The following is a 238,950-nucleotide window of genomic DNA, read 5'->3' as shown; positions in this document are numbered from 1 at the left end:
TGCTAAGTAGCTGAGGCCAGCTTTGATACTGCCTCAGCCTCCCAGGTCACTGATTACAAATGTGTACTTCCCCACCAGGCAAGTAGCAAAGATAAAACTTCCCTGTAGGGACAATTTCAGATAGGGTCCTATAGAATTTCCACAGCAGGAAAAGATACTCAGGTACACATCATCTACTGGAGGAAGAGTGAGGAGATGCAAATAGAATAATTTGAAAGACCATAAAATGATTAGAGAAACATTACAAAAGATTGGTAGATTTGAAAAGGAACCAGTATATAAGAAATAAGTATGTAAATTAACACAGAGAAGGAGAGTTTGTGAACTGGAATACTGATTTTAAAAAGTTACCTACAGTGTGATACAGTGATGAACTGGTAGAAAATATGGAAGAGCAGGCAGGCAGAAATCATGGAAGATAGAAAAAGAAAATCCAATACACAATAATCCATTAATGGGAAATGCAGAAGGAAATGAAGATATGGAAGAGGATCTCATTAAGTTTGAGGCTGACCTTGAACTTGTGATCCTCCTACCTCAGCCTCCCTATTTCCCAGAAGGGTATGTGCCTTTGTGTTCAGCAAGCTCAAGTTTTAACCTGATGACACTAACACCTGGTGAAGCTGCAGGGTATTCCAAACATTGCTGTTTGGAATACAGAACAGTGTGTCCATCAGCTGACAAATGTTCAAACAGAACACGGAATGACCATAGAAAGGAATGAAGGATAAAAAAGAACTGAAGTACTGACATGCTGTAATGTGGATGAATCTTAAAAACGTTTTGCTAAGTGAGAGAAGTCATAGAAGATAACAAATACTATATTATTTCATTCATAAAAAAATGTTCACAATAAAACGGGGTTCAGGGACCCACACCTATAATTCCAATGAGTTGGGAGACCAAGGCAGGAGGCCCCTATCTTAGCTTTTTTGCTGCTGTGACTAAAGGATTTGTCTAGAACAACTGTAGAAGAGGTAAAGTTTATTCGAGGGCTCACATTTTTAGAGGTCTTAGTCCATAGAAGGCCAGCTCCATTCCTTGGGGCTCAAGGTGAAGGCAGAACATCATGGCAGGAGAGGGTGGCAGAGTATGGTGATAAGGAAGTGGAGAGGGACTCCACTCTCCAGATACAAATATATACACCAAAGCCACACCCCAATTCCCACCTCCTCCAGCCACACCCACCACTTTAGTTAATCCCATCCAAAATTAACTCACTGATTAGGCTAAGGCTATAACCCAATCGTTTCTCCTCCAAACTTTGCATTGTCTCACATATGAACTTTGTGAGGGTCACCACATCTAAACTATAACAGATCCCAAGTTCAAGGGCCAGCCTCAGCAACATAGGAAGACCCCCAGGATATTACTTGGTGGCAGAGCACCCCTGGGTTCAATCCCTAGTACTGCAAAAAAGAATATTAACAATTCTATGCCCAGAAATTTAATAACTTAGATGAAACAGATCAGATCCTTGAAAGGCATCACCATACATTGAAACACAAGAAGAAATAGATCCTCTGAATAGGTGCATGTCTACTTGAAGAAACCATCGAAAATAACTCCAAACAGAAAGCACCAGACCCAGACGGTTTCACTGATGAATTCCACCAAGTGTGTGTGTGTGTGTGTGTGTGTGTGTGTGTGTGTGTGTGTGTGTTTTACAAGAGATCGAACCACGGGTACCCTACAAGAAAGGAAAACTACAGACAAAATTTATAGCTAATGTAGGTACAAAAAGTCCTCAATAGCAAATTAAATTCAAAAATGTATAACAAGTATTATACACCATGATCAGGTATGCAAGCCTGATTTAAATTAGAAAATTAATAAATATAGTAGTGTACACCTATAATCCCAACAGAGGATCACAAGTTCAAGGTCAGCCTGAGCAACTTAGTGAGACTGTCTCAAAATAAAAAATAAAAGACTAGGGATGTGGCTCACATGTTGAGTGTTCCTGGAGCAAAGGCAATTCAGTACAGAAAAGACAGTCTTTTCAACAAATGGTGCAGAGCTAGACATCTGCATGCAAAAAAATGAAAAAAAAAATAAATCTAGTCACATACCTTGTACTTTTCACAAAACCTAACTCAAAATTGGTCACATGGGGCCAGGGATGTGGCTCAGCAGTAGAGCACTCGCCTAGCATGTTCGAGATCCTGGGTTCAATCCTCAGCACAACATAAAAATAAATAAAGGTATTGTGTCCAGATACAACTAAAAAAATATATATTAAAAAAAATTTATCATATGGGGCTGGGGATGTGGCTCAAGTGGTAGTGCGCTGGCCTGGCATGCACAAGGCACTGGGTTCAATCCTCAGCACCACATAAAAATAAATAAAGATACTGTGTCCACCTAAAACAAAAAAATAAATATTAAAAAAAAATTGGTCATAGACCTAAGTGTAAAACACAAACTGTAACACTTCCAGAAAATAAACTAGAAGAAAATATAGATGACCTAGAGTTTAGTAAAGGCTTTTTAGATAAAACACCAAAGGCATCATCTTCAAGAAACTTGACAATAGGTGGGGCGCACCTGTACTCCCAGCTACGTAGGAGACTGAGGCATGAAGAGTACAAATGGAAGGACAGCCTCAGCAATTTAGTGAGACCCTGTCTCAAAATAAAAAGGGCTAGGGATGTAGATGAGTGGTAGAGCACTCTTGGGTTCAATCCCCAGAACTCCTCCCTCAAATTTAACAATAAGAAAACTAAACCTGATGTTAAAATGGGCAAAAGATTTGAACAGACATCTCATCAAAGAAGATACACAGATGGCAAATAAGCATATGAAATGATGTCCTACATCATATATTAAAAGAATTGCAAGTTGAAACAAGAAGATAACCACTAAATACCTCTTGAAATGGTGAAAATCCAAAACACTGACAATCCCAAATGCTGAAAAGGATATAGAGCAAGAGGAACTCATTGCCATTAGGAATGAAATTATAATATGCAGCCACTTTGGAAGAGAGTTGGGCAGTTTCTTACAAAGCTGGGCTGGGGATGTGGCTCAGTGAAAGTCCTGGGTTCCGTGCCCAGCACATATATAAGTAATATATAATTCTACTGCACAATTCAACAGTCGTGCTCATAGATCTCATCCAAATGAAAACAATTTCCACACAGAAACCTGCACATGTATATTTACAGCAGCTTTATTCATGAATGCTCAAAACAGGAAGCAACCAGGATATACTTCAGACAAATTGAAAAAAAAATACATACCAATAATGGAATATTATTCAGTGATAAAAAGAGATGGGCTATGAAGCAAGGAAAAGACATGAGAACCCCTAAATGCAGATTGCTGGGTAAAAGGCCGAAAAACCTACCTACTATCTGATTCCAAATAGATGACATTTGGGAAAACAGGACTACAGACAGTAAAGAATCAGTGGTTGCCAGTGGTTCAGGGAACAGGGAAGGAATCACAAGCTGAAGCACATGCAGTTTTTAGGGCAGTTAAATTTGTCTGATACTAAAATGGTGGTTACCCAACATCATGTATTTGTCAAAACATAAAAAGGAGCCACACACTGTGGTGCACATGTTTATAATCCCAGCGACTCAGGAGGCTGAGGCTGAGGCTGGAGAATCACAAGTTTGAAGTCAGCACAGCCACTTAGTGTAACCCTGTCTCAAAATAAAAGTGGCTGGGGTTGTAGCTTGATGGTAAAGCACCCCTAGTTTGATCCCCAGTACCACATATACACACATAAACCATGGGCTTTAGAATGGGTCAATGACGGAATTGCTCAATTAACAACAAATGTAAGGGAAAGTGAGGGAGGGGTGTTGATAGGCTATATGGGAACTCTACTATCTGATCAACTCTGTACTGAGTAATTTGAAATTGCTCTATAAAGTGGTTTAAAAATAGCCATGTTAAAAAGTCCAATTAGAAAAAAAAAAGATATTTCACTGAAGAGGATATACAAATGGCAAATGTGCACATGAAGAAAGGTTCAACATTAGCCATTAGGGAGATCAAATTATAAGCACAACAGGACAATACTGGCTAAAATGAAAAGTAGTGGCAATACTAAAGGCTCAAGAAGATTTTGAGAAGTTGGATCACTCATTCATTTTGGTGGATATGTAAGTGGTACACCTGCTCTATAAAAGTGGTTTGTAGTTTAAAAACAAAACATGAAGGCTGGGGATGTAGCTCAGAGGTAGAACATTTGCCTAGCATTCATGAGACCCTGGGTTCAATCCTCAGTACCCAAAATAACAACAAAACTAAACAAGAATTCACCATATGACCCTTCAGTTGCATTTATGGGCATTTATCCCACAAAAAATGAAGACAACCTGTACATGAATTATTTACAGTAGCTTCATTTGTTAAAGCACAAAACTAGAAACTCCAAATATATAACTTTCAAGTTAAGTAGACTGGTGTGTCCAGACCATAGACTATTACTTGGTAATTAAAATGGAATGAACTATTGATAAAACAGCCCAGATGAATCTGCAGAGACTGAAGGAGCAGTCCCCAGAAGTTAAATAATTTATACATTCCCATTTATATAATATTCTTGAAATAATGTTATAGAAGTGGAGAACAAATTAGTGGATGCCAGGGGCTGAGGGTGGCAGGAGCAGAGGGAAGTGGGTGTGACTATAACCAGGCAACATGAGTGATTTTCCTGGAGATGGAAATATTCTGGGCCTTGAGTGTATCAATGTTAGCATTTTAGTTGTGATACTATTATACAGTTTTGCAAGATTCTAGGAGGAAACTGTGTAAAGAATATGTGGGATCTAAATTCTGATAATATGTGGGATCTATAAATTCTGAATTTATAGTTATTCCAGAATTAAAACAAATAGTTTAATGTAAAAAAAAAAAACAGACTATATTGTGAATGCGAGGCCAGTAGGTGTTAGATGTTAAACAAAACTTGTCAGGCAAATCAACACAGGCTCTCCTTCTGTGAGTGATGGGCTACCTGTGCTTGGGGATCCTGGCTCTGCAATCAACTTCAGAGATTAATGGATGGATTTGTTTTTGTACTTCATTCCTTCCCCCCAAAATGACTATATTTTTCCCCAAAAACTCCTCCTGAATGTGTAGGCTTAAGGAAGGGTAAAAGGGAGATGGAATGAGGGGAAGATGAGGAGCAGGAATGTTGAGGTTTGGCTGTTGGGAAGTCCACCAGTTTGGATGGGTAACTGGTAGCAATGACAGCCAGAAAGGAACTTTGGTTACTTATGAGTGTGAAAAGTGAATTTGACAGAGACTGCCTGGGGAAAAAATTCCAGTTAACCCAAGTACCAGCTCCTGCTCTTTGTTTTGAAAACTCTATTGAAACTTACAGAAAATTAGATCAGTGTGCATCAATATATTTTCCCCAAATAAACACAACAGTATATCCAAAACCCAAATCAAGAGTCAGCAGTATCAGCCACCTTGTGTTTACATCCTTATCCATTTGTATACATGGCATCATATGAACTCTCTTGTGGCTCTTGGTGGGTGCAGGGCTGGGGATCAACCAAGGGCCTCACCTATGCTAAGCACATGCTGTGCTCCTGAGCTACATCCCAGCCCTCTCTGGCTTGTTTTGATCAACATTAATTTGTGAGGTCTTTCTGTAATGTTGCATATACTCATTGATCTTCATTCTTGCTGTTTATAGTATTCCGTTTACAGATATAATTTATCCACTCTAATATTGCAGGGCATTTGGATAGCTTCCAGTTTGAGGCTATTTGAAAGGTAGTTCTGTGATTATTCTTGAATATGTCTCTTGAACATATTTTGTATTTCTGTAGGTCATATACCTATAAAACAAGCTGGATCTCAGTATGTACACATGGCCAACTTTTGTAGAAATTTTCCAAAATGGCTGTGCATTTTACATTCTTATGGGTACTTATCTAGATCTTCCCTTACACATGATATTTTTAGTCTTTAAAGTTTTTGTCATTATATAGTGGATGTGTGTTGGAATTGTGGTTTGGTTTTAATGATGGGTAACAAAAGTGAGAGGGTCCTGTCTTTTGGAAAGAGAACAGGCACATAAGACAGCTCCTTGCTCCTCCTAGGGACTGAGACTTGCCAAAGGACTTTTTATTCCATTTACAGAAAGGCATTTGATTTAGGTATGTAATGAAGGTGACAAGTCAAAATGTTCCCTTAAACAGTTTAACCCAAGCCACTCTAACCAAAGGTTTGACCAGTAAAACAGCAAAAAGGAACATGACTTGGACTGTCCAGACAGTGCCCAAATTCATAGTTGCCTTCCCCTGATACCACTGTGTAACTGGAGAGAATAAGGACAGCTTTCAGTTATCCATTCCATGAACAGGGATACTCCAGCCAGTTATCTGTGAGTATCCACTCAGACCCCCAGACTTGATAGGATTGTTTTAGACTTCGAAGACGTTTGAAATTCTACAGATGCAAAAAGCAGCTTTTTCAGAGTTTTGTTTCTTCAGAGGCAAAAACTTCCAGGAGTGAGCCTGCCACACACGTCCCCTCTCTGGGGAGTTTTACTGGCCAGAAAAGAAAATGGAGATCTCAGTCACCTGACTACACAAAATTACAAACTTTGCTGCCTCCTGTTTATCCTCCTAAGAACCATTTTTTCCTGAAGAAACTTTTGTTTGTTTATGGTACCAGGGCTTGAACTCAGGGACACTCAGCCACTGAGCCACATCCCCAGCCCCTGATCTTTTTTTTTTTTTTATTTTTTAATTTTTTTAGAGACAATATTTTACTTAGCACCTTGATTTTTTTGCTGAGGCTGGTTTTGAATTCATGATTCTCCTGCCTCAGCCTCTGGAGCCACTGGGATTACAGGTGTGAGCCACCTCCCCAGCCTTCTCCCTCTCTTCCTGATTTGGTTATAGATACATAAACCCCTATCTCTAATTATCAAGAAATCCACTTTTTTGCATAATTCTGTAGTCATAATGGAAAAGTTAACATCATATCTTCTATTAATCTTTTAGTTAATTCACAAACCTCCAAACACATAACCTTAGTTGGTGGAGGAAAAGATTGTTCCCCCCAGCAATTGTTTGAACTTCAATAGGACACATCAATTTGAGCCATTACTCCATCAATAACCTGTTTAGTTGAATTGTGTTAGTTAAGACACGGAGTGTTTATGTTAATATTATTTCACTGGAAAGCTATCTAAATACAGACAGTGCCCAAATTCAGAATTGGGCACTAAGTCCCCGTTTTAAAGCTGAGTCAGTTCATGGGTGTTTACTGGTGATTCCTTTTCGTGAAGCAGGTGCCTCAGACACAACCTCCAGTCTTCACAACAGTCAGGCCTGTGCTACGCATCTCCACTCCGTTACGGGGTGTTTAGCATTTAGCAAGGAATGATTCAAACCTCACACACAAGGAACATGAAGACTATACAGACTAATTTTCACCCCTAGAAATAAGCTGCCCTTCCCAAAGTCACCTTCAGTGACCCACTCTTCCCGCCAAGAATGGGTCCTTCAGACCCACTCTGAAAATGGGATTCCATTTGTAGCTTTGGTGTATTTTTTTAAAAAAAATCAGACTCAACAGGGGATGGAACATAACATGTCACTCCCTTTTGCGGGGAGGATGGGCAGAAGGGATACAGAATTACAGTGGCTGTCAGAACCCTGGGTTCCCCCATGAACCCTCGGGGCGCTGCTCTCTGCAGGTGGAAGCCTGTGCTGAATTAAGCAACCTCCGAAGAGGCGCGGAGGAGCGAGTCTAGCAGGCGTGGGGTCTCCAAGTTGACCTTCAGGCCAGGTGACCCAGAGGGGTGAGCTTACCTGCAGGGCTGCGGCGAGGAGCCAGCGGCCGCCACCACACGCCCGGGCCGCCTGGGAGGTGGGGAGGGAGCAGAGCTTGGGGCGCGCACTGGGTACCCGCTGCAGAAAGGGGTGCAGTGCGGAGGATTGGGCCGGGGAGGGGTGAGAAGGAGCCCGAGACCCACCCGGGCCACCCCGCGCTGACTCCCCCTCCGGCTGTTAACCCGGCGGCGGGGCACTGGGCGGGGCGTCCGCGGCGCGGCAGGTGCTCGGCTCCGTGCACGGCCCGCAGAGGCCCGCGGGCCAGGGAGGGTGCGGGGCGAGCCCAGGCGCCCACGGAGCGGTTGTCAGTGTCTGGGAATTTACAAATACCTGTGCCCAGACCCCTTCCTAACCCAACCGTGGGATGGGACTTGGCAGCAACTGGTTCAGAAGGGATTCGTTTCCGCAGCCACCTGTTATCCATTTTCTTAAAGGTTCAGTACCTAGGAGAGAGCGCCCCAGCACGTTCGAAAGCCAGCAGGGATTTTTTTAAAAGATTAATTTTCTGGAAATAAATAAAAATCGGAGAGCCTGGTGTAATTGCAAAAAAAAAAGTGTCAATATTTACCTTTTCATTAAAATTTCTGATTGTAATTTCAAAAATTGATTTCATGTGGCAAAGTGCTGGAAATTTAAAATCGGGATAGGACTGTAGCTCACGGGTAGTTGCGAATTTAACAAGGCGGCCGTGGGTTCAATCCCCAGCTCGAGAGAGGAGAAAGAAAGGGAGAGAAACAAAAACCCCAACTTCACCTCTAAAAACCTGGAATACATGTTCACAAGAGTCTGTTTCAAATATAATTGTGTATTTTTATAAATGAGTGCTATTTGCATAACATTCGCTGTACTGAATGTGCTGTAAAGGGATGTTTTTTTAAAAAGGCTAATCAAGAGAATTGGAATGTTCCCAGATACAAAACAAATACAACAATCTTATTCCTTCGCAAAGGATGACAAGTATCAGTACTTCATACAACTAGATTTAATAAGTTGTTATTACAGAAAAAAAAGAAGTCCAAACTACAAAGTTTAAGCAGTTGTAAGCAATAGCTGCATTGAGCTCCATGTTTAGTCACAGTACTGTAGTTCCATACAAGCAATATTAGTCCAAGCCCCAAAGGCAGAAGCTGAGTAAGGGTTACTAGCAAAAAACAATCTAAGAGAACAGGTAATAAAAGATACAATACATTTAAAATTAGTTAGTTGAAAAACAAATACAGAGATCTTAGCTGTGAACACTCTAAAAGTTATGTCCATTATTTTGACAGCAAAAATACAAATACCTAATACTTTATACCCCAACAGAACTATATCCAGGAAAGAAAAAGAGAAGTTATCCTGTTTTTAGCACCCAAGTTTTCTACTTGTTGCAATTAACTTCATCATACAAATTTAAACATCCCTGAATCACAGATCCATTCTTGACCCATTTTGGGGTATAGAGTAAAGTCAACAGCATTAATTATAAAATACTCTGTGGTAAGATGGAACACTATTGCAGCTGAGATAGAGAAGTTTGGTTATAATAAAAGAAAAAAGAAAAAAAGAAATATTAGCTGTCATACCATACAAATTAGTGAAAAAGCAACAATCCATACAAATACTCCAGTTGTAACAAAAGATACTTTTTTCACTAATCTGTGACTAATCTTTCATTCAAACCTTGCAAGTAGAGATGTCACAATACTCAAATATTTAGGTAGGAGCTTTACCCAGTTAAATACCATTTTGTTGCTAATATAATAGATAAAATGAAAACTAGCAGATATTTGCTAATTGCATAAATGCAGTACATTCTGCATTAGCCCATGCCTCACTAACAAGCTATAAAACACAAGATATAGGCAGAAATCTAAGCATAATCTTTATACCACTAAACAAGAAGTTTTCCAATTTCTTTTCTTCTGTTCCTAATCATTTATTTGTAGTTAATGTAAAATTCCAACCAGTAGTACCCAATTTGAGTTAAAATTTTACATCACAACTTGATCTAATCTATATATTATTTACAAAACTGAATACACAGAGCGTACCCAAGAGCCGACTCTGGACACACGTTTCTCCGAGTTATTGATTAACCTCTGCTCCGTAGGCACGGAGCTGGAAGAGGCTACCAACGACTAGTAGAAACACACCATCCATCTAGAGCAAGTCATTGGATGTTCCGTTTACGCAACACCAGTTTTGCAGTTATATTTTTTTGTTTTGCTTTTAGTTTTGCTTTAACTTTAGGTGCCATTGCAACGACGTGCTGTCTTAACAGCACAGCTTCCCGGTGAGGTGGGTGTTGGAAAAGCAGCAGCAGGAGGGCAGACAGATCATGCATGGGGTGACCCGGTGTGTGGCCGCAATAAAGGGCAAAGGGGCACCATAACAGGAGCAGGCAGGGGTGTGAAGGAAGATGCGGACTGACACGCACAACGTCCACGTACAGTGGTGACGACTGAGTGTGCTTCCAGCCACCCTGTGTGGAGGGAAGAGACAGCACGGGCCAGGCCTGTGCTACACAGAAGGTGGCATTCCCTTAACAACCCCCACTGACTCATAGACGTCACCACTGTAGATGTATGTAAAGGATTCCGGACAGAAAGGAACCATCTCATACACGGACAGCAACTGGTGGCAGAATCTCTCTCTCACACACACACACATATACACACACTCAGGACACAGTGAAGAGTTAGAGGGAGAAAGCAATGAAACATTCTGTTGACCTAGCTAGGTTTTACACCCAGTGGGATTTCAGTAAGGGGTGACTTCATTTCAGGGCCACAGATTTGGCTGCACCTGGTGTTGTATAAATCCACTGTGACATCCCTAGAGACCTGTACTGTGACATCCCTAGTCTTACACTAAATCACTTTAATAAAGGAAAAGGCTTGTCAAAATTTCACATGTTCTGCTCATTCTGTCATTTTATTACCCAATTATCCATTACATTTTTTCCAATCACTTTACATAACCAACCATTTTCATCGTTGTCACACTATTGTAAACCACATCAGCAAGTTAATACATAAAGCTTTGCATTTCAAAAAACTAGACACTTTAGTAACAATATTACAAAGGTTTTAGCTTCAAAAATAACTGAAAATGAAAAAAATAAACTTTTAAAGAATTAGCATCATAAAATTAATTTATTCCAAGTAAAAATACAAAATAATATTATGACATTGACCAGATATGAAAGTCCCTCCCAGAAACAACTCTATTAATGATTGAGAAAGCACTCCTTAAAGAAAATACGAAATAAAATGAAAAATATGTAAATATGTTTAATTTTTTTCTTAGCAAAAAATCTTTCTAAAAATAACAATGAAAATTTGTCTCAGTACAAAGGCTACATTACTATTGAAAAAATACCAGCATGAAGAAAAGGTACATATTTGACAGTAGAAAAATGATTTCAGTGAATCACAATGTCTAAAGTTTGCAATGAAAATAAATCTGCAATAAAGATTTATGCCTTTTTTCTTTTCTTTTTTTTTCTATTTTTTATACAAACAGTACAAACAGTATTGCACATAACAACAAATAGTCGAGGTTAGGTTATAGCCTTCAAAAAATCGACTAGTTCAAGTGTCACATCAAGGAAAGGCCACAACAGGACCTGTGTTACCCAGGGGCTTCCCAGTCAAGTTGCAGGTCAGAACACCTCTGTGTTTTAAAAAATAATTTTTTTGAAGGACCCTCTCTTTTAATATAACATTAAGAACTTGGGGGCACATTTATTTACAAAACAAAAGGGAACATGTTATAATTTAATAAACTAAAAAAGTTCTCTTTAAAAAAATACAAACAGAAGAACTCTTTCACAATCCTGGTCAGTCGTGCACAATCAACGCTTGATTATAAATATACAAATTAAGGGAAAGTAGTTTCCACCATCTATTCACAACTTTCAGCACCAAATGGAGTTTATTTTTGTAACCTAGTCTTTATAACAACGTGTTTTTTTCCTTCACTTTAGCTTTATGCTGTACAATCCTCCAGCTTTGTGTTTTTTTAATCTCAGTGTTATTTTAGTACATGAAAGAGGGGTGCTTCTTCAAAAAGTTTTGCTTCTTTCACATAATTAGGTAGATTTCTGTAGGTTAGATATGATCTTTAATATTATAGTTATAAAGCTCTAACTTCTTCATTTTCAAAAAACACAAATAAGCATGAAAAAAATAAAGTTACCCATCTGTTAAATCATTTTCTTGCAGAATTAAATTAATATATATTTTTCTGAATAAACTTACTTAGAAAATATCATTTTCTTTCCTATATTTCAAAATTGAGGTATTGCAAAAGATCATGTCAGTCAGAAAGCATGCCTTTTTCCTTAAAAACAAACAAACAAAAAAATCTTCAGCCAACTTTTGAAAACTGTCTAGAATACAAAAAGTAGTAGTGCATAACAAAATTTCTTATACAGATGAAAAACCAAACCAAACCACAAACATAGAAAAAAACAAACGAACAAACAAACCCACACCTGGGCTGGAAAAAAGCAATTATTACCAAAAAGCCCAGAGGTCACCTCAATTGGGGAGGATTCTAATAAGCATTTTTAATCCAGTAAAAAACTATTTTGTTTTTCCTTTTTGAAAACAAACTATAGCTTGAGAGCCAGTAATTGCAACTAAACACTGGAGAAAAAAAAAAAAAAAAACAAGCAATACTAATTCAAGACAATACAAGGACATCACAGCACATAAAACAGCGACTTAAGTCTATTCTGCAGTGTCACATCCAGTCAGATTGTCCCCAGAATTCCAAAACAGGAAGAAGATTTAAGAAAAGATTTACATAGTCTCGCGATCATTGTATGTGTTTATATATTACTATCTGCAGCCCAAGAGTGAATGCTAAAAAAATGTCCACGGTAGTACTAGCAGGTCTTAATTCTATTCAAGCTTTACAGGATAAATCCAGGGAATTAAGTAGTTAATTTCTCACCCAGACAACCAACTCTGCCCAGGCCATCTTATTTTATACAGACATTTCTTTAGCATCACCATCACACAACTCTCTTAAAGATGTGCCTAGTTTGTCAATCTGACAACTTATCTCTAGATACTGTATATATTCTTAGTGTTTGTAAGCTAAGATGAGCTCTTTGGTTTTCTGGACAAGGTCTGAAGCTATGTAAAATGGTGCAAGCACTAGGAGATTGTAACTAAGAGCTCATGTGTTACTTAATATTATACCAGTTATGAACTGTCAAGTTCGTTAATGTCTGACACAGAGGCTTTAAACAGTTAAGTTTGATCACAGTTAGACATAATCACTTTACTATATAAAATAAATTGCACAATATATAACAGAGCACCGCAAAGTACTTCATCTACCATCCACAAATTTGCTTTAAGAATATCCTACACCTAGGTTTTATATTGGTTGTAATATAGGTCATTCTGTTATGGGCTCCTCCTATTCAGAAGCATTCCATTTATTGAGGCATGCCTTCCTCCGATCGATTACCAATTCTTTGAATGAAAAAAATCTTGTTTTAAAAAATGAGTATTTTATAGCTTATATAGATTCTTAATTTGTGCATTGTGGGAAGGTTTTTATACTAGACATTGGATATAAAATTTATTGCATGCAGCAACCTGATTAAGTAAACATGCAGTCAGAAGTAGTGACCTTCCATTGACGCTTTCTGAAGTCTATTCTGATCTTCTTTCGGCAGCTGACTCTCTATCCCTAAATCATAAGAGTGTGTTGTTGGGTTTTTGTTTTTGTTTTAATTGATACCTTAGCCTGAATAGAGTATTATGGTATTAATAATACCATTTTAATAGCAGCAAAAGCTATTGCAGCATAAATTTACATAACACTAAAAGATCTAACCAAAATCCTCAGCAAAACAAAAATCAAACATGAAGGGAAAATAAAGATCCAGCTTATGAGGTATCCTTACAAGTCAAAATACAGAGCAACTAAAGGCTTATTTTCATTAGGGTTATCCTTATTCTAAATGACCCCAACTAATGATTGCTGAATTGTGAAGGTTTTGCTACATCTGCCACCTACTCACGAGTATTACCTTTGGTAAGTCTTGTCCTAGGGGCAACTCTCTAAGTTTCTGAAAATAAGTGCATGCTCCAGTTTCAAAACAATCAAAACAACAACAAACAAAAGAATCACAGACGTCAACCTGATGGCCGCTGATGAGAATGGCAGTCTACGTACAGTCACGAGTGACAAATCAGGTGTAAGAAATTAAGGTACCAAGCAGACAAAGGTGTGAATCAAAGTGCAAATCAGTACCGTTATACACTCTGCAGTTTTGCATTATACTGGACACTGAGTTCAGTAATATGACTGTAAATAATAATAATAGTAATAAAAAGACCCATTTCTTCTTTAAAAATCGAGAACGAATGCACAGATTTCCAGAACGCTGTAAGCCCTGAGGCAGTGCCCTCTCTTTTCCCTCCTTGTTATCTACTCCAGTACTTGTGGCTGGGTCGGCCCTGGGCTCAGCTCCAGCGGAAGGGGACGTGACGAGGGCGGTCGCCTCCCTCCTTCACCAGCGGTTTGTGGAACTCCCGCCCGGCACGGGAATGTATGCTCGCCCAGCAGTATTCGCAGTAATACTGCAGACAGGTGACGTTGGCACAGAAGAACGGGGCAAACTTCCCACCACAGCGTGTGCCCTGGCACTCATCACACATCTGATCATCCAGCACATATGGCTTCACTTCCACCTGGACCCAGAGAGGAGAGAGGGGAAAATGGGTTAGCAATGTTTTTCATATTTCTCCCTGTTGAGAGTTTAGAAGCGGCTTAATGATTTGCCACCACTTGGAACTCCACTAATAAGGACAGTAGCCAAGACGGTGGGCTTTGGAATCAGCTCCTGGGTGCACTAGCTGTGTGGGATTAGGCAAATTCTTGACCTCTCTGTGCTTCTGTTGGCTTTATCTGGATAACTGTAAAACAGGTGTAACATTTATACACATGTGATGTTGCAGTGTCTGCATCAGCGGTTGAAGACTGGCAGGCAGGGCATTATCTATTCAGGGTTCCAGCTGAATAGACAGCTAAAAGCTTACTGTGTTGTTACTGGATGAGGATTTCTTTTTTGCACCAGGGATTGAACCCAGAGGCACTAAACCACTGAGCCATTTCCCCAACCCTTTTTATTTATTTATTTATTTATTTTGAGATAGGGTCTTACTCGGTTGCTGAGGCTGGCTTTGAACGTGCAATCCTCCTGCCTCAGCCTGCTGAGCCACTGGGATAATAGGCCTGCACCCCCCACCCCCAGCTGGTCAAGAGTTTTGAGGGATCTAATCAACAAAGTGTGTCATAACACCCATCAGGACTGTCTCTAGGCCAGAGACACAGTGATGCCTTATTGATCAGCTTCCTGAGTGAGTAATGGATTCCTCATAAATTACTTTTCCCAGAGGCCAGACATTTTCCCCTTCTGGTGCTTAAACATCTTGAATTTTGAATTTTTTGGTGAAAAGCTTACTAAAATATATTATCCATCCTGCCCCAGTCTAAGCAGGAGACATTATGGATGTTCTTTGAAGTGCCATGGGTGATTTTCACTTTTGCTTACATTCCCTTAGAATCTTGCTATCTGTTGTCATGTCCAATAACACCTTTCAAACCCCCTGTATAAGTTTGTGATTTCCAATCATTTTCATTAAGCTTACTAAAAGGGGCACACTAAATGCCAGTCAAATGACTCTTAAAGGCCCCAGAATAAAGGATGTGGGTTTTGGAGTGCTGCTGCACTCTCCGAGGCCTTTCCTGGATACTTCCTGAGGGTTGATCACCCAAAGATGAGACACACACCATGACTCAAAATGATCCCAACCCAGATGTGCAAGGCTGCTACAGCAACCTCTCAGAAGGCAACAGCCAAGCTGACTCTGCAAATTTACATAAATTAAAGAGAACAACTACATGAAGCATACTCTTTAGGCTGTCCCACACTAAAAGAGGGTGATTATTTTGGCTCATGTGGATTTACTCACATGTCTGGTATTTATGGATTGCTTATTCCTTGCCAGGCCCTATATTAAAACTGAAATGAAATACAGAAGATGACACAAGTTCTTCCCTGAAATAATTTATGGCCTAGGACAGTTTCTTCAAGTTTCATAAGGACCTGACTCACTTGGAGATCCTACATGACACTGTTGAAGGGAGGCCATAATTCTTAGTAGAGATGTCCTAAACGTCTATGCATAGTTTTTGCCATCTTCCAATGCTACTTGGACCATTACCAGATATATTAAATGACTATCCAAATTAATTCCACTTTTTCTAATAAATAAATACAACAAAATAAAAACTGGCTTCTCTTTTCATCACCTAAATCACCTGGAATATCAAGCCATGACACTTTGGAAACATCAGTCTGGTGGAAATCTCATTACTGAACTATATAAAACTCCAAAGGCTCCAGGCCTATGCAAAGCCAATTGCATGGCCAAACTGACCCTTTCCTTCAGAGGGACTTGCAGGCACAGGAATGATAACTACCTTCAGAGATACATGGATTACTATCCCACATGCCTGAAGGAGGTGGTTATGCCCAAGGATACTGAAGAGCATGTATAATTTACTGATGAGCTGATGACCACTAAGGATAAGTGGGACTGATGGGAGCTTGGACAAGTGGCTACAGAAGATAGACAAGGAGAAAAATATGTTTAAAATGATACAGACAAAAAGAAAGTCATACCTAAATAAAACTGATTTCATACTTAAGTTTTTTATTTCTAACAAGCTACAGAAATGTTTGTCTGCGGTCATTTTGTTATCAGTCAACAAACTGACCTCCCAGAGTTTATAAAACAATGACTGAACAACTCTTAGTGGCAGAGAGAGTACATCAAGAGACCATACACTATTCAAAGTGCAGAATTTTCTGTCCTTGGACGTGAAATAAGAGGGAGGTACTGGCCAATGTAAGGAGCGGTTTGAATTATATGCTAAAGGTCATATTAAGGACAATCAAAGACCAGCCCTTGAGATAGTCTGCCCTTTGAAGAGAAGAACCAAATAAACCATCCCAGTGCAAGTAAGGCATGCTTATGGGTAGATGGAAGCCAAGTAGAAGCAGCCATTTCAAATAATGGATTTGGAAAAGACAAGTTGGAAAAAGAAGCCAAATGAAGGCTGTCATTTGATAGGAAGAAAAGTAAGGCTTGCACCTCTTCATACAGATTCACAGCTCAAATACATGCTGTAAGCCAGGGCGTAAAGGAGAGGTAGTCAAACAGTAGCATACACCAGCAAGGCTTTAACTCCAAGAATCACTCACCAGGAGGCCAATGAAAGGACAAACCTGACCTAAGGATCAGATTATAAGAAAAAAATGAGCTGGAGCCTGTGGATGGGAAAGGCAGAAGAGAAGATGTACAGAACAGCCACGCTACAGGGGGAAGAAACAAAGAAGGGGTGCTAAGAGCCACAGCCAAGTAATATGATGCATGGCACTTTTAGTTGAAAGGTGACCCAGCTAGCCATTGAGATGATATGATTATGTTAAGATTTGCATTCATATGGATATTGGACTCCCGCTGTTCACCTCGGCCTGCTACGGGACTCCTGGAGAGTTCCCATTGGTTGGGGAAGTGCAGTAGGAGGGAATTCCGGGGGAGGAACTTGTTCTGGGGTTCCCCCAAGTGGGTGGATCGGCTTCTTCCCGGACGTGTACAGGGTACTGGCGGTATTTTCAAAAATAAAGTTTGTTCCTGCTTGAGTGGCTCGTGATTTTGTGCCCAGCCAGTCTGCGGCAAAGGGGCACCACTGTTCTTAAGATAAATACAGCACACAGACCTTGAGTAAGAGAATACTGCTTCCAGGTGATGACCAGAAAGAAGAGTGGGTGAGAAGTAGGATAGAGGTTACTGAAAGATTCATACCATCTCCTTCTCCTGACTTCAAGGGAGGGGCTCTCATCATCACATTTCGGGTGAACAACTGAACACTAGGGCTTGAGTGATTGTGCCTTCTCTCTCCAGCTGCCCAGAGATCCAGGGTCAATGCCAAGAGCACTATGGCAATGTCAGGTTTTATCACCAGAGGCACATGTTTGGACCAAAGGAAAGGATAATCAGCTGTCCTCTGGCAAAGAAACCTTGACTCTGGTTTTCCATTCTGAGACCCACACTTCAGAAGGACACATTGTCAGAAGGACCTGACTCTTGATGTGACACTGCTGAGGCCATAGTGCTTAGTAGAGACATCTATAACTGAGACATTCACCGCACATCTGGGATAAGCAGCAGCAACTGCAGCTTGGGGCTGCCTAACAGATTACTGTTCAGTGTGAGCCCTACACACCATGTGTGAGCTATATAGGTTAAAGGGAGAACTAAACCTTGATAATAAGGAATTTAATTTCTTTGAATTTTTTAACTTACTAGGCTTCTTGGAGAGATCAGACCACAAATGGTGGCCATAAAGAGACACAAGAAATCAGTTAATGATAACATCAGGAAGCTGCTGATGCAAAATCTTTAATAGCTAAAGTCTAGCACATGCTGACCACAGCCCATATGCCAGGACAGATAATGTCACCCGTGTTGGGTAATCAGTGCATTAGTTAAGTGGGTTGCAAATACATTACCTAGACAAGAGTATTTGTAAATGAAATGTTAGAGTACTTTTTTCCAGCTAATAGGGAGAAATTTCAATCCAAATTCACTATTTTTTAAAATAAATTCCTAAGGTCTAAGAAAATCTGAGGGAACATGTCACCTCAAATAAGAGTGCTGAATTCCCTAACAGCTACATTTAAACAGTTAATCTGGGACCTGAGAATCAAGCCAGCAGTCCCTTTAGAATCTGTACAAGTCATAGTTTTAACTCACACTGGATTCTGCCTGGCCTTTAAAAAACTGGATCAACCAAAGCCACAAAGTATGTCTCTTTGTAGTTAAATCAGATGGACATCAGTAATAATTCATTAAAGTTTTGTTCATATATACACTATGCAATGGCTAGGGAAAGAGCAGCATTGAATACTTAAAGTTGTTTACTTATTTAAAGAAAAAGCATTTAAAAAGTTAAGGGCAGGGTATAAGTGTCCCTATTTCTACATTGGACCCTGGTATGATCCTGGCTCACTAAGCAGGCCATTTCCTATCACCTGGTACAATGGTGCTTCTTGGAAAAACATTTAATTTGGAGTGCTCAAAGCTTTCAAACATGATCTTCTTGGCATGTGTCACAGAGTACATCCATCCAGGCCTAAAAATCACAGCAGACTCACTGACATTCCCATTCAACCCATCTTTCCAGTTGCTGAAGGAGGTCTTCCAGCAGCTGACAATACTAAGAACATCTAACATAAACATACGTTTTTGGTTTTTCCATCTGTCTATGAGCCAGAATCCTGCTATTTAGAAGATAACAGATCACACAAAATCAAAGTAGCAACATGAAAATAGCTTTTCCTTAGCAACGAAGTTATGCATAACCTTCCAGATATGGCAAATTCAGTTATTAATTTTAGAAGTGACTTGGGGTAGTTTTTGTTTGTTTGTTTATTTTTCAGTTGTAAATGGACAGAGTGCTTTTATTTGTTTATTTATATTCGATGCTGAGGATCGAACCCAGTGCCTCACACATGCTAGGCAAGCACTCTGCCACTGAGCTGCAGCCCCAACTAGGGTAGTTTTTTTTTTTTTTTTTAATCCATAGGGAAAATGGTTTGGATTTTGTTTTCAAAAATTTATAGAGAATGGGCCTTACCATTATTCATTCATTGAGATGGTAGGGAATAAAAGGTTTGAAATGATCCTTGTTCCTTTCCCACAGTTCAAAATATGCTTATTGTGTGGCAGGATTCTGTGTCAACACCTCTTCCATATGTTTATAGAGTGCAGAGATCTGTGAGCACTCTAGCCTGAAGATTTCTCTTTCTGGAAAACTGATGGGTCAGCTGACAGTACCCTGCACAGGGCAGACTGACCCTCCTGCACCTAGTTTCCTCCGTGCTGACTGGGAATGGGGTTGGAGATGTAGTGATTAATCAGAAACAACCAAGTGCTAGTAACAGAAGAGGGTATCATGAAGAACAATTGGTTAGAAAATGGTTAAAAATCTTAACTGAGTAATTGTTGTGTCAGCTCCTTGTCAGGGTGTACAGAAGCACAGCACCATGGCTAGGTCACAATTCACAGGCCTCAGTTTGGACCAGCTCCTCCAAATAAGCAGCACTCACCAAGACATTGCTAACTGACAGATACCAACTAACATCTGAGGTTAAAGAACGCTGACTTTTCTGAGGCAATTACATAGAAAATGGAGACTTATTTACAAACAACCTCTATGCTCAGATAGGAGAGGAAAAATATAATATTGTAACCACTCTAAAAGAATTTTCATATTAAAGATTGCTCATAAGTCCAAGGGAGGACACACGACAAAGCAGGTAGAACAGGCCAGGAAAAATCAGGACTCACAACTAGGAAGGAGGGCCTTTTTTTTTTTTTTAAAGAGAGAGTGAGAGAGGGGGACAGAGAGAGAGAAAGAATTTTAACATTTATTTATTTTTTCTTAGTTCTCGGCGGACACAACATTTTTGTTGGTATGTGGTGCTGCTGAGGATCAAACCCAGGCCGCACGCATGCTAGGCGAGCGCGCTACCGCTTGAGCCACATCCCAGCCCCCGGAAGGAGGGCCTTGACACAAATGTCCCATTCCATTCAAAGAAGATTTTTCTCTAGATGACCCAAATTCCTTTAAAAAACTATTTCTAGTCAAAGGCTATGAGATGCCCAGTGTTTCAAAATAAGCCCAGGTAGAATTAGTTCAGATGATAGTCTTATTTCTGGGTATTAATTCCTCCCAAGGGTCAAATGAAACCCAACTATAGACACAGGACACTTTCAAGCCAGATCAGGCAGGGCAGGTGACAGCAACAGGACAAAGGCTGGGTTGTAGGAGTCCCAACCAAGGTTAGGAGTACTAACAGTCAGGGGATGAGTCAGCAGAGCCCTCACTCCTGTTGCTATTTAATCATCCTATCTACTCCAGCTGTGGCCAGGGACAAAGTGTAATATTATCAATATTTCTGTTAGTAGGTTGCTAGGTCTTCACACAGGCTAAAAATATAACACCTTCCAGAGTTTTTACAAATTCAGGCTCAATATGTTTCTGAGGGGGGAGGGAGGGAGGGAGGGGGAAAGATGACAATTAAATATATGAAGATTAAGGTGCTGGCAAAGAAAGGTACAAAAGATAACATCTCATTAAATTGGAAAATTTAAATAGCATGCTAATCATAGCAAATGTCCTGTGCTGTGGCTTAGTTATCACAGTGTTCTTTAAGCATCAGAAAGCCTCAACTTGGCTAACTGAAAGCCACTATCTCTGGGCCTCAATATTAAACTAAAATAGAGTCAAGGGAACACTATTTGTTAAAGGCATTTCAAGCCTATTTTTTTCTTGTTATATAGACACATTGTAGATGATATTTTAGAAAGATGCAACAGATAATCTCGATTAGTCAAAAAATAAGGAATTAAAAATATAGGGCTGGGGATGTGGCTCAAACGTGGTGGAGTGCTTGCCCAGTATGTACAAGGACCTAGGTTCCATCCCCAGTACGCGCACACACATAACTACTCCAGGACTGCCAGCTACAGCCTCACACCCCATCACCATCATGCACAGGTTGCTGCTGTTTCCATGCCCCATCCCAAAACTTCTGTAGACAGAAAAGATACAGTAGGTGGGACACACTTGGAAAAAAGGGACTGAGGAAGAAAAAAAAATCAACTACTTATTCCACTGTATGCTGCTTTCATGTAATCTGAGCAGGAAAGATGGAAAAGAAAAAAGAAAGTAGAAAAAGCTGAAAGCAGCATTTTCTCAACTGGGTTCTCTAGGACATTATTCTCAAGACATGTACGCTTCAGAAGAATTTTATGGTCAAAAAACTTGGTGAAAATTGCATACTGTCTCCTTCTTGGATCTTTACAATAAAAATTAATATGTAAAAAATTCTAATATGTCCTAAAATAAACCAGCCTAACTTTCTTTAAGTAATCACTTTTAAATTCATTTAACTCAGAAACAGATTTAAAAAATAAACTAGGTATTAAAATCCCAAAGACTCATGTTTTAGGAAGCACACATTGGGAAATAATTACTTAGGGGAAACGAGTTCTAGGAACAAATTCCCAGGTAAGACAGATTTCCTTCTGAAAGTTCCTTCTCCTTATTTGAAAATATTCAAATAATCAACCATCTTTACCCCTATCTTGCCTGGAATATTTAACCTCCTTACTCACCTGAAATTCCAATAAATTGTCTTTAATAAACATCTTCTAGAACATCTCAAATATTAATCATTCATAGTTTCACATAAATCAGTGTATTATCAGTGCTACCATTTATTAATAAAATGCTTTAGTTTTCAAAAGCACTTTCATTCTCTCTCAGTGTCTGTTCTTTTTCTTCCTTCAAGATATATCACAAATGGTACAGTTGAGACTAAAATCCCAGATTGGTTGATTCTACTCTAGTATCTCTTCTACCAGTAAAAAGGTTTCAATGAGCTGAATTAGGAGACCATAATCAATATCTACCACATGATGCACTTAAAATTATAAAAACCTAATGTGCAGATTTCTAGGAGACAATGTGACTCTTATGACAATATGACAATAAGTGTTAATGAGTAGCTGGGGGGAGTCTCAAATTTTTATAAGCAAATTGTTTATTTCAATATAATAGTGTTTTGGCTAGTCAAAGGGAAAGTCAACTGACTCTACCCTTCACAAATTTTCTTATGACCTCACAAAGTAGACAAAGGAGTAGGAAAATGGCTATGTAAAAAGATTACCCATTTTCAATGATTTTGTTTTTCACACTATAAAAATCTTTCAGACATAGTGACCTAGACTTGAGTTACAAAGAAAACTTGATTTAACAGACCTTTCACATCTAGAGTGTTCATTTGGCATTACTTCTAAAACTATCACTAAAACAGACAGAATGAGTGCAGGAGCCATCTTTGGCTCTTGTTGTATTTAAATATTTTTAACTGTTCCAGTTTTCCACAGAACCACTATTCCAAAGAATATAAGCAAAATTAATCCTAACTTCTATTCCATTTCAGGTGCAAAATCTTTTCATTATCAGAGGAAAGATACTGGTAAAAACACTTATTTCTAGACTAGAAAAAAAAAATCCTTCAATCCTTTCCATCCCTACCCACCCACCCATCCAGTACTAAGGATTGAACCCAGGGGTGCTCTACCACTGAGCTACATCTCCTAGCCCTTCTTTATTTTTCTTTCAAGACAGGGTCTCACTAAATTGCCCAGATTGGCCTCAAACTTGCAATCCTCCTGCCTCAGCTTTCCAAGTGATTGGAATTACACGAATGTACCACTGAGACCATATGAAAAAAAAAATCTTTCAAACCTTTAAACAGAAAATATCTAGGTGTTTACATCTATAAAAGTAACTTTTAAGTCTCTACATGTGTGTGTCTTGGCTAACATCCAAACAGTATGTTAGTAGACTGGCACATATGTTATTTTTTTTTCAGTGCCAACTTCAACTATTTTGTTATCTTTATATTAAGGGGCTGAGTAGGTACTTTAAAAGAAGCCAACAATTAGCCTTGAACAGATGGTTAGGCAATAGCACAATTTAAACAGATCAGACTCAGCAATAATACAAAGTAATCTGTATAGCCCAAGAACTTCCCAAGCACTTCTTCAACTATCATTATTTATTGTGCAATAAACTTACACTAGTGTACTTACACTAGTGTTCTGACTACAACAGGACAATGAAATTGAGCCCCTAAAAGGAAGAAGCCAGCCCAAAGTCACATCAAGATTGAGAAAAGCTAAGAGTAGATTCAGGTTTCCCAATTCTTAAGCCAGTACTCTTTTTATTTTTCTCCTCTGTAGTAATAGTTCTTTGGGAGGCGGGGATAGAGAAGGGCATAGGGTCTATCCCCTCTAACACTCTAATGGTCATGCCATAAATGCCCCACCCAATTAGTGTTCAAGGGAGCATCTGTTACTCATAAGAGTGTATCATCTGCAGAAGAAGCAGCAGATACACTGGGAAATGCTGTGCTGAGCACTACACAACCTCAATATTGTCAACTGACTAATTGGCCAATAAGTAGTGAATGTGAGCCTTTAAATTTAGACAATATAATCCTTAATTAACTTACTTCAAGGTGTTCATTTTTCCTTGGAAGTAAAAACCGAAGCATGCATTCTATGTCATTTACAATAATAATTTTCTAAGGATCATCATGACACTGAAAATGACAAATATTTTCACTTTATAATCCAGTGGTTACCTTGGTTCACACCTACTTGAACAAGGTTCTACATGAAGACTTCATAAACTTGAAAAGCCAAAGAAACACAAAAATCACAGAAAAAATTCAAACTCATTTTGTTAATGTTCAAAATGATCTACAGACACCTAGAAATTACTGATAACTCCTTTGTGACTTGCTCTATGCAATGTGTATGTTCCTGAAAAGTTATATGAAATACTGAAACATAAACTGCAACAAAGAGCCTATGATATCAGAGACTCCTCACCCAGGCTTGTAGAAAAAGAATTCCATGGAAGAAGTGGGTTTGTGCATAGTAGACAAAGGTGCCAAAAACATATATTGGAGAAAAGATGGCCTCTTCAACAAATGATGCTGGGAAAACTGGAAATTCATATGCAACAAAATGAAATTAAGTCCCTATTTCTCACCATGCACAAAACTCAACTCAAAGTGGATTGAGGACCTAGGAATTAAACCAGAGATCCTGAGCCTAGTAGAAGAAAAAGGAGACTCATCATTTCAGATTAGGCCCTGACTGATTTAACATGATTCCTATAGCATAAGAAATAAAATCAAGGATCAATAAATGGGATGGATTCAAACTGAAAAGTTTCTTCTCAGCAAAAGAAACAATCAATGAGGTAAAGAAAGCCTACAGAATAGGAGCGGATTTTTACTACATGCACATCAGATATAGCACTAATCTCTAGGATATATCAAGAACTCAAAAAACTTAACACCAAAAAAACCAAATAACCCAATCAACAAATGGGCCAAGGAACTGAACAGACACTTCTCAGAAGAAGATATACAACTGATCAACAAATATATGAAAAATGTTCAACATCTTTAGCAATCAGAGAAATGCAAATCAAAACTACTCTAAAATTTCATCTCACTCCAGTAAGAATGGCAGCTATTAAGAATATAAACAGGGGCTGGGTTGTGGCTCAGCGGTAGAGCGCTCGCCTCGCACATGCGAGACCCTGGGTTTGATCCTCAGCATCACATAAAAATAAATAAGTGAAACAAAGGTATTGTGTCAAACTACAACTAAAAAATAATTTAAAAAAAAAAAAAAAGAATATAGGGCTGGGGATGTGGCTCAAGCGGTAGCGCACTCGCCTGGCACGCATGCGGCCTGGGTTCGATCCTCAGCACCACATACATACAAAGATGTTGTGTCCGCCAAAAACTAAAAAATAAATAAATACATATTTTTAAAAAAAGAATATAAACAACAATAAGTGTTGGCAAAGATGTGGAGAAAGAGGCACTCATACATTGCTGGTGGGACTGCAAATTGGTGTAAACAATCTGGAAAGCAGTATGGAGATTCCTTGGAAAACTTGGAATGGAACCACCATTTGACCCAGCTATCCCATTCCTCAGTACCCAAAGAACTTAAAAACTGCATACTACAGGGACACAGCCACATCAATGTTTATAGCAGCTCAACTTACAATAGCTGAACTATAGAACCAACCTAGGTGCCCTTCAACATATGAATGGATAAAGAAAATGTGGTATATATACACAATGGAATATTATTCAGCATTTAAAAGAGAATAAAATCATGGCATCTGCAGGTAATTGGATGAAGTTGGAGAATATCATGCTAATTGAAGTAGCCAATCCCCCAAAACCAAAGGCCAAATGTTTTCTCTAATATATGGATGCTAATCTATAGTGGGGATGTGGGGGTGAGGGCATGGGAGGAATGGAGGAACTTTGGATAGGACAAAAGGGAGGAGGCATGAAGGTAGGAAACATGGTAGAATGAGATGGACATCATTATCCTAAGTACATGTATAAAGACACGAATGTTGAGATTCTACTCTGTGTACAACCAAAGACATGAAAAATTGTGCTCTACATGTGTACTATGAATTGAAATACATTCTGCTGTCATGAAAACAAATTAGAATAAATAATTTTTAAAAAAGAATTTAAAAAAACATATTATTTTGTATTCACACAAAAGTCTCTAAGATTGTACAAAGAAATCAAGTCTATATAGGTTGCATTTTCCCTATAAACTACTCCATCTAAGAGTGTGGCAATAATAATAAATAAATAAATTCTCAAAAAAAGATGTCTCTTTTGAAAAAAAGTTGGTTAGACACAAAAGAAGTAGAGAAAATATACCAGTCAATTTCTTTTGCATGTACCTTCCATTGTTTATACAGGAAAGGTGCAACCTAAGAGCACACAACTCAGATAGCCTATGACTTCTATGGTTCCAGACACTTAAATGAATTGTCTGGCCTGATGGTTAGGCATTGCAGCACAGAGGTAGTCTCACCTACTCTTCTCTGGGAAAGAGTAAAAGGGATAGAACTGCAAACAAAACCCTTAAAATGCCAGGGATAGTAAAAAAAAAAAAAATTCAGATTCCACTGAATCTCCATTTATAATGTTGCAGACATCAAAGAGAGCTTCTTTGAGTAGAAAGGTTATAAATGTTTACGCTATTTAAAATAGCCATGGTCTTGGCTTAAAGGCAACTCCAGGGTCACAGGTGAAGGAAGGAGAGAATAACAGGAATTTTCAATAGCAAATAAAAGAGTGTGTTGGTATAGGTGGACACTGGCCCTTGACACATAGAATATTTCAGAATCTTCACTATGACTGTTGCTAAAAATCTGGAAGGGGTTATTCAGAAATAAAGATATGCTTAATGACAAAAATTCTCTGTTGACCATCATGAGCAGACAATTATTTTTTCTGAGAAAGAAAAATGGCATTACTGAAGGAAGTACTAATGTGCTTGGTATATATGACAGAAACTCTCTGGAAAGTTCAAATTAAAGCTTTGGCAGAAAGATGAATAAAAATAAAACTATTAATGAACCTAAAGTGCACATATGAAGTTAAAAGAGGCTCAAAATGCCAAGGATAACAAAATATTGTGTTGAGTGTATTCATTAAAAACACAACAGTGTATTCATTAAAAACACAATAATAGTTTAGTGGAAGAGAGTATAATGTTTATAAATGGATAATGAAAAATGGGTCCAACTCAAGATGGAAGCTGGCTTCCACATCTGATAATAAAGAGAATGTTCTCTATACTGATCAAGACAGACAAAGCACAAGAAAGCAAAGCTCATGCCTCCAGGCCCTGAGGCAAGGAAGGGGAATATAGGGAACTCTGCCACTTTCATCAGGTCTCCCATTCAGATGACTCTCAGGGAAATGGAGCCCTCCCCTAGGTTCTCTTTTGTCATTCCCAGAATCTACCTCCTATACAGTCACTGACTTTAGCTTCAGAGGGGAACCAAGAAAGCTTCTTTCATATAACTCAAGGCTCTTCTGGTTAAGTTTTTTTTTGTTTGGGTTTTAGTGATAGGTGCAATAGTAATGTCAATGTAAAGAATCTGCCATATCAGATTGCCAAATATACAGGCATGAACAAGTCCATCAGCAACAGAAGTTAGGAAACCCTCCAAGCAGCACCACATGTTAATTTAAGAAAAGTTTATCGGGCATCTCAGACCAAATCAAGCAATGAGTAAGCACTGGGGGTCAGGGAAAGAATAAGACAGATACTATGCCCATTCCTGTGGAGCTTACAGTCTAGCAGGGGGATTGCTATTATAAAAGAGGAAGTTTGGGTTGCTTTGGATACTTGAAAACCAGGAATGGAGTTGAATCATTATTACCTATCTGACTCTCCATTAATTCAAAAAGCATTTGAAAATTCTGAAAATAATTGATTCACTTTAGTTAGAAAACAAATCACTACAACTTACTCCTTTATTTTAATTTTTCTAAAAAATACCATTTTGAGACAGAGTCTGGCTAAGTTACTGAGGCTGGCTTTGAACTTGAGATCCTCCTGCCTCAGCCTCTGAAGTACACTGGAATTATAGGTGTGCACCACTGGGCTTTACTTACTACCACTTACTTTTTTTCTTTTTAATTGTAGATGAACACAATACCTTTCTTTAAATTTATTTTTATGTGGTGCTGAGGATCAAACACAGTGCTTCACATGTGCTAGGCAAGCACTCTACCATTGAGCCACAACCCCAGTCCCACTACCCCTTACTCTTAAGGAGCCCATAGAATGTTATTCTAAGCATAGCCCTTTGTAATTCCATCAGATGCATGTCTAAACAAAAACATAATCTTGAGGGATGGGGTAGTGGCTCAGTGCTTGCCTGGCATGTGTGAGGCACTGGGTTTGATTCTCAGCACCACATATAAATAAATAAATAAAATAAAGCCCCCTCCCCTATATATAAATGATTGGGAATATAGTTCAGTTGGTAGAGTGCTTGCCTTGCATGCACAAAGCCCTGGATTTGATCCCTAGAAAAACACACACACACACACACACACACACACACACACACACACACACACACACACAAAATCATAATCTTGCTGAATAGGAAAAATCCACCACCAACTAAATTTTCACCTCCTAATAAATTTGTTGGTTATACAAAATGAGCCATAGATGACTGTACAGAGTATAGGTGAAACTTCATACTAGGACATATGTACTACTTTGCTAATTCTAGTCCAGTGCATGCCTCAAGAAGATCCTTAGTCTGCTATTTACTCTTTACATCTAGTAAGATAGGTCCCAAATTAGCTCCTACCACCTTCCATTCCCCCAAGTTTCCAAATAGGGATAGAGGTTGAATTTAAGGGATTTAAACACCGTATCTGTCTGCCAAACCAAAGGAACATCCCAACTCTATCACTTCTCCTCTTCAGATCACAGGAACATACTCAATATCTCCAGAGACCGGGCAGGTAACATCAGTGAGCAAAATGGCAGATAATACATGTACATATATTTCATAAGCAATGAAACTATAGGGAGTTAAAGAAGAGACTGAAGGGAGACAGCAGCTATTAGGTTTAAAAAATTGAAACTATGTGAGATGTAATTTAAAAAAAAATAGAAGTTCAGAATTTTATGTATATTCCTTAACATACAAATGTCAATCCAAGCCTGTTTAAGATCATTATAAAGATCATACATATCATCAGTTCTTAGCCTTTGTTAACCCACTGTTAGCACATCTTTGAACAGCACCAGTCTTGTGGGCTAAATTCTGCAGACTAAGTGTAGCATCACCCTAGGGATAGGTGAAGTTGAAGGTCCATTAACACCTCAAACTGAAAGAGGGCTTTCTTTCTTAGGCAGCCTAGATGGACTCACAGAGCAATGCCATGCAAGGTAGAGCTGCTACTTATGATCACCAGGTGCTTTTCTTCCCAGAGACTCACAGAACAATCTTCATTTCTTTCCCATAGCAACTCCACCCTTAGTGGTTGCTTACCCGTTTGTCAATGTCATTGTGTTGAAGCTGCACAAAACGTGCACTGATGGCTGCGATGTAACTCTGCTGATTGGAGAACGCCACACGGCCAGCACCTTTGGGGTACTTCAGCTCTGGGTCCGTATCAATGCCAGCATAACAGACACCACCATACAAACGGTCCATGATCATTGCCAACTCAACTGCAAGAAAATAAGCATGGCTTGTATAAATATTTGGAAAGTACTCTCACCCAGGAAAAGAAGGAACATGCAATGTAATTAAGAAAAGGAAAACCCATGCTAAGCATCATGAAAAATGTCCACATTAGTCTTACAACTCAAGTAGGGAAGCTACTCACAGGATATTTTAAAATAAAATGAAAAAAAATTATACACAAGTTTACATAATCAGAACTTAAAGCTACAATATAGAAGGAATGATCTATCAGTAATCCTATTCTAATTTCTAACAGCTTAGTATCTGGAATAGGCCCCAGGTAGGCAAAAAATGTCATGATACCATAACAAGTTATAAAGAAAAAGTTCTATTTACTGATCTCTTAGACTGAAAGCACTTATGAATATCACACTGCTATACTAAGACTAAGATACAGAAAGAATCAACTCCTCATTTTAACTAAAGACATTAAGTTTACAGATTTAAAGCAAGTCTCTATTTTTATTTAGAGTATATTTCATTTGAACTGATAACCTCTCACATAAAAGTCTAAATAATAATACTAATAATGACAATAGAAGCAATGAACATTTATTGAGCACTTAGCTTTAGGAAGCACTGAACTGCTACACGAGGAGTAAAAACATGCCAATCTTGTACCTTGCTATAGGTCCAAAGGTCTGATCTGCTCTCCTTGCCACATTTCTTGCCTTTGTATTGGTATATTTACAAAACACTTTTAGAGAAGACATTTAGAAAATGGACCATTTCAAAGGTTATCTCCACCATACAAGTATCATGGAGAGACATGTAACACTTACCTGCATCCTAAACTGCCTGAAGATAATTGTTTACTGGTTTTATACTGGATAGTACCTCCTTCTTTTCAGGCCATAGCATAAATCCAAAAGACTCAGCTCTACCCTTGGGAAGTGACCCAAACACCCATTTCCCTCCAATACCTGTATATGGTATTTGGAAAGGAGAAGATAGGGAAAATGGAGGATGAAATGGACTACAGCCTTTGTGCAAAAGCCACAGGAGAGCTCCACAAAAATCAGTATCTGGGGAGAAGGAAAGTCCCATAACCTGGTGGGATGGGGGGAGAGTTCTGCAGCAGATTAAAGGGCAGAACGGTTTAAGAACTGCCCTGCCTCAAGATTTCTACAAATACAGGGAGAGCCACGTATTACTGGTTCCTCTAATTCAAGGCTGTTGAGATGGTAAGAAAAACTGTGCCATCATATCAGAAAATCTATCTTTTTACTTCTTCGAAATTTCTTTCCATATCAAACTGCTTATATTGGTGACTACTTTCTAAGTGTCTATTTTTAATAGGAAGAATAACCTGAAACCAACAGGCAATTTTCAAGGAAGAAACTAAGCTAGCAATAACTAAGCCTGAGAGGGAGTGCTACTAAAGATAGAGCAGCAGAAAGTCATCCCAATTATCCTATTATAGTCAGAAGTATTGAATCATATCAGCCAAGGGAGCACTGAATTAGAGCCAAGTGGACTCTATTGAAGCCTGGGAAGGATCCTGGAATCCCATTCATTTGGATGATGCAACAAGAACTGTACCCAAACCCTGAATACCAAAGTTCAATGGTTATTCACACTGCATCCCAATAATCTCTGATGCCTTAAGCTTTTCCTCATATAGCTAATGTTAGTCCCATAACAGAGACCAAGAAATTCAAAGTAGTTAAATTCTCAATTGCAGTCATTAGTGAATTTCCCTTATTGGTGGAATGGGCCCTGGAAATTAAATTCTAATATTTTGAAGACAGGGTTTCCCATGGAATAGAATAAGGGAGGGAACACTTCCCAAGCCTCATGAGTATCTGGGAAAAGAATGCTGGCAAGGGACTAAATGACATGTGTCTTCCACAATATGAAGGACACAAGAAGGCTTCTGATAAGAAGGCACATTTGTGGTAAGCTTGAAACTCCAGTTAAGGAGGACAGTTTCTGTAACCACAAGTCCTTCTATACCTTAGTGGTTTCCAAAAGAATCTTAGCGATCCTCCAATGACAGAGAAGGCACCTTCCACAGGCATAAACATTCCATTATTTGTGACTCTACCTGCTAGAAAATCTTCTTCATGTGCCAAACATTACATCATGACTGATGCTGCTGGCAGTTAAGTACTTTTGAAAGGGAGCAGAAATGTTCATGCAGTTATGCTTTTACAAAAACTGATTATAAAAAAAATCATTTCCATTTATGAGTTTATTATATACAGTCATTCTCTTGGCCAGCAAAAAGTCTGCAGACATATGAGCCAATAATGTCTCACTTAAGGGAAGGATAATTTGTTGAAAAACTAGAAGAACCCAACATGACTAAAGGAAGAGTTTTATGGACAAGATAATGAAAATTTCCCTTTCTCTACCTTAATCTGTATTTTAACTATAGAAAGTCTAATATTCTCATCACTCTTGAAGAAAAAGTAAATAACAGTCAAACAACTGCTGTTTATATTTGGTCTTGTATTTGACTAGTAAGTCTTTACTCAGCACTTCCTGCAGACTGACTTCATTCTAGGTTCGAACACAAGAGGGATATAATTTAAGTACTAAACAGTGTTTCTAGTTATTGAGAAAGCAATTTTCCAATAAGTGACACCTTTTTCCAATACTTCTTTTTTTTGGGGGGGTGAGTACCAGGGATTGAACTCAGTGGCACTCGACCACTGAGCCACATCTATAGCCCTATTTTGTATATTATTTAGAGACAGGGTCTCACTGAGTTGTTTAGTGCCTCACTTTTCCTGAGGCTGGCTTTGAACTTTCGACCCTCCTGCCTCAGTCTCCTAAGCTACTGGGATTATAAGCATGTTTTTTTTCAATATTTCTAATGCTATAAAAACAGCATTTTAAAAAGAGCTACTTTAATACATCCACTAATGTATACAACTGATGAAAACACAGAGCAAACCTTCCTCAAGTCCTACAAATGTCCAACCTGAGACTTTTCTTCTTTTTAATAGAAGGTATAAAGTTACCAACAAATGTCAGAATGTACAGCTACTTTCAGAAGCTAGATTTTAAAGGCTTCTTTAGAGTAAGAATCATTAGTTAATATAGGAAAGTTGTCTCCCTCTGATGGAAGACAAGAGACATGAGAAGACTAGTTTTAGGGTGGAGAGAAAAACAGAAAGAAAGCAAAACGGTCTATCAAGAGTCAAGTAAAATCTTTACGGGTTCATCTCTATCTTGTGAGCTCAATCCTGCTCATGAAATCTGAATCCTTGATAAAGGAAGTACCTTCTTCTTTTTTTCCTCAAGTACTGGGAATTGAACCAGGGTCTTGGATAAGCTAGGAAAGCACTCTACCACCAAGCTACATCCCCAGCCCAAAGATGTGTGTTAATGGGACTTTAGTAAAGTCACTAAGTCTGTGACAGTGAATTCTCACTGTAAATAAATCCTCACTTTCTGTAGATGGAAGAGAAAGAGTAGCACCCAGGAGCATGCTATTAACATTTACCCCAAGAATACTGGGCATGCAGATGAAGAGGTCTGGAGTACACACAGAGGTGACAACAAGCAGGGTCCATGAAGAAGTCAGGACTCTCCAAACCACTTTTCAGTTTTTCCTTCCCATCTAGACAGTGTTCTCAGGGTCTGATCACCACAGGGATGGGAAATTGGCAGGTGTGGCAATCATGTCCAAGGACACACAATACTTTGGACCAAAAGCTCCATACTCATAAGTCAACTCAAGTCATCTCATGACCAACTTCCACGGTAGCAGCAACACAACTATGGGTTTAATCCACACAGTAGCTCTTGTGATGAGCTTCCTTGTGCCATAAACTAAAGAAGGAAACAAGAATACTACAGCTGTGTAGAGCAAACCACATCCCCACAAGTTCTTCTGGGTTGTGACTCTGCCTCTGAAATTGAATCTGAACGCAATTATAATTTCTCGGACTTGCTCCCAATCCTTCAGAAATATGGAAAAGGACCTCACTCACCAGAGAAGAAAACATAATTCCTCCAGTCTGTTCTACCCCAGGGTCATTTCTTATCATTTAATTACAGTTTAAACCCAGTCTGAGACACTGAGAGCCAAATGGAGTGACAGAGAACCCAAGATTTCCCAGGGAAATATCAACACATTCTAAACTGAATCTAGAATCCCCATTTCTTCATTTTGGAAATAAGGACAGCACACATGGCAAAGAGGCACAGGGTACCTCAGGATGACAGAAGTTCTGAAACAAAGGAAGATTGAACTTGACCAGTGGAACTTTCTAAATTTCCCACAGTTTCTGGATTGGTTCACAAGAACAGTTCATATGCATCAAAAAAAGGAAACGTACTCAGATGCTTCTATTCTGCATCAGATATTAAGAAGTTAATAGTTTTAAACAGATGGTAGGAACAACCAAGTCAAACAAAGAGTGCTTAACTAGACTGAATCTAACTGATACCAAGGTGACTGTTACTGAGACAACATCCCAGATCTCAGCTTGCTAAAGCAGCTTCTTTCTGTACAAAGAACCCATAATTTGAAGTGTGGAGAGCTAAAGAATGACTCTTATCTTTTTCACTTATTGTGACATTAGACCGATCATTCCATGTGAACTCTTTCTCATCTCTAAAATGCAAAGTCCATGGCTTACAATCTCATGGAATTATCACGAAGATTAAACATAAAGGAGAGCTCGAGGCACACTGCCTAGTAGATTGATGCTCCAATGTTTAGTTTTGTCCAGAGGCTGTTTTCCTCTCAACTGGTAAATCTTTGCTTAACATCAAGCTCCCCTGGTTTCTGTGCCATAAAAAGCAATTCATCCCCCAGCTCTACTTTGGCTTTATGCTAATATTTCTCAATCCGTCACTTATATGACAAAGTTTGACAGCAGCCCTGGGTGAGGGAAGAGCAAAACCACATACTAATATTAAAAGTCCTTAGCCCTACAGACAAATGCAACTAATTGTTAAATCTGGAATTTATTTGGGACATTTCATACCAAACTTTGGACTAGGTAAAAAAAAAAAATTCTGCTGTTGAGAAATTTGATACAGGATGATTTTGGCGTGCTACTACTTCACAGAACAACAACAACAAAAAGTGTGGTTACAATACTCCTCTTTCCTAAATCACAAATTGGGATGCTTCTCAATTCATATGAATTAGGTAATGTTTATACAGAATGTGTGGAATCAATAATCTTAGAAAAATTCATGCTACATATTCTCCCCATATATGACATGTATCACTGAATATTTACCTCAGAAGGTTTTACCTCCCAGCGCTAGGAATAGGGATTGTCTAGCATGCATGAGACCCAGCTCCTCAAAACAAAAAACATGCCATAGAAAAGCTATCCTCATAATAGAATAAGGGAGGGGAGCTTAGAGAAGGAAATTTCAGAATCCATCAAAGAATATTAGTAGGGCAAAAAAAGAAAGAAAACAGTTATCAGAATAATAGTCAGGAAAGATAGGAGATCCAAGGATGACCAAGCAAATGGTAGGTTCCAAGGGTTCAGATAAGCCATCTTTCAAGATTGATTTGTTCTGCAGGGCCTAGTCCAAAAAAATGTTGGAAGGAAGTCGTGAAGTGAAAGAACAGCTCACATGCCTCTGATTAGAAAGAACAAGGGCTTTTCAAGCCTGATCAAGGTCAGGAGTGGGTGGACCACAAAGCCTGGTCACTACAGCAGTCCTCAAATCAGATGCTTAAGCCAAGAAGCTGGAATCAGAGAAATACACATGTTAATAAACTGGGGGAGTATGTGGGGACTAGATATTTGATTCTCCCCTTATCCTGATGGTCTCCTCATGACCCCCAGCTGAGGTGTGCCTTTAGAGAGGTCTTAATGCCATGTGGATATGCAACAGGGCTATTTCTCATGGACATTCAGGAAGACACATTGCTCATATTACTTGAATAGAGAGTGGCAATGTACACTACTTCCAGGTGGCAGCAGGTAGAGCACCATTTCCCTGTACCAACTCTCCAAAGAATGTAAAAATTTTAACCACAAGGTGGCATGGTGGGTCTACGTACAGCCTTTCCCAGCAGGGAGATGAGATGAGGTAGGGCACACATACAGAGAAATAAAGATCTAAGGAACACTATACTTCATCTTTGGCTTGCTACAGTCCCTGACAGATGAGATGATAAGAACATATATTATATGACCTAGAGAAATTCATCAAAGGTGATAAGAAAACTCATCTAAATCTAGATTTTCCTTTGATATTTTCCCATTTTCTGGTTAATTTTTCTAGACCTGTGCTTTTTTCCCAAAACCTTAATTTTAAAAAGGAGGGCTGGTGAAAGGACCAGAAGATATAACCTAAACTCGGTCAGGACAATACTGCTTGAAACAGGTTGCCTTATTCCTGTATTTCTGTTTACAGTTTCTGTTTGGAGGGATAAAGGCTGTATTTAGAATAACTATTAGTGATGAAGGTTCCTGGACTTACAGTGGGGAAATTTCAAAGATTAAAAACAAAAACAAACTAACAAAAATCCTCACGTAATCCAAAGGAATAACTCTGGAGTAATAACATTTTGAGTCACTCTGACTTGGTAAAGGACAATTTTGGGGCCAGGATAAAGTGAAAATCCATGTTAACATCTAAAAAATCTCATCTGTTTCATTGATTTAGTGACTAAAATAGTTTTAAGACTTTAGAATTTTATTACTACAATACCTCTTGGAAGTAATAAAAAGTGTACTGAAGTACTTCAAACAAGATCTAAGAATCATTATGTCAAAAGAATATAAATCAGCCTCCCATTAATCCTAAATTAGCATTCTATTGATGCATTTATTGTTTATTCTGTTCTGAAATCTTTGACTTTGTAAGTATGATGACCTGTTTAACATGATGATGGAATGTTCACTCAGTTTGGTATGACATGCAACTTGCTTGTTTGTCAGTGGATGTTTAATAAATGTTTATTGTTCAAGTCAACTACATTGTAACTGATTTAAGATTTTATAGCAAAGTCAAATTGAATTCCTTTAAAAATAGTCTTCTATTCCAAGAGTCCACAAAACTCAGTGTGTTGCAAAGAAACATAACTATGCACATGAATAAAAGCTACAGATAATAACTCTTTTGTTTAGATCACATGGCTTCTAATCTGGAAATTCTGGGAGACAGAGTAAAATATAGGACACTAATATAGATGATCTAGCCACTTGGAAACTTGCTGCATTTATGGGATTTTTTGGCAAGGGGGGAACATTTCCACTAGATTAAGTGATTTTTAGATTATACCCAAATAACTACCAAAACAAAATAATTTTATGGCAAAAAAAAATTCTAGTTTTAAAAAAAAGAGAACCTCAAGACTTATAGAATTTAAGGTATACTTTTCTCTAGGCAAAACCCACAAATCCCCTGTCTGACTAGGTAACTAAATATATTTCTTGTCTAGTCCTAGAACTTGTAGCATCTTGCAGACACTAAATGTTAAAGAATATAATTTTGTGTCTTGGTGACAGAGAGATAGTACAGCAAATGTGAAAAATGCATCTTCATAGGATTTATGGAGGAAAAATGATATAGAGCAAATGTGAAAATGCATCTTCATAGGATTTATGGAGAAAAAATGATATATCTACCCTTCCAAATCATTCAAACAGACCGAATAACGGATGAGTAATATAAAAGGGAATTTAGTTTATAAACTGGAGTTTCTGTGACTTAAACATAGATGTAGGAGTTAAATTCTGTTTTGTTAACTTGTAATTGTAGGTCTTTTTCTTTTAGAATATTTTTGTCAGATTCCCATCTAAGAAAGAAGGAGAGGGACTAGAATATTAAATTTATACCTGTAGTTGCAAAAAGGAATACCAAGAATATTAGCAATGAAAGTCCATTTGTAGAATACATATGCATTTAAAAGAATACCAAAAAAAATTTTATTCGTCTCCATTTCTAAATATAACATCCATTAGAAAAAGTCAGGAATATTCCACAACACGACCATTCATAATTTTTTTTTAAAGTGCACATTTAAGTTAGAAACTAAGGACTGCAGTTCCCAAGTGAGCTTGTTCTTCCTAGACATTATTCTTTATAGCAGATAAAGAGGGGCCATCTTTGCTGCTTTGCTTTCTTTGTTTTGGCACAGTTTTCCATTAGAATGAAGTAAGACTCAACAATTATTTGACTTTCTGAAATAATGTAAAATCATAAACTCTAGAGTCATAATTATAACTTTAAAGTCCTTCAAAATGGAATTATGAATATATCTTTACATAGGTCTAAAGTTATCTTTTAGGTGTGAACTGGAATTGAAATTTGAATAATTATGTTGCAAATGTTTAGAAACTTTCAAAATTAGTCATCAAAGTCATAGAACCAAATACTATAGGTTATCTTTTACATTTCTGTTTTCATGACTTAATTTTAATGATTTGCTTTTTGTTTTATATTTTAGGTAGAACTAAGTCTACTTACTTACAAATAACATAGAGATAATGTATTTCTGCAACTGTAGGGGCAATGGAACCTTGTATTTTTGGCTTGTTTTTTTTTTTTAAATTCATTTATTCTAAGTGCTCTAAAAACTTAGTCTTAGAAATAAATTTATTATATCCCACTGGCAATAATATTGATTATCAGGAGGCTGATGCACAGCTACTTAGATTTGTCTTTGGATTTAATAAATATTAAAGTCTTCAGTTCACATCACTTCAAGCTCTTAGGCAATTATGATTCTGCTCAATCTCAGCAGCATAGTTTATCACATCATTAGAAACAATTAAAAAAAATAGGGAGGCTTTTATAAAGTTATAACAAAAATGCCAAAGTCCATAATTCATTTCTTGTAGTCCATGAGCAAAAATAGGAATCTATCTCACTTGGGAAGAATTCAGTTTGATTCTCAGGAATATTATTTCCAGCAGTGGTCTGGCTCATCACTGAGTAGGCACACAGACACACTGGACAGATTTCTGATGGGTGACTTCTTTTTCTGTCACACATAGCAATGCAAACTGTCATAAGAATGCTACCCTGCAAATACATACATATATATGTATTTTTATACATATATATTTTAAACATAGTTAAATAGGAAACATGATGGTTTAATGAAATTCACCCCTGCACCATAAAAAAAAAAATAAAGAATTTGGGGAGAAAATAATTGTGAAAAAATCAGCTCAGTGAAAAAACAACATGACAGCCTTCTCTTGGAGATTGTGTGGAGCTGACTGGAAACCTAGAACATTGTTAGGATGAAATACATTGGGGATTTTGTTGTTGGTTTTGTTGTTGTGGTGTTACTATTTCCACTCACCAGCTCGAAGGGGTCGTGGAACTCCCCCAACAAAGATAGTTTTTCTGGGGTCCAAAGGCTGAGAACCATCCATTACAAAGTCACTGTCACTTAGGTTCCATGGTCGAATTTGCACCTGAAAAAAAGTCGTTTACTTGGTCCTTACTTCATTTCCATCAACCCCAAATGAAAATAAGATGACTAAAGACAAACCCGTATCTGTTTATTTTACAACATACAGGACCCAAACAAAATCCAGTTAATTAGTTAAGGTAATTTGCAGGAAGTGACTTTATGTAGAACGCTTGGGGAAGTTATTCAACATTCCAGACACATACCAGGAAACCTTCAGAAAACCATGGGTGACTTTTTTTTTTTTTTTTTTTTTTTGGGTTTTTAAAGGCAGCCTTTTGGCAGGTTTTGGGTTTTGAACCAGATTCATTTTAACATATCATAGTTTCTTTACAACCTGTCACAGTACACCATTTAGCTTTTTAAAGCCCATTTAAAAGGAAGGGAACAGGAGTATTAGAAATATTTTCTAAGTATTATCTCTATGTCTGGCTTTTTAATTCTTATCAACCTCCCAAATTTAAAGTACTTATCTTTGAGCAACATGATTTAACTTAGATTAACACTCATCAAGTTAGCAAGGAATTATCAGAGATATCAAACATGAAGCATGTAGAGTGTCATCCAATTTTGATTAATTTACTTGATTTTGCTAAACAAGATTTACACAGTTCTTTTCTTTCTTTTTTCTTTTTCTTTCTTTCTTTTTTTTTTTTTTTTTTTTTTTTTGTTCTGGGGAATGAACCCAGGACCTTGCACACCCTAGGCAAGAGTTCTACCAATGAGATACACACCCAGCTATTTTTATTTTGAGATAGGGTCTCACTAAGTTGCCTCAAATTTGTGATCCAATCTAGCTGGGATAACAGGTGTGCACCACTGTGCTCAGCTTGCCAATTGCACTTTCAAAATGCCTTGTATTCACTCTAAAACTGGCATTGCTCTTTAGAAACAGTCTATACATCCCTTAAGAAGCTAGTCAATTCACCCTCACCCAATATTTTGCTTTTTATGACATTTTTGCCCTTACCAGTCAGTCAGAAGCCACAAAAGCTTAATTTCTTCCTTAGACTGAAAACCTGGACTTGTCTGCAATTTTCTTAACATTGAAACATTTGTTCCATCTTTATTGCATGAAATGAAAAGAAAAAAAATCCAGCTCTTTCCTTGTAAAATTTGGTGTTTGGCTAAATCATCATTCCCTTGATATTTACCACAAAGGCAGATTCACCAGCATTATAAAGCATCACTTTTAAATGTCTTCATAAGGACCCATTACTAATTTTTGATTTAAAACATGATAATTTCCTGCTACTACAAAAATAATTCCAATATCACAGATTAAAGGAAAAGAGTGTTATCTTTTTCTACAAAGAATCCTCTCTTCTAGTCTTTTTCTTAATAAAGCAGTTAAGCAACTTCTGGACCCAGTTAGGTGATTCCAATGACCTTATGCTAATTGAGATTTGTCATGGACTACCTCCCCCGCCCCCCTTGCCTTTTTTTGAGACAAAGTCTTGATAAGTTGCCCAGGCTGATTTTGAACTTGTGGACTCAAGTGATCCTACTGCCTTAGCCTCCCAAGTAGCTGGGACTGTAAGAACACACCACTGTGCTCAGCTGGTCATGGATCACTTTGTTTGGAAAATGAAAACAGCCAGGCATGGTGATGCACGCCCTAATCCCAGAAGCTGAGGAGGCTAAGACAGGAGGATGGTGAGTTCAAAGCCAGCCTCAGCAAAAGCAAGGCTGCAAAGCAATTCAGTGAGACCCTGTCTCAAAATAAAAAATAGGGCTGGGGATATGACTCAATGGTTGAGCATCTCTGAGTTCAGTCCCCATTACATCCCACCCCACAGCAAAAACAAACAAACAAACAAAAAGTTGCTGTGGGGTATCCATAGTGATCTGTTTTCATTAATCAAACCAAACTCTTTTGTAATAGCAGTAGGTTACCACTGTTCAAAGGAACCCTGCAGAAGATCTCACACCTTCCTGCTGAGAGCTCCATCACTGCCTTTTCTCCCCCCACACTCCCTCCCTCCACCCTCACTTCATCACATCACACACAAACTTTTCCTCTACCATATTCTTGGTATTACAGATTAGATAACAATACAGCAAGAGGGCTCAGGACACAGTGCTTATTAACCATAGGCACAAAACTTGTATTTCCCAGCTGCTACCAGAAAACTGTTGCTCAAAAGCTGGCACTTCTATAAAACTAGAAAAATGTCAGCACAGGCCAACATGAGCACCCTCTATACATGCACTATGCAAAAGTAACAAGGTGGTACTTAAAAAGTACTTAAGACTTAAGAAGTTCCACTTACATTGGGGTCTCTCTCTGAAAAAGAAATTTTTTTTCATAAGGCATATTTCTCCATCTTCTTAGGTTTAGCTTTAGACCTCAGGGCCAGATACAAATGTCTCATCTGGACTTACTCTGTGGATATACTTTCTGATCCTGATTTTTATTTTATTTTTGCTGATTCTGGGAATTGAACCCAAGGCCTTGGACAGGCCAGACAAGAGCTCTACTGCTGACCTACATTCCCAGAATGATCCTGATTTTTATGTCTATTTCTGTATTATAATATCATATACTTCATAAGCTGATACAAATACTCTATGAAAAGGCTAAGTATAAATAAAAGAACTGCTTTTCAATTATATTTTTTCTTCAATAATCATTTTTGAGAATGAATGAAGTTAGAACTTTGTCCTAATTCAATATAAATTTCCCCCAGCCATACAACTTTTATATACATATGGACAGCTCTGTATGTGTATATATTTGAAGTGACTCATCCAGTGTGTTGTCAAAGAGGCCCTACTCTACACAGTAAAGACTCAGCATTCTGGGGACAAGTGTAGTGATATCATGCAGAAATAGTGAAGAGTCCCCTAAATGAAGCTAACAGAATTCCAACAATCCTTCTTGGAGCAACCCAATCACATTTGTTTATAAAGGTGATTTTAGGAAGAGGTGCTGCTATATCATTTGGGAGGCACATACCCTTTGGCCATGCTATGTCCTTACAACACAAGCTCAAAGTCTGTAGAATAAATGCACCATGACACCAGGACACTTTTAGCAGGCAGGCAGTGATACACTGGAGGAAACCACTCCTGAAGGAACCAGGCACTTCTGAGCTCCAGCAAGTAGCTACTTTTTATGAGAATGTTGTTCTTTTTCTTAAAGAGTGGCTATAAAATCATATTTTTATGTGAAACATCAAGATTCTAAAATGTTGGGAACTAATTCAATGGTTAAAATCACTGTATAAGTGAAACAAAGTGCCAGATCTACCCTGTGGGTCCTGGTCTATGATCTTTGGCTTGAAAGGTTTAGTTATCTCATAGCTTACAATGCAATGTTCTTTTCCATAGCATTTATAAGAGAAAATACAAAAATAGTTTTTCTTTAGTTTCTTTTTTAAGTATGTATTCCTATGGAAGCTCTCCTGAGGACCTGGACACCTACTTTGGGCTGAATTCTGTATCTTCTCAAATTTTATCTTTTAAATTAAAACATGTATAAGTGTTTATCTCCAAAGGTAAAATATTTTTAGGAATAAAGGCAAAATCAAACACAAAGCTTGATGATATAAATACCATACGACACCGAGACTTTAATAACATCAGCCTTCAAAAAAATCTAAACACCTGTAACATAAATAAAATCAATAGTTTTTAGTGAAAGTACTAATTTTCCTTTTCAAGGTTTCCCAAAATGCATTCTATGGAACACAGGTCCCTACTGTTGATATACCAGACAAGTAGTATTTGGGAAAAGCTACAGATTATCTTCTCTTTGGGAGTTTCACAGTATCCACTGACATATTTAAAAGACTCTGAGGAATTCTACAGACAAGAAATTTGTTCACTGTTTATCTCAGCATCTCAAAAGTTATTTCCATGGAACCCTTTGTATAATATTCTGTCCTGTTCTATTTTACCCTTAAGGTGGTTTATCAAAATACAACATATTAAGGCTCGGGATATAGTTCAGTTGGCAGAGTACTTGCCTCACATGCACAAGGTCCTGGGTTCAATCCCCAGCAGCATCATGTATGTGTGTGTGTGTGTGTATACATATTAAGGTAATGACTAACATAACAAAATGTTGCAGAAGCTTCACTCCAGCCTAGACCTTTTCCTCGCTTATTTTCTGCTATTGCTCTGAAAGGTTTGCTTTTATAGAAACTAACATTAAATACTTAAGAGTAAATTTAATATTAGTAAGTTTAAATTTTAGCTGTTCAAAGAATTGAAAGTTTTCTGACTGAACTGCATTAAAATATGTTAGCAAACCAATTTGATGATTTTGTCGTCAATAAAGAATGAAATACCTAATTATAGATCTATATGAAAACTAAAGTTTCATCATACTTAAAACTAAAGGCCATTAATAGGGATAAGATTAGGCCAAGTGGTAGGAAAAAATATTAAGAAATGTAATGTGGGTCACTTCTTTAAACAGGTATACAAAAGCATTATTTGCAAAAAAAGATTTCAATGAAAATTTACAAATATAAAAATATATTTTTATATTCTAAGTATAAAATTACAATATAAAAATATATTTTTGCTGGGTGCAGTGGCACACTCCTATAAACCCAGTGACTCAGGAGGCTGAGGCAGAAAAATAGCAGGTTTGAGGTCAGCCTCAGCAATAGAGAGAGACCCTCAGCAACTGAGTGAGACCCCATCTTAAAATAAAAAAATAAAAAGTAAAAAGGACTGAGATTGTAGCTCAGTGGTAAAGTGCCCCTAGATTCAATCCCTAATTTAAAAGTGGGGGGCATTTTTGTTGTATCTTTAATTATAGTAAAAGAGAAAACACAGGTTTCATAACAGTTTTTTTTTTTTTTTTTTGATAGTACTAGGGATTGAACTCAGGGTCTTGCTCATAAAAGGCAAGTACTCTATCAGTAAGCTACACTCCCCCCCCCCCCCCGCCCGCCAGCTCTTTTAATTCTATTTTTAGAGAGGCTCTTGCTAACTTGCCCAGGCTGACCTGAAACTTTCAATTCTCTGAAGTAGCTGGGATTATAGGGATGCACCACCATACCCAGTTATAAGAGCATTTTTTAATCAAACCCCAGGGTTTTAAGTTTCTGAACACGACCTAGCCTCCCTATGGCTCTAGAATTCTCTGAGTTTAGACCACAATTTAGTATTTAGATGCTCATCCACCAATAAATAATGTCTTGAGATCATTTTGAACATCTCACCCTATATTTTATCCCTGTCTGGTAACCTCCTTAGGTTACAAAACGTTGCATCACAGGAATATCCTACTGCATAGTGGCTTCATTTTCATCTGTCCATCTCAAAGCAGGTCTAAAAAGCAACCAAACTATTCAAAGTACAATACAATACAATAGTACAGTCTGGTGGTCAGGTCAGAGAACTATTTGAGCCAACACTCCTTCCCCTGCCATTTATCCATTTGCTCTTTACCATAAAGCACATGACTCAGCTCAGATACCACCCCCAACTTATCCCTCTCCTCCCCATTTATTTATTTCCTTTTCCCTCTTTTTAGTACCCTTCAAACTCCTACTCAGGATCTTCAGGAAAAAGTCACCAATTTTCTCTCCCTAATCTTATAATCCTTTCATTTTGCATGAAGCAGAAAAACAATACTGCAGAACCATCAGGACTGAGCACTGCTCTCTCCAACAAGCAGGAACATCCCTGCTCATCCCAAAAGCCAGGATGAGTCAGCTAAACCCATGTCCACTGACATACAGCTATAACTGGTTAGTTGTTGTGGTAATGAACTCAGACCCATCCCCTACTGTCAGCAATTCTATTTTAAGCATCACATAACTCACTAAATGAGTAGAGTGCCCTAGCACTATCAGAAATAAACTAGTTTGTGGTTTGTAACTCATATTTATCTCTTCCATAGTATAAGGAGTTTGTTTTATTATTAATCATCAAAACTAATGGCCACAGCAGCAAATTTATGGTTTGGACTCTTCAAAGAATAATCATTAACCTGCTTTTTACCTCATAACCCCCTAATGAACAGATTAGCCAGTTTCTAGGAATTTAGATGCCATCTATCATTCTCAAGTGCTGCTTTCTTAACCAACAGAGAGAAAAAAGGAGATGCCATCCCAGTATCTTCTGGGGGAAATAGAAAGGAACCTGGTAGGTGATCAAAGTTTTTGGTCTAGATAAGCATTCTGTATCCTAGGCAGCTCTTGACCTCAAGGCAAAAAGTTGTAACTCTGGCACTCAGACTATTCCTTAGATACAAGTAGTCCCCCCTAAGGACCTCATCAAAAGAGCCAGGATTCCTTTTAGATAGGCAGCCAAAATTAACTCTGGGAAATTGTCTCATGTTCTAGGATACTCCAGATCTAACACATGCCTTAGGAAATTGTCCAGGTATAAAAATAAAAACCCTTACTACCTGCACCAAGCTGCAGAGCCTACCTGACGGAAGGTTATACAGCCCCTCTGGGACCTTCAGCTACTGATGACCGATTCAAGCACAACACTCTTTATACTGTTTCATAAGGGCACTTAGTATAGAAATAGAGCATGTATGCCAGGTGCTGTGGCACATGCCTGTAATCCCAGCAGCTTGGGAGGTTAATGCAGGAGGATCCCAAGTTGAAGGTTAGCCTCAGCAACTTAGCAGACTGCCTCAAAAAAAAAAAAAGAAAAGAAAAGAAAATTAAAAGGATTGGAGATATAACTCAGTGGCAAAGAGCTCTTGGGTTCAATCTCTTGTTATCCCCAGAATGTTATGTATATACTTGCACTGTGCTTGATTTAATAAAACTATCATCCATTAAATGCTAAAGCCAGAAGACTCAAGTCAATACTTTCTCTGTAAAGGCTCTCCTGACTTATCTCAGAAACTTCTGACCACTCTCTCCATTGACCATTCCCCCACCACAACTACTCACTATAATACTGTAGCTCTGAGTACCTGTGGCTCCTTTTAGAGTCCTCTTAGACTGAGACCACATGGGTCCCAGTTGCCCATATAGTGCCCAACCCCTAGTAGATGCTCTTTTCAGGTTTGGTGAATGAATACAGGTTCATTCACCAAACATACTGGTACCTCAGGAACATTTCTAATAGCTGCTCTTCTACAGCTCCCAGATTACTCGTTCTATTGACAGCCACCTTCCAGAGGCATGGGAATATAGTGTGTTTGGTCACCAGTGGGTACCTTAGGGATTGGGCTTAATAAATGCAAATTTCTGATATCATTAGATATCAAAATTACTTAGTATTGATCACCACTGCTGATTCTTTCACATTGCTTATAAAGCCTAACTATGAACCTGAAAGGAAGAAGAAACCACTAGCATTTTTGAGCATTTGTACGTGCATCATGTGCTAGGCATTTTTATATAGTTACACTTGAACCTCAACCCAACTCTTTACTGCAAAAATTAAGATAAGAGATAAGAGATATAAGGATTGGAAGAGGGAAAACCTATTGGGATTTCCAGCTTTATCAGACCCAAAGCCCATACAACCTCTTTCCATTATAATCATGCTATTCACCTGCAAGGTTTCCATCCTGTAGGCTACTGGCTGCCAATAAAAGCATCCCCATGGTCTCAAAATGCAATTTTATTTATAAGTGATTAACTACTCTCTCCAAACTAATTCATCACATTAACAGTTTCTAGAGGGTACATGTCAGTGGTAGAGCATCTGCCTAGCATGCCCAAGGCCTTGGGTTCAATACTCAGCACTGACCAAAACCAGAAAATAAATGGCCAACAGATTCTTTTTTAGAACTACTAACAAAACCAGCAGTTAGAAAAGCTCCAGAGAAACAACTTAGCAATGAAAAGTACAGTCAGCTATTTTAACTTCCAGGTTCATGGCCTCAGGCACTCTTGTATTCCAGCCAGACCATTTTGTCTACATAAACGTGTATTTTCAGCTCCATGGTACTAGGACAAGGATGTTGTTACTGGCATGCTGATTACTGAAACTCTTGAGAGGAATGCACACATAAAAGTTCAGGTTACCTAAGTTTTTCCTGGAAAGAAGCCTATTCTTTGAATGAACTTCATGGAATAACCAATTCTAAAGAAATCAGTACAAATATCACCCTCAAAACAGGTACATAAAATGCTGGATTAAATGATATTACACAAATTTATATATTGTAAGACTTCTCAGAACCTTAATATACTAATGTTTCCTGTCTATTGAACCTTTTATTAATAGAGAAAATGGATATAAAATGCACCAACTGCTCAATAAGTGACAATAATTATTGTTATGAGTAGACCTTTCATCTATGATCCTTTTGAGATACTTGTCAGATGGAACAAGTGTCCTTCAGAATACACTCTAATAAACACTAAATGATCCCTTAAGGGACAGCATTGGCTATGTGCTCACCAACTTCCATTCAGTACACTGGAACTGCAATATCTTCTTGACCTTCCTGGAAAAGGAATATAGTTTCTAGAGTCTCAAACTCTAAGAAACTGTGGACCCTTTGCAAATTCAGAGACTAAGAACCAAAAATAGGATTCATTATGAATTGGAGGCATTTCTCTCATTTTAGAGGAGAAATTCCTGCTTTGGAAAAATTCCTGTGATGGAAAATGCCCAAATGGTGAATTCAGACTAAGAATTCAAGGACCAAACAAATAAATAAAGAAGGTAAAAGATGCTGAAGATTTCATATGATACACATAATGATATGGCTTACCCATACATTCTAAGATAGACACACAAAGGCAGATTTAACCGGGCTAAGATAAAATTAACGTTGTGTGTGAGGAGGCAGTAAGTAGAGAATGAAGTCTAAGTAAAAATACCAGGAACAAAAAAGATACAAGCAACCAATCAAGGTTCTCTATAACTTAGACTCTATCTATTTTTTCCCCAATTTCTTTCTGTTCCCTTTCATACATTTGTGCTTCAACTAACTAACCTACACATCCTCCTTTAATATCACAAAAGTTCCCATTTCTGTGTTTATGCTGAGGCCTTTCCCTGAAATATTTATTCCCCATACATCTACCCTTATCCTGGCAATTCAAATTCTCATCCTTGAAGACCTAGTTCAAATGGCACTTCAGCTAGGAAGTTTTCTTTCATTCCTGTAGGTATAAATGAATTGTCCATAGTCTACAATGTGTATCATATTTTCATTTTTGTCATTTTTATTAATTTAACAAATATTTGAGAATACATGCCAGGGTCAGTAAATACTTTCTATATTTATATACATGTTTTATCTACCTGTTATACTATTATCTTTTTGAGCACAGATTCTTATGTTGGTTCATATCCGTTCTGACTCACAGTAACCAGTATTCTGCCTTAACCTCAGTAGTCACTCAAACATGGAAGGCACACTATTCAAAAAAGATGGCTCTATGTGGGGTTGGAGACAGCTATCATAATAGGTATGCTTCACTATAGACAGTGCAGTAATAAAGGAGGGAAAGAGATGGCATTTAAGAGGGGTCTTAGAAATTAGGGTAGGCTTTAGAATTTGAGATAGCAGAAATATTTCATTTTGATTGAATATGGGGTTCGAAGAAAAGCAGAAAAAGGTAAGCTTAGAAAAATTTTAAAGATCAACTGGGAAGGTCTTAATTCCAAGCAAAAGGATCTAAATTGTTTTCATAACCAAGGAGGAATGATTAAAAGTGCTAGAGATCTCCCTGATGTATGTTTAAGTAGGAGCAAGAGAAACGAGAATAATAGATAGATTGGGCAAAATTAAAAACTGAAAAATTAAACCAGCCTCTATTTCCAGCTTCTTTACTTTATCCTCACTTTTTTCAACTTTTTTTTCAAGTTTTAGGTGGATGACTATGTTCCCTGAGCTATAAGCTAAAGAACTAACCTACATAAACACACTTCAATTCAGTAATCCAGTTTTTAAACATATAGCAAAATCAATCTGTCATATTTCATGTAAATTGTGATTGTGCTTTAGATTATGACAAGGAAGCAGAAAACTTCACTGATACTCCTTTCCAGGTGTTTGCCATCCCACATCTCTTATGGCAGTGTTCTAGCAGGTAAGAATTATTAGCATCTCCTTTGCCTTCTTCTCAAGCTTACTCTTTTTCAGTTCTTATCTCTGCTAGACCCTGCTAGATCTCTTGATCTATCAGCTTGCTGTCCTGAACCTTCAGGTTCATCTATTCATACATTCAAAAAGTAGAATCACCTTGATGAGAGGGAACACTCACACAAAGGCTGCTTTACTGGAAGCAAACAGACTCAGCTGTCTTCTGGGATGCCTGGGACACCTGTCCTATGGAACTTCTCTCACTGAAGGAGTGAAAAAAGTCACATACCTAGAAGTTTTGCAATAGCTCCCTTTCTTGCCAATTTCTCTTCCCATTCTTTGGGACCGAGAAGTCAATTAATCAGGCCCCAAATACAATTCCTTCTGCCATCTTTTAGGATCAGTCCTATAAATGGGAGAGTCTGAGTAGACTTCCATTTAATGGAAGATAATCACTGACCAAAAATATCTCCCCATATAACCTAAAATTCATCAATTTGGGATTCATTTGAGTTAAAAAACAAACAAAACAACAACAACAAAAACAAACAAACAAACATGACTCTGGACAAGATAAGTTAGAAGGGACTTTGCAATCAGCTTCTACATTAGGGAAACAATCTAACTGATCTGACCCACTTGAAGAAAATGGGAGTGTGATTTGAGGGGAAAGGGTAAGGGAGAAGGACAAAGTATAGAAAATCTTTAGGCCATTTTGGAACATGTTGTGTTTCCAATGAAAAATCCAAGGAGGGTAAGAATGAGGGCACTGGGATCCTGGAAGCTAGCAAATAAAGGCTAGCCAAGCCAAGATAAAGGAATAAGAAAGAGCCATAGCTCAAAAAGTTTAGTGAATGAGCTACAAAGGTTGAATTTTCCTTGGAAATTTCCAATGGCTTTCTCCAAGGTCCTCATGTACTCCTAAAGGTTCAACCCAGCTCTCACTTTCTGTGGGACCATTCACAAAAAAGTGGAATGTACCACAACCTATTTCACCAAATGAGGCTTGGAGTGGTGGATATAGAGCTAACGCCAAGAACGGGATATCAAATATGGTACCAAAAGAGCTGGAACCAAAAATGGGATTTAGTTTGTTAAAATGACAGGTGTCTAGAGATGTTTTTTCCCATCCTAAATTTTATACAAACTATTTATGGTGGAAATTCTGAGTATGCCTGGGTCTAAGAAATATGTGATTGGCAATCCACCATTGAGAATTCACCAAGCTCCAATAAAACTATTTCACTTGAGCTCAGAAAATGAAAAATGCAGTAAGGCAGAGTTTTGCAGACACAAAAACAACGCAAGTTAGTTTCCCCATAAATATTTCCAAAACAGATAATTAAACTAATTATCTTCAAAAGTTTTTTAAACTAAGGATAACACATGTGTTTAGAGTGAAAATACCCAGCAGTAATGGTGCTACCTCCTACCACCTACATCTGCAGCCATTATAGCTTGCTCCCTGCTCAAGATAGTCCTGTCCACGTGAGAGACTGTAAGGCACATTGTTCTCTTTCCCCTACAGAGCCAGTGACATGACTCATCCAAAGTCTATAAGCCTTGCCTGCTCATTTCCAATTTCTTCATCTCAATTTAATAGCATCTTCCCTACTGTAAACATAATTACCTCAATACACCTTTGTCTTTTTTAATATAAAAATATATTTCTAATCCTCTCCTAATTGCACATGACCAATTCTATCTTAACCCTTCCTACTTCATTCCCACTGCCCTTCCACCAGTGGCAAAAGCTCTCTGGAGGTTGATTATTTACCCCTCAGACATTTGACCCTATCGAATTTGGCACACATTTTCTAAGTTCATATTACTCAAAAGAAAAAGAAGTTATTTTGGCTTTATTATTTATTCAGATGAAATATTGCACACTCCATTCTGTCATTCCTCACTTCTCCCACATCATATACAACCCCTCCAGACTGTTTAAAGAGCAAAGATAACAAAGGTTCCCTACTCTTTTCCCCACCTGCTGTTTCCTCACCTGTATAGCTACCCTATCCAACACAGTCACTGTTGTTATCCAAAAATCTGGCAATGGTCCCAGAATTTGAAAATTACAGTGGCACTTTCCCACTGGTTAAAATCCTTGTTTCTTTTTCGGCATTAATCACTCTTTTATAACTCAATATCCCCATTCTTCAGCAATTCCCTCTTCTGCTTTATATGCTGCACTCTCCCCTTTATAGGTGACCAACTCTCAATATCATTGTTTCACACCATTTGTAAACCCTGCTCTTTTCAAAAGATGTAGCTGGACTCTAACTTTGGTCTCCTGAATCACAGAGCATGATATAGGACTGATAACAATAGCCAATTACATCTGCACAAGTACCTGACCTTAACCAAATGTTTTCACATTCATCTTCCTCTTATTCGAGTCTCTCAATAATCCAGAGAAGAATGAATGTTCTTTCTATTTACTATCTGAGGAAACTACAATTCAGTAAGGATCAGATGACTATTCTGAGCCAAGAGATATTTAAATGATAGAGTCATGAGTCAAACTGGGAACTTCAAGGTCAAACCCCAACTCTTTCCCCAGACACATGTCTCAGAATATACTGAGCTCTCAAAGCAAGCCCTATGCCTTTGATGCAAGTTTACAGTGATAATGTAGCTTCATCCTCTTGCCTACTCTGTATCACCATTTTTACTCTATTTCCTATGCTAGCACCAATCCTTGACCCCACCCTTCCCTTTCAACTTCCCATGGATCTGCTAATTAAACCAAGCTCTTTTCTTCTGTTTTGAACATAGTCCTATTCTTTCTCTACTAGTACCTTTTCACCTAATGATTTACTCACACTGTGGCTCAAGAGCCACAATCTCTTAACCACAAATTCTGTATAAGTACACATTAATTTATGGTTTCAGCTCCATAATCTCCATCCTCTCTCTCTCTTGCCCTGTTGAAATCCTATAGCTTAGAGTGTAAGCTCCTGGTCGGCCCAGAAAGCTCATTTTGCCAGCTATGGGTATCATTCCATACAAAGCCATACATTCAAAGGCTCATAAACATTAACAATTATGATATTTTTAAAACAAATTATTCCTGTCCTTGATCTGAAATAATGACAAACCAGCTACAAAGACCACTAAGAACATTATTTTTATTCTGATTCAGAGTTCTTTAAATAGGAATTAGTTTATCAGAGTTATAAAGTAGATGACAAGGGAACATATTTTTCTGTGTGGTCCCAAAAGTATAACATGAAATTTGGAACAATTTGTTATTAGCTTCCCATCACCAGCAATAGTCCAGCTCTACTGCACAGCAAGGTCAACCCAGGTAAGAGAATCGCAGTTACTAGCATTCCTGATATAAGGAGGAGGTGGTCAGTTATTCCAATTGCATACATGCTCTGGAAAAGCACCAGGTGATTGCATATTACTTACCGGTTTGTCCTTGATGGTGGGACTTGACACACACAGGTACAGTTTCCCATCTTCTTCTAGGCAGGCATCTATCAAGGCTTGTACTGAGCTCTCCTCCTGGAAGAGCAGAAACGCATAGCCTTGGGGAGAACAAAAACAAAAGGACAGGGAGGAATCAGTAAATCAAACTCAAAGTACCTGTCTGTTGCTTCATTTTGACAAATTTTTACTAAAATTTAAGACATTCAAGTGGGACAAAGAGACTTGAGACCCCCGTGTGCTAGGCACTATGCTAGGTGTGCATGACATTACCTTGCTTAAACATCCCTGACTGAGCTAGCTGGGTGCTCCAACATTACCTTTTACTCAGGGGAGCAAGCTCAGAACACCTCTAAGGAATTTCTTCTAACTAGGTCTCATCATGATTAATGAGGGCAGGTAGATTCACCCTGGGCATGAACCACAACTAGCAGCCAGGAAATAAGCATCACTTGCCTCCAATTTCCACCAAGCTATAGGATACAACTGGGATGAGCCTTGAAAATATTATGCTAACTGAAAGAAACCAGACCAAAATATCATATCCAGAATAGGCAAATTAAGACAAATAATAGATTAGTGGTACCTGTAACCGGAGGGCTGGAGGGAACAGACACAGAGTTTCCTTTGGGAATGATAAAACTTTTCTAAAATTGACTGTGGTGATACTAAACTCTGTGGACATACTAAAAAGCAATGAACTATACATATTAAGTTGGTAAACTGTATAGTATGTGAATTACACCTCAACAAAGTTGGTTTTTACATATTAAAACTGCTACTACTGCTACTTTTCTTAGGGTTACCTTCCTAGCATAATATATTATCTATAAACATGAACATTAATTGCATGATTTCCCTGGACACAGTTTTTAAAACTGTATCCTTTATTGCACATAGTAATTGTACATATTTAGGGGCATAGTGTCATAAGCTGATATATATGTATAATGATCAAATACAGGGAATCAGCATTTTCCTCTCCTTAATACAGTTATCACTTCTTTGTGTTGGGAAGCTTTAAACTTCTCTATCCTAGTTCTTTAGAAAATATATAGGGCTGAGGGTATTACTCAGTGATAGAGCACACTACCTACATGTGAGAAGACCTGATTTAATCCCCAACACCAATAAAAATAAACAACTCATTGTGAACTATAGTTAAAATAAACAAGTCATTGTGAGCCTATTGATAGTTTAATTCAGTAAGATTTATTGATTAATTATTACAAGTGGGACATGGTCTATGCATTATGAGAACACTGAAATGAGTGAGACCAGATTCCTGAAGTCAAGAGACTTATGGAGCAGAATAAGCAGATATTTGGAAAAAACTATAACTACAAAGCTGAGGGAGAAAAGTGGGGTGGGCCGGAGGCAGTGCCACAGGAGCCCTGAGGAGTGAGGACTCTGATTTAGGAGAATCAGCAAAGACTTCAAAGAGAACAACAGATGTTCAGGGGGCCAACTCTGACACTTGTTGCCACAATGGCATTCATGAATGGCAGCTGAGCAAAGGCCCAACATGAGCAACTCTAAGCCTGATTACTCAACTATTCATCCTCTTTACAACCCTAATAGCTTTGCTAAATCTCTCAGCTGTCACCCCAATTCCCAGTCCTGCTATTGACCTCAAAGAAAATCATCACCAATACTGTTTTCTGGTGCTTTGTGCGCTGGAACAATGTAAATGGTGGAGAAGGACAAGAACCCTAATAAACAGAAGATTCTTATACATCATACAAAGATTTTTAATTCACAATCAACTGGCTATAAATCAAAGTCCTCTTGTGTCCCCGTAGGTAATAAAATCGTCACATAATGACAGCAGCAGTGGTAATTGCTGTTCTTTTATTTAGACTTTTCTTCAAACCTTCATCCACATAGAGAGTATTCAGGTAAGCACAGCAGGAAAAAGATGAGCTACTTCACAAAACACCAGGAAGTGGCCATTGTAACAGGCAAAAGCCAGCACACAGGCGAATGCACCTAGCTGAATGGGTGGGCTGGCAGCTACAAGAAAGAGGCTTTCTAGTGTTAGGACTTAAAACTGTTTTTTCTGGACTTTGTTCCCAGGCTAGCTGGGTCAAAAGATTCAGTAGGTGACTAGGCAGGAAAATAAAACCTAACTGAAAAAGTAGAAAAGATAATACATCATTTCTTTCTCCTCTCTTTTGTAAACAGTATCAAACTATCAACAAGTCCTGGGGACTTTATTAGAAATTCAGTGTTTTAATTTAGTGTAAGAACATTAATTCTACATGTCTAGAGAATATTAGAAATGAGTGAGTTAAAAAAATGCAAATATCACAAAAAGGAGGTCTGGAAAGTCCCCTTAAACTTCCTATCTTACCAGGCTAAATTCTGGTACAGAACTTCCACAAAGGTCATAAGGAAGTATACTGAGCATCTTACCCTTGGAGAGGAGCCCATTTGTTTGTTCATTATGCACAGTCATATCAAAAAGGCCTGAAAACCAAGCATGTCAACACATGCTTATAAACCCAGCAGCTGGGGAGGTTGAGGCAGGAGGATTGCAAGTTCCAGGCCAACCTTGGCAACTTAGCAAGACCCTACCTCAAAATAAAACATAATAAGGAGAAGGGAATGTATCTGAGTAGTACAGTACTCAGTGAGTTGGGGCTTTCTCCAGTTCCTTTCCTCTGGAAGGCCTCCAGCTGACAGCACCTTTCTTCCACACCACTGCTCACCCTCTCTGCTATCTCCCACATCAACTCCAGTTTTGAGTCACCCTTGAGCATCAGAGAAAGGGAAGTTGTCTCTCCATAGCACCTAAGTAGTTACCACAAAAGCAAGCAGATTTTCACACAGACCTATATCATAGCCATAGATGTCTACACTGGCAGTAGACGAGTAAAAACAACTATGACTCACAAGTAAAAGCCTGTTACAAATATTAATACCAAGAGAAAAGACATATAAAAACCTTTTTCACCTTTCCCAGGTAACAGTCCATCATAGTTTACCAATTTCTTCAGGATGGTTATTTTACAACAAATAATTTTGTGTCAAAACAATTCCTCTTTTCCAAAGTCTCAATATTGATAATATCTGTTAGGACTACAGATAAAGGATGTGTCTGAACACCCCTCTGAGCTGTAATCTAACAATTTCCTTCCACTTTTCTTCCCACCAGAATAAAATTTACCAGAATACCCATAGGCCATCCACGAAAACCTTGCCTAACTAAAATGCTTGATACCTTATGGCCAAGCATATCCTGATGACAAGAGAAATTACAGAATTTTTTAAACTCAGGAAGAAAGAATTCTTCAAACCCATTTCCCCTTTGATCTTGACAAGTAAATATAAGGTCAAAGTAACTAATGGACAAAAGGATATCCTCAAGAATAACAAGGTCAATGTAAGGTAGAAATTAAATCAATGATTTACTAAAGAGTAAATTCCACACAGTACTCCTGATCCTAGAAGAGTCCTGGATCAGGAGTCAGGAGGGCTGGATTTAGCTAAAGTCCTAACATTTACTAGCTGTATGATAGTAACAGCTAACATTTATTGAATGTTTACACCAGGCATTGACCTAAATGCCTTGTATGTATTAACTCGATTCATCTTCACACACACCCTATGGAAGCAGACACTATTTTAATTGTTTTATTACAGTTTAGAAAACTGCACTGGGAATCAAGTGTCTTGTTTGAAGTCATCTATTAAATGAAAGTACCATGAACTTGAAGCTGGGTATGAGGGCACATGCCTGTAATCCCAACTGCTGGGAGGCTGAGGAGGATGATTTTAACTTCAGAGTCAGCATGGGCAATTTAGTAAGACCCTGTCATAAAATGAAACAAAACAAAACAAAAAAACGGGGGATTTAGGTCAATGATACAGCACTTGCCTAGCATGCGTGAGGCCCTGAGTTTAATCTCAAGTACCATGATCTTGAATATTAATTTAACATTTTTGAGATTCAGGCTCTTTTCTCTATAAAATGAAGAAATTAAGTATTTGTCCTGATTATTTTACAGAATGTAGGTTGTAAGATAATATATGTAAAGGTGCTTTATGAACTAGGGGGTCCTGCAAGTGTTGATTTTTCATTTTCAGCACTTTCAATTATTTGTATGATATATAAAATTAAAATTGGGTTATTTCATATAGTCTCATTATAAAAATTAGAATTAAACTAATGATGTGCACTTTCTATTTTCCCTCTATAAGTGTTTGGTGAGTAAAGGGAAGTAACCTAGATACTGAAGAAAAGTCCTAATTAAAGATTCTGAAGATATGCTGAATAATATTACCATAAACAAACAATAAGGTGACTGAATATCTACTTTCACATATTCCTAGCCATTTCTACCAAGAGAGAACTGTGAGGGGTAGTATTATTTGCTAATTTTAATACATTCTTTAAAAGCTGATTATACCTATAAATACAGCTTCTCTAATCATTCTATTGATGGCAGGTTGTTCTATTAGTTTGGAAGGCATAAAAAACAAAATAGAACACTTGACCCAAAACTTGTCAACTCCCTCAGTTCTCCCTTGTAACTCTGAGCCAGTAACAGATAATAGGATTATAAAACTCCTCCAATTTCAGAAATAGTGACTTGAGGAGTGTGTGGGGGCTTCAGAAATGTGGTGAGCTGTGGGAGGCCCTTAGCCTAGGAACAGTCTATGGGAGGAGACATGGCTTTTAGAGGGAACAGGAGGAATTCTTGCTCACTGTCAGTATCATAACCCTGGGATGACAAGTAGAATGGATGGAAGGAAATTCTTTGTTTTCTCACTGGTACCAAATTGGTTGGAGGAAGAAGGGTAGAACAGCAAGGGACTTTAGGATGAGAATGATTGACAAGTACAATTTTCTTGGGGGAAAAAGGCACAGGAAAGTTGGGGAAAAAACTTAATTAGGATAATTCCATTTTATTTGGCCACATTTTTGAAGGGTAAATTTAATTGAAATTTTTTTCTCTTAATACCTGGGAACACATTAAGAATAACAATCTCCAAAATGTTCTTGGCTGCCTTAAAAAAAAAAGAAAAGCTTCCTCAGTTCTTAAATACATAATTTTTCAAAATATTTAATCCATGGTAAAAATAACAATCACCAACAACTTTACTAAGTGTTCACAATGTTCCAGGCTTTTTTTTGTGTGTGTGTGTGTTGGGGATTGAACCCAGGGTCTTGTGCATGTGAGGCAAGCACTCTACCAACTGAGCTATATCCCCAGTCCTGTTCCAGGCACTTTGCTAATACACATATTATATGTGTGAGCTCATTTCACCCTCACAATAACAATATGAGGTAAATATAGTTGTTATTATCATTTTATAGATGAAGAAATTCGAGCTCTAAGAGGTTAAAGGACTCTGATTAAAATCTAGGGATTGAATTTGGAGTTAAAAACCTAGGTCAGCCAGGCACAGTGGCACACACCTGTAATCCCAGAAGGTTGGAAGGCTGAGGCAAAAGGATTCCGAGTTCAAATCCAACCTCAGCAAAAGTAAGGTGATTAGCAACTCAGTGAGAACCTGTCTCTTCATAAGATACAGTCAGGGCCGGGGATATGGCTCAGTGGTGGAGTGCCCTAGGTCAGGATCCAGAGCCCTCACTCATATCCATTAATTTATACTGTCTCACCTAAAAAATGGCTAGATAAAAATTTTTATGTCACTAATAAAAAAGGACTTGCCTTTAAAATGTTCCTGTGACAGTGACCATTTGACAGTGTTAGAGTAAGTCACCTATGCTTTAGTCCTATAATTTAAGTCCTATTCAGAGTTTTAATAGTTCCAAAATCCACAAAAACTATATAATGTAGAGTTGAAATCATGAATTTCAAAATAACTAGGGGAGGATTCATTTAGTTTATTTATTTATTTAAAAACTTTTTTTTTTTTTTAGTTGTAGATGGACACAGTACATTTATTTATTTTCGTGGTGCTGAGGATCAAACCCAGTGCCTCACATGTGCCAATTGAGCACTCTACCACTGAACCACAACTCTAGCCCCATGTAATTGTATTTAGGTCAATCAAAGTTATATTGAGCAAAATTGATTGTTGATTTTCAATTCTTAAATCGTGCATTTAAAATGAAGGCTAGGGCTGGGGTTGTGGCTCACACGCGTAAGACCCTGGGTTTGATCCTCAGGATCACATAAAAAATAAATGAGTGAAATAAAGGTTTTGTGTCCAACTACAACTAAATAAATAAACAAACAAACAAACAAATAAATAAATAAATAAAATGAAGGCTCTTCAGGAAATTAAAGAGCAGATCCCAGGGCCTTAGACATGCTAAGCATGTACTCAGCCACTGACCCATAGTATCCCCAGCCCAAGAATCTTAAATGGATTCCAAAACCACTGGGTGGTGAGGAGGAAAGGAAAAGGGGCAGTACTAGGGAATGAAATTGACCAAATTATACTGTTATATTGTGTGCAAGTATGAATATATAACAATGAATCATACTGCCATGTATAATTATAATACACCAATAAAAAGGAAAAAGAAAAAAAGGTGGATTTAAGGGGAGAAAACAAGATATTCATATAATCTTAAAGTATCACTTCACAGAAAAATCAACATTTACAAAGAAAGAAAAACGATACTTTTACAATCAAGAATGTGGCAGACACCACCTTAACTAAATGATCAAATTTAATATCACTAAGAAAAGGCAAACTGACACCAGGTGACTCCTGCACTGTGTCTTCAGTGCATCCTGATCTTCTGCTAACATTGCTTGACCTGAATCTCAATGTGAGGAGACAATCAGACAATTCCAGATGAAAGGATATTCTATAAAGCAACTGGCATGGATTCTTCAAATGATATAAAAGTCAAAAAGCTGAGGAATCTGTCCAAATTAAAAATTTAAAAGATGCAACAAGTAACTAACTGCCAAGTCTAGACTTTGGACCTTGGTTTCTTTCTTTCTTTTTTCTTTTTTTTTAAACAGTGCTAAAAGACATTACTGGAGCAATCTAGATAGTTTTTGTTCTCACAAGACATGCTAAAGAGTGAGGGATCTTGACATTTACAACATACACTTAAATGGGTCACTGAGAAAAAAAAATAAAGAGAAAGTAAAAATGGAAAATGCTAACAACTGGTAAATCTGGAAGAAGACTCTATATAGGTATTCATTACACTATTTTTACAACTTCTTTGTAGGTCTAGAATTCATCAAAGTAAAAATTAGTGAAAAAATTTGATAAAACTGCAAGATTTTTCAGGAGAAGAAGGTAATATACTTCCTCACTCTATAAAAAGGTGTTTGATTAAAAAAAAAAGACTTAAAGTTAACAAATGCTATTGGTGATTTATGTTTCAAGTAACAACTACAAATGGGAAAACAATTCCAGCTTAAGGGGCTGTTCCCTGGCTGCATTAATAAAATGGCAACAGACCAAGGGGTGACTGGTTTCTGAGTAAGACAGACCAGCCCTTGAAGGAAAGGTCCATGGCTGGCCTGGACAGGCAGCGAGCTCTCTCCTCTCACAAAGTCCAGGCTCCCTAATTACCAATGACCTTCCTAGAGAGGTCTGAAGGACATCTCCCCAGCTAGCACTGCCTGAGTTCAGACTTTTTTGGCACACTCTGTTCTAAACATTCTTTTTGACCTTGGCTTTCAGGTCAGAGGATTTACCTGGTTTGCCTCAGGAGACTTGTCTTTGGATTCAATTAAAAAGAACCAAAAATATTTAGGAAGTGTGAGGCAGGATGCTAGGCACTGAAGCTACAAAGATAAACAAGCCAAAGAAAAACCCTGTCCTGGAAAAATTCAGCCTGTAAATAAATGACTAATAACATGAAAAGTATTATGTTAGGGGTATGTCCTACGGAACACAAGTAAGAAACAAATGGAGTAGATTTATCCAAATATCAGGGAAAGTCATAGTGCAAAAGCCAAATCATGCCCCTAAGCTGGGGGATGATTACTTTCCAGGAAGTAAGAGTATTCCAAGTTCAGGAAAAGAACAGGCCATGGCATGGAAAGGCCCAAGGACTGGCTCACTTGGAGAACATTGAATAGAGTCATGGGTTAGCACCTAGAACTAGGAGTAAATAATCAGCTCACCAATCCCCTGCCTGATGCCTGGAAAGCACCGTAGGTCTATAAACTAGTTCTCTTACTCATTTTCCTCTTGGATGAGAACATTTGTTCTGTAAGATGTATTAACTCTCATTATGTGCCCAAGGCACTGCAGGGAAAAAACTGACAGGAACAAATCCTTGTTATCAAGGTATATAATATACATGCTAGTATAAGAAGTTTATGAGGAATAAGTACATAGAGAAATAATGCATTAAAAATCTTACCAATTATTATTATTGTTGTTGTTGTTGGAGGGGATACTGAGGATTAAACCTATGGGTGCTCTATCACTAGGCTTCCTCCCCAGTCCTTTTTATTTTTTATTTCAAGACAGGATCTAAGTTGCTGAGAATCTTGCTAAATGGCTGGCTGAGGCTGGCTTCAAATTTACAATCTTCCTGCCTCAATCCCCTGAGAAGCTGGGGTTACAGGTGTGTGCCACCTAAGAATTATTTTTTAAAATATGTTTTTAAAAGTTAACTTCATAGGGACTGGGGTTGTGGCTCAGTGGTAGAGCACTTGCCTATCACGTGTGAGGCACTGGGTTTGATCCTCAGCACCACATATAAATAAATAAAGATCCATCAACAATTAATAAAATATTTATTAAAAAAAAGTTAACTTCTCTCAGTTGGTAGAGTGCTTTTCTCATATGTTCAAGGCCTTGGGTTCAATCCCTAGCACCACAAAAAAAAAAAAAAAAAGTTAACTTCACAGTAAGACTATTTTCAGTAAATAAGACACGGATAAATTGCTCTATTTTTCTTTCTTATTTTGCAGTTGGGGTACTGGGGGTTGAACCCAGGTCCACTTTATTACTGAGCTATATCCCCAGAATTTTTTTTGAATCAGGGTCTCGCTAAGTTGCTTAGGGCCTTGATAAATAGCTGAGGTTGGCCTCAAACTTCCAATTCTCCTGCCCCAGTGTCCTGAGTAGCTGGAATTACAGGCAGGTGCCACTGAACCTGGCCTAGAAATTATTTTTTTTAAAACATACTTTTAAAAGTTCTTCAGGGCTGGGGATATAGCTCATACTTGCCTAGTATGCTGGAGGTCCTAGGTTCAATTTCCAGCTTTGGAAAAAAATAATTTGAACTTCACAGAGAAATTACTTTCAGTAAGTAAGATACAGATGAAGAAATTAAGTTTGTAGGTGCTTGCATATTGGCCGGATCTTAGTGATATACATGGGTTAAAACATGGAGAAAGCATTCCCATAGGAGAAATTAGCTTAAGTTAAAGTGTAAATGACTCTGCAGATAGAATATCATCTATGGATTCCTAAATATTCCCCTTGGAGTTAGAATAAACACTTCTTTTACTGTATTTACTAAATAGGGCTAAGACTCTACCATTTCAGTTCTAACCTGATTTGTGTTTTCTATTACACCAATAACTACTTCTTTGTGGGCCTGCTGCTTAGTGAGCAGGGATGGGGATAGTTGGGAATGAACAAGAAAACAAGTTGGCTAAATAGAAGTACCTCAGAGATGAAAATTGGCGATCTACTTCCTGTGTTCTTAGTGAAGTTTCTGCAGTCCAGGGCAGTGACCTGGAGCATTTGGGCTTAAAATCTATTCTGTTTACATAATCACACATTCCCTATATAAAGAGATCTTTGTGAAGTCTGCCAATCTATCAATTCTAGTCACAGTCACTTCTAACAAGTGCCTGACCAAAGAAAGCTAAGACCAGACTAGGGGCGTGGGAGGGAACTCGTCAAACTAGTTGGACAATTTTATTATTACTGAGCATTACATTTTCATCAGTCTCACATAATCCTCTGAATAACCTAATGCGAAGTATCAACTCAGATGAGTAAACTGAGGTTCAGAGATTAAACTATTTGCTCAGTGTCACTTAGCAAGTAAATATTGGTGCCAATGTTTGCATCCACAAACTTAGCTCTTATCCCACTGCTTGTTACTCTCCTTCATTTGCTTCAAAAGACTGGGGAATTCTGACTTAATCCAGCAGACACCCCCTATAGATAGATGAAACTTCATTATGGCCTGCTCATACACTGCCTGAGCTTTGATAGTCTAATTTCTTCTCTTCCCTGGACTTTAACATTCCTCTGATCAGTTGTTGATGTTGCAGTGAGTTTTCTCTGTGCCACAGTTTCTTCTTATCAAGACTAAAGTCATCCATTCCATCTTAAAAGACAACTCAGGTCTGCTCTCAGCTTTCATAAACTTTCATCAAATCCTTCCCATTTCTGATTCTTTCAATTAACACATCCTTTCTTGGTCACATTTTCTTATAAGCTTAGTCTATAAAATTTCTCCCAGCAAGTCCTGACCATAGCTAAAACATCCTCTCTATCTAACCCTGCCAAATTTACACCTTTCATTTCAGTTTCTGAAATCTACCCTTTCCAAAGAAAGTCCTCATCAGGAGTAGTTATGGCTTCTCTGAACTTCAGAAGCAGCCACCCCTTCTTGGCACCTCTGTCTGGGTACAGCATAATATACACTGCTGTAACTTTGTATAAACTGTTTCTGTTACTTATGTAGCTGCGCAAGTTTTGTCCTTATGGCCTGTATATTCCTAATGCCTTCTCCTTTCTGTACAGTCTCTAAAACTAACTTTAAAGTTCATCTACAATATAACACTAAAAAACATGGATGTTTAGTAAGTTTAAATGAAGTGTGTGCTCAGATTTTTAAAAGCAAAAATAGATGCTGCTCCATCTGTCAAAACAGAACAAGACAAAGAACCCACCCTTGCTACTATGCAGTGCAGCTTCCACATTTTTATAAGAAAAATCTTCCTTGGAACAAAAACTATAACCAAGTAAACTATTAAAATATTTTTAATTCATAATTTGCCAAAAAGTGTGAGCACTAAACTCCAGGACCTGTATTTAAAAAGGAAAATTACTTAAAAGATTACAAACTACAAAAGGTTAAGTACATACTAAAATCCTTGGCTTCCCAACTGATCATTTTACATAACTCAGAAGGTGGAAAAACTTGGAATCTGGGCCTAAAATAACACTGATTTATTTCCATTCAAATAATACTACAAGGGGAAAAAATGTGAAATTTGAAAACTTTCCTTTCTAAAACCAGATTGCAAAGCTACACAGTGACCTGTTATTGCACATTTAAAGTAAAGTCCTTTTTCTTGTCCCTCAAACAGGATTTCTTAAGCAGTTGGCTCAAAGTCAATCTGAATCCCACGTGGCCTGCCTTATGCCAGGTTCACAAACCATGTTGGTATTATATAAACTTACAGAACTGCATGTTTGGTCACAAAGACAGGCAGGCAAGCCAGACTGGCCAGTGCAGAGAAAATACATGATCAACAGCTGAAACAGCCACTCAGTAGTACATACTTAACTAAAGTGAAAGGGGATCATCAGCATGCAAGGTCTGGGTCACTCTTGCATAAAGCTGCATGCCTGTGACAATTCCTGCACACATAGCTGTGCACCTGGACCCTGTAAGCCTGGGCTGCCAACACTAACACTCGCTGCCCAAAGAAGCTGAAAATGACAGCTTCCTCCATTCCACTGCCAGCCTCACTGACTTCTGAAGACAGTTTTAGAGCCACATGGCCAATCTCCTGTCCAACATCTGCAGTTGGCTGTTATCCTTGCCTGTGCCCAGAGGCCTCTGCCAACAGTGGTAGTGCAGCTGTGCTCCCTGCCCAGGAGTTGCCAGCTTCTGTCTCTGGCCCCACATTCTCTGTTCCCCCATGAGAAGTTAGACTATAGCAATACAAGGAACAGCTGCATAGCACAGAACCAAGGTTAGAAGGTTCAGAGCAGATAGATATGTTTTTGTACCTCTGTGACAGCAACTGAGGACATAGGACATTCTTCTAAGAGCCAATGAGAGAAGGGAGGGAGGTTATACTAAACATATCTTTTTTTTTTTTTTTTTTTTTTTTTTTTTAAAGAGAGAGTGAGAGAGGAGAGAGAGAGAGAGAATTTTTAATATTTATTTTTTAGTTCTCGGCGGACACAACATCTTTGTTGGTATGTGGTGCTGAGAATCGAACCCGGGCCGCACGCATGCCAGGCGAGCGCGCTACCGCTTGAGCCACATCCCCAGCCCCACTAAATATATCTGTTATCAAGTTTGTCATGCCCAACTTATCTTCCTAGCTGTCGCAATGATAGCCCCATGTCAAGGAAACAGAACTAAGCTTTTCTTTTGTTAAGCAAAGAATCCAGGGTTCTATCATTAGGTGACCTATTTTAATAGCTAAGCATTAATATATGAACGAGACCAATGAGATTTCCTCTCTCTGGAATTCAACTAGAAATATGAAAAAAATCTGATCAAGTCTTGATAATTAGCAAAGGAAAATTAGTAGCTTCCACTCTTCAAATCCCTGAAGCCTGTCACTCCCTAACACAACCTCCATGACATCTGGGATTCTATTAAAGCTCCTGTTCTTAAGCTTCCTTCATCACTCACAACCACACCCCTGAGTTGATATAATACAACAGAACTTCTGATTCCTGCAGTTCAAGAACTACAAAGCAAATCATCCAGATCCAGAAATGGTGTGATATCACCCAAGAGGCAGAATCTTATGATTAATCTACAGCTGAAGAGCAGCTCAGACTTACAAACCCAGCTTAACCCATCTCTTTGTAAATATTCTACTTATGTGAGTATGACAAACAGAATACAAGGACTAAAAAAAAAAGACAAGGGCCACTTTGGTTTTTAAAAAGCTGTGAAAACAGCCAGGTACAGTGGCACACACGCCTGTATCTGTAATCCCAGTGGCTCACACGCCTGTACCTGTAATCCCAGTGGCTCAGGAGGCTCAGGCAGAAGGATCACGAGTTCAAAGGCAGCCTCAGCAAAAGCTAGACACTAAGCAACTCTGTGAGTCTGTCTCTAAATAAAATACAAAATAGGGCTGGGGATGTGGCTCAGTGGTCGAGTGCCCCTGAGTTCAATCTCTGGTACCAAAATAAAATAAAATAAAATAAAATAAAAAATAAAAAGCTATGGAAACATACCTGGGGTCATATAGCTTATGTTGCTGATTTTTATATAAAAATCTAGTCTTGTAAGTAACAGCATAATTTATCAGATACATGGCTTAAATCTGTCTTCCTTTTTCATTAACAATACACATAAGCAAAAAAAAAATCACTTCCTTTATTATTTACCAGATAAATAGTATAAACTATTGGTCTGCCAGATTCAAGTCTTTCTAGTAAAAGCTGTTTATACTTATGAAAAGATATTTCCCTTTGAATATCAGTTTTAAATAAAGATTGGCTAGAATAAGATGATCTTTAAGCCAGGTGCTGTGGCACACATCTACAATTTCAGTGACTCAGGAGGCTGAGGCAGGAGGATTGCAAGTTTGAGGCCAATCTCAACAATTTAGCAAGACCCTGTCTCAAAATTAAAAAAAAAAAAAATTAGAAGGACTTGGGATACAGCTTAGTGGTAGAATGACCCTGAGTTCAATCCCCAGCACTGAAGGAAAAAAAAAAAAAGATGACTTTTAAGGAACTTTTCAATTCTAAAATTTGGTTGGTTTCATGCTCTGAGCAAATAATGAACTCATCATTTGCAAACTACAACTCATTCATTTAGCAAATATTTGAGAGCCACTGGGCCAGGAATGCACTGAACTACATGTTAAAAACATCTTATACTCATAAAACTTACATCTGGTCTAGAAAACAGAAAAATGCATGTAATTTTTCAGGCCATGAAAAGTACTTTAAAGAAATATAAGATAAAGGTAAAAACAAAAACAAAATAAAATGAGAGTAAGAGGGAAAAGGGTAGAGGGCTGCTATAAAGAAGTCAGGAAGGACTTTTCTGTTAAGGTGATATTTGTGCAGAGGTCTAAGTGAGGCAATGGAGCACTCTATTCAGAAATCTGGGGGATGAGAGTTTCAGAAGAAGAAGTACTACTACTCTGAGAGACCTTAATTGTTCTATTCAAGGAATATTAAAAAAAATCAGTGTGACCAAAGTAGGTGAAAAGAGAAACTGATAGGCAATGATGCTCGAAAATATCCAAAATTTAATAGGTAAGACCTGAGAAAGAAAGATTTAAATGTTCAAATACAAGATTCATACTAGTGTGGTACCAAGTTTCTGCAGGGGTCCCATTATATATCAAACACAGAAGCAAAAAGTTAAGCTTGCAGCTGCAATGTTCCACTTATCTGACTATGAACTAAGCAAAGAAACTTGCTGCAGATATCCAAATTAGCATAAACTTCATAAAGAAACTGCTTTGGGAAGCCATGTGGCATCAAATCTGGAGTCATGAAGATTCTCATCTCTTTTAATTCTAGTTAAGTAGCTTCTAATTTAGCCTAAAAAATAATCTGAAAGAAAAGTCCATAGACAGGAATATATATAAACATTATTTCTAATAGCCTAAATGACCAACAAGCTAATAAATTAGGGTATACCAACAGGTTAGGCAGTCTGTGAAAATTATAGAAACTTGAGGGGAGAGCCAGGCATGGCAGCACATGAGTATAATCCCAGCAACTTGGGAGGCTAAGGCAAGAGGATTGCAAGTTTGAGGCCAACCTCAGCAATTTAGCAAGGCCCTGTCTCAAAATTTTAAAAAATAATAAAATAAAACAAGGGGCTAGGGGTGTCACTCAGTGGTTAAGAACCCCTTGGGGTTCAATACCTCAAACCAAAAAGAAAAAGGGCAGAGGAGAGGAAAAAATGAATACAAAATTGCATCTCTGCTATTACAACCCACCCCACAAAGATATATGAATAAAGATGGGAAGGAAACAGAAAAATGATGAGGGTTGGTTCTGCTGGGAAGGCAGAACATTGCTTTGTTCTGGTTCTATTACTTCTTTATGATATTAAAGTCTAGAATTAGGATAACAATGAATGACTGGGATCAGGTATTTGATAAAAGGACCTTATTGTTGTCTAATCCATAATCTTCTTAAAACTCTTCCATATACTCTGGTGCTGACTATTCTTTCTTGAATTTTCTTTCCTTAGTTTACCGTGAACATACTTCCAAGCTTTCATTCACCCACACCTTCACTGCCATATCCTCTTCTTCCTCCTATTTACTAATAAAATTTACTTATTATGTTTTTCATTTACTTATTCCTTTTCTTTATAAAGATAACTCTGTGGACAAATATGACCTTCAACCCCAGTCTCTGCTCCCAAACACCTAATTCCAACTGCCTATTAGGTATCTCCTCTCAGATCAGATGTGAGGATATACCAAACTTTACATCAAACCATCTCTACATTTTTCTTTTGGCTATCCTATACTCAACAATGTCACAAATCACCCATTCAGTGGGAGGAATTTAGCAAGACCCTACCATCAAATCTGCCACCATCATGATCTACTCTACTCTAAGAGCCAAAAGTCCCTTCCTCCCCACCATCTAGTAGTATCTTACAGCTAGTATCCCAGGTCTTCATATTCCTTATAACTTCTTGTAAGCTTAATTACAGAAATCTCCTAAGTGGTCTTTCCAACAGACCCAGTCTTAAAAAATAAAACCATACATAAAAACTCAACCTCTTCCTTGCTCAAAAAATAAATGCCTTTAGTGAGACCTCTATTCTATGTGTAATTTCTTTCTTACTCTCATAACAAATCCCATGTAGACACCATTATTTTGCCCCCCTTTTTTGAAATGAAAAAATAGAGATTTGGGAAGATTAAGAATTGGCCTAAGGATACAACAGTGGCAAGATATAGAACAGAATTTAGCTCAGGAAGTTTACTCCAGAGTTTGTGTGCTTGATCACTGGTTACTCAGATCAAGTCTTAGGCCTGGCAGTCAGATTCCCACAAAACCCAAACTTAATTAAAGACTGTCTTGAACATGTCTATCTCTGGGCTATTCTTATTCCTAAAACTAGTACAATGCAATTAAGAACTTTGGGCACTGAGGTCAGCCTGTTCGGGCTCAAATTCTAGTCCTCCCATGACCTTGGACAAACTACCCTCTTTTAATCCTATTTCTACCTTTATAAAATGATAATAATAATAGCACCTACCTTGTGGAATTGGGAAAATTAAATGAGCTTAAGCACAGAAAATAGTGACCCATTGCCTGGCCCACTGCAAGATATCTGTAAACACCAGCCAGCCTAAATATTATAATTCCACCCCCCTTGCACTTTCTGCCTATTCTTTTTCCACCTACCTTCAAAGATCAAGTTTTACACAGCCCATAGTCATCTGTTTCTTTTCTGAATGCCTAGAATTCCATTTAAAATTTATTTTTTGTCGTGCTGGGGATGGAACCCAGGACTTCAGCACATGTTAAACAAGCACTCTACCACTGAGCTACATCCCCAGCCCTGCCTAGAATATTTTTTGCTCACTTGTCATTGACTGTAAGGTTGATTTAATAAAAATAACATTATTCAAAATACCATATGCAGGGTCTTTTCTGTTTGTTGCTTTGTTTTGTTTTTGGTACTAGGGTTTGAACCCAGGAACACTCTACCACCAAGCTACATCCCCAGCTCTTTTTATTTTTTATTTTGAGACAGGGCCTTACGAAGCTGCCCAAGCTGTCCGTGAACTTGTGATCCTCCTATCTTACCCTCCTGAAAAGCTGGAATTACAGGCATGGGCCATTGCACTTAGCTGCCAGAAGTGTTTTAAGCACTGAATAGGAATTTATTCATTTTAATCCTCATCACAACCTTATGAAGCAGGTCCTATTATTATCTTTTTTTGCAGGAGATGAAATTAAGGCCCAGAAAGGTTGAACAACTTACTTATGGCCATAGAACTACTAAATGGAGGAGCCCAGCAAGTGTGGCTCCAGAATCCATGTTCTTTACCATTATTTAATGTTTCACATTTGTATTTTTAAGATTACTTTAGGAAACTGTAGCCTTTTCAAATCAAGAATAGTATCTTAGCTGGGTGTGGTGGTACACTCCTATAATCCCAGCAAATCAGGAGGCTGAGGCATAAGGGTCACAAGTTGAAGGCCAGCCTCGGCAATTTAGAAAAGCCCTAAGCAACTTAGTAAGGTCCTGTCTCAAAAGTAAAAAATAAAAAAAGCTTAGGGTATAGCTCAATGGTAAAGTGTCCCTGAGTTCAAATCCCAGTTATCCCACCAAAAAACAAAAAACAAAAAACAAAAAAATAGAATAGATTCTTTTCATCAGATTTGTGGCATATGCCTATAATCCCCAGCATATGGAAGCTGAGGTGGGGATTGCCAATTCAAGGTTTAATTTAGAAATTTAGTGAGGCCGTAAGTAACTTAGCAAAATCCTGTCTCAAAAATAAAAAATAAGGGCCAGGTGTGGTGGCACACACCTATAATCCCAGTGTCTTGGGAGGCTGAGGCAGGAGGATCATGAGTTCAAAGCCAATTTCAGCAACTTAGGCCCTAAGCAACTCAGCAATACACTGTTTCTAAATAAAAAATAAAAAGGGCTAGGGATGTGGCTCAGTGGTTAAGTAACCCTGGGTTCAATCCCCAGTACCAAAAAAAAAAAAAAAATTAAAACATAAAATAAAAGTAAAAAAGGACTGGGGACGTAGCTCAGTGGTAGAACTCCCCTGGGTTCAATCCCCAGTACCAAAAAAAAAAAAAAAAAAAAATAGTAGTGTCTTCTCTACATTCCTTACAAGACCAAACATAGACTGATGCACAACAAATATTTAACTGATATTCCCAACATTGTATGATCATTTTTACCAGGACCCTAGCCTTCTGTTTACACTTATTTTGTTCTCCCACCTCCCTTTTCAATAACTACCTTCAAACTCTTCATACCCAAGCTATCATAAATATAATGATATCAATGATTATGCTGTAAGAATCAAGTACAGTGTGGGATTTGGTTCATGCCCTAACCTTCAGGAGAACCTCTCCTTCTAGGACTCATAATTTCAACTCTCCTATTCCATAACTACAAGAAGCTATGTGAACATCATCTCAGGAAACATTTCCTTACTGTTTTGAGGATAGTTGGATTTCTTCTCATCATTCAGAACTAAATACAGAAATCATTTTGTTTCAATTTTACAACTAGTTCTTTAAAAGTATTTTAAACTGATATTTCTATTTGACTTGACTCTATTTTCTTTACTCCTAAAATAAATGCCACATGAATACCTTCATATTTACTCTCTGGCAGACCTAGATCAATTTAGGGGAAACTCCAACAAATAAATTCTACCTCTTCAAGGCCCTCCTTTTGTATCATGTTCTCCTACCTCACAACATTCCACCCACACTTCTCTCTTTACAGAACTAAGGCCTTTTTCAGACTCAGTCTTTCCCATCTAATAGTTTCTGCTGGGAATGTGTTTCCCTGTACTTTATAACTAACCCCTCAATTTCAGGTCCACTTAAATGCCATTTTCTTGAGAAGCTACTCTCCATATTCCCAATCTACATGGTATCCCCTCTCTTTTGACTACTTACTGTGCTTTTTATTTTCCATTTAAGGAACTTACCACAGCCTGAAATCATGTTTATTTTTGTGACTATTTCATTAACTGCTTATCTCCACCAGGAATATAAATTTATGAGGTCTAGGACCACATCATAAAGACAAACATGCTGACTTCTACACCTTCCATCTTCTCAGTGGTGTTCTGGGGAGGTACCAAGCATTTGCCTGTTATCTACAGACAAACTGAATTCAGAGGGCTCTGCGTATCCTCAAATACCTCTGTCCACTGTGCTGCATGGAGCCCCAGTCTGTTCCATGTCCTACTCTGTTAGCTCAACAACATTTAAGGGAAGAGTTGATGCAACTGACCCCTGTTTTGCCACATGGATTTTAAGCACCTCATAATCCACTGAAAAATGGTCATGGTGTTGCAAACTCTACTTCAAACTGATATGATTAAACCTGCTGGATGAATGTATGTTCTTGTCTTTTTCATTAGACATATGCTTTCTGAGAAAAAGCCCAAAGGGGTCAAAGGTGGATGGCTCATGTTTTCTTCTCTACTTACACATACACCTAAAACACACAACCAAACTGTACTTTATGGCTAACCTAGGTCTTTGTAACCTAAAGAAAAATACAATGAGCAAGAGGAGGCATCAGTAGGAAGGCACATAACCGTCTAAAGTGAACAACTTACATGTTCACAACATTATAAACCATGGGAAAGAACTGCCAAAGTTACTTCAGTCTTGGAATAATACCAAATATCTTTAGGTTCTCCCCAAATAGGTCAACTTTCAGACATTAGCTGTGAGTAAAACACAATAGGAGCCAATAGTCTAGTAATTAATTCTCTTCCCTGACCTCAATCACCAGAAAGGCAATCTGGTCTTAGAGGATCAGGAAATTATATTCTCTTCTTGGTCTGGCTTTCAACTGTCCATCTCAGCACAATCTCAGCTATAAAATGAGCACACCAGCACTAAAGTACTGTAGTTCTATACTATTATATGATACAGGAGTGGGATCAAAAACTATGGAGATTGTGGGCTTGGATATAGCTCAGTTGGTAGAGTGCTTGCCTTGCATGCACAAGGCCCTGGGTTCAATCCCCAGAACCACGGAAAAAAAAAAAAACTATGGAAGTTGTAGAGCTGCTAAACTCTATATCATTCAGAACAACTCTAACATTCTCTTTTCAATGCTCTATGACAAATTTAAGTAAGATGTTGTGAATTTGACATATAAACAGAGAAGGTAGGTAAGAATGGTGATCCAGAAGCCATTAGATATAAGGTATGAGTGAGAGAGGCAAACATATTTAGTTTGGAAAAGAGTATCTGATCATCTTTTAAATACCAAGAGACGAATATCACAAGGATGACTTGGTCTGTTCCTCTTCATAAAACTGCACCAACCGATGGGTAAAGACTGCAGGCAAGCATGTGACACAATAGATGAAAAATATTTAATTAGGTCTACAGATGTATTGACTTCCTCTGAAATAAATTGCCTCCTTTGTCACTGAATGTCTCAGAAGCTAACTTAGCAATTTCATGGGCCATTTTAGAGAGGGAATCAACAAACTTTTTTCTGTAAAGAGATCTAAGGACCATGTGTATCCTTTAAAGAATGTAAAAACCAAGTGGGGTGCAGTGACATAAGGCTTATAATACTAGCAACTGGGGAGGCTCAAATGTGTGATCTGTTGCCTTTCTTCAGTTAAACTCTAATTTGAGTTTGAGGCCAGCCTGGGAAATATAGTGAGACTGTGTCTTAAATCAAAAAAAAAGGTCTAGGGATGTGGCTTAGTTCATAATGCCCTATGTTCAATCCCTAATATTACCAAATTAATTAATTAATTAATTAATTAATTAATTAATCAATCCTTATTTCACAGGCCATACAAAACAGGTAGTTATTTATCCTTGTTCTAGAGGAAGCTGTTTAAAAGAAATATGAATCACATATGTAATTTTAAATTTTTCAGAATCTATACTTAGAGATAAAAAGAAATGGGCAAAGCTAATTTTAATGTTTTAATCCAATATATCAAAAATTATGTTAACACATAAACAAAATTAGTAATGAGATCTTTTACATTTTAAAAAACAAAATGTTTGAAGTCTGTTGTGTATATATATGTATTTTTAAATATTTATTTTTTAGTTATAGGTGGACACAACGTCTTTATTTTATTTTTATGTAGTGCTGAGGATTGAGCCCAGTGCTTCACGATGCTAGGTGAACACTCTACCTCTGAGCCACAACCCCAGCCCCACATTGTACATTTTATGACTTATACCATATCTCAATTCAAACAGGCACATTTCAAGTGCTCATTAGCTATGTGTGGCTATTATATTGGACCAAGCTGTTCCAAAGAAACTTGGGCTTACCATTAGGACACAAAACAGGTTATCTTCATTTTTTATTTTTATTTTTTTGTGGGATTGGGGATCTAACCCAGGACCTCACACGTTAGGCAAGCTGTCTATCATAAGCTACATTCCCAGCCCTTTTATTTTTCACTTTATTTGAAACCAAGTATCACTAAGTAGCCCAGGCTCTTATTCAGTTAAGCTCTAATTTGATTCCTGTACAAGGTATAGAAAGGAGAGTATTTTGATGCCACCTTCTTGTGGTGAGTAATGTTATATGATAATACAAACAAAAAGCCACATTTTAGAAATGAAAGGTATCACTCAAACAGATCTACAGAACACAACCCAGAAGAAAACTTTCTCTTTAACTCCAAGTACTCTTCTTTATAAATGTAAGAGCATGCTCAGAGTGACTATCACCAAAAGAGTTCCCTAATTTCTGCAGAAATTATAAACCATGAACAGACAAAGCAATGTATTTTCATCCCTCATCAATTATCAAAAGAGCCTACCCCAAACAAGGGAAGAAAGATCATATGAAGAATCTTTTGCTAGTTCATCTTCCACCCATAGAACAGGCTAAGTCACTTAAGATAGAGACATGAATAAAGATAATTTCATTCAACACCATTCTTCAGCCACTAGGTTTTCAAGTTTGGAGTTTATAAGATTTATAAAACCATAGGACTGTGAGACACACAAAAAATTTGATCTTAACAATCTTTTCCTCTATCATTGCTGATATTACTCAAAATCCTAAATCTTTACTATGAGAATAATGAAAAGTTAGCAGAAAGTTCATTCACAACAGATTCACAGAATCTCACTTTCAATAAAATAGGGCCATGAAACAATCAGTGTACTCCTGGGGGAAGAGTTTTCAAGTGGGAGACACAAAAAGATAACCGATGTTAAAATGTTTTCCTAATTAGGGAAAAAAAAAAAAAGGCTATTTCAAGAGGTAAAAGGCTGCCTTACCCTAAACTAGCAGACACCCTCTGTAAGAGGCTGACAGTGGGGACATTTAAGTGCATTACCTTTAGGAGGAAAATATGACTTGCTTTCTGCTTTGTGAGGCCAGTCTACCACGAGAGGTCCAAACCTGCGAAAACTGGCAGTGATCTCATCTACAAAATAAAGAAGGAATGTTAGCAAAAGAGAGGAAAAAAAAAAAAAAAAGAATTACAATCAGAGTAGCCCCAAACACGTCTTTTTATTTAAAAAAAAAAAAAAACAAGTTTTGAGAGTTACTTTCTAAAGCATTTTTAAAGAAGTCAAACCTACTAAGTGAAATACCACTGCTTGAGTAAATATTTGATTATTCATTTTTTACCATGTAAAGTGTGTTTCTAACCATAATTCACTACCTTCTACTGCCAAAAAATTTGATATAAAGAACTCAAAAGGAAAAAATCCAGTATTAGCTAAGGTAACTCTTCTGTCAAGTAAAAAGAAGAATCTAAAAATAGGAATGTTTTTTGTTTTTAGAAAAAAGGCAAAGGTACAGAAAATATTTAATATATACTTTCACTTGTATGGATTCTCTAGTATTATATTAGAAATAAATATGAATCTTTTGATGAATAAGTAGGGCAATAAGTAGGTAACTATTTGGTAATAAGAAAATGTTAAAAGCCATTTAAGATTTCTTTTTTTTTCCTCTAATACATGCATACTACATATTTTATTTTATTTTTAAAAATTTTTTAATTGATTTTTTAAAATAAATGACAGCAGAATGAATTGCATTTGTTTTTACACATATAGAGCATAATTTTTCATATCTCTGATTGTTTATAAAATATGTTCAAGCTCAAGTTTATCTTCTTCTTCTGATATTTGACTCAGAGCAGAAGGTTATAACCTGGTTCCTCCTAAGGTTTAGGTTGCCAATTTCTTAGTCATGATAAAAATTTATCTTAAAGGAAATCTAACTGACAGATGCTATTAACACAGATGTGAAAACATTTTGGAGGAAAATGAGTCTCTAGATCTGTACAACTTTAATGCAGTAAGTCTAAAATAAAACTATTTTTAGAGATTTTTCTCTAATTATGAAAAAAAGGAAATCGTGATAAATTACAGAAGAATCATAGCTAGAATAATGCTTGCAAAACAAATCTGTTTTAATAAGTCCTTTATAACAGAGCTGAAGCCTATTGGAACTAGAGTTGTTTTTCTCCTTTAAGTTAGCTATGTCATAATTTCATTTCATTTGTAATTTAACAAACATTTATTTACAACTATTATGTGATAAAATAAATATTTTCACTGGTTTAGGCATAAATGAAAAATTATTTTTCTTTTGAGCTGGTAGTATCTCAAAACTATTGTTAAGAAAAATGCTAATCTGTCTTCACTCTTATAAAAGGTAAAGGGAAATATGCTTTTCATTAATTTATATACACATATATATATATTAAAATATGATGGTATGATGGACAGGAACAAAAGCTCCTTACTCAGACTTATTTTAAGTTTTAACCACACCCTTTTAACTACACCTACATAATCCTGGACAAATTATTTCTCTTGGATTCTCAGTTTTCTCATCTATAAAATGGATATAAGATATATTTACTAATGAAATACTCAGAACAATGATGGACTTAAAGTAGGAGTGTCATAAGTACTGATTCTCATTATTAATTTAATATATAGCCCAAATTACTAAGTAGGAAGTGGAAGCTGTTGGGGGATGGCTGCACTGCCACATATGAACAACAGACCCTGAGGTATGTAATCTATTACTTCCTCATTTATCAAACATTCTCACCTCCAACACATTTAAGATACAAATGACCAAAAACTAACCTGAAGAAAAGAGTAAGGGTCAGATGACATAACTCAGCCTTTATAAAGTCTGTACACAACGTACCTTCATCAATATCAGGGGGAAGGCCTCCAACAAACACCTTCCTGGAGTAGCGTTCCACTCGTTCCCCATTTTGACATCGAGTAGGAGAACTTAAGCCAGATGACAAGGCCTGATCACCATGGCTGTCATCCAAAAAGGCGTCTTCAAAGGGAAAGAGAGAAGATCGACCTGAAATCAATGTAGGAGTTTCTATAATTAGAATGATTTTCTACACAATGCTTTCTTACATTGCTTTATTAGAAGCCCAAAGTTCGAGTGTGTCCTGAGCTGTTTGCTTTTCCAATAGAATATACAACTGAAGAGTACCCATGTAGAAAAGTTTAAATCATTATTTTTGTGTAAGGATATAAAGCATGGAGAATACTAGATTGATACTAAGGAAGAAGCATCAAAATTGCAGCTGTTTTCCTTGCTAAAAATTCATTACACTTTACTCCTATGGTCACCATCACAGCTGCTAAGAATGTATTTGGCAGTTATTTTTCTTTTATGCAGTTACTTGTTAAAATAAAAAGAAAATATAATATTTGTTCACAAATTTTTATCTATTTTTGGTAGTGACCTCAGAGGTTATAAAGAGTGGCCTTGATAGCTAAGGGAATATTAAACTGATGATGGAGGCTAATAACTTCTCATCTAATAGCATAACTAAAGATCAAGGTTTCCCTGTCATCCCAAGCTATTTCAATTTGAAAACAAACTTCTGCAATAATATAAGGCAAAGCAATTAAATGAACACATATAAATTAAGATGTGGGAATAAAGATATAAATATGGTAAGGATATCTTAACCCTATTAATCTAAGCTGTATTTTATATCACTCAAAATAAATAGACTACAGAATTATTTTCACTATTAACTCCATAGCCAAGTAAATTTTGTAGAGCCAAGGCATCTACCCACTCCATGTGACTATAAGGAAGATATCAGAAGTTAGGTTCTGTTAATAAGTATAACATAATAATGCCACTTGGCATTACAAAATAAAATCTAAGTTTAAAAACAAATACATTTCCTGTTTGAATCTGTCAGCTCCTGGTGAAACTTTCCATTAGGTTCAAATGGAATGAACTATCTTGAGAACTCTAACCTTTGAAAAAAAGAAAAGAAAAATGTCCTTCTAAAATAAATTCATATTTTTCAAAAAACAAGAAAAAAAATCTCTTCCACATTTAGTGTATCCTGTCTATATCTCCCTGAAACCTAGGTTTTGTACCACAACAGACAACTCGCTATGAAACAGAATATTAACAACCTGAGAAAAATACTAAACATTTCTTTTACAAAAAAAAAAAAAAAGAGTTGCTAATATAACTGTGTTTACTTTATGAACAACCCAAGTGGTGCAAGAAAGGCACTGTTTTCATGTTATGAGTTAATAAATAAAAGGGCCAAATGTGGGGGTACCTATAGAATTTTTTTGTTCAGCTCTTCCCAGTTTAGCTACAAAGAGACAGACTTAGTATCAAATTCATGTCCAGGTCAGCATTTCCTACAGAATGTTTGTATTCCCACCTTTTATTCTCCACACTAGTGACATGAGATGATCATAAGACCAAACTGGGTCAGGAGGAGGTACTAAATAATTTAGGAAAATACTGCATACTTTATTCCCTTCCCAGAGTTTCCAACTCACATTAGAAAATAAAAGGCTTTGAACAGTTCTGCAGTAAAGAAACATTAAACTTCTCCAGCATTACACGAATTTAAGATAAAGGAAGTCCATAAATACAAAACTCAATGGAAAACACTTGAGGAAATATTGATACATGTTCCAAGAGCCCCAAATGAGATACTTCCCTGCCAAAGGAGTAACAGTCTGCTGAGGGAAATAGTCAAGTACAGAATAATTATAAAATAGAGAGAAATATGAAGAGAGGTCACGTAATACTAGAGCACAATTTACTGCTCTCCTGAAGATGAGGGGGGAAGACCAGCAGAGTGATTTCACAGGAGGGCAATTCTCAGCAGAATCTTATGGGGGTAGGAAATTCTGAGGTAAAGAAAAATAATCTACAGAGAAAGGACCTTTAAAAGAGGTCTCAATCTTTCCCTCCAAACTTACTCCTCTTGAGCATCCCCTAAAACTTCAATAAAACTATTACCCAACCCTGACTCAAAAGAGAAGTCTAGGAATTATTCTTGACACACCTCTCCCTCTCTCTCCCCAACCTTCTGGCCCCTCTCATATTCCAAATGTTAAAAATGTCAAACCCATTTTTCAATAAAGCTCCAAAAGAAATCTTCCTTTAGGTCCTTTCCATCCCCAGTACTAATGGCAGATCAACATCATCGCTGTCCTGGACTCCCAGTCTAAGGTACATACACACACAGCCTTGTCACTCCATTAATTTCTCCCTTGTACCCCACAATGTTTTCACCACAAAACAGCCAAAGTCACCATTTTCAAACATTAATTGGATCATGTAATTACACTCCATACTCACATCTTCAAAAGCTGTCAAATGACTCCTCAGTGCTTTTTGGATAAAGGACAAAAACTTCACCGTGAAGGGCAAGGTCTCTGCTTACCTCTTTTGCACTACAGTTGATGCCTCTCCCTCTCACTCACTAGCCTCCAGTCACACAGACCTCCTTTGTATTTCCTGACTGTTCTTCCTTACCACAGGTGCTAAGGACAAGGTGTTCTCTCTAGCCTCTAAACAAAAACTCCTTTCTCAAATACCCAGCTTCCTAGTTAATTCCCACTAATTCTTCAGGTCTCCGCTGAAAAGTCAGTTTCTCAGGTGGAACTTTTCAGAGTCTTTAGATTAGATTAGATACTGTCTTCTATCCATGCGTAGCATCCTATAATACGGCTTCCTAATACTTCCCCAAATGCCATTCTATATTGTGTGATTTTTATTGAGTATCTCTTTTCCCAACCCCATTAAACTATAAGCTCCATTAAGATAGGGACCAATTTAGAAGAAGATGGCAATCAAGGAAGGACAACACTGTGTAAAAACACGCCACAACAAGTATATGCTCAAAATAATAGAGGGGCGTGAGAATGAAAGAGATGTGACCATGTCCTAGAAAACAGACCTTTCCTATCACTTTTACTTGTTCAAGCATTATGCTCTATACTTTGTATTACAAAAGCAATAGGCAATTTTCCCGCTTTCAAATTCAATATTTCTAGCTGAAATATCAGCCTTTTTTGATTAACACTCACTCCCTGGGAACTATGATATTCCCACTGAGTCCATCTTCTGTCCTGCCAAAATAATTTCTCTGAGATACCTCTGACAGGTTAAATCCCAAATCCTACAAAGATTCTGTCACCTTCATTGGTAATTTGGAACCCCTCTCCAACACAGGGAAGCGGGGGGCGGGTGCAGAGGGATGGATTCTGCAGAAATCTGTGACTGACCATCCATGAGAAATGAGGAAGTCTTGAACGAGAATAGTGAAGGAACAGCAGCAGATGTTCAAGACATTCTTGAACAAAGAAAACCTTTCTCATGACCAACAAACCACAGCTTCCCCAGAGTATTTTGGCAAAGAAAGTAAAAGCAAGAGTTGTAAAACTGTAGTTGTAAAACTGGTTATGGGTAGTTAAGACACTTCCCAAGATTTTATAAACCTCAGTCTTATTTTTAGTATTTAGAGTACTACAAACCTTAGCAATAAAGTTGCCCTTGCAAATGAAACTGATAATAATTAACATATAAATGATGTTTCTCTGTGAATAGGAACAAAGAATATAGGTCTCAGAGCCCAACCCCCGAATCTACTAAACTGAATCTGTGGATATGAGACTTGAAAATCTGCATTTTCACAAATTTCCCCAAAGATTCTTAATGCTCAATTTTAAGAACCAATTGAATGGATTAATATCCAACTGTCTGCAACAGGGCAGTCACTGAATGAGATATTATATGAAGTATATGGGATCTTTCTCAACATCCAAGTTCATTTAAGTTAAGGAAAGCATATTCTCACAATTAGAATGTAAAACGTATAACATAATCAACCTTACTATAACATGACTGCCTGAAGTGCTAGTGGAATAAAAAGTTAAAGCCTACAGAAAGCATTAAAATATAGAAATGAGAGCTAGAGGATATTATAGCTGAGTGGTAGAATACTTGCATAGCATGTAAGAGGCCCCGGAACCATAAAAAATATTTTTTTTCTAAATATGACAACAACAACACAACTGTAGATCACGAATTGATAGTACAAACAAATAGGAGATAGCAGAACTTTACTATAGTGGGTAGGATGATTCCTTTGCAAAACAGAATACTAGTTCATCTGATATTTCCATAGCCTAAAAACCATCTATTTCTCTCTGCTCTAATTATAAGCTTCTGAGAGGCTATTCTGTGAATAAATCTGGCACTTTGCTAGTATAAAAGGGTTACTTTTGAACTAGTGACAAATTTTGCTTCTATATAAATCAATCTCCACAATAAATTAACACATTGGTATTCTGAGTTGTCCAGTGAACCTTGTGAAGCTGGTGTTCACACATTCATTTGGTTGGCACAAAAGCCATCCTCAAGATAAATCATCCCTTGGAAGACTGCTAAAATTCATTCCCAGATAAGTGTTACTAGTAACTGAAACGTTAAGAGGTTACACCTAAATTATGCCCCTAAAGTACTAACTAGTGCTTTTCTGGCATATTTCTTTTCTTTAAAAGAAACATTCCCCAAGACCAAAATGTTTTAAACAAGCCACATTATTTACCCTCCAAATTATATTCTTATGTGCAGAGTATATAAGTTTGCTTTAGAACCTCAAGATATTGCCACAGAAAATATTTATATTCAACAGAAGGAGGAAAAAGACTTCTCAAATGCTGTGACTTGGTCACTGAGCTTTCCACAAATGATCTGTTTCTCTAATATCTATTCTCACTTGCTACCCAGAATGTAATCTTTTATCCAGAAGTTGGACTAACAATCAAAGATAATGACCAATGTTTTCTTTTTTCCCCCCTGTTACTGGGCAACAAACCCAGGTTCTCAGCTCATGCCGGGGCAAGAGCTCTACCACTGATCCACAACCTCAGCCTCTGGACAAATGTTCTTTGAATGTGGTGGTGACTTAAAACTAATAGAGCTTTGGAAGAAAAGTGTTGCATAGAAGACCTACAAAGCACTAGTTAAAGAAAGCCTTGTCCAAGACAATTCTTCCCTAAGAGTCTCCCTTGCCTATAGCAAATCATGGGAAAATAAATGCTGTGCTGCCAAATATGCTCAACTGCACCTCTGAGCTCCTGCTACGACTCCAGCAGCTCCAAGGCACTTCTGGCCTAACCCTTCCATTCTAAGTCTGACCATTTTCATCTTAGCCTAGCAAGTAGTTCAGAAATCAGTTACTTTGGTTTAAGAAAAATGGATTATGAGATTATGACTCCCTCAAAACAAACAAAACACACAAAGAAAAAAATCAAAACAAAATCTTCCTGAAAGTAAAAACAGGTTTCAGCCTAGCTCTAGTCTGTGACTCTGGACAAGACAGTCAATTTATCTGCATTTGCATAATGACACAATTGAACTAGATGAAAGGCTTTTAAATCTCTGAAGACAGCAGAATCCCCTGTATCACACAGAAATCTTACATAACAAAAATAGGTCTTAGCCAGGCATGGTGGTAAATGCCTGTAATTCCAGCAACATGGGTGGCTGAAGCAGGAGGATTGAAAATTGGAGACCAGGGCTGGGGTTATGGCTCAGAAGTACAGCACTTGCCTTGCACATGTGAGACCTTGGGTTTGATCCTCAGCACCACATTAAAAATAAATAAATAAAAAAGGTATTGTGTCCAACTACAAGTAAAAAATGAATATTAAAAAAAAAATTAGAGGCCAGCCTGGGAAACACCATCTCAAAAAGGGGGGTTCCTTAGGGTGTAGCTCAGTGATAGAACTCCCTTGGGTTAAATATCCAGTACCACACAAAAGAATAAAAACTAGATCTTATCTTGTATTAAAATGTATATAGTATGCACCACAAATCTAATGTATTTACAAGTAAACTCTTGACATCTTCCCTCAACCTATTCTTTCCCAGTCCAGTTTCAATATGTGGCATCATATTTGTCTAAAATTGCTCAAGTCAGAACCTCAATTTTTTAGTTTTCTTCTTACTTGTCACATTCATCAAAATGATGTCATCTGTTAAGTACCACTGTTGATTCTATTCTTCAGAATATTTATTTTGTTTACTTCTTTCCAATCACACTGCCATCACTCTATGCTAACTACCATTCTCTCTTGCCTAGACTACTGACATCATGTTCTAAATGGGTAACCCATTTTTCTTCCCACTCCACTCCAAGCAGCAATCAGACTGCTGTTTCAAAAACATAAATCCAATCACTTGATCCTGCTTTAAAGATTTCCTCTTGTACTTGGACCAAGCTCAAAATCCTTACCAGAAGCTAAAGTCCAGCAAGATCAAATTCCCTTCCTTCCTCCAAACTCATCTTAAGACACCCTCCTCCCTCATCCACCAAGATTCGGTCATTCTAAAGGAAACCCTTTCTTGCCTCAAGCCTTTAAAAAGAAAGTCTTAGTGAAATATAATTCACGTGTCATACAATTCACAATTGAAACCACCAGCAGTCACTCTCCATCTTCCCCCAACATCTAGGCAACCAATAATCTCCTTTTTGTCTCTATAGTTTTTCTATTCTAGACATTTCACATAAAAGGAATCACATGATTTGTAACCTTTTATGATTTAGCATAAACTTTTCAAGGTTTAACTATGTTGCAGCATGTATCACAACCTTCCCTCAATCCTTTAACACATGCAGTTCCTTCAATCTTTCCCTTTTAAAATAACCATATTATAATGCCTGGAATTTCCTTTAAACATTCCAGGGAAAAAAGGAAGAGCAAATAGGTGAAAGAAAAATGGGCAAAAATAGTGATAATCATTGAAGCCAAGTGATGGGTACAACAGGGTTCATTAAACTATTCTGTTTGTGTATGTTTGAAATTTTCCATAATAAAAATAAATTTAAGACACATGTCTCTCTATCCTTTGAGTTTCAGTATAAGTATCACCTCTTCAGAGGTAACTTTCCTTCCTTAAAGGAATTCCTCCACTCTTTCTTGCCTGGTACTTATCACAACTTTTAAGAATAAAAATACTTGTTTCATTTATTTGGATTGATTCTTTCTTTTACTAGAGTGAACACTGAAAAAGGTCAGAGACAATGTTTAGAGATTACAGTGTAGGCAAGCAAACACTTCATGAATGGACTTTGGGTGGAAGGTCTAGAACTCCCCCTTCATACTTTCTTTTGGCTCCTCCCACAAAAGTGAAAAACTAGTGATCTTATTCCCCTCACTATCTTCTGTGCTCAAAGCTTCCTATTACTAGGATGAGCAGTACCATTTTAAGATATTACAGTCATGAACAATCAGGAAGCTCTTCAAATTATGTCCATGTTTTACTCCAGAACTAGCCATATCTTTAAATAAACAAGCTCAAATAAGTGGTTTGAATTTGTAGGATGGCATATTTGTACCATGATCTCTTCAGAATAACTGATCATTCCTCCCTTGAGCAGACTTTTGACAGAAAGACTTGACCTCAACTCAGTATACAAGTTTGTTTTATTGTACTTTAGAACTTTAATTATCAATTAAGTCATTAATTAATATCAGTAGATTTTCATGAACTAAGTATATGCAAAAGCACATTTGTAACAAGAACTCTTTATATTTGCTGATGTACATTGTTTCAAAGGATCTTTTAGGGCTAGCGATGTAGTTCAGGGATAAGGTACTTGCTTAGCATGTGTACTCCAGTATTTCAAAAAAATTATATTTTCCTTATTGCTCTATAACTAGGAAATCCCATTCAATATCAGGAGCACTGGTATAGGGCAGGTACACACTTAGCATGCATGAAGCCATGGATTCAGTCCTCAGCACCAAAATAGAAAAAAGAAAAAAATCACTGGCACAGCCAACATGTTCAGTTCACACACATACAGACAAGAGTCATATAGAAATAACAACAATAAAAAATCTCATACCATGTGAATGAAAAATACAACATATATTAAATGTGTACACAAAGATCTTGGATGACACTACTCAAAAGACTTGTTTCAAATATGGATTACAATCGTATATGAGAACACATATTAAAGCTTGTTAAAGAAAGAATATTTCTAAAAGAAAATGCTGAGATTCGTTGGTGCAACAAAAAGGAATTATCTTCTGGAACAAAATAAAAATGGATATCAATGAGAAAACTAAATAAATACATAAAGCTGATATTAACTTTCACATCTATTCTTCTCCTTCTCTACTACTATTTTACCTATATTACTACAAGTATTTGGTGTGCACCCTCAACACTTTCATCCAAGTCTTTAGCTGATGCCCAAGTTTCCTGCAGTCACTACTCATATCATGAAACTCTATTTCAAAAGCCTTCAATGTCTATGTCCAAGAGTCTCATCTTTTGTTTCAAAAACCATTCATCAAGGAAGCATAGACCATTCTCACTGCCAACTTGTCCTCTCCAGCTGGCCCCATGCACACACTCAGGGACATATGCTCCAAGCATCTGGTCATGCCAATCCCACCTCTAAAGCTTTCTTCTCAGTTGAATAACAAACTAGAATGCTTGCTTCACATTCCTCTTCCATCATCCAAATAGTTCGTGAAATTCTACCTATTTCAGGAAACTTTTTCCAGGTTTATCAAGTAAGGTGTAAGATTCCAATGGCCTAATTCTTGCTGATAGAACTCAAAACTTTCACATATATTTTCATTACTTTCTATTCCTAAAAGATTTATAAGCATGTGTAACACATAGAATATGAGTTCTAGTCTTAATCATAGGTAGAATGAAGTAACACATCAGCAAGTTTATTTTTTATACATTTTTAGTGCAAGTCTAAATATTAATTGGAAGAAGCTGGGAATAGTGGTGCATGCCTGTAATCCCAAATACTCAGAAGGCTGAGACAGGAGGATAGCAAGTTCAAGGCCAGCCTCAGCAATTTAGCAAGGCTCTTAGCAACTTAGTGAAACCCTGCTTCAAAATAAAAAATAATAAGAGCTTGGGATGTAGCTCAGTGGTTAAATGCCCCTAGATTCAATCCCTGTTACGAAACTAAACAAAACAAAAAAGGTAATTGGAAGAAAGATCAAACGTCATTTTAATCCTGATCACCTGAATAAATGAGCATGAGGAAGCCTGTCAGTTCATCAAAATTACACTATGCAGAGTCCACATGAGTATATCTTAGGGAATGGGAATGTTAGAGATGAGGTGTATGTGCTCCATCCCAAGTGGCTACATCATTATATTTAAGGAACATGACTCTTCTTCTTTTTTAGATTTGGGGGTTTATTAAGCATGAAACAAACATTCTCACTTTCAAAATTCAGTCTTTCAATGTTTCCCCCTCCTCCTTTCTTTCTGTCTCCATTCCCTGGCTGATCTATAACTATCAAATTTCAGACTTATAGAAAGCAGACATCACATCATTGATATACATAGTATAGTGTTTTGTGAAAATAAAAATATGACATTTGAAATCAATTAAACTTTACAAATACATGTGGAGAAGGTAATACAGAAAAAAGAATACCCAGTGGCTCGGGAATTTATTTTGAGATGGGATCTCAAAATAAAAAATAAAAAGGGCTGCAAATGTGGCTCAGTGGTTAAGTGCCTCTAGGTTCAATCCCTGGAACCAAAAAACAAAACAAAACAAAAGTAATTGTTTTCAGGAGCTTGGAAACTACACAATTTTATACTTTGTGTGTGTGTATGTGTTGCTGGGGATCAAACCCAGGGCTCTGTACATGTGAAGCAAGCATTCTACCAACTGAGCTATATCCCAGCCCTGATTTTATACTCTTTATGTCTATAATATAATGTGCTATTATTTACAAAAATAAGAAAATTATTATTGTGTTTTAGAGAAGGGGTCTTGCTATGTAGCCAAGACTAGCCCCAAATCCTAGGCTCAAGGGAGCCTCCTGCCTCAGCCTCTGGAGTAGATGGAACTACAAGGAATGCCACTGCATCCAGCTAATAAAATAATTTTTAAAAACTTATGATACTGGGCTGAGGATATAACTCAGTGATAGAGCACCTGTCTAGCATTCATGAGGCCCTGGGTTCAATCCCCAGTACTACTAAATAAATAAATAAAATATATAATTTAAAACTAAAAATATGATGCCAAACTCAGTTCTACATAGATGTAAGGGTGTTTGTTATTTCAAAATAATTCTAATGAATGAGCATTTAATATAGGCTAATATACATAGGGCATAGTGCTAGGCATAAGAGACAACTGTCTATCAAAGAATTTATCTCCAGTTGAACAGTCAGGGCATAGAAAAGAAAAGTGCAAAGCAACAGAAAGAGAGAAAAAACTGTCCTCAAGGCCACTGGCAAAGTTTCCTAGAAAGCATAAGTCCTGAATTGGGCTTAAACTAGTGAAATAATAGGTTATACAAGTAGATGAGAGTATGCCAGAAAGTAAGAAAACATGGACTAGTCAGGGGGAGGAGAAGGAGGTAAAAATGAGAGATAATGAAACAGGGAGGGACCAGATCATGGGAACCCTGAATGAGGAAGAATATGGGTGATATGGACAAAACAGATTAGGCACTAGAAATGGAAAAGCAGAAACAAAAGCAGGAGAAAAGAGAAGCACAAGGCTGGAGAAACTAGAGGTGAAATCTTAACAAGATCTGGTGACTGATTAATATGTGAGAAGAGGAGAGGCCAGTCCCTGTTTATTTTCCAAGTGAAATGGTCCATTTCCTATTCCTTCTTAACAGTGATCATTTTTCTAGCATAAAAAAGCATAGTACAGAATGATTTTAATAATATCTCTAGCTTTAACTTTTAAAATTTAAAAATAAGAAAAGCAAAAAATTTAATGTTATTAATTTCTACAGTTGAGAAATAACAAAAAGTAGAAATATTTTTCCACATGATGATGTTGAAAAGCAAAGCAATTAGATGGTTCTAACATACATTCAACAAATATTTACCATGGAATACAATACTATAAATTTAACATCATTATCTTTTCTTTGAGACAACTATGAAGTCAGAGACAGCCTGATAAATGGTAAACATTTAGCAAATAAGGAATCAAAACACAAATTTCAATCTTGGCTCTGTGTTTTAACTTGAGGTCACACAGCAAGTAAATTACTTCCCCAGCTTCTGCAAATGAGCGCCAAAGCATCTTACATTTATGAAATGTTTTTGATTTATTTTCTTGTCCTTTTTTAAAAACCCGAACTTCATTGATATTCTGAAGTTGGACAAGATTTGTTTTATTACTTCATAATTTACTGATGAAGACACCAGATCTAAGTGATAAGGCAGTGATTACAACGTAGATGTTTGGCCTGATGTTCTCGTATATTCTTTCCACTACACTAAGCTTTCTCTAGCTACTTTCTAAACTTACTTGAAAAAAAATACAGATATGGAAATGCTTTAGAAAGGCTACAGCATTACACAAATCGAAGTTAAATTGCTTCATTCAGAAATTACCAGGAAAGAACACAGGTTTTATAGGGACTTAAGCCCATTTTGATACACCTCTTTAAGTAAAATAACACAACATTATAGGTAAAGACTTTGAAAGGCACTCACCCCTGCCGATAAGAGCCCCTAAAATTTAAGCTTTGGGGTAAATTTGCTCTTGGATGTGGCAAAATAAATAAATAAGTTAATAAATAAATCACCAGTCAACCTGAGATCAAAAAACACCTTCTAAAACCTACCCTCTGTCTTTTAACTAGTATTAAGTAGTTTGAAAATAGAAACAAATTGAGTCAGGCATAGTGGCACATGCCTATAATTTCAGCAACTGAGGATGAGGCAGGAGAACTGTACATTTGAAGCCAGCCTGGACAAATTAGCGAAACCCTCAGCAACTTAACAAGATCCTATCTCAAAATATACAAAGTACTGAAGATGTAGGTGAGTGGTAAAGCAACCCTGGGTTCAATCCAGTGTACCCCCAACTCAAAAAAGGAACAGAACATAGTGAATACAAGGCAAAAAAATACATATGCTTGGCCTTTTATTTCCTCACATTTATTCACAATAAGCCAGAAAACAAAATTTCCAGGTAGAAAAAATCTTCTCCATACCTTTATTAGGCTTAAAAGAACAAATTACCAACAAACAATAAAAGTCATTGTAATGAAAGTAATAAATTAATTACTTTGCTAAAATAATTAAGTTAAAACATCACACCATATAACAATTTTTGTTTTATACACACAGGGATTAAATACACACACACTCATATTTACTCACAATTTGGCAAGCAAAAGATCTCATTAAAAAAATTTTTTTACCTCGTCTCCGCCCATAGCTCCTGGCTGCATGTAAACACAGAAGAAAACCATGGGTATTTGTATCAAAATGGTGAATTTAGAAATTAAAAAATATATATATCTGCACAAACCTCTTTTAAGAATTTTTGGAATTATTAATCTGGAGATACTTTTCAACTTGAGTATAAACATACTATATTTAAAAAAAACTTTTATGTAAGACAAGATATATCACAATATTAAAGAGAAATTCAACTGGAAATAGCAGCCACTGGAACAGAAACAATGGGTTTTCAAGTTTCATATGTCTTATAAGGATTTATATTGGGGCTTATTATCTATATCAGATATAGATAAGAGTTTCTTTTTTAAATATTGATTTGTAAATATTCATATGCACTTTATATTTCCAACAGACATGACTCAAAGAAAAAAAATGCATTCTAAATAACTAAAAATTGTGGCATATGGTAGTCTTTCTGAATCTCTTACCACACACACACCCACACACACACACACACCCACACACACACTTCATAGATGCCTCTGGAAAATACATTGGAAATTTAAATACAATTGGCTCTTGCTGTATAGAATGTGCTTCTGCAAAATTTTCAGTGAAGTTTCTCCTATTTTCTCCATTAATTTCCATACATATCACAAACGGGAGAAAACATTACCATGTACATCTCTATAAACATTACCATGTACATCTATATAAACTGAAAAAGTAGGAAGGAATTAAAGAACTGGGTTTATCTCAGGCCTTCATAATAGAGTATTTTGAAGGTTTTCTTTGCCTTCAAAACTGGAGGCCTACAGAATTCATTGTTACAATGCTTAACATAGCTGACTATGGTATCACATATTGCTTAAAGAACTTGTCATCTAAAATGATTTCCAGCAGCACATGGTAGCACACACCTATAATCCCAGCAACTCAGGAGGCTGAGGCAGAAGAATCTCAAATTCAAGGACAGCCTGGGCAACTTAGCAAAACTCTAACCAGAAGATGAAGAGGAAGAGGAGGAAGAAGAGGAGGAGGAAGAATGATGAGGAAGAGGAGAGGATGAAGAATTAGTGGCTGTCCTGTAATGATGTGTGTAGAGTGTGTGTGTGTGTGTGTGTGTGTGTGTGTGTGTGTGTGTGTTCAGGCAACTGTTTTGCTAAGAATGTGAATTCAAGTGCAGCTCAATATTAGCTTCAGTATAAAAACTGTGTACAGATTTTTGTATAGTGGCTAAGATTCTTTGTAGAGGAAATACATTTTTAAAAATTTAGATCGTAGTTTTTTGAAGGGCTACTACATACAGTTATATTTTAAAGCTTCTGGTGTTGAATGTTCCTAAATATTTAATGGTTTCTTTAATTTCTTGTGTATGGTAGCACAGCAAACAGGTAGGAATTAGTAAATTTGGGGGTTTTTAGGATATTGCATTTTGGTGGGGTTTTTTTGTTTGTTTGTTTTTTTAATTGTGGGGCTGGGGCTGTGGTTCAGTTATAGAGTGCTCTCCTAGCATGTGCGAGGCCCTGGGTTCCATCCTCAGCACCACATAAAAAAATAAGTAAATAAAATAAAGGCATTGTGTCCAACTACACCTAAAAAAATTGTAATAAAATCATGTATATTATTTCTATTGTCTTTGTCTTAATACGCTGAATTAGTTTTCCCTTTAAAAAAATTTATGCCCAATAGTTCTTAGATACAGTAGAGTAAGGTAAAATGTTTTAAATTTTGAAATTCAGATCTGGAATTTAATACACTTTAAGAAGTTCATGAACTTTCAAAGAAAGATTATGCTGTGTGCTTGATAGTTATATTCATTTATTAGGTAACTTGTCCCCCACCCGCTCTGGCCTTAGGAAACTTTATGTAGCTAGGATGGTAAATTCTAAAATGTAAACATTTGATTTTTTTAAAAAACTAACAAAAAAAATTAGTTTTTTATTAAGTTCAAGGTAGAATACCCAAGTAGATTTTGAATTATATCTGAAATCTCGGATCTTAAATTTAGAATTCCAGATAACTAGCTTAAGAAGTATTTAAGATGGCTGTGATATTCCCTGACTAATCTAAATTTCATTACGATTTGTATTTTAGAGGGGATAGCATTTATTTTAGGAATGCTTATTGAGGAGGCAGCAGTTAACTTGTAAATTGATATAAGAGTTATTAGTGAAAGTTGATCATCTTTAGACTAGATATCTACAGAAGTCTTTGTTGACAGTTTGACTATCTTGATTACCTAAGGTTTTTTCTTTTTTTTCTTTTAGAAGAAAATTAAAGATTGAACCCAGAGTCACTGAACCACTGAGTCATGTCCCCATCCCATTTTTGTTTTGTTTAGAGGCAGGGTCTCATTATGTCCTTAGGGTCTTGCTAAGTTGCTGAGGTTGGTCTTAAACTTGCAATCCTGCCTCAGTCTTGTGAGTGGCTGGGATTACAGGTGTGCACTATCTTACCTGGCAAGATTCTCACTGATCATAAAATGAAAATTTGTTTTCAGGTGTTAGGTGACTTAGTACATTAAAATATTTGGGGTAATGTATTTCAGATGCATACCCTAGTGTAGGGCTTCCCATTTCCCTAGCTCTATAGAAATGGTAACTTTGAGCTTATTTTTTCCCATTTGTAATATGGAGTAAATACCTACTTCACAGTGTTTTAATGATGAAAATTTTATAAAGTACTTCAAAATAACACCCAATGCACAGAAAAGATGTTAAACAGAACTTGTTAAAATCTAAATATAGAAATTTTGTGTTAATTTTTATATCTATAGATTAGACCCACAAAGCTGTCCTATTGGGTTTGTCCCCTATCTTTGGGAGACTGACATTCTGTTGTATGCAGTTTGAGAACGCCCATTTGAATCAATAGCAAATCAAGCTTTGAAATGGGTCCTGCCTAGCTCATCTTTGAAATACGAATTTCAGATCTGACTAAAAAAAAAAAAAAAAAAAATGGCTGGGGTGTAAGTCTAGCTCAGTAGGAAACAGTCCCTGAGTTCAATCCCTAGCATAAAAATAAATTAAAAATTTCAGAGTAGAAAGACAAATTTAAAACCTCGGATTCTATAAACAAGAATTCCATCTAGTCTATTTCTTAAAGCATAAAATTAGCTTACACTGAAAAAGGAGGATAATTTGGAATTAAACTTATAGTGTAAAATAGTAAGCAGTAAAACAACTAATTCTAAAGAAAAAAATCTGATTTTTCAGCCACAAGGTTGAAATACTACTATGTCAATCTCATCTTCCACCACTTTCTACTTTTTTTCAGACATCATACTTGCCCTCAGCTTCACCCCTTTAATCTCTTCACTTTCCTACTATTCATATTAAAAACAATCATCCAGTTCAAGTGCTATTTTTTCCCTGACTACTCCCATAATGCAGCCCTCAGGGAAAAAAAAACTCTTCTGAATTTACAAAGTTATTACTGTTTGCATCATTTACAAAGGAGGTACATTCCAAAAAAATTTAAGGGACTTTTATGCTTTTTATTATTTGGAATCCAAGTTAGCTTCCTAGCTTGAGCCGGAAAAACTTTGCTTCAACTATAATATTAGGAATAAATTAAAATAGACAACACTTAAGAAGAAAAGAAATAATTTTGACATTCTATCATTTGTCTCTTTGTCCCTTCCTCCCATCCCCAATGATGTCATGCTGCCTGACACCCACTGAAAAATCTCTACTGAGCAAATAAAATACTCTGTTCAAAATTACTCATCTCTGTTCTAAACAATTTCCACTTTTTTGTTTGTTTTTTCATCAACTCTGACTTTTGGCCAAATAATCTATGAAAAAGAATTTGATTGCAATACTAAGGTACAAACTGACTCATTGGATCTTAGCATCCTTAAAGGATAAATGAGAATGCTATTCACTCAAGTCTTCAACTGCCAAACATTCATTCTGTTCACTTTGTGTAATACAGAACACAAAGTGAACAGGTGCAGACAGGCTTGAGTATGGGAAGGAACACCCTGAATTGGGGAAAGGAAGACCTACCTGGAAGTTTTAACCAAATTTCCTTAAACAGTTCAGGATTTTTACAGGTTTTTATCTTTTCTCATTTCTGAACAAAGACTGTAAACAGCCTGGGACTTTGATATTTAAGGAGGCAGGATGGCATATGGAAAAGACAGTCAATTTATGAACAGCCTAGATTTATTTTCAACCCTCATTGTGTAATTTAATTATGTGATATCTTGGTTCTGATTTGAGTATTTTATTTATGATTGCTGTAGTGATCACTTTTATGGTATGTAATGCTTTCTACATACCAGGAACAATAATCATGCATGTTAATATCATTAATACATCACACGACTTTATAAGTATTCTTATTAACCTTTTTTTCAGATTAAGAAAAAGGGACAGAGAAAGGTTAAATATCTTTTCAAAATCATATAGGTAGAAGTAAGGGATCTGGAATAAGAAGCTAAGTAGTATGACCCAGAGTCCACACTTTTTTATAGTATTAAATTATAGGGGGCAAGGTTCATATCTTGTATTCCTTTTATGTCCTCTAATAAACCTGCAGAAAGGTCTACTCAAAGTTGGTACTCAACAAATACCCTATTAGTTGAGTGTACAATCCAGGGAGGGAGTGATACATGAGGTAACAGACTTTCAAATGTAGGCCAACTCTGATGATGGTTTAAAATTTGATAAAGTTGCTCAGATTTAAGATCATCTGCAAATAATACAGTTAGATCAAACTCTTCCCGTAGATAATAAACAAGAAAGAAAGAAACATGGAGATACAAAAAGCAGTGCTTTCCCTTGGAAATAAGCATTATTTTAAAATAAGAGAGACCAGTGGCTGGGTGCAGTGGTACATGCCTATAATTCCAGCGGTTTGGGATGCTGACCACAGGAGGACTGCAAGTTCAAAGCCAGCCTCAGCAATTTAGCAAGGCCCTAAGCAACTCAGTGAGACCCTGTCTTGAAATAAAACACAAAAAAAGGGTTGGGAATGTGGCTCAATGGTTGAGTGCTTGCCTTGAATGCACAAGGCCCTGGGTTCTAATCATCTATACCAAAAAATCCATACTTTACATTAGGGTTCACTCTTGGTAATTGGGTTTCAACAAATGCATCCATCATCATAGTACAATATAGAGAAGTTTCACTATCTTAAATAGCCTCTGTGTTGCTGTGCACTGTGGTGTATACCTGTAATCCCAGCTAAGAGGATCAGAAGTTCAAGTATAGCCTGGGCAAGTTAGCAAGACTCTATTTCAAAATATAAAATAAAAATGGCTGGAGGCAGGTAGCTCAGAGATAGAACACTCCTGATTCCAACCTCCAATACCACAAGAAGAAGAAAGAAAAAGTCCTCTATGTTCCCCCCATCCCTTAGCTTCTAGCAGCAACTGATATTGTCTCCATAGTTTTGCCTTTTCCAGAATGCCATACAGTTGGAATCATACAGTATGGAGCCTTTTCAGATTGGCTTATTTCACTGAATAATATGCACTTAAGGTTCCTCTGTATTTGATAACTCATTTCTTTTTAGCACTGAATAACATTCTGTTATCTAGATTAATCATAGTTTATTTTTCCATTGACCTACTAAAAGACATCTTGGTTGCCTCCAAAATTTGGAAATTAGGAAAAAAAGATTTTTATCTTAATTTAATTATTTTCTGTCAGTTCTAGGGATTGAACCCAGGGGCTAGACAAATGCTCTACCACTGAGCTACATCCCCAGCCCAAATTTGGCAATTATGAATAAAACTGCTATGAGTATCCATGTGCAGGTTTTAGTTGGATGTGTTTTCAACTCCTTTGTATGAAGACCAAACAGTGCACCTGCTGGATCTAATAGTAAATGCATGTTTAATTTTTTAGGGAACTGCCAAACTGCTAACCTAGTTTATAAATCAAAATTCATTCTTCTGTTACATGAATTCATCTGAATTTGCCAAAGTCTAAGCAAAAAAAAAAAAATCATACACATATCCTACCACAGAGATTCAAAAAATGAGAAAGAAAAGACAGAGGGGGAAGGAGAAAGGAAAAGGAAAGGTATGGTTAGGTAGACAGACACAATCACTTTATTATAGATCCTAATAGTTTTAAAAACTTAAGCAGAACACCTGGAATGCTGTGCCTGATGAAAATACCTTACTTAAAGTAAGTTCCTTCCATTTCCTCTTTGATTCTTGATTTTAGCCCAATAATTCTCAAACTAGGCAAATTATAATTGAGAAGATCAATTTCTCCATAAACAACATAAATATAACAGGTAAAAATGATGCTTACAAGGATGTAATACATTTTTACCTGCTACATCCATATAAATTACTTGGACACTTAAATTTTTCTTTCCCTTCCATTTCTCTTTGCTTCTTAGTGATTTTTCTTAGGAAAAATCTCCTTACCATTTCATTTGCAAACCTAAAAAGTAACACTAATAATCAACAAGCATAATACTGAAATATAAAGTATAGAGACTGAGATACTTTATAAGGAACAAGGAATCCTTTAAAGTAAAATATCTTCAATCTTGAGGCATGCTGCTGATAAAACAGAAAATAATCTACTAATAATTGATTATGCTCCAGGTACTGTGTTTAATATGTCTCATCTGATTCCAAAAACGACTATCATTACAAGAGAAAAAAAAATGAGAGAGTAAGGAAAGTCCTAAGAATTCTAATCACATAACAGAGTATTTGTGTTTTATCTGACTGATCTGTCCAAATCAGGTCTGTAGCTGCCTGTTGCAGAGGTATGCATGTAAATATCTAGCAGTTTTTTTTCAACAAACCATCATCTCTGAACCACTAATCCAAAATCTCATCAGGTATCTTCAAACTTTATATAAATATCAATTTCTAACTAGTCAGGACAGCCAATACTGGCCAATTAGAAATTTATGAACCCCAAAACAATGTAGGGAATTATACAAAGAGAAGAGTAGGTGAGCAAAATGGATGATGGTGTGTTCAGGAGGCTATACAGAACCAAATGTTGGGCCTCTCAGTCAAGTTCCTTAACTCCTCCCCATCAACAAGACCCCTTTCAAATGGGAAGAAGAGTTCCTTCATGGAGGAAAAACCTGGGAATCTGGGAAAGGCTCCAGCAGCATGGAGAAGCTACTCATTCCCTCTCTCCCTACATGGCCCCTCAAAACCAGATTTTTCCTTTGTCTTGAACTTGAAAAAATTTTAGGGAACAATAAAAACAGACTACACCTTGTGGGAAGGAAAGAATACAAGAATGCACAGTATTGCATTTCTACTTGGTTTCCTCATGCTTAGATAGACAGTAGCAGAAGGTGGAGGCCACTGGATGTTTCAAGAGGTTACTAGTTCTAATTCTGGTCCTTCCCATTCACCCTTCACCTATCCTCCATATAACCACCTTTCATTCGAAACCAATTAAATTACTCTCTTGCCAGATATGGTGATACAGTGAAAAACATTACATACTTAATCTTAGCATTTGTAAAGAAGTTAATGTGTCCATTTACAAAAAAAAAAAAAAAGACACAGGCAATGTGCCCTGAGATAATGTGCCCTTAGATCACTTAGCAAATAGGTAATAGATTCAAGATTTAAACCCAGGCTCTCTCCTTACTTTATTGTTTCCTTTGCTGAAAAAAAAAAGATTTTTAATTTGAATCCATCCCATTTATTGATTCTTGATTTTACTTCTTGTGTTTTAGGAGTCTGGTTAAGGAAGTCAGATCCTAGGCCAACATGAAGATTTGGGCCTATTTTTTCTTCTATTGGGCACAGGTCTCTGTTCTAGTGCCAAAGTCTTTGATCCACTTTTAGTTGATTTTTTGAAAACAGAGAGAGAGGTGTTTAATTTCATTTTGCTACATATGGATTTCCAGTTTTGCCAGCACCATTTGTTAGATCTCCAGTGAATGTTTTTGGCACTGTTGTCTAGTATGATATAACTGTATTTATGTGGGTTTGTCTCTGTGTCCCTTATTCTGTACCATTGGTCTAGAAGTCTATTTTGGTGCCAATACCATGCAGTTTTTATTACTATAGTTCTGTGGTACAGTTTAAGGTCTGGTATTGTGATGCCTCCTGCTTTACTTTTCTTGCTGAGGATTGCTTTAGCTATTCTGGGTCTCTTATTTTTCCAAATAAATTTCATGATTTTCTATTTCTATGAAGAATGTCATTGGAATTTTAATAGGAATTGCATTAAATCTGTATAACGCTTTTGGTAGTATGGTCATTTTGACAATATTAATTGTGCCTATCCAGGAGTATGGGAGATCTCTCCATCTTTTTGAAGTTTCCTTCAATTTCTTTCCTTAGTGTTCTGCAGTTTTCATTGTAGAGGTCTTTCACCTCTTTTGTTAGATTGATTCCCAGTTTGGTTTTTTTTTTTTTTTTTTGAGGCTATTGTGAATGCAGCAGTTTTCCTAATTTATCTTTCAGTGGATTCACTGTTGATGAATAGAAATGCATTTGATTTATGGGTGATTTTATATCTTGCTACTTTGCTGAATTCATTTATTAATTCTAGAAGTTTTCTGGTGGAATTTTTTGGATCTTCTAGATATAGAATCATGTCATCAGCAAACAGTGATAGTTTCAGTTCTTCTTTACCTATGTGTATCCTTTTAATTTCTTTCTTTCATCAAATTGCTCTGGCTAAAGTTTCAAGGATGATGTTGAATAGAAGTGGTGAAAGAGGATATCCTTGTCTTGTTCCAGTTTTTAGCAGGAATGCTTTCAATTTTTCTCCATTTAGAATGATGCTGAACTTGGGTTTAGCATATATAGCTTTTACAATGTTGAGGTATGTTCCTACTATCCCTAGTTTTTCTAGTATTTTGAACATGAAGGTGTGCTGTATTTTGACAAATGCTTTGTCTGCATCTATTGGGATGATCATATGATTCTTGTTTTTAAGTCTATTAATATGATATATTATTGATTTCCATATGTTGAACCAACCCTGCATCCCTGGAATAAATCCCACTTGATCGTGGTGCATAATCTTTTTAATATGTTTTTGTATGCGATTTGCCAGAATTTTATTGAGAATTTTTGCACCTATGTTCATCAGGGATATTGGTCTGAAGTTTTCTTTCCTTGATGTGTCTGTCTGATTTTGGTATCAGGGAGATATTAGTCTCTAGGATATATAAAGAACTCAAAAAAGTTAACACCAAAAAAACAAATAACCCAATCCAAAATGGACTAAGGAACTGAACAGACGCTTCACAGAAGAAGAAAAAATAGTAATACTCACACTAGATTAAGGGATTGATAGGCAGAATAATCTGTGTGTCCAAGTCTTAGATGGTTATTTGCTGGCTCTATTAAATCAGCAAGTTGTTTTACCTTAATTAGAAAATGAAGATGCTACCATGTTTTATTTTTATTTATTTATTTATTTATTTAGTTTAAAATTCAAAGATCCTGTTTATTTATTTAATAAAATATAGGCAAATTCCACATTTGTTAATCAGCAAGTAGAACACTATTAATCATTACTCTAAAATTCACCCTAATGATCTGTCTACATGATAAATCTCATATAATCAGTTTTCCTGTGCTTTTAACCTTTTTTTTTTAAAGTTTTATTTTTTTATTTATTTTTTATTTTTTTATTGTTGGTCATTCAAAACATTACATAGTTCTTAATATATCATATTTCACAGTTTGATTCAAGTGGGTTATGAACTCCCAATTTTACCCCGTATACAGATTGTTGTATCACATCAGTTACCCTTCCATTGATTTACATATTGCCGTTCTAGTGAATGATGTATTCTGCTATCTATCCTATTCTCTACTATCCCCCCTCCCCTCCCCTCCCCTTTTCTCTCTCTACCCCCTCTACTGTAAATCATTTCTTCCACTTGTATTATCTTGTCTTACCCCTCCTTTCCTCTTATATGTAATTTTGTATATCCCTGAGGATCACCTTCCATTTCCATGCACTTTCCCTTCTCGCTCCCTTTCCCTCCCACCTCTCATCCCTGTTTAATGTTAATCTTCTTCTCCAGCTCTTCGTCCCTACCCTGTCCTTGGTTACTCCCCTTATATCAAGGGAGTCATTTGGCATTTGTTTTTTAAAGATTGACTAGCTTCACTTAGCATAATCTGCTCTAATGCCATCCATTTCCCTCCAAATTCTACGATTTTGTCATTTTTTAATGCAGAGTAATACTCCATTGTGTATAAATGCCACATTTTTTTAATCCATTCATCTATTGAAGGGCATCTAGGTTGGTTCCACAATCTTGCTATTGTGAATTGTGCTGCTATGAACATCGATGTAGCAGTGTCCCTGTAGCATGCTCTTATTAGGTCTTTAGGGAATAGACCCAGAAGGGGAATAGCTGGGTCAAATGATGGTTCCATTCCCAGCTTTCCAAGAAATCTCCATACTGCTTTCCAAATTGGCTGCACCAATTTGCAGTCCCACCAACAATGAACAAGTGTACCCTTTTCCCCGCATCCTCTCCAGCACTTGTTGTTGTTGGACTTCATGATGGCTGCCAATCTTACTGGAGTGAGATGGTATCTTAGGGTGGTTTTGATTTGCATTTCTCTGACTGCTAGCGATGGTGAGCATTTTTTCATGTACTTATTGATTGATTGTATGTCCTCCTCTGAGAAGTGTCTGTTCAGGTCCTTGGCCCATTTATTGATTGGGTTATTTGTTATCTTATTGTCTAATTTTTTGAGTTCTTTGTATATTCTGGATATTAGGGCTCTATCTGAAGTGTGTGGAGTAAAGATTTGTTCCCAGGATGTAGACTCCCTGTTTATCTCTCTTATTGTTTCTTTTGCTGAGAAAAAACTTTTTAGTTTGAGTAAGTCCCATTTGTTGATTCTAGTTGTTAATTCTTGCGCTATGGGTGTCCTATTGAGGAATTTGAAGCCCGACCCCACAGTATGTAGATCAGCTACCATGTTTTAAAGAGAGCTTCAAAAAAGATCAAATAAAAGAACATCACTCTCAAACTTTCTGCCAAAGTATCACAATGGTAGAGAAAATGAATCATGGAGGGCTGGGGTTGTGGCTCAGTGGTAGAGCACTTGTCTAGCATGTATAAGGCACAGAGTTTGATACTCAGCACCACATATAAATAAATAAAAATCCATTGACAACTAAAAAAACATTCTTAAAAAATGAATCATGGAGCATTCTTAAAAACTTGCAGAAACCTAGTTATTTTAATTATTGTGAACAGTGCCTTCAATAAACATGGGAGTACATAAATCCCTTTGAGAAACTCATTTCACTTCCTTCAGATATATACCAGTAGTAGAACTGCTGGGTCATGGGTCATGTGGTAGTTTTATTTTTAAGTTTTTGAGCATCTGCATAACCATCTGCCATATGGCTATACTAATTTATGTTCCTACCAACAGTGTATAAGAGTTCCCTTTCTCTACATCCTCACCAGTACTTGTTACCCTTTGTCTTTTTGATAACTGCCACTCAATATGGAATGAAGTGATATCTCCTTGTGGTTTTGATTTGTAATTCCCTGATGACGAATGATAATGAGCTTTTGTGTGCGTGCGTGCGTGCGTGCGTGCGTGCGTGCGTGTGTGTGTGTGTGTGTGTGTGTGTGTGTGTTGGGTGGGGGTACTGGGGATTGAACCCAGGGGTGCTTTACCAGTGAACTACATCATCTGTGCTTTTTTTTTTTCTTTTTGAGACAGGATCCTGCTAAGTTGCTGAGAGTCTCACTAAGTTGCCCAGGAAGGCCTTAGACTGGAGACCCTCTTGTCTAGCCTCCCCAGTCACTGGGATTATGTACAAGTGCCACTGTATCTGGCAATGAGCAGTTCTGCATATGCATATTGGCCATTTGTATGTCTTCTTTTGATAAATGCTGAATATGCATTTTTTCAATTGTTTTGTTGTTGTTGTTTTGTTTTTGCTATGAACTGTGTCCTTTATATATCCTGGGTAGTAACCCCTTGTCAGATGTACAGGTTACAGATATTTTCTCCTATTTTGTGGACTGTTTCTTTACTTGGCTGACTGTCTACTTTCATGTGCAGGTATTCTATTGCACAATCAAGCGACTAAACTTAACAATAAAGTATTGTACATTTCAAAATAGCTAGATGAGAAGATTTTGAATGTTTCACCACAAAGGAATGATAAATGTTTGAGATGATGAATATACTAATTATCCTGACCTAGTTATTACACAATGTATACATGTACTGAAACATCATATTGTATCCTGTAAATATGTACAATTATTATGTATATTACATACACTGTGTCAATTGAAAGAAATCAAGTTTTCTTTTTCCAGTCACAAACATCAGAGAAAAAGATGAATTTCTTAAAATATTTTTATGTTGATGTTTGCTGAGTTAAAATTGGCATTTTGAGATATTTAGAGGTCTATCTTGGACTTTAAAACACTCAAAATATTAAACTCTGAAATTTAAAAAAAATTCATTACAAGTGTGGTGAGTGCTGTAAATAGGAAATTCAGGTTATACTGCCTACATAAGTGGAAAAAACAATCTGGGAAGTCCACAGGGAAAAGTTATTTTCTAATTTCCTGCCTCTTTATGACTGAGTTGAGACAACCCAACTCCTGTCACTTGAGACATTCTCTCTCTCTCATAACACACACACACACACACACACACACACACACACACACACACAGAATTTCTTTCAAAAATCCAACGAAGTCAATCAAGAATGTTTCAAATTTCACTTATTTACAATGTTCAGTATCAGGCTATGTAGTCCAGGTTGACTATTCTATTTTTCAAGAAAAGAACATATATACTGGGGGTGGTGGCGCATGCCTGTAATCCTAGCAGTTCAGGGGGCTGAGACAGGAGGATCACAAGTTCAAAGCCAGCCTCAGCAATGGCCAGGTGCTAAGCAACTCAGTGAGACCCTGTCTTCAAATAAAATACAAAATAGGGGTGGGGATGTGGCTCAGTGGTTGAGTGCCCCTGAGTTCAATCCCCAGTACCAACCTCATGCCAAAAAAAAAAAAAAAATGTATAAGAGAACAAGTAATAACAGTAGATCTATTTTCCCAAAGACACTGAATTTGCATGTTTGAGTTAAATCAGTGAAAAAAAAATACAACCTCTTTTAACAATTAAGCATCTAAAGCAAAAGTTTCCACTCCTGGTTCATATACACAGAATCTCAGCTTTCCTTATGTGTAAAATGAGAACATCAAAATGAAACAACAATGTCTTAGGCCCCTTACTACATTCATATACAGCATTGGTATGAAACTTGAGGGTCTGGGTTTTTTGTTTGGTTTGGTTTGGTTTGGTTTTTGGTGCTGAAGATATAACACAGGAGTGCTTTACCACTGAGCCACATCCCCAGTCTTTTTATTTTTTTATTCTGAGACAGGTATTTCCTAAGTTCCTGAGGCTATCTTGGAACTTGGGATCCTTCTGCTTCAGTCTCCAGAGTCACTGGTATTATAGACAAGTGTCACTATGCATGGCTCAAACTTGACTTTTTAAACTCACATGATATTATGCATTCCTTTAATTAGTATTTTTCATTTTTTAATTACCCACCAGTTACTATGTATTCATATAACCACTACATATTAATTTTACTTCTAAATCTGCTCAGATAAAAGAAATGACACTGAATTTTGTCTTCAAAATCTCAAAGAAAATATTTTCTTTTTTTTTTTTTTTTTAAATAATATTAAGTTGTAGGTGGGAACAATATCTTTATTTTATTTACTTATACATGGTGTTGAGGATCGAACCCAGGGCCTCACATGTGTTAGTCAAGCGATCTACCACTGAGCCACAACCCCAGACCTCAAAGAAAATATTTTCAATCTGAGAATTTAAAAATAATCCCACCACTATCTTATTATTCTGCCAAGAAATTTTTTACTTATATCCAATCATAGTGAGAGGGGGAAAAATGTATTCTTCAAATTTTGGAAAATTCCACTCGGAATTCCAGCAAAGCTGGCTCTATTCCCATTCTGGCATAAATGCATCATGTGTCAGCTCCCTCTCTGCCACTTCTCAGCTGAACCTCTCCCCAAGGAGTTCACACTCAGCAAAGCCTAAAGGGAGAGTGAAGAAGAAACTCTGCAGTCACACAGGAATCTGCCCAACACAAATATTCATACCAATGCCCTTTCACATTTCCTCTTTTGATTCAAAAAAATGCACTGGAAGCTTTCAATTCAAAGAGAAATAAAATCAAAACCTTCCAAAATACTTTCAAGGAATCAATGAGAGAAAAATGTGGAAGATGCCATAACCTTAAGTTACAAGTTTCTTGGTGTGTCAGCTATGAATAAAATGTTTATCAAGCAACGACCTCAGAACTCCTCAAACTAGATGAATGTCCTTAGGGTTTTGTTTAGTTGGTGTGTGTGTGGGGGGAGTGGATCAAACCTAGGGTCTCCTACAAATTAGGCAAGCTTGAGCAACAAACCCAGCCCTTTTTAGTTTTTGCCTTTTTTTTAAGAAATTAAAATTTTAAGTCTTTTAGATTGTTCCAGTTTTATTCTTGGATGCTTCAATTTATAAATATTTTAGACAGTTTGATAAGTAAGAATGAGGGTAAATAATCATTTCACCCTGTCAGAGGGGAAGTAATACTTCAGATTTCTTATTCACCTCTTACCGTGGAATATTCTCTAATTACAATCTGAAAGATCTGAGGAAAAAATGGCATGAACTTTTAAACAATATTGAACCTCTGTCCTGTTTTTTTCTGACAATATCTTTTCTGAATTCTTCCCAAATGTAGCAGTAAAATATTTTATTTGTATATCTGCCTTAGCTCATCTGAATCTTACAAAACAATGACGAGGTTAGGGTGAGAATCATTAAATGTCCACGTGTAGATTTTTAAACTAAGGCTTAAGGAGATTCAGAGACTCACTCAACTAGATGCAACTTATAATAAGAAAAAAAAGAGGACACTATGACTTCAAAAACTCCCTTCTTGAAGCTGCTTTATTGTCTTGTCACAGTAGTTTAGTTGACATTTTCTAAAATTTTATGTTAGTGGAATCATCTAATATGGACTTTTTTTGGTGTAGTTTTTATTTTTTACTTCAGAATAATTATTTTAAGAGCTATTAATATAATTAATTGTATGTCATAACAGTCCATTTCCTTTTTATTGCTGAATACGATGTCATTGTATGAATGTACCACAAGTTCTTTATACATTCTCTAGTTGAGGGACATTTAAATTATTTACCTTTTGGAGCTATCATAAATAGTTCGAATATCACAAGAGATGTAACAGCTGTGAAGGGGCTATAGGACCCAAAGAAGACACATATTCCAAAGTCAGGTGACAGAAAGTATTTCATCCAGGAAAAAAAAAGATTCACCCCAAAGAGATGGGAATGTATCCCAGTACAGTCACTCTAGCCTTACAAGATGATTAACAGGTGTGCGCCCTTAAATTTTATCAGGAAAACATCTATCTAAATATAAATGGTGTATGATACATTCATGTTTTAGAAATCTAATATGCAAAGAAAAAAAGATCTTAAAAAGGCAGCAATAAAACTGATGTAAACAACTACAACAGTAGCTAACTTGAGCATTATCTACAAATCAGGCACTATGCTGAGCTTTATAAGATTTATATATAGCAACATGCAGTGGCACACTTCTGTAATCTCAGCAGCTCAGGAGGCAGGAGCATCACAAATTCAAAGCTGGTCCCAGCAAGTTACTGAGGCCCTAAGCAACTTAGTGAGACCCTGTCTCAAAATAAAAAATAAAGGGGCTGGGTATGTGGCTCAAGTGGGAGCATGCTCGCCTAGCATGCGTGAGGTACTGGGTTCGATCCTCAGCACCACATAAAAATAAAATAAAGACATCGTGTGTCCACCTGAAGCAAATAAATAAATAAATAAATAAATCACCCCTGGGTTCAATATCTGGTACCAAGAAAAAAAAAAAAAACATTATATGTAGCTGCCAGGCCTGGTTACCAAGAGCTGAGGCACAAGTATCCCGAGTTCAAAGCCAGCCTCAGCACTTAGTGAGACCCTGTCCCAAAATAAAACATAATAAGGGGCTGGGGATGTAGCTCAGTGATAAAGCACTCCTGGGTTCAATCCCCGTATTACACACATACACACAAAAGATATAGATATATTGCAAAGTGATCATGCTCTCCATTTTACAAGTGAAGAAACCAAAGGCAAAGAGGAGTTAAGAATGTGGACCTAAGGTCCTATAGCTATAAGAGGTAGAGTCAGATTTGCCTGACTCCAGACATGTGTTTCAAGGCTACGCTAATTCACTGTTTTCTCTTCAGGTCTCACATGCTTTCCAGCTGGCTTAGAAGATACCTTCTTTGAGCCAATGATACTATCACTTAAACCACACTACTCCTCTGTTTTTAATTTTGTACACATCAAGTAACTTTCTAATATTTACTTGTTTATAACAGCCTATTTTCTCTATGGAAAAAAAAAGCATCCTCAATTTTCTTAACTAGCCACTGCTTTCCTGAAAGTATGGCTCAACTTCAATCGAGTCCCTTCCAATAATCACAAATTCTGGATAAAGTTTTAATATCTGTGACTTCATCTCAATTATTTCTATATGAAACTTCAGGGAAAGGAAGGAAAACAGGCCAGTCACAGGACAGAAGACAGAAAAAGGAGACAAAAACTACACAAGTATGTATGTGTGCATGTGTGCTACATACATTGCTGGATGATCTGGGCTTAACTCTACAAAAGGGGAGAAAAGTTTTATCACAGCAAATATGTCAAAGCCTGAAAGTCCCAGAAGTACCTCCCAAAGAGGATTAAGATCACCTCAAGTTAGAGCCAAACTTCAAAAGAAAATTCACAGTAAGCAGTGCAAATGTCAAATTCTGGTTGTTTTATTTTTGTTTTTGTTTTTCAGTACTGGGGATTGAATATCTGAGCTACATTCCCAGCCCTTTTATTTTTTGAGACAGGGTCTTACTAAGTTGCTTAGGGCCTGGCTAAATTGCTGAGGCTGGCCTTGAACTTGTGATCCTCCTGAGATTGCAGGCATGTGCCACCCACTGTGTCTGCTGTTTATTTGGTTTTGTTTCTTGTTGTGCTGGGGATAGAACCCAGATTCTCATGCATGCTAGGCAAGTGCTCTACCATTGAGCAACATCCCCAGCCCAAACTCTGGTTGTTTTTATGGTGTATTTTGAGCAGCCAATAGGGCTCCATGTGAATATTGATGTCTTTCCACAGAACCATGTGAATATTGATGCCCTTTCCTATGTGCCATCCTACTGCAACCATGTGGAGCTCATCAACATTTGATAAAGATAACAGCAAAATGGCCCTTTTAGTACTCTGAAATATATCAGACCACCACAGAAGATACATGCTGAAAGCAGGCATTAAAATTACCTAATCAATCCTCTTCTCTCAAAGATGAGAGAATTGAGGCTAAAAGGGTAATTTGAGCAACATGTACAAAGTGGAAAGGACTTAAATGAAATATCTTATTTAAAAGCAGAGAGTTAAAGAAAATCAAATCAAAGATAATCAAAACCTTTTAAGAAGAAAAATGTCTTTTAGCTTCTTTTTTACCCAAAATGTCACAAATTACACTCTCTCCTTCTTGCAAAAGATGGCTTACATCATGTCAAATTAGATCTTTTCTCATATACATACTAATTGCTTCAGGCAGACACACTACCATACTGTTCTTTTATATTCAACTCTAAGTCCAATCATCTAACTGAAGCATTTTCACAACTAATTATTGCTAAAACTCAGCAAGTATGCTTATTAATTCCATCCCTTTAGAAAAAAAAAGTAGAGGTAGCATAATCTAAATGTAAAGTGACCCTACTTTTAGAAATTAGATAATGAACTGAACATGACAGTGGATGCCTTGAATCTGAGCTACTTGGGATCCTAAGGCAGGAAGATCCCATATTTGAGGCCAGCCTGGGCAACTTTGCAAGATCCTGTCTTAAAATGAAATATAAAAAGGGATGGGGAAATAGCTCAGTGGTAGAGCACTTTCCTAGCATGTTTGAGGCCCTGGATTCAATCTCCAGCATCAAAACCAAAGAAAAAAAAATTAAAAATGAGAATTAAATACTTCAGAATTTTTATTATTTCTAAGACCCTCCAAAGGAGGGGATACCAGCTATATATTTATTTTTTTTAAATGATTAACCTGCAACACAAAGCCCTGCCAGTGGTTCTCAGCAGTGCTCAATGGTAAGCACAATGCATCTCAGAACAAAGGAAATGTGGAATACATATTTTGGAAATATCTGTCTTAAGGAACTTCATTGGTATTTCAATATCTTTAATCAAGAGGAAAAGGAGCTGGGTACAGTGGCACATGCTTGTAATCATTACAGCTCGGGAGGCTGAACCAAGAGGATCATGCGTTCAAAGCCAGCCTCAGCAAAAGTAAGGCACTAAGCAACTCAGTGAGACCCTGTCCCTAAATAAAATACAAAAACAGGACTGGGGATGTGGCTCAGTGGTCAAGTGCCCCTGAGTTCAATCTCTAGTACCAAAAAAAAGGAAAAGGAAAAGGAATAACACAGCCTTAGATTTACCAAGTGTTTCTCCCATATGTATATAAATCAGTTTGACTATCTGGGAGGATGAGAGAGGACAATCTGATCTCACTCACTTGATAGAAAAGAAAATTTCAATTCTGAGATATTCAATGGTCCTTGTGACTATCGATTTCTATTCAGAGACTATTCTTCTGTAAAGCTATTTGGTCTATAACACTAGAAAGAGACTTGATGCTAGCTAGATATTTTTTCCAGTGTTAACTGATATATTACACAATAACTGATATAATATACATATTATATTATATACATAATATATCATGACTTTCTGGTATATAATTTTTGTTGCTCTAGTACTTAACCCAACAATTATACTAGTCAAAACCAATTTTAACCTACAAAGCTACTGACACCTATAACATGCAAATTTCACTAATGTAGGAGACCCCTGGATGTTCAGCTTAAAATACATGTCAGCTATTTGCCCATAATGAGAAGATTCTGAGTTACGTATGAATTAACTGATTTATCCATTCACATTCTCTTCCCTACTCCTCCCCCTTAATCTCCTTCCTTCATTGCCCCACTTTAATGATGTAGAGTGAGAGTTGGCAAATATTTTCTGAAAAGGGTCAGACAGTAAATAGGGTAGGCTTTGTAAGCTCTGCTTTGTAGCAGGAAAGGAGCTTCAGACAATCTATAAATGAATGGGTGTGACTATGTTCCAATAAACTGTTATTTACAAAAATAGGCACTAAGAAACAAAATGCAGGGCTGGGATCCTGGCTCAGTGGTAGACCACTCACCTAGCACATGCAAGGCACTGGGTTTGATCCTCAGTACTACATAAAAATAAATAGGTAAAATAAAGGTATTGTGTCCAACTATAACTAAAAAATATATATATTAAAAAGGGAAACAAAATGCATTCTGCTGTCATGTATAACTAATTAGAACAAATTTAAAAAATAAAAATAAATAAAAAACCAGGCATTAAGCCAGATTTGACTTACTAGGCTATAGTTTGCCAACTCTGCCACGGAGTCATAATTTTAAAACTTTAGCCCACACAGAATCTTGTTCAGGACTTCTTAATACACAGATTTCTGGGTCCCATCCTTAAACTGATTAAGTAGGTATGTAGAAGAGCTGGAAACTTTGCATTTTTAATAATTTCCTAAGGAAGGCTGATGTGTTAATCCCAAGGACCACACTTTTGAGAACTACTGGTATAGAATAATGGCCGACACTATGTTCAATGAAAGGTTGAAATATAATGAACAGTTAATAAGAAAGGTGGAAATCATATGTTGCAAACATGATTGTTGCTTTTACAGAATATTTCATACGAGGACTTACTGTTAAGTGCCATAATATTATCTGTTCCCGGATGGTGGAAATTTATTCCCATGCGACCTAAAAAAATAAAGTAATTTTATTTTAAGCCAAAGAAAACTCAATATAATAATTTCAGACACATTATAAAATATTAACATTACAAAAAGTTAAAACAGATCAATCTATAACAAAAATGCTACTAAAGGCCAAAGCAATTACAACTTTGTAAATCAAGTCATAAAACATACACATGAAAAGTCTTAAAACAAAGGCAAAGTCTCAATACAAATAAAATACAACAAAACAAAAAAGAAGCTTCTGTTATAATAGTCTGAAATTTTCACATCTTCCACATTCCAATTTGAACATGCCAATTCCCTGTATTAAGAATTTAATTTAAACAATCATTCATAGTGCCTTTCAAATTCAAGCAGCCAAAAAAAAAAGTATATAAACTTGAAGCTTAGAGACAATAAAAAGAAACAGGTTTCATAATGACTCAAAATTGCAACATAATTATTAGAATGGCAACCAGAAGAAAGATAGTGAAATTTATGTAACAGAGTGGGGAAAAAATTACTGGTTTAAAAATATAGAGAGTTTTTATGCTTTCCCCATCATTAACTAGTTTTATGACCTTGGGCATAATATTAATTTCCAGACCTTTATTCTTACAATTATTACAGGAGTTGAAAATTTTTGGCCATATTGGTCAACTGCCTGTTTTTGTATGTCTCTGAGCTAAGAACTATTTTGACATTTTTAAAGGGTTGCAAAATCAAACAAAAACAAATAATAATATGCGATAGAGGCCATGTGGCCTATAAAGCCTAAAATATTTACTTTTTAGCCCTTCACAGAGTTTCGAAATCTCTGGTCTACTAGATGATGAGCTGGAATCAGAAGTTTCAACTAATGACCCTCAGGGATAAAAGTGAAAGATGTAGATATTTGATTTTTTTTTCATTTGTTATTTGAGACCAAGAAGTGGATATATCAATAGAAAAATTAAACAGTATCTTGTATGGGGGAAAATGTACTTGGTAAAATTTTTTGACCAATTCTTTCAACAAAACAGTTATTAACACAACAGTTTTTAAAGCTAATATGTATAAACTTGGTTCTACAAGGTTTTGTTTTGTTGCTGTTCTGAGGACTGAATTCAGAGAATCACTCTACCACGGAGCTTTTTTTTTGGTGTTTTTGTTTTTTGGTACTGGGAATTTAACCCAGGGGTGCTTTACTTCTGGGTTACATCCCAGCCCTTTTTAAAATTTTTTGACACAGAGTTTCCCAAAGTTGCTTAGGGCCTCAGTAAATTGCTGAGGTTGGCCTCGAACTTGCAATCTCCTGCCTCAGCCTCTCAAATTGCTGTGATTATAGGCATGTACCACTATACCTAGCTCTTTGAGGTTTTAATGTCCAGTTATGTCAAGGATTATGAAATTCTCAGAAAATGTTAATTCTATTTCACAACCACTATTTAAATTTAAAAATGTCAAGCATATATGTGGGGAGAAAACAGTTATTAACAGAGAAAGCTGGAGATAAAGTAAAATCGATCGATTTTTACAATGAATATGATTTTATACATAATTGCAAAAGAGACAATTATTACTTGGTATTAAACTCTGTTATTGAAGATTACAGGAAAAAAAGCATCATCAAGCTCTTCTGGCACAAAAGCATCACAGAAGAAGAAACAGAGCAGTTACCTCGAATAAAAAGGAGGAATTATAAAGTCCTAGGAAAAAATTATGTTTTTTTACCTAAACAAAACATCCTAATTTCTTAAATATTCTATGATAATTTGTGAAAGGTCATTTCATACTAAGAATTAGTGAAGGGCTGGGGGTGTAGCTCATTGGAAGAATACTTGCCTAGTGTGTGCAAAGCCCTGGGTTTAATTCTCAGCTCCCTCAAAACAACAAAAAGTGTATAAAAATCAAATTCCTCAGAAGTGTAGGTGTATCACTTGCATTGATGTGTGTGTGTGTGTGTGTGTGTGTGTGTGTGTGTGTAAGAACAGAAAAATCATCAACAATTTATGAATTCTAATAAAATTTTTCTAATTTGCCAGTAAGCATTTTACAGGGATTTCAATAAAAATGATTTTGTTTTTATTATTTTAAATCTTATTAGGACAAAGAATATTGCAATTGTCCTAGTTTTGTAGAGACTATCTTGCTAGCATTTATAATATACTAAAATTCCTATTCAGAATCCATTATAATGGTTTTGACAGAAAATCCATGCCTATTTTTATAGATTTCAGACCTTTTTGTATTTATTAGAAGCTAATTATTAGAAATTTCAAAAAGTATCCCATTGTTGGAAGACACACCTAATGTATCTACATATGCAAATGTTCCATATGCCTTGTTATGTTTTCTGATTTTTAAGTCATTTTAAAGTCCCTGAACATTATGGTTCATACTATATGTAATGAGTGCTATCTCCTACCATAACCTTCATCAGAAACTATTATAGAAGAATCTGTCACCAGAACAGGGTTTTGACTCAGTAAGAACAATTTACATTCTGGCTTCAATTAGCTATACCAGTGTTCTCTCCTCCATTATTTCCAGAAAATCCTGACTACCAAATACTAATATACATGAATATTAGATGTGACTCAGAGAAGGATGTAGTTCCTACAAAGCTAGGTACCCTAATATTACTAGAATAATAAAGGGTTACCAAGGAAATCAAGTAAGCCCAAATTCAACCGATCCTCATTCAACTTCTTTTATTCCGTATGTCTATGTTTGTAGGAAAGAATTATCTAGTTTATAGCCACTACACCAAATAACAATTTTTGTATATTTCTGGATGGACAAATATTCTCAAACTTAACGGGGTGCTGCTTTCATCACTCAAAGCTTGGATCCTTTTTGACTCTTTTCATAAGAGGTTAGAACTTTTCAGCTTAGAAAGTTGAACTGGAATGAAGCTGGGTTATTTTCTAATTATCATTCTCTATCCTGTGCTGATTACTTCCAATTCAATCTTTTTTAAGGAAGAAAAACAAGAGCCTTAAGCACTATTTTGCAGATGGAAGGCATCACTAATTGCTGAAAAGCAAAGCACTTTTTACTTTTCCTGGTATTCTCCCTAATTCTGTTTGACTTCAATGGATCTGTGGATGAAAGCTAACAACACATGCTTTTATTTTAAAAAGCTTGGGGTCAATGCCAGAACGATATAACCAATTATTTAAATATAATTTAATTTTCCCCTCCAATTAAATGTTATTTTTGTTTTGTTATGTTTTGTTTTGTATTGTTTTGGTAAAATCACTTATGGGTCAGAGCTGTAGCTCTGTGGCAGATTACTTGCCTCAGAACTTCAATAAATAAATAAATAAATAAATAAATAAATTCACTTATGGCTTCTGCAAGCTAGTTACCTCTTCAAAAATTAAAGTTTAGATTACAAAATGCAACAGTCTCACTGGAGATACATTAGATAGTACAGGAAAATGAAGATTTTATATCATTAAAGACAAGCACAGTTATCATTTTGATTTATACTCTTCCAATTTAAGGAGTGTGCATATGGGATGGTTTCTTTTCTAAGACTAGAATTTTTCTATATATTCTTTCTTAATATGTTGTATGTACTCATTTTTATGGTTGTTAAGGGGTTTCAGACAAGAAAGAAAATATATAACAGCAAAAGGAAAACTAGTTCCAAATTCAGATGAGGCCATTTCTTTTTTCTTCCTTTTGTCCAACAAATACTGCTGTTTAATCAGCTGTGAAAATTGAATCAAGTGTGTGACATCTGGTGATTTTTGTTAATGCAGTCTGGTGCTGCCAGTGTGACATTTTGTCACCTGTCCATGGTCTGCTATTTTTAAATTGTTCTTGTCAGCTAGCTATCTTTTTAGTGCAAAATATAAGGTTTCAAAAACTGGAAGGCATACTTGGTTTTACTGAGTTAAATGATGCTGTGGAAATCTGAGACTATGTCCCACTTTGCCTACTACATAGCACCTGATAAATAAGGTTGAGAGGGGATAAAGGGAGAATTTAGAGAAAAGGGTTTCAAATGGTTATTTATACTGTAAAAATCAGTTCCATAAGCTTAATTCACATTTATATTTTAAAATCTAGTTATTAATGAGCGTCTGGGGCTGGGGATGTGGCTCAAGCGGTAGCGCACTCGCCTGGCATGCGTGCGGCCCAGGTTCGATCCTCAGCACCACATATCAACAAAGATGTTGTGTCCGCCAAAAACTAAAAAATAAATATTAAAAATTCTCTCTCTCTCTCTCTCTCTCTCTCTCTCTCTCTCTCTCTCCTCTCTCACTCTCTCTTTAAAAAAAAAATCTAGTTATTAAAACTAAAGTTTCAGAGTTCAACTAAAACTAAACTTGAATGTGTCCAAAATAAAACTTGGAATTTTTATTAATTCAAAATTAATGATGAAAGTCATTTCTTTACTTGTGCAATACATTATAAATTGGGGAAAAACTGCTGTACCTTCCTCAAATCACCATCTTCAGAGAGCTTTACATAACAACATATTAGCGATATATTCCAGAAAAGATTATAAGGTAAAATGTATATTCTACTGAATGTTATTTCCCACCACTTTTTTTCTAAAAATTTGGCAACATATTCCTTAAGAAAACATATTCATAAAAAAGAAAATGTATCTATAAGATACAATATGTAAAAATATAGAAAAAAAATTTAAAAAATTCTCTAAAGGAAATCATTAAATTCTGGTACTATATATTCTAAAGATGTCCCAAATAACTAATCAGCAAAGTAAAAGGCTTAGGCCTACGTTTAATTCCTAGTTTCTTCACCTATCAGTAATGAATAATTTTCAGCATTTTTCCCAGGCTGGTCTCAAACTCATGGGTTCAAGTGATTCTCCCACCTCAATCTCACAAAGCTACCACACCTGGCTTCAGCAAACTGTTAAATCTTTTGTGCCTCTGTTTCACTTAAGATTGTACTTTAGAACAATAAGTCAGAATTTCTAAATCCTTTTCTTTTAGAACTGTCAGATGATTAAAATGCTATATGTAAAGCTAGGCAAGGTAGTGTAAATCTGTAGTCCCAGCTACCTAGGAGGCTATGATGAGAGGATTGCGTGAGCCCAGGAAATTTTTTTTTTCTTTTTTTTTTTTTTTTAAGAGAGAGTGAGAGAGAGAGGGGGACAGAGAGAGAGAATTTTAACATTTATTTATTTTTTCTTAGTTCTCGGCGGACACAACATCTTTGTTGGTATGTGGTGCTGCTGAGGATCGAACCCGGGCCGCACGCATGCTAGGCGAGCGCGCTACCGCTTGAGCCACATCCCCAGCCCCGAGCCCAGGAAATTTGAGGCCACTCTGGACAACAAAATAAAACTCTGTCTCAAAAAAAAAAAAAAAAAAAAGTTGATGGGCATGGGCTGCATTCAAGGCCTTGTCTCAAAATAAAAAAACAAAAAGGGCTAAGGATGTGGCTCAGTGGTTAAGCACCCTGGGTTTAATCCCTGGTACAAAAAAAAAAAAAAAAAATGTATAGAAAAATCACTTCTTGCTGATTCAGAACCAGTCCCCTAATAGTTTACAGAATCTGGTGTGTGTGTGTGTGTGTGTATGTGTGTGTGTGTGCGTGTGTGTGTGTGTGTGTGTGTGTGTGTGTGTGTGTGCCTGCGCTCAAGTGCATGTATATATTTGCACATGTGCACTTGCATGCACTTATACATGGTACTGGTGATCAAACCCAGGACCTCATGCTTACTGGCAAAGCTCTACCACTGGTGGAATCTGCTAATTTTATACAAGATGCACTGATAGGCTAAAGAGAGATAACAAAAATAAAACTAAGCAATGATTCAAGCATCAGAAGTAAAGAGACAATGTATTTTTCTGGAACATCCAGGAAGTCAGTCATCAAAATGTAGTGAAGATGCATTTTTCTTACAAGAAAATCTCAAAATTCCAAAAAAGGGGGACAATTTTGTGAAAGTCTCTATAATACTAAATTTAAATTGTGATGAATAAAAATGCCTTTGTAACAACAAAGGGATAGCATCCACTCCTTCCAAGTTTCTGTCAATTTAAATGTACCTAAAGCACTATTATCAGAAGATACGCTGGTTTTTCCTCTGTTTTAGTATACCTTTGAAAAGCAAGACCCTCAATATCAGTTCTTAACTGATACCTGCTCTTTTCATTTTTCAAGTTTCACAAATGGCAAAGGAACAGAAAATTCAAATATATTATTAAAACTCTTCATTAGCCCCTACTCCCAGTCAGCCAGATCTTTTATTTTAAGGAAATGGCTCAGGATAAAGCAAAAGTGACTCCCTCCCTGTTTTCTGACTAGATGTAGTGCCTCCCTAGCTAGAGGATAGGATCTTTGCTTCCCAGTATCACCAACTCTGCCAGCACACTGAAGTTGGTATTCCCTTATTATTCTAGAGTACAGAGAGTATGACTAATGAAATCAGGTTTTCAAGTCAGGGGACAACTATAAAGACTGTATAGAGATGAATCTTCCCTCTACCTTTTTTTTTTTTTTTTTTGGTCAGGGGAGTAGTGGGCAGTGAACCCAGGGGAGTTTACCACTCTGGTACATGCCCCCATTTTTAAATTTTGAAAAAGGTTCTAAGTCACTAAGAGTCTCACTAAATTGCTGAGGCTAGTCTTGAACTTGTGATCCTCATACCTCAGTTTCTCAAGTCACTGGGATTACAGATGTGAGCCACTACATCACCTCTGTGTATGTGTGTGTATGTTTGAGGGTGGGGGTTCTGGGGATGAAATCTATGCTCACAATCACTCTATCACTGAGTTTTATCCCTAGCCCTTTTCCTCTCCTATCCTACTTCTTTCAACACTAGAAATCCCCTTAATTATCATAGATATGAGAAGAGCTGGCTTTCCCTTCAATCTACTACAAATAAGAGCAGAGATCAGCTGGGTATGGTGGCACCTGCCTGTAATCCCAGCAACTCCAGAAGCTGCAGCAGAAAATTGCAAGTTCAAGGCCAGCCTCAGCAAATTTAGCAAGACCCTGTCTCAAATAAAAATATTTTTTAAAAATGGTTAGTGATGTAGCTCAATGATAGAGTACCCCTGGATTCAATCACCAGCACTTTTTCTTTTTTTTTTTTCTCCCCTGAAGAAAAAGTAAATTGAGCTCTAGGGAAAAAACCACCAAGACAAAGAAACATACAAAAGACAATTACTAGGCAGGCTCAGTAGCACACACCTGTAACCCCAGCCACCTGGAAGACTAAGATCACAGGTGTTAGATCAGATTGGATAATTTAGTCAGACTCTGTCTCAAAATAAAATTAAAAAGGCTGGGGGTGTAAACTCAGTGGTAAAGCATTTGCCTAGCATGTGGGAAGCTCTGGGTTCAATTCCCAGTGCTACAAAAACAAAGAAAACAAAACTCCACCACCCTGTACTTGAGATCTGAGACCCTTAAAATAGTGTTCCTATATTCAACTGGAATAAGAAGACTCTAGGCTGAAGTGTAGGCAGGGGACACTGAAGATAGGATGGAATAACGAAAAGTGTTTCTGGATGTGCCCATAGAGAAGTCACACAGTAGATACCCTAGCCTATTGTACTTCTCTTTTTTTAAAATATTTATTTTTTAGCTGTAGATGGACACAACACAATGCCTTTATTTTTATGTGGTGCTGAGGATCGAACATGGGTCCCGCCCGTGCTAAACGAGCGCTCTACCGCTGAGCCACAATTCCAGCCACACCCCCACCCCCATACTTCTCTTAAAGCTTAATCCATGTATTTGTTTACATTTTTTGACCCAAAGACCATCACTATGAATTTACCTTAAAGATATGCTATATGTCTGAACTCATTCATGGTAGCATTATCTATAATAAAGGAAAAACTGTAAACAACCTACAATTCCCAATATAAGTCCTATTAAGAAATTATAAAGATCAAAGAGAAACATGGATAATATTTACTATATGGGAAATAGAAAACTAAAGGACACACCATCACAACGCATGCATGCTTGCTTGGTTCCTTCTTTTTGCAGTACTGGGAATTGAACACAGGACATTCTATCTCTAAGCTACATTCCCAGTCCTTTTTAATGTCTTAAATTTTGAGACAGAATCTAGCTAAGATGTCCAGGCTGGCCTTGAGCTTGTGTTCCTCTTGCATCAGCCTCCTGGGTAGCTGAGATTACAGGCATGAGCCACCATGGCTAGCCACAATGCTTTATTTATTTATTTATTTATTTACCTTTTAGTTCTAACAGTTTTCGCTACTTTTTAAAACTAATATTACTTAAAACATTTTAAGGTGCAAGTATCATTCATTATGGTAATAGGTGATAAGGACCAAATGCGATGCTATAAATCAGATCTAAAACTCCCCTGGCTATAAAGGGGAAACAGGAAGCCCAAACACCCCGCAGCACAAAGGACAATGACATATTGATATCACTGATCACAAGAAAGTAGTCCATTTTTATGAAATCACTGTGGTAATTAGTATGATGAACTGGGAAACTGCAACCATAAGGAGGCTATAAGAAAGTGTGCATGAAGTGTCTTTCAACTTATTAGAATATATTTATTATAAGCACAGTGCAGCAAGCTTTTATAGACAAAACCTCATAACTGCTAATAAGGAAGGCTATGCAGAGGTAGTTGGGCCTGCAATAAAAAAGACCACCACATATAGAATCAGGTATTTATATTACCCCACAGTGAGGTTCCCTCCTTACACAATGCCAGTTCGATGAAACGAACTGCTCAACGGAACATAATAGCTTCTGCTTAACCTAAGTACACAAAATTCTGGTAAATTATTTTAGACTACAATCTAATAACCTTTCATAATCTTTTACTGCAAGTCAAAAAGAATACAGCCCATAATAAGACATGTATGCATAAAAGAACAGGAGTTGAATATTTTAGAATAAATAGGAAAGGCTTATAGCTATTTATACTATAGAAGGATGACATATGTAGCCTTAGAATATTCTAAAAATGCAAAATAGACTGTGAATGTTTTGTTGTTGTTGTTTTTTTAAACATCTTTCTCACTTCTAAGTGAATTATGCTTTAAATTACCAGGTACTTAATCTTTAACTGAAGAAAGATGTGGTAACAATAACTAAACATAATAATGGGTTTTTTTTCCTGCTTCTGAAGGCCTTAAAATAAAGCTTTTCTGGGGCTGGGGTTGTAGCTCAGTGGTGGAGTGTTTGCCTAGTGCATGTGAGGCACTGGTTTGATCCTTAGCACCACATAAAATAAATAAACCAACAAATAAATAAAATAAAAGTATTGTGTTAATCTACAATTTAAAAACATTTTTTAAATTATATATTTTTTTTTGAGAGAATTTTTTTAATATTTATTTTTTTAATATTTGGGAGACACAACATCTTTGTTTGTATGTGGTGCTGAGGATCAAACCCGGGCCGCACGCATGCCAGGCGAGCGTGCTACTGCTTGAACCACATCTCCAGCCCCCCAAAAATATTTAAAAATATATATCTAGCTTTTCTGAAAATCTTTTACTTTCTTTAGTCTACTATAACTACTACTTTTCACTGAAAACTGAGAAAATCAGCAGAAAATCATAAGTATAAAAAGAAAATGATGGAATGAACTTCTGATGTGTCTTGAAGAAGTAAGTGTCAGATGTTCATAGTCAGTCACACCCTATATAAAGGCCTAGAAAGAACCAAGGTTCACATTAGATGGGCATCCCTGTGGCAAACTCTTCACAGTTTTCAGATATATTTAGGTCCTAACCTAAGTGGGGTATTTCCACAGAAAATTTGTATTAGTATTTAAAATTTTATAGGGTACCTAAAAAATCCTATAATCCATAAAAGGAATGATATGTAATTATAAATGCAACATCTGTCCTAAATTTATATGAACTCTAAAATAGGAAGTCCTAATATTGTTGACCTTTGAGACTCTCTGCCTTATATTTAACCCAAAACATTTATATACTTTAACATTTATATATCTTTCTTGTGGTTTAGCTTCAAACTATGCAAAGGGTCACTGGCTGTTCTTAAATCTGTGTTATAATACTTCCTATAGGAAAGTGATAATACTCTAATTAAAAGGAATCCTTTTATGCAAAGCTTTCTGAAGTAGTCTTTGAAGACTAATTTACTAAATTTCATACTTCCTTGCAGTATACCTTGACTTAAATGAACTATGCAAATTTAGGTTTCCAAATGCCCAAAGCTCAGAAAATTTATCTTCTGGTCTCATGCTATAACCATGACCTCAGCTAACCCACACATGCTTCTTCCAGACATTACTGAATAAAGCAATCAACCTTAATTATTGCAGGTAGCTGAACCCAGGTTAAAAACAAAAATCAATTTTAAATACATTCCACAAAGCTTTACAGAAGCAAAACAAAACAAACAACAAACAAAACAAAAAAATCACAATTATTAAAAAGCTGATTTTTGCTTAAAACACCAAGCAAGGAATGGACATATGAATATTCCTAACCTGCGAAATGATTCCTCCACATTATATCAGCGAAACTCATTGGTGGGCCACTGGGAGGGTAGTGTTTACCTTTCAGAGGCTCATGATCAGTCCTTATCATATCCATTAAGGAGTTCTCCAACGAGTGCAAGTTAAAAGTGTCATAGGGCCTACTCCGGTCCTAAAAATAAAAACACAGAACAAGACGATACATAAAATTACTTCATAAAGTAAATACCAAATCATTTGCTTCCTGCTGTGGATTGATGACATGAATGAAAGTTAAAAATATTTCTAAAAACACAGTCCTTCCTTTCATTAAGACTAATGATTTGGCCTATTATATTTAATTCTAGTTTCCAAAATTAATTAAATTGAATCCTCTTCCCTAATATTTTATAAAGTCAATGCCTCACTAATGGACACTGATTTTCTCTCAAATGAAGTGAAAAAGTAAATTCAAAAGGGTCAAGTGAATTAGCTTTGCCCTCTACCTTCCATCCCATGCCTCCATTGTTAAATGAATAGAAATTTCTCCCACCCCCAGAGGAGAACCACAATGTTAGTACTCAGTTTACAAACAGACTCACTTCTCTGAAGAATGAAAAGGTGATTATCATTTTAATGTAATTGTAATGGATATCTTTAATATTATGAGTGACAAATTCCATACTTCAGATACACTAATAAAAATGTGACCAAAGTACTAAAATTACCTTCAGAAAAGCACTAATAAAAAAATTTTTAACTCAAAGTAGTATTTCCATAATGTGTAAGTAAAAAACAATTTGAAAAGGGAAAGCTACTACAAACTAAGTGAAAAAGGGGGAAAAACAAAAACAAAAACAAAAACAAAAAAACCTGTTCTACCATATTTCACTCCAGCCCACCAGAGACCATAAGCTACAAGTTCTTCAAGTCTAAACCTAATGGGAAGTATAGTTTATGGCCTAAGGTAATTCTATAAAATAGACTTTGATTGCTTTTTTTAAGAAAGGCTAGAGTCTGGCAACGTGGGAGGCTGAGGCAGAAGGACTGTAAGTTCAATGCTAGCCGGGGCAATTTAAGAAGACCCTATCTCAAAATAGGAAAGAAAAAAAAGGGGGGAACTAGGGGTATCACTCAGTAGTAAGAGACCTTTGCGTTCAATCCTTAGTACTACCAAGAAAAAATAAAACAACAACAAGAACAAAAAAAGACATACATCTCAACAGCTAAATCAAATCAAACTACAGTGTATAATTTATCCAGCCTTGCACTAGATCACTTACCCCTCTCCAATGAACAGCACTCATTAGTTTCTTTATCCTCGGATAGGAAAGAAACATAGGTTTTTATTGCTGTTCTCCAGTTTGGTTTCTATAACTCAAGTTTTTTTCTTTTACCTTTAAGGTCTTCTGACAGATCATTTGTTTTGCTTTGGGTTTACATTATCAGTGGAAGCTCTAATTACTTAAGCAGTGAAGCTGAACTTCCAGAAATGCAGGCTTATCTATCCCCATAAGAAGTATCATATTCTTTCTCCACAGAAAAAGCCAGAAGTAAACAAGTATGCTGATGAGGAGGCAAAATGACAATCTATTTCTGGCATTGACAATCCCATAATGAATATCTAGGCGCCTTCTATCATAACCACACTTCTAACTAGAATACACTTCTAACTGTAGATATGAGATCCTTTCAGAAGAGGCTGAAAGGAAACTGTAAGACAAGACTGATGGCATTCAACAATCTTTCCACTCAGGACATTTCTATTTTTTCATCTAATTCTTGATATAATCTTTCACATACTCATTTTAAATATAAAGAAGGCAAGGGTTAGAAAAGATTAAAACCAGGATCTAAACTCAAAGCTAAGCCCAAAGAGTATAAAAATCTGTCCAAAATTGTTGATTTGATCCATATGGGGTAGTTAATGAAAACTATAGAAACATAGCACTACATCTAATTGTGGATGAAATGACCTTTTGGCAAGGTGGCAGTGAGTCCCTGTCACAAAAGGATATCAGAGATTAGATGACCACCTGTCAGGAAAATTGGCAAAAGTGATGGGAGGAGGATTTATGTGTCTAAACTGAAATGGTCCCCAAACCAAGGAGACCGTCAAAATAACAGGTAGCTCAGGTTAAAAACACAAGTTTCTGGGTTCCAGCTCAAACCACTTCATCATAATTTTAAAAGAAATAAATGTTCCAGGTGATAATTATGACTTGCTGAGAACCATTAGACTGGGTGACTCTTCAATTTAAGTCTTTCTATATATGATTCTATTCAGTAACTTGGGCAGTAAATTGAAGGAAGGGAATAGAAGAGGAGCAGCATCGATAAACAAACTTAGCCATTTTGCAGAAAGCCAGCTTTGTAGTTTTCTGATTATGGATGAGACAGGCAGTTGGTGAGTTAAATTTTAAAAGCACAAACTGGCAGGGTGCGGGTGGAAAGCTGAGGCAGGAGGATCACAAGCCTGGGGCCAATCTCAGCAACTTAGTGAGGCCCTAAGCAGCTTAGTGAAGCGTCTCAAAATAAAAAAATAAAAAGGACTGGGAATGTGGCTCTGAGGCTAAGCTAAGCACCCTTGAGTTCAATCCAAGTACCACAAAAAAAAAAAAAAAAAAAAAAAGCACAAACTGGAATCAAAATCTGATTTTCAAATTCTGCCTCTCCAAATAACTGACATGTCACTTTGAAAAAATTTCTAAGCCTTGGTCATCTTCATCTACAAAATGGGGATGATAATTCCCTCTTCATGGTTGTTTTCAGTACTAAAAGATAGAATGTACAACAAGGCATCTGTACTATGTACCTACTATAATAGTAGGAATAATTCAAAAAGACTTCTATGATAACCCTGGAACACAGATTTAAATCTTCAGAAGGTCACAATGCTAACCCAGCAGAGTTCACTTATGTTTAACAGATAAAGACATATGCCATGTGAAAAGCATGACAGAATTGTTATAGGCTTCTTAATTGAGAAAACTTCAGTCCTCTAAGAGACTTATTTTCTCATTAAAATTAATTCCATTCATGCCTCATCAATTTATATTTGCTGCATACCATTCATCTTTTTTGTTTTATAAGTACTAAACGATGCTGAAATAACTATTAACCAGGAATCCAACAAGACACAGAACAGAAAGTACAGAGAAACTGAAAAATCTGTAGTGAAATTCAAAGGAAATCATGTACAGGGAAAAGGCAGCCACAATTTAGCATTCAACTATAAAAGTCATAAGTAGCAACTTACCTGTTAGATTTTTTTTGTAAGTTTTATTTCCCAATATAAGCAAAAAGAAAATATTTCTCTTTTTTTGTTTGTTTGCTTTTAACAAGCAAGCACACCAAGAAGCATTAGGACATCTATAAATAATAGATCCCATTACTGACTCTTTTTCTTTAAAGATAATCAATGGCAGACATTATCAGTTAGTTATATATATAGGAGCAGCCCACTCCCACTATATAATCACTGCTTTTTTTTCTTTCCCGGCTTGACTTAATATTAATAAATTTGTCAAGAATTTAAAATTACCTCACAACTCTATAAAGGAGGTAACTTTTGGCACCATCTTATAAATTTAAGCAAGCAAATCTCGGACAGATTAAGTAACTGGCTGAAGGTTATGGGGCTAACAAATGGCAGGGCTCAAATTTAGTCAAATCCAGACAAGCTCTTAAGGACTTTTACTGTACCACCTTCCTGACTTCCTCCTACTCTCTTCAGTATTAAGTGTTTCTACACATACACTCCTTCACTCCCTTTAGCCTAATTCTAACATGATCCATAGAGGTCTCTCTGACTTCACTCTACCATATAAGCAATCTATCACTTGCCCTTGGTGAATTACTCTTGTTCAAGTGACAATTAACCTCAAAAAGCAGTCTGATCTACTCACCAGCACGGCCTGAGTCTACCTGTACTACTAGCCCATCCCATTTACTCATTCTTTTCTTTTATGTTCAATACTAGGGATTGAATCCAGGGGTACCTATCATTGAGCTACATACCCAGTCCTTTTTATTTTTAGACAAGGTCTTGCTAAATTGCTGAGCCTGGCCTTGAACTTGCAATCCTCCTGCCTCAGCCTTCTAAATCTTGAGATTACAAATATGTGCCACCATGCCCAGTTTACCTGCCTTTTACTTGGGAGAGGAATCCAGGACCTCTTTATACAATTTCTGGCTTATACCCAGGTCTTTTCTCTCCTAGAGACACGAAGTAAAAGACTGCAAAGATCAACAGTATCTGCAAAAATTAAAGTAGGTCTGGAACTAAATGATAAGATTAACTATGATGGCTTCTCAATCCTCACCACACCACCCTGCAAGGTAGGTATTATCTCTGAATCACAGAGGAGAAAACAAGCTCACAGAGTTATATAATTACTCAAAGTCACAAAGCTGATCAGAAATCAGGATATGAACCTGTCTGTGATTCTCATGTCCATGACAATAATATTCCAATGCTTCCACCCTGATTACCTGCAGTTGTCTCATGAACCTTGGGGGCATAGTTGGGGAGAATGGGACATAGAATAGACCAAAAATCAAAAGGTGAGAAGATATCTGAAAGGGCTAGGAAAGGACAGATGTGCTTATAAAATAATACAGAAAAACAAAAAGAGGAATTCCTGAAGGAAGGCTTTAATATATACATAGATAAAACATTTCAAAGTTAAATGATTATAACACCAAGAACTCATATAACTAGTCATTTCTAAGTTTCTACCCTACTGTTCTTACTTTCTACCATAGTACATACTATTTGAAAAATGCTGCGTGTCTTCTTCCACTCTCCATATCACTATATATATTTGGCAGGTATTCTTGCAAATATTTAAAAATGCAGAGTTGAAACTCTATATGTATTGATTTCACATTCATGGATTCAACCAACCATAAATTGAAAATATTTGAAAAAAAAACTGCATCTGTACTGAACATCTACAGATTTCTCATTATTCCAACATTATAGAATAATGACTATTTAATAGCATTTACATTATATTATGTATTATAAGTAATCTAGAGATAACAAAAAGTATAGGAGGATATTCACAGGTTATATGCAAATACTATGCCATTTTATACAAAGGACTTAAGCATCTGTGGATTTTGGTATCTACATAGAAATCCTGGAACCAACTCCCATGGATACCAAGGGATTCTTTTTCTGTATACGTACCTATAGAAAATACATTCAGTCTTATATTTTTTTTCCTGTAAACATAAAAGTGGGCATACTGTTGTGCAACTTGCTTTCTTCAACCAATAATAGATATGTACTTGTATCTCCCCCACTTATCAAAGACATATCCTTCCTACAAAGTAAATACAAGGTTAACTTCCTTAAGAGAAATCAAGTTATCATCCTACTACACATTTTATAAAATAATTTGATTTTGAAATTTCTTCCCATCCCTCTGTTTTCTCAAAATTTCTATTGTAGGCCTTTAGTTGCATCTCTTCTATGTCCTCCACCACTTTGGCACTACGGTTCCTCACTCCCTAGTTTCTATGAAGGATATCTCTAACAAAGAAAGAAAAGGATCTGTGGAACTTTTCACCCTGATTGCCTCACCAAAGAGGCAATACTCCAAAGCTCAACATGAAGTGATTTCAAGCACAGAATTTGTTTAGGAACACCAAAAGAACAGACAGGATTCCACAATGAATTTTAAATTAGATCAGTAGTAACAAACTTCCAAAGTATTGCAGAGCAGAAGTCTAGGAATTTGTACTTCTAAATCAATCACTGCTGTTATCTGTCACAATCTGTCAAAAGCAAGAGGTTTTTATATCAAATTGAACTTTGCTGAAGTAGCAAGCGGCCTAGCATACGTTTGCCTTAACATTAAAACTGCTTCCAAATAAAGGGGAAATCTAACCTCACTAACCTGAGGGGAAAGGAAAAAAGCTTCTCAAATGTAGATTTTCTTCTCAAGTATCAAGTCCTCAATCAATGGTATATTGTAGCCTGGCATGGTGGCACTCAGGAGGCTGAGGCAGGAAGATCACAAGTTTGAGGCCAGCCTCAGCAACTTAGACTCTATCTCAAAAAAAAATAATAATAATAATAATAAGGGCAAAAAATAAAAAGGAATGCAAAAAATTAAAAGGAATGAGGGTTTTAACTATCCCTAGTGAGACTACTAATAAAGTACAGGCCTCTGGAAAAGGTGAATCTACACTCTCCTTCAGTTACACAAGGGCAAGCAAGTGCTCCTTAGTCTAACCTAAAGTCCTTATGAAATTGAAACTTCTCCCTTTTCTGTTGGGAGTGGAGAGAATAATCTAAATTTGCTGTGAATGTTAATATTCCTTAAAATTGTTAAACATTGTTTTTAATGCAATAAAAATACTCACAAACCCTTAATACAGCTTGGAATAAGATTAGGCATGTCCCCATGTTTCTTTCTTTCTCTTCCTTTCCTTTCCTTTCCTCCTTCCTTCCTTCCTTCCTTCATTTATTTTTCCTGGCAGTACTAAGGATTGAACTCACAGGTACTTTAACACTAAACTCCAGCATCAGCATTTGTACTCCTTCTGCCTTAGCCCCCTGATATGCTGGGACTATAGGCATGCATCATCACACCCTGGTCCCATCTTTTTCTGCTTGAGGATGACTAATTTCATATTACCTAACCTTTCTTTATCAGATTACACTTTTCCTTGCAGCGTAATAGCAAACCAAGCTAACTAAGATTCTGGAAAGATTAAAAAAAACTGAGAATAGTTTCACTTGCTCTGAAGGATGCTCAAAAATTAGATGAGCATGACTCAACTGGAAGCACATTTCTGTCTTGTCTCTTCCTGTTCCCCATAGTCCTAATCTTCTTTCACAGCTCTTCACATTGGTTTTGGTCAGGCAGATCAGATAAGAGGCTCTGTATATCAGATACAGGGAAACACAGCTCTTGGAATCCCTTATTCACCTGAAGTGACCCTACATACTGAGGCCAAATCCCTCAGGGAAAATTCTAGAGGGGTCAACTGTATAAAAATTGCAAATGTCTGAGGCAGCTGCTACTGACTGTGGTAAACAGTACATAGTTGAGTAGTACATAAGCACTTTTTTAAAAAGAATGATTATAGGGTTTGGCAGTGTACTAGGTAAAAGACAGAGATGAGCAGATACAGAAAGATACATGAAGGTAAAAAGAAAGCAGTGACTACAACTTAAAGTTTTCCCTTCCCCTGGTTACTGTGCAAGTGTGACTTCTGAAAGTAATTAGCTGATGTCACTTGAAGTCATTGTGTAGTTAGCCAGCAGGATAGTATCACAAGTAGCTTAGTAGGCATTTATAGATATAATAATGTAAAGGGAGCTTGACCTTTGCTACCAAAACCTAACATTAAACATGATGCGAAAGTACATGTGGCTCTTCATATTCCTATCTTTTTACTGATCATAAACATCAAAATCCTTCTACAACATGGACCATATCCAGCTAAACACATCCAGTTAAACACTTCTTCCACCCCATATTACATGACTCCAGGTAACAGCACTAACTTAGTATATCATATTTACTTCTTTACATGCCTGTCACCTTCAACAAACTGTAAGTCCCATGGCAGCAGAGGTATGTCTTATTTCTATATTCCCATTACTACAAAAGAGCTTAGCACACGGTAGATATATAGTAAATGCTTGTTTCATATTTAAATTGTCATTCTGGTGATTTTATTTTGCATAATTTTCACTTGAAACTAACAAGCACTTCACATATATTATAAAGGCTTTTTTTTTAAAAAAAATCCAAGCTGGGTGTGGTGGTGCACTCCTGTAATCCCAGCAGCTTGAGAGGCTGAGACAGGAGGATCACAAGTTCAAAGCTAGTCTCAGCAACTTAGTGGAGCACTAAGAAATTTAGAGAGATCCTATCTCAAATTTTAAAAAATAAAAAGGGGTGGGGATGTAGCTCAGTGGTTAAGCGCCCCCGTGTTCAATTCCCAGTACCAAAAAATTAATTAATTAATTATTTTAAAAATCCAAAAAACTTTGACATTTCCAAAAGTTGACTAGGATGCAGAACAATCAGAACTCTCAAAAATTGCTGGTGAAAATGCAAAATGGTACCACCACTTTGGAAAAACAGTTATCAGTTTCTTATAAACATAAGCTTAATTTCAAAATTCAGCAGACCACTCCTAAGTATTTACCCAAGATAAATAAACACACATGTTCACGTAAAATCTTGCACATGGGTGTTTATAACAAAGTTATAAAACAAGTTTATTCATAGTTTCCCAGAACCAAAAACTACCCAAATGCCCATCAACCAAGGAACAGATAAACAAATTATGGTATATTCATATAATGAAATATTACTCACCAAATAAAAACAAATGAATACAGAGCTATAGTAACAAAAACAGCATGGTATTGGCACCAAAATAGACTTGTAGACCAATGGTACAGAATACAGGACACGAAGACAAACCCACATAAATTCAGTTATATCATACTAGACAAAGGTGCCAAAAATATTCAGTGGAGAAAAGATAGCCTATTCAACAAATGGTGTTGGCAAAACTAGAAATCCATATGTAGCAAAATGAAATTAAACCTCTCTCACTCTGCACAAAAATCAACTCAAAGTGGATCAAAGACTTAGGCATTAGAACAGAGACCCTGTGCCTAATAGAAGAAAACATAAGTTCAAATCTTCACCATGTTGGCCTAGCATCTGATTTCCCTAACAAGACTCCTAAAGCACAAGAAGTAAAATCAAGAATCAATAAATGGGATAGATTCAAATTAAAAAGTTTCTTCTCAGCAAAGGAAACAATAATGTGAGGAGAGAGCCTACAGACTGGGAGAAAATCTTTACTACATACACCTCCAATAAAGCATTAATCTCTAGGATATATAAAGAACTCAAAAAACACCAAAAAAAAAAAAAAAAAACCCAATCAATAAATGGGCAAAGGAACTGAACATATACTTCTTGGAAGAAGAAACACAATTGATCAACAAATATATGAAAAAGTGTTCAATATCTCTAGCAATTATAGAAATGCAAATAAAAACTACACTAATATTTCATTTCACTCCTGTCAGAATGACATCAAGAATACAGGTAACAATAAACGTTGGCAAGGATGTGGGGAAAGAAGCACATTCATACATTGCTGGTGGAACTGCAAATTGATACAACTACTCTGGAAAGAAGTATGGAGATTCCTCAGAAAACTTGGAATGGAACCACCATTTGCCCCAGCTATCCCACTCCTCAATTTATATCCAAAGGACTTAAAATCAGCATACTACAGTAATGCAGCAATGTCAATGTTTATAGTTGCTCAATTCACAATAGCTAAACTATGGAAGCAACCTAGGGGTCCTTCAACAGATGAATATTTATATCACATTTTCTTTGTATATATAATCAATTTAAAGACGAATGAAATCATGGCATTTGCCAGTAAATGGATAGTCAGAGAATAACATGCTAAACCAAATAAGCCAATCCCCAGAAATCAAAGGCTGAATGTTTTCTCTAATATGTGGATGCTAAATCACAATAAAGTTGTGCGGGAGTGTGGTGGGGGTGGGGGGATGGGGGAAGGCACTAGAGAAGAATAGCGTTACCTTAGATTTGGTAGAGGGAAGTGAATCGAGGGAAGGGGAGGGGATACAGGGATAGGAAGGATAGTAGAACAAAACAGACATTATTACTTTACGTATATATGTGACTGTATGATCAAAATGACTCTACAACATGTACACTCAGAAAAATGATAAACTATATCCCATCTACGCATAAATGCATTCTACTATCATGTATAACTAATTAAAACAAATTTTAAAAATTAAAATTAAAAAAAATGAAGTATTGATACTATGATGCCATAACATAGATGAACTTCTTGAAAACATTATGATACATGAAAGACGGCAATCACAAAGGATCACATACTGTATGATTCCATTTACATGAAATGTCCAGAAAAGGCAAATTATTGATAAAGATAGCAAGTAGATTAGTGAGAATTGATTGCAAAGAGCATGGAGTCTCTTTTTGGGGTGACAAACATAGGTCCAGAATTGAATTTTGAGGCACAATTTTATAAATACACATAATTCTATAATTTAAAAACATAGAAGCCAAAGTTTTGGCTCCATGGTAGAGCGCTTGCCTAGCATGCGTAAGGCACTGGGTTCAATCCCCTGCACCAAATCAAATAAAATAAAGGTATTGTGTCCATTTACAACTAAAAAAAAATTTTTAAAGGTAAACTTATATCAATAAAGTTACTTTTTAAAGCCTTTTTAATGTTTTACCAGAAACCATGATACTACCTACTAATCATCAACCTTATGTATAGGATATAAGACTTAATTACTTTGTGTGTACTAGTGTGAGGGGTACTGGGAATTGAACTCAGGACTGCACTACCATTGAGGCAAATATATAGCCCTTTTTATTTTTTATTTTGAGACAATGTCTTGCTAAATTGAGGTTGACCTCAAGCTTGCAATCCTCTTACTAACTCAGTTTCCTAAATTGCTGGGATTACAGGTATGTACCACCATGACCAGCTCTAGCTGTTCCATTCAGGAGCTACTAAAGGACCCAAGTAATTAAACCTAAAGCAGACAGCAGTAAAATTCAAAAAGCAACCTTATTGCCAAATAACTAATGTCATCTATCTTATGTGTGCCATATTTCTGAGGATGTCTTCAAACTCCTTCAGGAATCTATGGATAATTACTGAACATATTATCTATAAACAGCATCTTCTTATGTCTCCCATTGCTCCTGATGGATGAATAATTTATGTGTGTGTATGTGCATACACACACATATATATAGTATAAATATATAAAAGACAAATTTTTGATATATATATGTGTGTATATAAATGTGTGTGTATGTATATATATACACACACACGTATATGTTGTGTGTTCTTCAGTGACTCAGCTCATCCCATTTATGACTAGGAAGCGACTTAAAATGATCTAGTATCCACCTAGAAGCATTACTGGAACATAAAAAATACCTATAAGTCTACCTTGCTACTGTTTATTTCAACTGTTATTTGAGTTGAGTGGTTGGGTGAGATGTGCAGCAGAATTCGCAGATTCATCAGAATCTGACAGGGGCCGCGACGTGAACGCTTCTGCTGTGGCCCCCTGTTATCCTCTTGACTCTCAGAGTTAGAAACTGAGTAGCTGCTTTTATGCAAAAAGTCCTATGGCAATGAAAGTCATAAAGCAACATATGCCAGTTTGGACTAACAGTGTTCTAGGGTTCTCCCCTATTTCAGGATCCAAGTGATAATGGCCAGCTCAGGTACGCACAGATTACGGATTATAGATTATAGCTCTTCCTTGTTACTCCCTGGCCACCACTAGAGAGGTCACCAATGTACGTGTGTGTATGTTTTAAAGCAAAGAACCTGGTTAAGTAACAAAGAAATTCACTCCAAGTTGATCATCTAGGACCAGAGAAATAGAGGCACATAACCTAGTTCTCAGTTTCCTGAGAAAAACTCCTCTTTCTGGTGGAAGAAAAACACTGAACAAACAGAAATCCTACATCTCGAACTGTTCTGATTCCAGATAAAAATGAGACAAAGAAAACTGAGCCAGGTGTGGTAGTGCATGCCTGTAAACCCAGCCATCCAGGAGGCTGAGGCAGGAGGATCACAAGTTCAAGGCCAGTCTTGGCAATTTAGTGAGATCCTGTCTCAAAATAAAAAATAAAAAGAGCAAGGGAAACAGCACAATAGTAGAGCATCCCTGGGTTCAATCCCCAGTACCACTCCTCCCAAAAAGAAAGAAAGAAAAAAATAAAGCTACTAAACTGCCACTGGGAAAGGTAAATGGGTGTATATATTGTTTTCCACAATAAGTCCTGAAAAACTGATTGATTCATAGCTACCATGTAATCAGTGATTAATATGTGCCAAATCCTGTGCTGAGTACTTAACTTGAATTACCTCACTTAATTTTTACAAAAGTCATATGAGGCAAGTATTATTACAAACCCTCTTTTACAGATGAAGAAATATTAAAGTCAGTCCTTAATACAAATCAGGTATCCCTGAAAAAAGCTAACCACACATAAATTATTTATCATGTGAGCACAAGGAAGAAAAGAGTATTTAAGTCTATAGCCTAATCTTCCATTTAAATGTTACCACGTTTAACCGATGAGTATGTTAAAGCATCTAAAATGCAAAGCATCTAAATTTGTTAAAATTTTGGTATTTAGAAGGTTATAAAATTTACTTTAAAATAAAGCTTCACCACTCAAGTAATAATATTTTAAGATATTTAGAAATTATAAAGTAAAATTCAATAAGATTAAGGAAGATTCAGTTAGAATTTCCAAAATGTCCATATCATAGAATATTTTCAGGCACCAGAAACTGAATATCTGAGCCACATGAAGCCTTTTTTATTTTTTAATTTTGAGATAGTCTTGCTAAGTTGCTTAGGGCCCTGATAAAAATTTCAAACTCGAAATCCTCCTGTCTCATCCTTAAACATTGCTGGGATTTCAAGCATCCGCCACCATGCCTGGTCAAAATATTTTTTTAAAGAACAGACTTCTTGTAATTCCAGCTACTCAGGAGGCTAAGAACAGAAAGATGGCAAGTTTAGGGTCAGCCTGGGAAATGTAGTGGGACCCTTTAAGAAGGGCTGAGGACGAAGCTCAGTAGTAGAGCACCTTTGGGTTCAATGGGGGGACAGGAGGAGTTACAAAGAGAAACAGATTTTTTTCATCACTTTTAAATGTTAGTGCTAACAAAATTTTGCCAAATGTGCTGAGAACTGTTTTACTCTTTCTTCATTTATTCCACATATTTATTGGGAATTTTAATATGCCAAGCATTAAAGATAAAAAGATAAATGAGGCATAGTCTCTAACTATAAGAAGCTATCCATCTAGTTAACAGATAATTATTATATAATGAAGTAAATGCAATGATACAGCTATGTGCTAGGAATAAGGGGAGCATAAACAAGGGGGAAGCCAAAAAAGGCTTCCAGGAAAGGGAGGCCAAAGGTAAGTTCCTCAAGAAAAAGAACCAAACAGAGATTCCATTTGCTATTTACAAACAAACCTCATCTGTTAACTTATAGCTTGTATATCAAAGGATAGTAAGTTAACAGATAAGGTTTGTTTATAAATAGCAAATTGTTTCTATGTAAAAATATATTTAACAAATCCTTGAAAACTATTAACCTTAAGGATGTAGTTTACCAAACCCTGTTTGAAGGCTATTAAATGGATTCAATTTACAGAACTGAAATATACTCCATAAATGTTATGGAAACATTTGCTGCCTAAGAAGACATCTATGTGAAAAAATTCTATGAACATAAATATGTAAACATAAATACATATTTAAGAATAAGTACATGTGGGGCTGGGCAGTGCACTTGTCCAGAGTGTGTGGCAGAGCCCTTGCCTAACATATGTGAGGCACTGGGTTCAATCCTCAGCACCACATATAAATAAATAAAAAGTAAAGGTACAGCAACAACTAAAAAATATTTTTTAAAAAGAATAAGTACATGTAAATTACTCTTTCTGGACCCAACTATGATTGGACTATATTAAACCTTTCTGGAGGCAGAGAAAAAACAAAATAAGCAAAAAGTAGATAGGCATGATGGTGAACACCTATAATCCCAGCTACTTGGGAGGCTGAGGCACAAGGAGAATTTCAAGTTGAAGGTCAGCCTCAGAAGTTTAACAAGACCATGTCTCAAAAGTAAAAAAAAATATGTGGGGCCGAGATATAGGTGAGTGATTGAACAGCCCCTGTGTTCAATCCTGGCAGTGTTATTGTTATCTTCTTTCAACCTTCAATAAGACCATCAGATACATACATAATATTTCAAAAGAAGAGAGGAGACAGAAACTAAGAAGAAATGAAAAGGAAAAAGCAGAAAGAATTTGCTATTTATACAACTGTATACACTAGACAATCAGGCTTTTCACTGAGATGACCTATGACAGTCAGAATTACAATGCTCTGCTGTTCTGCAGCTAGATAAAAGTAAAAATATATAAATCACAGCACATTAAAAGCACTCAAATTTTGACAAAACTGGACAAGCTACCTAATCACCCTATATATCAGTTTTCTCACATGAAAATGTAACAATAATGCCCTCTATACATGGTTATCATGAGATACATACAGAAGTTCAGAAAGAACTTTAATTTTGTTTTCATGAAGAAATAATAATGAACCAAGGTAAAATTCAGACATGATTTATAGGCAGCAAATTATGCAATTGCCAAATAAATTTCATTCAACTAAGTAGAACTAAATGCATATGAAAAATTGACAGAGATTTTTTTTTTTAAATAATGTAGGATACAGAAGTTGCTGGAAACCAAGAGAAAATAGTACGCACACAAACACACATGTACACTATACACACTCCTAAACAACCTGTAGTCTCTTGGAAAAGCTAAAATTATGATCAAAATGTCAACAGCTACATAGGGCTTTTAAAAATACTTTTCAAGACAGGTGTGGTGACATGCCTGTTATTCCAACAACTCAGGAGGCTAAGGCAGGAGGATTTCAAGTTCAAGGCCAGCCTGGAAATGTAGCAACACTTTGTATCAAAATAAAAAATAAAAAGGGGTAGGGATGTGGCTCAGTGGTAAAACCCCTCTGGGTTCAATTCCTAACACTGCAGGAAAACAAAAACACACACAAAAAAACCCAAAATTTCATTTGAATAATAATGTCAATATTTTGATGACCACTCATCTATGTAAAATAATTTCATTTAAAACATAAACATAGCCAGGCATGGTGGTATATGCCTGTAATCCCAGAAACTTGGGAGGCTGAGGCAGAAAGATTGCAAGTTCAAAGCTAACCTCAGCAATTTAACAAGGCCCTTAGCAACTTAGTGGGACTCTGTCTCAAAATAAAAAATTAAATGGGCTGGGGATGTGGTTCAGTAGTTAAGCACCCCTGTGTTCTATCCCCAGTACCAAAACAAGCAAGCAAATGAAAATAAATGTAAAATGGTTTTGTCAACTGTAAAGAAAACACCAGATAAAATTAATAAAAACAGTAGCATGACAATATGTGCATTCATCACTTTTGGACAATTTTTGTTGCTAGTGTCCAAAACACTCTATAGCTTTAGAAAATTTGATCAAACATCCTACCTACTGGAAGCAAAGGCTTAGTCTGGTAGACAGTCAACTAGGTACCCAAAACAACTCTTAAAACTCTCTTTGTAAATAACAGATTATATTTCTCTTTATATAATGTGTTTATTAATAATGCTAATGGGGGCTGGGGTTGTGGCTCAATGGTAGAGCACCTGCCTAGCATGTGTGAGGTGCTGGGTTTTATCCCGGGCTCTACATTAAAAAAATAAATAAATAACAAATAATATAAAAGTATTGTGTCCATCTACAACTAAAAATATATTTTAAAATATGCTAATGGGAAAAAGATTTATGCATGAAAGTGAGAAATGAAACAGAAACCACAAGTTGCAAAACTATACTTTGACTTGTACCGACAAACTGCCAAATCATGATATGGACATGAACTGTGCTCAATTAGTTTTAAGTAACAGTTCATTCAAACCTATATGTTCTAAGATAAAGCTACATACTTTCACTGTCCAATATGGTAGTTTCTATCCACATGTAGTTACTTATCACTTTAAATGTTGCTATAACAAATAGAGTTGTGTTAAAGGTATAAATACACACTGTACTTTGAAGGCCTAATTAAAAAAAAAAGTAAAATATCACATTAGTTTTTATATTCATCACATGTCGAATGATATATTCCGTTAAATAAAATACAGCATTAAAATGATTTAACTTTTTTTTTTTACTTTTTGTTATTGTTGTTGAGATGGGGATCTTGCTTTGTCCAGGCTAGTCACAAATTCATGGACTCAAGTGATCCTTCTGCCTCAGCCTCCCAAGTAGCTGGGACTACGGATATGCGCCACCATGTCCAGCTCTTTTTCACTTTATAAATGTGCTACTAGAAAATTTTAAATTAATGTAGCTTGAAGTCTATTTATTTGGGCAGTGCTATGATAGACAAATAGATTTAACAGTTACTGCTTGAATTTCTGTATTTCAAAGACTACTAACTATTCCAACAACTAGGCCAATTTACAAATTCAACCAATAATTATCCAAATTTTGTTTACTGAGTTTTGTCCTAAAACCACTCCATGACTCCATACCCTATTTAAGTATACTAACTTCACCAGGCTTAGTAGCACATTCGTGTAATCCTAGCTACTCAAAAGACTGAGGAAAAAGGATAGCAAGTTGGAGGCCAGCCTGGGCGATTTAGTGAGACCCTGACTCAAAATGAAAAATAAAAAGGGCTGTGGATATAGCTCAGTGGCAGAGCAGTTGCCTAGAATTCATAAGGACCTATGTTTGATCCTTAAAAATGCCAACAACACCACCCCCCCCAAAAAATATGGAAACATCCTAATAGTGTTTGAGAATACGAATAAGCAACATCAGCTTTAACATCTTTGATTTCAAATGGTAAAATCTGGAGAGGAGGCAGCAGTTGGCACTTCCAAAGAGAAAGGAAGAGACCATCCTCTCCTCTTCCCTCTCAATGTTTTTCATGGATAAGGACCTCCAGGAAGAATGGAGTACAAAAAAGAGTGCTACCAAATTTTAGCTGGGTCAAAGTCAAGTAGGAAAGGAGAAATAAGGAAAAGAAGAATATAAGACAGCCTATAAGTAGATACTGTTTTAGGCATAATAGAGCTCAGCACTTTCACACATTCGACACCATTAGCAGCAGTCTTTTCCTTTGTAAGGCTTCCTCACAGTTAAATCTTGCTTGATCTGTGCAAAACTCCAAAATATCATCATAACCCTTTTCTCACTAGCCTCCCTGTCCCCAGGTGATACTGTGGCAGACACAAAAACTTCTCCAATTCATCCCCCTGGTCTTTCTAAACATGTATTTTTATTGTGCCACTACCCTGATCTCAGACATTCAGGGTTATTTATTGCCTTCAGGAGAATTCACATTCCTAAACCACACACTGAAAATTCCACCACTGTACCAGGCAAAGTGGCACATGCTTGTAATCCCAGCCACTCAGGAGGCTGAGGAGGTTGATCGAAAGTTCAATGCCAGCCTCAGCAATTTGTCAAGGCCCTAAGCAAAATGAAAAAAATAAAAAGGGATGGGATGTAGTTCTGTGGTAAAGCACCACTGGGTTTAGTCCAAAAATAATAATAATAATAAATTAATTAATTAATTTAATTAAATCCTACCACTGTCATAATAAGCATCATCAGTATTAAACTAATTCTAGACTCCATTTTGTAGGAAGGCTGGTGAGAAGGGCTAAATAATTATTTTGAGTTATGTGCTTTTTGCATTTTTTGCATTTTTATTTCATTTACTTTTCCCTTCTTCAAATCTGTTCTCTTGCAGTGTAACATGTACAAAAACATCTTAAATGCTCTATTAAAACCAAGTAGAGAAAAAAATATAAGTGGAATCTAGTATATTAAGATTTATTGTCTTGTTTTTTATTTTTTTAGTTATAGATGGACATAATACCTTTATTTTATTTCTTTTTATGTGATGCTGAGGATTGAACCCAGTGCCTTACACATGCTAGGCGAGTACTCTATCACTGAGCCACCAACCCCAGCCTCTGTTTTTTTTCAATCCTAAAGAAAATAATCCATTCTTATCTCTCAGATTAAAAGTTCCCTGCTCTAATCAGAAAGGCCTGCTCAACAATTCCATTTATTGTTCATTCTTCTTTCCCTACTGGGTACCCATTCTATCTAACCAAATCTTATCTTTCAAAATCAAGCCACAGAAATTCTCTTCTTCCTCCCTCCCTTCACCATTATAGGCCAAATTACTCTTGCCCCTCTTTGACTACTCATGGTAGTCAAACATATCATACATCTGATATTCACTTTCATAAGATGTCTTATGTATGTTAGTTCCTAAATACAGGATTCAGGTGAATTGTCTTATCTACAATATCTAACACAAGTACAAAAACATGATATGTACCTGCAAACATTTACTAAATTGAAATTCCAATTCACAGCATTGCCATATATAACACACATATGAATCTCTATAGATTTATAATAATCCAAGCATGGTGGTGCATGCCTATAATCCCCAACTTGGAGCTAAGGCAGAAAGACAGTAAGTTCAAGGCTAGCTGGAGAACACAAGACCCTGTATCAAAAAATATACAGACAGACTGATTTATAATAAAGTGAAAACTATATAAAAAGAGTTTATAAGAACAGTACAGCTGAATTGCAAGTACAAGTCCAGACTCAGCAACTTAGTGAAGCCTCAAGCAACTTAGTGAGACCCTGTCTCAAAATAATCTTTTTTTTTTTTTAAAAAAAAGGGCTGGGATGTAGCTCAGTGGTTAAGGCCCCTGAGTTTAATGCCTGGCACCGCGCACGCGCACGTACATACACACACAGAGTATAGATGACCTCTACAGAACATAGAAAGTGCAAACTTGTTCTAAATTGGTTGTCTTTTCGCAATAATGAGTTCTGTGAAAAGTCATCAGACTAGACCATTCATAATATATGCAAGGCAAATTATGCTGAACACACTGTCCTCTTTTCTTTGATGGCTTAGAACAAACATGAAGTATCTTAAGGGCATCATGAATATTATGATCATGCCACAGGAGATTAAAAGGTTAGGTTTTGAACTTGCTAATAACACTCCATAAAAAGAAATTTCTTAATATAAATCCCTGATGTCAGCTTGCTTGCTTATGGCTTGCTTAAAAAAAGGGAGGGGGAATATAAAATGAGCAATCAATTGCTTAACTTCCTGGACAGTATAAAATGGCTGCCTTTTTGAATATTTAATTATTGTAACAAAAGCTGAAGCATCCTTTTACCTAGCTTTGTCCTCTTTGCTGAAATCTTCTTTGCTGTCTTTCAATGTCCTTTGACATCTCAGTATTCAATACATTCTCTATTATTTATGTTCCTCTAACAGAATGTGTCACCTCAGTCCCATTGTCTGCTTTATCCTCCACAATATGAAAGAATATATTCACTGAAGAGATTTTTCTTCCTTTCCTCTTAAACCAAGATGTTGAATTTTTTAGATCAAGCTATAATTTCCTATAAGTCCATGTTTTAGAATTTCAACCTATATCAGAATATCAAATATCCTATTATATTTTAAAATGAAAATCTTATGTTATGCCTACATGGTTCACTTGCCTCCACACAGCTACGCTGGCTTGGTATGGTGGCCTATTATCCTAGCAACTTGGGAAGTGGAGGCAGAAGGCTCTAAATTTGAGGCCCACCTTAGCAATTTAGCAAGATCCTGCCTCAAAATAAAAAATAAAAAGGGCTGGGATGCAAAAGTCTGGCCAATTGTTCTTACCAGGCCTTAATGTCAAATTACATTCCAAAGGGTTAGTCTGTCATGTGTGTGTGTTGGTTGCTAGGGATGGAACCTAAGGCCTTACATATACTATGAAAGTGCTCTACCACTTTACCATTGACCTCCATTTCCAGACCCCTGGGGCAAAGTATTCTTTTGTAACTTGGGCTTTTTACTAGTGGAAATAAAGTAATAGGTGGTAGTTAAGTTTCCACACTAGCCTTTAAATAGTTAGCTGGTTACAAAGTTAAACAAAAAAGTCTGCATGATCTAATCAAATCTGGTTCTATATTAAAAACCTCAAGGTCTGGTGCATTTCTGTGAGTTGGATGTCAGCCACTGAGACCCAGGATTAGGACCCTCAGAACTGCCCCCAACCCCCCTACACACACACACATACTTCACAAGCCCACTACTTTTCCCTTCTCCCTCAGCTCTACTTTCTACTCCTTTCATTAGATTACAATAGTAGGAACAGACCTACTAAGGTCATAGCAGCAACCAAATAAGAGAATGGGGAGAGTGGAAATTTCCTCTGAGGAAACTGTTTTTATATTAGTAACACTGGAGAAGTCCATATTTCTAAGTTATATCTCCTATACCAGAAAAGAAACAAAATACCTCTCTTGAATCAAATGGACATTCTAGTTTATTTACATATGCAAATAAGCAACTACTATTGTGAAAGCTTTGCTGCTATGATCTGAATGTTGAACTTTAATTCACAATATGATAGTATTAAGAGGTGGGGCCCTTGGGGAAGTGATTGAGTCATGAAGGCTCTTCCCTCAAGAACAGAATTAATGCCCTAATAAAAGAGATTGAAAGGAATATGTTTACCCCTTCCAACATATGAGGCAAGAGGCACCATCTAGCCTGGTATAGTAGTGCATGCCTGTAATCCCAGTGACTTGGGAGACTAATGCAGGAGGACTAAAAGTTTGAGGCCAACTTGGGCAACTTAGAAAGACTCTTGTCTCAAAATACAAATAAAAAGGGTTGGGGATGTACCACAGTGGTAGATCTCCTCTGGGTTCAAAACCCAGTACCACAACAAATAAACAATAACAACAAAAAAATAAAAGGTACCATTTATGAAACAGAGAGTCTGCCTTCACCGGATACCAAATCTGCCAGTGCCTTAACTTTTGACATTACAGACTCCAGAACTGTGAGAAATAATATTTCTATTATGTACTAATTACCCATCTAAGACATTAATTGATTTTCCAGATTAATTCATGAGTTCCAACTACTCTATAAAAAAATGTCCCATAGAATACTCAACACCATGACCAGTAAGTCTATAAATCTCTGTCCCCAGATAAACTGCAAGTTTACCTGGATTGTAAGGATTTGTCTCCAGATCTTTATAATACCAGAAGTATTTAACTATGTAATTTAGTTCAATATATGTAAACTAATTAAATGAATGCCAACAATTGATTTAATGAAAAATAATTTGAATGCTTTGGAAAAAGATAGATCAAAGAGAAACCAGGTCACTTTTTAATTAATTAATTTATTTATTTATTTATTTATTTTTGGTGCGAGGGATTTAACACACGGACTCTTTACTAATCAGCTACATCCCCAGTCCTGTGTGTGTGTGTGTATGTGTGTGTGTGTCTGTATGTGTATGTTTTGGTTGTTGTTGTTTGTGGTGCTAGGGATTAAACCCATACATAGCCTTGTACATGTAAGGCAAGCACTCTTTCAACAGAGCTATATCCCCAGCCCACCCAGTTCTTTTTTTTTCTTTTGAGATAGGGTCTTGCTAAGTTGCTTAGGGCCTTGCTAAGTTGCTGAGGCTGGCCTTGAAACTTTGATTCTTCTGTCTCAGTCTTCTTGGTTGCTGAGATTGCAGATATGTGCCACTATGACTGGCATTTATTTGTTTAAAAAGTTCTCAGAGTTAGGAAGGAATTTCCTCAGGTATGGAAAAAAAGATTAAAAAAATTAAATACCTAAATTTGAAAAACCTTTTAAAGTTTTACTAAGAGCCAGTATTTTTGCTCTATATTTGTGGCTCTTAATTATATTTTAATTATGGGGCCTTTTGAAAATTTAATGAATGCTAGAGCCTATCTCTGTACCTAGAAATGAATACATAACATGCAGCACAACTAGTGACTCCTTTACCAACCCTGCCCCCACCACTCCACCAACACTAACCAACCTATGAATCTACTATGAATCCCAAGCTTCAAAACATTTCATCATGTTTATACCCATTAAAAAACTTGTATTAGTGTAAAAGAGCTAAATTCCATAGGTCTAATCTCAACTTTGCTAAGACCTTATTAATGATACCTTAGATTAGCTAAGAACCTCTACTCATTTTTCAGTGAGTTTTTTCAATTTAAGGATGCCAAGTTTCATTTTTTTATTGTCTATGATCCTCCCAAATGGTTAGCAATTCTTTTTTTTTTTTTTTTTTTTTTTTGTACCAGCAATTGAACTCAGGGACATTTGACCACTGAGCCACATCCCCAACTCTATTTTTGTATTTTATTTAGAGACAAGGTCTCACTGAGTTGCTTAGCACCTTGCCGTTGCTGAGGCTGGCTTTGAGCCTATGATCCTCCTATCTCAGCCTCCTAACCACTGGATTCATAGGTGTATACCACCCCACCTGGCTCTAGTTAGCAATTCTTTATAGTCCTTTGCAATGCCAGGCTACAGCCCACTAACAAGATTATTAATCAGCTAACACAGACTTTAATTCTTGGGGTATAATAAAATAAGATTCAGGGTAAGGGGGAACAAAAACCTCCTGACTTAGAATGGTAGTTATTTTTCCTTTCAGATGTAGTGTTCTACTAAGTTGTCCACAAAGTAATCTATCCTAATAAGGTTTTCCTTCCCACAAGTAAAGAATCACACAAAAGCATGGGTAGGTAAGAAATGTCAAATCATTTGTTCAAATATCCCCCACACAATTTTCCCTTCTGAAATTCTTCCACTCTGAAATTCACCTGGCTTATGAGTCATGAAAATTCTCATCCACCACTGTTAAGCATTTTCACCTCTAGATCATCTTCCCCAGCTATCTAAACACAGGAGAGTCACTCTTTCCTCTATTCTTTCCATCCAAGTAATCACCAGGTGCTTCCATGGGCCTCCTAATTATTTCCTGGTTTTGTTTTTTGTTGTTATTTTTGTGTTCGTTTTGAGACAGGGTCTCACATTAAGTTTCTGAGGCTGGCTTCAAATTTATAATCCTCCTGTCTCAGCTTCCTGAGTCACTGGGATTACAGGCATGCACTACTGTACTATACTCTAAATTATTTCTTGAGTCTGTCCCTTCCTTTCAATCACCTTAGGTCCTCACACGTTAGCCTATTTCCTTCTGTTTGGTTCCAGACAATCCATCTACCAGTGTAATCTTCCTGAAACCAAGATGTGGTCACTTCATTCATCAAGTTAAAAGCCTTACCATAGCTGTTTCCCACCTTAAATATTCTTCAATGTCCCTACTTGAGAAAGTTGAAGAAACATAATCCTAGAATGACCTTGATCTGGTCCCTTCTACTTCACCAGAAATTGAACCCAGGGGCACTCTCCCACCAAGCCACATCCTCAGCCCTTTTTATTTTTTGAGACAGGGTCTTGCTAAGTTGCTTAGGATCTTGCTAAATTGCTGAGGCTGGCCTTGAACTTGCTATCCTTCTGCCTCAGCCTCTGGGATTACAGGCACATTCTACCACATCCAGTTTCTATTCTGAGTCTTCTACTCTCAGCATACCATGTTATTTCTTGCCCAGTACACCTGCTGTTCCCTCTGCTTAACAAACTTTGCCGCAATCCCCACCCCATTCCTTAGTGTGCCTATGGAACCCTGCCCATTCAGTTCTAAAGAAAGCATTAAGATGGCCAAAGATGTTCATAATGTTTAGTATTTAAAAACTGAAGGCTAGCATGAGAGACCCAATGGGTTCTACCCCCAGCACTGCAAAAAAACAAACAACTGAAAATAATCTATATCCTCCAAATATGGAAACATCTCTGTAAATTATAATGGATTCCTATGATAAAATATTATGGAATCATCAAAAATGTTTTTTACTGTAATGATATAAAATGCTAAAATATGGCTGAAAACCATGTACAAAAAAATGATCTCTACTATATAAAATACAATATATACACACATAAGACAGAGATAATTGGTAGAAAAATACACCAAAACATAAAAGTACTTATCTCTGTGAAACAGAATTATAAGCAATAGGGGATCTGTCCCCACCTCTAGTTGATTTTTTCTTCTTGTAGTATTGAGGCTCAAACCCAGGGACTTGTACATGCTCAGACAAGCACTCTACCACTGAACTCCTCCCCAGCCCTCCTCTCAATTTTTAAGTAGCAAATATGTATCACTTTCAAAATCAGAAAAAACTTTGAAAATATATAAAGCTATAAAGACAAACTGATGGCTTCCCAATATCTATCTCTCTCTCAGACACAAATATAATTACTTCTTCTGATTCAAGTACACATTCTTTATTGTGCATATCATATTCTATTTTAGACCTTATCATTCTATATTTTAATAGGAATTATTTAAGAATAGGATATTCTTCCTCTTTACTTTCTAGGAGCTACCTCATATCTCTTGTAGCCAGCTCAATATTTATAAATTACTATTACATTGCTAGCAACATGCAAATTGACCAATAAATACATAATCACTTGTAAATGAGAAACATTAACACATTCAACAAATATTGACCATGAGCCTAAAATACCCCAGGTACCATCATAGCCTATTAGGACACTTTAATAAAAAGGTCTTTGCCCTTATGAAGCCTACATTCTAGAGAAACGAAACAAAATAAACAAGCTCATTTCAGAGAATGATAAATGTTAAAAGCAAAGTGGGATGATGGAAATCACGGAAGTCCTGCAGAAAGAACATAACATCAAAGGCATTATTGAAAGATAGTATGGGACAAGATCAGAGGCAAGCAGGTAGAGTATAAGGAAACAACTAGGCCTGGAATCAAAAGACCTGGGAGTTTCCGTCCCTCCTCAATTATCTTAATAGTTAGGTAATATTCAATCTCAATTAGAATAATAATCCCTAATTCACAAGAATATTTAAGGATTAAATAAAATATTTAATTTAATTTTTTAAAGAGAGAGAGAGAGAGAGAAAATTTTAATATTTATTTGTTAGTTTTCAGTGGACACAACATCTTTGTTTGTATGTGGTGCTAAGAATCGAACCCGGGCCGCACACATGCCAGGCGAGCGCGCTACTGCTTGAGCCACATCCCCAGCCCCTAAAATATTTAATTTTAAAAGAGAGAAGCCAAGTGCTTGGCATTCTGGTCCTCTGTCCTTATGTTAGTTCAATCTGTTTGGAGAAGGACATCGAAATAATACAATACTCAAAAGATAGAGTACATAAATTATTATGTTGGACAAAGATGCCAAAAGAAATTAAATAATGTAAATTCTATCCCTTTGTGCTTAGGATGTGTCTCAGTGGTACAGTGCTTGCCATGTAGAATTCGGGTAATGGGTTCTATTCCCAGTGCCACAAAAAAAAAAAAAAAGAAAGAAAGAAGAAACAAACAATCCATTCCTTTGATCAGGGAATTCTGTAGGAAGTACACAATTAACAAAAATACTACCTAACCTGATATAGAGGGGCATACCTGTAATCCCAACAACACCAGAGGCTGAGGCAGGAGGATCACAAATTTGAGGCCAGCCTCAGCAACTTAGCCAGGGCTGTCTCAAAATAAAAAATAAAAAGAGTCTGGGAGGTAGGTAGCTCAATGGTAGAGCAGTGCTGGGTTCAATCTCTAATATTAAAAAAAAATGTAAGCTACTCCTTTTAACTATTACCTCAAGATTCTATTAATGGTTATAACTGCTTCAAACAATGATGTGGCAAAGGATTGAATAGTCTACTAATAATAAAATCAAATGCAAACACAAAAACAGATTTATAATAAATCTAAAAATAATCTCTTAGCTTTTCCTCATATGTCATGAACTTTATTGGTCTTCACTATTTTTAATCCTCTATATATCTAAGTTATATTTCTCTGGTCCACAGGAAGAAATAAATTTATTCACCAGATTGTAAAAGAGGGGCTTCTGGGCATATTTACCTCTTACCTCCTTCAATTGCAGCTTATTTGAAATTTAAGAACTAGGACTCCTATAGTTTGAGTAGGGCATTAGATTGTCAGATCACTAAGATGTTTCCTCTGAAAAATTCCCATCCCTAAGGAATTTTAAACCCTACTACACCTTTAAGATTGAAAATATTTTGCCCTTTTCATCTCTGCTTTCCAATTTAACATGCCTAGAATGAATGACTTGTTAAATGGACCTACTATAACTTGCTCTTTGCCAACCTCTTAAACCAGAGAATTTTCTCCTTAATATTTCTAAATTTTTTTTTTAGAGAGAGTGAGAGAGGGAGAGATTTTTAATATTTATTTTTTTAGTTTTCGGTGGACACAACATCTTTGTTTGAATGTGGTGCTGAGGATCGAACCCAGGCCACACGCATGCCAGGAGAGCGCGCTACCGCTTGAGCCACATCCCCAGCCCAATATTTCTAAATTGTTATTGTCAGAGTTATACTGACTCTTGTTTTAGTCAGTTCTATTATTAATAACTTGACATGGGACATCAGGAACAAACTTGACCATCATGTAAGGATAAATTAAACTCCAAAAAAATAAGCTGATCAAAAAATGAAAAGGAAAGGATAATTTAATGTATAGGATATAAGCCAGTGTTCCATCTACTGACTGTCTTTTATGTTGAAGCAAGAATACTGCTCGTAAAGGTTGGGATGAAGCTCAGTGGTTGAGCAAGTATTTAGTGTGTACAATGCCTGGATTCAAATCCCAACACTAAAAAAACAGAAAGAAAACAAAAAGTAGCTTATCTCTTAACATGCCCAACACTCAACAGAGTCTCAGATTAGCAACCATGGAGGTGTGCATATAGTTTAGAAACACATATAATATTTTCTCTTTTTATAAATTGTAGGTGTCCCTCAGGAAATTATATGCATTAACCTGTTTCTGTATTCCATGGATACCTTGCAGAGAAACAGAAATACTAGAATGGAGAATCTGTCTCAAAAATGATAAATATATAATACTATAGGGATAAAAAACAAAACTAACAATTTGGGTTTAAATTTTCATTCATTCATTTTGTGGTGCTGGGAATTAAACCTAGGGCCTTGCACATTCTAAATATATGCTAAAGCCCCAAACTTTCATTTATCCATTCATGAAGACACACTAAGTATCGGGCACTTCTGCCTATTGGTTTACTTGGTAGCAGTGACCATTTAATTTGTTGCTTTGAGTTACTAAAGATAGTCTACATTTTTTTTCTCCTATATTTGATATTGGTCTTGAAATGAGTCTGAATGCTTGAGGAATAAAGCTGTTTGGCTGTATAAACAAACTTTCATTTATCCATTATGCATACACAATCAGTATTCAATGTTTCCTTCCCTTTGTGTATATTAATTCTATGATCATCTCAAATAACATAAAGGCTGTTTGGTGCCCATTTCTGTTTCTCACCTATGAGTTTTGCCAACATGAATTTGTATCATATTAATTATTTGTGAGAATTATTCAATAGTATTTCCTGGGAGAGAATGGTAGGCTTTAGTTCCAATTGCTAAGTATTTAATTCACTATTACTTTTCTATTTCAAGTTGAATAAAAAGACAAATATTAGAATGGTTTCACATTAAGAAGTTTTCTTAGCACCTATAAACAATACTTAAAATATGTCAAAAATTAAATGTAGCAGAACCAAAGTCTAACAGGTAAAATAGGACATTTGATCCCCAACATAACAAGCTACCCATAAGGTTGTTAGGACCACCTGTGAAGAATTCCTTGCGAGTCTGGCTACCACTACAAGTACAACAAAATTCCCAGGAAACCACCTTGAGTCCATGGCTTTATTACCTCAATTCTCAGCTCCAAACTTGGGGTTCTTTCCTGTATTCTATCTCTAACCAACACATCCACTCCTAGAGAGAGCCAGGCAAAGCCTCCTGGAAAGTGGTAGTAAGGAGTTTCAAAAATTAGAACCTTAGTATCTCTGGAACTACCAAAATTAAACACTTAAAGCAGTCAGGAAATTAAGAGTTTAAGCATTTCCCTCTTCACCAATTAAAATGTTTAGAACAGGAAAACTCTCATGCTTGCATTGGTGAGTCAGTCACAGCAGAACCAAGAAGTTATAAACCTATATTATTTTTAAGCATAAGTCTGTACACCCTAGCCTTCAGAACACCATGACTGATTGTCTAAAATAGGTAGCTGCAATATACAAAGTGCCTTTTTATACTATTGTATCTCTGCTACCTCCCCACTTCCATATACCATTGGCTAGTATTTAACTCTGAACTACTGGATATCAATGATATTCTTCCTATTAAATTCTAACTCTGACTACAAGTATAACAGGCAAGCATCCAAGAGTAATAAAAGTATTCCTATAATAGTATCTAATTTTCATAACATTATTACATTCTCTCATAAATCAAATTAGAAAGTAGGCATGCTTTTTTTCTCTCTCCATTTTTGCAGACAAGGAAGAAGAATCACTATATAAGAGTCTTGTCCCTTTATCACCAGTGACAGAGAATCACTGGCTTTGACCAGTGTCTTCTTCATTCCGAGTTTCATAGGTCATTCACTACTCTATGCTTCCCACCATCTAATTCTCTAAAATCCACATGACTTAATCAAATTTTCCATATTGCAGCCAACAACACGTAGTCTTTTGATACTTGCTGATCAAATACCAAAAAAATCGCCTAAGTGATGACAACTAGTTCCAATACTCGTGCAACCCTTGAAAGTAAACAAAACAGGCTAACCAAAGAAAGTCATGTAAGTAAAACACTGTGTCCCTATCAGAGGACATCTAACATTATTACATTTCTGAAGCATACTTGTATATAACTAACTGTAAGGTCACAAGGTTGTGAACAGTTTACATAAAGCTAACCACTTTCAACATGTAGTTCGGAAGTAAACAGTTTATATTATTATATTAATGTTTTCAGTAGCATAGAAAACCTAATATTTCCTAACCAACTCTCTTTTAAAAAAATTTTTTTTGATTCCAAAATCAGATAAAGACACTTCAAAGAAAGAAAACTTTAGACCAATATCCCTAATGAATTTAGATGCAAAAATCCTCAATAAAATTTTGGTAAATTGGATACAAAAACATCAAAAAGATCGTGCATCATGACGAAGTGGGATTCATCCCTGAGATGCAAGGCTGGTTCAATATACGGAAATCAATAAACGTAATTCACATCTATAGACTTAAAGATAAGAACCATATGATCATCTTGATAGATGCTGAAAAAGCATTTGACAAAATACAGCATCCCTTTATGTTCAAAATTCTAGAAAAATTAGGGATAACAGGAAATTACCTCAACATGGTAAAAGCTATTTATGCTAAGCCTCAGGCCAGCATCATTCTAAATGGAGAAAAATTGAAGGCATTCCCTTTAAAATCTGGAACAAGACAGGGATGCCCTCTCTCACCACTTCTATTCAACATAGTTCTTGAAACACTAGCCAGAGCAATTAGACAGACGAAAGAAATTAAAGTCATAAATATAGGAAAAGAAAAACTTAAATTATCACTATTTGCCGATAACATGATCCTATACCTACCAGACCCAAAAATTCAACTAAGAAACTTCTAGAACTAGTAAATGAATTCAGCAAAGTGGCAGGATATAAAACCAATACCAATAAATCAAAATCATTCCTGTATATAAGTGACAAATTCTCTGAAATGGAAATGAGAACAACTACTCCATTCACAATATCCTCAAAAAAAAATAAAACCTGGGAATCAACTTAACAAAAGAGTTGAAAGAGCTATACAATGAAAACTATAGAACCCTGAAGAAAGAAATAGAGGAAGACCTTAGAAGATGGAAGGATTTACCTTGCTCATGGATTGGTACAATTAATATTATTAAGATGGCCATATTACCAAAAGCACTTTACAGATTCAATGCAATTCCCATCAAAATCCCAATGACATTCCTTGCAGAAATAGAAAAAAGCAATCATGAAATTCATTTGGAAAAACAAGAGACCCAGAAGAGCTAAAGTAATTCTAAGCAGGAAGAGTGAAATTGGTGGTATCGCAATTCCAGATTTTAAACTATACTATAGAGCAATAGTAACAAAAACAGCATGGTACTGGCACCAAAACAGGCTGGTAGACCAATGGTACAAAATAGAGGACACATAGACAAATCCACAAAATTACAACTACCTTATATTAAACAAAGGTGCTAAAACCATGCAATGGAGAAAGATAGCATCTTCAACAAATGGTGCTGGGAGAACTGGAAATCTATATGCAACAAAATGAAATTGAATCCCTTTCTCTTACCATGCACAAAAGTCAACCCAAAATGGATCAAGGAGGTAGGAATCAGACCAGAGACTCTGCATCTAATAGAAGATAAAGTTGGCCCTAATCTTCATCATGAGGGGGTAGGCCCCAAATTTCTTAATAAGACACCTATAGCACAAGAGTTAAAACCAAAAATCAACAAATGGGATGAATTCAAACTAAAAAGTTTTTCTCAGCAAGAGAAATAATACATGAGGTAAATAGGGAGCCTACATCCTGGTAACAAATTTTTACCCCTCAAACATCAGATAGAGCTCTAATCTCTAGAGTATACAAAAAGTTAAACAACAAAAAAGCAAATAACCCAATCAACAAATGGGCCAAGGACTTGAACAGAAACTTCTCAGAAGAGGATATACAATCAATCAACAAATACATGAAAAAATGCTCACCATCTCTAGCAATCAGAGAAATGCAAATTAAAACTACTCTAAGATACCATCTCACTCCAATAAGAATGGCAGCCATTATGAAGTCAAAAAACAATAAGTGCTGGCGAGGATGTGGGGGGGCAGCGGGGAAGGCACACTCATACATTGCTGGTAGGACTGCAAATTGTTGCAGCCAATTTGGAAAGCAGTATGGAGATTCCTTGGAAAACTGGGAATGGAACCACCATTTGACCCAGCTATTCCCCTTCTCAGACTATACCAAAAAGACCTAAAAAGAGCATACTACAGGGACATAGCCACATCAATGTTTATAGCAGCACAATTCACAATAGCTAGAATGTGGAACCAACCTAGATGCCCTTCAATAGATGAATGGATTAAAAAAAATGTGGCATTTATACACAATGAAATATTACTCAGCACTAAAAGATAACAAGATCATGGCATTTGCAGGCAAATGGATGGCATTAGAGCAGATTATGCTAAGTGAAGCTAGCCAATCCCTAAAAAACAAATGCCAAATGTCTTCTCTGATATAAGGGGGACAATCAAAATGGGATAGGGAGGAAGAGCATGAGAAGAAGACTACCACTAAATAGGGAAGGGAGGTGGGAGGGAAAAAGAGGGAGAAGGGAAGTTGCACAGAAGATGAAAGGAGAACCTCATTGTTATACAGAATACATATATGATGTTGTGATGAGAAAAAGAAAAAAAAGTGTGCCACATTATATTGGATAGAGAGAAAGGATGAGAGAGGAGGAGAGGAGTAGGGGGGATAGGAAGGGCAGCAGAATAGAATCAACAATATGACTGATGTATGTACATTCCATGTATGTATTATATGTCAAAATACATTCTGCTGTCATGTATGACTAAAAAAATAAAAATAAATCGTATGGTAAAAATTTTTTTTTTTACTTGTAAATGGACATATACTTTTTTTTTTAAAAGTGGTGCTGAGGATTGAACTCAGTGCCTCAAACATGCTAGCAAGCACTCTACCATTGAGCTATAACCACAGCCCCACCAACCCCATTTAAAAAAAAATTCTTTGTAGTTGGACAGAATGCCTTTATTTTGTTTATTTTTATGTGGTACTGAGGATCGAACCCAGTGCCTCATGCATGCTAGGCAAGTACTCTGCCACTAAGCTACAGCCCCAGCCCCTCAACCAACCCTCTTTTAAGTAAAATATAGATAATGTGGCTCTGCTGGCACTCATATCAACAATGTCATAATAAGTTCTGAAACAGTTTATGAGGTTTGTTGGACCTTAAGTGGTTTTGCATTAGAGCAGTAGTTCAGAAACCAATTAGAGAAAAGTCTTCAGTTTTAAAACTAGGTCATACTACCCTTATTCAAAGGCAAGCAAAAACTAGACAATTTATATTACTTCCAGGATATATAGTCTTTAAAAAAGGAGAATAGTCAAGTGAAGTGGTACATGCCTATAATCCCAGCTACTCAGGAGGCAGAAGTGGAGGATTGCAAGTTCATGGCCAGCCTTGGCAACTTGTACATCACCAGGAGGAATCAGCCTGATATATCTATCACTAAATTCCTTTGAGTAGAGTCCAAAGAGAACCTGATTAAAAAGTAAAAAATTTTACCTGACAACACTGGTACTACAGGGAAGTTAAGGGCACAGAATAACAAAGTTAGAGTTCCAAGTCATTCTACCTCTTGGGACCTCAGTTTCCTTATTTATAAAAATGAGGTAGTTTTTAGATATAAGTAATCACTAAGGAAGTAGTTATTTCAACCTGGGGAAACCAATCAACTTCATTAGAATAAGAAAGTAAAACATGATATAAACCACTTATGTAAAACTCAAATCTACTGTGTTGGTAGAAAATAGCAAAAAGAAAATGAAGAAGCACTGGAGTAAGGCATGGACTTAAAAAAATATACTAAGATACTTCAGATTAGATCACTGTTTAAAATCATTTTTTAGCTCAAAAGAGTATGTTAAATAAGAAATAAAACTAAATCAGGCATGGTAACACACACCTGTAATCCCAGGAACTCAGGAGGCTGAGGCAAGAGGGCCACAAGTTCGAGGACAGCATCAGCAACTTAGCAAGACCCTGTCTCAAAAAAATAAAAGAGCTGGAGATGTAGCTCAGTGGTAAAGCACCCTTGGGTTCTGTCCCCAAACCAGATAAATAAATATTTTTAAAATGTTATATATATATGTGTGTGTGTGTGTGTGTATGTATAAAAAGTTGATATACTATGAAATAAACTCTTCAATTTAAAGAAAAAAATTATATTTGCCAAAATAATGAATTTTCAAAAAGTCATCAGGCGTGGTAGTGCATAACTATAATCCCAGAGGCTCAGAAGGGCTGAGGCAGGAGAATTGCAAGTTCAAAGCCAGCCTCAGCAATTTAGTGAGGCCCTAGGCAACTTAGCAAGACTCCATCTCAAAATTAAAAAATAACAAGGACTGGTGATGTGGCTCAGGTCATGTGCCTATGGGTTCAATACCTAGTACCAAAAAAAAAAAAAAAAAAGTCATCAGAAATATTTAAGATATTTCTCACTATTTTAGAAAAATCATTTGGAGTCTATATGCTGAAATTGAACCTAGGGCCTTTTGCATGCTAAACTCTATCACTAAGCTACACCCCAGTCCTAGAAAAATGATTCAAATAAATGCACAAACACATAACATTCTGCATGTAAGATACTAGATTTTATTTTTTTAACATACTTGATTATAGTTATTGACACAAACCAACTCTGATAAAATTCTAATCCAAAGCACAACTATTTATCTGCTTCTTTTTATTTTACTATTTTGTATTTTTGTATGGTGCTGAAGATTGAACCCAAGGTCTTACATATGCTAGGCAAGCACTCTACCACTGAACTATACCCCATTCCATTTTTTTTAAGAGATAAGTTCTTAATATACTCCCAGGCTGGCTCAGAAATCCTGGGCTCAGACCACCTTCTTGCCTTAGCCTTCCTGATAGCTGGGATATCAGCATGTGCCACCAAGCCCAGATCCTCTGGTTCTAATATTGCTTCAAAACCTTAAAGTTCCATTTTAAGTAAGAAACCAAAATGTGACATACAGTGCATGTAATTCTTCCTGAGACCAATTAAATACTGCTCAATTTTCACTCAAATCATTCTTACAAATCTTTTGACCATTTTTGCCTAGTCAATAGTACCCATCAGAGATGAAGAGACAAGAGAGAAACTCAATCCAGTGCATTTGGCTCTTACTAGCATCACTGGTAAATGGTTTGCTGAGAAACAATTGGAAATCCCCATACTACTAGTCAAGATCAGGTTTGGTGATATTTTGTGGATTTAATTTCTTCCCAATCCCCTTTTCAGGAGATAATACAAAAATGATTATATTCAATAGCCAGCCACACGATACCAGCTACTAGGAAGGCTGAGACAGGGAGACTATTTGAGTCCTCGTGTTCAAGACCAGTTTGGGCAACATAACAAGATTCCATCTTAAACAACAACAAAAAAAAAAAAAAAAAGGAAAAGAAACTGTATTCAGATTATCCTCTGAGACTGAACTTGGGTAGAGAGCATGAGAATAAAAAGAGTAATTGTTAAAATCAGTTGGCTCTGCCTACCAAATACAGCTTCCCCTGCCCTACTCCCCCCCAAAAGAAAACATAAATTCTAGAAAGCAGATTCCTCCTTTCCTCTGTTTACAAAACTAATCCTATCTTGCAGTGTCTCTTCATTTTATTAAAATCGTCCAACTTCAGAATGATGGGAAGAAATATACCTTAATATTAAAAATCCCCACTCTCGAAAGATCCCTGTGAAAATTTGGTAAGATCCTCCTCCATTAGAAACTCTCCTTTACACAACATAGAGGTTTCATGGACTTCCTTGAAATTCCAAGAAAAATCCTTGCTTTAGCCTAGAGAGGGGTGTAATCAATAATTCTATCTCCTCCTTCATGAAAGGGACCCACCCTAAACATCTGAAATGTAAAGAGCAACAAAATGAAGAGTACATAACACCTCATTTCTGTCAAATTGTCAGTTCTGTCATCTTTCAGCATGGGTCAAAGGATTTCCATTTCATTTCTCTGACCACTGAAATTGGGCCCAATCTGATCCTAGCTCCATTTCTCTTTCTTTTAAAACTGAGCCTAAAAGCCTACAAACAAATCAATTCATAAGTGAAGGGTAAGTGTCTGAGAGCATATGCCCCCGGTGAATACACACCTTCCCCCTCAGTACCCCTTTCTGACCCAAGATGTCCAGGATACTGCCAACTGCTGTGGCTGTGAACTGGATCAGAAGCAAGAACAGAAATAAGGACACTCTCCATTGAACCTTTTTGTCTGGAGCACTTCCTAGATTTTTTCATTAGCATTTAATATCAAGATACAAGACTCATTTTTCATTAAAATTGCAAGACTTTCACTTTGCTGTTTCAAATAGTGTAATTGATCTGCATTGTCTTCTTAAATAACCCAACTGGTGAAGGACACTGCAGCTTTAAATATTTCAGTGCTAGCTAGCAAATAGACTCCATTGCAATATGGCTCTGAAGGTCGTGTCCTATTGTCTCCTTTGCAAAGGAAAAAAATTCTAAATCCTTCTAGGTAACATGCGAATATTTGTCCATATTCGCATATTCTTCCACCTCAGTCTGGATATAGTTCTTGGTGTTTATTGGAATCTCACACTCATAATTTTCCCAGCAGGGGAAATATGCCGATTGTTATTAATGATTCCCACACCACAGTGAGACATAAACACATGTGTTCACATTAGTTTAATTGAGCATATGCAACTATCTGAAATAGCACCACTAAAGAGTTGTTAACCTCTTTAAGAGTAAGGCCAGAGTGGTTTGGGTGTGGATGGCTTTCAGGCAGCACCCTGAGCCTAGATTGCATAACCTGAAATGTGTAGCCACTTAAAATGATAGGAATCTCAGCCTACTCATCCTGGGACTATGCCGGCACCTTGCCATACACTTGCAGCTTTGTCAAAGGAGGTCAAATGAGAAGCATAATCACAGTGAAAGAGAAAATAAACTATAAGAAAAAGGTTCTTTTCTATTCCAACAGGCACATACACAATTCCCGGAGCAGACACAATGTTCCCTCCACCTCATCTCCCCCAATCCCCGCTCCTGGGGAGCAGAACAGCTCCAGTTAATAGGAGGCTTTGGCGGGAGCTGGACATTGCTGCCCTTTTTAAGTAAAAACGGGTGGGGCGACTAAAAGGCAGAGAAGGAGGAAGAAGAAAGGTAGTGGTAAAACGGGTGCAGGTGCACCCGAGCATTACCTGAAATGGTAACAGATTGTTACCATTATCGGTCCGGAAAGCGTTATCCTCCATCCAAGACTTGGAGGTGAGCGGAGCCGCACGAGGGAACTTGGGAGGCGCGATCACATTGCTGGAGAAGGGTTTTTTGAGCGGCGAGATGGGGTTTAGTGGGGAGGGTACCCCTACGCCCACGCCCACGCCTACGCCAACCGCTCGGCGAGGGTCCCGGCCTGCCTGCAGGCCACCCCACGGGTTGGACGGTGCGCTCCAGGCGGCGTTCACGCTTTGGTGCGTGTTCCAGCTGGATGAGGCCGACGAGGCCGCTGCTGCTGCAGCGGCGGCCGCAGCGGCAGAAGACGAAGACGGCTTGCTGGTCATGATGGGCTGGTGGCCGTAAGCCGCGGCAGCGCTTCTCTGCGCGTAGGGCGCCTGGCTAGGGCTGGCGGGCGACCGGCGCTGCTGCGGGGGCTGCGCCTGGGGTGGCTGCGCCGGCTGCGCTGGCTGCGGTGCTGGCGGCGGCGGCTGCTGGTGGTGCTGGGTCTGCGCCAGGCCGATCTGCGGGGAGAAAGTGCCTCCGAAGACTGGGTTGACATGGTGCGGGAAGTTCTGGAAGAGCATGGTCCCGTTGACTGGGGTGATCCCCTGGAAGAAGCTGTCCTCCACCGCGTTCGTGGTGCCGGTGGACCAGGTGCTGCCGAACGACGGCGACAGCGACGCGCCCGGCGCGGTGGGCTCCTGCGGCGGCGGCGGCGGCTGCTGTGGGGGCTGATGGAAACTCAAGCCCGGCAGGAGCGGCGATTCCATCTGCATCTTGTCCGGGCCGTTGGGGGCCGGCGGGGCCGCGGCGGGGCTAAGGGCCGGCACTGCGCTACTGTCCTCCGGTTTGGGGGTCTCTGAGGAGAGGGGCGTGGACGGGGCTTCGGCTACGCTGGGCTCGGGCTGGGGCTGCTGCTGCTGCTGCCGCTGCTGCTGGGGCTGGGGCTGGGTTTTGCTTTTGTCCATCAGTAAATCATCCTGCATGGTTTGCGCAGCTGAAACGGGAAAAAAAAAGAGAGATGCGTTATTGTCAAAGTGATCCTTAATGCCCCTCGCTAAAGCGGGCGGTGTTTTACTTGAGAAAATCCAGTGCCACCGCTATTAGCCAATTGCAAGCAAATCCATAATCTCCCATTTAACAGGTCGGGCTGGGGAGAGGGAACACAAGCAAAGTCTCTAAAAATACTGTGAGAGCGTCTTCACCCTTTCTGATGTCTTGGTTCCTTTTCTGTATTAGTGAGAGATGTGCTTATAAGACAGAAAGACAGCAATTTCGCCACGTCTCTTTTCCCTTTACCGGAACTCAGAGCGTTCACCCTGCAATGAGAAACTGATTCTGGTTCCTGTTTTTTCCCAAGCACCACCCTCCCCCAGTTATTTGCATACGTCAATAAATACTGCTGCGTCCTTCAGCAAGGTTAAAAAGACACCACACACGACCCTTTCTTCTCCCTTCCTCAGCTCCAGCACTTTAAAGAAAACGGCCGTCTTAAACCTCTTGATTAACAAAGTGCTTTCTTGCCTCGATAATTGTTTCATTTAGCTACAGCGAACCAGCACGAGGGAGGAAATCCTTGGCATTTGTTAGAAGGACTCAGCTGCACAATCATTCTCTGGCCTCGCAGTAGCGGCAGCTACTCCATTTTGTTGGGAGACATTTTATAAAAATAATATATATACACACATATATATTATATCACCGCTTTTAAAAAGGTGAAACCTACTGAAACGTTTGGAAGTGCTTTCTTCTTGTTACTCTAAGGATTATGGTTTTTCTGCTTAATCTCCAATTTTCTTGTTTCCAATTCTGCCGCACAAGAGGATTTCCTGGCTTCTCAGTGCTTCAGGTCTCAACAGGAGCCTGAGAATTTCTCTGCAGAGTGGAGAAATGCTTCTAGTTGGATTTGAGGTCAGAGAGAGAGGGAGAGAGCATGGGGAGGCGGGGGAGGGGGGGGAGGTGGAGAGGGAGGGCGACTGTGAGATGGACTGGGGGCGGGGCTTTAAAAATCCGTCTGAGATTTAAGTAGACAGTCAAGATAATTCTGGGTTGCTAGATTTCATTTTTGAATCCTCCTGCTGCCTCCTTGGTCACAAGATTGGCAAATTTAGAATCTATTCTCTTATCTCTAGTATTAGCAGTGGAAGACTATGGTTTGATGACCCTGAATTACCATATTCTAGCAAAAGTGTTAAAAATAGAGGAGTACAAAGTCCCAAATTCTCATACATTGTAATTATAGTGCATTGCCACCGCTGCTTCATTTAGCCATATAAGGAGTGTATGGTATTTTCCATTTCGGATAGAATTATATTCACCTCTGTCATACAGCCTGTTTTCTTATTCAAGGATGAAAATAGTAATTGCTCAAAACCAAGAGATTTCCATACATGTAGTTACCATTGAGTTAGCTTGTTCCTTGAATGTTAATTACTTTAAATATACAAATATTACAGGGATGAGACTGTGCAAACAAATATTTTGAAATGTTAAAGGAGCATATGACCAAACATATCATTATTTTTAGATGATGATTCAGTACAATTGCAACAAAGTTATTAATATATTTAATATAGTTACTTAATTAACATGTACTGGAGAACATCTTTCTTAGGACATTTGTAAAAGGGCATTTTGATACACATAGAAGCTGCCTTTGGATATCCTAATGACTAATAACTACTATAAAATGGAGATATTACTACTCAACTATTAAGTAAAAGATGTCCAACTGAGAAATTACATTAAAAGTAGCTCCACTATTTTATTAAAGACATCAAAAATGCTTAATTGGTATTTCATGTCAAAGTTTCATACACAAAAAAAGTGGGCAAAAGCAAATGCTTCACAGCCACCTGATTCTTCTTTCTACTTCTAAATCCCTGCTTCTCCCCTTCCCCTAAAAAGAATCCCAATCAATATACCATACATCACATTTTGCCAGATAATACCAATAAAACCTACTTAAAATTGCTTTTATGTTCCTCGCTTCTCTTGGTCTAAAATAATGGTTTTGATCAGTATTGTAAAATACAACACAAAGAGGCAATTGAACCTTAGATTCAGACAGCACAAAGTTCTATCACTGCCAAAGAAGATGGTCATAGAAGGAGACATTTTCATACTTGGTTTAAACAATGCTGCAGTAAATCATTATAATTCTGGTTTTTGAGCTGCTTCCAGTGAGCTAGAACTGCCTTTATAATAGCCATATCATACACATTGATTATAGTTTCAGTATCATCCAGGTTTTCTGGATCCAATGCTTTTTGTTAATACCTTCAGTTTAAACTACATGCTATCAATGAAAAAATTAATGCTGTATTATAGCAAAAAAAGGCAAAGAAATAAACTGGAATAAAAATATTTCATAATGGCTGTAATTAATATTAATATATTCATTGAATTTTTGAAATGTTATACCAGGAATACATTTCTCAACACTCCTTAAAGATAAAAATTTCACTTTCTGCATAAATTCACTCTGTCAAGGTCAAGACCCACCTTTAATAAATAAGACCCTTTAAACAAAAGGTAGATTAAGATGAAATTTACAAAGTTAACATGCAATGTCTCTCAATAACTGCCTGTATAGTTTGTTTGATTTGGAGTTTATTTTGCTTATTTACAGCAAAGTCTGAGAAATAGATACCTCCTTCCCCTCCCCCACCACACACACAATAGATCGGCTTTTACATGCATTAACCCAATTTCAAGAAACAAATTTGTAGTAGCAGTTACCTTTGAGTGTCCAGTTTTTAAGGATCGATAAAATTTTAAAGTATACGGTATTTATTTTCTTCTTTCAGGTTGATTATGTGACCGCTCTGGCAAAAGCACTTTGACAACTGTAAGAAGAGAGGGCATGCGCACACAGGGAACTGTGGGGGCTGAAGTCCTTCACAAGGTACTCTGCCTGACTTCAGCACGTTCAGCAAGGAAAGGAGGAAGCCTCTAAAATACAGATTGCAAGGGAGAGAGGTTGTTCCCGGATTACATATATCCTCCTAGCCAATCTAAATCATGAGTTGTTGAAATGAAGAGGAAGAAAAATAAACTGGTTTATCAACTTGATTTAGGAAGCCAGGTTAAAAGAGAAACTGGATTGTAGGATTCAAAATAAATATACCCGGCAGAGCTACCTTAAATGGTATTAGAATATTAATGACTGGGTAGCCAGCAATAGGCACCCTACCAGAGTAAAAGAGATTGGGGTGAGGAGGAATAAACAAGGGTGTGGGGGATGGGGAATGGTGAATACTTAAAATCTAATCATATTTAAAGGAAACATTTTTAATATGGAATGAAAAGCATCTTAATACAAAATGTGATATTAACCTCAGAGGTCAGGTAAAAATAGGTTTTAATAACAAATTTTTGACAGCCACCAAAATTTCTTTTGAATTTTCAAGGCAGGCACCACTTATTTTAAGATTTTACATAATGTGCTCTAAATCAACTCAACTCCTTATTTTTACTTGTCAAAATGAAAGCTTACCTTGCATTATTCATACAATGATTAATCAAATAAAATTCAACCCTTTCATACTAAAATAATATTTGTTGAAATATTAATAACTTGGCATGATTAGTATTTCACTTCATAGGATAGTGACTTCTTTATTCAGTACAAAAAGTAGGTAGTTTCTGATAAAAATTTTTGGTATTTTTTTGTATTTTAACTTCATGATTCTAAGGCTGAAATCTCACAATATATTAACATCAATTGTTATAATCTATAGCTTATAAGAGCAATAGTTCAACAGCTGATTTGCTCACATAGGCAGAAGATAATATTTCTTGTGGAATCTGGTTTAGTGCCATTCACCCAGGGGGTTCAGAGTAAATGTCAGCTGATGACTATGCTGATTGAACATGGAGCTGAAAATGTTAAACATCATTTTAACTGTCTTAATTTTTTATTTTCCTTCTTCACCAATTAGAACTCAAGTATTACCACAGACCATTAATTTGCCCCATTTAGTAGTCTTTGCCTCTAATATTTTTCTTTCCTGTTTGTTTTGTTTTGGTACTGGGAACTGAACCCAGGGGTGCTTTACCACTGAGCTACAGCCTAAGACCTTTTTTAAAAAAAAAAAAAATTCCAGTTTTTTTGCTTCCCAGCTATGTGACCTTCAGAAAAACACCTAATCACCTCTTCAGTGATACATGCCTTGGTTTCTTCATCTGTAAAATGGGGCAAAATATTACTTTCAAGCATTGTTTGAAGAAATTAAATGAGATAAAGGCCTTGGCACATAACTGTTTCATTCTTGCCCTAACCCCTGCCACTGGTCCCAGCAGCTTCCTGTACCTGGGTCACCTTGGCACCTGTATTCAGGGTCTTGGTGTGTTGATCCCCCCAATTATTTATTTATTTATTTATTTATTTATTTATTTATTTATTTATTTATTATTTTGAGACAGGGTTTCACTAAGGCACTTAGGGATTTGTTAAATTGCTGAGGGTGTCCTCAAACTTGTGATTCTACCTTCTCAGCCTCCTTAGCTGCTAGGATTACAGGCCAGTATACTGTTCCACTCTATCACTGTGGGGGACGGGAGGGGGGGAACCTAACAAATCAAAGAAGAATCATTCTGAATGAATGTGCCAAAAGCTCTCTGTAAAATAACTAAACACTTACTTATTACTGCTGTGACCATAATTTATAAGCTTATATTTCCTTTTTTTTTTTCCTCTTCCTCTGTCTTCCTAAAGAAGTGTCACCTGTAAATGTATGTGGCACATGCCTGTAATCCCAGAGACTGGGAAGGCTGAGATAGGAGGCTCACAATGCCAATGTCAGCAACTTAATGAGACCTTCAACAATTCTGAGAACCCTGTCCAAATAAAAGGGCTGAGATGTAGCTCAGTGGTAAAATGCCCCTGGGTTCAATCCCCTCCACCACCATGAGGAAGAAGGAAGAAGGAAGGGAGGGAGGGAGGGAGAAAGGAAGGAAGGAAGGGAGGGAGGAAAGAAGGGAGGGAGGGAAGGAGGGAGGGAAGGAGGGGGGAAGGGGGGAAGGAAGGAAGGAAAGACATTCCCTCCTCACTTGTAACGGGGAACAGAAGTGACACCTAGAATCCCAGTGATCCCACAGGCTGAGGGAGGATGATCACAGGCCTCAGCAATTTAGGAATTTAGCAAGACCCTGTCTCAAAATTTTAAAAATAAATTAAAAGAGCTGGTGTAGTTCAGTGGTAGTACAATGCCCTGGGTTCAATTCCCAGCGGGGAGAGGGGGATCCTCACTTTTTTTTTAATATATATTTTTCAATTGTAGTTGGACACAATATCTTTATTTTACTTATTTATTTATTTATTTTTATGTGATGCTGAGGATTGAAACCAGGGCCCTGCATGTGCTAGGGGAGTGCTCTATCGCTGAGATACAACCCCAGCCCCCTTTCCCATCCTCACTTTTGACAAGGTATTGGACTCACCTTGCATTCCAGAGTCTTGGAGAATCAACTCAAGGTTAATCTTATTTCTGAAGACTCTGCTAGCCTATCAAATTTCTAGTACATTTACAAGTTCTCAACACAAAGAAAAAAAAGTATCCTCATAAAATCCTAACTTTAAGAAACATGTTTTTAAAATTATTTGAAATTAATATGTCAATACTGTATCACTAAAGCAGAAATTTATAAGTTATTCAGATGTGCTTGAAATGGTTTACTTGAACCTCTATTAATCCACCTGAATCCAAGTGCTGGTCTACTAATAATGCATGCAATGGAGAAAGATAAGCTTTGGTCCTAACCCTTGATAAATGATAAATAATTAGCACTGCCCATACTTAATGAAGTTTTTATTGTATATGAAAATGAACTAATCTCTGTTCTTCCTTTCCTAAAATAAGCACCCTAATTTAAAATTAAAAGAAAGAAGATAATTCCAACATATATACCAAAGTATTAATATAAACCAAGAAAACAAATTAGGGAGGGACCTTCAAAAAGACAAAAGCCCTTCTCTACTGAAATCCTGATTTTTATCTACCCAAGAAGGAGGAACTTTCTAAAAAAGAAATTTTGTGTGTGTGTGTGTGTGGTACCAGGGACTGAACCCAAGGGTGTTCTACCACTGAGCTATGTGCCAAGCCATTTTTGTTTTGAGACAGGGTCTCGATGAATTGTCAATGCTAGCCTTAACTTGCAATCCTTGTGCCTCAACCTCCCAAGTTGTTAGGATTACAGGAATGTGTTTCCATGCCTGCTCACTTTCTGAAATTGTTTTCAGGTCACATAATTTAATTATAAAACCCTTTTGAGCAGTGATTAAAGTCTGCAAGGCACAGTGGCACATGCCTGTAATCACAGCAGCTCAGGAGGCTGAGACAGGAGGATCCCAAGTTCAAAGCCAGCCTCAGCAAAAGCAAGATGCTAAACAACTCAGTGAGACCCTAAGTCTAAATAAAATACAAAATAGGCTGGGATGTGGCTCAGTGGTTGAGTGCCTGTGAGTTCAATCCCCAGTACAAAAAAAAAAAAAAAAGTTTGTAAAATAATTTGCAGAGTTAACTCACCAAGATATATATGGGCCAAACACATCTTTCTGGGCTTCCTTCCTTCTTCTTCCTTCCCTACTTATACCCTTAGCACAGAGCTTATAAGTCTAGGTAGTTGGTGATTGCTCTATATATGCTTTTTGTTTTGTTGTGTTTTGTCTTGAGGCAAGAGCTCATTATGTTGCCCAAGCTGATCTATAACTCCTGAACTCTAGCAATCCTCCCAAATCACTTTGAATACAGGTGTGTGCTATCATAAATGCTTGCTGATATGCATAAAAGGATAAATAGATATAGTTTTTTATTATCTAAAACAACCAAAGTTTGAGTATTAAATCATACTTCACTTAGAAGAACATTCTTCTATCAATTGTAAGAATGAATATGAAAGGGAGTGACATAAAAGAGAAAAACATTTTGGCCTTTATGATATTCAGTAGTATGCAGATCATCTTATTATCACAATGAAATAACATTAATTAAACTAAATGAATGGGGAACTTTGTTCCAATCCAAGACTTATAATCTAATAAAAACACACACCACACACCCCTTCAGAAACTGCTTCTCCAAGGTGGCACTCTGAGCTAAGTCCAATGGATGTTTTGTCTTTCTTGACCTTGTAGCAACATTGATATAACTGACCACACTCTCTGAATACACTCCTTTTCCTTTGCCTCCTTCATGTTGTCCTTTCTTGGTTTTCTTACATTTGGGATTGCACAGGGGCTCACCTCTGTCTTCTTTGCTAACTGACTTTATTTTATTTAGCTTTATCATTATCATCATCATCAGTATCATGGTACTGAGCATTGAATCCATGGCCTTTTACCCCTGAGCTACATTCTCTAAGTTGTTTGCTATTGATGTTTTGAGACAGATTTGGTAAGGCTGGCCCAGAACTTGTGATTCTCCTGCCTCAACCTCCCCAGTAACTGGGATTACAGGCATACGTCACCACATCTTGCTATTTTTTTAAACCTATTTATTTTGCAGTGCTAGGGATTGAACCCAGGAACACTCTACCACCAAGCCACATCCCCAGATTTTTTTTTTTAAAGACAAGGTCTTGCTAAATTACTCAGGCTGGCCTCCTTGTTATCCCCTCCTGCCCCAGCTTCCCAAGTAACTATGATCACAGGCATGGGCCACTGCACCAAGATTTGCTGACTTTTAATACTGAGTTTCTTGGGAGTCCATTCTTGGCCCTCTTTTCTCATCTCACCCTATGTGAGTAATTTTTCCAACTGTAAGAAAGGATCAAGCCTTTTGGGGTGTCTGGGGTGGGAGAGACTGGTTATAGAACTTAGAAGGGCTCTACTACTAAGTTATATCCTCAGCCCTCTTTATTTTTTATTTTTATTGTTTTGGTACTGGGGATCTAACCAGGGCCACTTTACCACTGAGCTACATCTCCAGCCCTTTTTACTTGTTATTTTGAGCTGGTCTCACTAAATTACTGAGACTGGCCTTGAACTTGGAATCCTCCTGCTTCAGCCTCCTGTGTTATTGGAATTACAGGTGTATGCCACCACACCTGGCCTCTTTTTATTTTTTGAGATGAGGTCTCACTTGCAATACTCCTGCATCAACCTCTCCAGTCACTATTATAGGTGTGTACACCATGTATAGCTTCTTTTGATGGCTATGTTCCCAATACCTATCTTTGTTTCTAGCACATAATAAAAACATATTTAGTTTGCAAAGAAGACAGAGGTGAGCCCCGGTGCAATCCCAAATATAAGAAAACCAAGAAAATTTATATAAATTTATATAATTCAAATAAATAAATATTTGAATTAAATTTCTATTTATATGTAAATGGCCAAGAATGCCAAGAAAGCCAGATGTAGTGGCATACGCCTGTAATCCTAGCAGCTCAGGAGGCTGAAGCAAGAGGATTACAAGTTCAAGGCCAGCCTCGACAATTTAGGGAGGCCCTAAGCATCTTACAGAGATCCTATCTCAAAATAAAAAATAAAAGGGGCTGGGGATGTGGCTCAGTAGTTAAGTAACCCCAGGTTCAATCACTCCTAGTGTCCCGCCCCCCAAAAAAGGGGAAAAAAAAGAAAGCCAAGGAATTTGGGTGGCAAACAAACAACAAATCTCTAGCATACTTACATCACCAGAGATCAAGAACTATTATAAAGCTATAGTAATTAGACTGTACGGTTAGTCATATAAGGATAAGCACACAGACAAATGAAACAAAATTAAAAGTCCATAAACAGCTCTACATATGAATAGTCACTAAAACTATGAAAGCAGTAACACTGCAGTAATGAAAGGACAGTCTTTTCAATAAAGGATATAAGGATATTAGATCAACTGAGAATCCATATGGAAAAAAGAGAACTTTACCATTATAATACAATACACAAAAATCAATTCTAGATGGATTATAAGTCTAAATGGAAAAGGTAAATAATATAGCCTTTAAAATATAACACAGGAATTTATCTTTATGACATTACGACAAGCAACAGTTTTTCTTCCTTTTAAGTTTTGGTTATTTTGTTTTATTTACTTATTTATGGTGGGGATTGAATTTAGGGCCTCACACAAGCCAAATACACATTCTGAACTAACCTCCAGCTCCAACAATTTCTTAAACAGATCACAAAAGCAATAACCATAAATGAAAACATTAATAAACTGGACTAATTGCAAATATCTACCAAAAGATATAATTAAAGTGAATCAATGCTGCATGAGATGGTATGTGCCTGTAACCCCTGAGATTTGGGAGGCTAAGGCAGGAGGATCGGAAGTTTGAGGCCATCTTCAGCAATTTAGCAAGGTCTTAAGCAACTTAGCAAGACCATGTATCAAAAGAAAAGAAATAAAAATTTAAAGGACGGAATGTAGCTCTGTGGCTCTGATGATGCCCTTGGAATCAATGCCCAATACCAAAATAGAAAAAAAGGTGTAGAATAAAAAATAAGGGAAATGGGAGAAAAATATATGAAATATGTCTCCATATTTTTTCAATCAGACTTGTAACCAAAATATAAAGAATTCCTACAAAGTAATAAATAAAGAGCAGACACTCCTGAGGCTGGGGATGTAGCTGAGAAGTAAAGCACTTGACTAGCCTATGAGAGGCTCTGGGCTCATTCCCTAGTACCACAAAACAAAAAAAAACAAACAAAAAGAGAAGACATCCCTGCCAGTATGGTAGCATACACCTGTAATCCCAGCAACTCAGGAGCCTGAGGCAGGAGGATTGCAAATTCAAGGTCAGCCTAGGCAATTTAGTGAGATTCTGACTTGCAATAAAAAGTAAAGAGGGTTGGGGATATAACTTAGTGGTAGAGCATCTCTGATTTCAATCCCCATACTACCAACACACACACACACACACACACACACACACACACACACACACAAATAGACATCCCAAAGAAAAATGAATGAGAGGCTTCAACAAAAAATACTTAAATGACAAAAATGCATATGAAAAATGTGTTCTGACTTATCATCAAAGAAAGGCAAAATAAAATCAAAATGTTTTTTTCAGGGAAAGGTGATTGGCAGGGGAGATAAAAAGAGAAAATAAAATGGGACTTATGGGACTCTAGTGATACACTTTCTTAAATTATGTGCTCTTATACAGATATGTTCACTTCAAAAATTCAAAAAACCAGACAGTCTACTACTGCCCCTTCTATGAAGCTTCCCCTAAGTTGTCCTAATTCTACATACTCTCGCTAGGCAATTCATGGACCCCACTATTTGTCTCCAAGTCAAATCTTTCTGCTAAACTGCAAACCACTATTGAACTAACAACTTCTCTGTCTGGGCATCCTACAATAATTCTCCCACAAATGTGCTTATTCCATTATTTTTGGCTGACTTATCCTATTTAATGGAATCACCATCAAACTAATCACTCAGGTTAGGAATCTGGACATGATTCTGTACTTCCCATTGTGCACCAAAAGACAAATCTAACTGATCACTAACTTGTTAATATTGCGTTCCCTCCTCATTACTCACAGTCAGTATAATACTGCCCCTGAACTATGGACGTAATTTAATATCTCTCATCTAGTACCCTTCTAAACACTTGTGCCTTCCAGTTTTGCCATGTTAAGCTCTTCCTAAAATCTTTAATGACTTGATTCTCTTTCTCAAAAAATACAATATAAACTTAATTCTTCTACTCCTACTACTCGTCCCGGCCATAACAAATTCCTACAGTTCTCTGGAAGAACCATGCTATTCTACCATCATGCCTCTGAACATGAAATACCTCTTTATCTCTTTTTTTAAGATAGCTTTTTTTAAATTGTCAGTGGACACAATACCTTTATTTTATTTATTTTATTGTGGTGCTAAGGATATAACCCAGTGCCTCACACATGCTAGGAAAGCACTCTACCTCTGAGCTACAACCTCTACCCAATACTCTTCTATCTCTTGAAAACTACTACTATTCACTCATTGGAACCCAGTACAAACATCTGTTCTTCCAAGTTTCCCTGACCATATAAGCAGAATTACCCATTCTCTCCTTCATAGACCTCTACAATACACACATATCTCTAATATTCTTCATATTCAAGTATAATTATATGTTTACATGTCTGCCTTTCCTAAAATAGCTCTGGGGTTGAGACAGTTACCATTATAAACTAGGCACTGGGTCTGAAACAGAGATGCTGAATAACAATTTATTGACCGGTGGGATATAGCTCAGTGATAGAGTGCTTGCCTAGCATGCATGAGGCCTGGGTTCAATCTCCAACACTGCAAAAAAGGGGAAAAAAAATTGCCCAGCATGGTGACAAGGCCTATAATCCCAGTGAGGCTAGCCTCAGCAACTTAGTGAGACCCTGTCTGAAAATAAAGGCTGAGGATGTCTCTCAGTAGTACAGCATCCCTGGGTTTTACCCCCAGTACTAAAAAAATGACAAAAAAAAAAAAAAGAACCTGAGTTTATATGTTTCACATATTTTTGTTCATCTTTCTTTTTAAATTTTTATTTTATTCTTTCATTTTTAGAGGTACTGAGCTTAAACCCAGGGCCTCACCATATGCTAGTCAAGTGCTCTATCACTGAGCTGCACCCCTAGCCCTTGGCTGTATTCATTTTGAATCTCAAAAATGATAAGTATATTATATATTTTTATGTAAAGGACTTTGTTGTTTTGTACTGGGAATTGAACCCAGGGACGCTTAACCATTGAGCCACATCCTTAGCCCCTTTTATTTTTTATTTTGAGATAGGGTCTTCTAAGTTGCCTGGCTAAATTGCTGAGGCTGGCTTGTGATCTTCCTGACTCAGCCTCCCAAAGTGCTGGGATTACAGACTTGCATCACCATGCCTGGCTTATATAAAGATTTTGTGTGTCAAAAATTGTGATGAGGCTGAGGGTATAAGTCAGTAATAATTATTGCCTAACATACACAAAGCCCAGGTTTGATCCCCAGAATCACCCCCTCTCAACATACACACACATACAATTCACCAACATCTAAATTTGTACTCTTAAGTAAAAGAGTGCCCATGCTATTTTTTTTTTTAATTATCTTGGTTCCCATCATGAAACTTCAATGATAACAATTGGCAAATTTCTTTCTTCTAAGGAACATAAATATGTTTCTGAATTTCTGATGGTAGCACCATCACAGACTGAGCATAGGATTTTTCTGTTGTAAATCTGCATATGTTACTCATATTTAACATAAGTTTTTTAGTTGTAAATACTACTTGAGAAATCTATTTTGTGAGATCGTGTTTTGGGTGTTTTTTGTTTGTTTGTTTGTTTGTTTTGGTACTAGGAATTAAATCCAGGGGCACTTAACCACAGGGCCAGATCCCCAGCTCTTATTTATTTATTTATGAAAAAGGGCCTTGCTAAGTTTTGAGGGTCTGGCTAAATTGCTAAGGTTGGCCTTGAATTTACAATCCTCCTACCTCAATCTCCACCATCACTGGTATTATAGGTATACCCAGCTAAATATTTCATTTTAAATGCTGTTCAAAAGCTGTCCTCACAGGGGTTGGGGTTGTGGCTCAGCGGTAGAGCCCATGCCTAGCATGTGCGAGGCCCTGGGTTCTATCCTCAGTACCACATTAAAGTAAATAAATAAAATAAAGGTATTATGTCCAACTACAACCAAAAAATAAATATTAAAAAAAAAAAAGCTATCCTCACAAAACTGGAATCAGGTGCTGGCAGCCTTAGAGCTATCAACTTTCACAATTTTAGCTTCTATTCCAAAAGTTTTAGCTGTAACTTTGTGCATTTTCTCATGAGCTCTCCAACTGTCTGATGGACATTCACATGTACAAGTTTCATCATATCATTCACATTGCTTATGGGACAAAATTCAAACACTTAACTCTAGTATTTAGAGCACCTTCAGTAAATCTTAACAACCTGTGTTCCCAGATAGCATTATCTCCACTTCTTCAAGAAAACTGGTCTACTCATAGCCTGAACCTTGGGATGTTACAGACCCCAGATGAAGTGCATCCTAAATGCTATTTATCCTAATCTCTTTCTTCAGAGCCCAGCATCTATTTATACTTCATATTTATTACTTTGTATTTATTACTTTGTATTTACCTTTTCTTGTATAATTATGTCAATCCCCAAATATAACTGTATCCTCCTTAAGGGCAAGCATTATAATTTACTTATTTTCTTATTTAGGGTCAGGTAGAGTATATTGCCTAGGACTTAGTAATGATAGCAGCTAAGATTTATGGCATATATGATGTGTACTAGATATAATCCTCAGTACTTTCCACATAGTAATTCACTTAATCAATGCAATAAACCTATGGGGCAAATACTATTCTTGTCCTGAATAGAAGACGACAATGAAAACTTTGATTTGGGTTTGATTTGGGTGATTTGCCCACCCACAGTCACAAAACAAGTAGTGTAACTAGGGCTTAATTTCAGGTTTGACTCTAATGCTGTTTTAATTAGTGACACATATAAGTTGGCCCTCTCCTCCTATTTCATCCATAAAGCCCTGGAAACAACTTGGGCTTCAGAGATATGAAGAGGGCAAATTGTGGTTTAGCAACTTTGCTTGTCTTCCATTGACACAAAGCTTTTATGTAATGACCTTTGCCTGATAATCAAAGATAAGCTTTAAATTCCACCTGTGGGCAAAATCCAGTTACACACCACTGAAAAGCAGTACGACTATCCTCAAGAAGATGATTCATGGGCTGGGGTTGTGGCTCAGTGGTAGAGTGCTTGCCTCCACATGTGAGGCTGGGTTCAATTCTCAGTGCCACATAAAATAAATAAATAAAATAAAGGTATTTAAAAAAAAAATGATTCATCAGGCTAGGCATGGTGCCAAGTGGTGGATGCCTATAATACCAGCAGCTTTAGAGACTAGGCAGGAGGATCATGAGTTCAAAGCCAGGCTCAGCAACTTAGCTAGCAAGGTCCTAAGCAAAATAAAAAAAATTTAAAAGGGCTGGGGATGTGTCTCAATGATTAAGCATCCCTGGGTTCAATCCCCAGGACCAAAAAAAAAAGACTCATCAAAAGAACTGATTTCAGTTATTGCAGATCCAGAGAGTAAGGCTAGTACATGCCAGAAGTAAAGGAGGAAACCTTTCTTTGCCAGAAGGCCTGCTCTAACAACCAGCAGTTAATAGGTTCTATACAGGCTGATGAGTCATAGGCATCATCAGAACAAAGGGAAGGGCAATGTCCCTGTGTTTACCCTGGTAGCCTTTGGATTCTTGTATCTCAAATCAAGTAGTATTTGTGAGTTATCAGTACTTTACCTTCACAGATGGAATTAGATTTTACCAAACTCCTTCACTTTTATTATCTGATTCGATGTTAACAACCTGTACAGTGAATAGATTACTAGTAGAGACAGGCCCCTCATCTTCACTTTTCACAGATTACATAATGCACCAGCACCAGAAGGGTAGCCAAGAAGGAGAGTAGAGACTGAAATGTAGCCAAAGCTTTTCTCACCAAGCTCATGAACCTTACTATAGAGCTACATCTGACTGAAAAAAAGAGGCAGTTCTTCCAAATTTCTAGAAACAGGATATATGAACAGGTGATAGCACTGAGGATGACTACTAGGATCCCTGACAGTAGAAATTTAGGTTCAGAATGAGTGTAGCTCAGTGGTAATGCCTTCCATAGCATAAATTCTAATAAGTTCCACCACTTATTAGCTGGGTGGTCCTGAGTGATAACAATTACAAATATTAAATTAAACTCATACAACTTTCCATGACACATACTTTGTTTATGTGATGAACCCTAAGAGATCTATATCTTCATTATTCCCATTTCTCAGATGAAGACACAGAAGCTAAAGTAAAGGAACTTTCTCTAAGTTACAAACTGATTCTAAAACCCGTTTTCAGTTTTTCAGTTTTGTTTGTCTGGAATAAAATGGAGACAATACACAACAGTGGCACTACCTAAACAATCAAATTATATTCATGTGCAATGAAGGTCAATGTATGAAATCCAAAGTAAATATGCACATGCAGATGGTCTGGCCTAGAAATTCTATACTTAGTCTCCATTTATCTGGAGTCAAATGAGTTGTGCTATACCCATCCTCTTTAGAGAAACAGATCATGCTATCCAGATATTTCTTATCCTTCCTCTTTCTATACTGTTTCCCAATTATGAAAATAGACATATCCTTAAACTGCTATAAGATGCAGATTTGTTGTTGCTGTAATCGATGTTTGGTAGTGCTAGGGATCAAACCCAGAGCTTTGTGCATGCTAGGCAAGCACTCTATCACTGAGCCACATCCCCAGCCCTTTTGTTGAGTATTTGCTTTAAATTTTTGTGTACTGACAGAATATCTTTTTAAAATATTTTTTAAGTTGTAGATGGACACAATACCTTATTTTCTTTATTTATTTTTATGTGGTGCTGAGGATTGAACCCAGTGCCTCACATGTGGTAGGCAAGCACTCTCAGAACTACAACCCCAGCCCCCTGAGAGAATATTTTTATCATCTGGTAATGATATTATACTGACTAGGATTCTCTGATCACTTTGTGTAGGTTTCTAGATGAGAATTTTTCATGTCTTATCAACAAATTCTCCAATACTAACAGAACTATTATTCTTCTCATTTTTCAGATAAAGAAACCCAGGCTTATAAATGTTAAATAATTGCTGAAGGTGACATAATTATAACTAATGGATAAATAAGTTCTCATCTACCTTGGCTCCAAAGCTTAACTCTTTTCCCTCACCTACTCTCACACCCAGGAACAATTCATAGAATTAACACCAGTGTCTACATCTTCCTTACAATAAGGCTTCTGACTGCCTCTAGCTGTTCCTTTTGTGACTGCATTTTTTCCAAACCAATAGTTAAGCCAGGTCAGGCATGGTGGCACATGCCTGTAGACCCAGAGACTCAGGAGACTGAGGCAGGATGATTGCAAGCTAAAGTTCAGCCTCAGAAACTTAGACCCTGTCTCAAAATAAAAAATAAAAACAGGTAGAGGACATGGCTCCGTGGTTCAATCCTGGTGCCAAAAAAGAAAAAAAAAAAAAAAAAAAGGTAAACCAGGCAGTAGTGGAGGTGCATTCCTGTAATCCCAACAATTTAAAAAACTGAGGCAGGAAGATTGCAAGTTCAAGGCCAGCCTTAGCAATTTAGCAAGGCCTTAAGCAACTCAGTGAGACCCTTTCTCAAAAAATAAAAATGGCTGGGATGCAGCTCTGTAGTAAAGCACCCCCAGGTTCAACTCCCACTACCAAAAATGTTGAAGCATATGGTCTTAAAATTTAAAACAATTAAACCCCTGAAAAATCTAAGACCTGTGGTTATGAGGCTTTTACCTTCCTTGCCTCAGATCTGAGCACCTTAAAACAAGCCCTATTCATACTGTTCTTACTTCTCTCTTTTTTGGGGGGTGTGGCAAGGGGCACTGGGATTGAACCCATGGGTACTTTACCACCAAGCCACATCTCCAGACCTTTTTATTTTTTGAGACAGAGTCTTGCTAAATTGCTTAGAGCCTCAATAAATTGCTGAGGCCACCCCTGTAATCCCAGTGGCTTGGGAGGCTGAGATTGATAGGAGAATTCTGAGTTCAAAGGCAGCTCAGCAACTTAACCAGGCCCTGAGCAATTTATGAGACCCTGTCTCAAAATTTAAAAAGTAAAATAAAAGAGTTTGGGATGTGGCTTAATGGTAAAGCACTAAAACACCAGTGGGTTCAATCCCTGGCTAATAATAATAATAATAGAATTGCTGGGGCTGACCTCAAATTTGCAATCCTCCTGACTCAGCCTCCCAAGTCACTGGGATTATAGGTGTGTATCCTGTGCCTGGTTTAGCTATTCTTTTGAGACCAAGACTGCCTCTTCTTAGTATTTCAGATTCAAATCCATCTCCCAGAGGTTTCCACCCAAAAGCCTCAGAGCCTCTTAGAAACAAAGATCTATCAATTAGTCTTATCATTCTGCAAAATTCCTCTCTCAAAAGATGAAAGAAAAGTTTTTTCTTTTCTTTCTTTTTTTTTTTTTTTTTCTATTTTAAAATAGAAACCCTTAAGGCATCCCTTGGAAACATCCAACTTGAAACATTCTTGGCCACTACCAGAGAAAAAGAGGAGGAAAAAGAGAAGTTTATTTGTTCTCTTAAGTGAAAGGTTTTGTTTTGTATCTCCTTTCGTAGAGTGGCTCCTTTCTAAAATCATTGCAGTTTCCACTGTAAGTCTTTCCAGAGAGAATAAGAGCAACAACAACAACAAAGCACAAGCTCTAAAGTTCATATGCAGAAACAAGCTGCAAATGCATTCATTCAACACATTTATTGAATGTCTACTGTGTGATATAGTCCAATGCTCACTATTCCTCCTGCCTTCCATATACCCACATAATCAATAATACTCAAAATTACCTGTAATCTCAGCTATTTGGGAGGCTGAGGCAGGAGTATTTCAAGTTCAAGGCCAGTCTCAGCAATTTAGCAAACCCTCAGGAACTTAGTGAGACCCTATCTCAAAATAAAAAATTTTAAAAGGGCTGGAGATGTGACTCAGTGGTAAAGTACCCCTGGGCTCAATCTCCATTGAGAGGTAGAGAGATGGGTTGGGGGAAGGAAGGAAGGGGGGAGAGAGAAGGAAAGAGAAGGAGGAAGGAAGGGAAGGAGCAAGAGAGAGAGAGAGAGTGGTGGGGGGAGGGAGGAAGGGAGGGGCAGGCAGACAGATTAGAGATGCAGCTCAGTGGGAAAGTGCCCCTGGGTTCAATCCCCAGCACCCAAAAGAGAGACAGAGAATACTCAAAAGTACTAAGACAAGATTTTCCTGCAAGGAGGGGAAGAGTAAAGAAAAGGATGGTTGTTGAAGAAAATATTAGATAGATATAGGTGCTACAAAGAATAAAAGGTGATGTGATTGAGAGAATATAATAGGGTATTTAGAGTAAATGATCATAAAAGGCCTCCTTGAAGAGGCTAGCTCAGTAGTATAGCCCAATAGTGGAGTGTTTCCCAAACATGTACAAGGTCCTGGGTTCAATCTCCAGCACCATTTAAAATAAAATTTAAAAAAAAAGCAGCAGCCTTAGAGGCAAAGTTAGCAGCCTCTTCTATAGAGTCATATAGTAAATATTTTAGGCTTTGCAAGGCACATAAGGTCTCTTGTTACATATTCATTTCTGTTCTTGTTGTTCTTATATTACAACCCTGTAAAAATGTAAAAAGCCTTCTTAATTCCCTGGCACTATAAAATAGGTCTCCAGCAAAATCTGACCTCTGCCTTAGTTTACAAAACCCTGCTTCAGAGAAACTTTTAATCTACTGCAGCTAGAGAGCAAGTGAGCAAGGGGGAAAACAATACAAGATGAGACAGGAGCTTGAGCACAGAGTGGAAATCTTTTAGGCTATTAAGATTTTTTACTTTTTTCCTAAATGAGAAGGGAATCCCCTGGAGAATTTTAAGAAGGGGCAATGACAAGACCAGATTTATGCTTTAAAAAGATCACACAGAGTGTGAAGAACAGACTGCGATGGGGCTCAGAGTGGAAACAGAGATAGTAGATTAGGAAGGTGGTTATTATTATCATCTAGGCAAGAGAAGTCAAGGGTGGTGGGGTAGAGAAGGAAAAAAAGTGATCAAAAAGTGAACACCTTTAGTGAAAGCTGTATTTACCACTAAGGAACAAGATCATGGAAAGATTCTTGAAATATTACTTTAAAATCCAAATTTTAAAAAAGAAAAAAAAGAACTAAGGCTGAACTATAAATAGCATAAATTTGATTCAGAGGAAAATCTTGATTAGCTAAATTTTTAGCAATATTTTGACATGTTTGATTTATAGATATTTGACTTTCAGGAGGAGGATTTTTTTTACCCTCTCACTTTCTAGTGAAATGATTCTCTCCCTTCAATGGAGGGAAATGGTTATTTCCCTCCTTTCACCTAATGCATGATAAAACATATTCAAAATGTATTCCTCTCATTTCAGAGTGTGCTACAGTCAACCAAAATATAACTGTTTGCCTTTTAAAATCTGAGAAACTTCTAACTTCCCTTGGCAACACCTTTCTCTCAAAAGTTTTCAGCATGAGGAAGTTATAAACTTAGGTCTCAAACCATCTACACTCATTTTGTTTTGTCTTTAATCAGAATATTGCCAAGAATTTTTGAAAGTTCATCAAGTATCTTTAATTTGGGCACTTTTTATTTGTTAAGACTTTAAAAGTTTGAAAAAAGAAACAAAAAACACACAAAGAAGTTGCAATGATGCAAACCTTCAGGGGTAGGAAGAGTAAATTGAGAGTTTCATAAGTTGAGTCCTTTAGAAACACTCTGAGGCCAAGATTTGCATTGCAGGCGATTTACTGGGGAAGGCTAAATTAATCAGGAAGACTTGATTAGTAAAAGAAAGATACCCTAATGTGGTTGCAAATGAGTCCTCAGTTGATCCTGTGATAAGTTCTGGAACTAGAATGTTTTCAAACCTCAGATCTGTTTTCAAATGAGGTAAGGTCTTTGTACCCTGCAACATCTAGTCACTGGCTGATGGACTGGGAGCAAAACCTCAGGTGAGGCAATACTCTACATACTAAGGTAATGCCCAGGGTGGGGAAAAACAAAAACAAAAACAGAGGGGGAAATGTTGAGAGTGTAACTAAGTGGTAGAGGCATGTTTAGCATGCACAAGGTATTGGGTTCAATCTCAGCATTTAAAAAAAAAAAAGTTTCATGCATTAACATCTAAAGTCCCAGCAACTGAGGGATAGGTACATCAGCCAGAAGAGGTGAGAATTGGGAACGCCACAGTATCTGCTATGGAGGATTACTCAGGTATTCTCATAACCAGTTTTTACTGTTTAATGTTTATCATGATAGGAGCATTTTACCGACATGTATTTTTGTTAAAATACTATAGTATTTCAGTACAAATATGCTAATTACCATGCTAATTAATACTAAACACTAATTTATGGATCTGACTTTCATTCAAGAGGCCCTGGGCAGTACAATCTTCAGTACTGCAAAACAAACATTTTCACCATGGAATATATTATTTTACTGTGGATTCATAGTATTTTCTTATTAAAAGTAGAGTTTTCATGTTCAAATATTTGGAAACATATTTCTTTTAAATACTGCTAGAAAAGTGACTAATAACATACAAAGAAGTTCCAGTCTCTATCCAGGTGGTGATTAAACTTGAGTCTTTTTTTTTTTTTTTTTTTTTTAAAGAGAGCCAGTCTCACTATGTTGCCCAGACTGGCCTTGAATTCTTGGGCTCAAGTGATCCTCCTGCCTCAGTCTCCTGAGTAACTAACTAGGATACAAGCATTTGTCACCAAAAGCAGCAATGCTTTTTTTTTTTGGTACTGGGGATTGAACTCAGGGGTGCTTTCCCACTGAGCCACATTTCCAGCCCTTTTATTTTTAATCTAGAGACAGGGTCTTGCTAAGTTGCTCAAGGCCTTGCTAAATTGCTGAAGCTGGCTTTGAACTCATGATCCTTCCGCCTCAACCTCCCAAACTGCTAGGATTATAGGCATGTGCCACTAAACCTGGCCCTTATCACTTTGGAAGAGCACTGGCAAATATTTGGAGAATGTTCCTCAATTTTGGTTTACTTGATGTCTCCTCCTGATCAAATTCAGGTCATTTTTGGCAATAACACCACAGAAGTAACGTATCATTTTTATTTTATTACATCAGAAGAAACATGATATAGATTTGTACCATTGTGGTGATTTAACTTTATTTATTTATTTATTTATTTTAAGAATTTTAATATTTACTTTTAGTTATTGGTGGACACAACATCTTTGTTTGTATGTGGTGCTGAGGATCGAACCCGGGCCGCACGCATGCCAGGCAAGCGTGCTACCGCTTGAGCCACATCCCCAGCCCCGTGATTTAACTTTAATCACTTGATTAAGATAGTGTCTGCCAGACCCAGCTATGCAGGAGGCAGGAGATTGCACATTCAAGGACAGTCTCAGTAACTTAGTTAAGCCCTAAGCAACTTAGCAAGACACTGTCTCAAAATAAAAAGGGCTGAGGATATAGCTCAGTGGCAAAGAGCCCCGGGGGCTTAATCCCCAGGGGGCTTAATCCCCAGTATCATCACCATCACCACCACCACCACCACCACCACCACCACCATCATCATCATCATCATCATCATCATCATCATCATCATGTGTGTATATAGCATCTACCAGATTTCTGCATCATAAAACAGTTATTTTTTGCATCTTAGAAATCTTGGGGGAGCTACATGATTACTACATAAATACTGTTTCTTAACATTCACCCACTAATTTTAGCATCCTTTAATGATTCTTACTTGCATCATTATTCCTGTGGTGTTTACAAATATTGCTTTTCTATTATTATCAACCCTTCTATATTAGTTGGATCACTATTATAAAGATGAATTTTTCCTTCTTCCCTGACTTATCATTCTTGTCAGTATAGACCCATGAATTCATACCTATTCTATATCTTATAATCTATTACTATTATCATTTATTTTGCTACTCAAAATGTCCCTGATTTGCACCAGGCCCAGAGGCACACTCCTGCAATCCAGTGACTTAGGAGGCTGAGACTGGAGAACCACAAGATCAAGACCAGCCTCAGCAATTTATCAAGATCTTGTCTCAAAAAAATAATAATAATAAATTAAAAGGACCAGGAATGCATATCAGTGGTAAAGCACCCCTGGGCTCAGTTTCCAATATCAAAAACAAACAAAACCCATTATCCCTGATTTGGCCATTGGAGTCCCTATAAATTGGCTATTAGTCCTTTCAATGTAGCCCCATTGTTCTTATTTATTTTATTTATTTATTTTTATTTTTTTAGTTGTAGTTGGACACAATACCTTTATTCCATTAATTTATTTTTATGTGGTGCTGAGGATTGAACCCAGGACCCTGCTTCGTGCTAGGCAAGTGCTCTACTAATGAGCCATAATCCCAGCCACCACCACCCTCCCACCCATTGATCTTTGAACAGTTTCCTTTCTGGATTCAAAGATGTTTCAGGTTTAGATACTTTTCCTGCCACAATCTGAAAATCAGCAATTCTTCCAAAGAGCCCTGTTTCCCTCTATTGGAGATAGTACTAATTGTATTCATTGGTTCTGAATGCCTTATACCTTTCATAAGAATTAGAAAGTATATGTATACACAAATATGTGTGCATCTATATATCTGTATCTATAAACTCACAAGCTTGTACTATAATACTTCCAATTCCTATCAACACCACAGGGTTAATTCTAGCCTTAGAAATCAATCAATCTCAATACCTATCTATCTCTCTATGCGCCCCCACCCCCAGCTACAATATTCCCAGCCCTCTCTCTCTCTTTTTTTAACTCACCAAATATTTATTGAACACTCTCCACAGGCCAGGCTCTGTACTAGGCATTAGGGATACAGTAGCAAACAAAACAGATATGTCTCATTCCTGCCTTCATGAAGTTTAGATTCTAAAAGGCAAATTCATGGATTATTTCTTTTTTCTCTAAAATTGTTAAATTTATGCTTTCAACTACTATACCAGAATTTAAATAGGTCACATAAGATTTTAAGCAGGCAAGTAACTTACCACAATTTCAGCTGAGGGTCCCAGATTAGACATTACACCATCATAAAAGCCTAAAATTTCCAGGACTGGGATTGTGGCTCAGTGGTAGAGTGCTCACCTAGCATGCATGAGGCACTGGGTTCGATCCTCAGCACCACACAGAAATAAAATAAAGATATTGGGCTGGGGATGTGGCTCAAGTGGTAGCGGTCTCGCCTGGAGTGCGTGTGGCCCGGGTTCGATCCTCAGCACCACATACAAACAAAGATGTTGTATCCGCTGAAAAACTAAAAAGTAAATATTAAAATTCTCTCTATTTCTCTTTTTAAAAAAATAAAATAAAATAAAATTTTAAAAAAGATACTGTGTCCACCTAAACTAAAAAATACATTTTTAAAAAAGCCTATAACTCTCTAAGTAGGGGGAAACTATTTCTGTTAAATATATAATCTCCCAATAAGGTGTGTCTTGGCCTATCAGTTTATTTTATTTATAATATTTTCTTTCTTCTATCAATCCATTCATCTAAAAGATAAAACATAGGAGTTATAAAAATAAAGGTAAATATTTGGCTGTAACAATAAAATTCTACTTCACATCTATCATATTGCCAAAAATTAACACCTATTAATTTGGGTGGTGATAAAGCAAGGCCTCTCTTTCCTCACCTCTCATATGGAGCTATGGGGCATAGGTAAGAAGTTTCTAATCCCAAGCAGGTATTGAGAACAGACTGACATTGCCTTTTTCTTTACACATCCATACATACCTTCAAGATGCAAATTCAAACCACACATGCAGAAGGAAGCCTGCCCAAACCACTGCAATGTGTAGCAATTTCTTTCCCCTTCAATGAGTTCCTAGGGGACTAATCTATAAAATTCTTCAAAAATTAATTATTTGTAGTCCTGTGACTGACTTGAAATAAATCTTTTTTTTTTTTTGGCGGGGGTGGAGGGGGGTTTGCTGGTGATTTAACCCAGAGGCACTCAACCACTGAGCCATATCCCTAGCCCCCCCTTTTTTTTTTAAGACAGGGCCTTGTTAAGTTGCTTAAGGACTCACTAAGTTGCTGAGGCTGGCTGGCTTTGAACTTGTGGGCCTCCTGCCTTGGCCTCCCAAGCCACCAGAATTACAGAAGTCTATCACTGTGCCTGGCAAAATAAATCATTTTTAATTATTAGCTACATATTTATACACCATTATCCCATAATATCTGGTATACCTGGATTCAAATTACAGCTATACCATTTACTTTTTTAAAAATTTTTTTTTCAGTTGTAGATGGACACAATACCTTTATTTATTTATTTATGTTTATGTAGTGCTGAGGCTCAAACCCAGTGCCTCACATGTGCGAGGCAAGTGCTCTACCACTGAGCCAAAACCCGGGCCCCTACTTTCTATGATTTCATTTTTCCAATTTCCACATCTATGAAATAGAAGACATATTCACCTACCTGATAACCTGATAAAGTTGTTGTTAGGCCTATAAATAATGTATGTCTGGAGCCCAGCATATGCCCATAGCAGATATTCAATTAGTACCAACAAGTGCCTGTTGAGGCACTTGTCATCTTTTTCAAGACTCAACTCACTCCCAGTAAAAGAACAAAATGCCGCACACACAGCTGACTGCTCTTGATATTTTATTTATACTTCATCTTTCCAAAACAGATTAAAAGCAGGTAGAGTTTTTTTTTTCTCCAACCTCTTGTACTAGGGATGGAATCTAGAGAAACCCTACCACTGAACTACATCCCCAACCCTATTTTTAATTTTGAGACAGGATCTCACTAAATTGCCAAGGCTGGCCTTAAACTTGCAATCTTCCTGCCAGAGCCTCCTGAGTAGCTGGGATTACAGGCATGTACCACCATGCCCAGCTAAGGTAGGTATTAAAAAAATATTTGTTGAATGATTACAGGTCACAATTTCCAGTCAGCTGTTTTCTTCTTTTCCAAAATAAGTAAAACACCACAATATTGTGAGTTTTTAAGAAGTTTTTGAATCATCCTTCACTTGTACCAAGGACTTTTTCTATTTATTTATTTATTATATTTTGCAGTAGTGGGGATTAAACCCAGTGTGCTCTACAACTGCACTATATCTCTAGTTCTTTTTATTTTTTTTTTGAGACAGGATCTCACTGAATTGCTAAGGCTGGCCTCAAATTTGCAATCCTCAATGTCTCAAGTAGCTGATATTACAGGCGTGTACCACCACATGCAGCTTCTCATTTGTTTAATTACTAAGCTATATAATATTATATTACGTAGATGTTGTAAGTTGAATCAGTCTACAAGCAATGTTGTACCTAGTGTTAATTTTTTTTTCTTTTTGTATTTAAGTATTGAACCCAGGGACCACATCCCCAACCCTTTTTACTTTTTATTTTGAGACAGGTCTTGCTAAATTGTTAAGGCTAGCCTCGAACTTACAATCGTCTCACTCAGTCTCCCAAATTGCTGGATAGGATTACAAGTGTGAGCCACCATGCCCAGCTGGTGTTATTTTTAAATAACTGCTTTATGGAAAAGTAATTCACATACCATATAACTCACTCATGATAGTATTTTTGTCACAATTCAATGGTTTTGAGTATATTCATATCATTATACAACCATCCATCACTACAATCAATTTTAGAACATTTTTCATCCCAAAATAGAAACCCCACATACCTTGTCACCCCTAAACCTCATTTCCATATGAATTCTAGGATCAGCTTGTCACTTTCTTTAAAGAAGCTCAATGAAAATTTGAAAGTAACTGCACCGAATTTACAGATTAGTTTAGGGAGTATTATCATCTTAAAAATATTGTTTTCTGATGAACATAAGATTCTTTCCAATTATTTAGATCTTTAATTTATTACATGTTCCTTAGTTTTCAGATATGTTATGTACTGCTTTTGTTAAATTCTCCCCATCTCTGGTCAACCACTAATCTACTTTGTTTCTATAGTTTTACCTAGGAATTACAAAACATGTGATCTTCTGCAATTCCCATCATTTGGCAATATGTTTTCAAAGTTCACAAATGTGGTAGTATCACATTTATTCCTTTTTATTATTGACTAATAATCTGCTGTATGGACATATCACCCTTTTTAAATCTATTCATCAGTCAATGGACATTTGAGTTGTTTCCACTTTGGGGCTGTTATGAAAAATGCTGCTATTAATATTCATGTACAAGTGTTTGGGTAGGTATGTTTTCAATTTTCTTAGTTATACATCTAGAGATGGAATGACTGGGTTAGATGGTAACTCTATATTTAACTTTTTTTTGATAATGGAAATTGATTATTTCTGGACTCTTAATTTACTGATCCAAATTTTTAACCTTGGAGGGGAGGGGGCATGAGGGCAGGAAAGATGGTGGAATGAGATGAACATCTTTAACTTAGGTACATATATGACTGCATATATGGTTCAACTCTACATTATGTGCAACCAGAGAAATGAAAAGTTGTGCTCCACTTGTGTATGAATCAAAATGCATTCTGCTGTCATGTATAACTAATTAGAATAAATAAATACATAAATTTATACCTGTATGCCACCACCACACTATCTAGATTACTGTAGCTTTGTAATTCATTTTATAAATCAGGAAGTGTAAATCCTTATACTTTATTCTTTTACAAAATTTTTTTGGCTATTCTGGATCATGTGAATTTCTGTATGAATTTTGGAATCAGCTTGTATTTTCTACAAAGAAGCTAGATGGGATTTTGATAAAAATTGCACTGAATTTCTGATGAGTATGAGATTCTTTCCAATTATTTAGATCTTCAATTTTTTATAATGTTTCTTAGGTTTTAGATAGATTATATACTTTTTGTTAAATGTATTCATTAATATTTTATCCCTTTTAATGTTTTCATAAATTAAGTTTCTCCTTACTTTCATTTCTGGATTATTTATTGCTAATGTACAGAAACACAACATTTCTGCATATTGACCTTATATCCTATAACCTTGCTGAACTTGTTTATTAGTTCTAATAGTTATTTATGTTTTTTGTGAGTCCTTGGAATTTTCTAAATACTAGGTCATCAAGATAGCTTTACTTCTTCCATTCCAATGTGGAAGACTAATTTCTGTTCTTGCTTAATCATCTTGGTTCCAGTACAAGGTTGAATAGAGGTTGCAAGAGCACACCTTGTTCTACTTCTGATTTAGGGGGAATCATTCAGTCTTTCACATGATATTGGCTATGGATTTTTCATAGATACACTTATCAGGTTAAAGAAAAAGACTAGAATTTCTAGTTGAGTGGTCTTTTTTATCTTCTTATAAGAAACCTGAGATTGAAAATAATAGGTTAGAGCTGACACATGCCTATAATCTTAGTTACTCAGAAGGCTGAAGCAGGAGGATTTCAAGTTTGAGGCCAGACTGTGCAATTTAACAAAATCCTGCCTCAAAATAAAAAATAAAAAGGACTGGGATGTAGTTCAGTGGTAAAAATGCAATCCAGGTTCAGTCCCCAGTACTGAGAAAGCAAAGAAAGATTAGAAAACTTCTGACTTCAGCTTCTTAGAGCACAAAAATGTTTCAATATTTGATTTTTGAAACATTCCCAAAATGTTTTTCGATTTTCTTATTTTTCAGCAAATTCTATTCCTATTTGATTTCTCACTAATTCACAATGGTTATAGTCTGTGTTCTTCTCTTCTCCCTTTGATAATCTACTTTCATTTTTCCTTCATAGTACACTAGTGCATGTCTATTTAGAGCACTTCATATTTCAGGTTCATTGCCACCTTCATTCTTTCCAGCAGGAAAAACTGCCATTGTGAGCAGGCACCATTAATTTCTGTGAAGACTTGGGATCAACACAAGTTTGGGGTAATAGCAATCTTTGAAAGTCAAGTTCCAAGAGCCACAGCTATTAATCAATTTGCAGTTGAGAACCTCCCCAGGAGGGGTTGGGGGGGGAATTGGATACATAAAAACAAAAGCTGAGGAGGTTGCTCAATAGTAAAGCGCATATATAAGGTCCTGGCCCAATCACCAGCACCAAACACACACACACACACCAAAAAAAAAAAAAAAAAAAAAAAAAAACCCAAGAGCCATCACCACCTAGATCATTAAGGAATCCAAAAATTTCAGGTTTAAAAATTTTAAATTCCCTGATCTAGTCAGGAGTATTGATACACACCTATAATCCCAGCAACTCAGGAGGCAGAGGCAGGAGGATCACAAGTTCAAAGACAGCCTAAGCAATTTAATGAAGCCCTGTCTTAAAATAAGAAACAAAAAGGGCTGGGGATGTGGCTCACTGGTTAATCACCCCTATGTTCAATCCCTGGTAACAACAACAATAACAAAAAATTCCCCAATCTATAAACGTTTGGCTAATAGATCATGTCTTTTCATGAGCGAACTATTTGTGTATCATTGGAGAAATGTCTATTCAGATCCTTTATCCATTTTTATTTATCTCTTAAAATTATTATTATGTTGCCTGTATATATGTATGGTACTGAGAATTGAACCCAGGAGCACTCTACCACTGAGTTACATTCCCCGACCTTTTCATTCTTTCAGTTGCCAAGACTGGTCTCAAATTTGCAATCCTCCTGCCTCAGTTCCCTGAGAAGCTAGAATTTGGTGTCATTGCCTTAAATGGTACTAAAGTTTTGTTTTTGTTTTTTAATCTATTATCATTTGTACCATTAGTGTAAATGCTAATGCAGTAAAAATGCAAAAAATGTTTTGCTGCAATTATGAAAAGAGTTTTGACCTCCCATGCTCCCTGGAAAAGGTCTCAGGAAGCCCTAGAGTCTGCAATACTACATTTTGAGAATTGCAGCTATATGAAATCTATGGTTTTTTTGTTTATTTGTTTTGGAACTAGGAATTGAACCCGGGCACCTTACCAATGAGCCACATCTCCCGAGTTCTTTTCATTTTTTGAAACAGGATCTTGCTAAATTGCTGATGGGCTCACTAAATTGTTGAGGTGGGCCTCAAACTTAGATCCTTCTTTTTCAGCCTCCTGAGTAGCTGGGATTACAGGTGTGCACCTCCATAGCTGGTCCATGTTTGTTTAAAATGGAAAATAATTTTGTTTATATACATTTTTGCATATAATTGATACTCGAAGAACAAGCCACAGAAAGGGAAATATGACATGTTATTGTGATTTTTTTTTCCTTGCCCTTTGACACACTGCTGCATATCCCAGGGAAACAAAACCTAGAGAGAAATCTAAGCAAGGATAAAGATAAGTAATGAATCTTCCACCACATTTAAGAGAATGCAAATTGGTCAATGATGACTATTTGTAAAATTATTTATCTTCTGCAAATATTTCCCCAATTAGAGTGTGTGTGTGTGTGTGTGTGTGTGTGCGTGTGTGTGTGTGTACATGCATGCAGACAGAATTCTATCCTCTAGGATACAAATGAAGATGAATAGATTTCATTCTAAATAGACTTTTACACCATCCTCTATGAGTGGCCAGTGAAGTCTCTAACTAGAATAAGAAAACAAAGCCAATTCAAAGTAATTCTATAGATGCTAAACCAGCAAAATACATATTAAGGATCAAAGTCTTCCCAAAAATGTCCTTAGTGTATCTAAGGATCTTCAAGAACTACTAGAGTAATAAAATAAACTTACGAAAATGCTTACAGACCACGGCCAAGTTAACTGAGACTAATGCAGGCCTAACTTTTCTATTTTCAATCCACCCTGCACAACATCTTTACTCTCAGTAATAATAATTAAGAGTTAACACCAACTGAGTTCCTACCCATATGTTTGGCCTTGTACTGAACAATTTGAATGAATTTTTTAATCTTTTCTTTCCAGAAATCCAATAAGTTCTATAATCCTTCTCCTGGAGATGAGGATGTCCGTCTCAACATGCCAGCCCAAACGAGTCTCCTCTGAACTTCTACATCATTTTGTATACCATTGATTTGGCACTTTCTCATATGCTGCCATTTTATCATTATATAATATTTCATATGTATTTTTCTAAATACAAACATTTTTTAGGGTTCCTAAAGGGTAGTTACAGTTTAATTTGCTACTAAAGTACCCAAATCCATCATAAATTTTCTGAAAACATCTGCTGAAGGAATTAAGGAAGAACTTTCTATAGCCTGCAAAAAGTACTCAGCTTGAAGTTTATTACCAAATTTGGTCACTGACAATTCTCCTTGGAGGGTGCCTTAAATGTGTTATAGTATTTCTGTATTGAATATCTTCAGGGCCCCTTTTGGTAGACAGTTCAAATCAAAGGTCCTGGAAGAATATTAAAGTAAAACTTTATTTTTTTTGTATTGGAGATTGAATCCAGATTGAACTTTACATCTGGATTCAACCTTACAGATTGAATCTACAACTGGATTATACCCCCAGTACTTTTTATTTTATTTATTTTTTGGTAGGGTAGATGGAACTCAGGGGTACGTGACCACTGAATCATACCCCCAGCCCTATTTTGTATTTTATTTAGAGACAGGTTCTCACTCGGTTACTTAGCGCCTCACTGTTACTGAGGCTGGCTTTGAACTCAAAATTCTCCTGTCTCAGCCTCCCCAGCCTTTGGGATCAAAGGCGTGCACCAAAGCGCCCGGCTTTATTTTATTTTTGATACTGGGTCTCTCAGTATTGCCCAGGCTGGCCTTAAATTTGCAATTCTTCTGGGCTGGGGATGTGGCTCAAGCGGTAGCGCCCTCACCTGGCATGCGTGTGGCCTGGGTTCGATCCTCAGCACCACATACAAACAAAGATGTTGTGTCTGCCGAGAATTAAAAAATTCTCTCTCTTTCTCTCACTCTCTCTCTCACTCTTTCTTTAAAAAAAAAAAAAATTTGCAGTCCTTCCCTCAGCCTCTGTAGTAGCAGGATTACAGGCATGCAACACTGCACCCAATTGCTCAAATTCAATTCTACATAATTAATACTTTTCCCTTGAATATCAGAAAAGTTATAATTCCAAATCTCTAGAGTCTTATTGGAAAATGCAAGTGTCATAGAAGATAAAGTTGACAGACAATATTGAAATTCAGGCTATATGTGTTACCTACCCATCTCAAATGCAAGGATTGATTTCATTTACTTCATTATCAATCATGATTTTTTTGCCTATACTAATAAAAATACAAAATATAATAATAATTACTAGTTATGTTTATCAACTTCTTTTTATGTGTCCTCATAAGCATTTTATGTAAATCTAATTACTTTCAACAGCTTTATTAAGATGTAATTTTTGTCCTATAAAACTCACCCTTTGTTTATTTAGCAGTACTGGGTATAGAAGACAGGAGTACTTTACTCCTGACTTATACCCCCATTGCTTTCTTTGTAGGGATGGGTACTGGGACTTAATCCAGGAGCACTTTACCACTAATTTATATCCCTAACCCTTTTTTGATACAGAGTCTCACTAAGTTGTGAGGCTGGCCTCAAACTTGGTGATCCTCCTTCATCAGCCTCCCATGCCTTTGGGATTACAGGTATACACCATGCCCCCCAGCTTATTTTCATTCAGAGGCAAGGTCTCACTATGTTGTCCAGGCTGGGCTCAAATTGTGTTTAAGTAATCCCTGCTTTAGCTTCCTGAGTAGCTGGGATTATTGGAGCGGGCCACAGAGCCTGGCTTGCCCATCTTTAATGTATGATTCAATGGTTTGGGGATTTATATTTACAAAGTCACCATCACCAAAAGTTTCTTTTGCTTTATCTTAAATATGATATAATTTACCAAATTATGTAAACATCACCACTATCTAATTTTAGAACCTTTACATCATCCTAAAAGGAAATTCATTAACAGTCATTGCCCATATATCCCCAACCCATCCAGCCCTATAGAAGCACTAATCTGCTTTCTGTCTCTATGGATTTACTTTTTTTTTTTTGTACTGGGAATTGAACCCATGGCTTCTCTACCATGAAGTTACACCCTCAGTAATTCTCACTTTTTTCCATATTTTAAAAATTGGTGCATTATAGTGGTATATATTGATGAGATTTGTTATTACATATTCAAACATATATACAATATAATGATATTGTTTGGCCAATATCACCCCACCTTCTAATTTTTTATTTGGAGATAGGACTTTGCCTAAAATGAGCAGGATAGCCTAGAATTTACAATCCTCCTGCCTCAGTCTCCCGAGTTGGTGGGATTACAGGCATAAATCTGGCTAGATTTACCTTTTTTTTTTTTTTTTTTTGTACCAGGGATTGATCTCAGAGGCACTCAATCATGGAGCCACATCCCCACCCCTATTTTATATTTTATTTAGAAACAGAGCCTTACCAAGTTGCTCAGTATCTCACTTTTACTGAGACTGGCTTTGAACTCTCGACCCTCCTATCTCAGCCTCCTATTTGCCTATTTTTGACATTTTCATGTAAATGGAATCAGACAATATGTCTTCTTTGTGGCTAAATCCTTTCTCTTAGCATAATGTTTTTCAAGTTTGTTTGTTTGTTTTTTGGTTATGGAATGCATCAGAACTTCATTCCTTGTTATTGTCTAAACAATATTATATTATATTGCTACACTACATGCAGCTTATCCATTTATCAGTTGATGGATTTGAATTTTCATATCTTGGATGTCAGGAATAATGATGCCATGAACATTCCCAAACAAATCTTTGTGTAGATATATGTTTTCATTTCTCCTGGGAGATCTTTAGACATGAAATTACTATGTCAGAGCTGATCACTCTTATTATTATTTTTTGAAGTGCCATGGATTCCAAAGGCCTCATACAAGCTAGGCAAGTGAGTACCACTTATCTACACTTATCAACCACTTATCTATATCCCCAGTCCTTTAAAAATATACCTATGCACATATATGTATATATAATTTCTCCCTAGATTACCCAGGCTGGCCATCAACTTATGATCTTCCTGCCTCCCTCCCAAGTAGCTGGGATTACAGGCATGAATCAACTGACAGGGGCTAATTTTCATGTCTTGGATATTAGGAATAATGATGCCATGAACATCTTGGTTATAGAATGCATCAGAATTTCATTCCTTGTTATTGTCTAAACAATATTATATTATATTGCTATACTACATGCATCTTATCCATTTATCAGTTGATGGATTTGAATTTTCATGTCTTGGATGTGAATAACAGAATTGGAGGGAGGGGATGCTGGGGAAAGCAAATCCAGGGCTTTATATATGCTAGCCAAGTACTCTACCACTCAGCTACACCCTCAACACCCTATAACAGATTTTTTTCTACTTCAAAGAGTTTTTTAAATAACTGGGGAAACTGACTTTTCATAAAAATGCAAACATAAAATTCATTTTTGGTATAATAAGGCCAATCTGCATAGGCTTTCTATTAGCATAATTATATTGTATTTTCTAATGTAGGGTCAAATAGAAATTTTGGGATGAAATTCCTTTTAGTGTAAATCATAAAGCTAAGTGGAGTCTGCACTAGTCTAATCAATGCACTAGGTTAAATTCTGTTTTTAAGTCAGATGTCTATATTCAAATCCTTATGGCTGACAACTGCTTAAGAGATAAACACAGCAGAGGAGGGCTTACACACAAGGAACAAAAAAAATAAGAATCTAAAATATTAGGTGGACGCAGTGGTGTATACCTGTAACCCTAGCTACTTGGGATACTGAGGCAGGAGGATTAAATGTTCCAGCCAGCCTAGGCAATTTAGGCCCTGTATCATATAAGAAAATGGAAAAAAACAAAAAAGAAAAAGGAGAAGGAGGAAAAAATGAGACAGTAGAAAAAACTTTAAATATTATATATCCTGATTAAACACTTATTTTAATATTTAAATATTATATATCCTGATTAAACACTTATTTTCCTTCTCTAGGGTGGGCTTGAGAAAAAGATGAAAAGATGAATATTAATTATAATACCCCAAACTCATAAAAGCATATGCTGAAATATGCTTTCATAAAAGCATATTTCAGAAATTGGGGAACAAATAAACTTCTAGTCATGTGTTATTTATTTATTTATTTATTCTGGCAATGTACACTCTACTGCAAATATATTCAGAGAGCAAACCTCGAACACATTAATTAAGACCTGATTATAAAATTCTACATTAAATAAGAACGTGAAAAACACATTTTCATTTAAAGAAAAAGCCAACATCTTGCAGCAAAAATTAGGCACAGTCAAGGCAAAAGCTACGAAACGTCCTGCCAATCACACCACTAAAGAACGCCACAGGTAGCCCAAAATACGCATTCGCTTTAGTCAACTGCTCTTCCCCTCCCACCAAAGCTATTCCTAGAACGTCAGAGAATAGCCCATCGAGTGATTTGTGACTTCTCTCTTTTTATCCCCTCCCCGCCATCCACCTGCTTAGAGGTGTCAAGGAGACAAGAAATGGTTAACAGTGACCAGCAGCAGAAAGAGAAACAAACATCCCTGACAACCCACAGCTGAGTAAGCAAGCGCTGTTTATTCACGAACGTGTTCCATTTGGAGACCGTCGGCGAGCCCTTGAAAGCTCATTGAAGGCGCATTTGAGAAGGCTCCTAGAGGAGAGAATCGTCTTTTCTCCCCCCACCCTCCAAACACACCGACGCTGGGGTGGAAACGGTCGGGTCGCGGCAGCCCCTACCCACCGCCCCTTGGGAATAACCTCACGCACTGAAGCATCCGACCCCTTGCCGGGGTTGTGTAACTCCCTCCAAACCGGCTCTGACGTGGGAGAGGCTGGCTCCAGAGCGAGGGGCTTCCCCCCGCCGCCCCGGCCCGCCCCGACGCCACAACCGGGACTGAGGACCTTGACAAGAAATGGCCCTTCAGCCCCTTCCCCTCACCTGGCTCCGTCCCACCTGAGAGCGAGAGCTGAGGGGAAAAGAAACAGGCAGGGAGGACTGACCTTGTTGCTACTGACAGTGGAGCGGCACATCCTGCTGCTTCCCGGAAAGCGGCCCGAAGGACATTTTTCCCCCTGGAGGAAGGAAACGGGAGGGCGCCGGCCGGGCGGCGGCGGTGGTCCGGGCGGGCTGTGCAGCCTCTAGCGGGGACGGTCCGAGGACTACATCTCCCAGGCTGCTCTGGGCCGCCCTGCGTCGTGACCCCGGCGCGCACGGAGGCGGCGACTCTTACCTCACAGAGGTAGCTCCTCCGCCGGCAGCAGCTCGGCGCCCGCGGTCCATGGACCGGAACCCCTGGCCGACGGGCAGGAACCCGGGCCGCGTTCGCCGCCTCCCCGCCCCAGGCTCCTCCTCCTCGCTGCCCACCACCTCCTCCGGACGCCCGCTGGCCGCGCGCCGCTGCCGCCGGCCTTGCGGAGCCGCCCCGGGAGGCTGGGTGGCGGGTCCGCGGCTGCCGCGGGACTGAGGCCTACTCCGCCGCCTCTCAGTGCTATTGTCCCTGGGCCAGGCACCGACCGGGTCCGCTGGGGAGCGCCAAGTGCGCCGGCTCCGCGGAAGATGCCGGACCAAGCCTTACAGCAGATGCTGGACAGGTACAGGGTGCTTTGGGGGGCGGACGGGGCCCGCGACCCTCGCTCTGACCCCACCGGCGCTGGGCCTCGAGGCTCTTGGTGAGTTGAGCCCGGTGTACGGGGAAGAGTTCCACGGCTGGGGGGCGGTGAGGGGCGCAGAAAGTTTGGAGTCTGCACTTGCGGGAGGCCAGAGCAAGAGGCCTGGGTCATAGATTTAGAAACTTAAAGAGTGGCTTCTAGTTTTGTTGGAATACCGTTTTGAAACGAAAGGCGCTGGTGTAAACCCATAGAATTAGTTTCTTTTTCTTAAACCGTCTCCACCCCCTGCAACTGTGTTGTAAAGTATTTGTCAGCGGTCCCTGGGAAGAAGAAACCAGATAATCGTTCTGGGGAGTAAGCCCCGTATCATTTTTAAGCCTCTTTTCAAAAACCAAGGATAAGCATTCTTTTGGAAAGCCTGATAGGCTGATTTCACTCCTCTCTCCCTCCCCCATCCCATCCCATCCCCACCCCCAAATTAAGGTCAGAGTATCCGCAAGGGAGTCTTAACGGTCATACCAGAGTAGAGGTTATGGAAAACAGCCACATGAGTCCAACACCAAACACTTAGCACACTTGATGATCGTTGAGTTCTCTGAGAAAGTTTCAGCTTTTACCGGGGCCAGTGTCCCATTCCTGGGGGGCTCCAATCAGTAAAAACTGCTTGGTGAAGTCGGCTGCACCGCCCTCTGCTGTTCAAATTCTAGTCAGTGGGTTCTACCAGAGTTTTTGGAGACTAAATCCAGTTTTTCTCCTAGCCAAGTCTTGCTTCCTGTCGTGGCCCAATTGAACAAGCCAATTCATAATGTTTGTGGTTGCTTACAGAGCTCAGTGGACATACTGGCCACCTTGTTCAGCAGGTGGTACAGCTTTTTTGTGCTGAGTAAAGGTCCAACTGTAAGGTGTTGAATGAAGATCCTCCCTTAATTGAGATTATACCCTGTTAAAGTTGTTTGGGTCTGCCGCACCCAGAACAAAAATCACCAAGAGTAATGCACCTCCCAGAGTGACAGGCATTTCCTTTGGAGCTTAGAATTTTGAGACATCTAAGTTGATAGAAATTATGTCACTGACTTTTTTTCAGTTGGGATGACTGGTAATTGTGCAGCCCTTGTTTCAGATCAATATTCCAACAGTTGTTCTGTGCACCACTTTTTTTATAATGCAAAACTTATTAGTTGTTATTTTAAATCTTAAAAGAGACCTGCTGAACAGTATTCAGCAGGTAATCAGGAAGTTGGGGGGTTTTTTATATTTATTTTTTAGTTGTAGATGGACACACAATATCTTTGTTTCAGTTTGATTTGGTACTGAGGATCCAACCCCGTGCCTCACATGCACTAGGCGAGCGCTCTACCACTGAGCCACAACCCCAGCCCCATTCAGGAAGTTTTTGTTGGATGAATGTTTGTCAGTTTTCCAAATTGTTTAGGGATCTGATCATTTACCATGTTTTCCCTTCATTGTAATTTAGCACACTAAATTATGGCATACTAAAATATGCCAGAGGCTGTCTCCTGCCATCAAATGAGACCCTGGTCTATTGCAGGATATTTTGTAATGAATTTTTTTCCTCTAAGAATACTTTCATTTTTACTTTTATGTGGTAACTTTTAGAAAAATTCTTATCCAAAAGCTGTCCTGGCTTTTCATACAATTTTTACACATTTCCATAAAAGCAAAAAGTCAAGTAGTGCTAATGAAGCATTTCAAACTTCACAGTAACAGAAATTCTGACTGCCATGAAGCAGGTGACTGTAACACTCTCACATTTTTGCCTTTTTGGCATACAATAAGTTAGTTCTGTTTTTTTGCACTGCTGAGGGTTGAACTCGGGACTCCCACATCCTTGGCAAGTGCTCTACCACTGAGCTACATTCCCTGCCCTAAAGGTAGATTCTTAACATGACTTTAGAAGATGTATTGCCTAGTCAGTAGTTTGCAACCTAATTCTACATTAGAATCACCTGAGGAACATTTAAAACTATGGATCGATACTTGGACCCTGTCCAAGACCAATGAGATCACAAATTTCTGGAGTACAGGGCCAGGGCATCTGTATTTTCAGAGGCCTTCTAGATGTTTCTGATGTGTGTAAAAACAATTGCCCTAAACCCTAAGGGATAATTTCACAATATGAGGTAGTATTATTTAGTGAAACTAGCTTGTAATTTTGTCACTTGCTAACTATTTGAATAGGTTAGATTTTGTATTGTGAGGCTTCGAGGCCTAATTTATAAAATGGAAATATCCTTTTCCATAGGATTGTATTAAAGAAGACCAAGCATCCTTAAAAAACACTATTCATATATGTTAGGCAAACAGAAAGTACTTATGACTACCGTAACCAGTGTGGCAATTTCCCTCCATCTCCTTCATATTTACTATCATCTTAGTCTGCACTGGCCCTACATAAAAATCAAACTCAAAGATACTCAACATGCCTCATTTGAGGAAAGCTGATAGGCCCAACAGACCAAAATACGTCAGCCTGTTAGGGCCCAAAATTCTTTTTATGAATTTAGCTTCTCCCCATCTTGATCATTAAATGTCTTTTTTTCTTTTATTTTTTACTTTCTCCTTTCCAAATCTACTTGTTTATCAAACTTTGTAAATTCTTGTGGGAGAACAATTGTTTGAGAATAGTTGGAAAGGAAGTGATTTTTCTAGAGCCATGAAAAATTTGGGGGCCTTCTAATTCTACATGCCACAGTTCACATAGAAGTTGATAATATTTACATGGAATATTGGAGTAAACTGAAATTGTAACCACTCTTGAGCTTAAACCCTTAGTATCAGACCCTTGGAAACTTGGTCAGCTGAAGTATATTATATATTGCTTTATCACCACCTATGTTCTCATTTTTCTCTTAAATTTCAATTAAATGTATAAAGACAATACAAGGAATATTGTTTTTTAAAAAAAAAAAAATCCTGTAGGAGTGGATCTCAGATTTGAAGTCTGGGCCTGCTTAGAGAGATTTCTGGTAACTGGACTTTTGCTTCCCCCATCTCACAATAAGCCATCAAGAATTTGTTGAGGTTGTTTTGTATCACTTACTTGCTTTTAACAAATAACGCCAGGAATGTATCTAGAGTGTCCCACGAACATTCAGATAGGAGAAAGAGCGGGGAGTATGGTCTACTCCCACAATGGCAAAGTGAATAAAAATCCTCACTTTTTTGAGCATATTATTTTCCACAGATGTATATTCCATTAGAGGCCAGGAACACTATGTTGATGGAAGCGTTAAATCTTTTTTTGCTTTATATGGGTAACTGTGTCTTAGTTTCCATTAGAACAACTTCACATTCTCTTTGTTAGATGACATTTTTTTTCCTCAGTCATATCACCATCTCATTTTGACAATTACAGACCAATACCTGGATTTGAAAACCATTAGTTCATTATATTTACTTCCACCTATGAGTAAAAAGTAGAAACATTACCTATAAAAACTCCATTGACCCCATCCCTATTCTGAAGTCTTCTCAATCCCACTCTAATATCATAAAGTCAATTTTTATTCTCCAGTCTTCTGATTAATATTTTTGTATATAAAAGTATTAGCATGCCATTTTTTTCTCTTAATTCATTTCCCTGTTAAGACATTTAGGTTATTGTTTCATCTTATCTTTGTATAATTTGACTTTCATTTCCCTTTCCTGTCCTTAGCTGTACTAATGTATCCCAAAGGTCACCAGTAATTTCTTAAATCAGTATAGTGAAGATTTTTTATTTGTCCTCACATCCTTGACATGTATGTAATAGAAATGAAGCTGATAGCACCTCCTCCCCATTCCCCTGTCCCAGTACTGGATATTGAACTCAGGGGCACTCAAATACTGAGCTACATCCCCAACTGTTTTTATTTTTGAGAATGGGTTTCATTGAGTTGTCTAGGCTGGCCTCAAACTTGTGATCCTCCTGCCTTGGCCTCTTAAGTAGCTAGGTTTGCTTCATTATGGCTGGCTTCCTTTTACTTCTTGAAACTATGTTTTATTATACCATTCTGTTTCTTTTGCTTTTTCTTCTTGTCTCACTTCTTCTTTAATTCTTAAGTGTGGCTCAGTCCTTTGCATTTATCTTTCTGAAAATGTATACTATCTTGCTTCTATCTCTATTTGAGTGAGCTCTCAGATCTATCTTTATTTCTGACCTCTTTCCTTCATTCCACTCAGTACCTCATTTCTAGCTACCCAGTGGACATTTCTGTTTGTATATAATACAGTATTACCATTTATCTAAAACAAACTGATTCTTCCCCAACTTTTACTTATCTTTACTTCTCAATTTTTAATCTTTGATATGGCCATTCTTCTAGTTCACCAGCTGTAAAACCTAAGCCTGTTTTTTTCTTTTTTTCTTCTTTCCAAATTCACTCACTTATCAAATAGTGTAGGTTTCCTACCCCACCACCCTGGCACCAGTTTTTCTCTTTGTTCACTTTGGCTTAGTAGCACCACAATTGGCCAAGACATGATTATCATCCCATTTCCATATTTGAAAATCTACCAGTCTCTGTCACTGATAAGAACAGAACTCTAAACTTTCAAAAGCCTAATGTATCCTTGCATTTTCATTGTCGCCTGAATTTATCTTGCTATTTCATCTCAATTTTGTTTTGGATGCCTTCTTCCCTGCCCATTTCTTACCACATCTTTAGAATTTAGCTCAAATCATCAAATTGATGCCTCATACAGCTACCCATTTAGAGTTAATAATAATGTGTGTCCATAGAACCATTATTCATTTATTATAGTATGTCATTGTATATGTACATGTGTGTACCACCATCCTCCCACCCCCACTGCTGGGGATTGAACCTGGAGCCTTGTGCATGCTAGGTAAGTGTTCTGCCACAGAATCACATCCCCAGGCCTTATTTATTTTTTCACATCACATGTCTTAAAGCATTCCACACACAACACACCCTCTACCACCATTTCCACAAGTGTTTAACTGGAAATTCTTTTGAGAACAGAAACTGCCTATATTTCTTATCCTATTTTACCACACAGACTTAGTATATATGAGACATTCTTTTTGGGGGGAGGGGGCTTGCTGAGGATTGAACACAAGGGGCACTCAAACCACTGAGCCATATTCCCATCCCTATTTTGTATTCTATTTAGAGACAGGGTCTTGCTGAGTTGCTTAATGCCTTGCAGTTGCTGAGGCTGGCTTTGAACGTGGGGTCCTCATGCCTCAGCTTCCACAGCCACTGGGATTACAGGAGTGTGCCACCGCACCCAGCCACAGGAGACATTCTTTTGAATCACAGTATGTTTTTTCTTTTACCTCTCCATGTCCATCTCATTCTCTTTCCTTCTCAGGACTTGGTATTGAACCCAAAGCATTCTGCTTCTGAGCTACATCCCTATGTCCTTTTTAGAATTTTATTTTGGAACAAGGTCTTGCTAGATTGTTCAGGCTGGATTTGAACTTGCAATCATGCCCCAGCCTCTTGAGTCATTGGGATTAAAAGGGTATACCACCACACCCAGCTCTTTCCATTCTTTATGACATTATCAGTGCTTAGAATAATCTTGTAGAAACAACTTTAAAAAAAAATCATCTAATTTGCTCAAAACCTTCTGTATTTTCTTATTATTTTATTAAGTTCAAATTCTTTAGCCTAATCTTTAGGATGTCCCACTATCTCATCATTATTCACATTTATTTATCATACTCCCTTTTATGTTTAAGATATTGAGCCAGGCATGGTGGCACATGTCTGTAATCCTAGCAACTTGGGAGACTGAGGCAGGAAGATTGCAAGTTTAAGGCTAGCTTTAGCAATTTAGCAAGACCCTGTCTAAAAATAAAAAGACTGGGGATGTAGCTTGGTGATAATTGCCCCTAGGTCCAATCTCCGTGAGCACATGGCTAGCATTGACTACCTTTAAATGCCTTTCTTCTCTTTATGAAGACTTTTGCCCAAGCCAACTGGTTTGCTCACTTTTCTTCAAACACATGGTGTTCTTTTGAGCATCTTATTTCAAAGTTCTACCCATTCTTCAAAGAACCTTATTTATAAAGGTTCTACCTTATAAAGTTTTTCTGACCATTTCAGCCAGAATACTTTCCCCTGTTCTCCAGGATTATGTAGCAATTCCTCTCTGGTGCCTTCTAATTCTACATGCCACAGTTCACATAGAAGTTGATAATATTTACATGGCACTTCAGAGTAAACTGGAAGGAATTTGGATTTCTGGAGGAAGCTCCATATGGCTGCTTAAAAGTACCCTGGCAAAAATGAAACACATAATTTCTTGAACTAAGTGTAATATTCTAAGAAATGGAAATTTTTTTTTCTCAGAATACACATATGGCAGCATGGTACAATTAAAAAAAAAAAAAGTGTTTTGGAGGCCTAGGTTTGGATCCATGCCTCTCTGTTTATTGTGTTGCCTTGAACAGATCCCTTAACTTTTTTAGGCTTTTGCTTCCTTCTTTAAGATAGAACTAGTTGTGTTTTCAGAGTTGTGAAGATCAGAAATAAAGGGTACACATGAATATACACACAACAAGTTACTGCTTTCATTGTGATATATTTTCCTTCAGCTTTGCACTTTGGTAATGTGTCATGATTGTGATTCTAACTCTTTGATAGATTCAGAGTCTTTAACTTTCATTCTACTTGGACAAATAACATGGAAGGGATTTTTGGTCTACAGTATAATTTCCTGCTCCAGAATACATGAGATGTGAATTTTTTAATCCTGAATAAGACCAGCAATGTGCAATGTTTTCCATTGTTGAATAGGGCCTTCTTTGCATTATCCAGAGTGCACATCTCTAAGTCTGTTCTGAATTAAGGACTGCTAGTTTTCTTTCCTTAAAGGAGTCATGCAAGTACATTGTTATAACACCATATATAATGTAACAGAAACAATTTCAAGCTTGTTCCTCTCTCCTGTATTCTAGAATGTATTATGCTACACTCCAGTTTATCACAGTGATTTCTGGGGCAGGAGCCTGTGATTTTCCAAATCTTTCTAATAATCTAAAATAAACACTTGTAATTTGAGTCTACAGAGATAAGGCATTCCTGCCAGCTGTTTTTTAAATAATCATACTTGTTTTCCTTAGTTAATTTATTTGCCCATAAAGAGCTGTTTTATTAATAATTTTATTTATTAATAATCCCAAGCATTTGTCTTTATACTTTAAAAAAATTATGATTAACTTCATCAAATAAACTGGTTGAGTCACAAGTGAACTCTATGAAGTAAGATTGTCTTTGTTATTTATTTATTTTTTTCCTACTGGTTGGTAATATCTAGCTTGCTTTTTTTGCACATGGTACTGGGGATTTAACCCAGGAGTGCACTAACACCCCAAGCCCCCCCCTTTTTTTTCCCTCTTTCAAGACAGGGTCTAAATATCTGAGGTTTTACAAACCTTGTATGTATCTCAAATTTATAATCCTCCTGCCTCAACCTCTGGAGGACTGGGATTACAGGTATGGGCTGCCTGTAATATCTGAGGGGCTGTAGTATCTGAAGTAATAAAACCTTTCTGCTCCAACAACATTGGTCCATGAACATATGCATATTTCCATCTCTAATCCTGTATATTGCTGTTTTTCTTAAGTATCCTTTTTCTTTCCAGTCAGCTTGTATGCTCATCTGTGGTTATCTACTTTACATGAGATTCATGAGACTTAAATGGTTTTATCCTATATTTCTTACTCTCATCACATTTTTTATTACTTATGATTTCTAATGCCTTTTCTTAGCATTTAATGTTTTATGTGGTGGACTTGTTTGATCCTTGTATGCACATTTTTTTTCTTAACTAGACTATAAGTTTTGTAAATATTGTTTCTTGTAGCAACAGATACTCAAGTTGATTAGAAATTAAATAATCTTAGATTTAAGGTGACCAAGCTGTATACATTCCTTAAACATATGTAAACTTTGCTATTCAGAGGGATTATAGCCAGGCTCAGTGGCACGTGCCTATAATCCCAGCTATTCAGGAGTCTGAGGCAGGAGGATTACAAATTCAAGGCCAGCTTCAATAATTTAGCAAGACACTGTCTCAAAAAAGAACGAACGAACTGGGGATGTATGATGTAGGGCAGTGGTAGAATGCCACTGGGCTGAATCCCCAGCACCAAAATATAAAAGGATGACAGGTTATACATGCACATTAGTGATATTTGCAATATCAGTAAGCCTATACATTTATTCTAGAGATGTTTTGCTTGTTTATCTTTTTTCAATACTCAGATCAAACCCAGGGCCTGGCATATGCTAAGCAAGTGCTCTATCGCTGAGCTACACCCCAGCCCTTTATTTTTTTAATATCAAGGCTATATCTTGAGGCTACACTGGACTTGAATTTAGATTCCTCCTACCTCAGCCTCTGCAGCAGCTGGAATTACAGGTGTGTGCCACCATGTCCAGCAGGGATAATGTTCTTTAGATATATCTCCTTTAGTTGGGTTTATTGGGGTTTTTATTTTTATGTATTTTTTTTTTTTTTTTTTTTTTTTTGTACTGGAGATTGAACCCAGGGACCCCACCACTGAGCTATATCCCTCAGTCCCATTTTTTGTTTTATTTATTTGGTACCAGGGATTGAATCCAGTGCTGCTTAACCACTGAGTCATGTCCCCAGGCCTATTTTGTATTTTATCTAGAGACGGTCTCACCAAGTTGCTTAGGACCTTGCAAGTTGCTGAGGCTGGCTTTGAACTTTGGGTCCTCTAGTCTCAGCTTCCTGAGCCATTGGGATCATAGCATGTACCACCTGGCCTAGCCAATTTTTATTTTGAGACAGAATCTCGCTAAATTGCTAAGGCTGGCCTCAAACTTGCCATCTTCCTGCCTCAGTCTCCTGAGTCAGTGGAATTACAGTATGTGCCACTGTGCCCAGTTATTTTCTTATCTTCATACAATAATAGTGATTTGTTCTTTGATCTCTAAGCTAATCATGATACTTCATATATCTTCCTTTACTCCACTGTGCTCCAACTTGGTGGATGGCATGGTGTGGGAGTAAATGCTGTATTTATCAGCAAGCAGGGGGCATTTAGAAGAGCAAGTGAAAGAAAGAAGAATGAAAAAAAAATACATTGAAAGAGTTTGAATGAATATCTTAAGTAATGTTAGGTGGGGCATGTTGAAAAATTGGGAGATAACAAAAAATCCAGGATTTTTTCCACTGAATACCAAGTTGCCAAGTAGAATGGTAAGAAAATTGCATCCATAAATTCTAGGCATAGATGTAAAGTTGACATGATCATTGCCATCATAATCAATGTTATTGCCAATGTATTTGGAGATTATATATATGCTAGGTAATTTTTTTTTTCCTGTACCAGAGAGCAAACCCAGAAGCATTAATCACTTAGTCACATTCCCATCCCTTTTTATTTTTTGAGACAGGATCTCACTAAGTTGCTAAGGGCCTCACTAAGTTGCTGAGGCTAGCCTTGAACTTGTTGTGATTCTCCTGCCTTAGCCTCCCAATTGCTGGGATTACAGCCATGCACCACTATACTTGTGTGCCAGATAATTCTTAAGCAGTTTCTTTAGCATATATTTAGTTTTTTAAAGTAGGGGACCTTAAAATAAAAACCTTTTGGGGAAGGGGTGGTATGGTACTAGGGTTGGACACAGGTATGCTCTACTACTGAGGTACATCCCCAGCCCTTTTTATTTTTATTACTTATTTTGAAATAGGGTTTTAGTAAGTTGCTGAAGCTGGCCTTGAATTTGTAATCTTCCTGCCTCCGCCTCCAGAGTTGCTAGGATTATAGACATACTCCACTGCACCCAGCAAAATCAAACCATTTTTATCCTGAAAACTCTTGGCAGTCTGATTGAGCCTATGGGTTCCTTCTCAGAATGTTTTTGAAGAATAAAACAATATATATGCTTAGGAATTAAACCAATTATAGTAAAATACAGCTATCAAAATATTAAAAATCTGTATAATAATATGAGCTGTAACACATTCAAATACAAGATTTATCAGTCTAATAGTTGATTTCAAATTAATGATGGGCCAAGTATTATTTTGGGATCTGTGCAGCTGTAAAATAATATGAAAATTTCTGGTTGCTTCATGTACTAATTTCTAATTGCTGTACTGCAGATAGTTTGCTTGATTCATCATTGAAGAAAAGAGCTAAATTTTATTTAGAGTTTAGTGAAAATAAACATCTAATATTTTTCCTACCAAATTTACCAACCCTCTTAAAGTTTTCATTGAACCCAGTTGGGGCCAGAGCTCAATGATAAGAGCACTTGTTTAGCATGTGCCAGGCCCTGGGTTCAATCCCCAGCATCACAAAACATAAACAAACTTTGGCTTTACAACAACTTTGTGAAAGAGATTCTATCATTAAACATATAACAAGTGGTAAACCAGGATTGAATCTAGGCAATCTGGTTCAAATGACTTGTTTTACATCCATCAACCCATTATTATTTTACTTTTTTTTTTTTAAGAGAGAGAGAGAGAGGGAGAGAGAGAATTTTAATATTTAATTTTTTTAGTTTTTCGGCAGACACAACATCTTTGTTTGTATGTGGTGCTGAGGATCGAACCCGGGCTGCACGCATGCCAGGCGAGTGTGCTACCGCTTGAGCCACATCCCCAGCCCATTATTTTACTTTTAACATAAATTTAAATTCAAGTGATAGAAGTAACAAAAAAAAATCTGTAAGGGGCCTAATTATAATTCAGCAGTATATCTTAATACGGGGAGGCCAGACACATCACTGAAACAAACCTCACGTACCAGGCATGTTTACATTTTATTTTAGTTTAGGTAGTATTTTTTGAAAAGTTACATTTTCAGAGACTCGGTTTTTACAAACAGATTTTTCCAAAAATAAAACTCAGTGTAGATTCTCAAAACTCACAAACACCAATTGGTTTAGAAATGTCTGGTAGTCAGCAAGTAAGTAGAGTTCTGCTCAAACCAGTTTCATATTACAAGTAATGATGAGATTATATATATATCAGGTAAATTCCAATTCTAGAGTATTAGAAACTACCATTATTATTCTCAACTGTATTGACAATTCCAGTATTGCTGAATTGTACATGATACATTTTCTTTGTTGACTTTATCAATACCATAGGACAACTATGCAGGTCTGGATTAACTTAGTATTTAATGTAATTTCTAATAGATTCTATAATAGGAAAGCCTCCACATGTGCTGAATATAATGGCAAGGGGTGGGGGAAACCCCTTGCTAAATCACTACTAAAATCTCTAACAAATGTATAATTCAACTCAGCTTTACTAGCGAAATATTTATATGTTATCTCCAATTCCCCATCAGGTCTGTGGTTAAAGATAATAAACAAAGAGAGGCTGGGGATGTGGCTTAGTGGTAGATCACTTGCCTAACATGCACAAGGACCTGAAAGCAATTCCCAGCATTGCAAAAATAAAATAAAAAATAAATGAAGAAACTAACACCTGGGTATTTGTCAATTTTTCTGGAAGACTGTTTTATATAAACTCAAAATCAAAGTCCAGGTTCTTGAACCATCTAGAATATCCTAAACTCAATCTTTTCCAAAAACTAGTTTGGCATTTTTTCCTTTTAAAAAAAGAAAAACTTAAGCATTTTACTTGCTGTTAAATTTAAAAACCAAATAGTTTTTGTTTATAGTTAAGTGGAATTTAACCCAAATTTATCATATCACTTTCCTAAAACGTTTTTTCCTGTCTTCATATCCTTTCTAGTTTCATAAAATTTTAAATTTTTATAGTAAAATGGAATTTCATTTTCATATTATGGAGAGTTAAGAAGACTTACAAAGGGAAGAAATAATGAAAAAGTGAAGACAGACTTAGAGCAGGACCTCTGAAACTTTAGATATAGGATCACCTGAGAAATGCTTGTTAAAACAATGTCAGGCATCTAAAGAGTTTCTGATTCTGTAGGTCTGGGGGGTGGGTCTGATAATCCCATTTCTAACAAGTTCAAGTAATGCTTATGAATCAATCACATTGACCTTTGAGAGACATTGGAGAGAAGGACAAAAAATAAAGAAAAAAGAGAAACTCTTAAAAGTTTGGTCAGAAATTTATAACCTCTTTTTTCCTTTGCAGGGGATGAACTTAGAAGGGTTTTGGCTTTTTTTTGTTTTGTTTTGTTTTGTTTTTGATACTGAGGATTGAACCCAGGGGCGCTTAACCTCTGAGCCACATTCCCAGCCCTATTTTGTATTTTTTATTTAGAGATAGGGTCTCGCTAAGTTACTTAGGACTTTGCTAAATTGCTGAGGCAGGCTTTGAACTCGAAGTCTTCCTGCCTTAGCCTCCCGAGCCACTGGGATTACAGGCGTGAGCCACTGGGATTACAGGCGTGCGCCACCGCACCCGGCTATGATCACATTTTAAAAGAAAAATGAAAGTAGCATGAAGGCCAAAACAGCTTAGCTGAAGTGGGTCAGAGTGCTAAGCAAATGTTATTCAGTTTGAAAACTGAATAAAATTATAGTTTTGAGTATTATTGCCATGGATTCAGTTCATTATTTTCCCTGTTCTGTTCCTATTGTTCAAAAACTGGAGACCTTACCCATCTTTGGTAGCTGACTATACAGTCTTTATCTCTGAGCATAGTTTAAGTTTGTAGTTCTGATAGAAACCACTTATCTAACTAAGTAAAAATTGTGCAGTAGGTAATAAGCTTTAATTTGCAGTTTCCATTTTCACAAACTTTTTAATGGATGAAAGGGGGAAGAGAATGGTCTCATTGAATTGAACTGTATTTACCCTAGTGAAAAATCAATGTCAAAACTTGTGTTAATTGGGAGAAAAAATAATAAGGAATTGTAGCCTTATCCTACAATAAAGAAAAATCAGACTTCATAAAGTACCTTTAAAGAAAAGTGAAAAAAATGTTTTTGAATTAATCAATGCAATAGGTTTTTTTTAAACATAAGCATCTCCAACTTAAAGTTTCTAGATTTGAAATATAAATAATATAATTTAATTCCAGAAAAAGGAAAACCAAACATACCTACAATGGAAACATGTTGACTAGTCCCAAATTTATCATCACTACATTTTTTTCTGTCTTCTTATCCTTTGTAGTTTCATAAATTTTTAAACATTATAGTTATACTTTACCAAAAAGGGAAAATAGTGGGGTTTTTTTCCCCTTAGTTGAAAATTGAATGAAATTATGTGAAATCATTTGTGTAACACTTTTTTTTTTCCAAATTCAAGAGGTTGGTGTTAGCCAGACATGCTGGCACATGCCTATAATCACAGCTTTGGGAAGTTGAGGCAGGAGGACCATAAATTTGAGGCCAACTTGGGAAACTTTTTAAGGCTAGGAATATATTCAGTGGTAAAGGGCCCAAGTTCAATCCTCATTACCCGCTGCCCCACACACACACACACACAAAAACACACACACACACAAATACACAGAAGAGGTTAGTGTTACAATAGGGAGAACACTAAATCTCACGTATTCCTGTGTTTACCAGTCCTTAAAGAACTATCCTCTTATGTAAAACAAAAGCAGCTTAAGGTTTGTCTCTTTGAACTCTGGTTCACTGGTGAGAGTGAAGAATTTCTAGAAAGATGGAGGAAATTACATAATAAAAATTTTCAGAAAAAAGATGCTATAGAAGATGATGAGGAAAAACAAAAATTAAAGATGTTCTATTGGGAATATACTGATTGTTCGAATGTATTCATAGTCTTTCAGCAGGATTGAGGTTCTATCATATAACAAAGTAGGTTCATCCTCTTAAGTAAGCGCTACAGTGTAGAAGAGACTGAAATCCTAAAAATAAACATCATTTTCCCTCTTAATTTACAGAAGTTGCTGGGTTTGTTTTGCCACTGATGAAGATGATAGAACAGCTGAATGGGTGAGACCATGCAGGTGCCGAGGATCTACCAAATGGGTTCATCAGGCTTGTCTGCAGCGCTGGGTTGATGAAAAACAAAGAGGAAACAGTACAGCCAGAGTGGCATGCCCTCAGTGCAATGCTGAATACTTAATAGTTTTTCCAAAGTTGGGTAAGAATGTCTTTTAAAATAACATTTGATGTTATTACATAACTCTATGAGCTCAAATTTATTTTTTTTTTAATATTTATTTTTTAATTGTAGTTGGACACATTACCTTTATTTTTTTTTATGTGGTGCTTAGGATCATACATACTCAGGGCCTTGCACGTGCTAGACAAGCACTCTACTGCTGAGCCACAACCGCAGCCCCTCAGATTTATTTTTAAATGACCCATCTTGGCATTCTGGGAATGTTTACAATCCCTTTCTGTTATTTCTTCTCTAAATGTCAGACATTTGTTTTGCTAACAGTTGACAGCATCCTTAATATATGACCAAATCATTCCTTTATCTATGTGTTAACTATTTTCATGTGGTTGAGAGGAAAAAGAACATGAATATCTAATTGTGTAAATATTATCAAATAACAAAGCTATAATAAAAAGCTGACTTAAAGAACCACATTCTCTGAAGAAAGTTGTTAAAAGAGAAAGAAAGCAGTTCTTTCTAATACTTCTCCTTAATTATTTTGTTAAGGAATAAATGTAGGGAAATTAAAGATTTAATAAGATATTGAGTTAAATTTATGTTTGGAATCCAATTATATGGTTGTCTTTCTTAAAAACGGCTATCTCTTTCTGGGAATTGGCAGTCAAGGAGTAACCGAAGGTCTTTGAGAATGGGGCAAGCATGGAAAAAGTATAGCAGGCTGCTTAAAAGAAGCTGTAACTAAGGATAATATTTAGTGAACCTATTCCAGTATAGCTATACATTTATGAGCTGGTATCATTCTTTGGTGTTTATGCCACGATAGCTGGTAATTGCTTTTGATATCACCCTTAGTTATAACCAAGAGGTATAGAAAGACAGTCTGGATTCTGGGAAGGTCCAAAGGAAAGAATGACTTTGGGGAGGGAAATTAGAAATTATTAGATATATTGGTTTTTGTAAGTGTCGTTCCTACTAAAATCAAACCATATTTTTTCTAAATGAGGTATTATAAATGCAGATAATGAAATACTTTTTTTATGAAATGCTTTTCTAATGCAAGAAGTTATTAATAAGGGCAATTTCCCTTATTGTTTTTCCTCTAACATGATGCATAAGAAGAAATTATAGCTTCATACGAAAAGAAAGTTAAGTAATGGGAAAAATAGTATTCTCAAATATTTGAAATTTTTGGACCCATGATAGGTCTTCACAATCATTACCAATTTTAGATAAACACAAAGGAATGACCTAAAATGTGTACATTATAAAATCAAAACAATATTGCAAAAAACTTGAACATTAGTAAAAGGCAGTTATTGCTTTTGTCTCTCACCATGTTTATATCTGGCTTACAAAGTCAGAGTTAGATTTTCATACTTAACCCAGGGTTTTTTCCTTACTCTTTTATTTCTACTAAATGAGATAAGCTTACCTTTTAGTTATAAGTTATTAGAAAAGTGGCAAATATAAGGTGATTCTTTTGGGTGTTTTAGATATTCAGATGGTGAACATAAAAATTATTATAAGAATTATTATTAAAATCTACATGTGGTGTTTGATCAGGTACTAAGTTGACAGATGTATGCCATTTAACAGGAAAGCTTAATATTCAGTTTGGAAGATGGTAGTAGGGTAGATCTATCCTTTTGTTTGAGTTCAGTTTTAGGATATATGTTTTCAGGCAGTAATTGTAGGTTCTGGCCGGGAACAAGGTTGTTCTGTTTTATTTTTGTGGTATTGGGGATTGGACCCAGGGGTACTTTATACTGAGCTACATCCCCAGCCTTTTTAATTTTTTATTTTGAGACAAGGTCTCACTAAGTTCTGAGACTGGCCTTGAACTTGAGATCCTCCTACCTCAGTCTCCTGAGTTTCTGGAAGTACAGGCATGCATCACTGTACCCAACTTGAATGTGATTTTAATTGATATCTTTCTACAACAAGGAAGGAAAATGCCTAGATGCTATGTGGAAAAGAGTGAAACTCTTTGGCTAGGCCAAAGAGATTATCATGATTGGGTCTATATTATTTTATCCTTAAGAATTGTACTATTAGGGCTGGGGATGTAGCTCAGTGACAGTGCTTACCTAATATGCTTGAGGCCCTGGGTTCAAGCCCCAGTACTGGGGGAAAAAAATGTTATTGCTGTGTGCAGTGGTACATCCCTATAATTACAGTGATTCAGGAGACTGAGACAGGAGGATAGCAAGTCCAAGTCCAGCATGGGCAACTTGGTAAGACCTTGTCTCAATTTGAAAAATCAAAAGGGCTGGGGAAGTTGCCCAGTGATAGAGTACCTCTGGGTTCAATCCCTAGTACCACCCCCCCCCAAAAAAATTGTTTATTTCATGCCAAATAATAGGTTCAAGCTATTCACTGTAGTATATGTCATGTAGATACAGCACCAAAACTATTTAAAATCATAGAAATATTTTACAGCAATGTCATAAAATTTAAATCTTGAGTCTGAATGCAAGATAGAGAAGCATAATCTGTATTTGCTGCTGCTTTTCTTTTTTTCATGAAGATACCTGTTCAAGGATAATTTGAATTACATCATAATTTCCATTGTAGTCTTTTTAATACTGATTTATGAGGGAATATTGTTAAATGTCAGCTGTGGTCAGTAAATGAAGTCGTGTGAATTTGTTCTTAGTGGGTCTTCCTTGTTACCCCCATAATTAATGTCCTGCCTATATTGATCCCAGTATACCTTTTCAAGACAAGGTTTAAAAATAGTTATTGGATCAGAAAATCCCTCTCAATCATGTTTTTTGATAATCAGGATTAAAAATTTTAAATTTTAAAAACCTAAAATAATTTATTTGAAAGACTGGGGGTGCTGGCTCCATGTTAGAGCACTTGCCTAGCATATTCAAGGGCCTGGTTCCATCCCCCAAAAAAAGTTCAAAAGTTGTCAGTTTTTCTTGATTTACATATTATAAATGGATATGCCAAAGGTTGATCCAAACTCAGTACACTGGTGGTTTCATGCAGCCATAAAACAAATACCTAAAAGCATAGATCTGTGGTAATTACTCTTCCTCACTATATAACACATTGTTATGGTTTAGATATGAGTTGTCCCCCAAAAGTTCCTTTGTTAATACAGGAATGTTCAGAAGTAAAATGATTTCATGTGAGAGCTGTAACCTAATCAGTCCATCATAGTTTGAATGGACTGGGTGGTAACTGTAGGCAGGTGGGGCATGGCTGAAGGAGAGAGTGTGCCCTCGAAGGGTTTATCTTCCCAGTGGCTTCTTCCCCTCTCCGCTTCCTAGCTGCTATACATGGAGCAGCTTCTCTCTGCCATGTCCATCCACAATGATGTGCTTCCTTCCTCTGGGCTCACAGCAGTGCATTTAGCCATCTGTGACTAAGACCTCTGAAACCATGAAGTTTCCTTTTTTTAAGTTGCGCTTGTCAAGTATTTTGGTCACAGTGATGCAAAACTAACACAGACACATAAAATGTCCAGTTGTTATCATCTCTTAGAATTTTGCCAGTATAATGTTCTGTTTTTTGAGTATATTTGTCATTAGTTTTACAGCTGACAATAATTATACTTGTTTTGTTAAAAGAAGATCAAATACCTTGACTATAGTTTTAATCTTTGCTTCTAATTACAAAATTCATAAGAGAGACTAGGTTGATTTACTGGAGTGGTTGAAAATTATGTGAATACTTCAGTGGCTTGTTCCTATTGGTATATGTAATACAATGTATTGCAATACAGTAGGAACAATAATATTTTCTAGTGCAGACTAATTGTTCCTGATTCACTGGTTAGAGCTCACTCTGAGATACAGTCTTCATTCTAAGAGCATGCTATTATCATTTATGACGTTGTGAGTTAAATGTAATTTTCATTTTTACTCTTTGAATTAATATTCTTGAGTTATTGATTCATTTATTGTGAATATTATTAAATATTCTTATAAATCTTCGATGTCCCTTGCAATATAGCAACAATTAAAAACCTAAAATAATTTATTTGAAAGTCCTAATTAATCTTTTCAAATTTGTGAAATGTGGGCTGGGGATGTAGTTCAGTGGTAAAGAATTCCCTAGCATCTTGAGCCTCTGGATTCGTTCCCCAGAACCAACAAAAGAAAAAAAAAAAAATCTCTTCAGGGTCAAAACTCTTATCATTTTGTCTTAAAACTGTCTGTAAACCAATTGATAGATTACCAGGAACTGCTATTTGTCCCTAAATGACACCTGAGGAGCACTAACTAGAAAGAGGAGCACTAAGTAGAAAGAGGAATACTAACTAGAAAGAGGAATAGGAGACAAGAAAAGACGCAGAAAGGAAAAAGTGATAGCTAACATTCTACAGGATGAGGTCTGTGTTTTGGGGTGGGGGTGAAATTTTTTGTTTTTGTTGTTTTCCCCCCTAAGTTTTCATATGGATTTAGCTTCATTCTGACTGGCTATCTGGCCAATTCTGCTTCTTTTCTAGGACTTATTGGTGGCAGGAATGAATGAATAAATGATGTTGAATGTATGTTTTCATTGTTGATAGGAAGCTCAGTTGCATCCTTCTCACTATTTGCTACCCCAACCCCATCTTGGGGTTTGCTTTCTTTTTTTCTAGTGAGGTAAGCCAGTTGTACACATGTACTGACTTAAAAACCTTGGTATTCAAAGTATGATCTGAGGATGAGCAACATTGATTGGCATCCTATGGGAGCTGTTAAGAATGCAGAGCACCACCTACTCACTCCCCGCTTTTACTGAATTGACATCTGCATTTTTAATAAGATCATCAGTTGATTTCTATATACATTAAATTTAAGAAGCATTACTTAAACAGCTTGGTAGCACATACCAATTGTTCCAGCTACTCAGGAGGATCACTTGAGCCTTTAGAAGTTTGAGGCCATTGTGGGGAACAGGGTAAGATCTCATTTCAAAAAGGGGGGGAAAAAAAAGCATTACTTTAAAACATGAAGGGGGGGTACTAGTTGGAAAAGGCTTGCTTCCCATAATAAATAGTGCTGTTTTATGTATTAATTAAAGATAATCAATGGTGGTGATTATCACACCTTAAAGGTTTTTTCAGCAGTCAGCTCTCATTAAAAGGGTCTTGACAACCCTGTTTGGTTTTGACTTTATTTACTTGTACTTTTCATTCTCTGCTTAGAATTGGCCTCCTTTTTCACATCAGAGACTTAAAAAAAAAGCAATTAAAAAAACTTTCTGATCTTATCCCCTCTATAATCTTTACCTAAAATTACCTTAACAATCTGTATAGTTTTTACCATACTATCATACATTTCTTAATTTTGCTATAAGATTTTTCAATTATTTAAAGAATATTTATGAGAAATTGTTGTATATTCCATGCCTAATAAATACTTAGTACTTGACCTTATAGCCCACAAGTATTCTATGGTCTATTCTGTTTTTGTGAGGGGAAAAAAAAATGGAAGCGTTCCCTTGGCACAAACTATAATAATCATAACTACTATGTTGATTTTTAATTATTAGTTATGGCAATGTAATGTACACCTAGGGTCAAAGTAGACGAGTACCGTACCCTAGATCTTTCATTCTATGGGGTTGTTTGAGTTTTTTAATCAATTACTATTAGTTTGGTTATCTAAAAAACTACCTAATAAAATTAACCCTTCTCTCTATATAATCTAATGACTGACTTCTTGTTATTAAGCAAAGCAACTTACAGCCTGAATTCGCAGATGTTTTTTCTTGCATGAAGATGATAAAAATCTCAACCTACAAGTAGAGCAATCAAAAATGAAGCTTAAATAAACTCTTAGATGTAGCATCCAAAGGTCTAGTGTTTAAGATAGTGATGAATCCAGTCCTAAAGAATTAAAACTTTTTTTGTCCCATCAACATTCCCATATATTTCCCCACCTCTTTTTTGTTGTTGTTGCTGTTGTTTGTTTGTTTTTTGGTACTGGGTATTGAACCCAGGAGTACTCAACCACTGAGCCACATGCAGAGCCCTTTTTATTTTTTATTTTTGAGGCAGGATCTCACTAAGTTGCTGAGACTGGCTTTGAATTTGCAATCATCCCACCTCAGCCTCCTGAGCCACTGGGATTATAGGCGTTTGCCAAATGCACCCAGCTACTTTGAACTTTTAATCCAGTTGGTTGTTTGGTATTATGTCTTCAATAAAATCCACATTTGTTGACCATGTAATTACTACTTTTTTTAAAAGCCCATTTTTTAATTTTTATTTTTTGTAGTTTTAGATGAATATAAGCCTTTGTTTATGTATGGTGCTAAGGATTGAACCCAATGCCACACCCATGCTAAGCAAGTGCTTTGCCACTGAGCTACAGCCCCAGCCTTAAAAAGTCCATTTTAATAACAGATTGAGTTAAATACTTGCCACGGGGTACTGCAGCTAGGTCCTATGCCATTATATTCCATTGTCCTGTGGAGTAGACCAAAGTGCTCCAACATACAGCCAAATACCATGTGCTGATGCTCTGAGATAGCTGTGGCCTAGAGGGTCCTTGAGAGTGATGTCAATCATCATCAAAAAGCATTTTTTAAGCACCTATCTATACATGGTTCTGTCCTAGGCACTGTACAAAACGAGTTAAACAGACATGGCCCCTGTCCCTTGGGAGTTTTCAGTCTTAAGATGATGCTGACATGGACAGACATAAAGGATATTGAGACAACTGAACAAACATTGAACAAGAACATAAAGTACTAATATTATGTACAAGCAAAGGGGTAAGTGCATTTTGTGGAGTAGTATATAAAGGAAGCCTCAGGGGATATGACCAGGGTGGGCCAGGGAAACCAGTGAGCCTTTATCAAGTTAGATTAGTTTTTGCTGGGAAGTTGAGTTTTCATACAGATTTAATCAATGTAGGAACAGAACATTTCAGACATAGAATGCTACAAAAAGATTTGGAGCAAAGAGAAAAGTTTAGAACTATATTGTGAGACTCTTAGTGACCTCAAAAATCTGCACTTGTGGATAGCACTGAAAATAGGATTGGTATTCTTATCCTAGCTGGTTGGCATTTGAGTTTGGGTCTTAGTCAAAACCAGTTCAGTGCAAAGCAGAAAAAGAAAAAAAAAAAAAAAAAAAAACAGGAACTTGAGTGGCTTCTGTGTGGTATCTATTTTACTTGTTAAATCTATGTGATAAACTGTTGGCCACTTACCAGAAACCTTGGAGTTCATGGGAGCTGTTCAGTCTTTACAGAAACTTTACATGAGGTTGTCTTGTGAAGCACCTGTGTGTGCTCATTAAATCATGTTGTGTCTTAAGAGACTTTTGCACTCTGACAAGTCACAGTGATAACATTTCTCAAGAATTGATCATAGGTGTTTTGAGGATATTCTTTGTATCCCAGAAATAGGCCCTGGAAATTCTGGGTATTATTATAAGCTGTGCCAACAGATGTTGAACACTATCAACAACCTGCCCTTCAGTCTCTAATTTCTTAAATTTCAAGATGTACTCTTTGTTTGTTTAGGGGTTTTTAGTTGTTGGGTTTTTGTTTTGTTTTGTTTTTTGGTACTGGAAATTGAACCCAAGGACATCCTACCACTGAACTACATCTTACATCCTTTTTATTTTGAGACAGAGCTAGCCTCAAACTTGTGATTCTCTGTCTCAGCCTTGGGAGCTCTTGGAATTGCAGGTGTGCACAAGACCTGGCTTTTTTGTTTTCTTTTGTTTTTTGAGTCAGGGTCTCACTGTGTTTCCCAGCCTGATCCAAATTTCTGGACTTAAGTGATCATCCCACCTCAGCCTCCTGAGTAGCTGGGACTGCAGTTTGGCATCATTGCACACAGTCCAAAATGTACCTTTAACAACCATGCATGCATAGACTTGAATTTGAATGACAATAGTTGTCATTCAAAAGTCTACTTTTGTAGTATCTGCTAGACAAAACTGATTGTTTCTTTTTTTAATAGACATGAACTAATGAGTTTCCAAAATATTTTCAGTTCACTTTTTGATGTCACTGAAATCTGAAATGTAAAAATCTTGAGTTTACCCAAAATATTAGGATATAGTTATCTTTGCAAAAGTTTCTTTATTGTACAAAAGAATTCACAAAATAGATTTCCTTTTAATTGTAGACTTCTTTATTTCCCTTTAAATTATTGGATTTTCAAAAGTTACATAAAACTTCTTTAGTCATCATTTCTGTTGAGAGCATAATAAGTGGTAAGGCCCACCACAGCATTAAAAATTCAATAATGTCTTTTTTTTCCCCCCAATAATTCCTTTTTAAAATAATGAAATTTGTATGCCCCTAGATTTTTACCTTTCATGATACATATATTTATGCTGCTGCTCCATTAGAATGGAGCTTTTCAAGGGCTAGGGTCTTGCCTTTCCTTATTTCCATAATTATTTATGCTATAATCTGACAATAAGAAGCAGCTAGTGACTGTTGTTATTTTCCTAAGATTATGGCCCTAAGCCATAGGATAGGGCACATAAGCTCCCTGATAAGAAGAGTATGAGTTAGGTAGACTGTTATCCAGAGGATTTTAGTGATTGTTCTTAGTCACCACATATCTTGCCTATATAATCGTTAGCTCTTAAAAGTGCCTCCCTTTGGTGGCAGTTTATTATTCTAATAGCATGTTTAACACTGGGTTTTTTGTTGTCCACCCCCTTCTAAATATTAAACTAATCTTGGAATGGTACGTCTGGAAGTGCAATGAAGATTTAGGCAAAGTAAACTTAAGGCAAAAGCCAAGGCAGAATTTTGTCAACAAACTAAAATTCAGTGGTATAAAATGCAGTCTGTATGTATTTGGCAAATCTTCAACCCATGGAATGCATAGAAAACTTCCAAAAGGATTTCTTGTACAAAAAAAAAAAAATGATAACCAGTGATTCAGGGAACTGGGGGGCAATGAGCTCATTTTGTGAAAGCCCTCTGCAATCTTTTAAGGAAAAACAGTTCAAAAATCTAGATTGCCATTGTTTGTGATAGATAAAAGTATTATGATGGGTTGTTTTTTTAAAGAAATTCTGTCACTTCAGTAATAGATATTTCCAACTACTATAAGTACCTCAATAGAAAATTCATTTTATTTGAGAATATAGGAATTTGAGATACATTAATAAATAAAACCAGGGTTGGGATCATGGCTCAGTGGCAGAGCGCTTGCCTCACACATGTGAGGCACTGGGTTCCATCCTCAGCACCATATAAAAATAAACAAAGATATGTATCCATGCATAACTAAAAAAACATTTTAAGTAAATAAAACCAAAGAAATCCTTTTCCCTTTGGAGCTTATGTTCTAATGTAATAATCAGGAAACCCTTTCTGTAAAGAACCAGATAGTAGTATTTTAAACTTTGCATGTGGAATGTTTCAATAAAACTTTATTTACCAAAAGTCATCTGGCTGGATTGGGCCCACAGGTAATAGTTACTCAACCCTTGTTATAGTAAGTGGAAGTAGATTTAATAAGTAAATTAGAGTATATTATGGTAAGCACTTTTGGAAAAAGAGAATATAAATAAAGCAAAGTAATCGAATAGGGAGTATGATGAAGTAGGGATTAGGAGGTTGGGCTTCCTGAGGTCAAGAAGAAGAGGAACCAACTAAAGAGTTTGAAAAATAAGTGGTAAGATAAAAAGCAAGAGATGGTGATGTCCTAGAAGTGAATTGAAGAACCATATGTTAGGAATTAGAGGTGTCATGTTGCTGATAGGCCAAATAAGAGGAAGAGTGAACTTAGACCATTGAATTTAGATATGTGGAGGTTGTGAAACTGCTATGAGCAGTTTTGGTGGAGTGAGTCCAAGAGAGAATTTAAAGGAAGGATACAATTCTTTTGAGGAATTTTTTTTACAAAGGAGCAAAGAAATATATTTAAGGGGTCAAGAAGGGTCAAGAGTTCTTTTATTAAGACAGAAGAAATGGGCTGGGGAAGTGGCTCAAGCGGTAGTGTGCTTGCCTGGCATGCGTGCGGCCTGGGTTCGATCCTCAGCACCACATACAAATATGTTGTGTCTGCCGAAAACTAAAAAATAAAAATTGAAATTTAAAAAAAAACAAAAAAAAAGACAGAAGAAATAACAACAAGTTTGTTTGATGGAAGTAAGCCACTAAAAAGTAGGGGGGAAATGATGTAGAGAGTCAGAAAGAATTGGCTAGAACTGAGACCTGGAAGAATTGGTAAGGTGATGAAATATAGTTTACAAGTGATGGAATTGACCTTCAATAAATGGAATATTGGCAGATGGGCAGATGGGTACATGTGCTGGGGAGTCTCTAGATATTCTTTTGTGGCTTCAATTTTCTGATTTAAAAATTTTCAATAAAGAATTTGAGGAGCTGTGGCTCAGCAGTAACACATTTGCCTGGCATGTGTGAAGCACTGGGATCAATTCTCAGCACCATATATAGATACATAAATAAAATAAAGGTCTATCAATGACTAAAAAATATATATTAAAAAAGGAATTTGAAAGGCCAGTACAGCAGTGCACTCATGTAATACCAGCAACTCTAGAGTCTAAGTCAGATTTGAGGCCCATCTTAGGAACTTAATGAGACTGTGTCAAAATAAAAAATAAATCCAAGTTTGGGATATAGCTCCAGTGGTATAGCACCCCTGGGCTTGATCCTCAATATCAAAAAAAGAAAAAGAATATGGCAGTTGAAATGTAGAGGTGTTATATATGTACACCCATGGTCTTCTAGTATTAGCATTTGAGGGATCTTTGGTAACTCACTAAGATGATTTTTATTGTACTTTCTGAGGGAATTATAAACTTAACCCAGTAAAATTATGTATTTCAAGAATTAAACTATTTTATGAGATTAAATGATGCATGTAATGCCTGTGTGCACCTGGTATTCTGTAAGAGTCACTCAAAAAAATGCTACCTGTTGTTAGTCAGTAGGCACTGAATTAGGTTTACTTTCTCTTTGGTCCCCAAAGATAACCCTATCAAAGTTTTAACATTTTTAAGTTAAAACTTGACAATGATAAATTAATATGCTACATTTAAATCAAAGATCCTTGGACATCTCTCCTAATATTCCTTCACATCATAGTCTATCTCTCTTTTTTTTTTTTTAGTTATACATGGACACAATATCTTTATTTTGTTTATTTATTTTTATGTGGTGCTAAGGATCGAACTCAGGTCTCACATGTGAGAGGCGAGCGCTCTACTGTTGAGCCACAACCCCAGCCCCACATCATAGTCTCTCTTTATACAGTTACAATATCACTGGCTTCTGCAGTCAATGGGGAATCTTGATCAAGGGATCCACAAGATACTTTATTTTTAAATATTGAATTATTTTACCAGATTGTTTTGTTAATTTTTTTTTTGTATGGTGAAGATAACTTCTTTTGTGTATAGTCTCCTTTAGATTTTAAAACCCCCAAAGGTAGGTAGTAACTCTAATACATTTCTAAGAAAATGTCTGAAGTAAGTTTGTATATAGAGGAAATCTTTAATAGATAAAATGATGGACTAAATCAAGAGATTTCCTTTACCTTTGGTTAAGCTTAGCTATCCAATTCTTTGGCCTTGTGTGGAACAAACCTGAGACCTTTCCACTTCTATAAAAAATTCTGGAGCTAAATTATTGACTTAATGGCAGTTAGAAGAATATCTCCAAAATAGTAAGCACATAATAGAAGCATAATTGGCATCTAAAGTTGTTCAAAAGCCATAAAAACCAGCATAGTAATCATAAAAAGAAGCTTTTTCAAGAATAATATTCAACTAAATATAGCATATTGAAAATCAGGTAAAATAAAGTGTGTAGCTACAAGAAAATAGCCTTGGTTACCTTTACACACTGTACCAAGATACACAATGAGGGAAGCCGGAGAAAGTGATGTTCTTACCAAGTACTACAGAATTTAATGGTTGCCAGGAACTATTGGAAAAGAGCAAACTAAAATGGCCCTTTCACTCTGCAGTAGCCAGTGTGATTAAGAAATGGAAGTAAGAGGACTTGTTCTTTCATAAGAAGCAGCTGTATTTGAGGCTCTAATTATAGGTTCAATAACAAAGATAAAAATTTGAACAGGCTATTTCCCAGAATTTAGGAAGTAATATTTGCTATTCATACAAGTGACTGAGAAATGCTAAACTGTTCAAATCTGAGTTTCCACTAAATTTTTAAAACATCAGAATATAAGAGTTCATAAAAGTATTTTAGATCTATAGGAAATATTGAACAAGTCAATTTAAAAATCCACCTTATGTTGAAACTTTTTTTTTTTTTTTTTTTTTCCTGTTACAGGTCCAGTTGTTTATGTCTTGGATCTTGCAGATAGACTGATCTCAAAAGCTTGTCCATTTGCTGCAGCAGGAATAATGGTTGGCTCTATCTATTGGACAGCTGTGACTTACGGAGCAGTAACAGTGATGCAGGTTTATTATTTTACTTTATTCAGTGATACTACCTTTGATGTGAAGATCTATTAAATATTTTTAATTTATTATTTTGGATAAGTAATGATATGGCTTAAAATAAGAAAAGATATAAAAAGCTATCTAGTGAGAAGTCTTCTATTCCTGTTCTTCATTTGTCCAGGTCCCATCTCATCTCTAGGTAGCCGCTGTTGTTAGTTTCATGTATATTTCTCCAGTTTGACTTTATGTACAAGAAAAAACAAACAGGTTTTTTGTTGTTGTTGCTCTACTCTCCTATCTCTTGAAATATAGCCGTAGCTTTTTCTTCTTCTTCTTCTTTTTCTTTTTTTGGGTGGTTTTGGGGATTGAATTCAGGGCCTCATGAATGCTAGGCAAGCATGTACCACTGAGCTATATCCCCAGCACCTGTAGCCCTTTTTCTTTTTTTGTACAAGAAATTGAATTCAGGGACACTGAGCCACATTTCCAGCTCTTTTTATATTTTATTTAGAAACAGGGTCTCACTAGTTACTGAGGCTGGCTTTGAACTCAGCTGCCTCAGCTTCTTGAGCTGCTGGGATTACAGGTATTTGCTACTTCACTCACTGTAATTGGCTTGGTTGCCCTCCTTTTTTTTTTTTTTTTTTTTTTTTTGGTGGTGGTGCTGGGGATTGAACCCAGGGCCTTGTACATGTAAGGCAAGCACTCTACCAACTGAGCTATAGCCCCAGTCCTCCCCTCTTGGGGGTCTTTTTATATGACTATACAGAAATTTAGTATTCTGTGTATGGAATTACAACAGTTTATTAACCAGTCTCTTATTGATGGACAATTAATTGCTTCCAATCTTATGTTATTATAAACTGCTACAATCAGTAACTTCTGAAGATTAAAGAGTCTTAAAATTTCAAGATTCATTCCCAAGCACTTGATTCTCTTCTTTTTCATCTCTTCCTTAAAGATATTCAGCTATCGTCTTGTTTTACTCTGTGTGTGTGTGTGTGTGTGTGTGTGTGTGTGTGTGTGTGTGTTTTCAGATCAGCCTTTCATCCTGTTTCTAGTCATGTAATTGCAGCTTAACCTGTCTTCTTCAGTGACCTATTTTGACTTCACACATAACTAAAATCAGACTAGGTTTTTGTTGTTGTTGTTGTTTGTTTGTTTTTGCAGTTAAGTTGGGTTTTTTTTTTAATTTTGTTCTAATTATATACGTACGACAGCAGAATACACTTCAATTCATAGTATACAAATGGAGCACAATTTTTCACTTCTTTGGTTGTACACGAAGTAGAATCACACCATTTCTGCAATCATACTTGTACCTAGGGTAATGATGTCTATTTCATTCCACCGTCTTTTTTTATCCCATGCCCCTTCCCCTCTTCTCCCTCCCATTTGCCCAATCCAAAGTTTCTCCATTCATCCTATGCCACTCCCTCATTATAGATCATCATCCACTTATCAGAGAAAACATTCAGCCTTTGGTATTTTTTGGGATTGACTTATTTTGCTTACTTCTCCAACTCCATCCATTTACCTGCAGATGCCATAATTTTATTCTCTTTTAATGCTGAGTAATATTCCATTGTTTATATATAACACAGTTTCTTTATCCAATCATCTATTGAAGGGCATCTAGGTTGGTTCCACAGTTTAGCTATTGTGAATTGTGGTGCAATAAATATTGATGTGGCTGCGTCACTGCAGTATGATGATTTTAAGTTCTTTGGATATACACCAAGGAGTGGGGTAGCTGGGTCAAATGGTGGTTCTATTCCAAGTTTTCTTTTTTCTTTTTTCTTTGGTACTGGGAATTGAACTCAGGGGTACTCAACCACTAAGTCACAATCCCAGCCCTTTTTTGTATTTTATTTAGAAACAGGGTCTCACAGAGTTACTTTACTAAGTTGCTGAGGCTGGCTTTAAATTCATGAACCTCCTGCCTCAGCCTCCTGAGGCTGGTATTACAGGTGTGCACCACCATGCCCAGCCCATTCCAAGTTTTCTAAGGAGCTTGCACACTGCTTTCCAGATTGGTTGCACCAATTTGCATTCCATCAGCAATACATGAATATACCTTTTCCCCACATTCTTGCCAACACTTATTGTTTATATTCTTGGTAATGGCCATTCTGACTGGAGTGAGATGAAATCTTAGAGTAGTTATGATTTGCATTTCTCTAATTACTAGAGATTTTTCATATGGATTGATTGTATGACTTCTTCTGAGAAGCGTCTGTTCAGTTTCTTAGCCCATTTATTGATTGGGTTTTTTGTTTTGTTTGTTTTTTGTTGTTGTTGTTTGAGTTCTTAAACATCCTGAAGATTAGAGATCATCTATTGTGCATGTGGTAAAAATTGGCTCCCATTCTGTAGGCTCTCTCTTCACCTCATTGTTTCTTTTGCTGATAAGAAGCTTTTCAGTTTGAATTCATCCCATTTATTGATTCTTGATTTTATTTCTTGCGCTTTGGGAGTTTTTTTAAGGAAGTGAGAGCCTAATGATGAAGATTTAGGCCTACTTTTTCTTCTATTAGGCTCAGGGCCTCTGGTCTTATTCCTGGATTCTTGATCCACTTTGAGTTGAGTTTTGGGCATGGTGAGAGATAGGAGTTCAATTTCATTTTGCTGTATATGTATTTCCAGTTTTCCCAGCATCATTTGTTGAATAAGCTATCTTTTCTCCAGTGAATATTTTTGGCACCTTTGTCTAGTACAACATTACCATATTTACATGGGTTTGTCTCTGTGTCCTCTACCTATACCATTGCTCTCCAAGTCTATTTTGGTGCCAATACCATGCTGTTTTTGTTACTATAGTTCTCTAGTAGAGTTTTAAGGTCTGGGATAGTGATGCCACCTGCTTCACTCCTCTTGCTAAGGATTGCCTTGGCTATTCTGGGTCTCTTATTTTTCCAGATGAATTTCATGATTGCTTTTTCTAATTTCTTTCTTTAGTGTTCTGTAGTTTTCATTGTAGAGATCTTTTACCTCTTTTTTTAGGTTGATTCTCAAGTGTTTTATTTTTGAGGCTATTGTAAATGAAGTAGTTTTCCTAATTTCTCTTTCAGAGGATTCCAAACTTGTCTGGAAACCTAAATTTATTCCCAATTATAACTTCTCTTTGATTCCTACTGTCTTTCCATTCTGGGTTTATATCCTACAATCTTAGATTGCCTTTGCTCTTCCTACTTGATGGCCCCCTATCCAATCCACTAACCAAGTCTAAGTAGTTTTTCTGTTTTGATAGGCCTTGGCCTTGCTTCTATAGCTTTCTTTCTATAATCTTTACCACCTGGCTTTTTGTCATTCCTTCATCATACCTAGATGGCTAAAGGACCCTCTTGATTGATTTCTCTGACTTCATTCTTTTCTATCCATCCTTCCAAATGAATCTTTTTAAAGTACCTTCAACTTCAACAGCTTACTCCCCAGTATTTGTTTTTGGGGATTTTAGGTTTTGGTTTTGGTTTTTTGGGGAGGTGGGGTTTGATGCTGGGAATTGAACCCAGCGCCACTTTACCACAGAGCTACATTTCCAAATCTTTTTTTTTCCTCCTGGAGACAGGATTTCAATAAGTTGCTCAGGGCCTTGCTGAGGCTGGCCTTGAACTTCTGATCCTTCTGCTGAGCTCAGCCTCCCAAATTGCTGAGATTAAAGGCCTGCACCAACACATCTAGTTGATTAAGTATTTCATAGGTAACCCAGTAGTAGTTAACACACTTGGATTTGTAAATGATGTAATTTGCTTTTCTATAATATAGAGAGTGCATGGCAACAAAAGGAACAGAGTTATATCTAATATTCTAAAAGTTGCATTGACCTATGAATAGTAAGCAGTCTTTATGATTGTTCCATTAATAATCATGGTGAAATAAAGTATTATGAGGCTTCTTCATAAAATGTTGATGGCATCCCAAAAATCTAGATATAGTCACTGGAATGAATCACAAATAGTAAAACATCTTTTGTCATGATTATAATCAATAAAAGTTGAGGGCTGGGGATGTGGCTCAAGCGGTAGCGTGCTCGCCTGATTCTCAGCATCACATACAAACAAAGTTGTTGTATCCGCCAAAAACTAAAAAATAAATATTAAAATTCTCTCTCTCTCTCTCTCTCTCTCTCTCTCTCTCTCTCTCTCTCTCTCAAAAAAAAAAAAAAAGTTGAGATTCACTGACTTGGGAAAAAATGCAGAGTCCTCCACAGTCATACGTCATCCTACTTTGAAGCCTATTGACCTGTGTCCTCCACTCCATCCTTTTTTTTTTTTTTTTTTTTAATATTTATTTTTTAGTTTTCAGCAAACACAACATCTTTGTTTGTATGTGCTGCTGAGGATCGAACCCCGGGCCACACGCATACCAGGCGAGCACACTACTGCTTGAGCACATCCCCAGCCCTCCATCCTTATTTTGTCTAGTTTACCTCTGTATTTTGGCTTATGTCATCTTCTCTGCCTACTGCCTGCCTTTCCAGTCTTTTCTCCACTTACCCAAATCTAAACTTTCCTTATAGGCTTAGCTACTCTTTCTCCATGAAGCTTACCAGCTACTTACTACCTATTGTAATTTATTCCTCTGCATTCATGATATTTCTCAAATTGCAGTTTTGTGACAAAGAAACTGTTATTTCTAATTTACTAGCTTAGAGATTTTACTTGTCCAGTGCTATATAGCAAGAAAGAAGCATTAGGACTCCTATCTCTTAATCTGAACACAGACAGCTGAAGCAGTTCATCCTGGAACAGAGGAACCTTAACATCCAGCCTAGTTTCTACTTTTGGAACTTAATTTTATTTCTTCTTCTTCTTCTTCTTTTTTTTTTTTTTTAATTATGTTGCTACTGCTGTTTTGTTTTTGTTTTTTGAATCAGGATCTCATTATATGGCCCAGGCTGATTGAACTCCCAAGTGGCTGGGCTTATAGGCATGTGCCACTGTGCCCTGGGCCTTGCACATGGGCAGCACATGTTCTACCACTGAACTATACCCAAGTCCCAAGAAGTGAGTTTTTAGCCATCTCTCAAAGACAACCAGTCCTACACCTTCTCTTGACTGTGCTTACCTCCTAGAAGGAATAGCAGGAATACAGATGTTCTTTGAAGACAGATAGGACCTAGAATCTTATCCCAGTCCTATATCCCACTCCAACAAAATCAAAAGAGAAATAGAAGCAAACACCAAGCCCCCGCTCCTCCACTGAAATGTAATCAGCCATTTTTAATTTCAGTGTAATATGAAATAGCATGGACTTTGTTTTTTCCTTGAATAAAGAAATTTCTTATTAAAAAAATCCAGACCAATAGCTTTCCAGTTTATTTTAAATATTTATTTCTATATCTTTTGAAATTAAGTATTTCCTATAAAGTGAACTAAACTCAAACATGCAGCACTTCATTTGATAAGAAAACGATTCTAACAAATGTTAACTATTTCATAGGTCGTAGGCCATAAAGAAGGGCTGGATGTTATGGAGAGAGCTGATCCTTTATTTCTTTTAATTGGACTTCCTACTATTCCTGTCATGCTGATATTAGGCAAGATGATTCGCTGGGAGGATTATGTGCTTAGACTATGGCGCAAATACTCAAATAAACTACAAATTTTGAACAGTATATTTCCAGGTAAGGTCCTGAATTTTGATTATAAGATTTTCTGTCAAACTGACCTTATAAAAGAACATAACATTTTAGAGAAATGTTTGAAGATTTTTTGTAGCTATTCTGAAGTATTAGCACTAATATACTGCATCTTTTCTATAGGAATTGGTTGTCCTGTTCCCCGAATTCCAGCCGAAGCTAATCCTTTAGCAGATCATGTCTCTGCTACCCGAATTTTGTGTGGAGCCCTTGTCTTTCCTACTATTGCGACAATAGTTGGTAAACTGATGTTCAGTAGTGTTAACTCTAATTTACAAAGGACAATCTTGGTAAGATGGCTTTAATGCTTGTTACTTTTTCAAGTGACATACAAAAGACAATTAACTATATTTGCTTTTAAAGAGGAGAGGGTATACAAATATTGGATTCATGGCTCCTATGCCTTAAGCTTCACACTGTCATCCACTAGCTTGAGTGGAATAAAAAAGGGAAGAGGGCTGGGGATATAGCTCAACTGGTAGAGTGCTTCCCCTGCATGCACAAGGCCCTGGATTCGATCCCCAGCACCACCACCAAAAAAAAAAAAAAAAAGAAAAAGCCACTATAGTAGTTCTGGCTTTCTAGAACTATTCTGAAAGTAAATTACAGAATATGGATGAATCATTATCCATCCCATTTGCCAACTGGATTATGGTAAAGAGCTTCTGCTGTAGGGTCAAAATGCCTGGTTTAATGCTTTTTCTTTCCTTTTTTTTTTTTTATTTTTTGTTTTTTGTTTTTGTACTGAGGTTTGAACCTACAGTTGCTTTATCACTGAGCAGTCCCTAGCCATAGTCTTTTTTATTTTTTATTTTGGGACAGGGTCTCAACCAAGTTGAATTGCGCTGCTAAATTGCTGAGGCTGACCTTGAACTTTTGATGCCTCCCAAGTCACTGGGATTACCGGCATGTGCCACTGTGCCCTATCCTGATTTAAATCCTAACCCAGAAATAGCCTTGCTATGAAACATAAACCAAATTTCTTGATTTCTCTGTGCCTGTAGAATGGGTGGCTATCTTGGAATAATTATAAAGATTAAATCAGATAAATACTGGCACATAGTAAGCTCTCCTTTTATTTACTGTCTTTTTGGAGATAGGGGAGGACTCAGATCAACCCCAGATTTTAAACATGCTATGCAAGCACTCTACCACTGCGCCAAACCTCAAGCCCCTTGCTTTCATTACTATTATTCCATTTTCCCCCTCTGTTACTTTGCACATAGTGCCTTGACATTCTTCCTACTATATCAGAATGGATGTAGAACTAAGTGGAAGGAAAATTACTCAGGTAGGATAATGGGGAAGGCATTTCCATATTCTGTTACTTATAATGTCTACCTCTCTCAATCCCTATTAGAAAAGATAACCATTCACTTGCAGTCACCTGATTTAGGTTAGCATAAAAGCCTATGTCTTTGGTGATCTAAATAAAATTCTTTTTACTGTCTAGATCTACATTATAAAAAGCTAATTTTCCTTTTTATTCTAGGGTGGAATTGCTTTTGTTGCCATAAAAGGAGCATTTAAGGTTTACTTCAAACAGCAGCAATATTTACGTCAGGCACACCGCAAAATTCTAAATTATCCAGAGCAAGAAGAAGCATAAAACTGTGACTTCTGTTTGTTCTGCAGTCCTCTCATCCTTATGAGTCTGTTGTGTCGTTTTGATTCCATCATTAATGCACTAGTGGAGACTTGTTATAAGCTGCTGCTCCTATATTTTTAAGAAATATAATAAAGCACTTAGGGCAGGGGAAATCCTCTCAGTAATCACGGAACCTAAGGATGTGATTCGTTTTCATGGTTTTGTATGTACTTCTTTTGTGGCAGTCATCTAAACCATTATCTTAGCATGGTAAACCTGAGTTTGTTCATATTTTCTCCAGATATGTAAAGATCAAACTGTACAAATATTAAAAATGCACATGCTGTTTTATTCTAATGCCTCTTTTGTACATGTTCATGTTCAGTGTCTTCTTAGAATCAGCAACTTAATGAAGGTACTATGAGGATTTTTCTCACCGACATAATTTGATTACTTGCGAAACAGGAACACATGTTAATTTGAGAAAATGTAAATTAGTTATGAATAAATAACAAACCAAAAATGTATGTAAACATCAAATAATTATCTGAACAAATGAAATTTTGTTGTGTTTTCCTTAACTCATGTGATGTCCTCCAAATGTGTAGGGTAAAAGTTCACAGGGCTTCCAGATCACTTTTTCACTATTAAATTTTATTTATACAATGTTGACATCTCATAATTCATAATGTAATTTTGACTCATATAGTCTTGATTATAGTGTGTATATATTTGTGTGTGTCTGTGTGAGAGAGGATGTGTGTGTGTGAGAGAGAGATCAGATCCTTTGATCTCTGGAGTAAGATTTTTAAATCCATATTTGTAGAAATTAGAGCTGCCAGTTTATAGTAGTTTAAACAGAATGATTTGCAGAAAAATGAAAACAAAAAAGTCAAAATTTTTTTATTCTCCTCTTTCATTGATTCAGATATTTGTTGATCACCTTATATTTACCCCAGGCACTATACAGAGTGCTATTGGATACAGTGGTGAACAAGAGAGTTGGTCCTAGCTCTTAGAGTGTTTATAATTTAGTCAGCAGATAGAAAAACAGCAGTGAGTATACCAAGGTGAGGCCTTGAACTCTTTGCTTTAATATCAGTCAATGAGGAGATAATTACGAAAACAAGTCCTGAGTAAATATTGAGGTCACTGTTTTTGACTCTGTCAGTTTATTATAGAAAACCAATACTAATGTTTTTAGATTTTAATTGCTTGTCATATTTGAGGCTAGCACCTTAATAATCATTGTTTAAGTAGTTTTGTGTTCACTTTTCAAAAGTAATTATTTATTTTAAGTCATTTTCAATAGAGTGGCCATCTTAATGTCCAGCAATCTGAATGGTCTTTCAATTATTTTCACTAGCTAAAATTAATTTTTAAAGGTAGTTATAAAAACCCTATTTATTTATTATTATTTTGTTCACAGTATCTAATGCATGATAATAGTAAATGTTTCTTACTGATAAGTGGCCACTTCCTTTAGGAGTATAGCATATATAGGTTGAGCTATGTTAGATTGTAATAATGTTTGTTAATTTTAGTAATTAAAGACTGGTATCATTCTGTAGTATAAATGTCTTAATTTTGAGTTGTATGGCATTTATGTGAATGGATGTTGAATGTTAAAAGTTGTAATTATTTGGGGAGGAAAGAAGAGTGAGTGAGTGAGTCTTATTAAGAACACTGCTACCATTCTGAAGGGGAAATATAAAATCTATGACTATAGAATCTATGACTATAAAATCTTAGGTTATATAGCTGTAATTATAAAATATATTGGCTTTTCTTTAATTTTCAATATGAAAAGATATATTAAATAGACATTTCCTGCATAGTTTTGTTATACAGAACAGCTTCTAGGCAGCATTTACTAATGTTACGCAAGCACACAGTTCCCCATTTATTCCTTTAATGCCCAAGATGGAGAATAACTTCTTGGGTTTATTGGCATCAAGGCCCTGGAGGGCCAGAGAAGCAACAACTATAATCCTTTGAGGGCAGGAGGGAGGCGTTTCTAAGGCTATGCAGAAGGAACTACAAGTGCCTGGGGACCAGAGTGACCTCTAGACCTGGAATGGAACACTTACAGAGCCTTAGCTTAAGAAATACCATGTGCCAGTTGTTCCAGGAAGGTGGCCTGCCCTGCTATGAAGCTACAAAGAACGTAGGCAAACTGAAAGTTGGATGGACCCGAGTTCAGATCCTAATTCAGCTTTTCATAACTGCATATGACCTTTGCCAGGTAACTTAACTTTTCTTCCCCACAGTTCTCTTCATACTGAAATGCAGATAATACTTAGAAGACTATCTGCAATTAACTGAGAAGGGAACAGAGGCACTTTGAGCACAAAATACCCCCTAAGGAGTAGTTTCTTAATTGCTATTGTTTTTACACTCTAGGAAAAGAGAATGAAGAGGTAAAGGAAAGGCAGCAGAGTACAAATTCAAGAGATGATGTAGCCTTTTGAGATGGATGGGTATATTTTGTTTTCTAGTTTATTTTCATATTACTTTTTTGTTATTTCCAGAAACTTATGTTTTAAACCTCTTTTATAAAATTCAACAACTATTAGAAATCTATTCTTTGCAGAAGTTATCTCCATTTAAGTGGCTGAAAATATTGTTCATTACATGATTATCAAATGACTATGAAGAATATAAAATTAAACTTAGTGACTTAGTCACTGCCTTGCTAATTCTGCTGTAATTTTTTCAAATGTCTTGTTTTTAATATAATATAGCGGACTATCTCAATACTGGCTGGATTAAGTTGAATAAAGAATTTTTATGTTCTCTAGGTGTTCTTTGTCTGTTGAACAAATCCCAGAACTATTCATTAATTCTGTACCTGCCTATGTAATTGTTTTTAAATTTGTTACCAGAATTATAGTGAGACTTCTCAATATAAAAATAATCTGCAATTTAAAAAGTATAAAGGCATTTGTCTTAATTTTTGGTAATCAGGCTAGCCTAAATTCCAAGTGAGTTCTAGTGATTAACATATGTTCCTCCTTTCCTCAGAGCCTCTTGAACTGAATATGATTAGATAAGTAACTAGGCAAGGATTGTGGTGGTCTTGTACCATGGAATTTTACAAAGTAGTCAAGTGAGTTGGAAACACAAAGTGCTTCCTCTGACATACTGAGAACTTAAGTTTCTAAAATAGAATCTTCTGGAATGACTAAGTCAAATAAAGGCTACAGGGATTGATTGCATTGGATCTAAGAAATTTTGTTACCTCTCTCTGAGAGGCTAACAGGGAAATGGCCTGAGGTTGAAAGGTACTAGATGCATGTTCTAGCTGATAATAGAGGTTTGTTCATCGCTTTCGTTGATTCTCTGAAATAAAAATTTGCTGTTTCTCTGCTGTCACTTCTCCCCATGTTCATCAGAAATGCAAAAAGTGATGGACTAATCTTATTTAATCAACTAGGCAAAAAGGAAGGGAGGAAGGGTTTGTAGCTGAATACCTATAGAAGCCTTGTGTACACGTAACAGACCATCTGGTCAACCCATGTAGCTTCAAGCATTTTATTGGTAAGAGCATGCCCAGGCAACATAAACTACTCTAGCAGATGTTTGTTGGCCACTTTTACATCCTAGGAGCTATGTTAAATCCTGGAGTAGAATAGTGAATAAGCCTGCTTTGAGAGGGTTTTTTTTTTTTTTTAAACCATTTTAAAGCATACAGTTCAGTCCCTGATACTGAAGTCCTTGTAATCTGTTGCTGCTATAACAGAATACCTGAGATTGAGTAACTTCATTACGATAGAAATTTGTCAGACTCTGGAATCGGAAATCCAAGATTATGGGGCTGACAGATTAGGTGTCCGGTGAGAGCTGCTTTCTGCTTCCAAGATGGCACCATGTTGCTGCATCCTCCTAAAATACAAAAGCAAATAAGCCAGGTGTGGTGGCACATGTCTGTAATCTCAGTGGCTTCAGGAGACTGAGGCAGGGGGATAGCCAGTTCACAGAGGCAGCCTCAACAATTTAGTCAGGCCATAAGCAATTTAGGGAGAACCTGTCTCTAAATAAAAAATACATAAAAGAGCTGGGGATATGGTTCAGTGACTAAACACCCCTACGTTCAATCCTTGGCAAACAAAATAATAGGTATTCTGAAAGGCAGAAAGGGGCAAATGTTCCCTTGTACTCTTTTGTAAGGTCTCTAATCCATTCTGTAAGGTCTCTAATCCATTCATAAGGGCTCTGCCCTCATGACTCCATCACATTCTGAAGGACCCACCTCTTAATGTTATCACACTGTTAAGTTTCAACATAGGAATTTTGGAAAGACTGTATAGCAGAAATATACTGGTATTTTCATGGAGTTGTGCAACCATTGCCAACAATACCAGAATGTTTCCAGCACCTCAGAAAGAAACCTCATATCTAGCAGCAGTCTGAGTTTACCCCTCTTCCTGTCCCTGCCAACCACTTATCAACTTTCCATCTGCATTAACCTATTCGGGATATAAATGAAATCATATGATATGTGGCCATTTGTGTCTGGCTACCTTTCTTAGCTTTCATGGTTCATCTATGTTGTAGTATGTACCAGTACTTCATTTTTTTATAGTTGAATAATATCCAATGTGGCATGAACATACCACATTTTACTTATTCATTCATTAGTTGATGGAATTTGAGGGGGTATTCTCTTTTGAACCTACTTCAATCATACTTTTACCCTTATACTTCACCAGAACTGTTTTAATCAAAATCATCAACTATCTCATTGCTAAATCCAAAGGTCAATTCCTGGTCTTCACCTTACTTGAGATATATTAAACATTTGACCCAGTCAGCTCCACCATTCTTTTTTTTTTTTTTTAAGTATATTATTTTTTTAATTTTATTTTTTAGTTTTTAGGTTGGCATAATATATTTTATATTTATGTGGTGCTGAGGATTGAACCCAGTGCCTCATGCATGCTAGCCTAGCGCTCTAACACTGAGCCACAACCCCAGCCCCTAGCTCCACCATTCTTGAAACCATTTCTTCACTGACTTCTCTTCCTCAGTGGCTGCTACTTCTCAGTATCCTTTGTTGGATCTTCTTCATCTCTTAACCCGTAAGTATTGAAGAATCCAAGGGCTCAGTGCTTAGCTCTATCTTCTTGTTCTACACTGCCTAGGTGAACTCATCTATAGATATTTTAGATAGATAGATAGATATAGATCTATAAAGAGTGACATTTCAGATTTATCCCAAGCTGTGTAGAGAGTCCCTGGAGAGTGAGAAGTTACATGAGGAGAGCAAAGGATTGGAGGAGGAAAGGAAGAGGGAGAGGAAGAAAAAGGAGCACCTTTTTGTGAGTGAGCCCCCAATTAATGCCATATTGATCAGAGACCACCTGACTAAGTTCTTCCTGAGTTCCTTACCCACAAAATCTCCAGCAAAACAAAAAGGGGTACTTTGTTATGCAACAATAGATAACTGAGAAGCCTAGTGATAACAATTAGTCACTGGCATGAGGCATCTAAAAAGGTTAACCTCAGGTATTCCCCATCATCACCATGGTTCTGGTGACTGAACTCTGGGGTGTTCTACTGAGCTACATCCCCAAAATTTTTTTTTAATTTGTTTTTAGTTGTTGATGGACCTTTATTTTATTTGCTTATTTATATGTGGTGCTGGGAATGGAACCTAGTGCCTCACATGTACAAGGCAGGCGCTCTGCCATCGAGCTACTACTCCAGCCCCATCCCCAATCTTTTAAAAAATGTTTTGAGACAGGGTCTCACTTAATTGCCAATGCTGGCCTTGAACTTGCAATCCTTCTGCCTTAGCCTCTCAAGTTGCTGGGGTTACAGATGAGTACCACCATGCCTGGCAACCTTAAGTATTTCTGATTCAATTGTCAAGGGCATCCCTATGGTGACGGAAGCATGAGTATGGCTCAGCCTGAAGTTAAAATACTTTGGAACTCTGCTGTTCCTCTTACTCTGATACCATGTCCACCAGGCACCTCAGATTTTCAGAGACCATTCCCTAGGAGACACTGCCTGTATCTTGTATGTTTCATCCTGGTCTTGCTGGCAACCATGGTGAATTAGTAAAATGATCTCTTTGCCTTTCCTGAAATTTGAAAGGTGAGAATGTGCTGATTATGAGCCACGAGGATACTAGACTGTCCTTATGCCTGCAAAAGAGCTGTAGTTATCACTGTAACTTAATAAGTGGGCATTCTGAAACCTCCCATTTTATGGGAAATCTTTATTTAGTTCCTCTTCAAGGACTGCGGAGAGCAAGAGAGCATTCAGAGCAGAAGGCCAGCTTCAACTGCTCTTTGCTGAGAGGACTCCTCTGAGGACCAGATCTGTGTACTTGTCTTCTGTTGACTTCTTTACTCTTCGTTATCCCTCATTTAGCCGATGAGAACATGGTGGTTGAGTGCCTCTGTTCTATTTCATTTGTTCATTCTGCAAGGCTATAATAACCACCACATAGCTCTGATGTTAAATTGGGTGTCATTCTTTTTTCACTGAGTTTTAATTACGTAGAGTAAATACAAATCCTTAAAGGATAACAACTCAGTGGATTTTCATACATATATACTTCTGTGTGACTACCATCTATACCACTTAGAAATTTCCATCTCCCTAGAAAGAGCAGTTCTCTCTCCCTCCCCCCACCTCTCTCTTCCCAGTCAATATATCCCCCAGAGGCAACCCTCTCCTAACATGTACCTACCGAGTTTTTAACATTAGCCATTCTGGTGGGAGTAGAGTAGCATTTCACTATATGATGTAATTCTTAACAAAGGTTGTTGAGGTTGCAGCTAATGTGCTGCCTCTGTCCACAGACTGCTAAAAGGAGGCAAGTAGCAAGGGTTTCATGACTGACTGAATAAATCAAGCAGCTGTGATTTTTGTATTTTGACAGTGATAATTCAAGTTGAAACTATTTTCTCACTTGCAAATATGAAAACATCTACTGATATACATCTAACTAAAATCCTGAGATAATATATTAAAATCAGAAAAGATTAGCATTTAGAACAAATATTCCATTTCATTGAGTCCACGGATAATTACTGTGGGTGATCCTGTGCTACCTTGATAAAGAAGATGTGGCTTCTGCCCTTGTGGAGTTTGAACTACTTTTATAAGAAGTCATTTACTTGTGAATACAATCAATCACTAGTTTAATTTACCAACTTGAGATTTCTGAAAGGCTTTAAGCTTTTCTGTACCCTGCTATGGGTCCAGATTTGATTAGTTGTTTACCTCAGTGTGAAATTTATGTCAATTAATGGTTCTTTCTGTTCCCTCTTGTGTTAATTACTCAAAAACACGACTTCTAGCTCTTCTACAGAAATTTCCATGTTGGCTGTCCATTTTGAATTCCCATGAGTGCTTTATTATTTTCTGAATTTTACATACATATATATATATAGCAGTAGCAACCTGTCCTTATCCTTCTATTATGTCATTTTGTCATTTGTGCTGCCTGATTTCTTTGCTTCAAGTGCTTGGTAATCCTTGGCTGTCCTTTCATATTTAAGAATAATGCACTAAGCCAGGCATGGTGGCACACACCTATAATCTCAGCGATTTGGAAGGCTGAAATAGTAGGATCATGAGTTAAAGCCTGCCTCAGTAAAAGCGAGGTGCTAATCAACTCAGTGAGACCCTGTCTCCAAATAAAATACAAAATAGGGCTGGGGATTTGGCTCAGTGGTCAAGTGCCCCTGAGTTCAATCCAAGATACCCACCCCCCCAAAAAAGAGTAAAGCACTAAAAAGGTGACTGGGGGCTCTATAGGGATGAGACACTGTCAATTGGTGGGCTTCACTGTAGGGGGAAAGTGTAAGAAGCCAGCTTTTCTTATTAGGAAAGTATCCATAAGTCAGGATCTGTAGTAAGTCATCTTTTTCAAGAAACCACAAAATTTTAGTGGCATATAGCGTAACCACTTATTTCTTGCTTTCCCCGTCTGCAGGCAGGGCTCTCTTGGGCTTGAGCTCAGGTCTGCTCCACATGCCTCTGATCTACCTTAGACCAATATATACACATGGTATATTCTTCTCATGATAAAAAACAGAACAAGAGACCAAACCAACCATGCAAACCCATGTCAAGTCTCTGCATATTTCTTGTTTGCTAACAAGGCCAAGCAATTCACATGGTCAGCCGTAAAGCCAAGAGGTGAAGCAGTATATTCTCCCCAAAATGAGGCCATGAGAAAGATAGGCATGTGAACTTCTATTACAGAGGAGTTAAGAACTGAATCCAATAAACCACTCTAATATTCTCTTTTATCTCAAGCCACTCAATATTTCTCCAAAACAATCTTCTAATCTACTGCCAGGGGGATAGGCCAAGCTACAGGTGTTCTTAGGTGAGGTAGAGGAGGGGCTTCTGACTCTCCTTGACCAATAACAGCAGTGTTTCTCTGCTCCTGTTTCCAATCTAGTGCTCTCTGCTATCCTCCTCATGATTTGTGTTAACTCCTGAGTTTCTTACATTCTGTTTCTCTAAAGAATACAGCTCTGGTGTCCTGTGGAGGTAAAGGAGGGAGCCTGTGTGGTTGCTGGAGGTGGTGTGGGTCTAAGAGCCCACTGTTCTCACCCCATCTTCTGAGGTGTCCGTGCCTGCCAGACTGCCTCCTTAGCTTCCCCTCTCCACCTGCTTGCATTCTTGTCTTTCTTTTCTCTGATAAATTGGTTGCATCCCATCATCTGCTTTCTATCCTCATATGGAGCAGTTTGGATTTACATTTCCTCAAAGATGAAGTTCGTGGTGTTTCTTTCCTCACTGTTTTGTCTTGTTCTGCAGTTAATTCCAATCAATAAAGAAGATATCAAGGTATTTTACTCTCCACCTTAATATTGGAAAGCCAAGGGGGAAAATGCAAGTGTGTGTGTGTGTGTGTGTGTGTGTGTGTGTGTGTGTGTGTGTGTGTTGCTGGACATCAATCAAGGTCAGAGCTTCATGCATGCCAGGCAAGCAGTCTACCACTGAGTTATACCCCGGACCCCTAAACACAATTTTTAAAGCTATTATTTGTTAATTGCTTGCCATGTATCAGGAACTTTGCTAAGCAATTTACACTCGTTATCCCCATAAAACCTCTGAGAACTAAGTATAATTATACCTATTTTTTGGATGATGAATTGGGAACTAAATGAAGTGAAGTAATTTAGCTAAGGCTAGTAAACCTGTAAATGATGACATCGAGATTAGAGCCCATGGTTATGGCTCCATGGTAGAGCGCTTGCCTGGCATATGTGAGGCACTGGGTTCGATCCCCAGCACCACATAAAAATAAAGCTATTATGTCCATCTACAACTAAAAATATATATATTCAAAAAAAAAAAAGATTAGGGCTGGGGTTGTGGTTCAGTGGTAGAGTGCTTGCCTCCAACTTGTGAGGCACAGGATTCGATCCTCAGCACCACATAAAAAATAAATGTAAATTTATTTATAAATGTGTTCATTTACAACTAAAAATATTCTTTTTTTTTTTTTGGTGCTGAGGATTGAACTCAGGGCCTTGTGCATGCAAGACAAGCACTCTACCAACTGAGCTATATCCCCAGCCCATAAAAATATTCTTAAAAAAAAGGGGGGGGCTGGGGATGTGGCTCAAGCGGTAGTGCGCTCGCCTGGCATGCGTGCGGCCCGGGTTCGATCCTCAGCACCACATACAAACAAAGATGTTGTGTCCGCCGAAAACTAAAACATAAATATTTAAAAAATTCTCTTAAAAAAAAAGATTAGAGTCCAATATCCATCTAGGAGTCTACATTGTGGGTAAATTTTTATTGGGGTGAACACTAATCAGTGCCTAGGAAAGCTTGCAGTGAGGTAAGGACTCTAAAGAAGGTGATAACAAGGGCTGGGGCTATAGCTCAGTTGGAAGAGCGCTTGCCTCAAATGCACAAGGTCCTGGATTCAATCCCCAGAATGTGATAATAAGGGAAATGGAGAGGGGCAGCAGGCCACTTCCCTTATCTACAATCTTCAGGTGAGGATCAAATCAAAGTGACCTTGGCTATAAAGTAAAAGAATGTACTGCTCATAAAACATCTGGGGAAACCCACCTGTACAGTGGCTGTGCAACCAATCCTATATGTCCCCCCAGCTTGAAGGCATGGTGGCCAGGCCTCATGCTTGCTGGTTGGGGAAACACAGAGGAGGGTCCAACTTCCCAGTCTGTTTCCTGGATTCCATCGAGAAGGGATTCTCCTTTTATTTAGGTTGTTACACTTCCTACCAAAAATGACATTGGAGAATATACTCCCTTACATGCCAGGGTTACCAAACTCTTAGATTTTCTGAATTCTGCCTATACTTTTGAATATAGAGCTTAGGAAAACGGAGGATTTCTTTTGTATCCTACTCTCTCCTCTTAGAATTTGACTTTCTTTGGATACTGACAAACCTGACCTTTTCTGCAGAATATAATCATTTTCTAAAAATGCAGGAAATTGGAGAAACAATAAAATTCCATGTAGGTTTTTTTTTAGACCTACTTTATTATTTTTTTAAGAGAGAGTGAGAGAGAGAGGGGGACAGAGAGAGAGAGAGAGAGAGAATTTTAACATTTATTTATTTTTTTCTTAGTTCTCGGCAGACACAACATCTTCGTTTGTATGTGGTGCTGAGGATCGAACCCCGGCCACACGCACGCTAGGCAAGCACGCTACCACTTGAGCCACATCCCCAGCCCCCCATGTAGGTTTTTACTTTGCCAACTTAGACACAGACTAAGAAAGCCTCAGAATACCATGGGTTCCAAAAATACCATATATACAATATAAATTTATTGTCTATTATTTATAAAAATAAATTATGACAGTATTATGTATTATGATTTTAAATTTTCAAACAAAACAAGAAAAAATGAAAAGTTTTTTTTCTGCCCTGCCCTCTTCTCTCCTCTTTTCACCAATATTATATGCTGCTTATAAAAACTTCAGTTGATAGCTAGACGTGGTGCCTCACGCCTGGAATCCCAGCAACTTGGGAAGCTGAGGTAAAAGGATCACAAGTTCAAAGTCAGCCTCAGCAATTTAGCAAGGCCCTAAGCAACTTAGCGAGACCCTGTCTCAAAACATAAAAAGGGCTGGGGATGTGACTCAGTGGAAAAAGCACCCCTGGGTTCAATCCAGGGTACAAAAAAAAAAAAAAAGAAATAACACAAAATATATAAAATGCTTAGCTTGTTGCCTGGCACACTTAATTACTCATTAAATATTAACTTTTAATTTTTATTTGTATCAATAAAACTAATAAATGGTCCTTATTATAATTTACATTGCTTTTTGAGAAAGCAAAAATAGGATTAATTTAGAAGATACCAATTAGTTAAGAAAAATTAAATCATTATCACTTAAAACCAATGACTCTACTAGACAGGTCAGTTAATGAAAATTTATTTTAGTGTGTGGAGAATTTTATATTGAGCTAGTTACATGAGAAAATTCAAATAATTTGCATTTTAAATAGTTGTGAACAGGCTCTCTGAGGCCCCAAAAGGAAGACATTAACTAGTAATTAGAAAAATCAATCTCTTAGCTGAAAGGTTGTGTTTTGTATATGTTGGGGTTCTGCTCGATTTGTTTTGTTTTCTTGCAGTGCTGGTGGGGTTGATCCCCGTGTGGCATGCATGCTAGCCCACTGCCCTACCCCGGCACCCCTTGGCTGAAAGTGTTAGCAGTTTCACTTGCTCTTGTATCCTCTGGCCTGAAGCAGAAGCTGGAGACAGAGCAGAAGTATGTGGGTTCCACTTAGGACCTTGTGAGGACTGGCAACACCCCAAGGCAGGGCCTGTATCCTGGCAATTTAATATCATGAATATCCTTCTGCTTTGGGGTCACGGACATCTAGTGGCAAATTCAAGCTCTGTCAACACATTGTGTTCTTTGATGTCAGCTTTTTCAATCAGGAAGTTGGTCACATGAAGATACAGCTGTTTGCAGACATTGTACCTAAGACCACCAAGAACTTTAGGCAGTTCTGTACTGGAGAAATTCAGAAAAGATGGGGTGCCCATAGGAAACAAAGGGGGAGCACCTTCCTCGTAGTCATAAAGGATTTCATGATTTAGGGTAGAGATATTGTTAATGGAGGTAGTACTTGAGTTGTCAGTATTTACTTGGGGGCCATTTGCTGATGAAAAATTTAAACTTAGACACTTGGCTCCAGGCCTCTTTCTATGGTAAGCAGTGGTCCCAGTACAAATAACCACCAGTTCTTCATCACATGCTATAAGTGTGATTGGCTTGGTGGGAAGCATTTGTAGTGCTTGGAAAAACCATTAATAGATTCCTTGTGATGAAAAAGATTGAGAAGTTTCCCACAGGCCCCAACAATAAGCCCAAGCTGCATGTGGTAGAGATATAGTGTAAAGAGATATAGTCCAGACCAAGACTGAATCAGATAATCCCTTGTTCTGGGTGATGGTCTTGAGTCAGACAAACTAGACTGGCCTCTGTGTTCATTCTCCTGCCTGCTGTGGCCCCAGTTGATCAAGAGACCCTGGAAGTATCACAGATTCAAAATCACAATTGTCTGTGTTTAAATTTTCTTTTTTAAATATTTTTTAGTTGTTGATGTAACTTTATTTTTTATTTATTTATACGTGGTGCTGAGGATCAAACCCAGTGCCTCACACATACTAGGCAAGAGCTCTGCCACTAAGCCACAACCCCAGCCCAGTGTGTTTAATTTTTCAACTAAAAATATAGGGTTTTGTGTGCGGTTTTAAAATACATACACACACACAAATACACACACACACATATATAATGAATATCCTCCCACTAGTGATTACTATCTCTCTTATAGCTTAGGAAACTGGGGCTCAGAGATCAAGTCACTTAGGCTTTCTGGTTTACATCCTCAGAAAACAAGAGAGGCAGATTAAAGTAAAGGGTCAGGGAAGCAGGCAGGCAGGTTGTGAGCGGCAGGGGAGGAGGGCTAGCTGGGGAGCCTGGAACAGAAATAGGTAGGATCCCGCAGGCATATACTGGACAAAGGCAAGAACCCAGTCTAAGAGCAGCAAGGTTGTAGCCTAGGCTTTGCTGTTTTTCAATACACTACAGAGATTCTAGTTCCAGGGAGGAAACATTGAACTGCCAAGTTCTTGAGAACAGACACCAAGGCCAGCAGCATTGGGAATTTGGAAAGCTGGGAACTTGTTAGAAATGCACAATTGCAGAATGCACCCTGACTTTATTGAACTCAGATCTTCGTTTTAACAGACCCCCCCCAGATCTGTGCATATTACAATTTGAGGCACACTCAGCAGAGCCCCTAATGAACACCTAATCCCTGATAATTTTCCCCACAGGGAAGAGCTCATGATTTCTCAAGAGGAAGTATGTGTTGCTGCTCTCAGGAGGAAGAGAAATGGATTCTAGGAGAGCCCATGTGGGCAGCCCTGGATGCCAGCACTGGCCAGTCTCCGCCAGCCTGCCTCCCCCATCTGCAGTCAGGGCACGTAGACAGACAATTCCGGTTGGCACAAGAACAAATTTTTTTTCATTCTAGGTTGGATTTCTCAGGGGCTTCTGACATCTGGAAGATCTGAGAGAAGCTTTTGCTGTAAAATCCTTGATCTTTTTAAACTGCTGAACATTAGAAACCCTTTCCTCTCCTCTTACACAACTCTTTGGACAATGGAGGGATGCTAAGCCAGCAGCTTCGTTCCTTTTCTCAGTGCGCCTCTCTCCCAGGGATCAGCTATAGATTCATTGCTATATTAAGGGGATGATGAAGATGAAAGTTTTGTCAGGGTTTGAATCCAGGTGCCAGGGGACAAAGCAAGAACCTGGCTTTGACAACACAAAGGCTCCAAAATGGGAAAAGGGTGACATGAACACTGGAACTGCCAAGGAGGGCAGCCCCACCTGCCTTCATCTGGCCCTGCCTCAACAGGAGTCTTCTATAAGGAGGACCTTTTTGAACATTTTTTGCCCCTTCAGAAACCTGGCTACTCTTTGCATCCAGGCCCACAGATGGGCTGTCAGAGTAGGGCGTGTGGACCGCTATCCTTGGTCCTGAACCATCCTCATGTGTTGTGGCAATAATTCACAACCTCACAGAATCAATGAGGAAGTGTCATAAAAGGACTTGTTGCAAAGCTTTGCCCCAAGACAGCCTGCCCCAATGGGTCTCTGCTTTTTTTTTTCTCCTTACAGTACTGGGGATTGAACCCAGGTCTTGCACATGCTAAAAGTGTTATACCACTGAGATACATCCCCAACCCGTTTTTATTTATTTATTTGTTTGTTTGTTTTTGTTTTGAGAAAGGGCCTCACTAGATTGTCCAGGCTGGCCTCCTTGCTACCCTCCTGCTTTAGCCTCCCAAGCACCTGGAATTACAGATGTGTGCCCCATGACTAGACAATTCCTGAGTTTTTTTTTTTTTTTTTTTTTAATCTTGAGACAGGGTTTTGCTAAATTGCTTAGGGCCTCGCCAAGTTGCTGAGGCTGGTCTCAAATTTGCAATCCTGCTGCCTCAGCCTGCTGAGTTGCTGGGATTATAGGTGTGCACCACTGCACCCACCTCCAGTTCCTGAATTTTCAAACAGCAGGAGTCCAGGTGCATCTGAGAGTCAACCCATGGATTAGAGTTTGGCAATCACTCTGATGCAGTATGCTTAGTGTTTGCAAGCTCGTAAGTGGGCATCATATTTTTCACCCCTACCAGCATCCATTCTATGAACACTGGTTCTCCTAAGGAAGATGACCCCTTCAACACTCTCAGGTTTAGGCAGGATGTTGCCAGGGACAAATGATTCTAATTTGAATGCTTTTTTAAAACAATTTTACCAAGGATGAAACCTCAAACAACCCTGATCTAAACATCACTTGACTGGGAGAGAATAAGAACATGGCTAGGCTTAGGGGGGCCCTGACATTATCAGTGTCAAATACCACAAGCAGACGTGTCCTGGGTTGTTACCAAATTGTTCACAGATGTTCTTCATTTTTATTTTCCATCTCATTGAAAATTGTTGCTACT

General features: G+C 37.1%; 2 protein-coding genes and 1 pseudogene across 9 annotated transcripts; 2 read left to right on the top strand and 1 right to left on the bottom strand.

The window, feature by feature from the left end:
• Window positions 1-8,778: 8,778 nt before the first annotated feature.
• Window positions 8,779-189,903, bottom strand: Cpeb3 (cytoplasmic polyadenylation element binding protein 3). Of its 7 annotated transcripts, none has more exons than XM_078038110.1 (11): window positions 189,757-189,903; window positions 154,290-155,302; window positions 118,754-118,913; window positions 108,284-108,340; window positions 88,439-88,462; window positions 76,104-76,271; window positions 74,263-74,352; window positions 52,355-52,473; window positions 38,851-38,965; window positions 29,406-29,587; window positions 8,779-14,515 (listed from the first exon to the last, which is right to left on the bottom strand). In XM_078038110.1, the coding sequence occupies exons 2-11, from the start codon at window positions 155,289-155,291 to the stop codon at window positions 14,288-14,290; spliced, it is 2,145 nt and encodes a 714-aa protein (XP_077894236.1). In that variant the 5' UTR covers window positions 155,292-155,302; window positions 189,757-189,903; the 3' UTR covers window positions 8,779-14,287. The 7 variants fall into 7 exon arrangements, with proteins under 7 accessions (XP_077894236.1, XP_077894239.1, XP_077894248.1 ...); XM_078038113.1 differs by lacking the exon at window positions 189,757-189,903 and adding an exon at window positions 158,047-158,237; XM_078038122.1 differs by lacking the exon at window positions 189,757-189,903 and adding an exon at window positions 156,032-156,211.
• Window positions 189,904-189,912: 9 nt separating this feature from the next.
• Window positions 189,913-224,626, top strand: Marchf5 (membrane associated ring-CH-type finger 5). Of its 2 annotated transcripts, none has more exons than XM_005333732.5 (6): window positions 189,913-190,347; window positions 204,186-204,388; window positions 216,619-216,749; window positions 222,174-222,357; window positions 222,496-222,662; window positions 223,865-224,626. In XM_005333732.5, exons 1-6 carry the CDS (start codon window positions 190,313-190,315, stop codon window positions 223,979-223,981), a joined length of 837 nt encoding a protein of 278 aa, XP_005333789.1. In that variant the 5' UTR covers window positions 189,913-190,312; the 3' UTR covers window positions 223,982-224,626. The 2 variants fall into 2 exon arrangements, with proteins under 2 accessions (XP_005333789.1, XP_040128226.1); XM_040272292.2 differs by lacking the exon at window positions 189,913-190,347 and adding an exon at window positions 210,934-211,090 and having other exon boundaries at window positions 204,255-204,388.
• Window positions 224,627-235,771: 11,145 nt separating this feature from the next.
• On the top strand, window positions 235,772-237,233 carry LOC101967502 (peptidyl-prolyl cis-trans isomerase H pseudogene; annotated as a pseudogene).
• Window positions 237,234-238,950: the final 1,717 nt, after the last annotated feature.

Source organism: Ictidomys tridecemlineatus, chromosome 1 (genome assembly GCF_052094955.1).
Source record: "Ictidomys tridecemlineatus isolate mIctTri1 chromosome 1, mIctTri1.hap1, whole genome shotgun sequence".
Lineage (NCBI taxonomy): Eukaryota > Metazoa > Chordata > Mammalia > Rodentia > Sciuridae > Ictidomys > Ictidomys tridecemlineatus.
The sequence above is the reverse complement of the archived record's forward strand: the minus strand, read 5'-3'. Positions and strand labels throughout refer to the sequence as shown.

Excerpts from the sequence above, each read along its gene's own strand:
- Cpeb3 (XM_078038110.1), bottom strand. The coding sequence starts at position 155,291 with ATGCAGGATGATTTACTGATGGACAAAAGCAAAACCCAGCCCCAGCCC. Across the intron at positions 88,463-108,283 it reads TAATATTATGGCACTTAACA|CCAGGAGCTATGGGCGGAGA; the intron begins GTAAGTCCTCGT and ends GTTTACATGCAG. Across the intron at positions 14,516-29,405 it reads ACAATGACATTGACAAACGG|GTGGAAGTGAAGCCATATGT; the intron begins GTAAGCAACCAC and ends CTCTGGGTCCAG.
- Marchf5 (XM_005333732.5), top strand. The coding sequence starts at position 190,313 with ATGCCGGACCAAGCCTTACAGCAGATGCTGGACAG. Across the intron at positions 190,348-204,185 it reads TTACAGCAGATGCTGGACAG|AAGTTGCTGGGTTTGTTTTG; the intron begins GTACAGGGTGCT and ends CTTAATTTACAG. Across the intron at positions 216,750-222,173 it reads GAGCAGTAACAGTGATGCAG|GTCGTAGGCCATAAAGAAGG; the intron begins GTTTATTATTTT and ends ACTATTTCATAG.